The 288,358-nt window shown below is 44.0% G+C and overlaps 10 protein-coding genes and 1 long non-coding RNA gene across 14 annotated transcripts in view; 8 read left to right on the forward strand and 3 right to left on the reverse strand.

Annotated features, from left to right (window-relative positions):
• Window positions 1–34,130: 34,130 nt before the first annotated feature.
• Window positions 34,131–44,767, forward strand: rab4b (RAB4B, member RAS oncogene family). The gene is made up of 8 exons (XM_047593526.1): window positions 34,131–34,301; window positions 37,977–38,057; window positions 38,950–39,064; window positions 39,311–39,373; window positions 40,899–41,053; window positions 41,139–41,234; window positions 42,225–42,396; window positions 42,497–44,767. The coding sequence occupies exons 1-7, from the start codon at window positions 34,286–34,288 to the stop codon at window positions 42,338–42,340; spliced, it is 642 nt and encodes a 213-aa protein (XP_047449482.1). The 5' UTR covers window positions 34,131–34,285; the 3' UTR covers window positions 42,341–42,396; window positions 42,497–44,767.
• Window positions 44,768–45,398: 631 nt separating this feature from the next.
• Window positions 45,399–51,001, reverse strand: ap2s1 (adaptor related protein complex 2 subunit sigma 1). Its single transcript, XM_047593527.1, has 5 exons — window positions 50,840–51,001; window positions 50,134–50,283; window positions 49,622–49,735; window positions 47,293–47,352; window positions 45,399–46,824 (listed from the first exon to the last, which is right to left on the reverse strand). Exons 1-5 carry the CDS (start codon window positions 50,840–50,842, stop codon window positions 46,723–46,725), a joined length of 429 nt encoding a protein of 142 aa, XP_047449483.1. The 5' UTR covers window positions 50,843–51,001; the 3' UTR covers window positions 45,399–46,722.
• A 3,448-nt stretch (window positions 51,002–54,449) lies between these two features.
• Window positions 54,450–113,594, forward strand: arhgap35a (Rho GTPase activating protein 35a). The gene is made up of 7 exons (XM_047593236.1): window positions 54,450–55,199; window positions 91,681–95,527; window positions 100,482–100,623; window positions 105,644–105,721; window positions 106,906–107,037; window positions 108,565–108,670; window positions 109,359–113,594. Exons 2-7 carry the CDS (start codon window positions 91,799–91,801, stop codon window positions 109,840–109,842), a joined length of 4,671 nt encoding a protein of 1,556 aa, XP_047449192.1. The 5' UTR covers window positions 54,450–55,199; window positions 91,681–91,798; the 3' UTR covers window positions 109,843–113,594.
• A 2,998-nt stretch (window positions 113,595–116,592) lies between these two features.
• LOC125012990 lies at window positions 116,593–141,095 on the forward strand. Of its 2 annotated transcripts, XR_007113346.1 has the most exons (5): window positions 116,593–118,607; window positions 118,718–118,845; window positions 139,848–140,013; window positions 140,084–140,182; window positions 141,012–141,095. It is a non-coding gene; the product is annotated as an uncharacterized LOC125012990 (long non-coding RNA). The 2 variants fall into 2 exon arrangements; XR_007113345.1 differs by lacking the exon at window positions 141,012–141,095 and having other exon boundaries at window positions 140,084–140,508.
• Window positions 141,096–144,229: 3,134 nt separating this feature from the next.
• npas1 (neuronal PAS domain protein 1) lies at window positions 144,230–179,820 on the forward strand. Of its 2 annotated transcripts, none has more exons than XM_047595180.1 (12): window positions 144,230–144,385; window positions 152,935–153,102; window positions 154,522–154,760; window positions 164,800–164,867; window positions 166,577–166,666; window positions 173,505–173,679; window positions 173,830–173,942; window positions 174,376–174,572; window positions 174,704–174,810; window positions 175,001–175,148; window positions 176,298–176,410; window positions 176,517–179,820. In XM_047595180.1, the coding sequence occupies exons 2-12, from the start codon at window positions 153,008–153,010 to the stop codon at window positions 177,617–177,619; spliced, it is 2,448 nt and encodes an 815-aa protein (XP_047451136.1). In that variant the 5' UTR covers window positions 144,230–144,385; window positions 152,935–153,007; the 3' UTR covers window positions 177,620–179,820. The 2 variants fall into 2 exon arrangements, with proteins under 2 accessions (XP_047451136.1, XP_047451137.1); XM_047595181.1 differs by having other exon boundaries at window positions 173,505–173,664.
• A 4,380-nt stretch (window positions 179,821–184,200) lies between these two features.
• On the reverse strand, window positions 184,201–188,455 carry tmem160 (transmembrane protein 160). Its single transcript, XM_047595129.1, has 4 exons — window positions 188,035–188,455; window positions 187,821–187,845; window positions 186,215–186,307; window positions 184,201–185,466 (listed from the first exon to the last, which is right to left on the reverse strand). Exons 1-4 carry the CDS (start codon window positions 188,260–188,262, stop codon window positions 185,147–185,149), a joined length of 666 nt encoding a protein of 221 aa, XP_047451085.1. The 5' UTR covers window positions 188,263–188,455; the 3' UTR covers window positions 184,201–185,146.
• A 7,301-nt stretch (window positions 188,456–195,756) lies between these two features.
• Window positions 195,757–209,414, forward strand: egln2 (egl-9 family hypoxia-inducible factor 2). Its single transcript, XM_047594893.1, has 6 exons — window positions 195,757–196,042; window positions 196,655–198,125; window positions 206,139–206,258; window positions 206,373–206,509; window positions 207,459–207,526; window positions 207,651–209,414. Exons 2-6 carry the CDS (start codon window positions 196,893–196,895, stop codon window positions 207,701–207,703), a joined length of 1,611 nt encoding a protein of 536 aa, XP_047450849.1. The 5' UTR covers window positions 195,757–196,042; window positions 196,655–196,892; the 3' UTR covers window positions 207,704–209,414.
• Window positions 209,415–228,849: 19,435 nt separating this feature from the next.
• slc1a5 (solute carrier family 1 member 5) lies at window positions 228,850–237,303 on the forward strand. The gene is made up of 8 exons (XM_047594895.1): window positions 228,850–229,554; window positions 233,354–233,396; window positions 233,518–233,586; window positions 233,684–233,850; window positions 233,987–234,220; window positions 234,331–234,525; window positions 234,647–234,781; window positions 234,876–237,303. Exons 1-8 carry the CDS (start codon window positions 229,022–229,024, stop codon window positions 235,090–235,092), a joined length of 1,593 nt encoding a protein of 530 aa, XP_047450851.1. The 5' UTR covers window positions 228,850–229,021; the 3' UTR covers window positions 235,093–237,303.
• A 571-nt stretch (window positions 237,304–237,874) lies between these two features.
• On the reverse strand, window positions 237,875–241,091 carry LOC125013935 (fukutin related protein). The gene is made up of 2 exons (XM_047594894.1): window positions 240,723–241,091; window positions 237,875–240,490 (listed from the first exon to the last, which is right to left on the reverse strand). Exon 2 carries the CDS (start codon window positions 240,371–240,373, stop codon window positions 238,778–238,780), a length of 1,596 nt encoding a protein of 531 aa, XP_047450850.1. The 5' UTR covers window positions 240,374–240,490; window positions 240,723–241,091; the 3' UTR covers window positions 237,875–238,777.
• An 876-nt stretch (window positions 241,092–241,967) lies between these two features.
• strn4 (striatin, calmodulin binding protein 4) lies at window positions 241,968–258,631 on the forward strand. The gene is made up of 18 exons (XM_047594890.1): window positions 241,968–242,504; window positions 248,689–248,792; window positions 248,952–249,028; window positions 249,249–249,327; window positions 249,434–249,619; window positions 250,452–250,629; window positions 250,731–250,887; window positions 251,458–251,553; window positions 251,904–252,022; window positions 252,120–252,295; window positions 252,394–252,441; window positions 252,537–252,658; window positions 252,748–252,915; window positions 253,021–253,161; window positions 253,266–253,364; window positions 253,466–253,552; window positions 253,946–254,134; window positions 255,543–258,631. The coding sequence occupies exons 1-17, from the start codon at window positions 242,181–242,183 to the stop codon at window positions 254,113–254,115; spliced, it is 2,331 nt and encodes a 776-aa protein (XP_047450846.1). The 5' UTR covers window positions 241,968–242,180; the 3' UTR covers window positions 254,116–254,134; window positions 255,543–258,631.
• A 1,742-nt stretch (window positions 258,632–260,373) lies between these two features.
• Window positions 260,374–288,358, forward strand: part of prkd2 (protein kinase D2) — a 29,916-nt gene continuing 1,931 nt past the window's right edge. Inside the window, exons 1-18 of one of the 2 annotated variants that reach the window (XM_047594887.1) lie at window positions 260,374–261,390; window positions 278,867–279,005; window positions 279,390–279,521; window positions 279,681–279,880; window positions 280,963–281,146; window positions 281,228–281,299; window positions 281,490–281,507; window positions 282,544–282,703; window positions 282,822–282,933; window positions 283,586–283,663; window positions 283,760–284,078; window positions 284,208–284,260; window positions 284,347–284,419; window positions 284,690–284,796; window positions 286,019–286,180; window positions 286,348–286,446; window positions 286,659–286,926; window positions 287,677–287,762. In XM_047594887.1, coding sequence (XP_047450843.1) covers window positions 261,064–261,390; window positions 278,867–279,005; window positions 279,390–279,521; window positions 279,681–279,880; window positions 280,963–281,146; window positions 281,228–281,299; window positions 281,490–281,507; window positions 282,544–282,703; window positions 282,822–282,933; window positions 283,586–283,663; window positions 283,760–284,078; window positions 284,208–284,260; window positions 284,347–284,419; window positions 284,690–284,796; window positions 286,019–286,180; window positions 286,348–286,446; window positions 286,659–286,926; window positions 287,677–287,762 — 2,589 coding nt within the window. In that variant the 5' untranslated portion in view covers window positions 260,374–261,063. The remainder of the gene's footprint in view (window positions 261,391–278,866; window positions 279,006–279,389; window positions 279,522–279,680; window positions 279,881–280,962; window positions 281,147–281,227; window positions 281,300–281,489; window positions 281,508–282,543; window positions 282,704–282,821; window positions 282,934–283,585; window positions 283,664–283,759; window positions 284,079–284,207; window positions 284,261–284,346; window positions 284,420–284,689; window positions 284,797–286,018; window positions 286,181–286,347; window positions 286,447–286,658; window positions 286,927–287,676; window positions 287,763–288,358) is intronic. The other variant, XM_047594888.1, reaches the window with a different exon arrangement.

Consider the following 288,358-nt stretch of genomic DNA (forward strand, 5'->3'; position numbering starts at 1 on the left):
CTAACTCCCCAAAGTATTAAAAAATCTACACTACTTGTTTCGAGAAGTACGTTTTTTGTTGTTGTTGTTGTTGTTTTGTCTATAAACCTATCAGTAAAATTTTTATTTTCCTTCTGATAAGAATTGGAATAACAGTGGAATAACTATTTAGAACTTAGTTTAGCTTAGCATAAAGCTTGGTTGAACACATGCAGCGACACCCAATAAAATCACATTTTGGATTAAACAAACAACATGTAACATTTAATTAGGTAGTGATGTGTCATTGACATCAGAAAAGCAGTTTCCCTCTGTTTCTAGATGTTATACTAAGCTTAGTTAATAAATGCTAGCTCAACATGACATTGAATTAACAGAGACTCTACCTTGGCAGGAAAGTGACCTGTTCATTCAAGGCATAAGGTCAAATTGATAATAATAAGCCTATAATAAAAGGTGTAACACATGTAATCATTGAGCTCAAACTGACGCTGGCTAAGCGGGTGGTGTGAAATGGGTGGCCCAGTCATCTGTATCTTTCCTGAGCTGTTTAACCGAAACGGTCATTGAACTCTTCAATACTGTAAACCCACTTTCTTACATAACTTCTCAGAATCAGTGAAGTAATAACTGAACCCTGACTCCACATGAAAGAGCAGCTTCGTAACCAGTTTTGATGTCTTAAACTTGGTGAAGGATTTCTCTGGTACCCCTCGGATAATTGCCAGCCTATTAACTGGAGCTCAGCCCACGGGGCGGGATTAACGAGGAATAATGTTGATCGGGTCTGTGGGTTGGGAAGGAATCCAACCAGCGGACTGTGGTCCACTTTGTACATTGTCTGTAGGATTAGCTGTTGCTCAAGCTCTTGTAATGCGATGCAATGTGTCTGGGGCCCTGATTAAAAGACACCCACACATAGACTCAGTACGGTCTTTTATTCTTTGACAGAAATCTCCTTTCAAAGTATGTTTAAGACCTCAGTCTCTCTCTTGCTAGTTTAGTGACCGCTGTTGCAAGTTCACAGTAATTCACTGTAAGTGTTAAGTGTTCTTTATTGACGTATATGATTATGACACACAGATTAACTGAGAAACGAGGTAGTGCAAAGGGTTCAGTGTGGCTGAAATCAGGCTGTGCCAAATGTTCCATAAGTCGTAAAGGGAGACCAATGTTTAAACATTTATAAAAGATATTGACATTTACTCAAGTTTAATCAGTTGGTGGATTTTCCCCTTCTTTTTTAATCTGTATGCCTGAACCCAACATTTGATAGTCCTTTTTTACAGCCTGTGTAGGGTCTGTCCAGAAAAAAATGGCCTTGCAACATGTCAGACTTTGCAGAAGAAGACCTAGCCCCTACATAAAGACTCATTCTAAGCTAACAATACCAAAACAAAACAAACTTACAGGTGGTACACACTAATAAAAACCCAGTTGTGCATACAAATACTCCCTTAAATCCTCCACACTCCACCTATAAAGCGGTTCCAGCTGATATTTTGTGATTCTGTTTCACTACATAATGTGAAAGGAGTCAGAGATTAGTCAACAAACTCTGCAATTCACCTCAGCCCCTTGAGTCTTGAAAGCCTTCCAAGACGTTAATTTGGTTTTACAGCGGGCAACTTTACTGTTCACTCTCATCATTCTCACCACACCCATTCACCTTGCAGCTATTTTCAGAGGAGAAAGTCACGCAGGATCTAGCTAGCAACCCGTTGAACAAAGCGAACGTCAAACTTTTATTCACCTGGTGGACAGACGGATGCTATTAAAATAAATGAAAGCTAATGGCCTGTGTCTGCTGGATGTTTAAAGAGGCAGTCACTGTGTATGCCAATGTGTCAGTGTTGTGTTTACAGTTTGCTGGCTGGTCGTCCCGCGCCCTAAAAGTAATGTGCTGCTAAATGACATGCTCGTGAATAACTACAACAAATAAACGCATGAAAGAACTTAAGAGAGTCGACTTTCTGCTGTACGGCCACGTGCCCGCATTGCATTTCCTATGTCTCTCGTTGATCTTGGAGTTGTTACAGATGATCACAGTTACAGTTTTGTTTTTTGTTTTTCACCTGCAGGTCAGTGTGACGTGTAAGCCAGTCTCTTGTTCTGTGTTGTGCAGCACACATAGAACCACACTGCTCTTGTCACCTGTCGTGTACTACATCTGCTGTGAGGACGTTCACGCATAAAATATTTATTATCTCTTAGTATGTCTGAAGACCAAAGCTGCCAACCTGCTGTTCGCTCACACTGTGGTTGCGGGAGTGGCCTGTCTGGTATGTTACAGTATGGCTGTCCTAGAGGGATTATGTTTTAATAAGCTTATATAAACACCCCCCACTGTGCGGTCTCATTATGGGAAGCTAATTGAGTCGCTCTGTCCTGAGGTCAGCGGGGCCTCTTTGAACAGCTCTGTGTTTTGCTATAAAGAGGCCCATCTCTGCCTTCAGAACATCTGTCCTGTGGTCTGTACAACATGTGTCTGTCTCTCGGGCAAACTGTTTGGGCTGCACATTTATGCACTTGCACCGTACAAATGCTGCATACACACAGCTACTTCAGCCGTAGCCTGCAGGTTCATTCACTCATCCTGAGCACAACTGTGAACTACAAACAATGATGCCCTCCTGACTCATGTATCAGTCCTAATTTTTATTTTTGGATTATTGTTTAATTTCAATAAATACAACTGACTTGGGAGAGAACTTAATTCTTCACCTTTTGCAATGGACTGCAATTGAATTCCACACAGATTCTCATAGAATGACTGTCGGTCCAGTTACATATTAATGCAGCACCACCAGTGGGATCAACAGTATATATTACTTACACTTTTAAACAGATTACGCCGTCAAGAGTCACGAATTATCGACATATTTTTGTGTTTTTTTTCCAAGACATTCATACACATCCTGGAGATAATTTATTCACTTTAATTAAAGTGCATTTTGATACAGAAACAGATGCACATGCAACGTAAACCCTTTGGTAAAGTCAATAAAGAATTATTCTTCACCTTGTTTCTTACAGATTTAAATTTGCTTTCTTTTTTTTTTCTTTTTTTACAGTGAAACAGTTGCTCTGAGAGTTTGCGTCGTCACTCTGAGAGATTCCAGTTTGCTGTCGTCATCGTGATCGCAGCGGTTTTGAAAGCGAAGCGCCAAACAAATTTGTCAACCGGTTGGTTGCTTCATTCACAAGCGCGCGCACACACCTGCGTGTGTGCTCTTGTCCCATGCGGCCTTCAAAAATATATAGGCTGTTAAAGAGCTAAACAGATAGGAGAGTTGTGTAATTTCACTTTATGGCTGGGCACACAGCTCAAAAGACAATTAAGCAGTTTCAAATACAATGACATGACAGAGCTGGCTCAGTATCTGCTCCTTATCTGCTCCTCTGCCTCACAATAGAAACTGTTCTCCATTCAGGACCTGGGTTAATAATCGACTTTGAGTTATGTCAGAATTTCACATGTTGTCTCAGAGGTTCAGAGGTAAACAGTTAGGATTTATAAGCCCTCAAGTTCAGACACAAACCAGATGCTTTGTGCTCCCAGATAAGGAGAACATCTGCTATTTGCTGAGAGTCTCAAGTTGCATTCACTGTACTCGGTTTCGGCGTTTACTGCCAAATTGTATCTGGGGCATGAAAAGTGTTCCTTCCCCTACTGATGAAACTGGAGCACAGGAGTTCAGACTTTGGGGTCTAATTCAATAAGGTTTCGGTTTCCGAGAAGAAGCGCTTTTTAAACTTTTTTTCCCCCCCTTTCCTCAGTTGATCATATTCCCTGGTTTGAATCAAACTGTACGGCTGATGTCACTGACTGAGGCTGGGATTGGCTCACAGCTGCAGCCCACTTGGCTGATGTTATCTGATTGGCCTCCAGAGACGCAGATTGTTCTCTTTGCAGAAATGGCTCACGGCTGTAATGACCTCATTCACTCCAGGACATATGTGAATATATTCTCCGTCCTTCGTTGTCTCTCTCTCTCTCTCTCTCTCTCTCTCCGTCTCTCCCCTTCGCTCTTGTTTATATCACTCTATCCCATGCTTCCCCTTTCCCTCTGTTGCTTCTATCACTTGCTTATCAGTTTACTTTGCTGGCGTTGCCTCGCTCTCTGTTTGATTGCCGACAGCCTGTGGTGCTTTGATCTCTCATATGGGACAGATAAGTGCAGGGTGCGTGTGTGTGTTTGTGTATCCATATGCATACACACACATGTATACCCCATTCTTTCTGGCCTTGATGTTTTCTTTTTTTTCTTCTTCTTCTTTGTGGTTTTCCACTGTTTGGATTGCAAATCCAATAGCCTTCGGTTTAACTGATTTACACGGGACAAAGGCACCTCAGATAACGTATGACTGATTAATATTGATCACACACCCTGACCGGGGGGTTTCCAAACATTCGTGCAGAAGTGACACTATCAACAAAAGTGCAGTTTTATTCCTAAAGTAAACAAACGCCAAACAAGTCCGTCCATGGGTTTCGTGGTCACTGATAATGTCAGAGGTGGAAGCTGATTATTTACCCGCCCCTGTGACTCATTAGTGGTTTGACCAGCTCTACAGGACTGTTGGACCAAAGTGTTCCTTGCTGCAGAGTAAACATAGATAAAAAAATAAATAAAATGTCCGCACATATACGAGGCTGACAGAGCATGTTGTCATCGGTTTGAAAGCGAAACGGTTAAGGAACTGTCCTTCCAATGAAAAATGACTGACAGAGCATGTTGTCATCGGTTTGAAAGAGAAACAGTTAAGGAACTGTCCTTCCGATAAAAAATCACTGCGTGAGCAAATGTGTTCAAGGAGGAAATCATGTTATTATTAGAGAGCAGTGGTCAGAGGATGGTTGGGTTGATGGATGGATCAGCCAAACTTCAGCATTTAACAAAGTGGATGAACTTTTGGTAGTTTGTAAAGAAGTAAGTCCATATAATTTGGTTATCAACTGACTTTTTGTGTTGCACCACCTTGAGATTTTAGGAAATTTCTTTCAGAGATTCAGTTCAGGATGCACTGTGATAAGCTACCTAAGGCCGCTTCATGGTTTGTAGACATTGCAGATCGAGTGCGCCCGGGGATATTTCCAAAATGGCCAGTTGTGACTTATGTTTTATAGGATCTTGAGAGACGGTAGCAACTGATTTGAATTAGATTTTCTTTGAATTTGAATCTGAGGTGTGCCAGGTGCTATGGTTTAACCCGCAGCTGAATGTGTTTTTCCCATCCTGTCCCAAGCACACTGGGTAGACATACTAAACACCAAACGTTTACTGGCATCTGTGCGTTGTTCAACTCTTAATATAATAAGGAGGTTTTAAAGTGTTACTTTGCAGCTGGATTCTCTGCTGGGTAACACAACAGTCCATCTTGCCAGGTTTCCGGCCATGCACTCACCGCTGAACCACAGAAATATGGATGCGTTTCAGGAAAGTCACTCCTTAGGGGGCCTGGCGCTCTATAAATTGTGCACAAGAGAACCCCTCTGCAAAAATCATCTACTAATATACTAGCTAACGTGTTAGCTCGCCAGCACATGAAGCTACTCAGACTTCAGCTTGTGATATGTGGCGGTAACAGAGTTTTCAAGGACAACTTCCCTGACTGCTCTTTGTAACAAACTCCAACACAGACATGGAAAGCATGAACTATTGCTTTTGACTGGGGTTTAAACCAGGGGTCTTCCATGTTTTTCAGGCCAAGGACCCCCAAACTGATGGAGAGATTTAGTAGGGACCCCCTACCTAATATATGTGTTCTATATCAAACTCAGCCTAGTGCTATTTATAAATACACATTATTATAATTTTTTTATTCCGTGTTAAACTATTCAGATAATACAAAGAAAATTGTAGGGGAAAATTTAAAAAAAAAGTATAAAAAATGTCTAATCAACTAAAAAAAACTTTTAATATAATTTAGAGGAGTTACAGAAAGTCTTTGTAGTTGACACATCTGTCACCACTGCTGCTGTTCCCGTGGAATCATTTTCTTTTCTTCTGCCCTCCCACATCCACAGTTGAATAGTGCATCAAAGATATACAGTTTATCTCAGCTTTCTAATGGCCACTCAGAGCCTGAAGCTGGGGAAACATTACATTACATCATTTGTTGAAATTAATAAGTGAATCAAAGTGAAGTGATTTACACTGTCCCAGATCTTGGCCCTCCGTCAACGCAAGTGCTCTCCTGTTCGGCCTGAGGAGACGCATCTTGAGGGGAAACAGAACCTCTCGTGGCCAGGGACACTTTGTTCCCCCCTCTCTGATCTAATGCATTTACTGATAGACACATGAAATCTGGATCTGGACCCACAGAGGGTTTAACACTGCAAGCCCAGACCAAGCCAGCTGTTGGCAGTTAAGAGGGCCAGTTATGTAAGCCTGTCCCTCTCTCCCTATGCGGCCAGGCTCCTTTGCCTCATGTCACGCTGTGCATAAATCTCTTTATCGGTGACTGAGATAACACCTGCAGAAGCTCTCCACTTCTCTGTCCCAGTGAAGCAATTTCACAGAACACTGGAAAACTGCAGGATTCAACTTGTACATTTGACGCACTTTCAGTTCTCTGCTTTCTTTTCTTTTCTTTTGTACTGTTTCAGTTTATTTTATTTATGCCCTTGTCATCCTCTTTATCCTCCTCACTCTTGGCACTCTTTCTCCTGTCTTTAGCCGTGTTCTTCCACACCCACGCTCCCTCCCCAGTGTTCACCCACCGCTGCGCTCTCCTTCTATAGTTGTCCTTTATCCCACTTCTGAATATGTGCATTCATTTTTCCAGTCGAATTTGAAAAACACTGCCTTATTCTTCAGTGCCTGCCTGGCCAGTAGACTGACCTTTATGTTCTCCTCTCGCGGCCCTCCCGTTCTTTTACATCTTCTTTGTTCAGTCTCCACCTCCATATTTCATAACAAACTCATTGTTCCATTTCTTTTTTATATATGCTTTTTTGATAGTTTCTGTTTCCCAATCCCTCAAAGACACTTTTCTGTACATTTTAAGCGTGTTAATCAATTTCATCCTCCATCCTTAACACACAATCCTGATTCTGTTGTTATTGTTGTTTTGTTTTTTTTTTATTATTCCCGGCAGTGAGCTAACACCGAGGCCGTGTTTGTCCACTGAAGTCAAACTCAGAGCTTGCCCTTAATGATTGATTGCTTCGTAATCCCACAGCACCAACACAGCACACGCGCCCAAAATCTCAGTTTGAGCATGTGCTGCAGTGCACAGCAGGTAAGAACCACCCCACCACCACCACAACCCAAGAGACAGATCACATGATTGGCCAAAGCAGCAGTAACCCCGACTATCACCTTCCTTCAACAGAGGATATAAATGCTTCCATTTTTAGTGTTTAATTGCGGAAGCCATTACTGGGATCCACGAAGTCACGGCGGCCCTAACTAGAGCTGAACTACCCGCCGCGACCCTGCGACCTCGGCCCCTGGCAAGCTTTGAAACCTGAGAAAGCAGCCCTGATCTCTGACCCCCGGCCTCCCACCTCCCACGGCAAGAGGAGAGCCCTCTCTCTCTCTCTCTCTCTCTCTCCCTCGCTCCCCCTTTGAACAGGATGTGACCTATGAGAGGTGCTCTGTAGGAGGGCCTTGACCCCAGACGCTGTCCAGACTACGTGTCTGGACCCAAGTGGTCTGAGACTGAAGGCAGAACCTGGCAACAGGATGGAAGCGGTTCAGATAAGCCTTAATAGAATAATCGCTGGGTGTTTCAGATTGTATCTCAGAGTTTAAATGATTAATGAAATGATGCAGTTCATGCATGATTTCAGGCAGTCATAATCAAGATTTCTGCGTGTTTTTCTAAACTTTGCATGTTTCCCTTGTTCTGTATCATAATGCATTGATAACGTACATTTGCCTACTGCAGACAGACATGATTCTACATGCTACTGTTCTCAAGGGGGTTTGAAGTTGATTTCATAGATATGGATGAAACTGAAAGCTGTATTGAATACAGGAAAGGTGCAATCAAGTTTCACTCATTTATTATTATATAGTATTATAACTACATAACTGTTCATCCAGTCTTGTTTCACTAAATTGAGCATTCCAGTTTTTCCTACTTTTCCCCCAGAACAGTCTTTTATCCTCTTTGTGAACGCTTCATTCACCCCCTCACATTATAGTTCTCTTTTCTTTCCAGTGCCCTCTTCCGCCCATTCTTCGCCCTTTCCCATCCTCCACTTGACATCGCGAATGCATCCAGTCACTGCCAGTAAAGTTTATAAGAACAAATTCTTTGTGATGCCAGAGGGCAACGTGAATCCACATCATCCCTTTGCTTTTGTTTCTCTGTTTAGCCAAGGCTTTTCTCAGAGTGCAGCCCTAAAAGCTAGTCGAACCACCATCCGAGCTCCTCCATTGAGTTCAGAAAATGGCTTTGATGCTTTTGATTGGGGCGTTTTTTGTCCAACTCCTTTTCAGTTTGCACTGCTGATTCTTCTCCTTTGTCGGCCTGCGGATCGTCAGCCAACAAAACTTCAGGAAGAGCTGAGTTGTTAAGAACAGGGAGAGCGTTTGGACACGTCGGGATAAGGGTCATGACGTCTGGTGTGTGTCAGCAGTAAAGCTGCTTTCACCTCTGGACGAATGAGAACAAAAACCTGCTAAAGTATTTCACTCAGTCCGAGTACATACAGTATTTAGTTTAATAATGTATGTTATTCTAGCAAATGAAAAATTGCCAGTTTAGTTCTTATTATAATCCAAATTGTAGTTACTAATGGTGTTGTATTTACACAGCAATTATCGGGTTTGTATACTTTGCTCATCTTTCTGAGATTTTCCGTCATGTTTACCAGCAACAAAGACCGAGTGATGTCATGTCACGTTGTCTGTCTAGAGTCCAAGGCCAGCTCACAAGTACTTTATGTTCTGACTCTGCGTGAAAGGAAATAACTCGTCATACCAGCAGGTGTATTCCTTATCCAACAGTGGAAACAAAAAGAACAGAGAGGCTTGGAAGAGCTAAAAACGGTCGTACAGACACAACCTCCTTTGAATCGTGCTGACAGCTGCACTACTGTTTTCTCAAAATATTCCTGATGATACAAGAACGGTGAAAAGAGAAGAGCCCTCTGTGTGCCATTTGAACTTTTATTTACTTTTGTCACTTTCACTGATCAGGCATAACATTATGACCACTTTTCTAACACACTGTAGGTCTTTCTGAGGGTGTCCTGTGGTGTCTGGTAACAGAATGTTGTTAGCGGGGGCCTTTGGGTCCTATGGGGTGAGGGGAGGGGCCTCTGTGGATCATCTCACAGATACTTGATCACTTTGGGATCTGGTGAATTTGGAGGTCAGGTCAACACCTTGTGCTGTTCTTCATGCCTTCTGTTTTTGTTTTGTTCCGAACCTTTTTTGCGTTTCCCTCTGTCAAGCTGCATCCTGCTGGGGTGGCTGCTGCCATCAAGGAACGCCATTGCTCTGGGGCGGGGGTGTCGCATGACTAAGTACCGTCCAAACAATTGCCAGGTTCAAAAGTTCCCCGGCAGATCACTGTATTGTCACAAGATCGTTAATGTCGTTTACTCCTCCTGTCAGTGGTTTTAATGTTGCGGGTAATCGGTGTATGTTCTTGTCATGCACTGGTTCGCTAAGCTGATCAGCTTATGAGAATGATCTCTGGGACGGATCAGTTCCTCATGCTGACCTGGTTGCCGATAGGGGTCCAACTAATGCCAACAGTACAGGACACACTGCCAAAACTAAGGCACTGGCCAAGGGCCGACCATAGCTGGTGAGGCAACTAAATTCATTCTATTTCTCTGATCCATCAATTTTTTTTTATATACATAATGTAATATAATATAATTAAATTACTAATAACTAACAGATGAGGACCATTCTCGATTAATTGGTTATTTAACTTTGCACTTTAGCTAATAATACACACATTCCTTTACCTAAATACTGGTTGATAAACTGAAAAGGCAGATGGTCATAGACTCAGTCAAGGTTTAACAGGTCACATGGTTGTCAATGAACAAACGCTGGCTGCCTGTTCCTCTGTGTGTGTGTGTGTGTGTTTGTGTGGGTAATCTCCCATATGAAACACTGGGCTGATGGGAGTGAAGCACATAGAGACAGGGAGGGAGGGAAAGACTGAATGAGTTACACAAGGTCTGGGGGTAAAAGTCAGAGGGAGTGTGATGTGAGTGAAAATGAAAGGGTGAATGGAAACCGGTGCCATTTTGCCCGGCTGTGGGAAAAAGAGTCACATGACAAACTGCAGCCAGCGGTCAGATTCTAGGGGAAGCTGTATTTATTGTTTTTAAGGTTTGGGTAAAAATGCGAATCATTTTCGAAGGACAAAGTGAGGCTTTTATTCCTGGTGGGATTTGAGAGCGGGATGGAGACGGGGAGGGGGAGACCGAGAAGGAGAGAGATTGAATACCTCCTTGCGGCAGCCTCCTAATTGGTCTCATTACTGGGTAACTTCCTGGTGAATGCAGGCCGTTCTGACCTTGGCCTTTGAAATATAGACCCATGGCGTCTCAGAGCTGCGGGCCGAGGGAGGACTTGGAGGAACAACCGCTCTCTCTGTCAGCCAGTGTGTGCTACTGTGCGTGTAGATATGTGGGAGATAACACAGTGCCTATGTGCTCTTCTGTGTTTTTATACGAAAAGAAATGGTGATCCATCCAATGTAAATCTGGTACATGGTCAGAATACATTCCCCCGTCTAGTCTGGTGCTGAATATGTGGAGCTCAGCGGGACTGAGCCCTGGATTAGACACTGTGTGTTTGTCGGTCAGTGTCCCAGACTGACTCTTGATATACTCCCTACTGGAGCCGGACCTGTTGTAATAAAAGGCAGCAGACGCAGGTTCCTTTTCACTTGACTGTGCAGTTGAAGCAGGGTTTTTATGTGCATGTGAGGCAGTTTTCCTCCTTTGCTTGCTCAAGAGTAGGGAAAAGACCCTTAGGCCAGTCCCGATCCATACACAAGTCTGCCCTTCTAAATCCTTCTATCTTTCTCAATCTCTGCACATTGCTCTGATCCCCATTTTCTTTCTTGTAATCTATTCTTCCAACTGTATGTAACATGCTACTTGTTTTGACAAAGACATTTTAGGAGAATATATTTGCTGCTTGTCTCATCCAGTGAAGGAACCGCAAAGTCCTTGCACTGTACACAACTCACAGAAAGGTGGTCTAGGAAAGCATTCGGTTTGCTTTGAGTGTTAATTAAGAAAACACTTAATGCCTCCCGTTTCAAGTCACTGTTGACTTTTTAAATATTTAGCCAAGACCACAATCTTTTTCCTTCAACCAACCGCATGCTTTGACTGCTTAAAATGTAACCACAGAAAACCATTAATTGTGCTGTGGATGCTATAAGCCTGTTCTGCATTGAGAGGACATACTGTACAGTGAAAGGGAAACAAATTAAATGTGGTTCACAAGTGTGTCCAGTTACGTCTTCTGAAATAACAAAATGTCCACAGCACATCTGTTGCGTTAGCAAGTTTACTGGACTTGTTTGGAAAGGCGACATACAACACTCAAGTCAGCAGTTAGCGAAGCCTCGCTCTGTCTCAGCTGTGTTTGTTTTTCTTAATTTTTCTTCTGGCTACACTGTATCTATCTATTAAGGCAATGTATGAATCCCCCTGCCAAAGCCTCTCCTACTAACAGATACCATTGGTCTAAGCATGGGTGTAAGTATTACCAGGTGGCAACATTTAACAACACCACAGTTTTGTTCTTCAAACATGGAAACTGTGAAGGAGAAGCAACAAGCAGTGGTCTGGTGACAGGAGACAGAGGTGTCATGATAACAGGCCAAAAAACCAAGTTAACTCATCTCAGTTTTGAGGTAACCAAAGCGGAGCGTGTGACACGTTTGACATATAGACAGAGAATTTCCCACATGTTTACCACAAGAAACTGTTGAATTTCAGAGAAAAATTAGTTCCATCCACACAACAATAATCCAGTATTTTTTATTTTCTGCGTTGTTCACTGTGGAACATATGGGAGGTGGAGGCATCCACAGCTTTGCAGGTCCATAGGTGACGAGGGAGTTACTTCACAACTGACATTAAATTAAGTTCTCATAGGTGATATCGGCCAGTCTCTGACCATCGCAATTTGCCAAAATATAAGTTGATATAAGACATTTCTTTTACAGTGCATCAGCTTTAAACATTGAAGAGTTACACGTGAAAGGATCCACAGCACCTTATATGCTGAGGGTCAAAAGTTTTAAAACAGCACGCAGTATCCTCTGGTATAGTTGGGCATCAGGGCTTCATACTACAGCAAGATAACAACCCCAAAACTTTAGTCCAATCTATACCAGAACTACCTGAGGATAAAAACTAGATGGAACGCTTGGAAAGAGTTGACGGCCCTGTCTCTAGTCTTTAACCCCATGGAGCTGGTTTGTGATGAACTGGACGGAAGAGTGAAAGCAAAGTACCCTACAAGTGACACACATTTCTAGGAACTTTTGCAACAAAATTGAGAAGGATTCTCTCAAAAGTATATGATTTCCATTTTAGAATGAAATGTCACAAGTGTGTTCACATGTTAAATCAGCCATAGATGGTATGGTATGATATATTAATTCCATACCTATAAGTGCACTGCAAAAAATGAAAATATTTTGTTCAGAGACAAGAACTTTGCGCTTATTTTAAGAATTTTCTGCTTATTTTAAGAATTTTTGTCAAGCAAAAAAAGTTTAACCCATTGGCACATTTTTTCTTAACACAAGATGATTTGGTTGAATATAAGAATATTTTGCTTCTATCTAATAATGCGGTTTTTGCAGTGTGTTCTAAAACTTTTGACCTGTACTGTAAATAAGCCAGGACGGAAATAGTAAGGTCCAGAACTTGGTACATAATTTATAAAAACATAACCTTTCTCTCTAAGTCCTGTCATAAAGTATATGAAAATTATTCTGAGATTCACGTTTGCTTTGATTCTCTTTAATTTAGATGAATCCAATCTTTTTGTATCACATCTGTAGCAGCTAGATTAACAGACCTCCTGTCATTGTGGGAAGCGTATTGCTTTCTTAATTACAATAATTGTGTAGCTCGCAGCTCGCTCCCTATCTCATTACACACGCACGCTCATATCCCTGTTTGGTTAAACGGCGGCTTTTACTTCTTCACATCTAATCACATCTCATATCTCCCCTGTCATTCACAGAGAAGCACGCACCCTTATGCTGCTTATTCCTCCTCTCTCATTATGACATCGTGGCATCCTGCACACCGGTCTGCTGCAGAAAATGAGTGTTTGCCCGGCGACTGCCAAAAGCTGCAGATGTCTCAGAGTGACCTATAGATAGACTCACACCAGACTGGCAGACCGCTCTCTGTGGATCAGCGTCTAGCTATGAACACACACTGTGAAAATGTGGCACGGTCAGACGGCAGAATATAAATGGATTTAAGACTGCAATACAAATCACGTTACACACACGCCATGCACGAGTGCACGCTTGCATGACATTACACTTGATACTTTATGAGTCCACACCTAGGCGATGCATAAGATCAGATTTTAGAAGTATATCAAATGCCATAGCAACCAGGTTGTTTTCACTAGTATCACGTATCTTGGGCTGATATCCATGGAAAACCTGAGTCCAAGTGACACCTGACGTCTGTTTAAACCATGTTGTCATGACGCCGTCTGTCTGCTTTTCCACCTGGACATGCATGAATAACAATTAGTCTTTGTCGCGTCAAACTACCTTACTGTGTAATCGCTTATCAAAAACTGTAAAAGTCCCCCTCCCTCCCGGCAACCAGCTGTCGCATAACAGTTTGTGGAGCAGAAACAAAAGAAAACGGACTCTCCTACACGGACAGAAGGCTATTTAGACAAAAAAACAATATTACGCTAATTATGTATGGGTTTTTGAATGAGCGTTTTGTTTGGTTTCTTGGAGATGGAACACAAATGGGCGGGTTCAGGGGTCAGTTGGTGGGAATGAGAGGAAGGTTGACGAGTGACACACAGTGTATCTGTGTCTCCGTCAAAGAGTCTTATTGATGAGTCGTGGTGCGTAGTCACAGATAAACAAGAGGCGGCATTCTCTTATCCCAACATGTCCCGGCACGGCAAGACACGGTACTGTATGTTCGCCCTTATGCATTAGTCTGTCCTTCCATCACTCCCCCTGTTACATAACCCACTCCAAACCTCACTGTAATTTACTATTCATCCATACACACACACACACGTGCATTAGTGAACAATGGCGTGACTGAGAACCATCCTGGTACACAACTCGCAAACATTTCTTGCTGTACTTACTGTACAGATTTCCCTCGGACATTTATCAAGCAGTAACAGCTGCTACAATGTGGACTGGATCAGACACCGTCAGACATAAATATAGTAAGATAAACAGAGCTGACAAGCTGCTCGATGAGGCTGCTGTGTTATATATACACGTATATATATAGTCTGTCGGGCCTATTTAAGATGCGGCGTCTAATGCAAATGCTGTCTCACCTTAAATTAGACCTGCAACCGTGGCGACTTACAACTTACTACCAAAGAAAATATAGAAAGGAGGTCAGAACGATGGAGGGGGTTGCTGGAAAGTGGGCAGGGTGTGATGAGTGCGCCTCCACGGCCTGATTGACGGAAAGCCCGGGGCTGCAGACATAGAGCATGACATAACTGGGGGGAAAAGTAAATGATAGGCACAGACAAGGCACCCTGAGCTTTAGGGGAGAAAGGGGGTGTTTAAAGAAAGGAGACAGAGGAGGATCCGGGGCGGGAGGGGAGGAGGCAAGAGGGGACGGAGGGAAGAGATAAGGTGGGAGGTGAGATAGAGGAAAAGAAAAAAAAACTGTGTGGAAATTTGGGTGGAGAGTGATGAAAAGAAGAAGAAGAGGAGAGGGGGGGGGAGACGGGGTCGTAAATCTTCCGTTGGCAAAACAGATACAGGCTGTAAAAAGTGTCCCCAGAATTAATTGCTGTGAAACGTACACTTCAGCCTTGTCGGTATCTCAGCGGCTCTGACGTCAGAGTCAGTGAGAGGGAGAACAGTAAATATCAGGCCAGCTTTGAAAAAAGGTTTGTGGGGATTAGGTCTAACAAAGGACATCAGCTTACCAGAGCTGCTGCTGAGCAAAGGCCATTTACTGGAAGTCAAACTCTCTCTCTCTCTCTGACCCCCTTTGAAAGGCTATTGTGGTGAAACTAGTGGACTTAGTTCTCCTGTGGAACAGAGAGAGCCCCTTCCAGCAGTAGAGATAAGACCAGAAAGGCCGGTGTGTCAGTGTGATCATGGGACCATGTAATAAAAACAGCTCTGGAATGTCTCTACATGTTCATTTGTTTGTTTGAGGCGCACTTTCGTCCACCTGAACAGCCATAGAGGCTCATTAATACACAGGATAAGATGTTACAATCCCTTGTGCCATGATCCGAGGCAAAACACATTAAGAAGCCCAGTCCAACTGAAAAACTGACCAGCAGACTAGCAGTTAGCTACCAACTAGCAACCAACAAGAAGACACCAGCTAACGCTCTCTAATATACAGCTCTTTATGGCTTCAGTTTAAAAGAACTGTTATATATTTACAGTCTATGGAATTGGACTTAGAGTGATAGATCATTTACATCACACCAAGTGCTGGTGTGTCAGAATAAGCTGTGACGTGTCACCATGAATCAGCATATATTACTGTGAAGTTTGGAATGCAGGTGAAACCCAGCTGAGACGGAAATGAAATACCAAAGCATTACAATCTTGTGTGTACAAATGGATGACTGCATCAAAACTGCATCCTGACTGATCTGATCCTAAATGAACTTTGACCATAACCAAGATGCACTGACGGAGCGATGGAGGTGGATGTGGAATGTCCCTATAATAAATACTGTCAGTCAGTGACGTAGACTTACATTTCATTGTCCAAAATTTCTATCATGTCCCCATGTTGGGATGCAACAACACAACAAACATCTGCGCATTATTCTGTAATAGCTGCAGGCAGCGATCCTTCTATTAGAGTCAATGAGAGTTCGAATTTTATTCGCCCCCAGATGATGTGGACACCTTCACTTCTTTTTAAATGCAAGGTGTGAACACATGTACAAGATGTATATCCATATGGAGCCAGTGTAAATACATACTACTACTTTTTTCATCTGGGTCATTGATATGTCATACAGTTAGTTGTCTGAAGCATTCATTGAGCTGCCTGAAAACTCAGTTATGGATGGAAAAAAGTGAGTGTTTTCATAAAGTAAAAGTATCCACCCAAAGAAAGAAAGTGTGGAAATCTTTCATTTCTGGCAAATTCCAAAGGTGCGTCTTAAAATCCCACATCTGTCTTAATTTTAGACAGGCAATTGAAAGGGAGCAGAAAATTGTAATGTGATTTTGGCCCATAAAGGCAAACTCTTTAACAGGTGGCAAAGCATTCAAGGGGCTCAAGTTTCCACTTTATGACAGGCAGAGCAGCCTGAAAGAATACAGAAGTGAGCCTCCCCAGCTAAGGAAAGATAGATTCCAGCCGAACAAAGTGCAGTGATTATTCCAGTGCGCAGAAACTATGTTGACAGCAGTCTTTAGTTTTACTGCGAGGTTTAAAGGTAAGAAAAGCATATTGTTTCGAATGTATCCATCTCAGCCTTGGCGTATCCTACATACAACATCTTTGGTGGACATCAGTCCGTTCAGAGGAGAAAAGTTCAAGCAGGGTTGGCTGGAGAGAGGAGAGAGATTACAAACCCCTGCCGGGCCATTAGGGCAAGTAAAGGGCATGTTACACAGCGGAGAGCAGAGCCCCTTTAAGCCCAATCTCAGGAGTTTATCCCATAGCTCAGGGCTTTAAGTCATCATGCCAAATATCAGATTTAAGGCTATATAGGGCATGCATGTTGTGGAGCATTATTTTTAATGTCTTTTTGTTTTCCTGGGATGTTAAAGTGGGTGAAGTCATATCAGTTTTCTGTATCTAAAGTGACCATAACGTGCCCTGTGCCCCACATAGCCACGCGTTTGTTTGGAATAAAACCCGGCACGTGCCTGTTATGAACCAAAATAGAGTCTCCGTTCAGTCCAAACAGAAAGACGTGTTGCCTTCATGGTTTTCGGGTTTGTATCTATTACAGCATTTCCGGCTATTGGAGCTCTTCCGCCGTCACCGGCTCAACGCCTCCCTTATCTCCTCAAAACAAATAATCTCAGCCGGCGAATTATTTTCTCTGTCATTGCGTTGTTTGGTAAACAAAGACTTTGTGTCTGCACTTTCCTGTTTGCAACGTGACCCCCTTTTTTACGGGACACGCACACTTTGAATTTGTGGGAAACACACAAACACCGGCACGTGATGACGGCTGCGCACACAAACACGAAGACAGAGGGGAGACGCAGGGGTTTAATTTAATGCTTGTGGCCGGACTCAGGGCAGCGTGAATCAGCATTCTTGTGATTGGGATTCGAGGCTTCCTGCTATGCTTAAATGGATGATTAAAGTTTTTCACTTTATCCTCTTTTCATCCTTCACCTCTTTTTTTCCCCCTCCCCTGCCGTTCTAGTTCAAACGTCAGACATTTGACGTGTGTTGGTAAAGAGCTATAGGTGAACACGATTCAAGGATTCACCCTGAAGAATGATCGATCCTTCACATGCAGCGTGGGAATCCCGACAACTGGCCTATCTCCGTCGGGAATCTGCCCCGTCTGCGATCAAATGTCACACACACATGCAACGCGCATAACATATACACATATGTGACAAAACACACACATGCCACGTTCCCCCAGCTGCTGTGGGTCACATGTTTTCGTCAGTGTGACCCATGTCTTCTGTCGCTCGAGAGAGAAAACCAGAGCTAGTCTCAGGTTACCCTCCAACATCTGTCACATGTGACGCATATCTTTCCCTCCCTGCCGTTTCTCTCTGTCTCTTTCTCTATCACTCTCTCTCACACACATGCGAGTAGTCCCAGATTGTCCCAGATTGTCCCAAATAGTGTCTCGCTTGGTGGAAAGTGTGCGCAGGGCATTTGGTCAACTGAAACTAACTTTTAAATGAAGCAAAATAACTGGAGCACCACAAAACGAACGGAGGTGGTCCCGAGGGTGTTACTATAATGCGATTTTGTCCCAAAATTGTGGTTATTTATATGCTGCTTTCTTCTGTTTTTCTGGGAAGGCTTTCAGCAAGATTTTGCAACCTGTCTCACTTGCTCCCACAAGAGCATTAGCGCAGCCAGTGATACCGGCCAGCGAGGTCTCGGCCGATGATTCATCCCGAAGGTGTTGGCTGTGGTTATGTCTGGGTTTTGTGTGGACCGGTGAAGGTCTTCCACACTAAACTGAGGAAACCAGGTCATTATGGGCCTGGGTTTTGTCGACAGGATGAAGGCCTTTCCCAAACTGTTTCCACAAACACAGATTATAGTCTAAAGTATTATTATATGAGGAAGAAGATACAAAATAGCTTTTGGTATATGGTGTATAATACTGAAAGAATTTGTTGTATACAGTGGAAAGGAGAAGAAAGGAGTGTGATCACTGATTGTATGGAAAATATGAAGCTCCAGGAAGTTATCCCAGCCAAGAATCGTACAAGATTCAGGTTCAAAAAGCTATCACATGTATATTTTAATAAGGAGATCATTTGGACCCAGATGTTAATAAGGAGAAGATACCCCAGAGTTTAGATGTTGGTGAAGTTCATTGATTCAGCCAGGATGACAAAGGGATGGGGAGTAAGAAGAAGCATGGGGGCCAGTCTAAAGGGGCGATGGATGGAATTACCATAAATTTAAAGAACGCAGACTTACATGATAACACACAAGAGTATTGATGGTGAAATTCAGTAAGAGGTGATTTTAACTGTGTGTGGGAAAGCAGAGGTGCAGGAGATACAGAGCGTGCGAACAGATCATCCTCGGTTGAACTTTCTCCTTAATTTCATTTTACCACCAGGTCACATGAAGAGAAATACTGTTTGCACAAGTACTATAGTTTTTTTTTCTTCTTTCCCATTGCGATTGTGTGTGAGGATGAAATCTTAGCTGAGGAGATAAATTTTTTTCTTGATGTGGAATTGCTTCAGGGGGATTTAAAGACTTGGCGTATTTACACTCAACGTTGTCATACAAGAAAGCATAACACAACTGTGGAAAACATTGGAAACACAATATCTCTCGGCTGTCAAAATCCCCCTAGTTTTTCCCGAGAAAATCCCCATTGTGCCGATTCCCTTGAACAAGCCCCCGTCTCCTCCCTTTAAATGAGTAAATCCAAACATTCTTTAGTCTCCATGATCGTCATTATTGTATCTATGTCCACAAGGTGTATGTCAAAGAACTCAACACAACACACACTGACATGGTTGTCTCACCTGTGATTTTGCCTCAGTAAAAATCACCAGCAGCTCATTTTGAAGGAGGAAATAACATTGCTTTAGAACTTTACCCAGACTTTTTTTTTTTTTTATCAGACAGGTAATCCAAACATTGGTATTTGTTTTAGAATGCAACTGAGAAAAGTCTGAAGGGTTTCCTACACACCTTATCTTTGCATCTATTAATCAGCGGCTCGTGTCTTTCGTGGACACACACACACAGACCCAGACACACACGTAAACGCACATTCACGCATTCCTGAGCTGATATGAATAGCCGCCATTGATGTGACTCCCTTTGAGGCCAGCTTCCAGCATGAGTGTTGTGTTGAGCAGGTAAGTGGTGGTGGGTAAACCGATCCAGCCTTGGGCTCCGCCGCACCCCACCTCCTAACCCAACCTCAGATACACTCACGCAGCTAGTGCCTCCCCCCACCCCCCTCACCCGCCCCTTCCTCCTCCTCGCCCCATCGGCCTTCCATGTTTTCTCATGTCTCCCTGCTTCCTGGGCCCCAACGCTACCTGCCGGCGCATTCCTCCCCCGGCCCTGTCAAACCGTTTTGTGTTCGCACCCTTTGTTGCTCTGTTTCCACTGTCACTCTTTCTTTATTACCTTGTTTGCCTGTTCCTCTTTTCCCCCCGAGTTCTCTGTTTTCTGTTACGCTCTGCCCATGGCTGACCTGCAGCGCTCCACCAAAACACGACACGGCACGCGGTCAGAACAACAGCCGCATGCAGGCTTTGATCAAACAGGATGGGTGTAGTGCATCACTTAAAAAGTCAGAAATATTATCAGTAGATACCTATCTGCGTGACTAATGCCGTTTATTAATAATGTCAATTCATTTCTTTTAATTACGTAAGCACTGCATAACCGTTGTTCATAAAGAGAAGAATGGCAGTATATTTGTTTCATCGTCAACAACTCAAGCTAAAAAGACCAAAGCTATGAATTGATCTTAACGACTATTGTCCGAGTATAAATGACCTCCTCATGATTGCATGAGTCACCACATACACCTGCTGTTCTGTATGCATATTAAACAGCAAAACATGTATTAATCCACAGATGAAAACAGTTCCTAACTTTTATGCCTTTATTCGACTGACCAGTTTGCTCTGATTGAGTTTCAAGCCAGGAGGCGTAATGGGGAGTTTGAGAAAACATTTGATTGGATTGGATGCTGCTAAAAGAAATACAATTAAGAATACCTACAAAATAACTTGCTTTGTCAAATTTGGGTTGGACACTGGTATATAGACAAGACATATACTAAAGCGATTAAACATGTGACTTAATGGGTCTTCAAAAGAGTTGTGTGCAACAGAAGCCAGGTTTGGTTTTGATATATATGTGTATATATATTTGTGTGTGTGTGTGTGTGTGTGTGTGTGTGTGTGTGTGTATATTACAAGTTGTTCATTTTCGCAGTTTCTTTTCAATTCTCTGACAGCAAATTGTGTGTCGTTACATTTGAATCAGTACAAATGTTTTCCGCAGTAGAAAATGACACAAATAGTTGTAGAAAAAGTTAGTTTTTGTTTCTTCTTCGACATCTGTAGTAACAAATTGTAATATATCTGTAAATTAGAGTAAGAAAACAACAAAAGATTTAGTGAAATATGAGCTAAATTGCTGTGTTTTAAAAAAAGATGCAGAAGCACAACAGAAGCAAAAAGTAAATAAATAATAGTGAGGAATGAATGACAGTGGCTACAATAACGTATTTTGGCTTTAGTGCCTGATGATGTGTCGGTGCAGTGTGGCAGCTTTGTTGTTGAGGTTCCCTGCTGGAGTGAATGCCCTAACATCATTATTTGGTCAGCGATAAAGAGAGATTTACAGCCCCGGGTCTGAATCAGTCTATCTCCACTCCATCAGTCATGCTCACTCCTCCTCTAATGTTATCACTTCACCCTCTAGCCCCGACCGTAATTGACTTCAATCAGTGTGTGGTTCTTCATCTCTCAGATACAGAGTGGCAGAATCACTCAAATCAGGTAAATCCCCGCCCTCGGGTGTTGTGAGAGAGAGAGGCACAAGCTTCAGGACGAGCATTTTCCCAGATGTTACTGTTGAGTGTTTCTCTGTCGGTCCTATGGTCATTTAGTGAAGCACTTAGTGACCCCCCCCCCCCCCTCCACCCACCCTTCACAAAGTTTGAAGCCCCTTTCACCCCTCCCTCACAGTTTTTCTCCCATCCTCCGCTCAACTCGAACCCCTCCACCACCGACAAATACATGTCTCTGATCGTCTTCCCCTTCCCACTATAATGCCGTCCCCTGAGACTTTGCCCCACACCCCTCAGCCGTCCCATCCCCAGGGGGCCCTCTATAAGAGGCTGACTGGGTGGTCCCACCCTCCCCACACCCCAATCCAACCCCCCCTCCCCTCTATAGGGTCAGAAGTCAGAGGTGAACCCCAACACTGTGTGGGAAACGTGTCGTGTGCTGTACTGGGGCAGGCAGGGAGGAGAGGAAAGGAGTCCAGGCTGCGCCGCTTCCTCCCTGGACCCTAGTAGAGCCGGCTAATGGGGCGCGGGGGTCAGCGAGGCAGAGCAACACAGGCATGGTGCTGGTGTCGGTTACAGTTGTGATTTATTGGACCAATTTCTTCTCCAAACGTGAGTTTGTTTGGGTTGAGAGGGAGGCAGAGCAGACTGGCTTAGGCTGAGGGGATCAAGAGAGACGCCGTGCAGGATGACGAGGGGGGGGAGATGCCGTGTGTACTTGTCTCTATTCATGTGTATAAATGTGTCTCATGACTGTGTATGTGTGTGGCAACCTAGATCCCTTGCTGAGTGTACGTTAGCATGAAGCATTTATTAGGGGCTGTCTAGCCAGTGTAGTGTCAAAGGAGCTTATGGTGATTTATTTAAAGGGCTAGCAGAAGCTGGTTATTTTACAGGCAAACTGCTGTGTATTTTAGAAATGATGGCCTTCAGTCCGTTCGCCACGCCTGGTTAGCAATACGTGTGCTGGAAAATCTATTCAACCTCAGGAGGACACACGGAGCTCCTTTTCTGGACTTAAAAGTGTTCATATACAGATATGACATAACTGAAGAATGGTACATATAAATAAAGCAGAAGCACACATGACAGTGTGGAGGCAGATGGTGTCCTGTCTGCTCTATATTTATTGGGTGAGTTTTGAGTACTGAATGTTTGCATTCCTGCGCCAGTCCAGAAAAGGTCCATTATATACAACGACAACTGCACCGTACACAATTTTAAACAAATTTTTAAAAACAGCCCAAATGATGTAATGAGCCGTACACCGAGCTAGCAACGAGAGACAGTGAAAAACGATATTTGTCTTGTCAGACTTGTTTTTTAGCACATGACAGCATGAGGCGGACAAACAGGCAGCAAATGCCAGGCTTTTGTCACTTTTAACCCATAAAACCGTGATATGTTGCTGTTGTGTATCCTGTAAATCAAAGCGCACTATTGTGTTCGTAAAAGAGTGCACTTTCTGCCCCCGAGCAGACAACGAAACATCAGAACACGGCCTCTCTGCACAGCTGCGTGTCTACACAGTCTCTCATAGGTTCCACTTACAAGTCCACCCATAAACATACATATTATTGAAGAACACATGACACTCTTTCGAAATCCATATGTGTTGATAGATTTGTGTTTTGTTTCCCACCCATTTGTACAAAAGGAGCATTCAAAAGGAGCCAGTGAGGTTCCTCTCCTCCTCTGCAGGTTTGTTCAAAGTAGCGTAGTCCCTATGGGAAGCCATTCTTTTATGCATTGTGTTTGGAAGAATGCTGTGTACCGTGGTAATGCATCCGAAGATAGCTTGCAGTCTTTTGCGGATGATTTGATGTTTCTATAAGCATTGCAAAGGTTTTACTGTAACCTAACACCTCTACACTTTGACTGAACTGGCATAAGTAGCCAACATTCTGGTTTGGAGAATCAGAGACTGATGTTTATTATTGAATTGTTATAAAAATTTAATTATATAACCACACAGATGGGCGGATGTGTCTTTGGAAGAGAAAATGTCTGTTTAACTTCTAGGGCGCGTCACCCCCTTCTTAACGTATACATTTAGATTCATACAAAACAAACTAAACATGTTATTCATATACGGAACACTGATACATCCTGAAATCCAAATTTCCTGCAAAAGTATCACCAATCACAGAACTGTTTACAAGTGTGTTGAAAGTGTGTCAAACTTTTGAATATGATTCCTTTGTCTTAACTGACCCGTAACACAAACTGAAACAAGGTTTTATGCTACATTGTAACATGCTGTATAATAAATGTGAAAACACCCTGACTCATTTTGGCATGTATGTGGTCTGAGGAAACACATGCAATAAATTATGTTTGTCCCAAACTCATCAGGAAATAAGATTCCTGATGATTATAGGCTGTAGATATCACATTACACAGAAATGATCAATACATACATTAGCCACTGCCATGGGAAGTAATGATAATCTGTCACTTTTTATAACATCAAACCCAACAGCATTAAATACAAAAATAAAATGAAAAAAAAAAAAAAAAACCTAATGGATCACTTACAAAATGACAATATAGACGCAATGAAGGTAAAGAATGATGTTAACACATAAACATTAGACAGGAAGATAATCAAAATAAATGACTTTTTGTGATAACACCTAGTAAACAATGAAGTAGAAGAAGTAAATGAAGGCAGAATATTACTTACTTTCTTTCATGAACACACATCACAATCACTACCTGTCTCATGGTGTGAAGCACATAACTGAATGTTAGTTTCTCCTCATAGTCCAATAATATAAAAAATATGCACCATAGTGAGTGATTGATGGCAGCTATCCATTTTAATGAACAATTCTGTTCAGTAGGCTGGTAAAAAATCTGGTAAATTGTATGGTTTATGTGGCCTCCATCCACCCCGAGCTCCTCCTATCAACCCTATTGCAGTTGGTCTTTCACAAGAAAACAATGTCTTCTGAATTAATTACATTGCCCCTAAGATTGTAACAATGTGTTTTAGTTTTTTGACTGATAAATGACAATTAATTAACTTTTTTCTAACCTTTTGCAGAGCGGTGCACTTCTTTACCTTTTGTCTTTAGTCTTTGGGACTAATTGTTCTGTTGAGTTGAACAACAATGAAACGTTTGGGGTGAATACAATTCGAGGAAACCCAGAGTAAATTTCCTGAGTTTCTCTTTGTGTCCATTGAAGCGTTCAACAACAAACACTTAAAAATAGAACGATGTTATGGCAGCTCGCCTCACTCACGTGCAGCGATGTTGTTGTCTTGTGCGGTTTGAACTTTAGTCGGTAAACATTTGACAAGCTGTTTCTTTTTTAAAAAAAAAAACAAAGCGGTATAGATCTGTAAAATTTAGTTTGTTTGTTTGCGTGCGGGTATGTGTGAGTGGAGGAGGGGGCTCTTGAGAAGGGAAGTGACATCATGGAAAGTGACTGCTGCGCAAACAGAGGTTGCAGTCCCCAGGTGGGCTCTATGATTAAGAGATTACAGAGGAAATGAAAGAGCTTCAAACGACCATACACACATGCATACCCGATAACTAAACCCAAGCTTTAGTGTATATGGATGTCTAGAAAGTACTACAAGAGTGAGTCAGTACGTGTCTAGAAGGTGAAGGAAGTTAGGTCACCGGGGTTGCCTGTCCTGGCCAGTAGCCGCTTGCAGCTCTGAGTCAAGTATGGAGGGAGCTGATTCAGCATGGCGACAGGCAAACAAACCCCAAATAAGCCTCCTCCTACATCCATTCATCTACACATCAAGAAAAATGCTGACTCCACCTTACTTTGCTAAGACTTTAATTTCATTCTTCACCTGGGTGCTCCAGCCACGTCTGAAATTTTCCACCTGAGCAACTTTGTTCCATTGCGCGAAGATAAATTAGCTTCACGTGTGCTGTGTACTCCTGCTGCTTGGTACATCTGCAGTGATCAAAGAGGAGACTTTAGACGCTTTTCCGCCGCAATCACAGCTTGACATGTAATCTATAACACGTTTACACAAGAGAGCGATCGTGTTTTCATTGAAAACCTCTGCACGAGAAGCAAACGGCCGAGCATCTTGTGAGGTGCACTGCACATGGTGTCCATGTGCTATTATATTGTTTACTGTAACGTAAAATTCACGCTTTTAAAAAAGCTCCTCATCCCTTCAGCTGCCGGACACGGGAACATGATCAGCAGCGCTGCACCGCTGAAGCCTCCCGCTGAGAAAACCCATCGGAGGCTATTTGTTTGTGCCCAGAGGGAGGTGTGGGGGGCTTGGGAAAGGGGAGTGAGTGCTGTGATGGAAGGAGGGTCCCAGCGGAGAAGCTGTCGTAGCCTGGAGGTCTTCTTTAGTCCCAAGAGATGAGCAGGTTAATTAGAAACTAAGCATGTGAAACTGTGGGAGAAAAGTGGCCAAAAGTCGTAAAATAGCGGGATCGAGTGGATTATATCGTGATGCGTGTTTACACTTGTGTGTATGGGAGATATGTTGTCGTCATAGTAACTAAAGAAGGGATTGGATAATTGCCACTTTCCCAGGTGAGCTTAAAAGAACTCCCATTAAAACGTGTCACCTCTACAATACATAATCCTCCTGCTCCATTGTGTCCTGCTCAGCCACCATTCAGACCCCTGGAGGCGCAAAACTCACAGCGGTGCGACAGCCAAATCTAATCTCAGGCTTCTTAAGGCCCTTTAGGTCTAACTTTATTAATTGAGAGTCCTTTGAGGCATACATGTGACCCCCCCGACCCTTCAAGGAAACGGGCCAAATTATTCTCGAAAATGGCGACAGAGGAGGATGTAGGGGTGGGCCAAGTTTACCCATTTTTAATTAAGCCACGGTGACGAGCCTGTTTTGCAGTGGTGGTGGCGGTGGTGGGGGGGGGGGGTGGGGGGGGCATGAGGCTGAGAGGAGATGACAAAAAGGTGGTTAAAGCAAACACGGAGAGGCACACTCCTACTGGAAATGAGAGCCAGTTTTGTTTGCACATACCCCGTGATTTGAGGTGGAAAGCAAAGACAAGTGGGAGGAAGTAAGGACAGAGCTGCAGCTGCACTCCTTCAAACGCACAAGGCAAACTTGTCATCGCCACCGCGCCACAATAAGATGTTTTTATCCTTGGCTGACGCTGGAATGTGGAAATATGCAATTATGTACATCGCTCTGTTTAGAGTTTCCCTGCCTGAAATCTCAATAACGACTGTTATAGCACATCAAATCTAACTAAAGTAACTAAAATCAGCCCTGTGCACTGTGTCATAGGTGATTTGTTGAGTGTTAAGTCGTATGTCTGTCTGTGCATGTGTGGGTGTGTGGAGGAGGGGGTGGGAGGTGGTGGTGGGGGTGCACGTGGGATTATTGTATTCTTTGTACTTCTTTTTCTATGAAAAGTGTTTTATAAATAAAGTCTGATTCAAATAAAGTGCTGATTCAAAGTCACTTCTGTCACCACCAGGGTGGAGGTTAGGTTAACTCTTACTCATTATTTGCAGATCAGTGCATTTCACAGATAGGTGGTGACCTTAATGGAGCGTGTAAACATGGTGGAGACCAAAAACAGAGCTAAAAGGAGAGTGGCTATTGGAACAACATTAATGAGTGCTAATATTGCTTGTGTCTGCCAAAGAAATGTATCATCATAAATGCTGGTCACATGCAACTTTTGCACCGTGATTGTTAAAACCAGTAAGTAGACAGATAAATAGATGAGTGCACTGTATGAGTGATGCATTGAACTTTGCGCATTTTACAGACCCCTGCATCATTGTACTCAGTCTATTCTCCTGAAAGGTTGTTTGAGAAGTAACCGAGCGTCAATCTATCACACAGCAGCTACACACTGACACAGTACAAATTCCTTTGCATGAAAAGAACAGAGCAGAATAAAGAGAGCGGCAGCATGAGGCGGGGCTGAGATTGTGTTTGGAGCTTTTTGAGGGGATGTGGGATGAAAGCAAAATTAGAGGAGCTTAAAAGGAGGGCAGTGCAGTGGTTAGAGGATGAGGGTGAGCCACACACACTCACCTGCACGAGCGGTCCGACCAAAGCGCAGGTGTTGCACACCTGGGCCTTTGGGTGTCCCCACTGGCCAAAGATTAACCCACCTACTGAGGTCAATGACCCTCTATCCTGTTACAAGTAAGGAGGGGATTTTTTGACGTGGAGTTAGGACACATTAGCAGGTTCACGCTTCTGACAGTAGTTATTTCAGGAAGATACATTTATGACATTCAGAGCTTATAGTGACTGTTTTTTATTCTCATTTCAAATTGAATCTACTTGTTGTTTAACCTTTAAATTAATGATGATGATGAAGAATCTGTAAAATGGCAAAGTGATGTCTTGCAATGGCCTGCTTTATCTGAACACCAGTTCGTTTTATTTCCCCACAACTTGACTTTTTATGTCGTGAGAGATTTAACCGTTTTGAACCATTACAAATAGAGGAAAATATCTGTGTTCACCATATTCTTTGTGCCTTGGTTCAGAATTGAAATGAAACACTGGAAAAAAAAAAATAATTCGGAGGAGGATGTGCACAGACATCTCTTTGATTTGTGGACACATGGGTGTTGCGGTCAGTGATGTCATCCATCATGGCCCCTGACATCATCCTTGGTCGGGTGGCTGTTTTCTCTCAATGACACATTGCTGCAGGACAGGCCGAGGGCATGCACGAACTTGCAAGAGCGCACAAATGAGTAACGCGACTTGAGGACGGGGGGCTCCTGTTCGCATGCACACTTGTGGATTTTATTAGCGATAAGTTCGACTGACCTAGATTGTGCCTGTTGTCCCGGGTTTCCCATCAACTTCTGTTTGGGTTTTGTTTTAGCGACACGCCACTGTTTAGATGTATAATGATATGAATTCACTTCATAATTATGCCTCCAGGCGGGGATTTTGTGCAGACATCTGTATTTACTTTATAAATGTAACAGTCAACCATAGGGTAAAATAGGCAATGTGGGCCGTCTTTACGTAACAAATTGTGAGATTCAAGGATAAGTTCTCACCCTGTTTGATAGGAAAATGAAAGATAGATGTTTTTGCCTGAGGGACGTATATGAGACCCTACGCCTGTGTGGGAACGTGAGAGATCGCCTTTGAGATAGGAGTGGTTGTGTCAAAGAAAGCAAGGCAAGAAATGAAAGGATAACATCAAACGCACAGAATAGGTAAGTGATAATTAGTCTATAACGTTTTTGAGTTTGTTTCGCTCTACAAAGATACTATAAACCTATTTTGGAGGGAAAGATCTAATGAGGCTTTGTGGGTAGAAGGGATTTCCTCCCTCCAACTGTGCAAACCGAGACACAATGTAAAGGAGCCTTCCTTTTTCTTCCCAGCAAGCCTCTGCCTTTTGTCTACGTGCAGTCTGGCATGTTTCGAGAAGGGCTTGATGTGTTCTGGAGGGGTCGTTTGTGCTAAGTGCGCGTTGAGAGATGGTCTGACAATCACATCGGCACAGCACCCCCAAATGAAGAAATATGAGTTCTTCTTATTTGGAGTGAAAAAGTGAGCAAGCACTGACAGCCGGCCTCGGCAGCGAGGAGATGTGCCACCTCTGGTTGCCCTCACACTTTTTTACCCTGGGGGATCTGAAAGACGATCCCCAGCGCAGATATGTATGAATTCCACACATTGCGAATGACATCACGCAGAGATTCCTTAACAAGTTACATCGAGCAGGCGCGCACTCTGCGACTGTGATTGATTAGTTCACTGGAGCCGAGACAAGGAACACATCAGGACATGTTGCTAATTGGAATATCATGCGGTAATGTCTTTCCCCAGCGACTGCTTGGCTTGTGATACCGAGCTTTGACACAGTCGACTGGTGCGACACGTGAAAATAACAATTTCATGGTAAATGTGAGTGGGAGAGAATGCATGTTTTGGACAACAAGAAACCTGTAGCTGTGCCACGCTGAGGAAAACAGTGCGGCATTGTCTTCTCTCAGGATGCATTCTCCATTCACTCTCCTTCATTGTTCCCTTTCCCTCCCCCAGAATGAAAAGAAGAATTGTATCTCAAAATCTTCCCCTACAATGCCCTTTCTTTTACGTTTAGGTCGTACTCTCCACATATTGGGAAAATACATTATACTTCTTACTAAGCGAAGAAAATCTACCAACAAATTCATTTATTTCATCATTTGGTTCATTAAACCTTTGGTTTAACCACCAACCTACCTCCTATTTCCTCAGATTGAACTGTAACTGAAATATTTTACAAAGATATAAATGAAAAATCCATTTAAAACTTTAAGCTAATGACGTATCAAACAAAAGATTCATTGAGTGTTTACCCAGTTGGTGTTGTTCACTATATGCCTGTCATTAAGTACAAGCAAAGATAGTATTGAGTATGATTTAACTTACTTATCTGCAAAAGGTTGTTTATGCCCTCTAAGAACGTATTATTAACATACATCTTAGGTGTCTATTATAGATCTATCCGACGCAAAGCATCATGACCATAATAGCTGTTAGCATTAGCTTTGAAAGACAACATATAAGGACTCGGTGGTTATTTACAGGCACTGAACACTCAGCAACAATCAGACAAAACTCACTCTAACAGTGTAAATACTGATGCTGCTGTCTTGTCGCACCATGCAACTTTTTGACTCGTATGAAATACATATTTGTCTTTTGCAAAACTTGATTAGGGAGTTGTTTTTTTAATCCAGCAGCCACGTGGACAAATCTTACATCCAAAATCTCATTATTTTCGTCTCTTAAAAACAAACAGGAAACCTTCCTGCTCGCTCCAAGACACCTGACCATAAACCACGCTTGCCTCCCGACCTCTTCCTCCAGGCCGTGGCTGTGACTGTGTGAAAAGCGGAAGGAGGAAAGAATTAGTGGTGTCGAGGTGAAGAGAGCCAAGGTTGCGCAGTAGATAGGAGAAGACGTATGGAGGATGCCGCTGGGGTTTAGATAGCGATCTGCCACCAGAGAGGTCGGCAAGATTCTTTCCCACTAACAAAACCGATCCTGTCTGTGTTCTTAACCCTCGACCTCCCCTGACCACATCTCTTCTATAACTGGCCTCACTGCAAAGCCATATTGATTTGAACCTTACCCGCTGATATAAATAGGTTGGACACATTTTAGAAACGGTTCAAGAGGCCAACGAACTCCAACCTCAACTGAAATCAAATAAACGCTCTTTAAATGTTTGAATATGAACTCTGTTTAATGGAATAATGGAGGATTTGTTTCAATCCCTACTGGATATATTTTGGAAAAATATCATAAATCCTCATGTGGAATGGACACTTGATGATGATTGATGTGCAAAAATAGCCAAGCACACACACAAAAAACAACGACTCTGCTTTCAACATGAAGCGCACATTTATGCCTGACAACACAATTATACCAAAAAAGGTTGAAGCAATTATAATCAAACTGCTCACTGGCGATCAAAGGACTGAAAGGACCTTTGAAAACATATTAAGAGTTTGACAAACATGGTTTTATTAAACTAGCTTTCTCCTTTTATTTTCACCCTCTTCATGACCGCCTACAGGCCACTTAACAAAAAGTGGATTGAAGACAGGCTTAAAAGACAGAAGCGCATTTTTTTCTAATCCATCTTACTAAATTACAGACATGTCCAAATGTGCATTAAAACGAAAGATGGCCGCTGGAGTCCTTCCTCCTCTCTATGAAGGCTATGAAAACATCTGTTCCAACAGAGGTTTCAGTGTAAGTGATGGGGCCAAAATCCTCTGTCCCCATTCTGAGTAAAAACAGTGATAGTGATAAATAGTGATGAATGTCAGATTAAGGAAGTATAAGCCATCAACGGAGAATCCTTCAGGCTATTTCAGTCCAAACTTTCCTTTTCGAAAAAAAAAAAAAAAACCCAATATGATTAACTTGCAAGATGTATTTTTACACAGAAATAGGACATTTTGTCCCATATTCTACACACTGAGTAGTATTTTGAGGATATACCCCCACAATCATTGTGGACAGGAAGAATCGATGCCGCCACCAAAAGCTATTTCAAAACAAACTTGAACTGTAAATCACACATGGAGCGATTGAAAGTAAAAATGAATGTGTTTCTCTCCAGGGTGAAAACTAAAAGATCACTGGGTCTCCGGGCAGGTTGTGCTCCGATCTATTTTAGATCACCTCAGCGCTCTGTCTGTCTGCTGTGGTCTTAAAGAAAATTTAGCAAGTCACATTCACGTCCAACACTTGACTTATTGCAATATCACTTTAAATAGACTGCACATTTTTTCCGTATCTGCCTGTCAGCGTTACGATCGTTTTTAATAGCGAGTGCGAACGTACGGAGGTGTTTTATCGGCACATAATGCATGTTATCAGTATGTTATGGCAATGGCAAAATAGCTGCCTCATTGTTTTCTCATTTTTAAGTTAAACTGAAAAGGCCGCGGTTTATTTCTAACAGATTCTAACTGATTACAGGACCTACAGCTTTACATTACATCTCTCTTCATAATGGGACAATGATGGAGACATGGAGGAACTTGATGTGTTTGACATACCAGTCTGTTTTCTTTCATGCGTAACCCTCAGGATAAGCAAGATAAGCTCTCCTTTTCTTCTCGCTCATTTCAAAGACTGCAGCCTGCTTTTTTTTTTAATGAGTCGCTCCCCTCTACTTACTTAACAGTGATTCAAATACCTTGGAGTTTCTGCTTTTTTGCTCTCATGTGGCCACCTACTATCGGTGTACTGACTGAAAAAACTGAAGCGGATGCCCCGGTGTGCAAACAAGTAGTTGCACAAGTGCTACTGTGTTGACTAGGTATGCATGTAAATACACCCCCTCAGTTTGAATCAGGCGCCGTACTGTTCGTTCTCCTCCCAGACACACATGGCTGTTTGTTGTGTTTCTAGCTCTTGGGTTTCAGAGCAAACTTCAAGTTGTGCCGTCACAGTGCCTCTGCGGGTAAATACTTTCTGCCTTCACAGAATTCCTCTGCATGTTTCAGCTCATTATTGCGCTCACACCTTTCATCGGTTTACGCCACCTTTGGCCTTAATAGCCCTGACTTCATAGCCGTCGCGCCTTTGATTCTGTACATAAAACAGCAGGTCGCCACGAATCCCCCTGTTTTACTGTATAGGCTGTGACTCATGTTGTGTGTGACAAACACCTATATTTACAGTGATGTCAGTCAACCACAGAGCTCACCTGTCTCAAGAAGTGGTTCGCTCAAATTGTTCTCTGGAAAATGACTCATTGTTTGCTGTAAACATTGTAAATGTTGTGTGGCTCACGAGGGGCTTCCCTAATGCGCTGATCAGAAACACATTTGTTTTGATCTCGGATTGAAACTCTGTTTTCCTGTGTTTCCCCTCCCCACAGAGGCCCCTTTGCTGTTAGTTTAAATTTTTAGTGATTGAAGAGTCCAAGGTCAAAACGGCCCAAACAAGCCACACACAGACACTGTTTGCCCTGCAGTCCAAACAAATATCTAATGACAAGACCTGCAATGGACAGGAGGACAAGAAAAAAGTCGAGATACACAAACAGACACACTGAGCACCACAAAGGGAAGCGAAGCACCTAACGGAAGCGAAGCCCTCCCTCTTTCCTTTCAGCCGGCTGCACACCTTTGAGCCTTTCTTGTAGCCCACCTTAGAAAAACATCCGTGCCCCCACACGACGCTGAGCATTGTATTTCCTTCTGTCTTTAATCTTAGTGAAAAGAGCTTTTAACAAGGCTGGGGAGGGTGAGTGCATCTGCCAAAGAAGAACAAAGGCAGGGAGGAACTTTGAGAGATAGTAGCAGAGTGGAAAGCTCTGTAATATATCACCTGTTGCCCTTGGGCAGCCCTGCACTCTGCACCATGGGCTCTTTGTGAGTTTCTCTTTGTGTACGTATACACTAAATATGCCAAGGTGATGAATGATTACGCAAACAACAAGAAAACAGCTATTCTTCGTCCCTCGAAACCCTCAAAAGTCATTGCTTTCTGCAATTATTTTCACTGGAATGTAGTGATCTGCTTGCCAGAGACGCCGCATTTATGCATAACTCCCTTTACCACAGGCAGCTTTTGACATGATGTATTTATGTACAGGTTTCTGGCCAAGACATTGAGGTTAGCACACCGTGTAATGAGTTTCCAGGTATCTGAGGTAATGGGAAGACATCATAACGCTTATAATGGAACGGAATAAATGAAATGTGAAAACAAAAAGTACCAAAAACATCATGTTAACTCGCGTCATGCCATGTTGTCTTATTACTCTCTTTACTGGCTGTCACTGAAGGACGTCATATTACATTTTGCTTCGTTTAGAAAACTCAACTTGTCTCGGTCTGCCATCTTGTGGTTTGCCGATGCTCCTACAGACACATAGAGGCCCGAGACACGTTTGAATCAGTAATGACTACTTGAAGCAAATTTGAGCGAAATAAAGAAAAGATTAAAAAATATGATGAAGCACCAACAACAAAAAATAAAAAATAGCATATTTTTGATAAATAATTACTTAAGATAACGAACTGTCTATGTGATCTTGAAATGCAGTCAGTCCACTTTCCATGCTCTCAGCAGTCAAGTGTAACAATGGACAAGACTGGACAAGATCTATTAAATTAAGTTCTTCTTCTTCATTCATTCACATATATATTGTCTTTCTGAACTCCTACTGAATGACCATAGATGTATATACACTGTGCTGAATGACGAATGATACGTGAACGCAACACTACTATTCGAAACGCATGACGTAAGCACGCTGCCGTATTAAGTTGCGTCGGAGCAGGAAGCCAGGAAGGGATCAAGGAGGAAACATTTAGCATCGTAGATAAACACCCTCGAGAGGTGTGTGAGCCCAGCGAGCGCATAGCTGTCACAACACCAACAAGAAGAGTAAAAAAGGTCCCACTGAGTCCTTCACACAGCGAGGCTCAACATGTCTGAGACGTACGGTATGTTTCGCAGGCTGCAATTTCATGCTTGCTAGCTGTAAGTTAGATATACACGCTCTGTGGTCTGATGTTCCAGACTTGAGTCTTAGCGACGTCGCTAGCTACGTAATTAGCTCAGAGTAGCCGCTCGCCACCTCACCGTACCTGGGGGTTGATGATTAGCGTTCACTGTTGACATTTCATTCAGACGAACCGGTGTCGCCCGAGCCCTTCGTGTGTTTGCGTTAACCTGACACCTCTGTCCTGTGGACGGCGGTGTGCAGGGCTCGGTTAACCGGTCCGTTACACGAGCGACCAGACGATGAGACAAGTTGTACAAACTTTGTGGAAAATGTAACATGTCGATACACGATGTACGAGCTCGCAGACGCCGAGGTAACCCGAGCTCGTTGAAATTCGAGCAGCGTGTGCGACCCCGTGTGCTAAAATATCGCTGCATTCAGTCAGACTTAAAGCGACGTGTGCCTCTACTTGAGAGGGTGCAGCCAGCTACAAGGCCCAGAAGAGGAAGTTGGATATCTGCGGTCGATCATGCCCCTGTTACTTGTAGAGCTGCAGCTGCTAAGTGTGTCGCCGGCCTACCACATCTGTTCCCCTCCTGAATCAAAGCAAACCCACTTCTGCTATTCAGACAATCGAGATCACAAGTCAGAGCAGACAGGAGAGACGTGCCTGCGTGAGCGCATCACACTTGACCACCGTGGCTACAGACAGAAATGAATTACTACTTCTGCATGGATTCATTACCATCTGATAGTATCGGGGGCGCACAAAGGGCCTGACACTAGAGACCTAATTGTTTTGAAAGCCATCATCCTCTCCTGTTGCACTCTCAGACACACACACACACACACAATCGCCATCTGCTTCTGCTTGTACTCCCTCATTGCTCATGTGAAACATTATCCAAGAGGGCAGTATATATGTAAAAGTGGCAGGGCTAATGGCAGTGTAATAGGCTTTTTATTGATTTCTGCTCTTGTCTCTTCTGGATGGTGAGACCTGGCAACAAAAAAGGAAGCATTATGAATACATACATGTTAAATGGTCACAGATGTGGTTTATATGAAAACAATTGGGCCTTATGTTAAAGAAAAATGTGTTGGGACCTGAATAATGTTAAATTAGACTGAAAGCCGTCATTAAAGCAAGAATATACTGGAGATATTGGTGACTGTGTTAACCTATTTCTTTAGTCCATATTGCTCCTGAAGGCAATACACATATTGTCTATTATTTTTATTTCACCTTTATTTATATCCAGGTGAATCCATTGATAACAAGTTCTCATTTGCAATGACTAACGGGGCCATAGGCAACTAACGTAGAAAAATACTTATAGACATAAGACGTTTCACAAATTGGAAGTACGTAGAAAAAAAAAACATTCAGGCGATTAGGAACAGGAACAGTGGTCGTCATCATAGACAGTTGAATGCAGAAACTTTGTGAATGTTGAGAACAGCAAGGAAGAGCTGAGCTGTTTTAGTTTCTGTTGCAAATGGTTCCAATTGTTAGAAGCTGCAAATTGAAATGAGAAAAAGCGGTGCGTCCTCTGGGGGATGATTAAGTTAATGTAGTTACTGGAAGGTTGAGGTCAGCATTATGGAGTTTAACTAGAGAGCGGAGATAGACCAGGGCTTTGCCAATTATGGTTTTGTAAATGTGCTGGTGCCAATGAATCAATGTGCGAGAGTGGAGTGAAGGCTAGTTGACAAGGGAGTACAGGTTGCATTAGTGGGTACTGAAGGGGGCGCTGGTGACAAAGCGGATATCTGTACTGTAGATCTTGAGGAGATTTTTGGAAGCGGTTCTGTAGATGACGTCACCATAATCCAGGATCGGAAGGATTGTCGTTTTAACCCACAAACGTTTTGCAGAGTGAGTTAAAGATGATTCATTGCGATACATGAAGCCGATTCTGGTCTATAATCAGTTGATAGTCGATGATCAGTTGCTTAATCTATAAACTGTACTAAGAAAAGCTCATCATTGTATCATATTTTATTACTCTTCTGTTTCCATATTTTCCTTCATACCTCGAGCTGCAGTTTCCCCGTTTCCACCACAGATGGAGAAAGACAAACATCTCTTGTAACACCAAGTCCAAAAACCCTGTCCTGCTATCTAGTCATCAGGAAATGGGAGGACACATCAGATATAATACTTAGGTAGATCTGGTCCTGAGTGTGTTGTCATGGTGTAAGTGAAGGCCGATAACAGTGTTGTTCTGTTCCCTCAGGGATTATTTAATATTGATGTGTAAAGAATACAAAAGCCTGAAAGGCTGCTGTTGAGAGGGCAGCGCTGCATTCCACTTTCCCCCCATCGCTTTGACATATTGACAGCTTGATTGTTGTATGCAGATCTCACATGGGAATATATATGATGCCTGGGAAGACGCTGAAAAGCTGAGGCAGGCTTTTAAAACCAACGGAGCTATTAGCCTTTGATTCTGTCAGTTCTGCTGTCAAGATCACTGACGACGGGCGGTCGAGATGTGACGCCAGCTGCTGTTGCTGAAGAAGGCTGTAGACACCTTCCCTTGGCTTTTGCCTTTCTGTTACTGTGTTTGACCTCTAGTCTGTGTTGTCTGAGGAAACACCCGCTTCAACAAACAATGGTGCACCATAAACTGAGCCGGCGGTGCTGTGTGTGTGTGTGTGTGTGTTTGTGTGTCTCGGCCGATGAAGGTGGCTCCAAGAGCACTGGCATAATGAGTTTAAATGTCACGCAGGTCTAAAGATCACTGTCTCATCATAGCCTCTCCTGTTTTGTTTTCTAAACTGCTGTTTCTGTTGACCTTGCGTCGAGCTGAATATTCACGGGACGTTCACCTATATCAACAGCAGCCGCTGATCATTTGCCAGACCAGCACTTCTTGCCTACAGCCCCGTTAGCTTGAATTGCACACAGTCTCTAAATTCCAACTGAAACTGTCTCTCTGGAGGAAGGACTTGGTTCGCTGTCTTTATTTGCTCTCACAGTCTTAGCAACATCGCGTCTAAATTTATTTGCCCTCTTACTGTCCCTCTCCTTGTTTATTTCCCTTTATGTAACCTGGTAGATGTCTTTCACATGGCTAAAAAGTCAGCATAGTTCAACTTACTAACACAACTCACTGACATGTGCCCACAGTTTTCATATCCTCAATTATTTGTTTCATATCTCGTATATCTAGTCTAGCAGAGCACGGCGAGCCCAATCCACTTTTCACGGCACACAAAAGACTGCCTGTCCTGTGCATGGCCTCGCACGTCGGGGGCCCTGAGTCTCCCTGGATCTTATGCGTGGGTTGGGTTGTACTCTCCTGAGCAAAGGCCCGCTCTCCACAACAACATCTGCACGTCCAGCTGGCTGGTCATTCAATCCCTTAGCTAGGCCGTTATGTTTAATAACTCTAAAGCTTCGACCTTGCTCTGTTGACACGTTTCATTCAGTGCTGGTGCATCTTCAAGGCTTAAGACATATATTAAATTAGAGTTGTAAGTGGCACGTATAGCGTGGAAGGCTTTGTGATAAGACGGCTAATTTGGGTTCGGTGGATACTGTGAAAGTAGTAGCTCAAAGGGATTAAGAGGATATCTGAGGATTGTCTCTGAGGATGGAAGTGAAGCAGATTCCGCTTTGATGTTGCCACGGCGTTGATCTCTACCTCCTCTCCTCTGCTTCTAGACTTCCTGTTCAAGTTCCTGGTGATTGGCAGCGCCGGGGCAGGGAAATCCTGCCTCCTCCACCAGTTCATTGAGAACAAGTGTAAGTCTCAGACTTGAAAAACCTCTTCATGGTTAAAATACACATAGAAATCCCCATGTGCATGAAATTATTGCAGCTGATGTCATGAGTCTGTCTCCACTGAAATGACCCACATGTTCCTCCTGGAAAAGTTATTCATTAACTGCTGTGTTTAATCAAACTACAATCATGGCTATGAATTATGTGCCTGTCCACATCCCTGACATTTACAGTAGGTAATTATTGAGCCAGATAAATGTAACACAACACCACAGTTCTCTGGCTCGTACAAACATGACCTAAAAAGAAAATACGTCCTTGTTGGAAAATTGTGAAATTCTGTCATTTATTATAGTTAGAAATGACCCGTCTCTGTATTATTCAGTCCAAGAAAACAGCTCGGTTAACCTAGTCTTTAAAGTTAAGTCTATGCCACTGTGACTCTATCAGCAAAACAAAGTCAGAGCCAGGATTTATTACAGGGCTGTAGAAGTACTGTAATTTAATGTGTGCTTTACAGCACATCATTTAACCTGCCCATCGAGAATCACAGCTGCAAAGACCTTAATAAGTAAGCTAGTGGGTAAATAAATTAGCCAGTAAGTTCTGAGGATGGTTCATAACTAAAACGTGCTAATTTAAAAACCCATCCACTTCTTTCTTTCTATTGTAATGCAAAAATAAAAAAGTAAAAACTTGTATTAATTCAATAATAAATGTATTGGGTTCTCGTGTTGTCAATATAGAGCATTAATCTCCTCTAGATTCTCTATAGTCACCAATGTGTTCTTTTCAACAGCACATAATATCAGTGCATACCCTTTTTTTCGTTTTACAAAGAATAAAAACTACTCGGATCTTGTGCTATCAGAATTTCCCCTGTTTCACTTTCCTCTCTCTGTTCCCGTTGCAGTCAAACAAGACTCCAACCACACCATCGGCGTGGAGTTCGGTTCCAGGGTGGTCAACGTCGGCGGGAAGACGGTCAAGCTGCAGATCTGGGACACTGCTGGGCAGGAGCGTTTCCGGTACAAGATTTCCTACCATTAAGGGTTTGGCTGTCTTTTTCTAAACACACGCAGCACTGAACAATTACCCGCACCGGTGCACGGACGCAGCACAGTTTCATGTGAGCTGCAAGTGGTGTAAAGAGCCTGCCTGGCTGATGTTAGCTAAAAGCAAAGAACGGTTTCTCTATCGCCTTCTGCAGTCAAATTTTACCGTGATGCTGCGAACGTTATAGTCTAATCAAGATTTGTGCCTTCCCTCTACAGTTCTGTTACACGCAGCTACTACAGAGGAGCAGCTGGCGCACTCCTCGTCTATGACATCACCAGGTAAAACAACACTGAAACCATGACAAATAACGCTTTTTGTTCAAAGTCCACGATGTCTCCCAGACTTGTTTTGTTTTCGTACTTAAAAACTGAGAGAAAATATCATAGTCAGAGGAAACACTCACAGCGGTGACATTGATATTAAACTGCTGAAATTGATGTTTACTGAAGCACGAAGCCTGACTGTAAATGGTATTCCATTTTACTGGCTTTAATATTTTTTTATTTTTTTTTTACCTCTATGCAGTCCGTGTTGCGTAACAACCTATAGGTGCTATATAGCTTCTATACCGCTTCTGGAAATCATGCACTTTAATGACAAAGCACGTTGATGTTATGAGATATGACGACCGCAACCCTCTCACCGCGTTTCATAAGCTCTGGGTTGTGACAGAGGGGTTGTGAAATCCCGAGTGAGAGCCGAAAATGCAGAGAGACGGGCGAGTAATGCAGTTTGTGTTTGTGAGGATGTATGGGCTTTTTGTGGAGGAGGTGGAGTGCAGAGTGGCAGGAGCTGTAATATAGAGGCGTCGTCTGGCTGGCGGCGGCACGGCTCCATCACAGAAAGTGTCACCACAGGTAAAAACAAGGACAGCGCAGGGAGGAAACTACAGGGGGAAGAAAATGTAAGAGACTGAGTGGAAGATGCAAACATTTGTCACATTTCACAGGTTGGCAGAAAAATGGACATTTTAAGGCAGTTGATGGAAGGTGTACACTGATCAGCCATAACATAAAAACCACTGACAGGAGAAGTGAATAACATTCACCATCTAGTGACAATTCGCTAGATGCCTCACAAGGCCCATGTCCACTCTCCGATGAGTCACGACTGTTTCATAGGCACGAGGGAGACCTACGCAATTAAGAAAGACATGGTCATAATGTTGTGGCGTATGTGCAGCATATTGTGGCCGAGTCGTCACGCCCCACCGGCGTACGCACGAGGAGTTGGTTCCGTCATTCTGTGGCTGTTAGTAAGAGGCAGCTGTTTAACATCACCGCACAGACCTACACCCTTCTCCTCAGCCCGGCGGGCTCATGTTACCACTGCCCCGTCTCCTTGGTAACCAGCGACTTCCATGCAAAAGAAGTTTCCGTGAAAGTTCTTTGACTCCTTTGTCGGCGTCCAGCAGGCTGCTGCGTATTCTAGCAAGATTATTGTTGTGCACTGATTAGTGAAGCGCGTACTTGTTCTGAATAGTATATAATTATACAATAATTACTGTGCCTCGCATTACTATTAGTCATTTAGGCTCATTAGTGAATTGGAATAACTTGGAGTTAGATAATAGAAAGGAAGTAAATAGTGTCAAATTTACAGCGTTTAAATTAATAGTAATAATAGTTTACTATAATAAAGAGAAATGAATATATTATTTACCATATTAGTGAGTTCCCCAGACACTAACATAGTCTGAGCATGAAGTTCTCTTTATGCTACATTATCGTTGTATCATCCGAGTTTAATATGTTATGGTTAAGGGTGAAAGCCAACATTAAACTGTCCCGTCCTGTGTTACAGCCGAGAGACATACAACGCTCTGACCAACTGGCTGACGGACGCACGGACGCTGGCAAGCCCCAACATCGTTATAATCCTGTGCGGCAACAAGAAGGACCTGGATGCGGACAGAGAGGTGACCTTCCTGGAGGCCTCGCGCTTCGCTCAGGAGAACGGTAAGCAGCGTTAAGCTGATACTAACCGCTCACGTCGAGTCTGAATTCATCTCTTAATATTCCTCTCTTTCCGTTTGCGGAGCAGAGCTGATGTTTCTAGAGACGAGCGCTCTCACGGGGGAAAACGTCGAGGAGGGCTTCCTGAAATGTGCTCGCACCATCCTCAACAAGATAGATTCAGGTACTGCGTTGTTTTGGTTTGTTAAAGAGGTGTGTCCGAGTCGGGTGTTTGTGTTGGAGCGTGCAGACGTTTGCATGTTTTCATAAGAGCAGGGCTCCATAAAGATAAAGGTCTAGAGCAGTGATATCATGAGAAACTGAAAAAAAATGCTGTGGGAGGTTGAGACTTTGTGTTAGAAATCTTGAAATTTAATTTAAAAAAGAGGTTTAACAAGATAAGGCTTGAAGTCTTGGAATCATTGGCTCAGCTTTCGGTAAATACAACTTTAGCAAACAGTTACTGAAAGATTGAGGCAATCGTCTCCGCCTCCAGGATCTTGGCTTTATCTGTTTTTCTCAGACCTTCTGTTTGGGGGTTAGGGTTAGGCGCTCTGGCCCCAGCCTGTTATGCCTCTGTTCCTCATTAGCTGAGCCCACCCCAGGGACGTCCTGATTTTATAGTGGAATGACAGTAAATTTTGTTATTTTGAAAGTAATTCTGGGTCTCTGACTTTCCTTATTATTTTTTTTTGGTTCTTGGTGTGGGTCTTAAATTTAACCCGTAAAGGTCTTAAAGAGGTCTTCAAAAGTCTTATATTTCACAACCTGTAGAAACCCTGTGTGAGAATTTAAAAGTTATCTCTGAAGCAGCAGAGTAACTTGAGTGCAAATGTGTATCTGCTCGAGTCTGAGCATTCAGAAGCCTTCTACAATCAAGTGCACAGCTGTTTTCAGATTTTCATTTGCAAGATCTCAAACCCTGACAACTATTACACCAGTAGTGACAAACTTAAAAAGCTCTTTTGACTTTCAAAACACTATGCAAACGCGGAGCGTGGTCACTCGGAGGTGAAACATCTCTGAGAACACTCAAACAAGTCCAGCTGGATGACTGAGAAACAAAGTAGCCGCCTTTCCAAACATTTTGAGTTATGGCACGATTACAAAACCACAAAGCCTTTAATGGAGCTTATATGAACTCAGAAGTGACATTTCTCTCTTCTCTTTGAAGGCGAGTTGGACCCAGAGAGGATGGGTTCAGGCATCCAGTACGGAGATGCTTCTTTGAGGCAGCTGCGACAGCCGAGAGGCGCCACGACGCAAAATAAGCAGCAGTGTAATTGCTAGGGGCCCCGGCCCTTACCTTAGCCCCCAGGCCCACACGGACAGTGCGCCCCCTACAGGTCAGTACCAAGCCGTCAACTTGAGCTGAAGCTGGAACAATGTTAAATAAAAGACTAAAATTGCTAAGGCGAACGATTCCCATCTTTGTTCTCTTCTCAGCTCCAGGTGTTTTTTGGTGTGTGCGACTCCCCCCCTCCCCCCTCGGTGCACTCTCACACACCCTGGATCACCTCGATGAGTAGCTTTGGAGATGCGCTGCAACCCCCTGACCTCCGGTAAGAGTCCGCTTCTCAACCCGAGGGGTCCTTTTTTGTCCAGCGTGAACATTACGGGATCGTTAAGAAGACGAAGAAGAGACATCGTCCGCGTCGCTTACCAGACGAGGAGAAGTCGGGGGTTGTGTGGGCCGCCCCCGCTGACGTTTTATTTCTGAGCTTTGTTTTCATCATTCTGGTTTTAATAACCCCAAAAAAGGCTTTCTGCGTTTGCACATCATTGTTTGTAAATTATTATTCTTGTGATATTATTATTTTAAATATATTTGCACGCATTTATCACACAACCTTCCCCACAATTATTCATTTTGGCCTTGATAAAGACACTCCCTGATGACTTCATCCGTCTTTAAATGTGTCCTCTTATGAGAAATTGCAGACATTTTGCATGGGATCTACTGTTATTGAAATTTATACCAGATACAGTGGAAATACCTTGCCAAGTTATCGTCAAGTAGTACTTAACTTTAAAAAGGAAAACCGCTAATCAATGTAAATCCTTCGGCCCAAATGTACAGACCAGGACTTTTAATCACTCTTAAAGTTATTACATTAATATCATTGGTTTGTATTGATGTAGAGTGTCAGCCTTAGTAAATATGAAATATATTGTTCCTAGCTGCCATGTGTCCAAACTGTCAAAGGGAATGATTCTACCACCACATAGGAAAGACTGCGGGTCAAGTTTAAAGCACAAAGAAGAGAAGCGTTTCTCTTTATTTCATCCAAAGGTCCCGTAGATTAAGCTTTATCAGATTCACACATGTTTACGCCCATGTGTCTCTGACCCCTATTTACAGCGAGAGATTAGGAAAGAGTCATCAATCCGACAATGTTTTCAACTCCTCCTGCCTTTTTTTTATTTTTTCCTCTGGCCTCCTTTTGAGTCACGCTGCCCTAGATGCACATACTGTACGAGGGACGTCACAGAAAACCACAGCTGGTTGTGCCTCCGCGTTCTGTTTAGGAAACATTTCGATCCTCCCACTCGGTTCCTTAACAGAGGTTTGACATCCGTCCCCGTCGCAAGTGCATCTTTAGTAAAAGTCAGGATTGCAAAAAAAAAAAAAAAAGTGCTCCGCTATAATGTCACAGAGTTTGCAGAGGCGAACCCAGATGTTTTAGAGCAAACCCTGTATTCCCCCCAGAGTGAAAAGGGGAATTTCCACTAAGACGTGGTTTCCTCTTTGCTCGTAAGGCTGACTGCATGTTCCGCGGAGCTCCGAGGAGGAAAGACTAGGTTCTGAGTTAAAAAACATCCCAAATTTCCCGCCCCGCTGTTGAGTCGAACGCCGCAGCTTCCGCCTGAATCACTCAGAGCACGGTGACCCAGCTGAGAGGAGATGAAAACAAATTTATTTCCCAAAGTCTCTGCCATCCGACGTTAGCATATGTCCTCCCGAGACGAGCCGGCACGGCCAAGGGAGAAAGATGGTGAGCAAGTGAAGGATCTCCAGAGACACACGGTCAAAACATGCTGCTTTAAGAAAATATTTGCATTGTGATAGTTCGTCCACCTTCTGCAAGTGCACTTTTACGTTAGAATTTTGTTTTAATTTCTTTGTTTATATGCTGTAACTATAGAATTGTACATTTTTGTTTTACTTGAACTGTATACTGTAATAAAGATTTTAACTGTAGATGTTAATCATTTCTTACTAAATAACAACTGAGGCAAGTTGAGTCGACTTCCTCGTCTGTGCTGTGTCTAGACGCGGATGTTGTAGTGATGTGAAACTCCTGCTGACAGAAGTTTGTTTGTTGCTCAGTGTAACAGGATGTTGACGTTCAGCAGCAGCAGCAGCAGCAGCAGCAGCGGCGGCTCTGATCATGCACATTTACAGGTCCTCATCCGTGTCCAGGTGTCAAGTTAAAGGGTTGGCGAGTCCCTTAGCTTGCAGTGTATTTACTGTACAGTCCATTGATAAGCAATCATCAGAATAGCCATATGAGTGTCACTGTTTCAATCGTGATGAACGCAATCCGACTCAGTTGTTGCTTAGTAACTAATGTTATATAACCATCCTAAATACTACTGTACATCTCAAGTAACCCGTCCTTGTAAATAAGATTTGTCTATTGTCTATTGAGGGTGAGTGTTGCTCTGATTGTAATGATTATGCAATTCCCAGTAAACTGCTTGTTTTTCAGTTAATACCTTTGTCTCCTGGATGTTAATGTTCGTATCATTATGCCTCTGTAAAGCACTCAATTTGTGTTTGTTAAAGTGCATCATCCAATAGTAAATCTCACGCTGTCCAGCGAGCCGCATTCTCGCAGCAGTTTTATAGCCAGACGACGTATTGGACCTTGAAATTTAACAATGGACTCTACCCTACGTCTGTGATTCATTTGCCTCCTCTGCCATCCCTCAGTTGGGTCATATCTCCCAAAGGCAGCCGGGTTGAGGTTAGGATATCGGAGGACTGGTATGATGAAGAGAAAATGCCCTCCGTGTCCAATTGTCTGGATTTATGCTCTCGGGTCGATGGGGCAACAGCTAGAGTGGTTTAATGTAGCTGGAGTGGATATATTGACTGATTTATTGATCCTAGACAGGCTGTCAGAATGACCTCATAACCATACTGAATAATTTACTGCGGGGGCGCGGGTTGTCTTGCCACTAGATGGTGCTAAAACACTAGACACTAGAAAAATCTTGCCATCATGTACTTTACCAGTATTGACATTTATAACAGAACATCCTCCATATTGTTATAAAATTACGTGGATAATTCCATAAAATGTTCTCTTTGTAGAAACTTGGCTAGAGTGAAAGGCAGAAATGGTTGTATCATGTCATCTGTTTATTATTTACACAAAATGGGACTAAATGATGTAGGAAGTTGAACTGGAAACATCAATACACACATCTTCCATCAACAAACTCACATGTGGACAAGAAGGGGAGTGGTACATATTTCACTACTGGCTAATCATTTAAAAAAAAAGAATACAAAAGTTCAACAACATGTCAAACCACCTTTTGTGACTGGATATGGTTCAAATTAAAAACTTAAAGAGCACGACAATCTCCAACATTTAAATCCAAAGGGACGTGATTTGTTTGTCTTCATAAGCTTGTAACGAATGTGTTAATTTCACAATATTCAACATGGGATTCACTGTATGTACACACCATAGCACACAAAGCAAACTTCACATCACTGCTTTATGTTAAATATACTCTCTGCGTCCCGGTCTGGTTCCATCTGAGCGGTTTAAGTGTTTTAAGAGTGACCGACGAGCTCCGCTTCACGGAACGAGTCGCCTCAAATGATCCAGATCATTTTTAGATGCAATGAAAATCATTACAGCTTCCGAAGTGCAAGCAAATGACCTAATGTAAACCACACTGTTTATCATCATCAGCCTTGAGGATGTCTGGCACGGCACAGGTTGCCGTAACACCACTGTCAAAATGGCACTCAATCTGAGTACTCTCCATTTAATTATCAACGGGTCAATTGTTCTAAAGGGCTTTTGACTTGTGGTTTGCTTGTACTGTGATCCATGGATGAATACCATAAATCCTCCTAGGCTGCTCTCCGTGTGGATTTACAGAAAGCCTCGCTGCGCGTGGATCGTGGCGGGCGGCGTCTTTTTGCTGTGGTGCTCGTTGGTTCAATTAGTGCCATTAAATACATGTTTAGGTAAATGAGAGGAAGAGGAGGGCGGGACAGAGCAGCGTCACACTGCATAGATATAATCACTAACAGGTTACTATATGAAATAACTTCTAATCTCTGCAGCCTCTGGCTTTGGGAAACGAGAATATAAAGTTGACTGTAACTTAGTCAACGCATGAAATGTTAACACGTGGAATGTACTGTGTAGCCTTCGTACGAGATGACACCCTTCGCAGGATGAGGGCTACGGACTATTGCAACATATACGATGAACAGGTTAGTTGAATTTATATGTAAACAATATTGTGTTATTTAGATTCTAAACCGGCCCCTACTTCACTGAAGTTCTCTTAACGTGGTGGCTCTGCAGAAGCAGTAAAACGATAGGGGGGTCTTTCCAGAGGGATAGTAAAAGGAGGAGGAGGAGGAGGAAGTTGGGAGCCAGGGCGGCAGACGAAGTGGACAGACGGCTGCCCGTCGTTTACTCAAGCGACTGGAGCATGAGGAGCTGTTTGAGGACCTTGGTCTGACTGGTCTCCCTGATTTCTCCTGCCAGGAACATCTCATCCACCACCGTGTAGACCTTGAAACAAAGACGGTGAATCAGACATGAGGCGGTCCAACAGTGTGATGAAAGGAAACGGAGAGGATTAAAGCAGGACAAATACCACTAGCCTGTAATCAGTGTTGCTCAACTCCACTTCTGTGAAACTAAACTGTAAAAATAACTGGTGGATGACTAAAAGCCAGTAGGGTTTAACTTGACACATATGACAGAATGAATTAGTTCTTTCAACACGCCTGAATAAAGCAGCTGACTCAGCTTAAGTGATACTTTTGGTTTTTCCTCCAATGTGTCAGTTATGACTACCAGCAGATTTGTAGTACGAGTATAATACCCACTAAAATTATTGAATTCTTTTTCACAGAATAACTCTTCTCGTAGTGAATATTACATCAGTTGCCATGGCACTTTGGTAAAAAGAACATTTTATCATCTGCCTTTTGTAATTATAAAATCACTTAAAATAATCTCTTTATAAGGCCTCACCTTGTAGAAGTTGAACACAAGGTCCAGTTCACACACGTTGTGAAAATACTCGTTCAGCACCTTTAAAGGGGAAAAGGCAGAAAATGCACAGATTTAATTCCGTCACATAGCAGACATTAAATAACTATACAAACAACACAACACAAAGTAACACAGTAATTAATAATCATTACAGCTTAATGTGAGGAATTGTAAAAAGTAACACTGTGGTAGCAACAGCATCCATTTAACAGCCATTTAATAGGATGATTTCTACTCCAAGGACATCTAACAGAAATCATTTGAAATGAATGTGATTCTGGTCACATCTTGTTTCCACAGAGACCGTTTTAAACCCAGTATGATTTACAAAGACAGTATTACTGACTCTTCGTTAGCAATTTGCCCACGTGAATGTTAAAATCAGACGTTGAGTAAATCCTTCTGTGATCTGATGTGCAGTTCAGCTCGGTTTATCCGAACGTGGGAGTCGGGAATATAACAATCATTTAAAACATGTGGCCGTACACAATAACAAGCTTGCAAATACAATACAAATTAAGATGTGCAAGCACATTTTATAAATGCACTTACATGAATTCCTTCATAGTCAAACATTACATGAAGTGACCTTCACTCCCAAGCGCACTGGACTGAAAATGGACTACTGTTTGTCCAAGCCTAAACCAAACACCAGATTGTACCTTAAGCTCACTCTTTCACTTACTACTATTTGATTTAAGAACTAAATATAATTGGCCACAGTGCAGCTGTTTAATGAGTCCACATGAAACCCATCATATGCTAATTAAGTCTCTGGTTAAACCAAATAATACAATAACTTACCCCCCATGTGCAGTGCTTTTATTAAAGTCTACAAAAGCAGTACATTTTTTTTTTTAACACTGTACGTTCAACTACTTATTCCAAAATGTAAGTATAATATTTCTTCAATGTGTAATTCAAAGAGCCCTGCAGAACTCCCATATCTAATCAGATTATTAGCTTCTTTGGAAAAAAAACTTGTTGTGCAAGTATAACATTTTTTTTCCCCCAAGGATTTATGTTGTTACTTTGTTAGAAACACAAACAGTGTGTCCTACTGCGTCAGGCAATGATACACTGCAGTTATGCCAAGGACAAATTAAAACAAGAGAAAAAGATCGATCCAGGTTGATGTGTCCTGGTGTTCCAGGTCATTTTATTTATTTATTTATTTTTTTTAAACCAAGAACACAATGTCACATATACGCCTGTTGTAACCTTAACAAACTGAGTCAAGACTCTGTTCACTCTCTGTTCAAATGGATCAAAATATGGGCCACACCTCCATCACGTATCATCGAGTTTTATTTATTTCTTATAAATATTTCAAAGCATCGAAAACTATTAGTAATTATAAGTAATTACTCATTCACTCCATTCTCCTTTAAATGGACCAAATTTTGAAGAAAACATTTAATCCATTAATGGAAATATTTAAGCCTTAATACATAGATACATTACGACCGTTCACCAATGAACAATTATATTTATGTCGACTACTTGAAAAACACCTTTAGCCCCTATAATCATATTAAAGTTTTGGTAGATCGACTGCAAAATCTGAAATGATGTGTAGCAGAATATATTGGAGTGACCTGAGTCAGCTACAGAAGCACATACTGAGGCAACAAGAGCACTGGCAAGAGGCAAGCATGTCATAGCCACTACTGTATAACAACAGTTAGCATTATATGTTTCACATGTTTTACAAGTAGCAGGTTTCTAGCCAGTGCAGTGTTACAGTATCTGTGCCAGTCAGTCACTATCAAACCCTGTTTGTAATTAGCGATCAATTTATTTTATTGCTCAGGGCCTATTTCCAGCATCACTTGACCTAGCATGAGCTAGCAACGATTCCTGACAACACTGACACACCCAAGCCTGTAAAATAAGTGTGACGGCATGGGAAGTGCGTTTTGTCACTTATTCTGAAACAGCGATGTCGTGCTAAATGCTTAAAACTGTCACTCATTTGTCGTCCTTGTACATAACAAAGTAATAACTCGTGTATTTTGCTCAGGACAAAATTTAACATGACATTTATTGTAGTGATTTAGATAACACTGCAACATCATACGGTTACTGTGGATACCCCCTTATATGTCACCCATAAATTGGAATAGTTCCACTAAACATCATTTTACTGTAGTCTTTGCTTCCCACGAGAATGCTGCTGGTTTGATATTTAGGAAAGACAGAGGATAAATTCTGAAGAGACATTCCTGAAAACGATCAGACCATGAGAACCAAATCATCACAGCTCACTAACTCAGTGTATATGTCATGTGTTGTGCGTTGTAATTACCTCTACAAAGTTGTGGATTCCCTCGAGGTATGCCAGGTTATTATCAGTCACGTCCACACAAATACAGAAGTACAGACCAGCGTAACGCCGGTAAATGATCTTGAAGTTTCTGAACTGTGAGAACACAAATAAATCCTCTTAACGAGTAGTCTCACATATTATGACAACAGCAGCAGCACAAACAGGGCTGGAGCTCTCAGGCTTCAAGGTAAAACACACACAGAACATTTCTAATAACTCAAAACACATAACAAAACCAATCCGTAGACTTTTTATTTTTTTTTCACTTCTTTTGGATTATGTTTTTTTCAAAATAACTTTTGATTTTAATGTGCCCGTTGAAAATGCTTTTAATGACTACAGTGAATTAGGCATGACTGTGATTTAAACAGTGCAATCTCAGTCAATATGCAAAATTTGAGAAGGTGCATGTCACAGAACGACATGTAAGGGAATGAAAAAACAATCATATAAACCATGAACGCATACCACTGATACCAATAATCCCTTACCTCCACAAAGTTGGTGTGCTTGGCATCTCTGACAGTGACCACAGCATGCACTTCCTCGATCAACTTCTGTTTTTCATCATCATCAAATTGCATATACCACTTGGCCAATCGTGTCTTCCCCGCTCGGTTCTGGATGAGGATAAAGCGGATCTTTGGGGGACACAAAAAATAAAGAACAATGATTAACGTTTTCAGCAGCAATAGTCATCCAAGATACATGTGCTCTAAATTCAACTAATTTCAGACAGACAAACATTTTGAGACACGGGATTCATAGATTAACTACTTACGAGTATGTATGATCACTTTAATGGCTACTCCTTTGTCTAGTTTAAACACATCAATTCTTAATGTTAGCCCAAATTAATTGTATATTGTTACATGTCTACAATTGACTACAGTGAGATAAATACTAGTAGCATTAGCTTAGCTAACATAAACCACACCCATTTATTTTCTCAACAGAATTGTGCAAGAACTCGAAAAAGTCAGATTTATTGTCAAACGCATTAATTCAGCTGAGATGTACTTAATATCTGTGGCAAAATATCGTGACTTCAAATCTTCGGCCTAAGCCAAACGAGCTAACGTTTACTACACTCAATGAAGAGGTTACCTGGCTAACTCTCAAATGCTACCATACCGGAGCCAGTACGCTACTAGCATGAGAGGAAAACACGACAATAATCATTTATGACATATTTACCATTTTCGTCTCCTAAATATGGACTCTAGATGCTCCAGAATAGGACGTTCCTGAGCAAATATACACTGACTTTACGTTAATTCATCGGTACTTTCACGACCGCTCGTCCGCTATCTTCGCCAGGCTAAGCGGAAGCGCAAAACTACGTCGAGTTACGTTGCATGATAGGGAATGTAGTTTTTGCTGCCATATTTTGAACGTATGGAGTATGATACGGAACTACAAGGACCAGCGTCTCACGGCAACGTCTCCTATTAAGTCGCGCTTTGGGTCACATGAGAAGCCGTTACTGTTATTGTATTTTGGGGTCCTTTCTTTTTTCTTTTTCTTTTTTCTTTTTGTGTTGTTACAATCATATCACATTGTTACAAGTATTTAAAAACTGTGCCACTGAAAATGTCCGCCAATTTAATTATTACATATTCTCTATTTAAGATTAAGAACTCTAATTGTCACTGCACACAAGTTACAACGAAATAAAATAAAATAAAATAAATAATAAAATCTCAGTGTCATCTACACAATATAAACATATTTCATACAGTGTTTTAAAAATCTAGTGTATTTACCATACAAATAGATACAAAAGTGTGCTATCTTGGTTTCTGCACTTTTTTCTTTCTCTTCCTTTCTTTTCTTTTCTTTTCTTTTTAAATAAACCACATTTTAATAATTAACTGTGTGTCTGTGGTTGTGAAACCCATGTGTCACACAAATAATTTTAATATGTTTTGCAGAATGAAAAGGTGGCAATATATATTTAGATTACTTGTGGTTGTTTTCTGCAGAGTCAGGGCTCAGAGATTGTTTACTGGTCTGGCAGGGCAGCCGGTTCACCGCAGAACATTGCCCAGACAGTTTGGACAGCTTGCCTCTGAGTGTTCCTGGGCGTTTAGGGAGTCAGAGGGGGATGGGGGAACTGTGATTGTCAGGGATTGCACAACTGTGAGTGGAGGAATGTGCTTGCCCTTGGGACCCAGAAATATTTCAGCTGCAAATGCAGAGAGGGTTGAGGTGGGTTGGAGAAAAAAAAAAGATAACATGAAAGGGGAAACCAAACTGTGAGTAAACATAAAATGTGGAGTTTTGATACTGGTCTGCAGCTACTGTGGTGATATACAGTAAAATAAAAAGAGTACTGTGCGTGATAATTGAATAGCTAAAGAAACAAGAGTTTTGCGGTGGGGCCTGGGTCATGCTGGAAAAACAGAGGTAGAAGAAAGGGATGTAAAACAGAGGCAGATTATTCAACCAAAACTTTGACCCCTGTTAATCTTGCTCTGTGTGATTGGGGTCATGCAAATATTGCTGAGAACACAGTGACTAATGTGATTGGACAGAAGCTTGTGGACTTATTCAAACGGAGGACAGTGCACCTTGAACCCTGCTTGACTGTGTATTTAATGGTGGGTCACATTTCAGATTTCACACAGTGCACTTAATACATTACATTACTTTACATCTCACATAGAAGCAACAGAACTGCTTTCTCTCCACAAATAATTATTTCTCAGGTTTCAGTTTTGCTATTCAGCACCGCAGGAGTTTAAAGTCGACCAGCATTTACAGTGACTGTAACTAAAAAGACAAGGATCAGACATGAAAATCGCTATCATTTACGGGGTGTTGTGTTTCAGTATTGAACGTCTCCCTAAAACTGCCAAATTCCATTTCAAAACAATAAACTGAGTTTTACAGCCACATGAACTATTTGTTTTCATATCACACTGAGTTTAGATTACCCTTTTGGAATTCCATGTTTTCGGAAGTTCAAGGAAGGACTGACAGGCAGGGAGAGAATGTCAAGAGAGGGTCCCACTGCAAGATACTAAACATCTGTTTGAGCTGTTAGCCTGTTGTCTTGGACAACACTCCAGACATTTCTGCACGGTGGAAATAGCTTCACTTTCTTCCTCTGAAGCTCCAATTTATTTCTCATTTAGAGGCTGCAATAATCAGTACAATGAGGGTAAACCAATTCACAGTTACTCTTCTGATGGCTCCCCGAACAACAAATATAATTAAGACTAACCTTTGAGATGATTGATTTTCTCAGGAAAGGTATTAAATGTTTCCACTCTCTGCTGCTCAATAAGGTTTAAGGCAGGAGTCTTTGGGGTGAATGCACAACAAATCCATTATACGTGATGCAGCCATGGAACATTAAAATCTACTGGGGGAAAACTAATGTTTGATTTTGTATGGGGAAATTGGGACCGGTTGTGGAAGGAAGTGGTGTGTGAGAGGGTAGGAGGGCAAAGGGACCAAAAATAAAGTCAGTTAATTACAACCATGATAGCACGCTCCCTTTTTTTTCCATTACGGATGCTTAAGTAGAGCAGGCTGGAGTACATCAGATGAGAAATTAGGTAAGCTGTGATCGATCATAATACAATATATGCCAATATAAGAGTTAGAGAAAAGAAAAACTCGCATCAAGCCTTACTCAGACTACAATGTAAAGTTTAAAGTGCATTTTTGTTTAAAACTAGCTAAATGAAACCGTCCACAATGAAACATGTAACGCCATAATAAGAATACTCTATTAAAGAAGGGTTCATAATTGAATTTAATTAAAAGGAAAAGCACGGCTGCATAAGAAGCTAAATATACATAACTATCAAGAGTTAAAGTACTCTTTACAGAATGCAGGCCTGGTCAGAGTGTGATATTATTACTGAGGATTTAACCGCTGTAGCTGGTCAAGGTGAAACTTTATACACTGTTAGATAGTGTGATGCTTTGCAGCACAGCGTGATGAGAATAAATGAAAATGGTCTGCTCCATTGGTGAGGTTGTTGTATGAGCTACTCTATTATTTAGCTTTAAGATGATACTTGTCAATCATCGAAACCATAGACTCCACTGTCAACATTAAAAACAGACACGCCAGTTCATTAGGTACACAAGTGAAAACGAGTTCATTCTAATGCAGCTGCCCTACATTAAAACTTAGCTTCGTGAAGATTATAGTATTGAATTTCATTGTGTTGTACCTACACGTGTCTCTGTCATTTCGACAAGTCAAATTTTAGTCAGCGGACTAAATGACAGAAACACTTTAGTGCTTAATGCGGTCCCATGTATCAACACCACACAAACTACATCCTCTGGAATGAATGGGTGGATGCTGTTACCTTTAAATCATATTTCACATCATATTTACAACACCAAACAACGACTGTGAGACGCAAAACAAATAAAAAAAAGTGATGTAAGTTTAAAATAGAAATTCTCCAGCAGAAAAGCAGTTATAGTTTATTTAAATACAGCTTTATTTCATTGTTTTACCGAACAATGACAATAAAAACTTCTTTCTTATTCTCATATATTTATGTAGACATGGCATTAGTCATTGTTACGAACGCATTGTTTAAAATGATTTATTTTTATTTATTCATTTCTATTTTCTCCAGTGTCTTTAAAAAAAAATAAAAAATACTTGCTTTGCTGATTTAACTTTTAACGATGTGCACTATTTATTTATTTCGGGTTCAAATAGTCTCTATTTAATGTGTGGCGATGAACGGCCTATCACAACCAGTGTGCGTTGTGTTGTAATTGTGTCCATGAACCGCTGGGCGAGACTCTCCCTCTCTCTGTGTGTGTGTGTGTCTCCCAGTGAATAGGAGGGGAGATGATTCGGGAGAAGGTCCGCCATTATTGGGAAGCTGAAAAAAAAAAAAAAAATAGACTTATACTCAACGTCACACGTTTATCCTGCAAGGGGCTTAACATCAGAAAGGAAAGTCCAGCGGTTCCTACGAGCCGCTGTCCGTCCGAAAAACAGCGCTTTTGTTGAATGAAGGCAGAGCTCGCGTTTCCTACGGACTCTTTCTTTTTTTTTTTTGATTTTTTTGACACAACAAAGGAAATAATAATTGGTCAAAACAACGTGGTGGCGAATCAAGAAGGGAAAACACGCCGAAAACAGCTCTCTTCCCCCCCTGTAACGCCTCCCCCTTTTCTCCTCACAAGACGTTTCCAGCCGCGGTGAAAAAACAGAGAAAGGGACTGAGGAGTTTGAGCAGCGTTTTTCTTTTCCTCAACACAATTTAGTTTCTTTTCTTTCTTTTTTTCAAACACGGGGAAAGAAACGCATTCGCATCTCGTGTCTGGGGGAAAAAACTTCAGACGGCTGAAAACGAGCACTTAACGCTGGACTCTAAGGACAGAGGGGCTGTTTAGTTGAAAGAAAAGAAAAGAGAATCGGAAAATAATCGATGTGAGTGCTTGTAGGGAGTGTTGTTTTTTTTTTTTTTTTTTTTTGGTCTGGTTTTTAAAATCTTTCCCCGGCTGTGGGTCGCACGGAGAGGAAGAAAGGAGTGGACAAGAGCCGGAGGGAGACAGGAATGATATGGTACGTAGACCACACTACATATACTCTGCTTTTTTATACACATATATATATATTTTACACCTATTACTGGACAATTTTGAAGAAACCCCGTTTTAAGGCGTTTACTTGCCTCACATTGCAGCGTTGTGTTGCATTCAAGTGCTGCGAATAACAAGAAACTGGGAGTCAACCCCAGTCCCCCTGAGGGGTTTGAAGCCCTTACTACTACTAGTAATAATAATATTTCCCCCCCCTAATAATGCTGAATTGGTTTATGAAACAAATATCAGGAATACCGAAGCAGGTTAACCCGTGTTCAGAGTGTTTACATGGGAGAAAGGGGGTCATAAAAATGAGTCGTGTCCAAACCTTAAAATTGTTTGTACAACAACACCTGGAATGCATTGGTCTTGTCAGGCCTGGAGTAACTCCATGATATGCCCTGGATACGAGCAGAAAAATGGACTTTAAATACAATATTTGGGTTGGACTGTTGAGTGTTTGTTATCTGGCTTAAATTATTATACGAAACCAAATGTTGAGTTCTTAAGTGATTTCGTTTTGAGAATGATACAACCCACGAACCGTGGCCATACATAATAATCTTTCCAATGAAATAGTTTGCAAAGCTGCGTGTTGTCACACTTAGGCAGTTGCCGGGAGGTAACTCTGATGAGTTCCGCATTTCACTGAGCAGTACCTGTCACACGAACGGCTCCAGTTTTCCTAGACAGCGTTTTTATAAAGTGGAGCTATTTGACACCAGTTAAGCATCTCAAGCGTGTCCATTTACCACGTCTCTCTGGATGTTGAACGTCCTCACCTTTTATACCCCACTCAGGAGGTGATCTGATGATAACAGTTAACATTAATCTATTTTTGTGGCTGCACTAGTCACCGGCGTGTCATGGTTTATAATCTCACTGCCACTGCAAAGTGGTCATTGCCCTGGCAGCCACTCCCTTTTTGTCGTTGTCGTTCCACCGGACTTCACCGCTTTCATTTCAGGTTTGATTCTTCCTGCATGCCTCTTGACGTTGATCAGAGATCCACGGTGAGAGATTTGAGAGCCGGCGAGGACCGGGTGAATGCGTAGGGTTTGTGTGATATGAGCTTAACCCAGAGGTGCATAGCGAAGGGATTTGGTCTGTATCGCTGTGTCACTCCCAGATAAACAGGGCATTTTCAAAACAGGAACTTTGTCATTTGATAAAGGGCATACTGTTTGCTGTGATGTTATGGCTTGTACATCCTATTCAAGCAAATAAGTTGACTCACAGCCCCCGCATTCGTCTGCAATGCTTTGACTCAGTGCTTTCTGATGAGTTTTTCTCTCTTTGATCTTAATCAACCTTTTTCGCGAAGGCCATGCCAAGGAGGATGTTAACACACACAGAAACTTTCCCCCGGTAAGGCAGTCTCTTTGCTCTCAGGTAAATGCATTAGCAGCTGTCAGCACTTCTGTTCTCTGCTTGATTGGGCCCTTTGCAGTGCAGTCACACCTCTCCAGGAAGCCTCTTCTTCCCCTAATAGCCCTGCCATTTGCCCAGGCAGCAGGCTAGCTTCCAGCATACCCACTCACCCCTGTCTGCCTGCCTGCCTGCCTGCCTGCCTGCCTGCCTCTGGGCTGCAGGTCGTGTTGCGAATCCCTCGACCTGAGCGTGTTCCGTAGATTAGAGGATTCGGGGCTTTGCTCATCATGATGTAAGCCAGCGATGGTGTACGTGCTTTGATGAGGACACTGGATTTGAGATTCTGATGTGAGCTGATAAACACAGGGTTTGGCATGCTTTGTACCAGCTCCTCACATTGAATGCTCATCAGCACCACGGGAACTTTTCATAGGGACTAGGGAGCTTTTGTAGGCGCAGGTTTTAAATTAAATTTTAAATGCTTTCGAAATGTACAGGAACTATAGGGTGGGGCGTGTGGTGCTTAGCATTTCTGATTAGTTGAGTACTGTTTGATTACAGCCACGTCTTTAAAAGGCTGTAGCTCTTTTACAGTTTTAAATCCGTTATATTTTGAGCCCACTGCTGTTGCCGCCCCAGGTTGAGTGACCTTATTTACAGAGTGGTAAATCGTGATCAAGCGGCACAGCTCGAATCTCTCTCCTAGCTGACTGTTGCAGCACTAATAATGGTGCCTGTCCATTTTGTTTATATGGTGTTTTTGTTGTTGTTTAGTAGTACTCTGCCTTCTCTGCCACCTACTGGACTGGAGCAGGTTGTCGTAACGTTGCGCACAGACAATAACGTGTAAATTCCGCCGCCTCTTCTTCATACATCTGTAAACTAATTTCCCTAATCTTAGACTGCACTGGAAATGCAAGTAGCTAACTCTCAGGAGGAACTTTTTAGTTCCTGGAAAAAGTTTCTCAGACTAAAAGTTCTGGGTTTTCACCAACTCACTTGATTCACTTATTAGAAATGACTTGTATTTTGATACGTGATTTAAATCAGAAACCCCTGATGTGAGATGTTTTCAATGAGGAACAAAGTGGTTGTGGGCTCTTACTATGTTGCAGTTTCACACTATAGTGTGTTATTTATCAGCCCAGGTTCTTTTTATTCCGCAGAGCATCGTGCTGCTGAATGAAACGCTCACATCCCGCCTGCGCGTTTGCCGATTTCGCGGCTAGCGTACCTGTCGGTGTGAGGTGACTCCGCGCGACGAGGATGGAACATTTCCTCACTTATCTGAAAATGTGCCGTTCACTAATCTCCCCTGGCTTGTATCACAGGAGTGGTTTGCTTGTGAGTCAGTGTAAGTCTGTGTTTGATGGAGAAAGGAGCTAATTATAGCGGGCAGCTTTGGAGTTCGGTGGACCAGATTACAGTCACTCTCCCCTCAATGGCTGCCTTGTTCTAGCGGCCGATTATTAGGCAGAGAGAAGTGCATTCTGGGATGATTGTATCTGAATTTCCATTAGAAAGTGTGCCTGCCTCAGTTGAACTGAGGTTCCCTTCTCTCCCCACTGTTTCAGCTCCCTCGCTCATTACAGATTTGCAGATGGGGACAGCCTGATATAAAGGCCTCTGTAGTGTGCCCCCATTCTGATTTGGAGCCAGTTTAACTCAGGATTCTGAATGGCCAGTTTTTGTATGAGGGAAGTGACTGCAAACCAGTCCCGCCGGCTGTGTACCGTAAAAAGTGTTGGCCCTTTATAGGAAATGGTTCTTTAAGAAATTTGAAAATAATTCCTAATAAATAAATGAGTAAAGACATTTGCTCTACAACCCAGTCCCATTTTATTATTGTTTCTCTTTTCAATACAAATGCCTTATTAATGGGTAATTCTAGTGGAAAGTAAGGGCTTTGGATATGCCTGATAGTCTTAACTAGCTTTGATGTTCCATTGCGCAAAAAAAAAATAGAAAAAAAAAGGTCTTGTTTGGAAGCAGGGTGACCATGGAGATGAAGGACCAGGATGTAAGCCACAGAGGAATGGTGACCTCTGGACGTCAACGGCCCCGTTTTGCTCTTCCAGATACAATTACACAACAGAGGGACTGGGATAATGGGGCTATGGTAATTTCAAAGAGTTGCAGAGGAGCAGGCATGAAGGGGGAAATCGGGGAGGAACCAGGAAAAGTGAGAGAATGACACAACAAAGTAGGTTGTCGGCTAACAGGGGGGGGAACACAACAGCTACAAGAATGTGAGAGTAAAGTAAAGCCCGAGCACACGGCTGCCAGTTTCTGCTTCAGGCTGTGTTCCTGGTATGTGCCCTTTCAGCTTTGTGCTCCGGGATCAACCAATCAATGGCAGCCATAAGTAACCCTGCTGCTTGGCTATTGGCCACAGCTGAATTCCATGACTCAGCATGTCCATAGATAAGATGTTATGATTGAGCCTCTGCCAGCGAAAATGAGGCCACTGCCCAGAGTTCAATAGACTGGACTCCTTTTGCTGTAACGACTCAGAGAGAGTTTGTACCACCTACAAAGTTTCACGGATGTCGTCGACTGGGCAGACGAAAAAGGCAAAAACCTGTCATGCGTAAGTGCATGCTCCATTACATTATCACGTTAACAGTATATTAGCCTCTGTTTGTTTTCAGATGAGTCAGTGTTTATAGTGACTGTGCTTGGCATATTAGGAGTCTGTAGAAACTGGAACCCTCTCACCCTCAGAAACAAAGAGATCCTGCCATGAAATCCACCTACACGAGTATTAAAGGATAACGCTGAGCATGTTTGTAATCTGTGGACACACACACACAAGCTCATTTCCCACACTAACCCGGCACTTAGTTTTCATTTCTGCCTTAACCTGTCGCGCTGACCTGCCCTCGTCTCATGCGCGAGTCCCCGCGCTTCATTGCCCGAATTGGGTTAGAGGGGGGGGTGGAGATGTCGCCGTGTGTCATTGTTTGATTTTCTCTCTGGAGATTCTCCCCGACAGCGCTCCCAGGTTTCCTGTAGGAAGTCCACCTACGATGCCTGGTCGTCCAGGCGGGGAAAATGGGAGGATAGGGTAGGCAAAAGGAGAACTGAGGGTCAAAGGTGAGGGGAAGAGTAAGAGAGGGGGCAACAATGGAGCCTATTCTAGCTGAAATGAGAGTAGTGGCAAAAACAGAAAAAAAAGGACTTCCTCTGTGTAAGAACAAACAAACCAGATTAGAACTGGAGAGTGTAAATCTATTTTATACTCCTGCACAGTTTTCCAGGCATCTTGTGGAGTGGATGCGAACGGCTTAATTTACACAGGCACTTGTATTTCACCAATAATCAGACTAAATACGCCTCGGTCACATCCGACTGGCTGGATCTGAAGGAACTTGCAGTTAGATCTGATGCACCCCTTTGGCACTCGGTTAGATAATAAAATATCAGAGCGTAATAACCACGACAAAAACACTTGATCTGATTGTTTTCTCTGAACACAGAAACATGCTGTTAGCAAATTAGCGGTGGCGAAACAGCGAGCTGTTTAAACAAGATTAACAAAGTCACAATCGATGCGGGCAGCACTGTTAAAAATGCGAGTCCGTCACGGTCATCTTTCTGTATTGATCGAATCCGCCGCTGTCAATAAAGTTTGGGGGGAAACAAAATCATCTGACATTCATTTGACATTGTGCACACTGCGCACACGTCACTCAGCTCAGTTGTGGTTAATGTTTTTGTGGCGTGTAAACACATGTGTCTCGTTGAATCATTTTCTTTTCGTGTCGGTTCGTTTTTAAGCTTAACGCGACAGTCACGTTGCGAAATGCGAACACAGTGAAATCGGTTGGAGCCGAACTTCTGCTTTACACAACAATAGAAAAGTGTAGAGACACAGGTTTAAAGTAAAACAAAAATTAAAAAATAAAGAAGTAAAAACACGGCAAAAAACAAGAAGCCAGATAATAAAAAGCCTCATGCAATCTGACCCCGATTAGAATGTGGAAAAGCAAGTTCCGGTTGAACTATTTCTTCCATGCAGGTGATAGTGCGTCATGTAAATACTTAGTTATTATTATTAAACGTCTTCTGCACATTCCCACTGGTCTGAATAATGACAGGTGCTCCGTTCTAATAGGCCCAGCACTATGTATTTTGATACAACTTGTTGCTCCAGCAGGAAACTCATCAATCAAACTACAACGGCGGCAAACGCTGCGTGCGCATAATTCTTTTTTTAAAAGCCGGGAGACACGGGGCGCCGGATTTTTGCATTTCGCGTATGATGGTGTGTGTCCCTTTGACTGTATTACACCTTCGCGCAGTAGTTTTATTTGGAGGCAGAGTTCCGCTTCCTTGGACATCTTCAGTTGGATTAACTTCACAAGGAAAGCGTTGGGCGTCAAGAACACTTTGAGGGTGTGGGTGTTATCCGCGGAGACCCGCTGCAAGCTGTCGCCGTCAGGTGTTATGTTACAACCGAAAACTAAAAATCCTCACATGAGCTCGTCTTCTGTACTCGGAGTGTTCTGTAAACACGGTTAAAGCAGCCGGGTGCGTGACTAACTGCAGCTGTTTCCCTTTTTATTGCATTTTACACATTGTAATCTGCAATAAAATGGTGAACTACGATGTAGAAAATGATTGATTTTTTTTTTTTTTTTTTCTTTAAGCTGTGCACAAACGGCATACTGCAACGCAGGCGACTGAGACGGTGGTAGTTGAATACGGCCTCTGGCTCTGTGCCATCTCCACTTTGCGTCCCTTTAGGTTTAGACGTGGGCCTCGTCAGAACTGAGCCGCTCTGGGTGCGTGTTCGCTTGACGCTGCCGGAACGCGACGTTCAGCCGCTCGGCGCCGCATCTCCTGCACGCCGCTTCTGCCTGGAGCTCTGACAAGCCTCGGTGGAACGGCCTTCGCACACCTGCAGCACCTCAGACGGAGAGCAGAGAGGTGGAGAGTGGGAGGCTGAGAGGTGTTCTGCTTCAAAAATATTCTAATTACTGTTGGCAGCTTTAATCGCGGACCGATAAGCGTCGGAGGGGGACAGGAGTGGAGCGGGGATAAAGGGGCCTGCGGACCCAGACAACCGGAGGCCTTTGAAAGAATCTCACTTGGCCTCAAGTTTTTCTAACTGTATTCATCCATCTTTTTATTTTCTTTCCTCTCTTTTATCACTGAATATTTTTGTTTCGGTTTTTTCTTTTTACGTAACCATGACACCCACCTCCTCTCTCTTTTTTTTTTTTTTTTTTTTTATTTTTCCAAGGAGAGCCGAGCGGCGTTATTGTGAGCTGTGGTTAAGGACACGGGAAGGGCACTTTCTTGTCACTAGATGTTTGCCTCAGATGCCACTTCAGGGGGCTCTGGTCTCCAGTGCGGTGGCCTCTGGCATCTCCCCAGCGAACATGTGCTGACACGGCCTCTCTCCCGCGCACAAACACACAAACAAAACTGTTGTGTTTGGATTAGGGGCATGTTTTACATTGTTTTGATTAGGTATTCTTAGCTCGTAGCTTGCCCCGGGGCGTTTTAAGATGTGCAAATTATCACCTGGCTGTTTGGTGTTTAGTATTCATGTCTGATGCGGCTCAACTTAAAGCAATTGTGTTCGGTCGCGAGGGCATTACGGCCGTCTGAAAGGCTACGCCCGCGCTACGGCTGACCCCTCCTCGCCCTCGTCACGCAGTGGTCAGAGCGGTTCTGGCCGGGCGGCGGCAGCTGCGTGACAGCGGACATCATATCCTCTTTAAGGTGAGAAGATAAGGCAGCCGTTCGTAGCCATTTGTTATCGCAGGCAGCGGGTGCCTGACACCTCCACATCTCTTATCTGGCTCCGTCCCCGGTTTCTGGCCCAGACTGGGGGCTCATGCGTGCCCAGGGCTGATGAGTAAGCACCGCTCAGCCCCGCGGATGGCTTGGCCTGCCGTTATCGATCGCAGCGCCACCACCTGTCATCCAGCCACCACTTAGCTAATGATGTCCATAGTATTGTCTCACGGCCTGGAAAACGGCCATAAAACAGAGAAGGGCAGCTAACTGCGGAGTCACAGGAAAAGATGGATTTTAATGATAGGAGGCACGCCTAAAGAAACTCGGGCCAGCTGATATGGAGTTTTGCTACGTTAGCATTGCGTTCTTATTACCTCTCTGTCTCTCTCTCTCTCCTCGCTCCTTTTTTCTTTCTGTCGTTGGCTGTCTTCATTGTGGTGCCGGATGGTCCATCTGCATGAGAAGATGACAGATCACGATTTCTGCCGGTCTGCCAGTGTCTGCGTTGGCCTGGCTTTGACCTTGTTACTCAGATTAGCTCCGTTGTTGGGCAAACACACCGTTTGTTTGTGTTTAAATAACTGCTCTTAGACATCAATCACCTGCAATGCTTCAATCTAGAGGCAATTATGAATTCTGTGATTATAATGGCAACGCGTGTCATGCGGACAATGCGATTATGAGGGAGTTGATTCATTCATTTTACATTTATTGTGCGGAAATGAGACGTTGACACCAGCCGTGCAGCCACAAATGGTAAACTATTCTCAACGTGGAAGTGGAAGGGTTCCTGAAGCAGATGGCGTAGCCCTCCTTGATTCTTGGTCGCAGCATCGTGGAGTCCGGGATTACTCGAAGAGACGGAGGCAACTGAGCCTAATCCGCAGAAGAACTGGCAAGTTCTCCAAGATGCTTGGAATGATCTACATGCCAAGTACCTAGAAAGCTGCACACAAGTCTACAAAGCAGAGCTGGTGGTGTTTGGGGGGCAATTTCAAGTGGAAGCCTTTCATTTTTGAAAGCACCTGCATTTGTCTTTCTGACGCCCGAAGCGTTTGTGCTGCTCTGTAAACGGTATATTCAGTGTGCCATTTCAGAGGATTGTGAATGGATTTTCCTCTGGAGTTGGGTTTTGACGGGGGCGACATGGTTCATTTCTCTTCTCAGTGCCATAATTTCCCAGGATGCAGTTGGGGCCCCAAGGTCCATAGCTCTTATGTCAGAGTTCATTTCCTGTTGCAGTGCTCCAGCAGCTCCTGAGGATCCACCATTTTGTAACATTCCTGATGGGGACCGGAGGAGCGTGGCTCGGATTCCCAGACATTGTTTGCACGTGTTGACTTTAAAACTGAAAAAAAATTAACTTCACTGATAAGCTGTTTAGGAGTCAGCTGACTCAACCAGAAAGTTAGAGAGAAAACCTAGTTTCGCTATGTGTACTTGGGGTCATGCGGTGCGGCGGAAGTAACGGCCGCGGATTGAGATTAACCAGTTGAAGTTATTGTTTATGGGCCAGTTAAATGTTTAACAAGAAACCAGACAGATCCACAATAATCCTGCTGACGTTCCTGTTTCTAATAATACGTTGACCTCATCTTCGCTGGTTTGTGAATCACCGCAAATCAGAATCCGCAGAAGCTCCGCCTCTTCCTTTGTTGCTACACCGACTTCCACGCGCGTCCCGAGTCGTGAAGATAAAAGTAGGGGAAACATGGGTGAAGAATGTAAACATTTCCCAAGGTTGTTCAGCAAGAGGACGGCCTCGCAACGCCACGGCTCAAATTAGTCACAGTTGTCGGAGAACGGAGCAGCGTGCAGACTTTTTTTTTTTTTTTTTTTTTTTTTAGCTCAATGAGGGAAAAGGTCGCTGGGAATGTTGTTTGTCAGGTCGGGATGAGCGGGGGTCCATTGTAGCTTAACTCCATGTGACTGAAAGAGAGACGATGGAGAGAGATGAACCTCAGCTGAGCACCTTGCGGACGTGCGCGCGGGAACGACAATTACTCGGGTCTATTTTGAAACGAAGGGAGGCAGCATTTACATTTGGATTAACATTTGAATTGTGCTATTTGTGCAGGATGGATGTGATCTTTTAAAAATTAAGTTTAAGCCATCTCATTAACCTTCTCGAACAATGAGGCAAATAAAATGAGGGAGAGACATTTTTATAGGGAATTCTCGTTGGACGGCGAAGGCGCTGACCTCTTTGGAGCATCATTGGCAAAAACAAGACCACGCATTTTCCATGATGATTTTTAGTGCTGCCCATGCCCAGCTGAGTCATTCTCTCAGAGTGACTCCACCAGTCGCAGAAGAAGTTACACAGCTGTTTGCCCCACACAATGTTATCGCTCGGTGACTCGTAGAGTCAACATTTAAATGGAAAAGGGTCAACTGCCCTTTAATAAAAAAATAAACATTACACCACTTTTAAAGATGTTGATCTCCTGTTAAGTTTAAGAAAAGAAGAAAAGTTGCACAGAGATGGACTTGGCCTCCATTCTTATCAAAGCTGCCCCTCATGCTACTCTAAAGCTTATGGTGCTCCTGCACGTGATAAGAACAAGCTAAATATTGTCCATGCAGACTGTTCGTGTCCATGGATTCACACCATAAATTACTGAATTACTAATGGGTTAGTAGCCCTTTGTTATTGTGGTGAATGCTATAAAACTCGGTTGTTGATCATATCTTATCATTAAGAAGTCATTAATTCCCTTTTGTCTTTGAACAATCAGGGACTAAATGTTCATGGAGCTCACAGACGTCACGTTATCAGGACTGGAATCCCTCTGCGTCTGCACCGTAGATTATTAACACTTGGGCTCAGTCTTGACATGAAATGTACGATAGAAATGTATGTCTATATATATATGTATATATATATTATTATCGTTATGCAGGAATTCAAAAGAAAAATGTAACACGTGAATCCTCAGGCCGGTAGTATCGCCTGTAACGTATGACGCTTTACAGCGAGTACAAGAGAGAGCAGTGGAAAACTACTGATTTAAGATGCTTCAGAAGAAGAGTCTGTTCTCGTTGATGAGTGAAAAATCAATTTGAGTTTTCTTGTGAAGTATTGACCGCGCCAATCGTCATGCTTTATTTTCACCGCTCGGTAACATTAGTGGTATTTCTGTTTAAGACTTTAACCACTGAAAAGCAGCTTCTGCATGATTTTACATTTTGCATTGTGTGCTGATTTTTCTTTTTTTTTTTTTTGTTTTCGCTTATAGCCACCACCCTAGTCCAGTTCTGCTTAACTGCATAGTTTCGGCATGACTTGAGCTCACTCTTTTTTTTTTCTTTTTCTTTTTTTTTTTTTTTTTGAGTGCATTTTTATTGTAATCAAGCCTCATTCTTCACTTGATCAGAAAGATCAAAAGTCACAAAGAAGTGGCTGGGAATAGCAGGACTTTATGAAATAATGGCCGGGGAGGAAGAACAAAACGTACATTAAATCCGTCAGCTTAGGCGTTGACACAACTGTGTCAAATCATTTCAGTCTTTCTGTTTTGATTGAACTTCTTGTTTGTCTGCTTTTTAGTGGGATGAACCAAACAAGTGCCCGAGACCAGTCTAACCTGCCCTTGAACCACAAGTCAGGAGTGTTACACATGAGCGCACACGCTGTCAGACCTTAAGCAACTGTATTTCAACATACTCGTACATTACGCAGACTCCAGTGGACAGTATTTCATTTTTTTGCTTCACAAGTATGTAAATATATCCCCTCTCTGTCCCTAGTCTCTTGACCATAGTGGATCAGGTTCTAGGAAATTGTGCAACTCCGAGAGTATTCATGCACAGCTTTCAGACCGCAGAGCACAGCCTCCATCCTAAGGCCTCGCCTTTTTCCTCTCTGCCTCCCTTTCTGCCTGCGCCTCCAGAGGTCATAGTTGACAGGAGACATGGGTGGGTGATGTCAGCGCTCTCCTTGAGGGAATTCTCGGGGATTCTCAGGAGCCCTGTGAGGTTGGGCAGCGGCTCCAGATCGGAGGACGGGAAGCAGCGGTGGCAGAGAGAGGGAAGGAACAGCTTGCTGTTGTTCCACTGTTGTTTGTTTTTACACGTCAGTGCTAAAGAGGGAGACACAGGATGTCGATGGTTAGGGCTCCGCTGCCGAGAAGCCTATTCATAAGTGTGTGTGCGCGCTTGCATGTATACGTCGGCACGCCACAAGATTGATGAATTAGGATTTAATTTGGGATTAACTCACATTTTGTTTTCCCTGTCTCAGCTGCGCAGTCGTCAAGAATACGTTAAAATTAGTTTGTTTTTGTTTTTTTCACGTGGGAGTTCCGCACTTTTCAAACAGAGGTTGATTTAGTGCGCGCTGGGCCGTCGACATGTTTGGAGGCTCTGTGATGTTCGGCATCGCGCGCTGAACGCCGCGCTGCTCCTGGCCGCTCTATCGACGGCGCACCGCGGCAAGCGGATCCCGGCTGCTTGCTTGCACAGCTGGGGCGCACTTGACGGGGGCTCGGCGGCGCACGTAGAGAGGAGGCGGGCGGAAAGAGAGCGTGGTCACACGGGGTGGGCGGAGAGTGACCGGACCGATACAGCGGAGGAATGCTGCGAGGGCCTTTCGGGGGCAGGACGCAAACTGCGAAAAAAGGTCAAGGGAGTGCAGGGTAAAACGAGAGCAGAGGACTGATTGTAAAAGACAAATCCCCGGCTGCACAGCGGACCGGCGTTGGTCGCCGTGTCCTGAGGGTGCGGGCGCGCAGCAGCGTTAGCCCCGACGCCAGTGCAGCCTCCCGTATGTAGTCTGTGGACATTTATGCGAGCACCTTTGTGTATGTGGCCGCTCGAAACGCAACAGACAAGAAATGTTTCTTCTCCCCTCCCCTCCCCTCCTCTGTCCTCCCTTCATCCTCTGCCCCCGCGCTGATTGGCTGGTGGGAAAGCGAGGGACGGGGTTTTGTCGTCTAATCTGCCAGCAGATCGCCACTGATGGGCCTCTGCAGAATGGCTTTAGTAAATTACTGTTCCAGGGAAGGGCAAATCCCCCTCTATCAGCAGCTCTCACCACATCTCTCCCTCCTTTCCAAGTCCCACACTCTATTTCCCTTCACTACATCAGTCAGGCTCCGACTTTATCTTTTTGTCGCCTGCGCACTCTCCTGTTCTCTCCTCTCTGTTCTTTGATTCTTTGCCGTCCTTGATTTAAATACTTCACGGCGCGCACCTATGTCCACGCAGTACGCCTGACTGTCTCTGCCTCTGGGTCTCGCACCTGAAGTGAATTAGATGAGCCGCTGTGACAGAGGGACGCTCCGTGGGTTTTCCTCTAAGGCCGCTCATTGACATCAGAGCCTTTCAGTGTCCGTACGAACAGTTTGGCCAATTCCCTGGTGTGTTTACGCAAGTTAACAGCACAGACCAGTTCTGAGGGGCGGCCATCTTGCCTTGTTGCGCGACCTGAAATCGCACAAGAGATAATACAGCACATCCTGCCTTAATACCTGGAAGTGGGTGTTTGTGGATTACGCGGAATTGTCTCCTTCTTTAGTTTTGCATACTTGTGTGACAAAAAGATATAACAGGAATGGAGAAGATCAGGGAGGGAGATAGATGCTGGAGTGTTTTTGTCGACCTGTGTGCTCTTGCCCGAGGTTGGGAATGTCGCCTGGCGCGGGAAGCAGATTGGAGCCAACTCTAAGTGACCCCCCGCGTCTTGTTACGGCCCCCCTCACCGACTCCTCTTCAGCCGCGTAAAAAAACGGCAACATTCTCGCTCCACGCCGACATATGGCCACCAGGCGCGCCTGACGTCACGCGGCGCTGTTCTTCGCTGCGACGAGGCTCCGGTTATATAATTAACAGGTGGCGCAGCACACGGAGAGAGGCGCGGAGAGGCCACACGCACGCATTCTTTCACTTCAAGTGCTGTTTTTTTTTTGTCCTTTTTTGTTTTTTTTTACTGGCCGTGCTGCAGCGATGAGGTGTTGCGCCGAACGAGATTTACGACGGCCAAGCCCATCGTGAGGGTTTGTTTGTTAACAGTCGTTTCAGTGACAGTTTAATGACGGCTGTGTTTGCATGCAACGGATTCCAGTTTTGAGTCAGATGCTGGTTTTTAGATCATGTCCAAGATAAGACCAGGTTGTTGTCCCCGTTTGTAGTGCTAGTGTTTAGTGTTACCAAAAGTGTCTAGTTTATAGAAACATTTAAAGATATTGTTTGGTTCTTTTAGTGGTGAATTTGGAGGCCAGGCCAACGCTGTTTTTTATGTTCTTTGAGTTCTTTCTAAATCATTATGTATGTGCCTGTGTCGGACTGCATTTGGGGTGGGGGTGTCTGGTCTGGTCTGGTCTGGTCTGGTCTAGGTGGGTGCTACATGTCTAAGTAACATCCACACGGACGCCACGGACGTTTGATTATGTTGTGGCTAACCGGTGTATCTCAAAACTTATCTTAACTTTGGTTTTTCTTCAAAGGCAGGTCCGGACTTGGTGCCAAACATCAGCTGTTTTGTGTGATTTGTGTCTGCGTGCGAGCTGCAAGGACTCGGCTTTTATTAGATACGCGTAAAGGGAGCTTAAAGGAGTCATCAGCTTATAATACAAGTAACAGAGTCATAGTTGGTGTTGCGAATAATGATTTATTTAGGTGTGTGTAACAATAAGTGGATTTCTGTTGGTGTACTGCAGAGGACACGTTTAGGGTTCCAAAAGATTTTATAAACCAGGACATCGTGATGCGTTTATTCCACGTCATGGGGGACAGCACAGCGCAAAACAGAATACTGCTCATTTTTTTTGCCCGACCCACCTGTTACTCAACATGACACGTGTCATTTTAGAGTGTTACCCGGTCTGCTCTGCATCAGAGGTATTACAGCTGCCTGTTTGGTTTGGATGTCTTGTTTATGGCCTCACACTGGCTGGTGTATTAACACTCGCCGAAATGACCGGACTCGGGAGGACTTCTCTTTTGTGAGCCCCACCCTGCTTTATCGACTTTCTCCCCCTGCAGTCTGTAAGGAAGCATCTGCCTGCCCCTCTGCCTCCCCGCCGCTCGCCACACACGCTTTCTCTCCTCTCTCTCTCTCATCTGCCCACACGGCTATCGCTGCGGCTGCTAGCTATCCGGCTCGCACCGATGTCAGAGCCTCTAATCTCCCTAGCATAAAGGCCGTGCAAAGAGAATTTATGTTAGGCTGCCACGGGAATGAAAGGAGCAGCGGAGAATCGTTTGAGCAGGTTGACAGATAAGGCTCTTGTGCTTTCTGTGTGGTGCGTTCTAAGCCATGTTAAGCTGCTTAATTAGACATAATCTACACACCCCAGACTGAGGCGGAACTAATGAAGTTAAAAGACTCAAATCCCATCCTACCATCACACTCTCCTCTGCTCCACACCATCACTTGCGCTTCCCCGTCTCCTCGCCATGCGGCTCGCCACCTCCTCGCGTCACGCTCAGCCCCATGCTCCGTCCTCACCGCCCCACTCTCTGCTTTTAACACCGCTAATGTCATACACCACGCTCAAACAGTCCGTCCTGCCTGCCAACGTGACGGCCTCCACCGCAAATATGCCAATTTATATTGTGATCAGTATGTCCCTGCGCGTCTGATGAGAGCATTTTCTGACGCACTAGAGCGCTTCTTCCAGTTCCATTTGAAAATGTAGCGTACTGAATCCCGGGTACAGTATTTGAACTTGTGACAAACACATAATCTCCATTCTGAACATCTGGGGGCTCTTCGTCTGAACAGGGTAAAAACAATGGATTTAAAATTAGAGAGAACGTAAAGATGTTTCTTCGCTAACTTTCTGTTCTGAGTTGCGTTAGTGCATTAGCAAAGATTAGCATGTAGACAGGAATCGGGAAGTCATGCATTTATATTTATAGCCTGGTATAAATATAAATGCATCCTTGGAGGGGTCAAGCTTAGGCCAATGATCATTTCTGTACAGAAACTGAGCTATAAAAACATCATTTACAGAAGTTAAAGATGACACATTTTCTTGCTCTTAGTAGCCTTTCTAGCATCTCTGCAGGTTTCCATGTAACCTCACGCTGATGAAAGCACTAAATAGTCCAACCTATGACCACTAGTACTTGTAACAGCACATCTTTTTTTTTTTTTTTTTAATGTGCGATCTGCTGACTTGGCTCCCGTTAGCCTCCTTCGGTGAACAAATTCCTCATTGCAGCAGTAGTTGGGAAACTCTGGACAGTACAGCATCATCTGGTAAAGTTAAACACATGCCGCTCAGAGCTCCCGAATTGTGCGCGCATCATCGGCCCAGAAAAATACTCCTACACTTCTAAACCAACAGCCCATTGATAAAGTTCGTCAAGGGCAAGGCATTTAACTTGAGACGCTAATGGCTGCCATGACCGAAATTAAAAGCCCGACAAGAGGACCTAGAGAACGCAAGTGCTTTAACAATCGGCTTGGCAGAGCAGACGCGTCTTTCAGCGCGTTTGAATCTCCGCAGCGCTTCCTCCCCATTTCCCGCCCTTGTCCTTAAGCTTTCCCTCTTCCTTCCAGTAACAGAAGAGAATATTTTTTCATGCTGGTTGCCACACTTCTACCTCTTGATCCCACTATGCGGCAAATCTCTGCCCTCGCCATGCGTACGAGTATTTATCCGCAGGTGGCTGAGTGATCCCAGCTTTTAACGCGCCGCCGCCGCCTTGTTGTTGCTCTGCCGTGTTTACATACCTCTGCTATCTCTGCTATCTCTGCAGTACCGGCTTCTCTGTCGTTTTTTTTTACGTTATTCCCTGGAGCCGAACAAAACTTTAATTTTCTCCACAAAGGAGAGCGGCTGGCGCGCTAGCTCGTTAGCGCGCCGTCTTCTGTCCGGCAGGAGATTGCAGCTGACCATTGTTGGGTTTCATCATCGTCATGAATGCTTTGCCTCGCTGTTGATGGCCTGTCAGAGGATTTTCTTCACCCCATCATCTCTTTCTGCGTCTGCCTCCCCCACCCATGCTCTCCTTCACCCTCCTTAACCCGTGGTGCTTATGGCCTTTTGTACTGTCAAACTTATTCTCTTCACTCTTTCTCCTTACATGTGCTTGAGCGTATTTACATTCGTTCCGACGGGGCAAACGCAAACACGGCCTCAACCTTTCAGAATGGAAATTGCTTTAAACCCTTATCAGCTGCAGTAATTTAACAGATTCTCCTGTGCATATTTATCCTCCTCAACTGTCCTCACGCGCCACCTTCTCCACCTCCCGCTGCCGACGAGACGAACCCCTCCCCACATCCGCCCCGCCGGGGTCCCGCTGCTGCCCGGTATCATGCTGCCGTTGAGTGGATCTGAGAGCTGCTGCATTCTGGTTTTGCTTGATTAGTCAGTGTGTGATGCTGTAGGCAGCTTTGTTTTGTTGCTGAATGGGCTGTTCCACCGAGAGCCTGAGAGACGGCGGCGACGAGCGGCGGAGGAAGGAGGGGATGGGGAAGGAGAAGGGTGGAGTGGAGTGGAGTGGAAAAGGAAAGGCGCGAGAGAATGCTGAATAAAAAGATGAAAGCTAAGGGGAACGATATAAAAAGGAGAGAGGTGGGGAGCAAATAAATGAGACGGCAGAGGAGGCTGGAGCAGGAGGGAAGAGCAGAAATGAGGAAGGGACGGCGCTGCAGAGGAGAAAAGGGAAAAAAAGAAATGACCTCTCCTCCTGTGGAGAGGGAAGATAACTGCGAGTGTTTAGAAATGCTGAGGTGGACAGAAGCCATATCTTCCACCAACACAGCACCTGCTAGTCTGCCTGCCCCCTCCCTTCCACTGACCGACTTTCCATTGTGGGTATTTGTGTGCTCATGTGTGTGTCTCTCCAGCCAGTGAAAATGTGCGTGTCTATCTGTGTGTAGTGTAAGTGTACCATTTTTTTTTGTGTTTTTTCGGCCCATAAGAAGCCAGAGTGTTTGGATTGGGAACACGTTCAAGCTCAGCCACGACAAATCCCAGAGTCCCTGCACTGCACCAATTTAATACCTGCATGGTGGGCTTTAATAGCTTTTTTATTTATTTATTTATTTATTTTATTTTTTTGGTAAAATATGGAAGTAGGTCTGAGCAGCGGTTTTGCCTCCAGAGTCTACACATGTCTGCCATGTCTGCACCGACTGGAGTCTGTCTGGAAACCTGTGAGAGCAGGAGTTCTTCTGGAAATGAGAAGAATGGTCAGATAGTTGCGCTGCTGGTCCACTTCGTTATGGGTGTGGTCGCTGAAGAGCCTGAATAACAAAGAGGAGTGAGCATATTGGGTTTCTAACTAATTTACAATACAAGTAAATATACGTAAATCAGATCTCCAATTCTACTACCATCTGTAGAATTGACACTTTTTAGATTTCATGACCCAGATAAGCGTGCACCTTCACAGGCACTTTTATTTTCTGTTTCAGCCGTCGATACTCGCTATGAGGTAACGTTACAGATGCGTCCTCTAGCTTGGCATGGCCTCCGCGCATTCATATACCCACAGCTGAGATTAGCAACAGCATCATTCAGTTTCAGGTTGGCCAGCTCTCTCTGTTTCAGGGTGAGTCACTAGCCTTCCGTCTCCGTCTCACACTCTCCTGCCGCCCAAACAAACTGCATGCCAGTTAAGAGGAAAAAAGAGAAACTCATGAAGACAAACGTATAGGTTAAACGGGCTTTTTCCATTCAGGAACGACGCACTCTGAACACCGTATCCTAATTTCAGCGCTAACATTTGTACATAAACGTGAAACAAAAGCTCAGAAGTTCACGGTCTGCGTTTCATTAATAACAACTCTCGAAAATAGGTCGATCCCAAATCACATAATGCCTGCTGAGTTTAACTCTTTGTGCCTATGAATGCGGTTTTGAAAGCCCTGTAATTCCTGTGACGAATGTATGAAATGTCAATTACTATATCTCCGTGTTATAGTCGGTGGCGTGTCTTCTTCTAAACAGCCTTTGTCGTGGAACTGGTGCAGATGCGGGAACGATAAGTAATTCTCTATTAGCTGTGACAGTGAGATCAATTAGCCGTAGCTCGGTAAATTAGCCGAGAATGTTTTTGTTCATAAATGGAGGAAACAGCAGTTGAGATTGACAATTATTGTCATAGCGTGCCATCATACTAGACTATTCTGCAGGTCCTGAGATGACACCTTTCCCTGCTCTTCTGCACTACCTCATGACATTGTCTGTCTGCTGTCCATCTGATGACTACACTGCGTTTGTGTGGGTGTAGATAGATGGAGGATGATTGGAGAACCCAGAACATTTGAGTTATTTCTTTTTCATTTCAGTATAAAAAGAGAGCGATTTATTTAGTCCGGTGCGTTCGAGGCCTTTCTTTCCGAGTCAGCTTTGTGCGAGTGTGTAATTCCGTGCCAGCATGTATGTTTTGTTTCGTGGAAGCAGACTGCGTCGTAGATGGAATAAAGCCCACTGTGAGTGTTGACAGTATTGGCTTGTTAGCGCTGATGGGGTGGATGAATGCTGAGCTCTGTTGGCTGGAATCGGAAAAGGCAGATCTACACTGTTTTCTTGTGCCGCGTGCGCGTTGAATGCTGCAAATCTCCCCGGATAAATTCGAAAGTTGCGTACTCCGATATGAAAATACGACAACGATAAGCCACCCCCCCGCCCCCGAGCTGCTGCTCCGCCATCGCCGAGCATCTCTTCCTCTTTTTTTTTCTCTCTCTCTCACTTTCTCTTATTCCTCCTCTTGTTCCTCCTTGTCCTGGAAACCCTTTCGCTTGCTTCCTTCCTTGTATGTTTCCGCTCCTCCCTTTTTTTTTTTTTTTTTTTTACAAAATGGTCTGTTTAATAGATGATTGGAAGAACACACATACACATGCGCGCATTCATTCGGGCACAAGCGAAAGGCTGAAATAAAGAAGCCCCTTATCTCTCCCGCCAGAGACACTTTCATGTGCACGCATGCAGATGAATAATATATGTGGATACAAGCACACGCGCGTGCAGCACACAAGTAACCCTATTCGATTGGCTGCGATGCTGACATGGGTCGTTGTGTGTCGTCCGCTCGCGCTCCCTGCAACACAACTGCGTGTGTGTGTGTGTGTGTGCGCGCGCGCGCACGCACGCAGAGGCTGCTGTCACTGCGAAGGGATGTGGAGTCTCCAGGGCCACGGTGATGAATGGGACTGTTGTCACTAGTCAGGTCCAGCTGCCTTTGTGCTGTCTTTATGCTCCATGTTCTCCTATTATACCACGAGCCCCGCATAGTTTGACGTGTGTGCGCTAAGAGCGAGTGTGGGTGGGTTTTGTGTTAACGCGGCTTCAATGAAACCCATTCTCACGAGCGCGTGCTGCATGCGCGAGAACAAGGTGTTAACACGCGGGATGTTTTTTAAGCTACGCGTGCAACACATGCACCTGTGTGTGTGTGTGTACATCTCACTGCATCCCCCCCCCTCTTCCCCCTACATCAGACGAAATAGCTCTCTTCATTTGCATGGCTAATTATGTGTATGTGTGTGCGTCTTCGGCTCGGTGAGAGAGGGTGTCTCCTGTGCCGGCGTGTGTGGATATTTCAGCGTGTGAGGAGTGGGATCTGGGAAAACGCTGTCAAAGCAGAAGCTGAATAATTTGCTCACAGATGCATTCACTATACGGAGACGCGTGTGTGAATAAATTTCCCTTCCACTAGACTGGCTGTATGGTTTGCAGATAGTGTGTGATATAAGAAAACCCATAGCCCCCCCCCCCTCTCCCTTCTCTACACCGTGGATATTGGTCCCACGGGATCCCTCTCAGAAGACAAGGAGAGTATTAGCACTACACAAACTTGAACGTGGAGAGGTTTGGATAATTTATTCCCGCCTCAGATGGAGAATCCGGACGCCGGTTGTGATCGAGCGTTCAGAGGGTGTGGAAGGAAGCAGGTAGGGATTCAAGGGTTCACCCTGGAGCCTCGCTGGGAACATCTGTTGGCTGGATTTCAACTAAATTGCTGTTGTTGTTATGTGGCGGCCCTTGCCGGGCGCACCATGCGAAAAAAAAAACGGTCCAGGAGGCTGAGCGTGAGAGGAGCCGAGTCGAGGCATCCAGCTAGTAACCGGTGGCTGCACCCACCTGTTACTCAAAGCAGCCACGCCCTGCGTTATGCATAACTTTAGAGCCGTGATATAATTTAAACAGGTGACTCAACGTTCTCAGGTGATTCTGACTTGACCTCGTTTTTCCGCCCTGGAGGTTGCTGCTTGATTAACACACTTTCAAACTTAATACTAATTGTTAATCACTGAAGCTGCTGACTGTGGATTATGGAATACGTGATGCCCGAGTGTAAAGGGAAAATCTCATTTTCTAAATTAAAAGATTGATTTTACAAACCGCGAATGGCTGGGTGTTAGTTTGGTTTGCTTCGTCGGCCTCCATTAGGACAATAGCCAGATAAATATAGGACAGTTAATCATTTGTTTGCTTTAAGAGAGTTTCGGTGTTGTATTCAGGGCGTTAAGAAATAAAAACGACAACATCTTCTACTAGATCTGTGTGCCAGCAGTGCTTTAGGAAACTCTCCTCCCCAGAGTGTAGCACAAATGTGCATAAAACATGTTTTACAGCGTCTAGTTGTGGGTATAATGTTGTTCTGAAGCTTGGTAACTCTCCAGTTAAATAAGGCTCCTTATCGGGGTCACCCTCGTGGCCCATGCTCCGTGTCCTGCTGCGATGGAGACGTCACCGGGCAATGTGGCCTCGAAGGTCGAGCAGTTGGATGAAAATATCTCTTCCCTATATGAGCGCGAACTCTCTCCCGGAGCGAATTCATTCCTACGGTTTTTAAAGCCCGCCCGGCGCGTTACATAAGCTCAGTTAAACCGCTGTTGTTTTTATTATCTCGCTCATTTCACCTTCTTTTATTTTCTGTGATAATATTCTGCTCCAACGCAGGAGTCAGACTAAGCCAACTCACTGCGCTGTTTAGTTTTGAAAAGCATTTAGTTCAGGTGATGATAACAAAATTACACCAAGGCTTTATGTTGTCAGAGGCACGCACACACACACACGCACACACACACACACACACACACACACACACACAAGCACACACACTCTGGGATCTAAATAGGAATCTCACTGGTGGTAAACATGTCATTGTGTAGAGCAGCCCAGCAAACAGGCAGTCTGACAGACCAGTTAATGGGAAGATGAAGGGATAGGCTTTAATAAGCATCGGAGAATGAATAGCAGTTTTATTTAAACAGGGTAATATTTACCAATCTGGACAACGTCAGATTGTGTTTAAATTGGCCCCGCCGCTCCTCGCCGTGACATTTGTCTCCAAACTCCTCTTATTTAATTCCGCTCGTTCATTATCATACTCCCCTGATTGTGCCAAAGGTTTGATTTAGCTTCTATCACAGATTGTTTCTACTGAAGCAAGAGCCTCACTTAAAAACCCAAACATCAGAGTGGAGTGTGGGATCGGTGCCAGGAGCAGACTGCTGCTACTGCCACGGCCACTGAAGGATTTTAAAGGTTGTTGGACACTAGGAGCTTTTAATAGTAGTAGTAGTAGTAGTAGCAGTAGTAGTAGCTACACTGTGCATAAATCTGAGTAGTTCATAAAGTCAAACGTTTAGGAATGGCTCTGGCTGTGCTATCTGAAGTCGTGAACGGCAGGTTTCAGCTCTCTGCTTTCGCTTTTCTTTTACCTCCAGTGACGATCTAAAGCTTTCTCTTTTTTTTTTTCCTTCTACTGGGGCAGTAAGTCTCCAGAGTGCAATAGAAACAAGGCTTTATCTGGCTTAATTCGTTTATTCCTTTCTTTCCGGCCATTTTTTTCCCCCCCTCCTCCCTCCCAGTAGATTTTTATCGCTTTTTGGATGTTTGGTTTTTACTCCCGTGCCATGTAGGCTGGCTTTATGAATGAGCCCACCGAAGGTCACTTGGTCAGGGCTCCTTTCGAGGCTTTGCACTCGCACCTCGCGCACATATTTCTTTTATCTCTGGACACGGAGAAGGAGGGGGGGTAAAAAAAGAAAAAGAAACTTGTCGACTGGCTCACACCTTCTCCCCTCCTGCCTTACCCCCTCCCCCCTCTCACTCTCTGTCTGCTCCAATCCCCATGGAGACAAGAAAAAGAAGCAAAGAGCTGGAGCGATTGTAAGAGAATAAGAGATAAAGGTAAAAAAAAAAAAAAAAAGGAGAGAGAACTTTAAGTCCACTGATGTGTTTTTGAAAGCACAGTGGCAAAAATAATCCCTCCTTTCCCCGACATGAGGATCACACTAATGACCTTAGCCCACGCTCATCAATAGGCAGACTAGCATCTTGGGGGGGGGGGGGGGGGGGGGGGGGGGGGATGGTCTCGTCCTCGCAGACAAAGAAGGAGGCCACTGACACATCAAGGATTAGAAAAGCTTAAAGATGCCACACGGAACCGGGTGTGTGCGTGTGCGTCTTTGTGAGGTGAGCGTCGTCTGGGGTGACGTCAGCGCTGCATTTGAAATGCCGTCAAGTGAGCTCAGAGGCTGCTCTGAACGGAACATTTCTGAGACGGGAGTGCTTCAGTCTTCGGTTTCATTTCTGTAAGTCGCCGCGGTGTCATGTCAGGTCACCGCAGCTTTCAGTGCAGGATTGGATTTAGAAAAAAAAAAAAAAGAAAAAAAAACTGTGACGCAGAGGACAAACTCAAGAGGGACTTTTGCACCAAATGCATCCTGGAAAGACCCAGAACTACCGGCGTTCAAGGGCTTGTTTCTTTTTGCATTCATGCCACATATAGGAATGCTGAAGCCTCATAATAATAGTCCATAAAGGCTGGACTTCACCCTTGGTCAATTTCTGTTTTTTTTTTTTTAAAGCTAACCTCATTGTTTGCACAGCTAACATTTTACCAATATTTACACAGTCTTTTATAATGCCGACTAATCACAATTTGACCAATATCCAAACAAGGAAGTGACACAAGGTTCCAGTTTGTGCTGGGAAAGTACCAACCCCGAATTAGAGGTTGAAAAAGACACTAAAATTGTGTCCTTAGAACTACAATCGTCCTCAGTTCCTGGAAAACGTGTGCTTCCTGTAACGAATGATTCGAACTCTGGAAAAGTTCCTCTAGTCTGTTAAGGTCCACTTAACAGATTTCTTCCAGTACTTAATCAGTGGACGGAGTCAGTTATCACGGAGAGCGAAGAAGTATTTGTTGTTGAAATTAGGTGTTAACAGAGAGTTCAGGTTTTAATCTGCAGTGTGTGTGTGTTTTTAAGTGAGCGTGAGAGGAGCATGGATATCAGAACAAAACACAGCATGAAGGACTGCACACTTTTTCATCCCAAGGCAGGAATCCAGACCGAATCTGGAACCGTATCAGCTTCTGGGATTGGCCAGCGGGTTAATACGAGAACCCTGGGATATGAGGTAGTGCGAGGCAACAGTGCCAATCAGGGGGAAGAGACGGGATGGGCGGAGAGAGGAGGGGATGGCGAAAAGCAGCCTTGGCGTCATCGCTAAGAACAGGAATTTTATGGTGTGTGTGTGTGTGTGTGTGTTCATGAGGTGGGAGGTAGGGGGTTAACACTCGGTGTGGTGCCGGGAGAACTGCTGTTAAAAAAACAGCCTGGTCCTTTTCCTGTTTCAGCACGTGGAATGGTCTAATTCTCACCCCCCTGCCTTTTCCTGAGATCTTTTTCTTCCTCCAGGCCTAAGAACAGGCGTGACAGAGAAAGTAGAAGAATAAATAACTTGTTGGAAATGTAACTTTCAGAAATGAGGAGGAGGACAAGGAAGACGAGGTCAACACAGGTCACGATTGATTATTTATGGCCGCGGCTGTGTTTCTGGTCTGCCATAGTGTTAAGTAAATGTGCAGCATTCTAGTATATGTTTGTGCCTCTGCTGTACCGCCCTTCAGACATTAACGTGCCCCTTAGGCTGTTTTAACAGAGCGAGACTCCTCGTCCAGATTACCGGGGCTGATGACCGCTAGCTGCTACTCACAACGCAGGCCAAAGCTTGAGGGAGGCAACAAAGCGTGTCAGGCGTAGGAAGGAATAACTGCTGAGTTAAGGCTGTACGGATCATGAAGCATCTTTGTGTGAGCCGGATTTATGGCTCTGTGTTGGCTTTTCCCATAGATATGACTCTACACCGTAGCTTACAACAGCTGACTAGCCACCAGCTAGCACGTTAGCACTGTATTAAGGTATAAACGCTTATGCATACTGTGAGGGCTTTGCCTGTATTTGTAGTGGCATAATAAATAGATTCTATTTGGTCTTATTCTTATATAAAATGGATATAATAAATATATTATATAATTATGTAAATATGATATATTATATAAAAGGATTTCTGCCTGCCAATAACCAGTGTCTGTTACAAAAGTAATGAAATTAATGTAATGTATTACTTTTAGCTGTAACACAGTAATGTAAGGTATTACAAAAAAATTATTGTATAAATATTTTTCTTGGTACAAATTTCAGCAACACGCATTACAATGGATTTTAAATGCGAAATTTATTTATTAATTATAAATTCATTGTGTGCTTTGTACAAATTCAGGTTGTCAGAGAAAAGGGTACGAAGAACATTATAGTTAAGTGCACTTTGTGTGTTTGAACCAAACAATCTCTGTACCTCGCGAAATAGCACAAGTTATTGTTCACTTACAGTATACAGCAGCAGCTTGTAGCAATATTGATTTCAACATGAATACACCTAAATTTACAGTATCTCTATCACAATACGCATTGCTCCGTAAGTCATTACTGCTGCCATTATGTTGTACTGTTGTTAGCGTAGAGCCTAGCTTAGCTTATAATGTAACTAATTACTCTGACATTACAGTAATAAGTAATGCATTACATTTTTTAAAGTACTTTGCCCACATCTGCCAATGACCATTTAACAAGATGCTGTTTATAGGCTACACTACGACGGGTCAAACACCTTGTTCGTTGGTCGTGTTAGCAGAGAGCTCCCATGCATGTGATGATTAACTTAGAAAGCGATTAAAGAAGCTTTTTTTTTGTAGTTATATGTGCAAAGTGCACAAATATCCCGCACAAGGCCAGTCTGTGGTAAAGTTTAATTTCCTCTAGGCTATGCGACGGTGCTCTAGGCAGGACCAGCTGGACAGGGAACACAAGTGAGCGCGCCCCGGGAGGCAGAGCTCGGCTTTGGACCGTAATGCTGCTCCAGCTGCAGACAGATCAGCGCGGAGTAGCGAAAGTCTTGAGCTGTAATGGCGCACCGATGTCTGTCTCGTAGACTGATTTAAAATGGATGACCGAGCGCAACCCCTGTAACCTCTGGACTAGCTGCCCCGGAGCCTGCCAGCTCCCCTCCGCTCAGACGGCAGAAGGAGATCAGAGGTGCCACTCCCACATGTGTGCACGCAGCACTGCTAGAACTCTTTCGGAAAGGTGATGGATTTACATATGCACGCTCGGCCGGAGATCGTAGACTGCATTAGACGGCTGGAGATGGATATGTGTGCACTGTAGTGCTTTGGACGCGCTCACCACTTTCCCCAGTCGGGTCAGTTCCTGTCATAGAACAGATGAAGCAGAGGCTATTTTAGCTACGAGTTATTAAAGCATGCAAATGGTTTATTTGTGTGTGTTTTTTTTTTTAATATATTGTCTTGGAAAAAAAAATGAAAGTGATAGAGGAAGAGAGCAAAGGGACGGAGGGGAAGAATGTTAGGGAGGGGGGAAAAAAAAACCTCTGGAACCATTTGCCTTTGTGCCAACAGTTGGTTACTGTGGCAACCAGTAAAAAGTCATTATCTTTAATTGACACTGTGGCAGGTTCAGGTGTTTTCAATTGTATCATTAGCTTTTTTTTTTTCTCTTCCTCTCTTTGGTGACTCACCCGTCTTTGGCAGCAGTCCTCCACTTCATTCTGGGGCACTTTCATTTTTTTTTTTTTTTTTCCCCACTGTATAGCTTTCTTTTAGCTGTCTCACAGGGCGATTTAAAGGGTGCATCCCAAGCAGTTGTCTCCCTCTGCAAGGCCATCCAAGACATGCAGCGTAATGCTAGTTTTAGATAGTGACGAGTATGGATGGATGCAAAAAAAAAAAGAAGTACGAAAGGGGATGTTATTATTATTTTTTTTCTCCTCATGTTGAGTCTTGTTTGCCCCAACAGCACGAGGTACAGATGAGCGATTGTAAAGTAGCCCTGTCTGTGTACCATTAGCCAACCGCAAGTGCTAAGTACTTACCAGAAGCTCCTCGCGTTAACTTCCTCTCCTCCTCTTTTCAAAGCCAACTCTCTCTTTCTCCCCGTCTTTCCTCATTTTTCTTTTCTGGCAGCTCTTCTCGTTCTCCCTCAATATTTTTTCATTGCCTCATTTAAGATTTCACACACTCCTTACCCCATTCGCTTTCAAGCAAACTTTCGTTCTTTTCTTTGGCCCACCTCTCACTTATTATAACACGGGACACCCAAGTTCTTGGCGTACTGATGGAAAATAATTTCTTTTTCTTAAGAACTGCTCAATATGAAAAACACGTTTTTTTTGTTGTTTTTTTTTTTTTCGCGCTGGCGTCGATACAGGCTTTCAAAAAACCATTTGTAGTTTTCAAATCCATCTCTTCGAAATGAGCGGCTTCGCGCTATCATCGGCAGCTCAGTCAATCGGTTTGTAGGTACAAAAAACAATTCGGCGGTGGAAAATTACACAAACAAAGCCGATATTGGGATGTTCTGTCTCCAGCTTTTGTCTGAATCTGGGCTGCGGCATTAATTATTGGACGGCCTGTCAGAAGCAGTTGGCAGCGCATTGTCCAGGCGTACCTTTTTATTACTGCCGTCTGCTTTATTAGCCGTCCGCGGAGCAGGGGAGGATTGACTGCTGATGTGAGCGGAGGTGACACCTATCGACTGGTTTGTCGTCTCTCGCTGCTGGCGCGATGCGACGATGCTGCGGGGACGTCGCTGGCCAGGCTAGCCCATTAGCACCTAACCTGCGCGCGTGAGGACGCGGCGAGCGCGGATCGCATGCAGAGAGGCTTTCACAGCCTCGGCTGCTGGCAAACGGCGTTATCACAGCAAACACTTTGTTTTCTAAGCTTACGCCATCCAGCATTCTGTAGAAAATTGGTTCACATCATCCTCTGCTTTTCCTCCCGGCACATCCGTGCTCTTCATTTCTGCCATTTTCAGTTTTAATTGGTCTCAGGATTCAGCCGTGCATGAACGTTTCTCTTGGCAGAGAAAAGATGAAGAAGAAAAAACACACTTTATTTAAACTTTTACAGTTTAAGCAAGTTAGAGGGCATGTGTGTATTGTGAGACGTGAACTTGCCGTGTCGACGTAGGAGCATATGGTGTAGGTGTTGGGTGGCTGTGTGCGTGTGTGTGTGTGTGTGTGTGTGTGTGTGTGACCATCTGTCACTTGGTAACAGTTGGGGCGATCTCTGGTTGATGTAAGATCTCTCTGCTGGGATCATAGCACATAATTATATACAAAGCCTGCAGGTTACAAGTCCTGATGGAAAGAGTTTAGCTGCATTATGTTTATATGCTCAGGGCTGAGCCGAGGAAAAATTATGATGTTGCTATTACTTCACTGTGAAAAATGTAAATGTCTTGGCACTTACTGTAATGTATCTTGGCTCATATATAATGCCCCTAGCATAAAAGCTAATTGTGCTTAATTAAGCATTTGGAGTGTATTTAAAAGGGAAACCTTTCTATTACCACGTCGTAATGGATTTGAAATGAAATGTGATTGTTCATGATGCTGCAACTTGTTTCCTAAAAAATAAAACCACCACCAGCAGCAGCCATTATGGCCCGGCCTATTCTCTCTCCTCTAACAACCCGCGGCAGGAAACAAGAAAACAAATGGCATACAGGTGCGCGGAGCTTGTACGCCGCGCGGCTTGTTCGCGGTAAGGCGAAACAATGGACGCTCTGTGGCTGCAATCAAGTAGCGGTTGCAATCAAGACCGGGCTCCGAGTTTTGTCTGGCCGTCACAGCCTTCACAGCGGCGGATAAAGTGATAAAAATTATACTCGGGTGGCAGCGGCATCGCTCTGCGAGTGCTCACAGCTTCCCTGTCTTGTTCGCCATCTGGAGAGCACACCCAGCACATCTATTAGGCACTCACTCTAGCTAAGGATGAGCGCTCCTCTGGAGAGAAAAAAAAAAAAAAAAAAGGTTAATAATGACAATTAAATTGAAGGTAATGTCAGCGGTTGATTTGCCGGTTGCAAATCACAAGATTTTATTCATACGGCTTTCCTCCGCCACGAGAGGAATTTGAATAAGTGCCAGTCGGGTTATTGAAAAATGTTATTTGTTTTATCAAGACATTCTCTCACCGCTTAAAGACTCTCCACCCAGAGGTGAGGGGGTGTAGAGTTGACTTTTATTGAGGAAATAAAGGAGAGAAAGTTCTTTCAGCTGTACGAGAGCTCAACTTCTTCACTGGTTTACAGGCTTTTTTTTTTTGTTTTTTGTTTTATTGAGGAAATCTATTATGCATGGCCTGATTTTATTTGCTAACTGAGGATGTGCTCGAAGCGATTCTCCGTTTACACTAATGCACCGCGACGTGAACAAGTCTATTAACAATGTAGAATTTTATTTTTTTTTAATTTTTTTTTGAAAAAGAAAATAAAAATGGCATTCACATTCAGGAAACATACATTTCAAGATGGAGGGTGTCCCCCGGTGCCGAAATGAGACGCGCGCACACACACACGCACCACTGCTGTCAAACCAATTACACTAGCAATTACAACTGGAGGCTCATTCAGGTGGAAGATTACCACCTGAGTTTGGCTAACCACCTGCCAATCCCCCCTATGTGAAATGCTGTCACGTTTACCCACAAAACTGCCGTGTTTGTGCGTGCAGTATGCAAGCATGCCCCTTGTCTACATTTAACACCCTCTCCCGGAGAGCGCGCGTTGAGCGTATTTGCATCTGGCCCGTATGCGTCTGCTCCGTGGCTTGTGCGTTTGTGCTGTTGCATCGAGTTTGGCCGGGAGGACGGGACAGCTGTATTGAGTGTCTGAACGTGTGTGTGTGTGTGTATATAGTTGTGCTTATGCCGACAAGCCTTGCAGCGGGGGAGCAGGGATCAGATGTATGCTAATATCACCAGCAGACTGTCTGCTGTAGTCTGACAGGGGCTGGGCTGCAAGGTTAGGTACTACTGCAGGAGGGAGACGGAGAGAAAGCACAACAGAGATACGCGAAGACAGAGGGAGAGGGAATTAAAGAAGGGCCAAGGGCTTTCGGAAGAAATGAGAAGTCCATGCCTGGCAGAGGGAATTAAGAGGCAGGGAGAGAGAGAAGGTCCACAGATGAGCTTTTGTGCCAAAAGGAAAACACAGCCCTGCCTGTCTCTGACCTTGCATGCAAAGCAACAGTTGTTGTTGTTTATGTTGTTTCGCCCGTTGTCGAACAGGAAAACTCTGGAGCAAATATTTCTGTGTAGTGCAGCGAAAGTGAGTGTGGCCCTGAAAATCCCACTCGGTTAAGCTGCGTTTGTAACATCGAGGCTGCGGCAGCTCGCTGCGTTTTTTTTTTTGTCTACGTCATATTTTCTTTCATTTAGTAATCTGTTAATTGTTTTCATGTAGTTTTCTAATCTTTTAAATGCGCTGCCACGTTAAAATGTTGCCACAAAACAGGTTTGTTAAATGATTAACAAGTGGGGTCGTCATAGTGGGAGAGCGGGTGTCACAGTTGAGTTGTAGCTGCACAGAGACTGTAACCTCTCACTTGTCACTTGGCTCGGCTGTCAGCTCGGAGAGAAATGACCTTATCAGAAGAAAGTACCGTCCTGTGAGCGATTCCGCTGCATATGTGGCAATAGTTCACATTTTTTATCTGCCTTTGCCCATGTTTCCAGCGCTTTTATATTTAGCCCGTGCTATCAGAGGGGCCTTCCCGAGCAGCTGGGGAGGTTAAACCACGACGCCTTCCTCGTCCTTCCTCGTCCTTCCTCGTTCTCTCTCTCCTTCTACCCTCTAAAATCGACTATCCATGCTCACCGGATCCATTCTTTATCTGACTTAAACCTTGCCCTTTCCTCTGCTTTGGTTCCTTCAGGTGTTCAGCTGCAGCCTAGAGTTTCAGATGAGATCGCGGATATTGTCTGCTCTCTGCCTTATGGCTCCAAGATATCTTTCACTGGCTGTAGCTGAGTTTTTCTTTGAGGACTTTGTCCCTCTGTTCATTTTTTTTTCTCCCCCTCTTGTATCCAGCGTCCTTCCTCCCTCTGTCTGCCTCAGTACTCAGGGGGTCGATCAGTAACTGGCCCTCTAGCTCTGCAGTGCCGGGCAGACCGAGTAAGTGGGAGTGAACATGTACAGTAGCTTTGGTGTAACGCCAGTGGCTCAGCGGTAACTTTACGCTTACGCTGGTCGGCAATTAATGTGGACTAAATAAGGTGTAGGCGTTCCTCGTCATTTATTTTCCATTATCTTCTCGTGAACGTGTCTGTCCACATGTGTCGGGATGCAAGTGTGCGGCGAGACGTGGCAGCGGTTGGGGGGGGGGGGATTTGTTATCTGCGTCTCTGGGCTTCTTTTTTTATTTTCATGCGGTTATATCACCATGCCGGTCAGATCATGCTAATGCTCCGACAGCACCACATCGTGCAAATGGAAAGATGCAAATAGGCGTAGCTAATCCACAGAGTGTCCATAATCCCAGTCACAAGTGACCAGCTTTTCTGGATCTAGATCTGGATCTGTGACGCCTGCGCGTAGCTGCTGCTGCTGCTGTTTGTGTGCAGATGCGCATGTTGCGTTTCAGTCTTTTTTTAATGTAACGTTGCATGCTGTATGTAAGACATACGCCGATGGCTTCAGGCCGTGCCGAGCTTTTGTGGTTAGACTTAAGTGTTTTCTCCTTTTAGGAATAATTTATTACCGTAGGAAATGCTCGTGCGGTTTTGGTTGGTGTGTTTTGTTAGCCGGGCCGCATGTGAGACGCATTAGCGGCGGCATGACTGTAGTGTTTACGTCTTCTGTTGATGCATGCGCACAGTAGATGGAAAGAATAGAGGAAATTAGTATTTCCTGTTTGGTGAGCGATAGATGGATGCGCCCAGTTTGTGGAAAAGACAAATGGCTTCTGTTTTAGTGGATGCTCCAAATACAGCGCACCGCAAATCACTCCATGTTAACGGCGCTGAATGTTGTGCGGAGGCATTTCCACATAAATATATATTTGTTCATCTGTTTGACTTGTTGTGCAACTTTGGACCTCTCCCCGCGAGCATTTATAGTGTATTTATTTCCTCATTTCATGCAGTCGTGTCTTTATTCACGCCGTCATCCAATCCAGCCAGAATAAGAAGTGACCCCACCCACTCGCCCACCGCCCCAAAGCCTTGGCCGCGACCCTACTGTCTTACTAATGGAGAACAAGTCTCCAGAGATGGGGGGAGAAAAGGGGTTGTGTTTGATAGAGAATAATAAAAAAAAAAAAACTTGACAGATGGGGATGGGAAATCTATAAAATGATGGTAATGTTGTGGGGGAGACGAGAAACAGAAAAATAAGTGAGAGGAGAGCGGAAGCACAACTCGCTGCAGACTTACATCATGCACAAGGAGGAGAAGGAGGAAAAAAAAAAAGAAGACGAAGAGGGAAAACATATTTTTGGACTGAAACAAAGGGGAGGGCCGTCCACTCTTGTTTCTTAGAGAGTAAGGGAGCGAGGGAGTTTTTTCCCTTCTCCCCCTCTGTCATCATCATCATCATCACCATCGCGCTGCTTCATAACTATTTCATGACCTTTGTTCCTGTCAGCTCTCAGCCTTCCTGAGTGTATAATACTTTTCAACCAAAGGGCTTGCTGGGAAGTTGGGCTTCCTCGCTCGTCCTTGTTTAGCGGTTTTCACTGTGAAACGCGTGCCAGTCGGTGAGAGCGGCCTGATACTTTGGCACCGAGTTGTGGAAAGCCGTGAAGTGCCTCTTCTTATATCAGAATTACAGAATCGGAGATATCAAACCAGGCCTGACTCTAAAACTCCTGGGTAACGCTCCCTCGCTAACTCCTCTAAGTCTTTAATAAAAGGAATGCAGCCACCCCGTGAAGGCTACATGGTCTCTCCTCATGGGCAGTGAACACAGCCTCTCCCCTGCTGCCCTTTGTAGCTCGTGTTATGGTGAACTTCACGCCCTGCCGCCCCGGCATTAGCTTCAGGGCAGGCTGCACTCCACTACCCTACAGATGCATTCTATCTTCCTCTGCTTCTCTCGTCCTTGAGACGGTCCGTGACCTAGAAAGGGGTTAGTTCAGCCAGGATGAGGCCGCTGTGTTATTGTGTTTTATTTATTTATTTTTTTTCCCGGGTATCAAACCAACAGATAAATTCTGAATGAGAGCAACCTGAGAGAAACGCGGACGTATATGCCGCTTGTAAATGCTGTTTGTGACCAGACAGGAGGGGGTGACTGATGTGACGGGTCAGGCCCCGACCCTTAACTCGTCCGGGCCTCGCCACGCCCTGTCCCTCTTTCCCTCGGGGGATTCCAATGTGCGGCTCACATGACCCAGGCCGCTGACCTCACTCCCCTTCCTCTCGTATCCATTCTTCTCCTCCGTGCCCCCATCCTCTCCATGTGCATCCCCACCCTCCGTTGCCTCTTCCAGTGCCTTCCACTCCTTCCTGCATCTCCTCCTCCTACTCTCTGTCCTTTTTCTTGCTTCACCGTCATGTTTCAGGGTCGGAGGCAGATCCTAGCGCGGGCCCTAGCCTAACTTTGCCTCGGCCCCGCAACAGCCGAGGGCCTCGACGCGCTGGTATGTGGGCGGACATGCGCACCAGGCGCGAGGCCTCGGGGTGAACTGGGAGACTGTTTGCCTGGCTGTAACTGGGCTGCTGCACTCTCGTCTAGCTGAGTGCAGGCAGTGGCTTCTTTAAATGAAAGAGGAAATGTATTCACCAAATGACTTGATCTATTGTGTATGAAACGCTGCACTTAGCCTGCCAGTAGACGTGCCGTCGAAACCGGCTGAGTTGTGCAGTTGTTGTGTCATATATATTCAGTGTTTCTGTCAGTTTGAGTTGGGCTCGGCAGTCAGTCAGAGAGACGTTTTATTTTATTTTATTTTTTTCTTCCTGCGTTCCTCTGCTGCTGTTGTGTTCTAAACCAGTGCATCCTCGCGTCGCTGAAGACTGAGCTCTGCCTCGCAAAGCTGTCTGTTTGCTTCTCGTTTTGACGTGGCGCTCGGACGGACGAGGAAACGACAGGAAAACCTGTATCAGGTCTCTCTTGTTTGCTGTTCCCTTTGAGGATTCGTAAAAATGCCACGGCACTTTGTTTCACACATAGAGTAACCTGTGCTACGCTGCAGTGACTATGGCATAGGACCGTCACAAAATACTGTATGAACGTTTACATAACGCACAAAAATTACAAGAAGCAATAGGTGCAGATGTGGGTGCGTTAAGCCTGGCAAACCTCCAGGTTTATATATAGAGTTTCAGGGTGTTTGACTGTATTTAATCCAGACACATTCGCAGCTGGTCACAAACATGACCTATTTCACACTTGACATGATCATCTCCAGGATTCGGACGTGTGCAACTTTAATGCACGATCTCGTGTGGGGCATTTGCACTAATGTGGTTCTGCGTCAGGGCTCCCTCACTTCTCTGCTAAGGTAATGCCCTCTGTCAGCTCAGCAGACAGCTACTTCAAGCATGTCAAAGCAGTTTACTCTGCAGAGATACAGTTCACAGCAACCTTTGCTGTAGCACAGCTCACACACCGACATGAAATCCCTTTTGGTTGACTCAGAAATAAAAATAATCCTGAGTAAATGACATTTGCCCTTGTGACGGAACCAAATTAAAACAATGCAGATTGGAAAGGGGCCACTGACGCATTGGCAGCTCCAGACATCCGAGGCATCTATTGGTGGACTTCATTTTTATCTCTGTGAAGATGGCCGGTGGGTGGAAGAACAGCTAATGTAGACACGGCATATTAAAAAGATGATTAGCAGGCAGAATGCATGTTCTGTTAAGCCGGTGGACCATATCCAGGGGCAGGAGGGCATGTTTTTTTTTGTGGCTGATTGCAGTTAAGGCGGCCTGCTCTGTAATATGAACATGACTAGGTCAGGACACAGGTGCTGTTTTAACTCGCCGTCTCTATAGACACCACACTGCTGTTCTTCTCATCTAGTCAAGGCTGTGTAGGAGAGTATTTTTTCAAGGGAATGTGTTTGTTGATCGCAGGCTTAATACAGATGTGGGTGAAGATGATTAAAAAAACAAAAAAAAACAAATCATCTGCACTGTATGCTCTCAACTCACATACAAATACGTTTAGAGTACTTATATATATATATATCAGGTATAGCATTTTGACCACCTTCCTAGTATTGTGTAGGTCTCCCTTGTGCCTCCAAATAGTTCTGACTCATCAGAGAATGGACATGGGCCTTATGAGGATGGTGTCTATCAACAGGAACAGGGGGAACTTGGGTCCTGTGGGTTGAGGCGAGGAGGCCTCTGTGGATCAGGCTTATCCCAGTGCATCCCACAGATACTTAATCAGTTTAGGGTCTAGTGAATTTGAAGGCCAGATCGACATCTTGTGCTGCTTTTCATGTTTTTTGAGTTGGTCCTGAACCATTTTTTTTATGTGTCAGACTGCATCCTGCTGGGGGTGGCTGCTGCCATCTAGGAGTGTCATTGCTGTGGGGTGGAGGTGCCTGGTCTGGTCCCAGTTTCCCAGCAGAACATTGCGTTGTCTCAAGACGGTCAATGTTATTTACTGTCAGCGGTTGTAATGTTGTGGTTGAACGGTGTATAGAAATATAATACAATGTGTACAATATCAAATCATGGGACATTCTTTTTGATATAGATTCCCTTTTCTGCTTGCAACTGCGTTATACACCTGGTGAAGGACAGGGGGATGTCTTGCCTCTGTAATGATAATTCAACACCTGATTGAAATTTAGTTCAGTGAAACCTGGGATTTCAATGCTTCGCCTTAACTGTCAGCTTTGAAAGTGGTGGTTCTCAGCTTTTCAAATAGGAGCCAGCGTTGCAGTAAGAAACACTGTGTTTAGAATATCCAGTAGACGATACATGGCAGGTGTGAGGCTGCCTCTTTTTATCCGCTGTGTGTTCAACTGTCGTGAGTTTCTTACCCCTCCTACCGTTCCCTTTTCCTTGTCTCCCTCTCTGGTGTAGAGGTATTGGACTTTGAAGTTCATCTTTGCAAATCCGCAGTCCTCTGTCGTCTGACAAACTCAATTCGGCGACAACGAAGGCTTTGTCTGCTTTTGTGCTCCCTGTCAAAAGACGTATTCATGATTAATGGTGGTTTAAATGTCTGTTTTACTACGGTACTGCCTCAGTTATGACATGCAGGGGGGTGGTCTCGTTCTCCAAGCCCGTGGGTGCTGGCTGTCGTGCGGCTTTGGAAGATATTTGGTGTTTACAAATTGTGCCGTCAAAAAGGCCATTCTGTAAAGAGCAACCCCCATTCAGTATCCTCCCTGTCTCATTAATTTATTATTTATTCATATTTACTAGTGGAATAAATTATATCGAGATTGACCAGTCACTTTGGCCTCCATGTTTATCCTTATGTGCACGGGTCTTTTTCTGGCTAGCTCTGCTTCAATTTACTGTATCTGCTTAAGGTAAATATGTATGACATTAGTGATGGTACATCAGCCAACTCTGTTCTGTTTGGTGAGAAACATAGGAAAACATGTTTTTGATGGAGCCTAGTCAGCCAACAGCACTGCACCCTTTTAAAATGCAGATGGCTTTCCCTAGTTGGCCAATTAGTAACTTTAGCTCTGGAACACTTATCTGCTTTCATCTTCTTGTGTGTATATGTGTGTGTGCGTGTTTCTTTTTGGGTGCGGGGAGCTTAGTGTGCCTGTTTCCACAAGTGTGTAGTGGTGCTTGTGTGAACATTTATATGTCTGTCTGCCGCGATATTGAGAAACCCACCTAACTTTGTTCTAACGTAGCTGGCAGTGAGACAACCTACCATTCTCTTAGATGTCAGAAGAAAAAAAAAAAGCATATCGAGTTTCAAGCCAAAACGCATATCGAGCACTGCAGACCTGGCAGCGTTAACATTAAATGAGTTAAACTGGAGAAAATTTGCCTTTAACTGAACTACAGCTGGGTTAAGTAATGTGCAGCATTCCAGCAGCTTTACTGTTGACCTCAATCCTTTCAGGAAACATTCAGTGGAGAAATAGGATCACAGATTAAACATTATTAACAGAACATGGGCACATAGTAGGAATTTAGATAAAAGACACAATAGCTCTTTAATAATAAAGCCTATCATTGGAGTTTTTAGGATTTCACGAAAAAATTAAATATATCTCCCTATTCTCTCTCTCTCTCTCTCTCTCTCTCTCTCTCCGTCTCTCCCTATTATGCAGGTCCAGACTCCAGCCCAGTGAGCTCCCCTTGCATGGAAACCCTGCTTCTTTGGCAGCCTCCTCCACTCCTTAGAGCTTGTGGCCAGCATGGCAGGATGAGCCTCTGCCAGCGACGATAATGGCCAAAAAGCAAGATCCCCGGGCGGCCATCTACAACCTGGTCGTGGTTGGGCTGTCCGGCACGGAGAAGGAGAAAGGCCAGTGTGGTGTGGGCAAGTCCTGTCTGTGTAACCGCTTTGTACGACCAAGTGCAGATGACTTCTACCTAGACCACACCTCCGTTCTCAGCACCAGTGACTTTGGAGGACGTGTGGTGAACAATGATCACTTCCTGTTCTGGGGTGAAGCTGGGAGGACAGTGGAGGAGGGGCCAGAATGCCGTATGAATGTGGTGGAGCAGACGGAGTTCATCGATGATCAGACGTTCCAGCCACATCGCAGCACGGCGCTCCAGCCTTACATCAAGAGGGCAGCTTCCACCAAGCTGGCCTCGGCTGAAAAGCTGATGTACTTTTGCACAGATCAGCTAGGGCTGGAGCAGGACTTTGAGCAGAAGCAGATGCCCGAAGGCAAGCTTATGGTGGATGGCTACTTGCTCTGTGTGGATGTTAGCAGGGGCATGAACCGTAGCTTTGAGGACCAGATGAAGTTTGTCACCAACCTCTATAACCAGCTAGCCAAAACGAAGAAGCCTGTGGTAGTGGTTCTCACTAAATGTGATGAAGGTGTTGAGCGCTACATTAAAGACTCACACACCTTTGCCCTAACCAAGAAAAACCTACAGGTGGTAGAAACATCAGCACGCTCTAATGTCAATGTTGACCTAGCCTTCCTTACACTGGTTCAACTAATAGACAAGAGTAGGGGAAAGCTCAAGATTATCCCTTACTTTGAGGCACTGAAACAGCAGAGTCAACAGATTGCCTCAGCCAAAGACCGCTATGAGTGGCTGGTCAACAGAATTGTGAAGAATCACAATGAAACATGGCCAACTGTCAGTCGCCGTATGCTCACAGCCCCTGAGTACAAGGAATATGTTTTTCTTGAGGGGACAGCTAAAGCCAAGAAACTGTTCCAGCAGCATGTGCACAGACTTAAGCAAGAGCATATAGAGAAACGCAGGAAGGCCTATTTAGCCACTCTACCACAGGCCCTGTCTATATTGTTACCAGAGCTGGATAAGATAGACCACCTGAGCTGGTCTGGAGTTCAGAAAGTCCTGGAGACAAAGAGGGATTTCTCTCAGTGGTTCGTAGTGCTAGATGATACCCCTTGGGAGACTACACTACACATCGATAACATGGAGGATGATCGTATCCCCCAGGACCTCCTGGAGACCCCAGCAGCTCAAACTATCTATGAGACCCACCTGGAGCAGCTAAGGAATGAGCGCAAGCGAGCTGAGATGAGATGGGAGTTCAAGGAGAAGCTAAGTGTCTCCCCTTTCATCACACCAGGGAAACCATGGGAAGAGGCCCGCAGCTTTATCATGAATGAAGATTTCTACCAGTGGCTTGATGAAAATGAATATCTGGATATCTACAACAAACACCAGAAGGAAATCATAGACCGGGCCAAAGAGGACTTTCAGGAACTGCTTCTTGAATACTCTGAGCTCTTTTATGAGCTCGAAGTGGATGCAAAGCCAAGTAAAGAGAAAATGGGAGCCATTCAGGAGGTGTTGGGCGAGGAGCAAAGATTTAAAGCCCTGCAGAAACTACAGGCAGAAAGGGACGCTCTAGTGTTGAAGCACATCCACTTTGTATACCATCCCACAAAGGACACCTGTCCCAACAGCCCCCACTGTGTGGACAGTAAAATAGAGCAGATACTTGCCTCCAGATTCCCCACCCGCTACCCATCATCAGACAGTGCACGGCTGGATGGAGGGAGGGCTGAGCGGATAAACCTTGTCATCCTCGGGAAAGATGGGCTAGCCAGAGAGATGGCAAATGAGATAAGAGCCATGTGCACCAGTGATGACCGGTACGTTTTAGATGGCAGGATGTATGAGCTAACTCTTCGTCCTATAGAGGGAAATGTACGTCTGCCAGTCAATTCCTTCCACACACCAACCTTCACACCCCACGGTTGTCTATGTTTGTACAATTCAAAGGAATCACTCTCCTATGTTGTTGAGAGTATAGAGAAGCTTAGAGAATCAACTATTAGCAGAAGGGAAAGGGAAAACAGCTTAGCCCAACTCCCGCTGTCCCTCCTTCTGGTCACCAAGCGGGGGGTGGGATCCATCGGGGACATTGGGGGGGAGACGGCTCAAACTCTTATACAACAAGGTCAGCAGGTGGCCGGAAAGCTTCAGTGTGCCTACCTAGATCCTGCCTCTCCAGGCATGGGTTATGGCCGAAATGTCAATGAGAGGCAGGTCAACCAGATGTTGAAGGGCCTCTTGGAAACACGAAGGAACACGGGGAGCAGCTCCCCTCCGTTACCTGCTCCATCCTCTGCCTTCAGAGACTCTCAGTCCCAGGCGACGCTCGACGCAGACCTGAGGATAGTCATGTGCCTGATGTGTGGAGACACGTATGACCTAGACCAGCTACTTGCACCCTTCCTTTTGCCACAGCATTGTCGTCCTGCCTCAAACCTCAGCAGCGGCACCTCTGTGGTGCTGGAACTCAGTATAGGTGGTCAGAGGCAAACTGTAGAGCTGTTACTGCTCTCGTTCCATTCGTCATTCTCCCTCCGCAAGACAGGGCTGGTCCATGGCTACATCACAGTGTACTCTGCTCGCCGCAAGGCCTCTATGGAGACATTATGCGCTTTCCTCTGTGAGGTCCAAGACATCATCCCAGTCCAGTTGCTAGCGGTAGGGGAGAGCCAGATGGAGCTGTCAGACTCAGAATCAGCTAAGGAGCAAGTCAGTCAGGGAGAGGAGCTGGCCCATGAAATAGAGGCCAGATTCAACACAGTAATATGTGGACATGGTGGGGTTGTTGGGGGACTACATAAGATTGACCTTTTCCAACCCTTCTTTAAAGAGGTGGTAGAGAAGCGCACAATTGTTGAGGCTTCACACACGTATGACAATGTGGCTGAGGCATGCACGAATGAGAGCATCAGCCCTCGCTGTGGATCTCCCAGTCCTGTTAACGTTCTTTTGGACTCAGAAGACGATATCGACCCATCCCCACCTTACTCCAGCCTGAGAGATGACAGCAGTCTCAGCTCCCACCTGGCAGGCTTCAAGCTGCCAGATCTAGATTCAAGTGATACGTTCTCTGTCATTTCTGACTTCAGCACATTTGAGAGCAAACTGAACAACAAGGTCCCTCCACAGGTGAAGCCTAAGCCTGTCCGAAAGTCTAACCTCAGCTCCTATGTGGACTCGCAGGGAGGCACCAACCGGCGCTCCTTGCCTCAAGCTGTCTCCTGGGCTCCCGGTAGCGATGGTGGCTATGATCCCTCCGACTACGCGGAGCCAATGGATGCGGTGAGCAAACCTCGGCCCACAGAAGAGGAGAATATTTACTCTGTCCCTCATGACAGCACACAGGGCAAGATTATCACCATACGCAATGCCAACAAAGGTCACTCCAATGGGAGCACTGGTGGAAATGGATCAGACAGTGAGGCTGACAGCAGCTCGCTGGAGCGCAGGAGAAAGTTGTCTGCCATTCGGGTAAAGCCGAAGCTTTACAGAGACCGATCCAAACGGCTTGGGAAATTCAGCAATTTTAGGACGAGCTTCTCTATTGGCAGTGACGACGAGATGGGTCCACCCAAGACTAGCCAGGACGAGGGAGGAGCCCAAAAGGACAACTTGATCGAGGAGAGCGAGGATCCGAAAAGGAGGAATATTCTCAAGAGCCTGCGTAGAAATGCGAAGGTTAGTGTTTGTGTGTTTGAGCAAAGTATGAGTGACATAAAAAGAGCATTTTAATAATATGTGTCATTGTATCTAATCCATAGCACAGCACCCAACAGTTGTTAATACTACAAGTCTTTAAAACATTGAGTTTTCTTATACCATTGGCTTGGAAAGCCTCCTTCTTAACGCAAAACACTTGTATCTAAGCTAGCACAGCAGTACAGGATTTGGTGCATATATATATATATATGATTTGACGTCTGCGCACAAGTGAATGTATTTGTGTATGGTTGCATAAAATATCCAGAATCACAATTAGTATATTTAGTTATTGGCTGAGACTGAACTCCTATTTGCTTTGAATGAATTGCTGTATTTATTTTTTAGTCAAGAATTACTAATGAGTTCAGTAAAATGTCCCTTTTCTCTGAAGCTAAGCCCAGTGAAAACATGACACACTGTTCGAGTTTCCTCTCAAAGCATGTCTGCCATATTTTCCCCCGACCACTCTGTGGGAGATCTCTAAACTAGCCAGATCATCAGATGAAAAAGAGACAAACTCCACTCATTAAATTTCTATACCAGAAACAGAAACTCTTAATGGATAGGAGCAGAGCCACAGCATGTGCGGTGCCATTTTATCTGTTTGTGCACACGTGTATTTCTGATTGCATCAAGTCTCTCATTTTATGAGAGCTTGCACATTGGATAGTGGTGTCATGCAAGATCCTGAAAACATCAGCCTCCATCTTACAGCACTTTTTATACATGAAAGGAATGAAGCAAATATTATATCCAAAGTGAAAACTGTACATTACAAATTTGTGCCCCAGTGATTGACTTTAAGTTAAGTCAGCGTTGTTCACTGTTTCCCGTTGTGATACTGCAGAGAAGTTTGAAGCTGGTCAAAATGCTCCTCCCAATTCTTCCCTGTCAGTTTGACTGTTTTTGCTTCCTTCCTTTCATTCTCTTGTATTCAGTGTTTTTTTCCTTTACTTGCTGATTCTTACTTTTTCTCCTCACATTCCTGTGACACTCTTTTTTTTTTTCTCCCCCCTCACAACCCTCTGCCCATCATGTTGTCCTCATCTGCAAGAGCTTTTGTTTCTCTCTCCCTCCACTCCTGTGCTTTTCCATTACGGGCCTTTGTCTCTCAGCTGTGCGCTGGTGATACTTTTGACCTTACACTGTTGGGCTTATCAGCCTGGTATGCCGTTCACTCGCACACGTGGTGCGGTACAAAAAAATGCCAGCTGAACAGCAGTTACAGCTGTGTATGTTGTGCTTCTGTGATAATTACCGTGGCTGTCAGTCGGGTGGAACAGGAGGTGTATGATTAATGTTTTCACACACCCAGCTAGGATGTCCAAGTACCTGCACGGAGGCTTCCTCCTCACATAGCTCAACTGTCTACATTACATTATCTTGTACTTAATGCGGGAAGTGTTTAAGCTCAAGTCAAACAGTCGCGTGGTGTTTTGTTGGTCCGACAGGCTGTAAGTGAAATGGACAGCCCGGTGCAAGGCTTTTACGCAACCTTGTGCTCCCGCCCTGTTCTAGTCGAGGGTGTAAGACAAACGGGAGGTCGGTATCTGTCACGTGACGCGTTATAAACCTGCACATTTCAAAAACAAATCCCCAAGAACGTCGCGAGTGTAGATCAGTGTCGTCATCATTAGTCTAATTAGTGCCTCTGATTTGTGCCCTACAGCAGGTCTGCGATCTGGATATCCACATTACAGCCCATTATGGCTTAATTGTGGTTGTAACAAAGCGATCAAGTTCCATCACCTATAATCTAAGCAGCTGCCTCCAAGATAAGAGTTCATTTTCAATCTGCTGCAGTCTGAAAATCCCCTCAGGATGGCATTTGTATTGACTGATTCGTTCGTCTCAGGCAGATGTTAGTAAAGAACCAGCCATTCCTGTTCGTGTCTTGTCAGGGCCAACACCGAGCCTGAATTTCAGCTGCGTTTAAGGTGAATGTTTGGAGGTTTATGCAATGTAAACATTTTCTTTCGACGTGGCCTGAGGATACTTGTCCGCCGAGTAGGAACAGTAATTGAAACTATAGGTCTCTGAGCCCATTTTAAAATCCCCCTGTGCCTCAGGCAGTGACCAACTGTGCCTGTTCTGGTCACCCTCCCTCAGTGTAGAGGCCGGAAACGTTTCCTCTCTCTCCCCTGCAGCTTTTTTTTTTTTTTTCAGACCTCCTCAGCCAGCAAGAGGAATGTTTTAAATTCCTCGTTTACCTAGTTTGCCTGGTGTGCTCATGCGAGAAAACAACAGGGAGACGGTCAGAGGAAAGGCGAAAAACGCAGTCGTGGAAAATGGAGATCGAGAGAAATAGCTATTATGACAGAGCTGTGCAACGGCTTTGTGTTTCAGCGTCCTGCAGCGTGCCGTGTATGTAAACGCTCACCACGGTGTCTGTATGTTATTATTAAGGATGTGTTCTGTTTTTCTTTTGTGGTAGAGGTCTGTTTTGTCTTCTCAGCGCTGGCAACATATCCTGTCTCAGTCAGCAACTAAGAGGAGTGGCCAGAAGGCAAAACTGCAGGGGGAGAAGACAGTGAGAGAGGAAAAGTGGGTGCAGGATTGGGGGGGTATAGAGACAGTCTGCTACACTGAGATAGGCCACAGATATACAACACACTCAGTGTGATAGGACAGAAATAAATTATGAGCTGCTACTTGGAGTTGTAACCGCTCCACTCATGTAGCATCACATCTATTATTATTATCTGTTTATTTCAAATAAACCCTCATGCGGGTGTTTTGTGGACTTGTGTGAAAACCACGGATACACACTTAGCACGTACAGTACGGATGTTTGCACGATGAGAAAGGGAGTGACGGAGAGAGGGACTGGACTTGGCAGCTTGAGGAGTTTTAACCGCAAGAGAAGGAATTCCAGTTTCTGTTCATGTGGGGCTGTGTGATAGTAACTAGTGAACAATGAGTGACTGGCTCGGAAAGTCCGCGGTTATTTAACCTACGTGATTCAGCTCTGATCCAGGTCCCATCAGCATTGTTAAATGAAGTGCAGACTCTTCCAGTAAGCCAGCGAGTGTAGCACTCTTATCTCTTGACATTTTGTTTTTTTTTTTTTGTCACTCCATGAGTGAAGTAGCAACTGTGTCCTTTTCCTGCAGTTAATTATAGAAGAGCATCCTCGCCAGAACAACATGAATGATGCTGGATCTTTGATGCCAATAGTCATATATTTAAAAACAATATATATACATACATTTATTATTTTGTGGATAATACATTCAGAAGTAAAGATATTTAACAGTTAATACGGTTTCAGTATAAAATTGTTAACGGTAAATTACGATAATCTAAATATATATAATATATACTAGTAATTTTAAGCAATATACATAGGAATTCCCAAATGGATTGATCTGGCATAACATTATGACCACGTTCCTAATATTGTGTAGGTCTCCCTTGTGCCTCAGAACGGACATGGACCTTCTGAGGGTGTCCTGTGGTGTCTGGGATGTTGCCATTGGGGGGCCTTTGGGTCCTACAGGTTGAGGGGAGGGGCCTCTGTAGATCAGGCTTGTTCCAGTGCATCCCATAGATACTTGATCAGTTTGCGATCTAGTGAATTTGAGGCCAGGTCAACACCCTGTGCTATTCTTCATGTTTTTTTTTTTTTGTTTTTTTTTTTTAAGTTGTTCCTTAACAGCTTTTGTGTGTGCCTATGTCAGGCTGCATCCTGTGTTATAGTGTGCTATAGGGTGGGGACTGTTCTGGTTTAGGTGTGTGGTGCATGTCTAAGTAACATCAACACGATTACCAGGTCCAGAAGTTTCCCAGCAGAACATTGTATTGTCACAAGGTGGTCAGTGTTTTTTACTGCTCCTGTTAATGGTCATAATGTTATGTCTGATCTGTGCATGTATAATATTTGCATATCAGTCAGTAACATTAGCATTCAGGCGTATTGGTAAGTCTCCCATAGGTAGGAGCTTAAGGAAGGCCGACGTACTGCAGATGAAGAAGAGTAAAGTCACTAAATGTTCAAACAACAGCCACTGCGGAAAAAGGTGCAGGTGAGCCGCTGTTGATCTGGCTTTAATGAATCTTCCTTGAGTGCCACTGCGAGCGAGCGCGCGCGGACGTGCTATCGAAAATGTTGCGGAGTGCAGTGAGGCCGGTATCTGGAGCAGAGGGCACCCGGGTTTCTTCTCTATAATGAACACTCCTCTGCTCCTTTCCTGTGTCTGTCTGTCTGCCGGGCCTGAACTACACCCACAGTCTACGTGTCCAGCCAACCATGCACCCCTGCCTCACCACCCAGCCAGTCAGGGCAGGGCCTCCGCCAGGGGAGGGGAGGAGGTGGGGGGTGGCGGCAGGGGGCGGAGGGGGGGGGCGCTGACAGACTTACTAGAGATCCAGGCCTCGGGGGCCTTCAAAACATTCCCCCTGAACACCATTAAAGCGCAATACAATTACTGCTGATGCCTCAGCCATACGGAGAGGCAGGCTCAAAGTGTTGCACAAGTGTATTTGAGATCTCTGAACAGGAGAACAACACAGGCTTGAAAGTAATTAAACAATGAATAAAGGAGTGCGATTATGTGACAGCTGCAGTGCAGTAGATAGAGGGCATGAGAAACAGAGAAAAGAGAGAAGATAAAGACATCGGTGCGATGGAGGAATTGATGCATATCTCGCCGATGCACAGAACAGGGCTCAAGACAGGAATGTATGATTACTTATCAGATCGACGTTTTAAAGAATGTGCGGGATGGGTGTGTGCATGCGTGCGTTTGTCGTGTTGCTCAGGTAGCTTGCTTACATAAAAACAGTCACTTTTAAACGAGGTCTTCTGCAGTTCCCAGAGCAACGCTTCTGGGCCCAGTTTTTAAAATGTGCGGCCTTTGTGTGCGGCGCCGCTGTCAGTCAGTCTGAAATAACCTTGACGTTTCTTTTCTGGTCTTTCCCCCCCCACCAGAAACCGCGACCCAAGCCCCGTCACTCCATCTCAAAACCCATCGAAAGCAACTACTTCGGCATGCCGCTGGTCAGCGTGGTCACTCCCGAGAGGCCGATCCCAGTCTTCATCGAGAAGTGCATCCGCTTCATTGAAACGACAGGTAAGAACTGTCCAGGTGTCATTTAAGTTGAATAATATCTAAGAATCCAGTCTCTCTTTGCGTGTGCCTTCATTTAATTCCTTCTCTATTATTTTTTCATATCTTGGCCCTCTGTTCTGGTGGGATCGTTACCTACTGTCAATGAACCGCATGCAGCTTTAGTCTCTGTTCCTTTAAAGCTCAGTGAGGTCTGAGCTGTAGACTTTAGAGGTCACCTATGCTGACACAAACCAAGGATGTGCTATTTGATAAATACAAGAAAACAAGGTGAAGCTCCTGGAGATGAATGGATAAAGCAAGTGTCTTTATTTCTAATTTACATACATATCATTAACTATTTCCCATAAGCTTCAGTCAAACCGCTCCTCCTCCTCTTCCACGTCCTCTCTGGGAGCACAGATGTGGTTGGATAGTCTCTTCTAACCTTGCTACTCTGTTGCCCAGATGCCAAACCCCCTGTCAGGCTGTTCTGGTGCCCCGCTGCCCTGGGACTGCCAGCTTGCCTCTCACTCTGTCACCAGCTGTTAGACTGAGCCCGAGGCGACTTAGCACGGGGTCGGCTCTCGCGTTAAGATATTCGCACACACACGTCTGTGTTCTTGGCTGGGTCACAACTAGGACTTTAGACACTGAAATCATGAGCCGCCGTGAAAAGACATCAGTGCAACTGTCTGTCTTGAAGGTTTGTCCTCATGCTAGAGTAATAAGGCTTATGAAACTTACATCTGAGGAATGTCTAATAAAGATTGCGCACGCCGGTTGCTCAACATTCTCGCAGTACCTTCCACAACGTGAGTCGCATCCGGGCAGGGGAGTTTTGTCAAAACATCGCTGCTGCTGCTGCTGCTTACCGACAAGCCAGTGCATTCCTCTGTAATCTCTGTCCTGATTAAAGACTCTGTATTTGTGGATTAACCGTGGCCTTATAAAACATCCACCTCCTTCCTCTGCGTAGGAGCGCGGGGGCAAAGCTCCAGATAACAGGGCACCGCGTCAGATTTCACCTCACCCCGTTCAGACGTTAAGTGGCGCGGTCGCGGCGGTTGCTTCAGAGCAAAGGAGGGAAACGGGTCGAACGTGCGTTTACATACGTCTCCCTCTTATCCTCACTCCCTGCTTTTAGTGTGTTTCCTAATCCTCTGTTTCCTCTCCCCTCCTCTCTCGCCCTGCCCTTGTTTCACTGCTTCTTCCTCCTGATCCACTCTTTGGAGTTTTTCATCCTCCCTGTCTTACTGTCACCTCTCTCAATTCACTTTATATATTTTTCTCTGCCTGTTCCCCTTATCTTTTCGTTCCCCCGTTCATCGCGTCCATATGTCCCACGTGTTTTAGCCCAGGGGGGGGTGGGTGGTGACCAGATAGTGTTTTGCCCCTCAGCTCCCTCAGTTCGATCAATATCGGGAGGTAGGAAATTGGAAGAATACTTGGTCTCAGCTGTTTTCCCAGTGTTGTTTGCGCAGTCTCACATGTACCAATATAGTATTTGAACGCATGTCGTACACAGCTGCACACCCACAAACAGAATATCTGAGATGGAAGGGGAAATTGAGACACAATGTACTATTTAGTTTTGATTGTAGCCGCTGTAAGTCAGACTTTACTTATCCCCTATCTGTGTCTATAATCTCTGCGTATAATGGCACACGGAGGAAATTACTTTACCGCGCTGACACCGTGTTTCTCGCTGCAGCGTGAGCTGATAATGACTGACGTTTTCAAGCTGACCTTGGTCTCGCCGCTTTGACCTACATCCTTCCCTTTTCCGTTTACCTCAAACCAAAATACTCGTAGCCAACTTAAACCCAAACCCCATCTTCCTGCCTTTATTCTAGGTTGTGTAAATGTCACGGATAATCCTCTAGTCACGTAGATTTTGAATGTACACTTTGGGGCTTTTGTTGCCACATTTCTGTCGGTGCTCAAGAAGGTAGTGAACGCAGCGTCTTAATTATCTGTTTTTGTACATTCTATGATAAAGTCTCCTCTCTTTGTTGCGTCCCTTATCCGTGCTTCGTAACTCGCTCCCTTTGTCCTTGAGAATAATAAGAACGAAGGTGGTTATTTTCTGTTATTTTCATGCATTTCGAGCTTGCAGAAAAGCAGACATATAAAATCAATCCACAGCGACGGCCGTTATCTCTGCTCGGCTCCGACTTTCTCTCAGCGCGGTGAGTTCTGCTCATGGGTACCGAGGCGACGAATGCGTGTTAGCGTGTGCAGGCATTATCTGCTGGCCGTAGGAGCCTCCATAGCGACGAAAAGGGCAGCACCCAGCGACTGCCTGTCTCCATGGTGAACTATGAAATCAGCCTCTGGGCTGCTGAACCCAGAGTGGGGCTTGGGATCTGGGCTGGAGTGGTGTCAGACAGTAACGCGCTGCAGAAACGCCACCGGGTAACTGCAGGAGCGTTTATCGCGCTGTCTGAGTTTGTGTGATTGCAGGTCCGCAGGCTTGTTTTTGGCCACTTAAATGCAGGTGGAGGCTGAGATGCAACCAAAGATGGGTGTTCTTACGCTATTTCTACGTGTATGTTAGGGCTGGGTGATATGCTGGTTCATGCTGAAAAAACGTTTTTAATATACCGGCACCACCGGTACTGCTTCTGAACACGCATGCTGCGACTGCGTCACTGCGAGGCGTGGTGATGCTGCAGAACAGGAAGACGTGTACCAAAGAAAGGTGCCGTGTTGGTTGTTTGTGTTTTTTCAGGGTGACCAGACGTCCCCTATGTCTGGGGAGAGGCTCCATTTTGGGGCTGTCCCCAAAAATGTCTCCAATTTTAGCTTTTAATGTATGAGGAAAAAAAAATTGCACTCCCACTACATTTATTACAGTAGGTTATTACGGTAACGCTGCTATTTACGTTATTATAGAATAAATATATATAGAATATATATAGAATAAATTTGTCAAAATAAATGAAACTGAAATTGTCCCATTTTTTTCACTTAATTTTATCTTAATTTTTTTAATTTATTTAATTTTTTACCCGGGTTGTAAATTTTCCCCGGATTTCCACATCAGCAGGCTGTGATAACACGGGGCCATGCAAACCTGTTTTACTACTAGCGTGGGATTATTCAACAATATTTACTCGCCATCACAGTAAAATAGTCCATCTGTAATCAATCTACTGCATTAATTCCTCTCTGAACTAGTTGAAAATGTGATAATGAACATGTGATAATGAATGAAAATGCCCAGCCCTAGTGTGTGTGGTCCATCAAGATAAAGGCCCAAAGAGGTAATACAATTAATGATTTATTTCTCCTAATATTCATTTATGATTCGTTGTCTTAAAGTGGCTTAAAGAACAGATGCAGATAAAACACATTTGCTCATCAACTATGATCTCAAGAAGTTTGACCACAGAGGAAGAGGACACTGTTCAGTTTCAGAGAGCTCCCCTTTCTAAGCTTTTCCTGTAAATTATTTTCTTCACCCTCTCAGAACTTACTTTTCTGCCCTCCCCCTGCTTCCTTTTTATTATTTTTTTATTTTCTTGTAACCTCCTCCTACATTTGATGTGTTTTGTAGTTTTCCCCTCTCCTTATCTTAATCCCTTTGTTTTTTCTCTTTCACTCTTTCATCAGTGTGACTCCCACTCCTGTGCCCCCCCCCCCCCCCCCCCCCCCCCCCCCATCCTTCACTATCGTTCTCATCCTCCGGTGCTCGTCCTATTTTGCCCCCCTATCTCTCACTCCCTCACCCCACCTCTGCAACGCTCCTCTCTCTCTCTCTCTCTCCCTGTTTTCCTAGTGTCTGGCTAGAAAAGCTTTTGTGGATAATTGATTGGTAGAAGGAGGAGATCGATGTTGTATGCCTTGACTGAGAGCTCTCTCATTTCCTCCCGGCCTCTCCCTATCTCGTCCTCTTTTTTTTTTCTGCCACTCCCTATCTCCCTCACTCCCCGTGGATTGCTCTTTGTCTCCCCGAATCACCAGCAAAGTGTGAACGAATGGAGAATTTCAAGGTTGGAAGGTGGAACGCTGTCGTTTTGTAAATTGAAAAAGGAAATATTAATGAACCAAACTGAAGTGCCCTGTAATTTACACCAGCTATGCGCCCGACTCTGACTTATTTCCGTTTGAGTTTAAATGGTGCAGAATTTTAAAAAACTCTGTCTTAGTCTGCAAGGTAGTTCTTTTTTTTATTTGGAAAAGCAGTGAAGCTAAAAATCAAAGTATTTTCTGCTGCTAAACCATTTTGAAAAGGTTTCTCATTCCGGCAAAATGAATATGTATCGGCACAGCTGGTTAGTATTTGTCAGTTCAACCAACAGATAGCTGATCGAATTAAAAAGTTATGAAGTACTTATTTAAAACTTCCAAACTGCCAATGCGATTATGATAGACGGTTACTGCTCTAAACAGATAATGAGATCCAACTTGCCTCCTTAATAAGTATTTAATTGGAGTCCTCAGTCATATTGCACCAGACTGCACCTGCTGTGAGCCATTAAAAATCTATTTGCAAAAGTACGAATTCAAACAGGAAGCAAGGGGAACCGACAGGTAGAAGTGTGTGAAAAATAGCAAGTTGTTGTATTCGTGCTCATTTGTCTTGTTGAGTCATCCCGTGTGCGTCTTCGCCGCAGCCTTATTTATTGGTGTTTGATGACATCCTCCCTCTCTGTGTGTGTGCGCGCGCGCTCGCGTTTTTCATCCGTATTTATTTGTCCCCTCTAAACTCTAAATCAAATCTCTTTCGCTATGTAATACATCCAACCTCGGAGTTAAACATCCTCTTAAAGATCCGCACTTACTCTCGCCTTTTTTCTAATTTCGTGCCGCTAAGGTAGCCTCGAATTGTCACGGCGCACCAGTGGGCCCTTAGCAGACCTGCAGGAATGCTTTATGGGTTTAATAAATAGTGCTAATGGTGTGTTTAGATGGCGGGGGGGGGCCGTAAGCACATCCTGCAGTAGCCATGCCCCTCTTGAGTGCATCTCCACAGACGTATATGAGAAGAACACTGACCTTATAACATTTCGCCGTTTCTCTTGCCTCTTTTCGCCAGGGCTGAGCACCGAGGGCATCTACAGGGTCAGCGGCAACAAGGCGGAGATGGAAAGCATGCAGCGGCAGTTCGACCAAGGTTTGTAACTTTCCTCTTACAGTACTCGCATGTGCGTGAAAGGAAAGGCCGCAGAGATATGTGCGCGTGTCCCTTCCTGAATCCCCCCGTAATTAACCAAGGAGCATTAATTCCAGCGAGGGAATTGGCCTTCACTTCCTTTTAGACCGCGGAGCTGCCTCCTCAATCGTCGACCTGCCCTCTGTGTGCGCCTCCTCACACGTGTACATGCTCCCCCAATGTGTGTCTCCATGCGTGCGCCTGTCTGGTGTGGGCAGTTAATTGCCTCCAGATTGGTTTGGTTAATGAAGCATGTAGCTGCCGAGATAGATAGCAGAGGAAGATGGGTGTGCGACGTCCACGCCTGGTCGGGGTGAAATCCAGCTCGGGTAATCGGAGTTGAAATCCTGCATTGAATCATTGTGAGTCTCCGGCCGGCGGGACAAGACAATTACAGGTGAAACTACAGCGCAGGTGCCTCACAGCCGTGGCTCTTCATCGGGCCCTCTGAACATTCAGATAACTCATTACAGGAGAAAGCTATGCACTTGGAAACTCGCGAGTCAGTAGCCAACCTCGGTCTGTTCAAGAAGAACTCTCAACCCGTAGCTGTAGTACTTTTTCTCTGGCCTCTCTTCTGTCTCCACGCACTACCTTCGTAAAGTAAAAAGTTATCAGAAAATGGCTTTTTTTTTTCTTTTTAATTAAGCCTCTCACTCCTCCACACATGCTGTCTCTGCCAGAGTGGTGGTGCTCTGTATTGGTGTCTGTCTAGGCTTTCTCTTCACTCAGATTAACTTTATAATTGTCGTTCATTGTCCATTTATTTAAAAAAAAAACAGAGTTTATATTTGTTATTCAGTTTTAACAAATAAACTTTGAATTGAGAAGCGCACGCTTGTCTCAAAGTTGTGTGCACGACTGAAAACAACTACAAAAAAAAAAAAGAAAGGTTATTATCGTTCATGGACACAAATCTCAAAGAGTATCAGCCTAACTCTGCGTTGTGGTACCTTTGTGTGGTTTGTTGTGTCCTGGATTGTCTGATACTATCTCATCACAAACTGTAATCTGTGAATTGCTGTCGATTTGATTTTAACTATAAATCTCTTATACAACAATATATTATTTAATCAATGTGATAGTGTGCTGTGCACTTTATTTAACAAAAAATCTCTTTATAACATTACTTTTTTCCCCCCTAGATCACAGCCTGGACCTAGTGGAGAAAGACTTCACCATGCACACAGTGGCAGGAGCCATGAAGGCCTTCTTCTCCGAGCTGCCCGAGCCTCTGGTGCCCTACAGCATGCAGGGGGACCTGGTGGATGCCTTCAGTAAGTCCTGGGGGCTCTGGTTCGAGGGGGACGAGGAGGTGCCGGGGTGCCGGGGCGGGGGGTGGGCAGAGCTCTTCTCCAAAAACCCGAGGTGTATTGGATTTTGCCTCAAATCCTTTTCCCTTCATTGTAACTTTTCTTTAACCTAACAAGCAAAAACTCCTGCAATCCAAATCCATCCATGGGGAGAATTGGATTTGCCACTTGGTAAGGAGCCGAGGGAGGAAGGAGGAAGGGATGGAGGAGAGAATATGTAACGCTGTGGGAGGGAGGACACGGGGATGATTGCGCTCGGTGATGGAGGGGTGTGGAGGCGCAAGGGTCCGGATGAAGTCATGAGAAAATGGCCGTATGAGAGATAAACGGGGGTGCCACGCACTTCTCCACAGCCTCTCTTTTTCTTTTAGTGTCCTGTAATCTGTCAGAATGGAGATTTAAAGCATAGCTTAGTCTTGCACCGTGCCAGAGAGATTTACCCCCCCCCCAGCCGTGAGGCTGCTGTCACTCATCGAGCTCTGCATCCGTGTGTGTGTGTGTGTGTTATTTTTTCTTTCTTTAACGGCCCTGGCGAGACCCTTCAGCCGTGACAGAGACCTGATAAAGCTCCTGCAGTCTGTGCCACAATAGAGGAAAAGAGGAGAGAGTTGGAGAAGAAACGCGAGGTAGAGTTGGAGGCGAGGGAGCCCTCGTTCTGTAGGAAACGGCAAATTGGTCTTGACATTTTCGGAATTAGAGCTTAATTGTTGTTACCAGACAGAGAGGTGGGAGGGAAAAGAGAGATTCGGTGAGAGCCGGCGGCGAGCGGATTCTGCGGATACTGTCATGGTGACGTTGCTTCGAAGTCACGTTTTGATTGCTGGTGATGTGTGTGAGGCAGGTGGGACTGTGTGAAGTCACTCTTCCTCAAATCTGCTTTTGATCCGCTCTGACCTGATTGTAGGAATCTAAACTCTCGGAGTATAAATCGTGTTTGTGATGTGGAGGAGAACATCTGCTGATCTCACTGCTGCCTCGCTTACATACACACAGGATGGACTGTGTTAGTTGGTGACGTCAGTTTTTGTGACTCACTCCTCGCAGCCATCAGGCTTAACACACCCTGTATATGTGTGTGTGTGTGTGTGTATGTGTGCGTGTGTGTGAGTTGCTGTAATCTGTAGAGCCCTGTAATGGTTGTGCGCATGGCGTGTTTCTCCCCTGGAATGTGTGTGGTCTTTGACTGGAGTCTCTTTGGATCGCGCGTGTTTTCGTCTCTGAGATTTGTGAAATTTGTGCTGTTGTAGGGTGAAATCACTGTGTCCTGCACAGATTTAGTTGAGAGGCGAAACCAATCGCTGTGGCTATGCTCTTCAAGCTCGTCTTTTCAACCGAACTCTTTCCATCCCTCCTCATCTTTCCATACCCTCCGCTCTCACTGCCCTGACATCTCATCCCCGGATTCCTCTAATCTTTTCTTTCAGACACTTTTTTTTTCTCTCCCTCCTCTAACCCCTGTCTGTCTCTCTCTCTCTCTCTTCCACCATTCAGAGATCAACGATAGGGAGCAGCGCTTCCAGACGATGAAGGATGTTCTGCGCCGCTTCCCCAAGGAGAATTACGAGGTCTTCAAATATGTCACAAGCCACTTGAACAAGTGAGTGAGCGACGCGGTCGCAAAACGGCCCGTGGCAGCTGCGCTGGTCACTCGATCGAGTGACCCCGGGGTGATGTCACCCAAACAAAGCACAGAGACGGACCGGCTCTCGTCGAGTCCTGAGTCACGCTGAGTTGATGCTGTGACTGTTTTATCCCCGCTTGTGACTTAATTGTGCATTCATTTTTCCGTCACCTTAGATTTGTCAAGACTTCAAGCTATAGCATGAAGTAATGGTTTACAACTAGGAACTCGGCAGAAACGGCACGTCTTTTATACAAAATAGTGTTTGTTATTCAAATTATTCAGAGGCAGTTTTCGTGCTTGTAAAAAAAAAAAAAAAAAGTTTAAGTTTAATTTAAGGATGATCATTCTTGACTGAACTGCACAAAATTAGTTTTTACAGAGGCCAAAGATTTTTTTCAACACTCGGTGACTAGTTAATTAAACTTAAGCCCTGAAGCTGAAGCAGATGAGAAATGTTCAGACACCAGGGGTGAACTAGCACTTGACATTTTGGTCATTGCTTATTTACTTTGGACGATGAGACTGTCCGATTATCATAAAGTTTGCTGCATATATTCACGATAAAAGGCGATTAAACACGCCGACTGCCAGCTGACCATCTGATGAATCGCTTTTCTGAAGATTTTAATCCATTTTTCCTTTTGGTTGCTCTGTTTCTCAGGGTGAGCCAGAACAGCAAGAGCAACCTGATGACCAGCGAGAACCTGTCCATCTGTTTCTGGCCCACGCTCATGAGGCCGGACTTCACCACCATGGACGCCCTGACCGCCACCCGCACCTACCAGACAATCATCGAGAGCTTCATCCACCAGTGCGCGTACTTCTTCTACAATCAGCCGCTGGCCGACGGCCTGCCTGGCTCCCCCACCTCCACGCTCTCCGGGGGAGGGACCTCGGCCTACTCCTGCATGGCCGGGGGCTACTCCTCCTCACCGACTCCGTCCCCGGCTCCCTACGTCCTCCCCGCCACCCCTCCTGTCATCCCCCACTACGGCCCTCCCATCCACCATCACCACCACCACCACCACCACCACCACCAGTCCCCGCCCCACTCCCCGCCTCCGACTCCCCAGTCCCCGATGCCAGCCCTGCTGCCGCCCTCCCTGCACCCCCACCTGCCCCCAACGGAACAACACACGCTGTGAATCAGGGATCAAGGGAAAGAGAGAGAAACACAAAGGCAGGCGGATAAGACGGAGTGATTCGAGGGTTAGGGAACAAGAGGTTTTGAAGTTTTGGGAAGGAACTGAAGAAAATAAATTGAAACAGGAAGTTGGGAGAAATTGAGTGAGATGCAGTATGTACAGGGAGAAACCTACGCGTTTGGGAGAAGGAGGAGGTCTCTTTGAGCCTCGGTCGCTTTTAGAAAAAAAAAATGGACGCGCACACGAGTCAGGAAAGGGGAACACTGAGGAGCCTCTGGACTGGCAGTATGATCTTTCTCCCTCCCTGACACTTTATCCCTTCGTCTCTCAGTCTCCCTTCATCTAGAACTACCCTCCTTGCCTTATAGCGAATCTACACACAGAAACACACTAATGAAGACTGAGATGTTGCCAGTAATTGTTCTAAGGGACTCAGGGAGGGATTAAACTGCAAGGGGGGATGTGAACTGCGTTACATTGGGATTGCTTCAGCAAACACGCACTCAGACACACACACACAAACACACTCTCTTGACACAACCACCCAGTGGTCCGGTGTGCCTCCGACAGCCATTCTCCTCAATCTCTTTGCTTCTCACTGTGCTGGGGAATTCGATGGCCGGCACCTGTTTTGTTTTTGTTTTGTTCCTTTTTTTTCGTTTTTTTTTTTTTTGTGTGTCTTCTGTGCAGACCAACACACACCTGCTGTATCTACCTGGAGGCTGTATCTGGGACAGAGTGGAGCAGAAAGTCCTGAATGCATGTTTGTTTATTTCACCACTGTACAGAGAACTTGAGCAAGAAACACGTGTTACTACTCACCCGACAGGATGTTCTGTCCGACTCACGAATTCCTATCTGTCAACACACACACACACACACACACATACACAGAGACAAAATCAGTTTTAGTCTAGGCACTATGCCAAGCACAGGAAAAAAAATAAAAAAAACTCGACCGACTGGATCTGCTGGGCAGCAAATTGGAGCAAAGGATTATGGGTGCTGTGACACCCTTGGCATTCTGGGAAAGCTCCTCCCAGTCCTCACTTTGAACTTCAGCCTCATGCTTTGTCCTTGTTAAAGAAGATAACCGGAAATACAGCTCCTTTAAAATTCGTCTAAACCTTAATTCTGCATTTACATTCCCACTTGTCACGATGCTTTTTTATGACGTTGTTCATTTGAGAAAATCTGGGCCTATCAGTGAGCGTGTGACTTGCTATCCGTCTGTCCGTCTGTCTGTCTGTCTGTGTGCACCTGTATCCATGCTTTTCAGTTGTACCTGACTTTCCCCACATTAGACAGATAGTGGGAATAATTCCAGTGTTGGACCTTCACCTGTCATGTTGCTTCTTTCACGCCGCGGTGGTTTTACAAGTGAGCTGGTGCTGCCGTTTTCATAGTAAGGACCTTGTTCAAAAAAGCACTTTCCTGAGCACTTTGAAGGCACATTTTAAATTGGAGCTGCCAATGACATGACAGCCACCGTTCACTTTATTGTCAGTTCACCACCCTACTCACTCTCCACTCTCTCTGGGAGCACACCACTGACATCTAGAGGAAGAAATGGGTACTGCAGCCGTAACCTCACTACTGCATGGGCGTAGCACCCTCATCCCACTGTGTGTTTCTGTTCTCTCATCGGTGCAATTGTCAGGATTAATCTTCATTGTACATTAGCAGAACGTTAACTTAAGTGTAATATTATAAATGAAATAACTGCAGCAGTTTTGAATCTGGTACACATCAAGTGAGATTATGCAAATCCACGCTAAGTGGCCACAAAGCGTGTGGCCACATTGCAGTTTATTAGACGTGCAGTAAATGGAATTGCCTCGCTGTCTTTCGTTGTTAGTTTCCACTTCCCTGTGGACAGCAGCTCAGTACTCAGACCTTTGTAAAGGAGTTCATTCCTAGACGTTATGATGTAGTGGAAGGAAATAACGACTTAGAGGCACAATGTAGCATTACAAGGCAGATGTAAGACACAGGTGGGAGGCTTTTTATCCTTGGAAATAATTGGTAACCACTGCTCCAGGCCACGACACGCTGTCCTCTAAGGACGCAGTGCCCCCGTCTCACTGGGACGGAGACTCAGACCTGATCTCGGTGGACTCGAAACGCAATTTGCTAAAAAAGTGTAACCACTATGCGAAACTGCGCCCACTGTCGCTGTTATGTTATGCCACCGCATCCCCGAGTCATTCCCTGTCCAAGAGAGACGGTCGGGTCTGGGAGAGACAGCAGACAGAACAGACAGTCCATTCATCCGTCTGCATGACTGGAATGGAGCATCACAAAATTCCTCGGCCCAGCTTGCTGTTACCGTAGAAACCAGCAAGATGGGGCTCGAGGAGCGTTGCTGAGCCCCCGATCGAAGCCGGTTTTGTGCTCATTCACACACACACACGTGTCTGTGTGTTTTTGTGAGCTCGAGCGAGTGTGTGCACATGTGAACTTATGCGTGTTAATGTTAAGCAGATGCTCACCAAGGTCACTCGGTTTGACATTGAATCGCAGCTCTGCGTGTCTCTCTCTCTGCCCCCCCACCCCCCACCCCCCCAAAAAATAGAATTCAAACAATCACTGAACTCTTAGAAGAGCTTTTATCAGTCCGCACTACCTGTTTACCTTGTGTGTGGGTGCATGTATGTGTATGTGTGTGATGGAGGACTTAAGAGCGTGTGTTTGGGCGAGTTTGAGCTGACACGCTAGCAGGCTGTGCTTGGCAGACGGCCAGACACCAGCGTGATCCAAACAAACGTGAAGGAGAGGAATGCAGCTCTCCTTGCGGTCATTACCCCACTGTGTAACCCTGTTAGCTCGTCCAGATTACACACACTGATCCTCAGAGAAAGTGTGAGAGAGATGGGAGGGGGGGAGGGGGGGGGAGTGAGGGGTTGGGGGGACGGGGGAGGGAAGACGGACAGCAAACGGGTGAATGGGATCATTATTTGGGAGACGGAGGGAGGAAGGAGGGGTGACCACTGGTACTTGTGTGTGAACGCCGGCCAGTGGCGTTCCCTGTGTATATCAATGTGTTAATACTGAACTGACTGTGAGGCAGCCAAAGACTGTGGAAAAAAGGGTCCAGGGAGAGATGGGAAGAAAAGTGTCAATTTAGAAGAACAGTTGAATAAAAAAAAAAAAAAATGTGACTTTGGTTCAGCGATAATATGTGGCTGCATTGCTTTTCTTTTCTTTTTGTTTTTTTTTGTTGTTTTTTTTTTCCTTTTTGCAACAATGGTGACAGATGTCTGTTAAGTTAAATTGAGAAACAAGCAAAACTATATTCAAATGGTTGTTTATTGGTATGTTAGGGGGTCTAACACTTTGCCCTTTAGTCAGTGGTGATAGAAAAAAAAAGTTTCTTTTTATGTTTTATTTTAATAATTAAAAAAAATACAAAGCATTTTTTTTTTAACAATTTCTTTGTGAACGATTGAGAGGCAAGCCCAGTATAGTGCATGATTTCTTCCTGACCGAGGAAGAGGGCTCCACCACTCTCACTATTTAAGAGATGATGAAAAAATATTAAGAAATAATAGGGGGTTGGGGGCCAGGGATGAAAATAATGGGGGAGAAAAAAACAGAAATAAATAAATGAAGTACTGTAAACTGAAAAGATAACATCAAACAAAAAAAACTGTCATTATTTGCTAAGTATGGTAATTTGTCTCAATGGGAATGGTGTATACAGCAAGGCCTTATGTGATCTGTATCATAGTTAATAAATCAAATCTTGTAAACCTCCTGTTTCTTGTCTCTTTGTAACACATTGTTAATCGCTCGCATACATACACTCCAAAAAAAGTTAAATTAAGAAAAGTTGTCAAATTTGAATTTCATTCAGAATTAATCCCCAATAAGTGCTGACTAACTATAACATCGTGGTGGAATTTGAAATTTCTGTCTTTCTCCTGCATAAAGAGTGGTGAGAAGTCCTCCTACATGCAGCACATATGCAGCTGCATCAACAGCCGGCATGATGACGTTGGAGGACTCCGGTTATTACTCACTCTGCCGGATGTTTTTCATTATGTGAGAGAGAATTGATTGAATGTTTTTAACATTGCCATAAATATGATCCAAACAGTATACACATGGGTTGTTGTTATCAGCAGATATAGACATATTGGAAAAATATGCTTAGTAGGTTCAGAAAGAGCCGCAGCTGGTCCAGAAGAACCTCGGAGGTCTTACGGGGTCAAGCGGAGTCTTATGAAGGTAAGTTGTCGTATCATTTTTTTTGGGAAACGCATGCTTTAAGTTAATAAACATTGAGTGCTTCTTTCCATATAACTAACATGAACATACCCCCTTCCCATGTCACACAAACTCATCATTATTTGCTATGTTAGGTGGCTAGTCAGATGCATCCAGTGTAAGTCAGGCTCTCATTATGAATCCATCTCCCAACACTTTTATTTTGCCAGCTTTAGAATAAAGCATAAGATGACGGTGCTAATGTTGTATTAATGTGCTAAATACATCTAACTAGAGTCAACAGGTCTGTTTTAAAGAAGCCATTTTGAAATTTCACAGCAAAGTCAGCACAGGGTCTAAGGAACTGATCAAAATGGTTCCATTTAGTTTGTCCAGTGAGAGAGTTACACAACACCAGGCCCTAGACAAACTAAATGCTACAGGGTCATGATTAATGTTATCAGTTACACTTGTGTTATCTACGGTTTGACCTGTCAAACAGATTCTTTGAAAAGGGGCCTGGCACAATTTATTCTGTCACATCTGATAGTTTGAGGACAGCAACAACTGAGCTTCGCTTAGCTCAGTAGTGAGTAACATTTTAAAAACAAGTTTTTTTTTTGTTTTTTTTATTCTGCATCTGTTGTGTGCGGCGAAACTCATTTTTTTTCCTCACATTTTATGCTTTTTCCTGATATGGCCTGCACCGACAGTAAGAAGGTCCGAGCTGTGCAGGGCACTTTTTAAACAAATTAAAAACATTAGGACCAACAACGTTTTTATGTTCAAAAATCTTAGCCAACTATGGTTAGCTACCTTAGACTGGCTAGTTATAGTCGTCTAGGCGACGTCAGTCACCCATCGTTTACACTGTTGCTACAAACATCAATTCTCTTTTTTCATTTATTGATATTGTTAAATGGTGCAATTTAATTTTAGTTACTTAGCTATTTATCTTTTAGAAAATTCTGAAAATAACCTTTTTTACCATTTTCTTAACAGTTCGCAAAAATACAAGAAGTTACAGTATGTGGAACTCAAAAAATGTTGATTTATTTTAAACGCAGAGCTAAAACTTAAAGAAACCTGCAATTTGTGGGCCCCTGGAAAATCTGCCCTGGCTACGGCCCTGTCAAATGATCCATCAAGATTTCTGTAAAGACCCTAATTAATGTACAGCTGCGTTGTCTAATTTGTCTGGGGGGAGTTGTAGGTTCCACCTGACGGAGCTGTAACCATCAAAGGAAAAACCCGTTTGGTGAGCTGAGACCTAATACATAGCCACTTATCCAGACATGTTAGTAAAGACAATTTTTTGGCAGTTATTGTAACTCTGTCGTTAGAAAGACTTTAAAATAGAACTATCAATACTTACACTCACAAGAGTACACACACATGGAATTCTATCACACCATGCTCTAAAAAGTTAAGTTTCACAGAGCATGTGATCATCTTTGTAGCACAGTTTGTTGTCCTGCTGTTTCGGCACATCGCTGAGGGACACTGAAGCCACAGGGGGACAGAATGAGGTCACAGGAGCCCACAGGAGCCTCCCGGTTCCTGTGAGAGCGCCCTTAGAGCGGCTCAGTCTGTGCTATTTCAGGGCGATGTGAGGACTTCGGTCCCTGTGAGGGCAGCGTGAAGGCCTCACTGCCATTTCATGGTGCCCTCATCTGACCTTTTCATTGAGTCAAACCAAAGGAAATCCATGTCCATGACCTTTGTGGTGCATCTCGCCATTCTGGCACAGGAAGAAAAAAATAAAAAGAGAGGGAGAGAGCGGCTGATTGGGAGTGAAAAGGGCAGGCCTGTGTGCACACAGGACGCGCGACCCTTGAACTCTAACCTTTAAGAAGTATCATGAGGGGAAGAGAGGCCGGGGATTTGATTGGAAGTCAAACGTGGGGATGGTCGACATCGCTTGACAGGCCAAAGTAGGGATGAAACCACTGGCGGTTGGCTGGGATCCCTGGATCAGTCACAAGTATGAGGAGGATTTGAAAAGTTTGGAAAAGTGAAACTTAATACAGCCATTCGACTCACGCTGCGCCCATTAAGCAAATTAATCCACTGTATAAATGTTCCTTTGATACAAATGTGACTTTCTCTGCTTCTCCTTGCGCGTACGCAAACGCACCACTAGGAGGCTGACTTGTCTCGCGCTACCCATCAACCTCAGCTGTATCTGGGTGAAGGAGGCAAACGCAGAGCGTGGACCTTAATTGATTCGGTCAAGATTTGGATGTCAGCAGTGAGACGACGCTTTAATCCCGCGCTCACGGTGAGATGAATGCGAGAAACGAGCATCTGAAGACTTTTCTCACTGATGTCGAGCTCCACTTCCAGTCTCACAGTTTGAAGTTGGTGGAGGAAATGGGTTTGACTAAACTCCAGAGATTTTGAGGAGGGGGGGTTGGGGAGGGGGGCTTACTCTGCAAAGTAAGCCGCGGAATAAAGACAAAGAACTTAATTAGAAGTCATTGTTGCTCTGTATTAGAGACGTGGTGCTTCACTGCAAGGCATGGCCTAAAAGTTCTGAGCTAGACAGAAAAGAGGAGGAAAGGGACATATAGGGAGGGGGGAAAAAAAGAGTCTGGTCTTATGATGAGTCGAGGCACGTATCTCCGCTCAACCGTGTCTTTCTGGGCTTCGAGCTCGCAGCTGCGGCGGCGAGTATTGAATTCAGATGCGCCCTGTCTCTCCGCTCCGGCCGCTACAGGTGGAAATGCTCTTATCAATACGGACTGTCCGAGCCTGACTGCGGGCCGATCCGTCTCATTGATGATTTTAGGTGCCCCTGCCCACCCTCACCTCCCCGAGGAGCCCGATTGATTAATGTCTGGGTCACACCGGTATTTCCATATTGATACCTCGATTGATGACGGCGCTTCAGGAACAAGCCGTATTGACCAGCTGGAAAGTGATACGTTTCAAAGCGCTTGGCGGACGTATTAATGCGTAATGGGCACAATGAGCGTCAGACGCGTGTATGGAAGCCGGGACATCCATGACGCGCAAATGCATCCCATAAATATAGTCTACAGGTTCAAATCAGCAATCCCAGATAGCCTGTGAAAAATCAATATCAATATAATGTCCTCATTACGCATAATAGCCGGGTAAAATATAGTTGCTGGAAGACATTATTAGTAGTACATCATTATTAGTAGTAGTTTTCACGTTCCCTTATTATAAAATAAAACTGATTACCAGGAGGAAGTTCACCAATTAAAGCAGCAAAACGGACCAATGAGGAAAGTTAATCAGGACTCAGATTGGTAGAAAAACAAACCAATAACATTATTTAATCAAAGCTGTGTACGTAGCGTGCACAGGCGTATTATTAAATAACCTTACTTTATTGCATTTATGTGAGTTGCATACCTTGAACAGTATCACGGCAAAAAAAATGACCACAGGGACGAGCAGGATCCTCCAAACAGTGTGAACAAATTAAGTTATATTTAAGATTCCAACGAATATCAGGACCTGTTATGTTGAATACCAATCAGCAGCATTTGGTTTCTATGAAAGAAGAATGTGCAAAACAGATCTGGCAATGAGTAGTGGGGTTTTCGCACAAGATGAGACAGCCTCAAATAAGCGTTGTGCCAGCTTTGCAGGTGCATCTTTAAGAAAGAGAACCTGCAAAGATATTTAAAAAAAAAAAAAAAAAACGATATACAGTAAGTGCTGCTGATATCCATAAAACCCGAAATGACTTTGTGGCTGTTTATCTGCAGTTATGATTTCCATATAAAGTTGTTGTTGTTTTTTTTTTGTCAGGTGTTTACATGGATTGTCAGCACGTCACTACTGCTGCTGTGTGATCTATTTCTGTGATATTTGCACGGTATCTTTCTAAAGGTGGCTGGATCTTCTTTATCGGGTCAAGTGCACATGCTGCATAATGCAGAACAACTCCACAGAGAGCTCACTGTTGTGAACCCAATTTTGCAGACACCCTAATTTAAAGGACAGGCAGACAACGACATGATTCAGTGGGACTTGTTCTGCTTGTTGTGGAGATTACTTTGGAGGCAGAGGGCATTGTGTGGAGATGATAGTTGGCGAGGAAAAAAAAAATAAAGCATTGAGCAGAACTGATCACACTTTGAGGGTCAGTGGTCGAAATGGGCGCTCGGCCTGCAGGTCTTTGCGACAAGGATCAAGGGCCCCGATGTATATCTGCTGATTACATCTCCTGAAGTGGAAAAAATGCAAATAATAAATGTATGAGCAACGTGCTTGTTTTTTTGCTTGATTAATTATGCCGTTTAATTCCAGATCCACCACGCCGCTCCACCGTATAATTTCCCAGTGGTCTTGGCTGTTTCTTCTCTCACATGCGCTCTCTCCTTTTTCTCCTCATTGCAAAATGAATCATGGATCCAACCGTCTGCACCCGGGGGAGAGCGGCGAGCTGGCGAACGGGCTGACCAATCATGAGCATCAGAGGCAGACACACAGACGGAGGGAGCCTTTTGTTGTGCACTGCGCTCATCAAGTTAGAAAACAACCACCGATTTGGCCTGAAGAAAATTAAAAGATGGAGTGTAAGGAGACAAAATAACAAACTTCATTCCTGTTTATCAATCTGTTTTCTCGCTCGTGTTGCATTAAATCTCCTCTCTCCCCCTCTCCGCCGTCCAACTTTTCCATTCAGGCTGCCCAATGTGTGTTTATCTGAGTGGGTGGCAGAATTTCAGCGCCATTCATAATGTCAACTGGGATCCTGACTGCTCTTCTATTCCCAGGCTGGCCAACCCTCTCTCAGCCTCCTGACAGTTCCAGGTTAGCCTTCTTTCCTCTATCCCCTGGCCCTCCTCTTCTGTTCCCTCCAGCTTTCCTCTCTAGCTCTCCCAGGGGCCCCACTGAGAATACTGCTCAGATCCAGGCCTCTGAGCCCCAAAGCCGATCCTAATCCTCTGCATCGATCGTCCTGAGAATTTCCTCCCCGGCACAGCAGGCCCCGCTCCCCGACACTCACACTCCTCGACCCTGAACAAGCAGCACATCTCGGTTAGAGAGACATAGAAAATGGGGCCAGGCGCATTACCTGTGTCTTTTCAGCCGATGGGTCTTGTTGATGTGATGTGTGTTATTGGATGGTTCTGGCAGGCTGCACGTTGCTCCTGAAAGCACTGGTGTTGCGGCCCCTCCAAATTCACTTAGACTTCGCTCTGATCTGCTCTATGAACTCTCAGTATTTCAAACTGAGCGTTCTGCACTGCCTTTATCTAACACGCGCTGCAGTCAGAAAACTTGTTTAGATCTTTTCGCCTCTGTATTTCTCCACGCAACTTATGTGATATTCATCTAGAGATGCGTGTGAGTCCGAAGGTACTTCTGAAGTTTCCAGGAGTTAGTTGCAGAGATTGCACAGTAGTTTCATTGAGATGAGTGAGTTTGCAGACCTAGGAATTGACAAATGGTTGAAATAGCTAAGGGCAATGATAAAACGATTAGAACAGATGGGTAAAATCAATGGATAAATAAATGTTTAAAGTAATGGGTTAATGCTAAAAATAGTAAGGGACCAACAGTTGTTCAGCTTCTGCCACTTTACATAGACACATAAGACAAACTTGGCCAAAACTATCAAAACTCAGACGGGATGTCTGAAAGAAAGGATGTTTGTGAGGGATTTATGGGGATCTGTGAGCAAGAAAAAGGAATATAGTATTCATTCATCCATGTATCCTCATCAGTAACTGCATCTCCATGAGGAGCTGGCTCTGAGAGCGACATGTTGTGTCGTCATGCTTGTACGGTGGCCTAGAACGGACAAATGAAACACTCCTTGTACTTGTTTATACACTGAAGTGGTGCCAGCTGTAGTTTTCTGTCACACGCTTTGAAATGAGGGGAATTCAGTTTAGTTGCAATCTGCAGCCTCGACACTAAATGTGGTGACCTTTAAAATGTACATACTGTAAATCAGGGGTCTTCAACGATTTTTGGACCATCCCAATCTGATGGAGACATTAAGTAGGGACGCAAGACCTACTATGTGTTGTATATTATACTCGGCCTAATGCTATTTCTAAATATACATTATCATCATCATTTTGCATTCATTGTTAAGCCATTCAAATAATAATACACAGGTTGAAATATTCTCCTTTTTTTTAAATTGATTGATTAATTAATTGACAGAATCAAGTTTTAAGTTAAGTTAAATGTAGCAGGGTCAGTGAATCACTAAGCCGTTTTGGTCTCAGAAATTGGCTGATGGGAGCGAGCTGCACTGTTAGCTTGTCTTCTGCTAATATTGTAGAGTGTGTTTGGGATTTCACCTGGGGACTGAATAGGCTCTCGGGCCAATTGTAATATGCGTCCTCGTGATTGGCTCAGCAGTGACAGAGACAGAAGCGTCCTACTGTGTACAGGAAGCTTGGATTGACAGGTCTCGGCTAGTGCTGTAAAAATGTGTTGACTGAAAGATAACGTCTTCTGCCACCATGTGTTGGATTCAAGTTAACATATTTAAAGAAATTTAAATTTCTGGGGGAAAATAAAAAAAATACACGTGAAAAAAATGTCCAAAGATTTTGCGACCCCCCTGCAGTACCTCCACGGACCCCCTAGCTATAAAGCCTATCCCGTGAATACATCCAAAAACGCTAAAGGAAGCCAACTGGACTTTCGTCATTCGTCCAAGTCGCTTATTCAGTTTTAAAGGACTGGTGAGGAGTTTAGTAACAGACACCAGCCAAGGAAGTTTCTGATGGGTGTTGACATTTATGCCTATTTAAACCCCAACTCCCCAACAGTCCTTGAAAACGGAAGAAGCTGCTTGAATGAGTGGGCGAAATGCCTTCAAGGAACCTGACAAGTCCGGTTGCCTTAAACGTTGTTGGTCGCACCGTGACCTGGACGACTGAGAACCTTCCCAGACGCACTCTACGCTTTGGTGTTTGCTGGTTTCACGGCTCACCTGTGAGGACAGTGGAGGTTACACAGACAAAAAGAAGTCAGACAACCACTGCACTAATATTAGATGAGTTGGACATAAACAATTAATTGCTAGAAACAGCTACTCTGTGGGAGATCTAAAAGGCAGATTTCATGACGTAAGAGCATTTCCATCCGTCATGCTGAGGAAGATGGAGTAATGGAAGGTGGTGTTGGCTATACAACTCTGGAAGATGAGAAAGCATCATTACTAGAGTCCTCCTGGGAAAGCTCTCAACCAACAATCTATCCAATGCAACATACTCGTTCATAATTTATTTACACGCCAAGCTTCCCCTGGACTCCGCTGTGTGTCTCTTCTGCTGCAAGAGTGGAGATTTTTTGGAGAGGTATTTTCCTCCGTACCTGTCTCCCCGTGAACGAGAACAGCGAGGCCGCGTATGCAGCGAAATAGTGGGTGATTAAACCTCATTCTTTATTAACACATTTTCCGCGTGGCTCGCATGCGGACTTCGTCCCGGTCATGAACGAGAGAGAAAATGTGGAACATTTGGACTCGTCAAAATGTGGCTCGGTGGGCCAGTTAGAGCGTCTCTGTCTATCCTGGCATTTGGAAGCCAGTGCAGATGGTAATGTATCAATACTCTTTTAAACAGGGCTCTGGGCCACATTTGTAAATCAGCCCCGGAGATTTATTTGGATTCTGTTTGCGGTCCTTCCTCGGTAAATAAATTACTTGGAATTGTGGTTTGGTGAATAACAGATGCATCATTTTATCTGCCTTTTGAATTTTATCGATCGGGATGAATTAAACACTTACCTTTTCTCCGTCTTTTTGTCTTTTTTCTGCACCTCTCTACTTATCATTCATTAGCTTTTTTTTCTTCTTCCTGAGTTGACCATGCACCCTTAGCCTTCACGCACACACACACAGCACACTCACGCACTCAGTTTTTGTAGCGTTTCCCTCCATCCCCTCACTCTCTGCCCTCTATACTTCAGTGCGCTGCTCTTTCCTCTCATACCTCTCCTCCTCTGCCCTTTCCTCGCACCCGCCTCCTCCCTTCCCTCACTCTTTTCTTCCCATTTTACCCTTGCTCTGTCTGCTCTCCTCTTGTCCGCTCCTTCCCCTCCTTCTCTCCTCTCTCCCTCCGTCTCTTTATTAATTTATTGGGTTGTTATTCTCCTTGCCTGGCTCTGCTAATGAAGGCAGGATGCAGATGAGGGCGGAGGTCATCTCCGTTGCGATCGACCCCACCGCCCCGCAGCATGGCACTCTGACTGGCACAGGTCATTGGCAGCTGTCAATCAAAACGCAGCCGTGCACGCATACATTCACGCGCACGCGTGCACTCACACACGCTATCCCTAAAATGGAGTCACAAATAAGGTTAACGGTTGTGATGGTTAACAATCGGCCCGACAAATTCAGGTTTCTTTGAGAACATAATTTGACACCTGGCTGAACTTTTTTCAACGCCTTAAAATGAATCACTGTCCTCATCATTATTATTATTTTTTTTATTGTTGTTGTTTTGCTCTCAGGTTGTTGCATTTTCACATATCATAATTCAAATATTAATTTGTCCATTAATTACACTCTAAAACGTGTAGTAGTTGAAGTAATGTAATGTTTTGCATGAGTCTCACTCAGTTTTCTGCTTTAGTCACAGCAGTGGACTTTTGTGGATTATATCAACATGAAAATACACTCATACTCAAGTGTGTGAGTTAAGGTTATTTAGGTTTTGTTTCTGTGCGTCTGACGTCATGATGTTTTTTCAGACATTTTTTTTCTAGTTGTCTTTTTTGTCCTGAAAGTCCTTTGGGCCAAGAAATGGCAATGTGCCATGTTATGGAAGCACACGGAGCATGTAAATTGAACTTCTTTTGGATATCGGACCTTCGTGTGGGGCACCACAGTGGCTCTGCGGTTAGCACTGATGCCTCTCAGCGAGAAGGTCCGGGTTCAAGTCTGCATGTTCTCTGGATGCTCCAGTTTCCTCCCACCTCCAAAGACACATTTGTTAGGGGAGGTGTGAGTGCGAATGGTAGTTTGCCTCCCTGTCCTGTGGACTTGCAACCTGTCCAGGGTGTACAAGGCCTCTTGCCCGATGTCTGTAAAAGTTACCTTTCCTGAAACCATATTATAAGGTTGTTAAGCAACAGCGTTTTGCAAATAATCAGTATTACAATAGTGGTATAATTCAGTAGAAAAAGTGGATGTGCCTTAAAATAAAGTTGTATGAATGTAAACATAAGTTGAAAAAACTTTATTAAATTGTATTTTTTTTAAAAAAAATTATAAGTTGATCCAACAATTTTCTTTTAGGATTAGGATTAGGATTATGACTAAATATTGACAGTTCCACCTGTTCCCGCTGCTTAGTAGATAACATGCTAAAATCATCCAATAATTTTTTGTATAAATTATTAGTTTTGAGCCATTGACATTGTTTGACTCTTTATACTGTCTATGGTTGGACTGGAGTGGACTGTTAGCTGTTGTGTTCAAAGTTCTTTGGTATTGTTTTGGTGTATCCGCGGAAAAAGTTGAGAAAAAGTGAGAAATACTCCCTTAGAGAATGTCCAAAAGTCCAAAAGCCTTCGACGGCATCATCTATACACACACAAATGCACTGACAGACACTGGCACGTATGCTGCATTTTCATGTCCATAGGTTAAAATGTTAGACCTGTGTTTTGTCTAATCTCTGCCCTGTCGGAACTTGGCCTTAAAACGGTGAAGACCTTTGGACAGCTCCTTCCATATCTCAGCCCTGCTCTTCACCCAGCATGTTAAGAGAGTGTGCGTGTGTGTGTGTGTTTGTCGATGCACCCTGCGTCCAGACATCTTGTATGCATGTCGATTTTGTTCGTTGTTATTGTTGTGAGTTTATTTGTGTGCTCAACCGTGTTCTTGAGTGTGTTCACCTGCATCTGGGCGTGAATGTGCAGGAGCGCGCAGCAATCGCACACACCCTCGAACACACACACACACACACACACACACACACACACACACACACACACACACACACATATCTCTATTAGCAGTATAGTAGTGTTAACAGTGTTATGCCATGCGTGAACCTCCCCACCTTTCCCTCATATCTATGCAAAGCTGGGGTCCTGTCAATCAGTCACCTTGGTGACATAGAGCCCCACCTCCCCAATTAGAGCTGACAGGGCAGGATTAGGAGGGGGGCGGGCCCCCGCCGACCTGCCTACGTGTCAATCACGCGCCGGGCATCCACACGCCTGTTTACTGTCAGATCCCATCTCCGTCTGTCAGACTGCACGGCAACCGTCGCCCAGGGAGGAGAGGAGGAGGGCGGCGGGGAGACAGAGAAGGGGGGAGGAGGAGATCTGATCGGAATTAACTATGCTTCTCCCCACAGACCGGCCGTGCTTTTAATTCATGAAAGGAATGAGAGGAAAGTGGGAAGAGAGGGAGTGATAGAGGGAGGAGAGCATTTAAAACCCAGAGCAGGGCCTTCTTTAGAAGTTTTCAGAGCGATGTTTCTTCTCTCCCTGACAATCACTTTTCTTCTCCCCCTAACTCTCCCTCCTGTCTTTCTCTCTGACTTAGTCTCCTTTCCAAAGGTGTGCTCCGTCCTACCTTAGTGCCGCTATCATTAACCTCCCTCTACCCTGAAGTCGTTATTTGACCCTGTTTTTTTTGTTTTTTTTAACTTGCACAAATGCGTATTTGTATTTTTGAGTTAGAGAGTTAAGGTCAATTCATTTAGTTCTGCACATGCTCATGCAAATTTGTGTCTCTGTTTCGGTACGTGTCTGGGGTTAGGGTCCTGCCTACACATCTACAGTATTTGAATACATAATGCTGTTCTGCTCCTCAGACCGCTCAGACCGCCTGCTCTAAGTGTCATGTGTGCAGAGTTCACGCCATGCTAATGGGTGTGTGTTTGCGCGTCTCCCTGGATCTGTGGTCGTTGGGGCTGTGTGCATTTCTTCTTTTGCAGGGTCTCTGGTGGTGGCCAAACTTTGACCTTGGTGCCCTCGCTCTAATCCTTCAGCAAATGAGGGTTTGCGAGAGGCTGAAGGGGGTGTTTGGGGGTCTGCGCAAGCCTCAGTTTTAGGATTAGAGGACCAGGGAGAAGGTCTCGGGGTTATGAGGGATGAAGAAGGAGGAAACAATAGATTGCTGGAAAGAATAGAAAGGATAATGTCAGCATTGTGTTAGTCACCTGTGGTCTCATTACCTCAACACGAGAGGTTGTGTTTTTTTGTTTTTTTTTACTGCTCTGTGTTTATTTGTTTTTAGTTAGCTCGATCAAAATGTACTTTTAGTTATTTTGGTGATATTCATAGAAAGTGAAGAATAAAGAAGGTTTTTATTAGTGTTTGATAGCTCCTGTATGTGGTGATTTGTTAGCCACTTTGCTTGGTTTCAGTTTTGGGTTGGCCCCTTTTTCTCTCTTTTTCTCTAAATTCTTAACCCAAACGAACACACTTAGTCATTGTTCTGCCACAGAATGAACTGTGAACCCCCAAAACATTTATACACTAGAGCTGTTAGCATTTGGGAAAGGAGTGTTGCAATGTGTTTGAGCTCTATATTATGCACTAGTTGTAGTCTTACCCATTCATTTCCTGTGACTGCTCATTTTTGACCGGGAACATCATAGGTGTATACAGAACACACACAAAAAAATCCAAATTTATTTTATGTGTTCTGAAGCCATGTGTGAACAAAGTCGTTGAATCTCTCTGACAAAGAGAGGAAATTAACCACATTTTCTTAAGAGAGAAAACTATTGTGTTCAGACCAAAACACAATAGGAAGGTTGACACTCATGATTTTCCTGGTGACTGGGGACATAATATTTGATTATAAATCCACAATAATATGTACTTTATCATCTAATGTTGTGTTAGACTTTTTTTTAATGAAGGTTCAAGATCCAAGATCACTTTATTCATCCCCGCAGGGAAATTGTTTTATCCAAGAGTCTCAAGACAACAGAGAACGACTCTTGTGAAAATTACAAGTTTTGAACTTCCTCGTCGGCCCAATTTATGTTATTCATGTATTTAGTCATGTTGATGACAAGGGTTACAGCGGAGTCTGTGATCCAACCTGGATATGGCATATCGCGTCGGGCCTGGGGTCATCCAGATGACATTTTCACGTGGATTTCATTTTGTGCAACTATTAAAAAAATAAAATGAAATGGTTTCAAAGCAGTGACCTTGGTAAGCATTGAGATAAAGTGCTCTGTGATAAATACAACAATATGTTTCATCTGATAATTTGTTGTGGTCAAAATAATCTCTATATTATCATTTATTTTTTTCCCTTAAAAAAACGAGTTGAATGAGCTGACATGACCTTAGGTAATAATGTGATTATTATTGTGTATTTATAGTTTTAGCCGAAACGAACACAATGGGTGAAGCATTTTGGTATAAATATATGCATATTGTGTTGATGGGTAAGTAACATCCACACAAATGCCAGGACCAAAGGTTTCAGAATATTGTGTTGTCAGAAGATGCTCAACGTTACTCATTTCTCCTTTCAGTGGTTTTAATGTTGTGGCTGATTGGTGTACGTGAGTCATCCTGCAATAGCAACTGCATAAAACATGTTTTCAGGTAACGTTTCAACTTCAGGCAGTCCTGCACAAATTGATGGCACGTCATCATTAACAGGTGGCGTTGCAGAAATTAATACTTTTAATCCATTCATCATGAGTTAGCTCGGCATTGATCATACATTTGATTGTACTTATTTTTTTTCCAGAATATTTACATAATTGAGAACATATTGAAGAATTCCTATTGACTGTGCAGCTGCGGCAAGTTTTCGCCCGCCGCCTCATATTTATCTCTGTTGCATGCTTCCACATTGTCTCTCAAATGCATCTTTTGCGTTGCATCTATATGACTGTCAGGTTGAATTAATAAACGTCAGCTTATTTGCACAAACTGTTTGTCAGCCATGATACAGTGCCAGGTTGACAGGTTTACATGTACCATGTCATTTCTGCTGATAGCTGTATGTTTTCCGTATTTGCTGCTACCAGGCATGTGTGGGTTGAACATGTTTGTGTGTGTGTGTGTGTGTGTGTGTGTGTGCGCGCGCGTGTGTGTTTGCATTAGAGATGCGTTGCATGGTTGTGTCTGAGACGCAGCTCAGGTGTCTGTTGGTGTCTGTTGAACGACCTCGCTGCAGGGAACAGGCTATCAGGCTGAGAGGGAGGCTATCATGTTAATTACTTTACACACACCCTGCCAGCCAAGCGTGCAACACAACTGCTGAGCTCACTCACACGGCCGCGCACACACACACACGCTTCCCCTATTTAAGCACAAACACTTATGCACACAAAATCATCCATCTTTCTTTCATTTTGTCGTTTCTCTGTCTCCCCACTCCCGCTGTTTGAAGGCCTTGGACATCAATTCCCTTTTGCTTTCGAGAAAGATTGTTTTATATTCTAATCAATTCAACTCCGTCCTGTGAAATTAATTGACATTCATTCAATGATTTTAAATTCCTCCGAGGCTGTTCTTTTGTTTCAGCCTGTCAGTGAGCTGCAAGTGAGATCGGGCTAAATGTTTTGTCATCTCGCACTCGAGGGTAAGGCGGCTCCAAAGCATGAGCCTGAGGTCAGCTCAACCTCCTCGCGGTCTCATCTCTCGCCGCTCGCGAAAAAAGGAGGAGGGCGGCGATACAGATTCGCGATCAGAAACTTGGGGCGAAGCTCATTCTTTTGTGGCAGCCTTCATATGTCTACTCAGGACCATATCCCACCCCCACCCCCCACTCCTGAATTACGTCAGGGGGTTTGAAAGGAGGAGTCCGGCGCTCTCGGTCCGGGGGAAACAGAGGCGTGGTATTGGCTGGGGCAGGTTGATGCCTTTAGTTAAATGATGCTGGCACGCAGAGGAATTGCTTTGGGAAGTTGTCATCCATCATGATTTTAGAATGACTCAAAGCAGCACTCTGCTTTTGGGGTTATGGTCTGGGATCCATGATTGATGTGAAGTGGGTGTGTGTGTGTTGGAGGGAGCAGTGAAAAGGAGACGGTGTGTATTTGTTTGCTAAAAATTAGCGATGACTCCCTTGTAGTAAAGATTTGAAGGTTTTTTTTTTTTTTTTTAATTTTGTCCTCTGATAGTTTTTTGTTTTGTTTTTGGAAGCTAATGAAGACACTACTGGTTACAGCTACTCTAAATAATAGTGCGACATTTTGTGAATCCCGCTATTTGGCAAAACGTCTGCAGCTATTTGTCTTGAAGGGAGCTCTGATTCCTTGAATGTATTTACCTCGTTTCGTAACCGAGCGCCCGTGCATGCGCCTGGATGCACCCCTGTGAGCGCTATCGTATTTCTTTAAGCCGAGGCATTTTGTCTGTCTTTGCCTTTCTCCTACTTCCTCCTGCTTTAAGGAAGTTAATTCTTCAGTTAGCGTGATCCCAATATTCAGGAGAGATCATGCAGAGGTCCCTCACAATCGATCTCCAATTAGCGAAGGCTTCCAGGGAAGACGGGGGATGACCGCTGTAGTCATTGTCAAAAGCGGCAGGCCGGGGTGGGTCTGGAGTCGAAGGTGGAGGTTTCGGGGGGGAGAAGGTAGAAAAAGCGAGGACGGATGGGAGGAAGCGGGAAAGCGAGATGAAAAGGTGTCGAGAAGAAAGCATCCAAGGGCTCCTGAGTGGGTGTAGGTGAGGAGGTGGGGTGTAGATGTTAGATGCTCAATCAAGCTGTGTGAGGACAGTGTAATTAATCCATTGAAGATGTCTGATTGCAGATGACTTTGGGAATACCAGAGTGGTGGCCGGGCCTGAGGGAAGGGGGAGGGCAGGAACAAGATGGATGCAGGGATGCGGGGAGAGGAAAAGCGGAAGGGCAAACGGAGGGAGAGCGTGAGATTAATTGAGACACGGGACGATACAGTACCTTTTAAATGAGAAGGATGAGTTTCGGTGACAATGTAGAATGAAAAAGGAAAGGGAGAAATAAAAAGAAAGAATTGATCATGTCTGGGTTAGGTCGGATCATCACTCACAGCGCGGTGGGGATAAAGACCCACACCAGAAGTCACATGTATGCAAAGAAAGAAACACGAGGCTGCTAACTCATCCCCGAGTTTCCCCTCACCGCTAAAAACACTTTCCTAAGAGACAAATGGGTGTCTATTCTGTTCTAATGCTAATATGCTTTTAAGGTAGTATTAGCTGGCAGAGGTTTGCTTTTATTTAATGGACTATTAATTTGTTTGAAGGCATTTTGTCTGGGGCTACAGTACAGAATTGGCTTGGCTTAAGCTCAGCTCCTGAACAACACGTGATTTACTTACCCACAGCTCTTTTGGAGACTAAGCCTTTATAATCTAATTAAATTTTATAAAGCTGAGTACTCATCAGAGTATTATGGCAAGTACTCGTCATACTGATACGGCGATTTTGCATCATGATTGAATGCTTTCATTAAGCGGTTTTTATTCATGTTGGAATGTGTTTTAAGCCGCGTTCACTTTGCGTTGCAGCGTGTGGGTGATGGCAAAGCAAACGTTGTCAGGAAGAGAAAAACAGTCAACTGTGTTGGGTTTTCACAAGGCGTCAAATCTCTCTTGCATGCTGGTAGAAAATGCTGACAAAAGTCGGATCTCCTTAACTTCTTCCGTGGCAGAGGAGACTAGATCTGTCTTGTCAGTTCAGTTCAAATGGGTGCGCACACCTGTACAAACAGTGTAGACCACAGGTCTTCAACAGGAGGTCCGTGACCCCCAGGAGGTCGCAAATCTTTGGTTGATTTGACATATTTATTTTTTTTTTTTTAAATTATCCCCCACACATTTAAATTTCTTAAATTTTTTTAGTGAAGGGATAAATGGAGGCAGGAGACATTATCTTTCAGTCAGCACTTCACTCATTCAACGATACAGACCTGTCAATCTAAGCCTCCCGTACACATTAGGCCGCACCCCTGTCGCTGCTGAGCCAATCACAAGGCTGCAATTGGCCGAGAGCTATTCAGACTCCATGTAAAATTTTAAAAACTTGAATCTGTCATTTGTTTTTGGTTTTTTTATCTGTCAATTGTGTATAATATTAAGGTTCGTTTATGTTTATGGCAATATTTGAATCCGTGCATTATTTGAATAGTTTAATGTAGAATTCAAAATGATAGTAATATATATTTATAAATAGCACTAGGTCGAGTTTAATATAGAACACATATAGTAGGTAGGGGGTCCCTACTTAAACTCTCATCAGTTTGGGGTCCTTGACCAAAAAAATGTTGAAGACTCCTTCTGTAGACTGTAAGTAGTGGGACAGTGATTTACCTTTACTATTTATCACCCTTCATCCTTCAAGTGTTTCTATTTCCATTCTGATATTGAGTGTGTTGTTTTTGTCCTTTGCTTTCGTTATTCAGAACCTTGTGATGCTGGTTCTAGAAAAGTGCTTAACTAAACTATCTTAATTACTGTCTAATTAAAGCTGCTCTCAGCTTTAATTTACTCATGTCAAATGGTCAGCATACCACCTTTGCCATTTTGTGGTACATGTTCTTTTTGCTTATTTGGGGACAGAAGCACATGAAAGCAAGTTTACGACTTGTGTCTTTGACATGTTATTTGAAAAGTTAAATTAACCAGTCAGAGTACTGAAATATCCGTTCTCGGGTTACATCCACGTGTTAACAGTGTTCTTCAACTTTTTAAAACCAAGACCATCTTCAGCCCGGCAAGTATTTTAGCCTGGATTTAAAAATAATCTCCTTCCTCTCCTCGCCTTCAACGTGTGTTGTTGCTATGAGGAGGGTGTGCCTGGTCTGGTCCAGATGGGTGATACGTGTCTAAATAACATCCACACAAATCCATAGGTTCCCCAGCAGAACAATGCTGTATACTTCTCCTGTCAGTGGTCATAATGTTATGGCTGATCACTATATATTCTGAGTCACTGAAAACATAATCAGTAGTGCATTTGGATCAATGAGGCTTTAGGACACACACAATAGAATCAAATGACGAAGAGAATTTAGGCCTTTTTTTATTTTTTATTTTTTTTTAACAATGTTTGGACTTAACTAATCTGTGCCTGTGCCGTCCTTTCCAAAACTCTCCACACTAATGCACGACTCTGGCGTTGAAACAGTGTCAGCAGCTTTTCCAAAATTCTGTTGTTTTGTTTTTTGTTTTTCTCTATGAGTCCAGTTGGCCTGGAATATGCTATGACCTGGACGACTGAGAACCTTCACAGGCGCATTTTGAGGTACTACAGAATACACACTATGAATTCACAGTGCAAAAGACTTAACACCTTGAAAGTGAAGGAAAAAAAAAAAAATGAACTTACCCTTTGGTATGTACCACGTGTACCTCATAGATGGACACGCACGCAGTCGATTTAGTTGCTTCGGTCTTTTCGTGTAATCTGAGACTGACTCTGTGATATTGAAATCAGGTCTCTATGGGGCACGAGGCGTTTGAGTAGGGCTATCTGTTACAGAACCCCTTGTTCTTCATTTCCCTCAAGATCGCTCTTAGTGACACTGGCAGCATGTTTGGGGGTTGTTGTCTCATGCTCCGGGATGATGCCGAGACCAATCTCCTTGAAGATGTGTTGTGAGGGGAAGGAAACTAAAGATCTAAAGTGCCTAAAACTTTTACTGTATATCATTCTGCGCAGTGAAGGTCAAACATCCCGGTGAAATGTAAGCAAAATATATTTTTTAAGTGGAAAACTACGTGTGAATAAAAACACATTTAATAATTGGAGGCCGATCCTTAGCAGGTAAAGACTCTAAGTCAGCAACCCACAGACCCAAGGTGACATTTGATTTACTCCGGTTAGACTCTTCTACGTCTGCACTGCTTCCGCTTTCATTTTACCTGTGTCAGGGATCGTTAGAGGACAGAGTGACTTTACTGGTTAGCAATCCGAGTTTGCAGAATAACCTTTTGGTTTACAGTTCATGGGCTATTTAACTCATACAAATACAAACGCCCTCAAAGCCCTTGCAAGCAGGTCGAGCACTTGAACCTCGTTTAAAATCCAATTTTGAGTACGGAACCTAAACAATGTAATCACTGTCCTACTACTTGAAATGAAACGTGCAGTACATTTGTCACCAGTGAAGATAAGGGAGTGAATGAATGTCTTTTTTTTTATTTTTTTTTTCTTTCTCCTGACCGTTGTACAGTCTGAGAAAAGATGAAATATCATGTTTCGGGCTTGGCTGTGCTCCTGCAGTTCCCCTCCTGTACTCATTTACTGCAGGAATTACATTTAATAATTAATGCAAAAGTGCAACCTTTAATACATTCGATAAATAATTGAAAATGAACATGGTACTATTTTGGTAGATTGCTTTTTATGGTATGCGCGGCATTGGCCGTGGTTTATTAAAATCACCATGGCGACGGAGAAGGAGTTTCCCTTTTGACCTGACAACAACACTGACCTGTGGGACAGAATTTACTTTGGAGTGACTCAACGTTATTGTCGTAGACTTTAAACCAGGGGTCTTCAACATTTTTAAGTAAAGATTAAGTAGGGACCCCCTACCTACTATATACGATCTATATGAAGCTCGGCCTAGTGCTGTTTATTTTTGCTATAAATATACATTATTACTATAATTTTGGATTCAATATTAAGCTATTACATTTTTTTTTTCAAACGTGCAACTGGCTTAAACATAAATATACATACAACTGTATATATACAGATATGAAATTAAAAGACAAAGAAAATTAAACCAAGCGATCCATTTTGTTGAAGTTGGCTGATGGGAGCGAGCTGCACTGTTAGTTTTTCTTCTGCTAACATTGCAGCGTGCTTCTGGATATCTGACGGAGAGTCGTGATTGGCAAATTGGCATCAGCAGCGATAGGGGCGGGGCCTACTGTGTACAGGAAGCTTAAATTGACAGGTCTACTGTGGGACTTCAGCCTCCATTTATCCCTTCACTAAAATATGTTGGATTCGTGTTAATGTGTATTAAAAAAAAAGTGTATATAAAAAGTTCCTAATCAACCAAAGATTTTGCGACCCCCCCTGCAGTACTTCCCCCTGTCGAAGACCTGCTTTAAACAAAAGGAAATCATTTGAGGAAACATTTATTGGTAATGTATTGATTGTTGAAATGAACTGGGAAACTGTGTATTTGCAGCCTTGGTGTATGTGATAACAGTAAAGAACATGCTTTGTTTGTGCATGCGTGTAAATGAATTCTCTTTGTGTTATGCATTATTGACAGATAAATGTGTAATGTCACTAAAGAAGGCGCGCACAAATACCTGCTAACACCATGATACAGTATGCTCCTGCTGCTGCTCCTGCTGCATGACTCGTTTCTGGCCCTCAGGGCTGGAGCGCTAGGGGTTTCTTAGGGATGGTGAACAGAGCTGGGGCCACATGAGGTCCTGAGTCAAAAAAAAAAAAGGGAAGCGAAAGGAGACACAATACAAATTAGTGGCGAGAATTATAAACAGAAAGATGACAGCGTGAGATGGAGTGATTGGGAGATACAAGAAGACTGCGGGGGAAATTGTCCAGAATGGAGAAAAACAGTGACAGGCAGTGGCAGAGTGGAGGCAGAAACGTAACAGACAGACTCAAGGAGAGCGAGGGAGAGAGAGACAGGCAGAGACAGACAGAGGGAGAGATAGACAGTGACAGAGGGAGAGATAGACGAGCTGTGTGAGGATGCAGAGAGTGTCCCCCTCTCTCGGCTGCTGCCAGAGGCAAACAGACAGCCTCTCTGCTGGTGGAATGCTAATGCAACAAGCTGCTACTCTCTTGTCTTCCCGCCCTTCTTTACCTTTCTTCTTTTTTAACTCTCCTCTGTGCAGAAAGTTTCGAGACTATAGACAAAAGCGTTGACTTTGATAATGGAGACCCCGACTCTTTCATATTATTTGCGCTGGGCGGACCCTCCTGCAGACGTCGGCCTCGGAGAATCAGCACATTCTCGCTAGGAGGAATGGTTTCAATGGGCGGCTGGTTGTGTGTGAATGTGAGCGTGTGTTGGGGAGAATCTTAGATTAGGTATTATTTGACCTTTCTCCTGCTCCTCGCAACCTCTAAGTCTTACGCTGACTTCATGTTTGTCTGAAGCTCAGTAGCCATGGCTACCGTGGTGTCGGCGGCGGCGGTGGTGGTGGTGGTGGTGGTGGTGGTGGGGGGTCGCAGTGTCAGGGGCCAATCACAGGTCAGCCAGTCGACCTCTCTCCGTCTGCGTCACATTCGGCCGACCTCTGACCCCCAGATCTGAGCCTCAGCCCAGACCAAGAGACACAAAGCGGTTGTTTTCGGGACGACAAATGTCTCCGGGCTTTGTCGTCCGGGGCGGGTTGTTCTTCCATCATTCGAGACACTCGCGTCGCATCACGCGGAGAAATGCCCGCGAGTAAAGACGACGGTTATTTTTCCTCCTGAGCTCCGCCACATTTTCCTTCTGCGTTGACAGCCATCACTTCTCAACTTCAGGCAGGACATAACCTTGAGTGGAGCAAGCCGGTTGAGCATGCCCCCCCACACCAGCACACACACACACACACATTTATACAAACACACACACCTTCCCAGTCTGTGTGCCCGAGCGTCGTCTGTCTGTCTGTCTGTCTGTCTGTCGGTCTGTCTGCGTGGAGTTTCTGAGAAATGGTGGCACACTCTGAAGTGCGATCCATTTAGATAGCGGCGAGGTTCTCCCCCTGCGCGCACACACGCACGCACACTTACCTAAACACACACCTCCGCGCGACAAACACACAAAACTGTGTGCGCACGGTCGCAAAGAAACAGAAACAGATCTGTCTGCACACACACACACACACGCGCGGCAGTCTCTTGACACGCACTCGCTTGGTTGACAAGTCATCTCAGATAAGCCTGAGTGGCAGCTAGGGAGTGTTGACTACTAGTGTGTGTAGAACACTCGCCAGATATCGCCACCTTATGATTTTTGTGTAGTATTTATTCAATCAGATTTCTATTATTTACTTTTAAAATAACAGGAATGCATTTGTAGAAGATATGCAGCAGATGAATTCCCCCTCTTTCTTTCTTTTTTTTTTTTTTGCTCTTCCAGTTGAGTTCATCTTGTGCGGCGTCTATTTTTTTTTTTTTTTAAGGTGCTGCTTCCCCTCTGTTTCATTTTGTCTGTTAATTTCCCTGTCACCTTTTTCTATCTCTGTTCAAACATATTGCACCGCCTCTGTCATCTGGTGAGAATCTTGTCAGTTTTTTTCTGCAGTAGATGTATGTTGAAGCTATATTTTGGGGATTCAGGCCTTGTATACCCACTCGCTTACACTCACCCCCTCCTCCTCCTCCTCCTCCTTCTCCTCCTCCTCCTCTTGCTCTACCCCCAGGCCTCCCCGTGCTCCATTCCTCTATTTTCTTATCTACTTTCTTCTCGTACTTGCTCCTCTATGTCATTGCCGAATCTCTGCTGTCTGCTCTTCTCTGTCGTCTACCTCTCTCCATTTCTTTCACACACCCTCTTCTTCTCTCTCTATCAGTCTCTCTATTCTGTGACTGCTCTGGCTGGTCCCCCTGTGGCACACCGTGTCGTGTCCCTAATTTATTTATAATTAGTGCTCTTTGTCGGGATGCGCGGGGAATGTTAAAGTACACGCCACCTCGCTCTGGGTACAAATGGGCTGGTGTTCCTCCGTCCTTTTTTCGCCTGCCCCAACTGCCCGCCCGACACAACCGCTGGGATGGACAGAACGTGCACCCGAAAGCCCGACACGGACTCCTGAAATTACGACTTCGCTGCAAAAGACGGAAGAGAAAAAAAGAGCTATTCTAACAAATAATTTCTGACTACGCCCGAGTCTTAAAAAAAAAAAAAAAAAGTCAAAACATTTTGTAATGATTTCTGTCATGATTTTAAAGAGCGTCTGGATTTTACAGCAACAAAAGAGAGGGCAGGTTGCTGTTCTGCAATCTGCGCGAACGCGACTTTAAGTGCATATTTTTCACCCGTTCTGCAAAAAAATAAAAAATAAATAAATAAAATGAAATAATAAAACACAAAACGACTCAATAAAAGGGAGAGTTTACACCGTGACTGACACCCGCTGAGATACAGATACACGTTGTCAGTGCACTCACCTGTGCAGCGCCTGAATGCAAAACAGAATAACAAGATGGGACAACATGTAATCTGAAAGTGTAATTTATTAAACATCCTGTTGAATTTTAATGGCCGTCAACCTGTAAAAGTTGACTTGTTTTGGGGGATTGGAGCAGCGGCAACAACAACAACCAAAAAAAAAAAGATATTTTTTATCACACCACATTAACGTCAACGCCGCCGTCACACGTAACGTACACGGGCAGAAATGACGGCGCTGACAGGACTCGCAGTGTGTGTGTGTGTGTGTGTGATCAGCCGGGAAGAGCTTTTGTCCTTGGGCTGAGAGGGCACCTGGCTCCTCTTCCTGTCCTTGTGATCTCTCTGTTCCCTCTCTCCCGCGCCGCTCTATCCTTTCTCTATCTGTCTCTTCCTCTCTTCTCCCGGCTTGGATCCCTTCATCCCCCCATCTCGCGCTCTCCCTCTCCTCTGCCCAAGGCGATGCCGTCCTGCAGGCTTTGATCAGGGGGCCGGGGAGGAGAGAGGAAGTGGGTCAGAAAGTTGTGCTGGAGACTGCAGGAGAACAAGGCTGGAATATCGAGTAGGTGAGGCTGGGAGAGGGAGAGAGAGAGAGGGAGAGGGAGAGATGGGGTAATCTAGTGAGAAAGTGATAGAGGGAGAGAGGGGGAGATAGTTGGAAGGGGGGGGGTAAAGAGAGAGGGAGGAGGGGTGAAATGGGGCAACCGTGAGACATGGAGGGAGGGAGGGGTGCTGCTGAACTAAACGAGTAGAGGGAGATAAAAAGAAAATGAAGAAAGCAACAGGAGGAGATAGAGGAGAAGGACGTGGGAAAGAAGAGGTGTCTTCATTTACCGAGAGTAAAAAAAAAGAAGACAACACATTTGTCTTGAACGTGATGCTCAGCATTTAAACAGCAGGTTGGAGGATAAGGCCCTGTTTTAACTAATCTACACAGTGCAGGACAGATAGTTCAGCTCAGTATGCACAGGCCTATGTGTGTGTGTGCGTTGGTGTGTGTGTGTGTGTACTCTGGCACTATAGCCCTGACTGTGGTTCTTTGTTTTTTTTTTATTTTTTTTTTTTATAGATCATTAAGATGCATGGTTTATTAATATTCAGATCAAACCATTAATATTCTCAGAGTGTTTCTGCTCTCCTTGTGTCGTCAGCTCACCTGGGACTGGGGAGGGCAGAGGGGGGGGTGGGGGTGTGGGGTGTGGGGGAGTCAGGAGAGGGGGTTCAGATGTGGGAGGAGAAGGGGGCAAAAAAAGAGGAGCGCGAGGGGTAAATGAAGGAGGGACGACGGCAGACGAGGGACAGAGCGGGAACAATGGAAACTTGTGGAGGCGAGGGGGAGCAGAAGGTACAGTGTAGGTGGTGGAGGTCCTGCGAGGGGTCGGGCGTATTGTGATGGACAATCTGGTTGCGCGTGGCGGCGAGGCGGGGGTGGGAGGTTGGGGTGTTTGGAATGGTCCGCCACTGGGACTGCGAGGTGAGAGGGGTGAGGGATTTTAATGGAGAGATTGGAAGCTGTGGGGTTTTGGTTCTGGAGTAATTGGGCCAATGGGAGGCTAACCATAAACACACACACACACACACACACACACACACACACACACACACACACACACACACACACACACTTATTTAAAAAAAAAGAAGACACGTCCATTTGCACTTTGTTGCATATTATGAAGAGTCACATACCGATTCACACACACGCATGTGACGTAAACCAATAACACGTTCATACATAAAACTCATCACGGATACATTAAAAGGAAACATTTAAGGCAGCAACCAATTAATATTTTATTTAACCTGTAATAATTTGACAGTTTGAAAAGTTGAAATATGTATTTCACTTAAAACAAAGCATTTAATCATCACAACTGAGACACGGTATTCAGAAACTGGCGTTTTATCAATGGCCCTTAAAACAACAATACATTGATTATCAAAAACTACCAAGTCGGTTAATTTAAATACTCCTTTGTCTCTTGTATGCACACATTTAAAGGTGCACACACAGCCAGCACTCCAGTCAGTTACGGATACATTCAGGCATGCACAAAAGCGGACAGCAAATTAAAGTGGTAATTACTTTTAAGCCCAGAAAGGTGAAGGATTGTATGGCAGGGAGCAATGGGTCACTGTTGAATAGAGAATAGCGGAGAAGGCAGACAGTGTGAGAGGCAGATATGCATCTCAATGAAATATGGAGGAGCATGCTCAACAAAAGGACGAAATGGCTCCTTAATGGCCACATGCCCTCAAAGAATTATTGTCTGATAGATTTGGAATATTATCTACTCCGTGGCGGTTATCTTTAAACACCCTTTTATGCTTATCGTCCATGTGAGCGGCTGTAGGAGAAGGTGAAGAAGAAATACTTGATAGCGTCTCTTTAGTCCAGCAAATACTCCTCAAAACTAGTAAACTGATTTTTCTTTCTTTTTTTTTACGTGTAAAACTGAAGGAGTTCCCCTTTAAAATGAATCGCATGATACTGCTCCACTTATTAGCTGACTATGAAGGCTTATAATATAATATATTTGTTAAATTTGCTGATTGTTTTCATTGCGTGTTGTGTAGATTCAGACCTTAACATCAAGTGTTTATGTGACTGACGTAGGCCGGTTTATATTTGGAAGTGTTTCAGCAGGGCAACTTCATTTTTATTCACGTCACAAACACAGTGTGTTTAAGCTGGAAGGAGTCGGCCAGTTTCTCCGTGTTTACTTCCTGCGGAAACAAAAAGTAGTGTGTGTTAGGTCAGAGGGCGCGTTATAAATTTCATCAGTCTTTAACATAAAACTGCCACGTTTTTTTTTTTTCCCCCCCTCCTGTTGTTTCATGACCTCAGCTTAAATAGCAGTTTTGTGTGTGTTTTTTGTGTTTGAGTAAATAATGGTCACCTTAGACCCAGAAATGTTAGAAAAAAACATGGTTTCTCTCCACAACTTTGAAGTTTAGATTTTTGTGTCCAGTTTTGGGTCAGAGCTTATACTCAGTTCTCAGTCTTTTGTTTAATGTCAGTGGCATTCTTTGCCTATTTAAAACATGGCTTTTCATTTTATTCTATTTTTATAAGTGTTTCTCAAACACAACGAGTTACTCTGTGAGAAAAAAAATTATACAACAGGTTATTGTCATTAGGTCATAAAATATGAGCTTTGTTGCAAATAAAACTACCCAGGAGTAAATAAGAATAAAGGTTTAATGGTTTCATGCATAGCTCTTCAACAGGCACTTCGCGACGCCTAGAGGGTCAGTCGAGGTACTGCAGGGGGGTCGCAAAATCTTTGGTTGATGAGACATTTTTATATATATTTTTTTAATTTTACCACACAAATTAACATTTAATTAAATACACATTGACATGAATCCAACTAATTTTAGTAAAGGGATAGCTTAACATCGAATGCAAAATGATAATAATAATAATGTATATTTATAAATAGCACTAGGCTGAGTTTAATATAGAACACATGTAGTAGGTGGGGGGTCCCTACTTAATCTCTTCATCAGTTTTGCAGGGTCCTTGGCCTGAAAAATGTTGAAGACCCCTGGTTTAATACATATGTTTTAAATATTGCCTGTAACTTCAGACAAATCTTTTATGTTTTTACACACCTGATGTTTTGACCTCAATGTTTTACGCATCCATCCAGTCTATGGGCACCGCACATTTCTTCCCAGACCGATTATGCTTACACGTGTTCATTTGCCTTAAAGATGCTCATATTTCTCCTATTGCTGGCCTGTTTGCTCTTCCCTCCAGAACAGGCAGTTTCCTGTCACCGCACTGAACTGACCACAGCCGATAGCATGTGTAGACAGGCGGAGAAACAAGGTCAGACATGGGTGTGACTGTCTCGCTGACTGCTACAGTCGTCACAATCTATTCCTCATCCGTGTGCTGATCCGCGCGCAGAGGAACACACTGAGTAAGGATTTTTTTATTTATTTATTTTTTTAATTCACCGACTCGATTTAATTACGTTTCTCATTCATCAGGCCGGGTTTATTCTCCAGCTGCAGGTTGTGTTGCTTCCAGGAGCGCCCGGCATTTGTGATGGGAACACCTGTAATGCTGTTCGGCGAGGCAAGCCTCCGGTACCAAAACTCAAACACACACTGTCACACACACACACACACACGCACTCACGGAGTCAGATATTCCCCGCAAGTCTCCTTCAAGGACGCCTGGGGAAGACTTGGAGGACAAAATCACACACTCCCTCTCCCAGTGTCTCAGACGCGCTGCACTTCTAATGCAGACAGAAAGCCTCCTCCAAAGAGACTATAGGCACACACAAACTCTCTCTCCCTCCTGTGCAGGCGCACACTTAAATACACAAACACCCCAAAAGGCCCTGCCACCTTCCCGTCCATGTGAGAAAAGCGGGACATTTTAGCCTGTTGTCTCCCCTATTTTCGCTCTCGCTCGCTCTCAGCTGTTTCAAGATGTTGAGAGTGTGTGTGTTTGAAACAGAGGGGGCTCACTGGGACTCTTTGACGACCTCATTCACTCCTCCCTCCCCTCTCCCCCCCCACCACCACCACCCCGGTCCTCGCCATAGTCGACGTGCCCAACAATGAGGCGGGAGGGGTGGGAGTGGAACAAAAAAAAAAAAAAAAACACTGAATGCGTCTTCATTTGCCTGAACTTTTCACACGTCTCTTCCCCTTTGTTGCCGGCCGCGAGTTCACTACCAGCGCTGCGAGCCCCTCGGCCAGTTTCCGCTGGCAAGACAACCAACCAAAGCAGCACTTTCCCTCCTCCCTCCTCTCCCGCTAAACCCCCCCCACCCCTTCCCTCGTTTCCACAATGTTAAGCCCATTTTTAGCTTGACATAATCTGAAATGGTACTTAAGTGAATTTATGTCTACCTCAGTGCATTAACTTCTGCTATTTCCTCCTTTATGTTGCTGTTTTTTGCAGCGGGCGCAGCGGCGGAGGGAGGGAGAGATTTGAAACTCAGACCACGGAGTAGACGGCCTATCAGTATTCAGTAGAGAAAGTGAGTGATGGAGGGAGAGAGAGAGAAAGGGAAAGGAGGAGGAGGGGGTGATGTATCAATATTCTGAGTAGTGTTTGAGGGCAAGGGGAACGAATAGAGGGGAAGGGGAAAGGGGGGGTGAGGAGGAGGGAGGGAGGGAGGGAGATTGGTGGGAGAGAGAGTACTTGAGAGAGTCTCCGAGTGTGATTATTTGTTCACATATAGCTTGCATGCGTGTGCATCTTTGATCAAATGTGTTGTGATTGTTTGTCTTAGCAGGTGTTGTCTGTAGACTCCCCCTTCAGTCAGTGGTGGAATGTAACTAAGTGCATTTACTCGAGTACTCGATCTAGATTCACGGGTACATTTTACTCTTTGGCTCTTTACAGACTTTTTTTTTTCTGAATGGAAAGGCAGCAAGTCCTGATCTTTTCTCAAGAATTCAAATATTTATTCGGGGAACCCACTTTACACAGGCTTTTCCTCCCATGTATTACTACCCTTCTACCTCCATTACAATAAATAAAAAATAAAAAAAAAAGTTAGACAAAACCCCCTCAGTATTGAATGTTCAGGCAGTAGGTGGTGGTTGGGGGCGCGGCCTCTAAACATTTCATCATGTCAATCAATTTTTTTTTCTTTTTAACCTTCAAAGTTTAAAAAAATGTTTAAACTTCCACTGTAACTGAGTTGAATGGAATTGTATTTATGAAGTAAATCATTTTTGTTCAACTACAGTTTTTTCATATACAGAATATTTCATCTTATAAATAGTGACTTGCACTGTAGCAAGCTGAGTTTGTGTGTCAGTGCGTGTGTAAAGTGAGTGTCTCTGTCTGTCAGGTGTTGAAAAGCCTTCAAGTTTGTTTCGACGAAATAACCCACATTATTGACCTTTTTGTAATTTATGTAGTTTTAATCTTAGAAGATGAGCCACAGCTCTAAATGTAGTGTCATGTGTTGTTATTGAGAGTGGATGGTTGGGTGAGTTCTGAAGGCTTGTGTCTCTGGCACAGGACACTTCTGTCCCTTTTTACCTTGACCTTGATCGTTCTTTGACCAGAACCAAGTAGGTGTTTTAACAACACTTGTGTCAGATCGACTGCAGCGTTGATTGATTGGGATTGGAGCGGTATAACTTCCATGATTTTATGGAGGGTTTAATTAAACCTTGAAGAGGTCAAAAAACAGCCATATCATTTTTTATTTTTTTATTTTATTTTTTATTACAGGTTTTGGAAAGCGCAGACGGACTATATTAGACGTCTGACTGGAGATTCAGATCAGAGGATGCAGTGGCAGCACCTGGGTTTTTCATTTGTTTTAGACAAAAACATGCTACCAACTCAGAGAAAGCTTTGCATTTGACAGTAAAACTTGTTTAGAAAAAGTAGGCATTTGTGGTTTCGTGCAAAAATTTACTATTTTCTCAACAACACATTAAAGCTTGTGTAAGTAAACGAATAGGAAATTGGTCACTGGATCCTCACTAGCACTGCTCTGCTAGCAGCAGCTGCATTTGTTGACTGGAGATTGATGGACACATGTTGGTGGTGTATAAAATGCGTGTTGCGCTATTACAGTCCCTCCTGGTGAAGTGAAGCCACCATTGCAGTCTCTCCGACATTGCGTCTTTTCTTGTCATCACGAGAGCGTCACATGATGTGAATGATGATGCTGAACGTAAATATTCTTCTTCTGTCGCTTTATGGGGGGTGGCAAACAACTTTTAGGTGCATTACCACCACCTTCTGGACTAGGACGTAATGATTCAGCACGCAAAGAATCGATAAGCCTGAAGGCTAATGATATCGATGAATTAAACCAGTTGGAACCGGTTCTCGACGCCCTAGGCATTATATAGCGAAACTTTTTTTTCCGATAGAGTATCTATTTTGAATGTCTTAATATCGATTGTAAAAGAAAAAGAAAAAGTCATGTTTTGTGAACGACTTTCAAACCTCCGACATCACTTTTTCTGCACAAGTGCAATTAATTGGAAATGAATCATTTGGATTAATGTTGCTTTTTGACTCAGTTCGTCCAACAAATTATTATTGCCAACTGATGTACATATATAACATGTATTTTAAGCTGCATTTAAAAATTCTCAATGAACTACAGAGACAATTGCAATATGTCATAATATTGCAATAATGTGTCGTGACCCGGGTATTGTGATATCGTGATATCGTATCGGGTCCCAAGTATCGTGGTATCATATTGTATCGGGAAGTCCTTGCCAATGCCCACCCCTAGTGTCCGAGGCAGCGTCCTCCCAAAGTGACAAAAACAACTGTGTGTGTGTGTTTGTACAGGACGGGAGTCACGGTTTACAACGCTTTTTGGATGTGATGGAATCTCCCACTTGTTTCAGTCGTCCCCTCTCCCTCTTTCTCCTCCGCTGTCTCTCGCTCTCCCTTTTACTGGGGATGCTAATCAGCATTTGAAAGGCAGCTTTGACAGTGAGAAAGAAAGTGGGGAGGGAGGGGGGGGGGGGGGTGTGTGAGGAGGTGGGGGGTGCACATGGAGGTGGGGGTAAACGAAAGCATGAGATACACAGCGAGCCAGGGAGAGACTGAGGCGAGGGGCTGTACAAGCACGCCTTTTATATTTACTAGTGACTGAGAGGGAGAGGGAGCAGCTGAAGGCAGAGACAACTGGTGTGCACGGCTTTCCCAAGAGGAAATGAAAAGAAAGAAGCTCAGCGAGGAGAGTGAATGAGTGAGCGGGAGAGAGGAAGGGAGGGTGGGAGGGAGCATGCCGGCTGGAGAAAGAGAGAGAGCGAGAAAGAGATTCTCACACTGGCTGCGTCCTAATCCGAGTCCATCTCCAAGAAGCAGCGGAGCAGAGTGTTAGTGAAGTGAGTCTGAGAGCCAAGGAGAGCTACATTAGCTAACTCACACACACACACAAACACACACACACACACTCCCTCTCTTTCTCGCTCTCCCCTCTTTTACAAACACACACACTCTTCCAACCGGAGTCCACTACGCGTCCGGCTGCGCAGCCACGGCTTTTGTGAAAGTGAGGGGACTGACGCTTCTCGCCCCCCTGTCCCAGCCCCCTTGGCTCACACACACAGTGTTTGTTTGCTGTGTTTAAGCTCGAGGTGCTGGTCGAGGTGGTGGAGGTGCAGTGGTGGTGGTGGTGGTGGTGGTGGGGGGGCACTGCCAGGGCAGAGCAGGGGCACCGAAGAGGAGGAGGAGGAGGAGGAGAGGAAGAAGGAGAAGAAGGAGAGGAGGAGGAAGACGAAAAGAGAGACAAAGTGGATGAGAGCAACAGCAGACTGAGTGCTGGAAATGCCCGTCAGGTGAGTGGATAATGGATCTAACAACTTACAGTCAACACACACATGCATGACCATACACTTTTTTTTTTCTTTTTTTTTTTTGCTCTATCGCTTCGTAGTCTCACACACAACGGGCACACACTCATAAAGTTGTCTCCCTTTCATGAGATTCCTGCTGTCAGGTGAAAATGATGAATTTTGATCTGCTGTTACGTCTTGGAAGAAAAAAAATCTGGATTAATCTTGTGAAAGTTTTGATGTATTTAGTTGTATTTACTCCTAAAGAACCATTTTCTTCAAGTAAAATTGTAAAACAGCTGATAACTTTTTTTTTTTGCTATTTTTCATTTAGAAGAGAGCAGAATTGTTGTATATCATTTCATTTATGCTACGATATTAGTGCATTATTAGTTAGATTATGATCTAAAATATATTTTTTTTCTATAAATTCCAAAGTGGTTTTGCTGCGGGACAACATGCATTTAATTAGAGAACAAATACAAATGTACACACGGTTTGCATGAAACTGTAGGTTTGTAATTTATTCTAAATGAATTTTGATGTAAATGATAAGATAAGACTGAGTGTTCGCTCTCGCTCGAAGGCACCGTTATTGGTTTTAAACAAAGTTCTTTGTGTATTCAATCAGTTTTCAAAGCAAATACTCCAACCTCCGCTGTCCAGATAAGCCAAATAATTATGTATGTTCATGTTCTGCGCCGTGCGCAACTCTTTCTGATAGATTTTGTGTCCACGCCTGTGTTTGTGTGCGTATGTGCTGTTTGAGATATGGAGGCAGCGAGTCAGCGGCTGCGTGCCCGTCTCCACCTGCAGAGGCAGAATTGGTCACAGTTTACTGGCTTGGTAACATTCGCTGCCTTCAGGGTGTTTGCAGCAGGTGGTCCAAATTGGCAGAATGACTGTGACAAACGAACAGTGTTCAGTGCTGCCGTAAAGTAAATAACAACATCAAACCATCACAGAATGATTTTGGATTTTCTTTTTTTTTTCTTTTCTTTTTTTCATAATGTTGCTGTTTTTGTTTTTTGGGGGGGTTTGTCACTTGAAGTAGAATCAGAATAGTGGATCAGGTTTTGCACAAAGGCAGTGATGTGTGTGTGTGTGTGTGTGGGTTGAACGTATGAAAGTGTATTTTGTACGTTTGCACATCTCCATCCAGCCCTATGTATACTTGTCTTTAGTGTGGCTTTTTTCTCACAGCGTCACTCAAAAAAATCTGTGGCGTGCGCTTGTCGTAAATTGTTTTTTTTTTTGTTTTGTACAACAGCATCTTTTGCACCTACACCCGCTGAGCCTGCAGCTGGTGCAGATAAATTCCAGCTAACTTCAGTCAGAGTCACCCTTTCAGGTGCCAAGCATAGAGAGTGGTTAGATGAGTTACGGTCCACGCTCGCATGTTAACCAAATAGTTTTTGAAGGCGTGTTGCTTGTCTTGTTTCCCCCTTTTTTTTTTTTTTTTTAAATTGACTGTAATGTGTGTTTCCACTTAACTGTCGTGCGGCGCTTCACTAAAGACTGGACGAGGACGCTGACGTGAAGTGGGGTCAGGCCGAGTCACTTGCGTGAGCGTGGCACGGTTTATGCCCCGGCCCTGTGAGTCACTGAGCCCCTCCATCCGCTTCCAGTCCTCGCATGTGCGGGAATTATTTGGTCGTGACCCATGTTTAGGCCTTTTTTATTAGACCCAGACGCTGCTTTTCGTTTTTGGCTTTTGGATTCAAGGAGCCTGCAGTGCATGCCAACAAGCAGATGTGTGACAGACCCTGACCGGAATTACACTGTGAAAGCGAAAACATTGGCAACAAAGAGCCCTGTTTGCAGACTAAATTGAAGCAGAGGGAAATGTGATTAAAGGTAGTTTGTGTTGTGGTTATGAAAGCGGGCGACTTTTTCAGTCACATATTTTCTGCCCATTAAATATCGGCGTTGCTTCTTTTTCTTTGCCACGTTTCCTATATTATTTTGATGTGAGTATATATTATTGATATCAGCGGCGCCGCAGCAAGTCGGTAATGTGCGAATTTATCTTCGATGGTAGACAGAGCCAGTCACCTTTTGTGACTCATTGACAAGTTCGCAGGTAGACAGACGCCTCACCTCTCCCTTCCCTTCCCTCCCCTTCCCCTCCGCTTTCTATTCCTCCCGATATTTTTGTCTCTCTCTGTTGCTCCCTTACACACACTGAGGTGGTCAGCGCGTGGCGTGTTGACAGACAGCCGCTCACACACTTCTTGCTCGCGTCGTGCGCCCGCGTGTGTGCGTGTGAGCACCGTTGACAGACAGTGTGTGGGTCTGTGACAGAGGGTGTCAGCGCGGTGTCAGGGAGATGTGTTTAGTGTCACACTCTGCTGACCTGATCTCCGGTCGGACTGTCCACTCCGGGCCCCGCTGTGGCTCCTTACATAACCCCCGCTGTCATTCACACACCAGCCTGAAGGGATCCACCAGCCTTTGCGCACACTCGCACAAACACACGCACACACACACACACACGCGCACACACACACACACACACACACACACATATAGACATCCATAATTGCGGTGACTTTTCCCTTTAAATCGAATATCGGATCAGGTGCTTTCTGCGAAGCTTAAATCACTTCCATTCACGCTTTCATGTCTTTTCTTGTTCTCCAGTTTACGCCGTGACAAAAAGTTTTAACAACATCTAGAAATATTCAAACAAACCACAAAACTCTGGCCGCTGCATGGAACCACAGCGCGAGGCCAGCGGGTATCCCGCTTTCCTCAAGTGTGCTGCAAAACACCTACACAGCTTAGAGTTTGACACCGCTCTGAACTCTGACATCTGCACCATGCTAATTGACATGTCTGTATTAGCATGTGGATTTTGCTAGTGTGCTTTCAAGTCTTGATTTTTTTTTTCTCTTTTTCTTTTTTTAGTGCACGCATTGGCGTGTGCGTTGACCCTGTGTGCTGTTCTTTGGCCTGTGGTTATTTGGAGGTCAGTGCTGATGTGGTCTCTGCCTCCGGGAGTGGATTTACCATCTTTAGCCGTATAGAGAGCTGCATCCACTCGGCTGTTTGCTCCGCAGCGAGGGGGAGAAGTTTGCTGTCTTCTTTCTACCTTTCGGTGTTTCGGCTCGTCTCCGGCTGTTACAAAATTTAGGAGCATTATCTGTTAATGTTATCGACATTCGCTTTACATGCGAGCGCATTTCTTTTGTGAAAATATTCAGAATCAGAAGTGTTTATTTTGGATTTTTCTCTAAATCCCATATTTGACCTTAAGGTGTTGCGATTGGATTTTTAACCCCAGAAGAGATGGATTTCTCTTTCATGAATAGATGGTTTGAGGATGGTTAACTTCATGACGGACGGAGCTTTTTGACCGAAATTATTCCTCTCATGAACTATTTAAGCTCTCCCTTTAGCTCTCCGCGTTGGAGTTGAAATCTTATCCTTATCATCCACAGACTGCTCTTACTAAAAGGGGAAACTCACCCTTCAATGACTTACAACTTCAATTACGACTTGTGAAGTCACATAAATACTATTTAAACCTACTTGCTTTGCTTCAGCACCAATAAATAACTCTTAATCTTTTAGAGTACGTTTTAGGGGACTTATGTCCGCATCCAGGTTGTTACACTTGTGGCGCTTTTTCGTTACTTCGACAACTGAGTGAGGAAAGTCATCCAGATTGTCTGAGAAAATCTTAAGAGAGTGGATCATTTTTCTTATAAATATACAGGATGGTGCGTGCCGATTGTTCCTGCTTCATATTTAATACAGTGCAGGTGCAGTGGAGCATTCCTTTTGTGTATGCTCGGGCCAAGGTAGATGGTAATTATGACAGGCGTGGATTGGATTCTGCGCGGCTCCGCGCCCGTGAGGAGTGGACATCAAAGCGCACTCACCAAAGCCCTCTGTAATAAAAGAGGAGGAGGAGAAAGATATTGATTACCAAGGGTGAACATTAGCAAATCTCTTTCTCTCTTCTTTTTTTTCATCTATGTCTTTATCCGTCCATCACTTCCCTCCCTCTCTCTTACTCACTGTCTGATTTGCCTCTCTACACCTCTACTTATGCTCTCTCCATCCCCCCACGTGCTCTCCATCCACCCCCCTCTCCATCTCTAATCATTTATTTATCGCTGATCTCTTTATTCTGTATTCTTTCGGTTTAGGGACGGTCCACGCTGCCGTGACTGCGCGGTGCTGTTACCATCATTCCTTTACACCCTTTCCCGAGCACCTCCTCTTCCTCCTCATCAACCGAGAGATACCTGGGGGCGGGCGGGGTCACACTGGTCCAATCTAACGCTGTATTGATTCCATTAGATAATTAATGACCCAGGCAAGGGCCAGGGAGGAGCAAAGAGGGGGTTAGTGGAGAAGGATAGGGGGGTGCGGATGATGGGAGAGGCAAAGTGGGTGGGAGAGGGCTGTGGTGGTGGTGGTGGTGGTGGTGGTGGTGGGGTGGGGGGGGGGGACGCCAAGGCCCTTGAGAGTTGGAGAGAACCTTGGGTTGGGAATGATCCGGAGTCGTCAAGGTCAAACCCAGCCGGAGCTCCGATACGGATGCAGAATGTCGAACGAGCTGGAATATGGAATGCCGAGCGAGAGGGGAGGGGGGAGAGATCTTCATGTCCAGCATCTGTCGATTGATCAGCGGCTGAAAAATTGTACATTAAAAAGTCTTTTGACTTCCAAATCCTGAGGTCCAACTCGGGCCGTAATGCATGATAAGTAGTTTTCAGCCCTCCAACCAGAATACCAAACTTCATCTCCCCGGACGCTCCAGACACTCATTTACAACTACTCAACAACATGAAAGGCAAGATAGAAAACTAGCTACATCAAATATTCTGTTCATGTTATTTCCAACCGTGTTTTCTACATCTTCCATGATATCGAACATTCTCTGTTTGATAAAATATTATTCGCAGGAACATCTTCCTTCGCCGTTTGTACGTGGACTACACTCTTACCTTTGGCTCCTGCTAATTAAAGAAGAGCAGTTGCTGTGGAAAAACAAGACGGCTGTTTAAAATGGTATTAGTTTTATAATATAAATAGAATGTTAAGACACCTTTATTCAGTAGTGGACAAAAAAAAAAAAAAAGTTGAGAGGTGATGATGGATTCACTTTACAGAGGTCACAAAGGTTTGCAAGCACTGATTTAAGGCAAATAAGATCAGCATCGTGTTTTATAAATGTTTGTAATTTGCAAATTGCCACACTTTTGCCACTCATTTGTGCAGATTTTTTGTTTTCATACTTGTCAAACATTGCAGGTTGTATGTCAAAAAAATTGTTTAAATACGCCCCAAAGACTTTATGATCATAGTGCATAGTGGGTGTCTCCAGCGTTTTTCAGACAGCGGACCCCCAAACTGATGGAGAGATTAAGTAGGGACCTCCTGCCTACTATATGTGTTCTTAATTAATTAAACTCGGCCTAGTGCTATTTATGAATACACATGATTATTATCATTTTGTAATCAATATTAAGCTATTCAAAAAGTGCACACATTCAAATATTCATTTTCTTATTTCAAACATGTGCAGCTGTCGCAAACCTGCATATGACATAAACATGCATACAGACATTTCACCTGGGGACAGAAGAGCTCTCTTTAAATTTGTGGGGGGAAAAAATAAAAATAAAAAAAAATATATATATATATCTACAAACACACATACGCACACACACATATATTTATACCCCCTGTTCTAAACAGATTGGAAAGAAAGAAAATGATTGGTTCAGTTAAACGAACCACACAATCAGGCTTTTCACCTGTTTTTGCATCCTAATGAAAATACACACAACTACAACTGCTCCTGTTTTTTGTTTTAAACTGTACATCGCATAGGCTCTGGTCCTTCTCCTCACCTTTGCATGATTGCCGTGTGCATGTTGTCTCTAGTGGGCTATGAGAGCGCCTCTGACTCCACATTCACAGTCTTGGCCATGCTCTGTATTGGGCCCCAGGGGTTGGGGAGATGAGGCATAAAACAACCATGTCTCTACCTAGGGGAGCTGGTGGCATGGCAGTGAAGCTATTGTCTGCCGGCGTGCTGTTTGACTTAAATGTGTTCATTTGCCTGATGCCCCTGACTCCCAGTGGGGCGGGGCGGCTCCGAGAGAGGAGGGGCACGCTAACGAACCTCTGACAGCTGGAGGCCCTAATTAAACGTCCCTACTGAAAATAAACAGAGCAGGAGCCAAGCGAGCAGCCAGAGAGCAGCACGAGGCAAACAGCGGCTGTGAGCGCTCGCCGCCGTGCCCTCCTCTCTGTTGCTGTTGAGACCGTGCCAAGAGAGCAGGGCTCTATAGGGTAGAGGTCTCGAACGTTCGCATATAACACACACACGCGCGCCACATTTCTGAATATGTAGCACTGCAGCAACACATTGTGAGCACCTGCGGTCACACCTGATTCGAATTGATCTCCTCGTTCTCAGACGCCGCGCGTTCCTTCACCGTGTGTTTCTCAGTCCTAATCGAGCGGGGTTGTCTCACTCTCCGTCTCGATGACACCTCTGACATTCAGGCTATTGTGCAGCTAGCTAGCCGGAGCATTAGCAGTCAAAGTGGCGGGGTCCATTTGGGTGAGTGCATTAATGGGCCGCCCAACCTGCGACAAGGTTATGAGGCTGATTGAATAATTACTGTGGAGGCCCCTGTCCATTACGCCCCTGTGTCTGCCCAGATAGAGGCAGACGAAGGGAGAGATGGAGCGATAGTTTGAGACAGAAAGATGGAAGGAGAGATTAGATAAGCACAGATAGGGTCAATTAAGAGATAAACATACAGGTATGGAGGTGGGAGACGGGGCCGGCCATGTGTGTGTGCGTGAGGCGGTGAAAATTTGACAGTAAATAGTTTCCTATCTGTGTCTCCTTTTGCTCCCTGTGTCCTACTGTGCGCAGCCTAATTTGGCATGTAGCGCATTTATCCAGGTGAGGTGGAGAAGGTGACAAGGGTGAAGTTGTTAGACAGAGGTGCACTGCCCTCTGCTTGACCCTGTCTTCTCTGCAGCCGACTCTATGAAAAGAGGACTGTCAATGCCGCACGCTGCTAGCTGCAGGGTGGAATATATAGGTTTCCTATGGCTGAATAAAGCCTTGGCTTTAAACCCTAAGCCCAGGACAAAATATTCTGTCAATTTAAATGACTTGGGAAGGGGTTAAGTCTGAAGGTGGAAAATTGACCCTATTGATCAAATTTGCACCTTTATCGTTATCAGGTAAATTTCTTTCAATCCCATACAATATACAGCAACTTTGAAGGGCTACTGCAGACACTTATATCTCGACAATACAAATAAAAAATTCCGAAATGCTGCTGTAATGAGGCGAATAGGGTGAATATGGCTCTAGATGTGGCCCAGCTGTGCGTAGCGTCTTTGTCTGCACTGATGAAATGAAAGTGTACAAGTTTATGTGGCTACTTCTTTGGCCGTGCTAGCAGCTTGTCAGAGAGCCAGTATCAGTCCACCACTCTGATCCAGATTGATACATCAGCAACAGGTAAAAAGAGGCCCGTCTTTCTATCACTAACCATGTTAGAAACGGCAACTACAAATTTTTGCTTCACCGTTTCTGTCTAAATACAGAATTTAAAAAAATATATATTCAAGGTAAACTGATGACATGATTCCCCCCGTCCACAACTAGTGTTTGAAACCTTTGAAACCAGTCCAAGACGTTTTCTTGGATGCATTCGTTGTTGACTGTTTTAGCTCCGATTTCTGAAATGATATCTGCCAAACCTGCGTAGCTTCTGCTGACCCCTCTTAGCCAAGGTCAGCATAGCTATGCTCAAACCGGAGACATAATCCATTTCCTCTTGCCCTGGCAAAGCTGTACTGACACAATTGTGCTGACCCAGCCGGGCCAACAGAAGAGAGAGTTAGAGAGTGTGAGGGCTAACAGAGAGAGAGAGAGAGAGAGAGAGGGCATCTCAGGCCCAAGGGCATGACACTGAGGTGCTCGGGGCCACACCAGCCCTTTAAATGTCAACACAGCATAGAGGGGAGGGAATCTGGTGAGGAGCTGGTCTCTGTTTGAAGACGAGGAAGAATATTATTGGCAACTTCCGCCGCAGTAGGCTGCTGCTAGCTGGAGACTGACTGGCAGAAGGCGGCAAAAAGATGCGCGGCAATAGATGGTGGGCAGAGCGTTTAGTCTTCAGAGACGAGTTTGAATATTCTCTGAGGGACGAGTGGAGACATTTAGAGATCTGTGATTTTCAGTGTGGTTTTGACTTCAAAGGAGAGTTAATGTTTTGTCTTATGTCTATTACCTTGGGAACAGCCCCCGACCTTTAAGTGGGGAAGTACATACAGCATCTAATTGCTCTCTTTCAACTTCAGTACTTTGTTTCTTTCTTGAATTTTGCAATAGTTTGTGATAGAGACGTGTTTTTTTTTTTTCTCTCATTTTAAAGTTACAGGGCGCCCAAAATGTGTCAAATTGTACCTGCCATGACCGTCTTGTGGCTTCATTACTGTTGAAAGACTCACTCGATTCACATGTTCTTTGTCCTCTGGTGTCTCTCATGGATCCCCAGGTCTGAGTCCGTCACGTCCTCAGCCAATCAAAGCCTTCGTTAGCAGCAGCGTCGGCACGCCATCGGGAGAAGAATGGCAACTATGCCGTTTGTCAGCGAGGGGAAATGCGTGAGTGTGGAGTGGGATTTCCTACAAGGACTACTGGCCAAGCCTCCCACTCTGCCCTGGTGAGACACACACACACACACACGCACACACACACACAGGCACGCACAGGCTGATACTGTATAAGCCCGTGTGCATGCCCATGAATTAATCTCTGCAAGGATGAAATCCATACATTAACACCCTCGCACACACTGACAGCCCAAAGAAGCATTTCCTGTCAATGAGACAATCCAGAAGACGTACGTCCGCTCTCCCCGGCCCTACGCAGAAACCCGCGTTGTTGCTCACCTGCCACTCCTGTCAGCTGTGAATCCCCCTCCCCTTAGTGGGAGATTGAGTAAATTTGGCTGGAATTATTAATGGGCAGTCATTTACAGGCGGATATAAAAACTAAGCAGAATCAATGTGCGCGTATTGATTGTTCTCGGTGGCTGGGGTCGAGACAGTATAATAATGAGATGTTACAGAGGCTGGCAGCATGAGTTCACACATACTCACAGAAAGACACACTGATTTCACTTATTAGAGGCTAACAGGGAGAAATACAACAGCTGTGTCGGCTGATTAAGATATAAACATATGTACACACGCGATGCACGGCTCCTTTCTTTGTTCTTTTCTTCTATCGCACATGTATGCACACACACACGCACACATGCACACACAACTGGTGGTCTTTCTTGGGATGAAAATCAACAACACAGACACGAGGGAGACGCACACATGCACACACTTTATTCCAGCGCAGCACCGACACAAATTGTGAAGTGGCTGTGACAACATAATTCCACCACTCAGGCCCCATTGAGGAGAGTCAATACCCAATCACAGAGACAGGCTACCTGAGCCCCGGCCCCCCTCTGTCACTCTGCCCCTCCCTCGCCTATTGATCCCTCAATCACGGCTTCAGCTCACTAGCCCGGGACCAGATGAGAGAGAAAGAGAGAGAGAGAGAGGGAGAAAAGGAAAGGGAGAGAGTGGGTGAGAGGGTTGGAGGAGAGGGAGGGACGCTGAGAGATAGGCAGCGAGAGATTGTGTCTATGTGTTCACATATGGATTTTGGAGCAAATGGCATTATTAGGACTCTGCTCTGCCCGATAAAAGAAGAGAGTTTGTCTGTAATTACCAAGCCAATCTACAAGAGATGGGTCAGAATGGGAGATTGTTTCACTAGAACTGCGGGAGCTATTACGATTATATATATTTATGAAATGACTTTTCTGGATTGATGTTGAGGTCATTTATACAGAGCACGAATCAATCAACAGGTGGTTAGTAAATGGCCATTAAGTGATATGCCCCTTATCAGTTTCACCCATCTGACACAGTGCTGATTCAGGCTATATTCTCTGCCCTTCTGATCTTTCCTCTCCCTCCTGCTTTCATCTGGTCCTTCATTTTGCTTCTTCTTCTGTTCCCCTCTTTACCTCCTTACATCTTCCTCTTTAAATACACCCCTTGCCTTTGTCGCCTCTCAGTCTCCAGAACCTGCGTAAAGAGAAATCTCGCAATGCGGCCCGTTCACGGCGGGGCAAGGAGAATTTTGAGTTCTTCGAGCTGGCCAAGATGCTGCCGCTGCCCGGGGCCATCACCAGCCAGCTGGACAAGGCTTCGGTCATCCGGCTCACCATCAGCTACCTGCACATGCGCACCTTTGCCAGCCAGGGGGACCCGCCCTGGAGCCCTCTGCTGGAAGGAGACAGCAACTGCAGCAAAGGTGAGTGAAATGAAAATACATTTAGGCAGGTGTCTTCAATGTCATTCAAGCCAAGGACCCCCAAACTAATGGAGAGATCATGTAGGGACCCCCTACCTTCTATACGTGTTCTACACTAAACTCGGCCTAGTGCTATTTATAAATATACATCAGTATTATCATTTTGCATTCACTATTAAGCTATTCAAATAATACACAGTTTCAAATATTTTTTTATTTTAATTTCATAAACACCCCTATATAAATTGTTTGTTTGTATAATATGCAACCTCGTGATTGGCTCAGCAGCGATAGCTTACTGTGTACTGGAGGCTTAGATTGACAAGTCTCGGCTTATTTGGTGCTTGAGGCAGCTCCTATATCGTGTGAAATCCTTACTCAAGTATAAAGTCTTCTGCCTTCATTTATCCCTTTACTAAAATATGTTGGATTCATTTTAATGTGTATTTAAAGAAATTGAAATTTCTGGGGGAAAATCTGGAAAATATATATAAAAGAAAAGTCTAATCAACCAAAGATTTTGGTTGCAGTACCTCCACTGACCCCCTAGGGATTGCGGACCTTCTGTTGAAGACCTGTGCCTATAAATTAAATGCTGCTAGGAAATCAACAATGGTTCCCTTGAGGTCAGTGATGGCATCTGTAAAATTGCAATCTTACAACCAAAGTGTTTATGTTCCATAACAGTAGGTAGCAGTAGGTAATGCATCTGTTTCAGAACACACTGAAAGCTCTGGCTCAAACACTTGCTCAGTGAAAGGATTCATGCTGCAGTGTAATAGATTTTCAGCTGTGAGGGGTATGCAAACTTTGTAAGACTTCAAGTTAAATCACAGTAGTTACATAAAAAACAGTCATGTTTTTTACTCCAAGTGGAGCCTGGTCAGAAAAAAAGTCTTCAACTTTTGACCTCATATTTTTAAATAAATCCTGGCTGACAAAAAAAAATTAAAAAAAGGACATTTTAACATTTTTTCACTTAAAAAAAAATCTGTATTTAAAAAGTTCAAGGTCGAATGTGCAGAATTAAATGGTTGTGATGAATCATTTTCTGCATTTCAGTTTATAAGACAGCTATATTGCAGAGATAACCATCCTCATGTGTTGCCAAATGACACAAACCGCTAAAATCTCAGTTTCATCTCTCATATTTTTTTCAATCAAAAGCGATCCTCAGTCAAGCAAGCCGATCCGCCCACCTAGTCCTGCCCACAGAGACACCCCATACCGCAAAAAATTCTGTTTGGACCCGGACATTTATCCTGTCTCCGATTAGCGATCGTAATTGCTGCCGCGTACGCGAGCATTCAGACTCCTGTAAACAGGCCTGTAAACATACATGTGCATATAATCAGACCAAAGCTTTCCATAGGCTGGTGTGACTGTGTATGTAATGAATGTGTTGTGTGTGCATGTGAGAGAGAGAAAGGGGGAAGTAGATGATACACAAAGAGGGAGGAAACTATTGGTGCAATTTGTAATTACAGAAATTAACTATATAACGAGGACAGTGTAATTATACAGCCTGTCTAATTGCTACTATTACTGAGGGGAAACGATGCAGCTACAGTACAATTAGAAGTGTGTGACTGTGTGTGCGTTCGTGCCTATTCTTGACTAATTTGAGGAAATGTGAGCAGAAAACATTCATGCTAATAGCATGTTTCTGTGTGGTGCATTTTACCACAGCGCATACCGCGCATTCTCGATAATATATGGTGCTTTTAAGAGCATGAGTAGTAATCAGTGCTGGTGACAAAACAATACTTTTTCCCAGAATCCTAAAGGGACGTTTCGCTAATTTTTCACATAAAGGTCAGTTTAGTTGTCATGTGGCGAACCGCTCACCCTGAGAAAACGGTCGTATAACATCTACTGTTGGGTTTGGAGATGACAAATTTACTATGGGATAGCCCGAAGACATGGCATTTACTAGACAGGGATCCTCAAACGAAACGATGTATTACTGGAAATCTAGGGTCCAGTGTTCAGTGTTGGTTAGAGCTCGGATCCTGCTGGGGACTCAACATTAGTCGACCTTTTCATTTAAACATGTGCCACGAATGTGATCCTTGGCTTAAACTTAGCAATTGTAAGCTTTAATTACTAATACTTAGAGGGTTTTCTTGTAAATTTTCACTTACGCTCAGTTTGTTTTAACCAAAAATATGAACCGGTAAACTCATGGTCAACCGACTAAAAAGAGGTTTTGACGGATTCTTTGTGCTTTTATACTTTTGCGAATTATTGCTGTAATATACAGTTATTTCTATTAGTTATCATTCCCTGCAAACCAAAAGTATTCTCCTTAGAGAACCTAAACTGCATAATACATACACATTGAGCCCAAATCCAAAGCATAGCGTCTATGTATTGTTATGGTTGAATCTATTGGGCTCCATCAATATGTAATCACCAATGCCTTGCAGCACAATCTGAATGTCTGAGTGCCTTACACACGACCATAGCCTTGACTGAACTCTCCACGTAGTGAATTGTTTTGCCTCAGCGTTCCTGGCTTCTCTTGGCCTTGATAGAAAATACGTCTGTTTAGAATAGTAGCCGCGTATAGTGCTGTCCTCTGTGTGAACTGAAAGTGTGGTAGAAAGATGAGAAGTGTGCTGTTTACACCGTAATGAGAAACACTTCCACAAACGTGGACAATAACTGTAAATATATATAACCCCGCAGCAGCTATGTGAAGGTCGAGGAGAAGTGAGGCACTTGACAAACGCTCCGAACTGCAGCGCGCGTCAGCTTCGGACAATATCACAGCCTGAATTATCTTTAACGTTTTGTCCGGCAGGTCAGGAATTGATATCTTAAATATTTTATTGAGCGTTTGGAGATTTTTTTTTTCTTTTTTTTTTTTTACAAACGAGTCGTACAGTCTCCACGGGGCCAACGCTGAAAATGCAATGCTAATTTGGACATCAGTTTGAACAAGTCTACCCACAATGCATTGGCAGGGTTTTAAGTGTGATGCATGACTTTAATTCCGTTAGTGGAATGTGGTCAGAGATCCGGCTGAAAGGGAAGGGAGAGGAGGCCGGAGAGGAGGGGAAGGGACAAATGTGGAAGGAATAAAGACAGAAACAGGGGAGGAAATAGAGGAGTGTGTGCGTGGGTGAGGGGGTCGGGTGAGGGGGGGGGTGCATTCCTCTACATTCCCTCTTGTCCGAGGGTTTTTTTTTTTTTTTTTTTTTTTGGATGGGCGAGGGCCAGCGGAGAGGGGAAGGAAGGGAAGGTGGAGGGCGGAGGAGAGAGGAGAGATGGAGCGAAAGGGGAGGGGCCGGAGTGGCTTTTGTCTGCTTCCCACGTTTCAAAGCCAGTCTTGAAAAATGAATAGACAGAGGAAAATCAATTGCATGACCTTCACAGAGAGAAAGAGAGCAGGAGAGAGAGATTGAGAGAGCAGGAGAGGAGGAGGAGGGGGGGCGAGAAGAAGAAGAAGGAGGAGGAGGAGAGAGACAGATTATGGAAGGAAGGAGCAAACGAAAAGGGAAGGCTGAAGGCAGGAAAGTAAAATGACCCATGATGTACATTCCCGTTTGGGTTGTGTGTGTGTACCTATTTGCACAGCACATTCAAGGACTATTTGAAATCATTTATGTTTCAAAACCTCGGAGTAAATTTTGCTTTGGGGGACTTTTTTTTCCCCTCCCCTGCCATCTTAAATGTCCCATTAAAAGATAAGTCACATTTATTTTAACAAGAGCTATTCCTTAGCTTTATTTTGCTCTTGATATAATTATATACACTCCACTAATTGCTGGGATCTAGGAACTGCAGCAGCACCACTCCAGAAGCCGAAACACAATCAATCAGACAAGATAACAGTTAAGCCAAAAGAAATCCCACATAGTGTCCTCACTGAACAGAAAAACTGTGTGCACATAGCTGCTACCCAGGAGGTTAAGCATGAATCATTAACTCGGCCAGTAACTGTAGGTTCGGGTATTGTGTTCGCTGTCTTCTCTTTTCATATATTTCCAAATAAAAAAAGGGGGGTTTAAATAGAATTTAAACAGTTTTAAAGCTAATTGCTGTGCCCACCCAACTCGCAGCCAATTAAAAATGGGCAAAGAAATATAGCTTGGGTGGAGCTTAGGCAGATGACAACAAACAGACAAGCTTTGATGGCACCCTTAATTATGCATTGTTTGAAACGGAGGGAGTGGCAGGTGAGTTATAGACGTGTGCATTTCTGCTGGAAAGGTGGATATATTCTCATGGAGGTCTAGGTGAAATTAGACTCTGTTCAGATCTTGCATTAAGATCTGACCTGGGCTATCTGATTGCAAGTGGCCAGCATACAAGACCCCCAGGACACACTGAGATCTGAATCGAGAGATCTGGTCTCCACATGTGGTGGTCTGGGTCGCATGTGTCCACACCTGTTCCTTAGGTAGTGTGTCCTGAGTCGCATTTAATTTAAGACCGTCTGTACTCAACAGATGAGCAGAGTTTTGTCACAGAACATAGAACCGCTATTATAAATGATAACATGCAAAGGAAAAAGCATGGTAAGTGATTTCTGTTTATTAGTGATAATTAAAACATTTGTCCTTGTAGCTGTTAACTTGCTAAATAATAAATAAACCTAAGTAAGAATTTACAATTGAAAGTATTTAATAGGAGTACATGAGAGTGATCCTGTGTGACTTACTGATACAAGGTATTACAAGTTACTATTTCCTCCACCGCCGCTCTCTTTATTTACCTTTGTTACCAGAGATCACAGTACGTATGGAGACTTCCAGGGTTGGAGTTATATTATAAGTTTCGTGCAGGTCTAACTAACGTCAGGGTGGAGATCAATGAATATTAACTTAACACGTGTGCCCAAGTCATGACACACACACACACACACACATAAAACAGAGCTGGTCGTGTTTCACATTTCTATTCTACTGAGGCCTAGATGATGTCCGGGTTTATTTGCATACAAAGCGCGAAACTGAGATCAGATCTGGAGACGCATTCGAAGACGTATGTTAATGCCAGGTCTGAGCAAATGTACCTAAAGCTGGCACTTCAGCACTGACGCTTCATTTTTCACTCCCAGACGTTGGTGCTTGCCGATCGGGTGTTTTTAGGCAACTACCAATATTGAATTAATTGAATTAATTTACTTGTTTGTAAACATACATATCTGTTTAGTTTTCAAGCAATTTCATTTTACTCATTCACCTGTATATCAGAGATCAAGATATGTTTGTTACAAAAGTCTTTTAGGTTTCCACATTTTAAATGAAGCATGAAAGAGAAAGCATATTTAGATCATCTCAACCTTTACCAGGTTTAATATAGCAGCTGGAGTTTCCCTCAGTCTTTTACAAGGTACAGTACAATGACAACTCAGTGCCAGCAACAGGGCCAGCTGAAGTGTTTTACTGTCTCGGCTAGTGAGGTCAAACACACCTCTTACCTCCCCAGCGCTGGAGACATTGACTTTCATTCTGCCTCCACTCACTCCCTCTCCCTCTCCCTCTCCCTCTCTCTCTGTCTCTCCCACTTCTCCTTTCTTTCATTGCTTTCGTCTCCCTCACCTCCATCTACTGTCTCCCCCACCTCTTCACGATCTCCTTGCGTCTGCCTCCCCTCTAATTCACAGCGTTTAAAGCAGCCGGGGCTTTTAAGGGAAGTTAATTGCACTCAAATTATGTTCGACCGCAAAAGGAGCGAGGGAGCGACGGGGAAGAGACAGAGAGATAGAGGAGAGATAGAGGGAAAGAGGGAGGGATGGATGTCGGAGTGAGAAGATAATTGTGCCGGAGAAGGACGCTGCGATTAGGGTCACTCTTTCTCTCGGTGTCTGTCGAACAGACGAAACGTCACATTTGGATGGTAGTAAACAACTTGGCATACGATCGGGCTCTTGTTTTGAAAGGGTGAAACTATGGCGGCCGAGCCAAACTTGAGAGACAAAGACAAATACGAAGACAGAGAGACGAGGTCTGGGGAGAGAATGAAACACTCTGTGTTATCTGTTTGGTTCCCATGGTAACACCCTAACCTGGTTAAAAAGGTTGACGCTGTGGGGGAGGAGAGGGACGCGGTGTGTACGTATGTGCATGTATGTAGGGGTGGGGTGGGGTGGGGTGGGGGCACGTCTGGGTGTGCTGCCATCACCCGTGGTCTTAACTGGGACTAAATTATGTATTAGACAGAGGCATAATGAAAATCATTCAAATTTTTCATTCAATCATTCAAATCTTTTCTTCTAGTGGAGCGCTGGGGAGACCTGGAGAATTGACCTGCGAGTCAGACTATAATTAACGTGTCCGATTGCACCCTGTCCCATTCTGTCTCTTATTCCCACAATGAAATTAAACCTCGCGCAGCAGAGCCCTGGGAAGCTAATGAAATGGGAGTGTGACCAAACGGAGCGATCAAAGATCTCCGGTCCACTCCGATATGTTCGCTTTCCGTACACACACACGTGCGCAGAAGCAAAATTAAAAAAAAAAAAAAAACAGCATAAGTCTTTATTTATTTAGTTTTATCCAACATTTCTGTGGTAACAGTGTATTTACCAAAGTAATGGCTCTGTGAGTCAGACAGACCAAGGAATGAGTCATCTGGTTTTAAAGAAGACAGCAGTTTATCAAATCTATCTAGACCTCTTCATTTGAGCTGAAAGTTGATAATGAAGTCCTTCACTGGTCTAAATTTTGCTTAGACCTCATTCATTATTTCTCAGTGCTGTTACTTTTCAGTCAGGTGGATCAAGGTTTCTGTTTAAACATGCCACAAGACGAGGAAATGTAGAAATAAAATGGGTGTCACATGTGCCGCGCTATTTGCAGGAGTGACTTTTGATTTACGCCAACTCCTTCTAAATCCACAACAACACAACAATAAAGTTTGTCAGATGACTAAAGTTCAACATCTTGGGCGCAGATTTCAGTTTTAACTCCAAACGATTCAAATCAATTCACTCTAAAAAGCTTTCGTCCCTTGATGGACAATTTGTCGGCAGCTTGATGCAAACAACCACACGCATCTCATTCACTCTCACATTAAAGAAGAAATGTGACGGTGTTGTTTAACTATACGAGACGAGGTGTTGAAAGTGCAAGTTCAAGAATTTACGAGTCAATCGGTCGCATATAAACTAACTGTTTCTTCCGCCATCGTTGTTCACTCACACGTCTAATGGCTGAAGATTTAGTTTGGATTACCTGGCTTCACTGACGGCTTGTGTTTCTTATCCTTTCTGATCCGGTATTTTTGCACTGATGTTGTTGCATTCCCACGTCTCTGCAGGACAGTGTTATTATTCCTGATAGCTCGAATCAATGGTTTAATTAATTTTGCACGATGTTAATAAGTTTATAATTAGACGCGATATTATAGATGTGATAATATTTAAGGATACATAAAGAATAATGCAGCGCCTCACACACACACACACACACACTTATAGAAGTAGGGGTTCACACCAGCACTACAGAAGGATCTTTGTTCTCGGGGTGAGATACCAACACCGCTGTGAGACTCTCTTGGTCTTGGCGTGCACACACACACATGCACACGCACACACCAGGTCCAGTGTTTTGGTTTCCTGGCCGCCCTATTGTACCATGGCAGTCTTTAATAAATGGTCCTCTGTGTATTTGTGTCTGCGGATGTGTGTGTGTGTGTGTGTGTGCGTGCAGGGGTGTGACTCATCTGTCAGCCCTGCTGGCCTCATGTCACATCCAGCGTTTCCTTCGCCCCGCTGACACTACTCAGCACAACTGATCACCCACCATCACCTTCCCTCCTCCAGGGATCTGTGGCACGGAAGTTAGGACAAACGCACACACACGCACACAGGCAGACACGCACGCACACTCGTGTTCTCGTTCTTTCTTGTGCAAACTGACATAAAAAGGTGCGCGTCCTTTTTGATTCATTCTCGTGTGGTCGTGATGGGGGTTGCTTCTTCCAGACTCCCAGGACCGCAGCTCTAACGCTGCCCCACAAGGGAGCCTGACAGGCAGGCAGAGAGCGAGATGGGCGCTCCCCCATCCCCCTCCAGGCAGTGGCTGACTAGGCTGAAGGGTCCCAGGCCCAGACCCCCTTTCATAGCCCTGAATGGACTTGCCTTATTTATATTCACACTCTGTCACACAGGGGGACCCCAATCTCTCAATGCCACTGTGGCTTTGTCCGGCAACTCTGTATTTATGTGTGTGTGTGTGTGTGTGTGAGAGAGAGAGTTTGTGTGTGCACGCGGGTATTTGTGTAGTTTAATCGGAGGGCATGTTGCTGCTGTGTAGTCTGTGCATGAGAATTCACCACTGTGTGTATTCCTGAAGTGTGTGTGTGTCTATAGCTCTAATGGAACGCCTCCCTCTCCAATTCACCAAACCCACATCACAAGCAGGCAGCTGGGCAGTATATATATATGTGTGTGTGTGTGTTTGTGTTTGTATGTATGTATGTATGTGCGTCCGTCCGTGTGTGTGTTCCGACCCTCCCTCTGTGTTCAGTTGTAACCCAGAGCAGCGCTTTCATTTTCCTGTCATAACGTGTATTGATTTCCCTCAGCCTTGCAGCAACGCACACACACACAGATATCCGATGATCCTTAAAGTCACGCACGCGGGCTCGCACACATGTACACATATTGCGTACGCACACGTACACACGGAGTTTGTCTCTGCTGGATAGGGAACATTGTGTTCAAAAGCAGCCCTGTTGGAGTGAGATTAGTTCTCACACATGGTCCCCCACTTTTGCAATCACACACTCGCAGGTGCACACGCACGCACACACACACACACACACACACACACACACACACCGTCACATTCTCCCTCTGACATAAAACAGTAAATACGCCTGATTGCTAAATTAATCTTCCACGTCACTGCAGCCCCCCATGCCCGCGTTTGCTTTGGAGAAAGTGATCACTCTCGCCTTCCTTAGTGTTTTCTCATTTTCCCTACCCTCTCTGCTCCTCTCATACCTATCCTCACCCCCTTCCCTCCTCCCTCCCCCCCTCTCCACCTAACCACCTCCAACTCTATTTGTATTGTAATTGCCTTGGTAAACAGCACCACTTTGGCACTGAAGCAGCTCTGATAGCTTGTGTTTGGGATGCATTAAGAGTGGTGATGCAGACACTAAATGTGTGTGTGTGTGTTTGTTTGTTTGTTTGCGTGTCTGGCGGAGATTGAGTGGTGTGCGTCACACAGCGCCACTCCTTATGTGCTTTTTTTTTTAAGGGGGGGAAAAAAAACAAAAACCAACACGGTCGATTCTTCTCTTATCAGACATAATTGGTTCAAGTCTCACTCTTCATTTCAGGTGAGATTTAAAGACAGCACAGAGATGCTGCATCAGAACACCCCATAGAACCCCACTGTTACATATGAATCATTTTATAACTCTAACCTAATATTAAAATACCGCGTTAATGTCTCCTCTGTGATGAGCTTCTCCCTATATTAATTCAAGTCTGGTTCATGCCTTCTCGAATTTTCTGAGATTGTTAATGCAAGCTTTACATTTCCAAGTATGGAGTATTTTATTAGTGAGAAGACCGTAGAGGAATAACAGACAGTTGGAAGAAAGACAGATGGAGAACGTCATGGAGCGAGGGTCCACAGTGGGACTCAAACCGGGCTGCGCACTCAACCCCCTCCCCCAGGCAAAATTGTTTCTCAGATTTTGAGGAACCTTAGGAAAAGCAAAGGTGTCGTAGCTTCTACAGTACGTGCTGCTCATCTAAAATCTGAACGTACGGTAGTGGGATTAGCTGTTTCCCTCCTGAAAAGCAGCGTCTGATCAAACTCTAAACGCAGAAGTTTGTCTGCGTCATTGACCTTCCTCATAGAATACATTTTGTCATGAAAAACACGCAAATGTATTGTAGAATAATTACAGACAGGTTCCAGGTGGTGCTCATGCTTTGTTGGTTCAATGATATCAGTGAGACCTGTTAACATGTCTACAGTCAAGAAAAAAAAAAGGCCCTCTAATATTGGAAGAAAATAGTCTCTAATGCATGTTTGTGTCTTTTTCTCTCTCTTTCTTTCTGCAGTTAGACGATCAACTCATTCACTGGCCACGGACATGTTTGAGCAGCACCTCGGGGCACACCTCTTACAGGTAACCACCACGGCGTCCGCGTCTTCTTCCTGCATCTTAACGGCTTAGATGATCCATCAGCTTTCTGGCTGTGTTTTTAGAAGGTTTGTAGCTGTAGTGGTGGCAGAGCTCCCCCCTCAAACAAAACAAAACAAAAAGGAACAACGAATGCTTCCCTTTGCCTGTAAAAAGTCAAAAATCTATATGTACATTACAGTTTTCTTTATATATTTGTATATATATTTTTTTTTAATTCACGTAGAGAAGCTTTTTTTTTCAGACGGACCACAGGGTCAGATTTAATAAGTGCTTTTTGTCCCATGACTGAGCTGTGGTGTGTCGCCGCCATGTGCAGTCAACGCCGGCTCAAGACTCCCTCCTTCAAACTCAAAAGATTTATATTTCCAGGCAAACTCCTTAGCAAATCCACACACATACACACACGCACACACATCTCATAAAGCTCAGATGCTCAGACAATGTTGTTGGCTGCCAAAGAATGCCTCCCTTTTGCACTGACAGATGAATGCAGCCTGAGGGGTATTCTTGGGCAGGAGGGCTGCAGGGGTGACGAAATGCAGAATGTAGAGACTAGGAGGAAGTGAATAAAGGGTACTTTGGACGAGGAGGTGTGTGTGTGGGGGGAGGGGGGGGGGTCACTGAGGGAGTTGGAAATGGTTGGTAGGAGTGGGAACAGGTAGAGGGGGGAAAAAAGGGATGGAGGTGGAGAGTTTAGACGTGGGGAGGTTGTTGTAAAACAAAGAAACGTTACATATGTCTGCTCTCCTCTGGCATTTTAAAGAGGAAGGAAGGCTTAGGGAGCGGGGCTGATAGAAATCAAATTAACGCTCCAGAAAAACTGTATGATTCTCCCCTCCCAGCTGTCCTCCCGCAGTAATAGCCTGATAATTGCACTTTAGTTCTCCGACATTCAGGCGGCTGGTTTCTCCTCGCCGCGACACACGACGCCCCACACCCCGGCCACACATTTGCATACTGGATGTGTCAGTTGCATAAATTACCACCGCCACTTTAAGCACTAGGGCCGCCAAAATAGCAATCATTTTTTCTAGAGCAAAGTGGCCCTGGTCTTTGTGCATGCGCGTGTGTGTGAGGCTGAGGATTCGTGGGCTCACTCCTGGACGCTTGTTATGACGATTAATATTATTCTCTGAAGCAGTCCCCTCTAATGGGCTGGCTGTATACCTTTCACTTCTCATTAGAATCACTGCAGGCTGTAATGACTCCGGCTTCTATGTGCGTCCGCACCAATGTGTGTTTATGACTGCCGCGACTGGACATCCAGGAAGAGGCTTTGACTCTGAGTTTATTACAGTGTGATTGAAACAGCCCGGCTCTATAAGCTCAGTTTCTCATATCTCTGATCAATTTGTTTACGTGTGCTTGCGAGTGTTTTTTCTGGACGCGGTGTAACATGTGGCAAATCTGCCTCTGAGTGTTTGGCGATGCAGGTCTCGCTCACAGCTGTTGTGTGTAGCCGCGGCTCGCGTCCATGGGAATTGTTTCATGTCTCTTCACATTTATGCACGTGTGCCGGTGTGCCGGTGTGCGAGGCGCGCCCGCGAATTGAGAGGAGAGGCCGAGGGGTGACGGGTTGTTTGTTCTCTAGCTCATTGTAATTTGTTCGATACACACTAATTGCTCTAATTTGTCTGTCTTGTTTGCCTTTATGTGTGCGTGCGTGTGTGTGTGTGTGCGCGTGCGGGCAGTCTCTAGATGGCTTTGTGTTCGTGGTCAGTCAGGAGGGACGCTTCCTCTACATCTCAGAGACAGTTTCTATCTACCTGGGACTCTCACAGGTAAGACGACCTCATCTCACACACACACACACACTGGAATATTCCTTTGTATACGAGTGCATTTGCACACACGTGCCTGTCTTCTTTCTGCTTTCATATCCTCTCCCAGGAGTGAGTGTGTGTGTTTGTGTGTGTGTGTGTGAGTGTGAATATCTTTGACTGCACTCTCCGCGCTCATCTCTGGAGTGCAACTCTCACAGGGCCAATGCCTCTCCCTCTCTGCCTCTACCTCTCTCTACCGCCCTCTCCCACTCTCCAGGTGCTCACCTCTGTTGATTGCCTGTGGCCTCTTGTACTGTGAATGTTAAGTCCTGCCATTTTGCCCAGATGCATAAATAATAACAGTAATTACTGGCCCAGCAATCAAAGTGTCGCCCCAGCGCGCAGGGCCTGTCTAGGGGAACAAATCGATAGGCATCTTAAAAGCCACATTGATTGTAGGGAGGGGGAAAAACACCAAGGGGGATGGGAAGATAGATAGAGACAACCGGAGAGAGAAAGAGAGGGGGAGGAATGGGAGGAGAGGTGTGATAAGAGGAAGATGTTTCAAAGTAAGAAGAATAGGTAGAGCACAGAAGAGAGGGCGAATGAGGGAAGTTAGCGCAACGGTACCAGCAGTAATTGAGTGTATTTAAAGTGTAGGTTTACCGTTATTGGGGGCTATCGTCGGGGGTTAAGTGTAAGTTTTTCTTCCGTCGCATGCCCTGCGCACATTTAAATGTGATCCAGCAAAAGCGAAATCCGCAGTCTCGGTAAAAATGAGTTGTAAAAAACATGTGCGAGCAGACAAATCAAATGTGTGTTTTCAAAAGTTGCGGTCATTTAGTGTGAGCTGTGATGGCAGAAGTGGAATTCTTCAACCCAACTGCTGAATCCTCATGTTCTCTTCAGCTGTGCAACTGTGGATTTTGAGCTGATTTTATACTTACACACATTTAATACCGGGTGTCCTTCGTCTTTTATCTACAGCAAATGTTTAAAATATTGCTCACTATTCATTCACAGTCGTGACTACGATACAAAACGTAACTTGCCGTTACCTACTTTGCAAGCGAGATGTCTTTGTTACTAAAAGTTATTCTTTAGCTTCAAAGGTAATGTTGAAATCCAGTAGTGTGCTTTGGTTGAAAGTTTCAAGACTGTTTGACCTTCAGCCACACAAATGTTAGCCATGTTTCCATTTCGAAGTATTGCATTAGACAAAAATCCAATGTTCTCAAAGCTGCAAAAAATAATAATACCACTCGATCGAGGTACTTTTTTCCCCCCTTTTTTAATTAATGTGCTCAATGTGAGGCAAAAACCTCAAACAAGTTGTGAACATTGACTTTTTACAATGCTGGACGAACCCTCCCTGGTGCCATCGATTCCTGAAGAGCTGCTTTGAAGCCCAATGTGGGTGGCACCGGCCGTCACCACCGTAACAGTGACTGTGTCTACATAACTGCCTTGATAAAAAATGGTGCATATAAAAAAGGTGGAGCCTTAGCAAAGCTGAGACAATATTCGCCTGTCGCTTAATGTGGCCCTTAATTATGCATAACTTTATGAAGTTATATAATAAGTTCATCCCCATACGGTAGTCGCGAATGGGGAAAATTAGCTATAAACCGACTGTAAACTTGCTTATTTCCGTTGCAAAGTTTTGCTTTTTAACATGGAGGTATTTGCAACCAGCCTCAACCTCGAGTGGCCATTGAGGTTGAATAGTCTCTCCCATGTGTATGGAACCTGTTCTCGTTGTATGGTTCCTGCTGCATGATCAGAATCACTGCATTTTATATACATTTCTGTGAAAGGCAGACCAGCTGACATGAAAGAATAACTTAAACTTTGACAAATGAAAAATAAAACCTCTCTCCAATCGTTCTCCGTGGATTTCTAAAGGCATGTTTCTTCTTCTACAAGGTCTTCTGTTGACTGGGAAACTTTTGTTCCTCTGTTCCTTTGTTCCTCTTCTTCCTCTGCTGTTTATTACTGCCATGCATTGTATAATATATGTCACCACCTTCTAATGACAACACGCTACCGGTTGAAAGTTTTAGAACGGCACCCAGTGTCCTCTGGTATAGTTGGTCTGGGTTTCGTCCTATAGCAAGATAATGACCCAAAACTTTCATCCACACTATACCAGAAATACTGCAGGATAGAAACAAGATGGAAGGCCTGAAAACATGGAGTGGACTGATAAATATTTGGTTTCAGGTTTGATTTTAGAAAGAAAGAATGTCATAAAATATATTTACATGTTAAATCAGCCCAATATGGTTAGTTTGAACAGTTCAAGGTTTATATATATTTTGGGTTATATATTGATTCCTTTATTATTATTATTATTATTATTATTATTATTATTTTAACTTCACTTGTTTATTTGTTCTGTGCTTTCATTTCAGAGTAAGATATTAAAGTGCACACATTTCAAAACAAAAGAAAGAAAGAAATATTAGTGTTCTAAAACTTTTGCCTGGTAGTTGTGGTCTTTGTAGATAAAATTACATCACAGCAAGAGACGAGGGACGATAGCGCTTTCCAATGACTCTTTTAATGCGCGTATGGGGGTTCAGATATTTTATTAAGTGTGACACAAAACTGTGCGTGTTTGATAGTCAAGACAGGCCGGATAAGCATTGTTCTGAGCTGCAGAGGAGTCATTTGAGGCTTTGCAGGAACACACATAAACGTGCGCTCTCGCTCTCAAATGTAAGAGCAAAGAAAAGAAAAAAAAAATTAAAGGATAACCAGCGGACAATGAGAGTGGTGGCAGCTAGAAGACAGAACAAAGAGGAAGAAACAGAGAGAAGAAGACAGACAATTACGAGAGAAGGAAAATAAAGCAGAGGAAAGGGAGACAGTGGTAAAGAGGAGAGAGCGAGTCTGAGAGTGTAAATAGAGTTTAAATGTGCAGTAGGAATGAAATTCGCCTTGGGATTGCCTAGGTAAACAAGACAGCCGAGGCTTTGGTGGAGATGCTAATAAAACAGAGCTGTTCTTATCAGCAGAGCAGATGGCCTAACCCATCACATCTACTCAAACAGGCCTAAGCCATCAGCATTCTAATGAAATTATTTATGATCGAAGATTACGCTCAAAACCTTGAACATACAACGCTACGTTTACCTCCTGGAAGAGATGAGAGCAGGCGGGGACAGAGGAGGTTTATGATCAGAAAGAGACAGCCAGAAAGGGCAGATAGAGTGAGTTAGGGGGATATATGAGCGGGATTATGTGGTGTGTTTATGGACACAAACAATAAGAAAGAGAAACCTACAAAAAGAGCAAAGGGAAAGGTGGGGGGGGAGAGGACAGCAACACTTGGGCAGACCTGGTCGGCGAGTGGAGGCGGACACAGGGGAGATGGGAAGGACAGACAAACAAACGATGTTCTGAGTGAAAAAGTATAACCGGTGGTTTGTTTTAGAGGGCATGATGCCCCTGTGGACTGCCCCTACCCTGCATCTCCTGTCCCCCCCCCCACCCCCTCCATCTGACCCTTCCGCCCTGGCTTACACCCTGGGCCGCTCCCCTGACAGTGGGGTTTCTTAGCCGGCTTAGTCCAGGTCAGGCACCTTGACCAAGGGCACAACCCGCCGTCCACTCCCCTGGCGCCTGCAGGTGTAATTTTTTTATTTATTTATTTTTTTTCCTCTCACTGGTTCTCTGGGCCGGAAGCACGGGGATAAACCTGGGCACGCCGTATAGCGGATGCAGGGGGGGTGGAAGAAATACGGAATGGATGGAGGGACAAAGGGTGGAGAAGATGAGGAATTGGACAGAGGAGAAAGAACAGAAAGAAGTGAGACTAGTGGCCTGGAGGAGGGGGAAAAAAAGGGATAAATGGGGTAAAGAGAAGGGAGGAAGGATGGTAGATTGAGGGAGGAGAGAATTGATCTGCGAATGGTTAGTATGCAGCCCCCGCTCCCCCCCTCCCCGCTCTCCCCCCTCGCCCCCCTCCCTCCTTCTCTCCTCTCCCATCAGTCAGCGAGGGCTGAGGGCTGAGAGTATGTTGTGGACCACTGCCCGGATGCCTCATACATATTAAAGCCCCCTGCTATTATTTATATCATGTCTCTCCTTCCCCTGCTCGCTGCCCCCCACCCCACCCCCCACCCCCCATCCCCACCCCACCACCATACATACATGCACGTGCATATCTACACACACACACACACGCACGCACACGCAGGAATGCACTGACAGACAACTGCTCACACAAACAATGACACACAATGACACGCGGAGACATAAAAACACAGAGTCTAGTCACATACGCGGGGGGAAACGGGAGGCGTGCCGTGCGCCCGCATACGCGCACACTCACACACTCACAAACGCTCGGAGACATTTGAATGATCTCGGTCTCTCCTCACGTCTCCCCCTCGCGCCACATTCTATACCTGTTTTTATGTCTGAGCCTGACTCATCCTCTCAATCGCTCCGTCTCTTTCTCATCTTCTCATTTCTGTCTGATCTTTTTTCCAATCCCTCCCCCCCGCCTGTGATGGAGTGATATTATTCGGATAGGTCTTAAGCCCGGTAAAGCCCATAAGGACCTGTTTGTCTCTCTACCTTGTTCTCCAATACCACAGGGCCCGGGGATTGTGTCTTTTCTTTTCAAATGCCTGGTCCAGTGTTCTGGGCAGAGGTAAATGCAAAAGACAATTTGTTTCGGAGAGGAATTGCTACTCACGTAATCCAACTTAATCCTGTGTGGACGGACGGACAGAATGATAGATAGATAACTCTTGAGATAACTCATATCATAAGTAATAAAAGACGAATCTTAAAGGGAGGTTCATCCAGAATTTGCGAAGCCAAACTCTCCGTCGTTATATTTGCAACATGTTCGGCCTCTAAATGTGTTGATGCCGACGCTTAATTTTAAAACATTAATAAATGAGTCAGTTTTGATGTACGAATCAAAGGGATGCAGCAGAAAAGTAATTACACTGCAGATCTTGTATCTGCATACTGATGGGAAGAGGCAGCAGAGAAAAACTGTCGATTCGGGATGTTTTTACGTAACCGACTTAACTCTCGTGATGCTCACTTTTAGGCTCTTAAACATACCCATTACACCCAGAATGAAATGTTTCATGAAACGAAAAAAAGATGTATTTAATGTGAGCTTATAGCTAGTGGAACAGTGCGGGATGTTGGGCTACACACGTAGCACCCTCGCTTGTTTTTAGATCAGGACGAGACATACGAGAAGAATTAGAAGTCACAGTGTTTGGAAGAAGAAATGTAAAGTTTCCAAACACACTTTTATTCTACCATACCACTCGGCCGGCTAATACCAGAGCCACTCTTTAACAGCAACAGTCATTTGAAATTTCCAAGTTCAAGATAAGTTTTTAAAAACATGTCAAGATTTTAGACATTTTAATATGAAGACTTTAAATTATTTCTTGGCCTAAAGCAAGAAATTAACAGTGAACACAGGGATGCAGGGCTAGAACATTTGATATGAACTCTGTTCCGGTTGTTTTTTTTTATTATTATTTAGCATATTGGCCCTCCCTTTAGCTGTATTTATTGACATGAACTTGTATATTTTTTTGCTATATTAAATTGCATATTCAACTCTCTACTCAAGCCAGTGTGGGGACCCAGTTCTTGTTTTATAAGTTGCGTAGTCTGTATCCAGAACCATGTGGCTCCCATCAAATCTTGAATTTGGTGTCATGTGTATTACACGTGGCCCAATTCCAAAAAAAAAAAAAAGAAAAAAAGAAAAAAGGGGCATCTCCCAAGAAATTAAACCCTGCGTGTCAGGGATAAGATACTCTATCCCTTCTATCATCCTCTCTAACTCAGCGGGGTTTCCTCCATCTTTCCCCCCCTTCCCGTTCGCTCATCGCCGATCGCTCTCATTCCCCCTGCTCCCCCTGCCTTCCCCCGTTCCCCTTCTTCCTCTCCCTGGCTGTGATGTCCTTGAGGGCCTGCTGAAGCTCCCATAAAGCCTGCAGTAAATGGCTCTAATCCGGTAATAAATGGCTGTGTCCTACAGACAAGGGTGTGAGGCTGCTGCAGCCACGGCTTTATCAGATGGAATGGTATTGGCACACACACACACACACACACACGCGTGGACGCACACACATTCACAGATGTAATAGAAGCTGCATAGATGTGTGTAAGCATGCATGCCCCCCACCACCGCCACCGCCACCCCCCTCCTTTCCCCCTTTCTGTTTCTTTCTCTCACACGCACGCACGCTCATTTATACAGCTTCAGATTGAATCACACCTTCTCCGATTGTGCCGGTTTTATGGATGCCATGCAAGAGCAGCGCCATTATTACCTTTAAATGATTAGAGATGCGACTATGATGCATTATGATGATAGGATCATATAGAGCCGTATGAGCTGTTGCACTCCTCTTTATGCCTGCCGGGATAGACTGTAACTGAATGAAGCAGCAGGGAGGGACGCGGGGAATAAGAAGAATAGTAATGTGACCTTTGGAGATAGTTGGAGTTCACCTGTTTTTAATCAGCAAATACAATTGATTTTTATCTGCCCCGGTTTTATTTGTGTAGTACTGTAGTCACTTGGTCCTCCGAGACTGGACTTTAATGTATGTGTCTGTGTCTGTGTGTGTGTGTGTGTGTGTGTGTGTGTGTGTTGGTGGGTGGGGCGCGGGTGTCTTACAACCTCCACATTCCTTGTTGAGTTGTAACCTGGAGCGGCGCTTTCATTTTCCTGTCATAACGTGTATTGATTTTTCCTGTGTGTGCGTGTGTGTGTGTGGGCTCCAGTGTGTGCTCGCTCACGTGTAGTTATTTGTGCCCTAAGCGTCTGGTTTTGATCGGCGTACGCGCGTCTCTTCAGGTGGAGCTGACCGGCAGCAGCGTGTTCGACTACATCCACCCGGCGGACCACGTTGAGATGGCCGAGCGGCTGGGGATCAGGCCCCACCTGAGGGCCGAGGCCGGCTGCCACACGGGCCCCGAGAGCGCCTCCAGCTCCGCGTCCACCTCCTCCCTTGCTGGTACCCCTGAACCCGGTACTACTGTGGTGTCGATTACTCAATCATTAGGAAGAAATAAAGAAAGAACGCAGAGAGAAATAGAAGAAAGTCTGTCGTCTTCATTCATTCATTCTGATGAATTCTGCAAAGTAATTCCGCTTCCTTTCCGCGTCTCACCCCGAGCAGCACCTTCCAGTCCTCACTCTCCGGCCGATGAGCCTCCCGACCGTGGCTTCTTCATCCGCATGAAGTCCACGCTCACCAAGAGAGGTCTGCATGTCAAGTCCTCTGGATACAAGGTAACTGAGAAAATAATTTGCCATAATTTGAAAACACGTCTCGTATTACGCGTGCTTTCGGTTTGCCTCCTTGCTCACGGGGCCATACAATAACAAGCAGACCCTTGTCATTTTGTTTTGTGCTGCCGGTGTTTCATTGCGTCGTCAAGTTGGTTGTTTTCTTTATGTTTTATGGCCGTGACCTTATTTCACACCGAACCGCCGCACATAACGCAGTTAACTGCCCTCGCTGCTGTAACACCACAGCGGGCTGCATGCTTTGGCTCTAATATGAATTGTTTTTATGTCTAATGCACACTGCGGAGTTTCCTTCCGTTTGCCATCATATTTTTAGTTCTTTAATTGTCTTGCACTTCCACCAAAAAAACTACTGCTTTTCCGTCCTCTTGCAAAATCGTCTTTGTGTGTAAAAAATTACGGCTCTGCCTCTCAGGTGATCCACGTGACGGGACGGATCCGCTGCCGCCCTGCTCTCGTCCCGGGCTCCACGCGCTCCACGCGCCGGCCGATGGGTTTGGTCGCTCTGGCGCACACTCTCCCGCCCTCCACGCTGAACGAAGTCCGCATGGAGAGCCAGATGTTTGTCTTCCGCGTCAACATGGACCTGCAGGTCACGTATTGTGAGAACAGGTGAGTGTTTTGCGTCGTTTGGTGTCATGCATTAAGTCTTGGTTTCAGCGCCGATACGTTTTAGAACACACAACTACCCCGATTTAGATGCTCTCTTTTTTTTCCCCCCATTTTGCTGCATTGCTTTAAAGGATTTCAGAGTACATGGATCTGACCCCAGCCGAGGTGGTGGGACACACCTGTTACCATTTCATCTATGTGGAAGACCTTGAAAACCTCCGACAGAGCCACGAGGACTGTGAGTCACACCCTTAAGCATACATGGAATCAATTCCCACACCCTTTATTCTTCACACTACCTCAACTCCAAGGAGAGCCTGTTGACACGTCCCCCTGTCCTGATGTGACAGGCGCCCTCTGCTGCCAATATCGTGAACTGACAATCCAATAACATCCTTTTTCCGTGCCTCTCCCCTCTCTTCGCTCAGTGCTGAGGAAAGGCCAGGTAGTGACGGGTTACTATCGCTGGCTTCAGAGGAGAGGAGGCTACCTGTGGATCCAGTCCACTGCCACCGTCTCCATCAACCACAAAGCCCCCCACGAACGCAACGTCATCTGGGTTAACTATGTCCTGAGGTGAGCGCAGCTGCAACGGAGCCACGGTCTGTTATCCAGGAGTGCTGATATGAGCCCAGTTTATATACGCAGGCACCCAGCTGTGCAGCGAGATCCTTTGAAGGGATAGATGATGAAATGTGGTGGGATTACTGAGATACTGAGTCTCATTGCTTCCGACACGTGAAAAAAAGTTGCGCTCGCAAACCAGGGACATCAAAGCAAAGCACTTTACTTTTTGCGATCATATTTGAAGGTGTTTTTTTTTCCACATAAATGTTCAAATATTTAAATTTGTCTTATATGTTTTCTCATAAATCGCTGACAAATTTTACAATTACTTTCACAGAACCCGCATTTAACTGATCCTAACTGGGCAGCGAAATGTTAATTTTTTATATTTCAAATAAAATAGTTATCAAATCTCTTAATTAGCAGATACGATTTTATAATACTGATAAAAGACATTTAAACCTATTTGGATCTTGCTTTCAGTCTGAACACCCCTTATAGGTAATAATATTGCTTTTGCTGTCGTTTTATATGTTTATCACATGGGCCGTGATAAAATATGCTTAGATGCACGCACACACACACACATAAGCAGACATCAGAACAAAGTGTGTGCACGGCAGCAGAGCCGTCAGACAAAAACAAGAGGAGGAGGCTGAATTTCAATGTTAATTGGACTGAAGCTATATAATTACAACAAATGGATGTCAGAATTTTGGGGCTGAATGGTGTTTTAGTTAATTAGCGCTGTAATTACAAGAGCTCATTAACTTCCCCAACAGCCTCCTGCTTGTCTGAGCTTAACAGTGTATAGGTGGGCCGCTGAGTGTGTGTGTGTGTGTGTGTGTTATGAAGGGTGGGGTTTGCTTATGTGTCTGTTTGCCTATGCGGTAGTGTGTATACGTGTGTGTGTTGAGGGCTGTTGGAATGTCTGGGTGTGTGTTAGGTTCAGGTTAGAGGGGGCGCGAGGCGGTTTGGCTATCGGAGGTTGTTATTAGGATGATTATATGTTGTTCCCGTCTCTAAGTATTCACTCCAATCAGCATAGCACTAGTGTTTTTTAAGTGTAAGTGGTTTTAAGTGGTAGATGATCATTTACGCATACGTCCACCTTTTTCTCCCTCTCTCATTTTCACTTTTTCACATCTGCCCGTCCAGTCGAACAGAGTTGCCCGACACTCCCCTGGATATACTGCAGCTTCCGGAGAGCATAAGAGCCGAGCGACTTCGAGTTAGCTCGTCCCCCGCCGACAGCTCCCCGCAGGCCCGAGGTACTACAGCGTGCACAGCGCTGCCTTTCCGTGTCGTCCGCCAACAAACAGAAACGCCCCCTATATGTCTTCTAAAAAAAAAATCTTCATCTTCCTTCTCTCTCAGGATCACAGCCGGGGAAGAACTCAGCGGGGAAGGGTGACCCTGATTCTAAAGGCAGGGAGAAGTTTGCGGCCACCGCCGTCCAATCGGAGGAGAGGAGGAAGCGCCTGCTGAGGTCCGACCCCGAGGGCGCACCCCCAGAAACCCGGCGCAGGCTGGAGGAGCTCCGTCATGCAGAAGAGAGCGTATCGGCCTCGTCGGACCTGGCGAGCGAGAGCGAGGCGGACGAGGAGGAGGAGGCCGAGTGGGACCAAGGGGGAGACAGCGACAGATTGAAACAGGAGGACAGCGGGGGAGGAGGTAAACAGAGTAGAGGGGGAGACACCCCGACGAGAGGCGAGAGAGGGGGGAGAGTGCACAACGGCCGGGCTGTGATCCAGCAGCTGAAGAGTGTGGTGGCTCCATCTTCCTTGTCTGGCAGCCCCAGCATCAAGACTGAACACGAAGCCCTGAACACGGGAGGGCGCTGGGGGTCACACACACAAACCTCCGTCTCGCACGCACACGCCTCCCAGCCCTCGCACGCGCACACGCCTTCCAGCAGCCTCAACGGCGACAGCCCCACCACCCCGATCCCGGACTCCTCTTCCAGCAGCGAAGCCCCCCCGAAAGGCTTGTTTACGCCCCCGTCCCCAGCTTTGTCCCCGGCCATGTCCGTGTCCTCCCCGCTGCCCCGCGAGGAGAGGGCGGTGAGTCGCAGCGGTGGCGGCGGCGGCGGTGGTGGTGGTGGTGGCGCCATTTCAGGTAACGGCCCTGACTTTGAGCTGCTGCAGAGACTGGCTGCGGGCGGCGCAGCGGGGCGGGTCCTCTTCCACCCCCTTGCCCTCGGCCCGCAGGGCCCTCAGAGCCTCTACGCCCCGAGCACTATCCGCTACGCTCCACCTGAGCTGCCCCCCTCACACCACCACAGCACGGGACACAGCGATGGCCTGCAGCTACGCTCGGACCACCACAAGGGACCCCCACCTGCCTTCTTCCCCCACCTACAGCGGCTGGCCGGCCTGCCACCCTTCAGCGGTTTCTCCCCATCCGACAACCCTTTCTCCTCCGGCCTGCCCTTCTGTATGAATGGACTGAGGGGGGCTGCGGGCACGGAGGAGGACTGATTCTCTGAGGGCGAGAGAAGAAAATAAATACGAAGAACGGAGCAAAGTGACAAGACAGTAAGAAAGACATTGAAAAGGGCAGGAGAGACGGAAGTGGCAGGACATTAAGCCTCTGAGGACGTGACTAATTGGACAATGAGTTGAATAACTGCAATCTGAAGCGTGTGGCAAGTCACTGCCATAGGAATCCATGTGGACAAGTGACAGTGACTCTCAGAGAAAATGGGACATGGAAACTTTTGACATAGTTGTCCCTAAAGACTTTTCGTCTCTACTACAATAATGAACTCTGCTCTGTGTCTTTCTCTAGATGACTGTGTTGATTTATGTGTCTCTTCCACTCAGAGAAGCCATATTGTATATAGAGACAAAACCATGAAGACCCTCAGCTCACGCCCTCGTTACCGTCCCTCCAATTAACCCAATTAACCCTAAAACCAGTAGAAAGAGATGGACACTTGTCTGTAGGAAGGAAAGGGACTTTGAAATATACATTTTTATTATTGCAGTATTATTCTTGTCATCTCTTCCACTGGGTGAGAATTTGGTTAAAGGGATTTCCCTTCAGATAGACAGAGACCGCCTTCTGGTGTTTTATATTGAGACTGAAAATAATAATGAATAATAATAATAATAATAATTAAAAAAAAAAATCCAAGTATTCATTTGTCAGCCATACTTAAAGCACACTGTTGGGACAAAACTATGAATAATGTCGTCCCGGACATTCCATTATATATAAGGGATGAAAATGCAATGCAGAAAGGATGCTATGTCTGTGGTTTGATTGTAGGAAAGTGATTTGTTTTAATTAAAAGTATTAATTATAGTATATTCTGTATGATGCTGCAGATGTGTTTGTGTATGAAAGCCATATTCTTGTTTGTTATTTTTTTTCTTTCTTTTTTTTTTTTTTTCACCAGATGATACAGATGGAAGAACGGTGTAAAAATGTGTCCAGACAGACAGAATAACATTGTTTTATTGGATGGACTGTATCATCCAATTTTTTTTTTTTATTCCCTATAAAATATGTTTCTGAAAATGTTTTCTGAGGGGGAAAAAAATGGTGCAGAGCAGAAGTGTTTGAAACCTCTGTCTTTTATTTTCTTTTTTTTCTGAGCACTTAACTGAAATTTGTTCTGGTGTGAACTCAAAGCACTTGATGTGGGATCCTGTTAAAACAGAAAAGAGAGCGAGGGCAGCGGCGTGGTGGAGGGGAAGAACGTTCATTTTAAAAAAAAAAAAAAAAAAAAAAAGATAACCGAGACCTGAGACCTCGTACGGTCATTAAAACACGACCAGGAGAGGTCAATAAAACAAAACAGAATTATTCTCCCATTGATTTCACATCCATTTCTGGAGTTTTAAATTAAAAAAGTGGGCCTATTAAACACTTTAAATTTCAGTTTGATGCGGATTCCTCTCAGGACTGGAAAAAAAAACAACAAAACACTTAAAATGAAATAACTTGCTTGAGTCAAAAGCATTGTATTGGTTATTTAAAATAACGACTGTAAATGTTCATTCTAAAATATAGTGACACCGCCAAGCACAGTATTAAAAACATTAAATAAAAATGTGTGACAAGAGTAAAATTTAAACAAACGGGGATATAAATTATGAGAAATGAACTTCAAATTATTTGGCAGCACTTATTTTGTAGAGCCTTCATTCCACATACATTTATATAATCTGTTGAGTTTTTTTTTGTTTGTTTGTTTTTGATTTCAAATTGAGATCACAGTCTAATCCGAGGGCTCAGATTATGTGAAAACTTCTCATGTTCTGATGTCAAAAAAAAAGAAAAAGAAAAAAGCATTTCTAATTGGGCTCAGATCTGGTGTGTGCGCTACACAACCGTACCCTAACACATGTGAGCACGCACATTCACGGAGACGTTTACTGGTATAATACGCGTGCGTGTGTAGGAATGCGTGTGTTTCCACGTGCAAGAGTGTGTGTGTGTGTATGTGTGTGTGTGTGTGTGTGTGAGTGTGTGTGTGCGTGTATTCTTTTTTTTTTATTTGTCGTTGTTGGATTAAACAGCTAACCCGTTGCCCGTCACTGTGAATCTAACGTTATCCTTCCATCTTTGTGAATACTCCACCCGCTCATCAAATAAAATGAACAAATGTAAAAAATAAAACAGTGATACAGATGATGATAACAATAAAATATTCCAGTAGAGGAGCACACAACTCCAGGCTTTCTGTCGTCTCTTTCTTGCCTTTCTTGCTGCGAGCACGTGCACTTTGAGCAGTTGAGACGTATGAAACCGTACGGCCTCTTTTTAATTAATCATGATTTGTGATTCACATACGGTCGATCCTTTGGGATATTTTTTAAACATAAACAGGTTTGTTTCACATTCTTATTTGCATACAGCTCATTACACACACACACACACACATAAATATATATATATTAGCCGCCATCACTTTCTTACATGCATCTTATTAGGCAATCATTAATATTAAAAATATTTAGCAGGATTCTGTGCGGCTTCTGCGAATGAGGAGACGAATCTCTGGTGCGGTAGCAAATATTTAGGTTTCTTGCTGCAAAATGCATTTTTATTTACATTGTGTCATCACCGGAGCATAGAAATATTCGAAGAAGAAAGAAACAGCATTAATCCTTAATAAAAAAAAAAGTAAAGCCTGCTGCAGGTGAGATCTGGAAGGACATCGTTTGAGTGGGTGGGATTCAGCAAAGACTTAAAGTGGTTTAAAATGAACACTAAAGCAGAGAGTACATGGACAGAGTCTCACTTATGAGAGAGACTATATGCAGGCGTGCATCAACACTCGCGTGTGTGTGTGTGTGCGCGCGTGTGTGTCGGCGGTTTGCTCGCGTGTCTGCACGCGTGTGTGCATCTCTATGAATTTGCGAATGCGTGTGTGTTGTCTGAAGCAGCCCCAGGGAGGGGCTCTGACATTGAAGACGGGTTAAATCCTGTTTTACATTCAAGTGGCAGGCCCTAGTTCATTAGAGTGAGGATCATTCCTCCTCAAGACCAAAGGAAGCGCATACTAAACAAGAGCAGTTGTTGGGGAGAAAATGCCATTGTACGTGCAAAACCGTATGTACTGTATAAGAATGTGCTCGCGCGCGCTGCACAATAGGCTCCCTTCTTTATCTCTTCTTTAGCGTGGAGTAACATCTTTATACGGCAAAGTAAAGGTGCGGCTTTTACAGTCGAAATCTATTTGTGGGCGCGCCTGTGTGTGTGTGTGTGTGTGTGTGAGCATAAGTCGTGGCAGCTCTCCCGACTGTCTTCTACTCAGCCTGTCATTGAGTCACCCATATGCCCTCTCTGTCACTAACTTTGATGGCTTATCTTACCCCCTGAATTAGAGTCGTGCTCCCGGGGGAAATACCTTAGCACATGTAAATGCATTTGAAAGAGCGAAAATATGGGAAGGAATAATAGAGTGAGGGATGGAGGGAGGCGCCCGGGCCGCTTGTGCTCGACTCGCTCTTACCTTCATCCCTCCTCACCTACAGTACATCTAACATTTTCATCTTCGTCTTTGTTTCCCAACAATCTCCTCTTTCTCCTCTCAGCCAGGAGTAGACCAATCCATACTTAATGCGGTTCTCAAGGCAGATCCTTTGATCCGTGCGTATGGCATTTAACACCTGAGAGCAGATGAGCGCTCCCTGCTGAAAATAAGCAGAGGTTAGGACTCTGACTTGCAGCTAGATGTGAAGCCGAAGGTTTGGAGATGTATGAGGCTGGACTTTGGGCCGTGTTTTGGTTTCTGTAGCCGCTCGGGGTCTGGGGTGGATGGTGTTTGTCAGGGAGGGCGCGTCTCCTGCCTCTGGGCGCCCTGCCCTTTAGACGCGCCAGGCCTCAGGAGCCTCCTGCATGCCAAGCAGACCTGTGCAGTCGGATGCAGCCGCGGAGGAGAAAAAGAGGAGACGAGGGAGGAGAGGCGAAACGTGAGGAGGAGCCCGCAAGCGAAAGGACTCGAGGGCGAAAGGGTGGAGGAGGATCTGAGGAGGAGAGCCGAGGGGAGGAGGAGGTGGGGTGCTGGTCTCGCTGCAGCAGCCTCACGGTCACACCCTGCATGTGAAAACGCAAACCGCGCTGGGAATCAGCGAAGGAGAGGTGGGTAGGAAGAGAGGAGGAAGGGAGGCAGAGAGGGTGACTGTGAGGTGAGTCTCAACAGCATCGCCGCGTGTCGATGGCTGGGAGATATCGCAGACCTTCGCCCTAACCTAGTCAGCGATAGTGATCATAGACACAGCCCCCCCCCCCATCACCAACAGCCACACACACACACACACACACACAACAACAACCACATGCTGCTGAGCTCAGTTCATATATTCATGTTTGCAGATGAGCAGCTCATTATAAAAATTATGCATGTACAGGATGTGTGCGCGTGGACAGTTTGTACATCTCCGGACTTGTGGTGTAGAGAGACCAACTACCGGCTCCGACAGCGCACTGTACGCACATCATATCACTGTCCAGAAAAATATCACGACTTCCCTCACAAGTCTTTAAGGCCTGCATGTGTGACGATAATGAGCAATTGAAGGTTTTTTGATTTCTTAATATTTGAGAAAGATGTTGCTACATTTTATCCACAACGTCTTTTTGTCTAATTATTGAGTATATAGTTCACCCTGGGAATTCACCAGATGCATCACACCGTTTAAAATGCACATGTTCTGTCTAGTTTTCATCCCACTCTGGATGACGTTTTATACCAAAGGAAAAAAAAAAGTAATGTTCATTATCTGTAATTTTAATGCTGGTATTAATAGAGAGAAAGGTTTAAAAACACTTTTAACATCCTGGAGCATATACCTCCATCAGCAGCAGCATTTACATGCAGCACGGTGAAACGATGTCTCTATTACTGGTTTAAAACATCACATATGGATCTGATGTTTTCAACGAAGTGCATTCTTGAGCACCTCTGAACTTTCTGGAAAATCTAAAAAACAAGAGTGGCTTCATTAATTCTGCAAGGCAAAAGGCACAGGAGGTGGATGTAAGGGGTGGTAAGATGGACCCTGTCCGTGGGAGATCCAGTGAAGGCTGATATGATGGATGGGTGTGTGAGGCTCCCGTTTACAAAGCTACTCTGATTATTTCAGAAATCAAATAACCCAGCATTCGGGCTATGTATAGTATCCTGGGTAAGGGTGGAGGCTTTCTGATCATCATTCACAGCCTCTGTGTCGCCTCACGTCGGCTGTGTCTGGTCCAAAAAAAGTTACCCTGCAAAGATTACAGCCAAGGTCCAGCTAGCACATCCGTTCTGTGCCTTTGAGAGGAAATAACTCTTCACACCAGCTGGTAGAAATAAACTGTGTTTGCATTAAAAAAAAAAAGAAAAAAGAAAAAAAGGAGAGAAATCTTGAAGATCTAAGACTGTTGATGTATAGACCGTTCTGCAGAGCTGTCCTCTCCTGAGTAATGCTGATCAGGAGATCAGGAGTCATCCTTTCTTTCATTCCAGATGGCCTTTTCTTTGTGTTAACACTCAACTTTGTTGTCTGTTTGGTTTCCTCCTTTGTCTTCTCCTGCTCTGGTTCACTGAGATGATCAGTCAATCCGAGTAATCTTTCTCACTGACACACTCTGCAACCGTTTCAACATGACTAGTGGCTCCCTGTCAAAAAGCCACAGACAGGGCTCCAACTAGTGCCAATAAAAGAAAGAGAGCAGAACACTGTTGACTTGGACCCTAAGACCGGGTTATAGACATATAAATGATGTTAGGACATGTTAAATAGAGTGGATGGAAGAGCGGATACCTGAACATGCTGGAACAGAGGAGAAATAAAATGCTGATGTAGTTGCAAATAAAAGCAACTTACAGAGGACGTACTTGCCTGTGGGTTGCTGGAAATGAATTCGGACACGGAGACAAAAAATTAAATAAATAAAACTGCTGTAATTCCTCCACGGTCGATTTGTCAGGATTTTGCAATGACCTGACAGAAGGGGGCAGCAGTGAGCCGGTGCTGCAGCTAAAATGTGTTAACACAGAAGAAAAAGAAGAAGTAGTAGTAGAAGAAGAAGAAGATTAAAAGATGGTAAGCTATGTTATTGTTTTGTTTGAAGAGAAAACGTATTGTCCGGAAAGAAAAACTTGTAAAATGTTGACTCCAATGAGGAAGCGCTGTTTCTTCTTAGTATTTACTCTTGTTGAGTAAATATTTATAGTGATTTAATTGACGACATAATTTAGCTTTAGTTTGAACTGTCAACGCACCGTCTGTTTCCCCAGTTAGTCTGACGTCCTGTTGAAAAAGGGATGTGTTTCATTTAAAAATAATAATAGAATAAAATAAAGAAATCTGAATACAGAACATTATGGAAAGGTCTAAGGCCTAAGCTGTGTTTCCTTGTTTGTGGAACCTCCCCGTAGAGGTTCAGACCCGACTCCTACATGGCCCATCTTCAGACCCACCTGGATTTTCCATTCAACTGCTTAGGACCTGTGGACCGATCTCACATTTCAGGATCTGTAGTAAGGTAGTCTTCGCGGGTTATTCAAGAAAGGTTAATCTCATAACACACTGAAAGAAGTCTGAATCTGGACTCGGCAGAGATTTTTTCTCACTTTATTACTGTATGAACAGGAGGGTGCACTGAAAGTGGTGCACGCTAAAGAACAAGAGTAAACAGTGAACCTCATTTCAACACACAAACCCAATATCATCAAGTCTCGTATCAACCATCTTTACATCCATTAAAACAGCAATTATAGTCCTCGCCAGGCGGTGTAAAATTCACTCAAAAGGTTTATGGTTACACTTCGGTACGAGGCAAAATGTATTATCACAGAAAAACTGTAAAATAAACTCCTTACAACGACTGACTAAAGCTGACAAAAGTGCTACTGCTCCTTATAAAACAGAATAAAAAAAAAAACAACCAAACACCTGTAAAAAGAAATTCTTCTGTGTCTTTAAAACAAAAAGATAGACATGAAACATTGTTCATTCTTACACTGTCTCACAGCATATCACAACCAGCTCGTTTTATTTCACTGAAAACTTCAAGTAGTCAGTCGCAATTAATCGTAGTGGAAACACAATGATAAGGCGAACATCATCCAACAACTGAGAAGTGAGGCCTGGAAATGATTGCAAACTTTTATCATAACAGGTGAGTCTTTGCAACATGTGAGGATGTAAGAAATAAAACAAAATCTATACAATTTGCAGATATATCGATGATGTGAGTGAGACAATATGAATATGTCTAATTATAAGAAATCTTACAAAAAAAGCTGATTTCTTCACTAGAAGTGAACGTAGCCAAATTATCAGCAGTTTCTTTGACCCGACCAGGTCTAAAAGTCTTTCTCCACTTTAATAATTATAATAATAATTTTCATAACAATAGATAATAGGTTTGTATATAGACTCACACACAGCCTTCACATAAACATGTAGGCTGCTTACGCACACACACACGCACGCATACAAATAAACCCTGAATCAGAGCAGCACACACACAGATTTCCGCTTCGCATTCCTGGAAGATCTCTACTTGTTTTGCCCCTTGCCGTCACTGTCCTCGCCGTCACGCGGCCCCCGGTAGCCCCGGTGTTGGTCGCGCCTGTCGCGGCACTCCCTGCACTCGTCCTCGTCCTCTACCTCGTCGTCCTCGTGGATGATCTCCACCTCCAGCCGGCCGATGTAGAGCGATACTGCGCAGAGCCAGAAGAGGGCGGCGCTGCACACCACGGCCCCTTGGAGCAGCAGCGCCGGCACCGACAGCAGCATCATCCTCCGCAAGGCAAAGAGGCTGCCGATGTACGAGGCGCCGCCAAACGACACGCACACACCTCCCAGGATGAAGAAGGCTGTGGGAGAACAGATTGATGCGGTGTTATTGTGGAGACTCAATCAATTTCCCTGACTGTAATTAAATCCAGGGATGGAAGCATGTTGGATTTACTCAATTATTCAGAGGAAAAGAAAAAGATAAAGTGGAATATTCTCTACTCCTCAAAAAGTTACACAATATTATAAAAGTTATTCATGATTTAAAACTGAGAATCCATGAAAGAGGTCAACAAGCTTTGATTTTATTCTTTTTGATAATACTACACTCAAACCTTGATTTAGTAGCGGGGCTGGTACTTTCGGTTTATCAGGATTCTTTCAAACATTTATGTCCATCTGATGTCAATTACTGACAATTTAAACATTTAATGAAGGCTTTGTTAATTAAATTTTAACCACCCAACCTGGAAAACTACATATCAAAGATCTCAGAAATCCTTGTGTAATTATTCATTTTAAAACCGCCGCTGAATCAAAGCAAAAATCAAACACAGTTCCCTTACAACTTGATCGATTTTAGCCCTACCCCCCCAACAAAAAAAAAACATAGGTGTTTTCGCACATTTAGCTGCTATAATTATAATAAGATATAATTCATTGTATAGATTTTCAAACACAACTGCAGCTCATTCATCTTAAAGGCAGTAGTATTTAGGACTTAAGAAACCATTTATTCACTGTTACTGTGTTTCCATAGAGCTTTGCCTTATGGGTGCTGGTTTGCAGCTCTACTGCGTGGGTTTATAAAAACAAAAAAGGTCGTACCATATGCTGCTTCTCGTCCCACCTCACTCTGAACAAACGCGATGACTCCGATCCCTGTCGCCAGCAGGCCGTTCCTGAACCATGAGAGGAATCCTGCAAAAGAAATAAACAGCTGATATGTGAGAGAGCCACAATCAGTCACACTGATCACCTCCGTACTGCAGTATAACTTCTGGCCTTAAAGCAGAATCTACAAATACCATATAAAGTAGTATATGTACTATATAATATATATATGTTAAAGACCATATGACACAATTGTACAAGTCACTGACATTTAATAAACACTAATCTATAATACAGTTGCTTGTAGCTGCAGGATGTTTGACACCACGTCTGTTGTTTTGGGTTGGTTTGAAGTTGCTGGTCCTTCTTTGTGCTGCTCAGTCTCTGGCCAAATCCCAAATGATGCTGTGCATTTGAAGCTTTTTTTTTAACTTTAGGCTGCAGCAGGAAAACACCTGCTCTCTGTCTCGCCACTGACTGGGATGTAACCAGAAAAGAAACAGTACAGCAGCAGTTTACTCTTTTAAAAACAGATGCAAACCAACTAAGCATGTTTACTCAGGTACTTGAGTAAACATGCTTAGTAAGTTTTTAAAGTAAAGTTTGTTTTATTTGACAGGTGACACAGGAGAGAAACAACAAGTGTGAGAGCATAAGCAAAGGAGGACTGTGGCCACAGTGAATGGGGCAGCCTCTCTTGTGGTGCGAGCGTTTCCTTTAAATGCAAATTTCTATTCCACTACATGTACTCGACAGCTTAAGCTACATTTGAGATAAAGATTTTGCGCAACAGATAATAAAACAGGCTTTAAAAACGCATTGTTAAAATAGTTGTTTCCTTATCTGCTTCCCGTGCAGATAAAGTGACTCAAACTAACTCCACCTCTACCACTAACACAAACACAACGCTCACAATGCTTGTGTATTAAGAATTCATTAATGTGTAAACACTCACTTTAACACTTAACGTACACCAGCGAAAACAAAAATAATTTTTTCACTAAATCCTCCTCCTGGAAAGTTACAGTGGTGAGTTTGTGTAGAAACAGTATAAGAATTCAACTGTTGATAGTTTTAGAGGATGTAGTTTGTTGTGTTGTTAAACTGAAATGAATTAAACATCAAAGCCGAAAAACATTTTTTAAAAACAACAACTTGACTTGTTGAGTTCTTAAAACTCTGATATTCTCTTACTTAAGAATGATTTTTATGTGTAGGGTTAACACCTGTTTGGAATGGAGCTTTCACACCGATCAGTCATAACATTATGACCTTATATTGCTTAGGCCTCCATATATATATATATATATAATATAGTTGTTCCTAAACTGTGTGTGTCTGGATGGAACATAAACCAGACCAGGCGGACCATCCACATAAATATCAGGTTCAATGTCAAGTTTCCCAGCAGAACATTGAATTGTCACGAGATACTCAGTGTTATTTACTTCTCCTGACAATGGTTTTAATGTTGTGGTTGATCAGCGTATAAACATGGCTGTATTTGTACTTTTACTGAGGAGCATTTATTCTACCTCTGCTACAGAGGAGTGTTGTGTACAGAGGTGAGATTTTAAACCGACAACAGTAGTGAAGTTACCTGTTTCATGGGACTTTCTCAGCATCTGAAACAAAAGGCAGAAAAGGAGCTTAAATAAAAGTTTCCTTCCTTTACTTCCAAAACCAGGAAATGCATTCTTTATTAACAACAATACGGGTCTGTGTTTCACTTCCTTATGATAGAGAAAAGACTCAGAAAAGACTCTTTACATTATGAACGTTGTGCATTTTTTTCCCCCCAGGTCTGAACCTACCAGAGCGTCCGCCTTGTCGAGGTCTGTGAACTGGTACTGCTGCGTCTGCGTCTCCGGCCCCCGGCTCTTCCCCCACGGTCCCTTCTCCGCGACCCGCAGCCGGGCCGAGCCGTGCAGCCTCCTGAGCGGAGCTCCGGCGCAGGGAGGCCGGCCGAGCTTCAGCGTCCGGGCGAAGTGGCTCAGGGCCGGGGGCAGCTGCCTCCTCATGAACAAACTCAGGAAAGCCATCACATCACTGGCACCAGCTAACACGCCAGCCGAAAGCAAAAGCACAACACGACCTCCGCGTGCCCTGTGAACTCTGTCACCGTCAACGACAACCCGGAAGTGTCCGCTGTTAAAGAGCAGCGTGATAAGAGGTACGCCGCATTCATACACAGCGCCACCGTGCGGTAGGCGAGAAACTAACAACCTGTAATCATAGAATAGGACTAAATTACTTTGTGTAAACAATATCTTATTTTTATTTAATTTTTCGACTTGGTCTATATCGACATCCCTTTTCTGGATCAAGTAAAACCAACTGCAGGTGCACATTTACTCCACATGAGGGCGCCGTAGGACAAGAATACATTTTCACACTATTTATTTATATATTTGAAAACGGTTCAACATAGGCAATGCACATCAATATAAGGTACATAAAACTTCCTTAAAGTCAATAGACAAAAGAGGTAATAACTTGTAGACAAGAATGAAACTGAAGAATTTGAAGAAAATTTAAAAAAAAATTTTTACTTTTCTACTTTTTACTTTATGCTAGGCAAGTATAAATACAAGTTCAATGATGTCACATTATTTTTATATAAACCATACACAGGATATGACATTTTTATGTTTAATATGTGGCCCAATCTTCTCTTTTGTAGCTACCAGGTGCGTTACATAGAAAAAGAAAAGATGCATACCTGCCATTGTTGTATTGTTAAGGCAGCTGAATAGGGCTAACATGATATTTTTGCAATGAATAAGACAGGAAATACAGTTTCTTCGCTCTTATACTTTGTCAGTGGTGGAAAACATCTGCAGGGGAACTTGATGGGACAATGGGAAGTTTAGTTTGAAAGAAATCTGATGTTTTAAATAGATAAACATTTATTCACATTCTCTTCTGTTTACAAAAAATAACGTCAAACTAGCACAAACAGACTCTGTATAACTGTGTGTGCATAGTCACTGAACCCGTGTAGATGTGTGTGTCTGTGCTTGTGAGGGAGGGTTTGCTCTCCCACGCGTGCTCAATGAGGATGAGCGGACAGCCTCTTCCTGAAGGTCCTTTGTCTTTTTTGGGCCCACTGGGACCCAGAAGGACCACGCCTCTCGTACCTGATTGTTCAGAGTGAGAAGCAAAGAGATCCGCACACTGTTTGTGTTTGTATTTGCGTTCCTGTGAGTGTGTGTGTGTTGACGTCCTTTTACAGGCAGCCAAATCTTTGATGTAACGGCGCAGCCGACTCTCACGCTACTGCACCCAGCACAGCGGGGGGCTGATGTTTGTGTATGCGCATCCACGCACACGCTTACAGATGTGACACTTTTCGGTTTCGTTAATGCAACCGCAGCATATTCCAGACAATAAATTACCGTTTTTCCTCCATGTCCTGAACGTGTGAACAGTAGTTTCACGAATAGATGTTCTATATGAGAATTTATTTATCCACATCGGGACTTACAAGGCATTTCAGAAATTCAAAAACGAACCTTTTTTTTTTTGTCCAGATGAAACTATTTTCTATTTTCTGATAAATTAAAGGCCTTGGTTGATGGGTACCTGTGAAGGGAAGAATTGAAAACTATGAACACATGTCATCTTTAACTCATGCCAGCCCACACACCTGCAATTACAACAACTACTTTTACTGGCACTTTTCTGTTTCTTTTTTATTCTTATTACAATAAATTTATGAACACACTGTATACCAATTAAGTTTTTCCACCATTAATACTTTGATTGCCTGTATTAATTCACTGGTGTTGTGTACTCTCACTTACAACATATATGCTCCAGATACTTGTATGAATTATCTGCTTCCTGCTGCTGCTCTCTCCTCCCTTCTCCACTGTCCCACCTCCCTTTTTGTCCGTCTCCATATCCAGCCCGACCTCAGACACACAGGCCCCTCCATATGAGACTCCTGGTCCTCATCAGATAACGTGTACACTGATGACTTTAGCTTTTAGTGTATTTCTGAAATCTGTTGCTACATCTCAGTATTTCAGCAGCTCTACTCCCCTCTCTTAGCAGCGTGTCCTTGCTGCTTTACTCACCACTAAGATGCATGTGATAATCATGACTAAAGTGGTAATGCTGCACCATCCGATGGAGGACATTGACCAAGAGAGAAAAAGCTCACATTTCAAAGAGGAGATCAAAAACAAATTGGACGTCACATTATGTCCCAAACCATTTTCCTGATTGCGTTCAAGGTAACCGAAAGGACAGACATGTTTAAAGATTTTAACTACAGACAGGGTTTTCCTCCAAATCTCTGTGAGCTATTTTGAGGAAGACTGGTAGCACAGTTGATCCTCAAATTCCCCTGCCTTACCACTTAACTATCCCCTATCGCTCGTCTGTCAGTCACTGTCTTTTTCCTTTGCCCTCATTTCACTCAAGGAAACCTCTCTATGTTTAATTCCCCACTTCTTTTTTTGTGCTCTGTGCAGTTCTGGGTGATGTAATTTAATTTTCCAAGTTTCTTTGTGTTTATTTGTTGCTTTGTCTTGTAAATGTCTGCCTTCAGGTTAACTCATCGTTGGCTCTGCAATTTTCAGGATCTGTATTCCAATCTCCTTTTCCCCAAATCACGCTGTCCACTTTCTCTCTCAAACCTCTAACTCCTTTATAAATAAACCTTATTGTCCATGAGACCCAAGTTCAGTTCATCTGACTGGCATGACCTTCATCATTTTTCTTTCTTTTTTTTTTTTTTTTTTGTCGTGCATTGAGCAGAATTTAATTCTAGATTTTGTCAGTCAGCATAAGTGAAGCATAGACACTTCTAGATAATTATAATCAACTACTTATTGCACGTGAGTGCGTAGACTTGCCGTATACACATTAAAACGATTAAAACACCACAAATAAGCATATTCTTTGTTGAGTGTGAATGAACTTGCTGCTGTGGCCCTTAATAATAATCTGGAAGGATAAAAAGAAAGTAAGCCTACTTATAGGCCTAAACTGCTTGTGAGGAAATAGAAAGAGCGAGAAACAGATAGAGAGGGGGACAGAGAGGAGGAGATGTGTATACGTGCAGAGCTGCACTAGTCTGTGTTACACAGTCTGGGGGATTCCAGCCAGCTGCAGCGGGAGCACTGACCTTGGCAAAGACTACACTGTTTTTCAGTCCCCGGGACAAACAAGTGTCAGATACAAGTGTCAACCGGTCGACGGACAAATGATTTACTGGCTTTAATGAACCGAGAAAGGTTACAAGTCGGTGCGTTGCCGTGCAAGAAACACAAACGCAGAACAGATCAAAACATCGAATGTGCTGATTTCAACTCATTCTCACATTTCATCTCGTCAGCTCTGCGGCGCAAAAATTATGAAAGGCTACAGGATACAGGATGGGACGCTGTTGGGGTCATTTCATGCTGCAAGTGTGTTAATGTGTTTACCTTGAGGCTTGTTTTTTTCCTTTTGATCTCCCGGAACATGAGGACCCTGATTTATTTTGAGATGACTTATTGTCTCCGGCCACGTTTGCGGCTAAACGTATGGGTTATATCACTACCTGTGTTTACTGCCTTCGTGTCACTGTGAAGTTCTATTAAAGAGCTTGTGAGCTGTTTAAACACTATCTTGTGCAATGCAGGACTTTCTTCTTGCTTACAACCAAAGCCAAACAATGAATCATCATTCAGCTCTCATTGCTGTGGAAACAATGGTATCATTCTCGCAGTGCTATACGAGTGCTCTGGTTGCTTGGCAGTGGAAAAACTTGGACGGATTGTGTTGTTTCTTGTGTAATCTGCATGACTTAACTCGGTTACTTAAACACAAAGTTGTACGCATTTCCTTCGGCCCTTTTAGCACGCTATCTGTCTGTTTTTTTTTTTTTTTTTTCTCATTTCTCCGACTGTGCTCTGGAGGAAAGGCCGCTTCACGGTCACGCACTTCCCATCACATTGTGTATTTTCCAAATTGCCCACCATTAAAATGTGTCACGCCTCCGTATCAACAACAGTAAAATATATTGATGCACTCAGTGCTTTAAAACGTCGATAAAATGACCCTTTATCTTGATTTCAGCGTTTATTTAGGTTAGCGCTTGTCGTCAGGTGGTTGAGCTGATTAACATGGTCAATAACCCACAACTGAAACATTTCCCAAACAAGCTCCGACAACAAGTCAAATGATGTCTTCATGCTGATGCTAAAAATATTCCCCTAACTCTTCACCTACAGCCCACAAAACAAACTAAACACACATAGCGTGGCAGCTTTGAATCTGTTAACCCTTTCACTCCCACATTAAGAGATACGATTAATCACAATTAAATGTCATTCGTTTTTAATCTATATTAATGGCGTGCACTGCAAACTGAGTATTTTGACATGTTATTAAAATGTTCACACATTTGTACAGATTCATTTGATATAAATACCGTGTGGTTACAATGTAGGATTAATCACTTTTTAAGCTCTGGTTTGTCTTTAATTTTTCTGACGTGCGTCTACTAATGTAAACTTTACTCTAAAGAGACGACATATCATCGCGTCCAAAAGCTTAAATGCATTGTATGCTCATTATATGCTCAAATGAATCTCCGTTGACTATTTTTGTGTTGTTATGTGAACACAACAGAGTCTAAAAATTGCCTCGTTGTTACATAATCTAGAGCAGACACGGAAAAGCTCTGACTGTGCTTTTTTTTTTTTTTTTGCTCAGCTGAGTTCAATAACTTGACAAACATCCGGTCACACGCAATCAATCAAAATCCTGAAAGGGTCCGTTTTAAACCTCGACCTCTTTAACTTCTTCTCATTGTCACTACTACTCCATGTTGTCTCCCCTACGCCCAGTGAAGAGTGTGTATTGTTTAGCAGTGTAGGAAACACCCTTATTTGCTTTCTTGCTAGTATATCCACCACCCTCTACATGACACCACAGACAGGTTTGTCCCTCAGTCCACAACACAACACACAACACCTCCCTGCGTGGAACCAACTGGACTGTGGTCATTGCTGATACTACTGTATCGATCTACAGACTCTGAGTGAAACAATCTGATGTGATCACGTGTTTCCATGTCACGAAACATTTATTGACGTGTGTAAAGAGCGTCAAATCCGCTATGACTGTACCAAAACTAAAAGAAACCTTTTCTCTTCCCCAGCTTTATTGACAATGTTAGATTCATTTGACCAAGATGAACTCACGTTTTCAAAAGTTCTTTTCTAACACTCATTTGAACTGTTTTTCTACCTCCATGTTTCTGTCACTCCTGTAAACCTCTCATATCAACTGAAGTTTTCCAACCAAACGGAAATGATAAAAAGGGTTTGTGTGGTCATTGGGCACTATTACAGTTTCATTCCGATTTAATTTTTTACATGACACATTTTTATTCTTACTGGATTATTACCTGAATACCAGCGTCCACAGAGACTGGTTTGATTTGAGTGTATTCCCTAAAATTTCAGAAGGTCCTCTGATAGTAACTGTCTTTGTTCATGGAGACGCCACTAGGCTTATGTACATAAAAGCATGCAGTGCAGGATGTGCAGGATACACTGGCTTTAACACACCATTATGTTTTTGCATTTGCATAACAACCATACCTTCATGCGTACCCGCTGATACGATCCCCCAGCACATGACATTCACGTGCCTGCTGCCCAGGTCCGTCTATAGGCTGAGATCAGACGGCACCGGAAGTAGAGGACGGATGTGGCGTGCCAGTGTTGTGTCAATACACTCTGTGTCCCTAATCCGTCAGGGTGAGGCACTAATCCAGCGCCCTAACCCCTGGACCTGACTTCACTGCAGCACATGACCTCATTTCCTCTCTAAATATATAGATGGACAATTATTTGTCCAATGTAAGCAGAGTCAGTGAGCCTAGGGTTTAGTGCGGAGGTCAGAGGTCTGATACCATGGGTGCATCAACAGACATACGAATACTGAACTCTCTATCTGTTATCTACATCTTTTAGAGCTGGAGTGTAATTTGTGAAATAATAGAAATGTGTCTGCTGACAAAGACTTTTTGTGCTACCTTTTTAATATCTCTGCTTCTTTTAGGCTCTTTTATTGCACTATTGGATTATGAGCATTTGCACTTTAACAGGAGAATGCGTCTTGATTTGCCACAGAATAATCTTTTTATTATTCTCATTTCTCAGATGAGCCTCCATTCCCATTTCAGTACAACAATGTTCACACACACTACATATTTTACTTTATTTATTTGTTCATCCAACATAAACATAAAAAGATTTTGTCAAGTTCAGATTAATTTACAGACACCCTCACTGGATAGTAAAACACAGCTTGTTTCTCACCAGTATAAATGTGTGTATGTGTTTGTACACTATGTTCTTTTAGCTGTTCAAATTGAAATTGAAGTTACAATTAGGGGTTTTTATATAAAAAAAAGTCTGCATGTTAAATCCGTATTCATTAAACAACTATAACCTGGATATGTTTTGGCGGAAGTACAAGAAACTGTCTGGATTACATACTGTACATTTAAACTGCCTAAATATTCCCTAATTGTTGTTATTGTGAAAGCCACTGTTTCACTTAAATTCAGATTATGATTGAAAAAAAGTGAAAGTGAAGTTACACTGAGCCTGTTATAACTAACACTGTCATGATTTTTAGGCTTTAATTGCATGACAATAAAACCAAACAAGATTAAACAAGAGGTATTGATGAAGCAGGCAGTATCAGTGAAGGTTCTCAGTCATATAGGTCATTGTATGTCCAAAAAACAAGAGCAACTCCAGAGTTTCTTGAATACATCAGGTTCCTGGACCAGATATTTGCCTGTAGTCGAGGAAACTACAGTGATGACTGTTTCCTCCGACTAAGAATGTGCTCTGTAAGACATCCTAGTCGTCAAAGTTTGTGATAGGAAACACCCACAGATCTTCCTATTTACCCGAAATTCAACCACCGGTATTTCAGAACTGAAGAAGCTACGTGGATGAGTGTGTAGTGACCCTTGTTACCTTTTTTTTTTTTACTAAGCAGAAAATAATCCACAATAAAAAAAAAGCACTTAAAGTGCATAATGTAAGTTTAAAAAAATATTGACAGGCATTCATGTGCTTTACTTCATTACAAATTTAAAGTACTGACACTGCACGCAACTTACACTTCAATTTCACTACATTTCACTACATTTCACTACAATTTCGCGTTTTAACGATAAAACCATGTAAATGTATGCAAATAGATTTAACAATCCATGCTTGCATAAATAAAATATACATTGGCTTTACATTGTAACATTCAAATCTCCGTAATAAAAGCATCAGTAGCCTGCCACTTTTATACAGATGCATTGACAAGTGGGTAAGCAGGTCACAGTTGCAGGAAGACGGTTAAAATGTTTATGGCTGCTTGTAGGATAACCTCCAGCCTATATATTCATCCGAGACATGTTAGTGCAGCTGAAGGTCGGCAGTAGTAGCAAGTGGTCACATGGTGTGCATGCATGAAAGAGAGAGAGAGAGAGAGAGCAGTGGAAGGAGGAGGAGGAGTGGGGGGGAGGCAGATAGAAACTGGGGGCGCCCGTCGACACAACGGGGAGTGCTTTTTTTGGTGATCGAGGGGTCCTTGTGCGGCTGCGGGCATCTCTCCTCGTCCCCGCGCTGGGTTCAACGTGCCTGGCCCGGCGTTGGCTGCCGTCACCATCTGGATATTATTTATAACCGACAAGAAAATTGGATGGGACGCACACACGGGCAAGACAATCCCGGAAATAACATGCGTACTCTCAGCCTGTCACGTACGCTCGCAGAGGATTTGCATTGCTGTAGGCTGCACTAGGTAAGAGAGAGGACCGGAGAGGTGCCGGAGAGTTTTTAATTTGTTTTTGTTTTGCTTTATTATATTTTTTTATTTTTTGTTTTTTTTAAACACTAGCTTCTTTACACACTATCAGCCGCACATTTAACATGTTTACGCTTTTAAATGTGCGTTTGAGCTAAATCGGTATATTGATGATTAAGGGACTTGAGTAGGAGGGGGCTGCTAAGTTTGTGATCAATAATAATAGACGCAGACGAAATATGAGCGTTTTAATGTTTAATAGGAATCCAAACTGTGGAAGCTTATATTTAAAGTAGAAATGTTTAGTAGTCTAGTTTCTTATTTTGGCTTTTATATATAAATAAATAAGGAAAAGTGAGTTGTTGATGATTAAAACTGAGGAATCTTAACAAACCCGATCATCTTAATGTAGTTCTGTCTAATGTTATGTATTGTAATATTGACGGCACTGTTTTCTTGACCCATTTATGTTTTCATCGGGTTTGTGATGATACGGTATAGCCAGGCGTTTACGTAAATATTATAGGTTTATTCGCGTGAACTCGCTGTGACAGGTGGTCTGCACTGTGCTATTCTTAGGCCTAATGTGGATCATTTTACTCTCCACAGACACCCAACACTGCCCCAAAATGTTTATAAGGCGGGCACAAACAAACATTCAGTTTTACGGTATTTAAGTGCGAGCAATGGGCCGAATAAAAAGCAGCAACAGCGGCAGCAGAAGAGGGAGAGGACTTGGACATGCAACTTGCAGTGACTGTGCTCTTCGTCAGAGAAAGCCGCGGCTCAGCTAGAAAATGAAGCGAGGACGTGTGGTACGTGCGCATCCAGCAGATGACGAGATGAAATGGAGAGTTTGGGACAGACGGACCTTATAAAACCAAGCTCCTCCCGCGGATCCATTGCTGTTGCAGGCTCGCAAGAGAGAAGAGCGAGCGGCCAGCAGCTAGTCTGTGGACCGGCAGAGATTCACCACACGTACCGAGCGGACATGGGGCTCAACGGCTTCTGTGCGGCGCCGGTCGGGAGTCCGACGGCCGCGGAGTTACTGGCGGGTCTGGCCTCTCAAACCGACTCCCCCGGAATCACTACCCCGACGAATATGGCCAAGACCGGCGTGCCCCTCTACAATGGCGGGGTGGTGTCTCCCTCCGCCACTGTGGAGGGGAACCACGCAGGCGTTTTGGCGCACACACCCAACGGATACCCTGCACAAGTAAAGGGGGCGGCGGGGCAAACTGCAGGCCATATGTACCCCCTCACCAGCAGAGCCTGTCTGGTGGAGAACGGAGACCGGACTGCTCATGAGAAGTGTCCTTTATTGATGAGGAGGAACGGTGACCTGAAAGCCAGGCAGGCGCAGCAGCAGAAGAGAAGGGGTGGAGAGAACTGGGATGTGGGGTCAGAAACTCTTAACGGCTCCGTTACAGGGTCACCTGGGTTGGGAGGCTCTGTGGAGCCGATTCTTGTGCCAGGAGACTCGGACTTTAAGAGGAGGAGGTTGATGGATGGAAGTGTTGCTAACCCGTCCTCAGAGGCCTCCAGGGTGGCCCGAGCAGTCGCCCCTGTCACTTTAAACTGCAGCAACAATTCCCTCAGCAACCAAACAAATCCTCTCAGCCCTCTGGTCCCTTATATTAACCAGCACAACGGACATAAGGTGGCACCCTCAGGTGCACGCACCCAGACCTCCTCCTGCGGGGTTAACGCCATCACAACCCTACCGCCTCCTGCAGGGACTGGCTGGTCAGCCGAACGCATAGCCCAGCAGCTCATCATCCCCTGCATGAGGTACTATGGCATTTGTGTGAAGGACAGCTTCCTGGGCCCCCAGCTCGGCGACAGGGTCCTGGAGCAGGTCGAGGTGCTGAACCGCAGTGGGAAATTTCGGGACGGGCAGCTGGTGAGCCAGAAGAGCATCCCCTCCCGGAGCATCAGGGGCGACCAGATCGCCTGGGTGGACGGACTGGAGCCCGGGTGCGAGAGCATCGGGGCGCTGATGGCTCATATCGACGAGGCTGTCATGTACAGCGCCGCCAATGGACAGCTGGGGAACTGTGTCATCAATGGACGCACTAAGGTGAGTGGGTGGGGTTGCAGGTCAGAGGTTTTCAAGGTGCAAGTCAGGGAAAACAGAGACTTCAAAAAACAGTTTGTAGGACTGCCAGTCTGATGACGTCGTTTAAGTTGGCTGGTTGATTGGTTGTGTGTTGTCTGCTTCGCTTTATCTCTGTGTCTGTAATGCCGACATGTGGGCAGGTAAACACACTCAAGCCACAGCGTCAGGAGAGACGTCAGGAGGAACCCCAATTCTGGCTGATGTCCCCCTATCCTGGACTTCTGTCCGTGTCTTCTGTCTGTGTCTAGGCCCCCTGCTTGCCCCTCTCCGTATGTTCCTACCACCGATACCCAAAGACAACTACAACAGAAAAAAAAAGTTCCTCTGCCATCTCTTTATCACTGCCAAGATTTTCTATCATCAGTTTGACCAGCATGGCAGAAGAGCGTTTGTTTTCTTTTCCTTTTTATCTGATATCTCCTGCCACGTGAGCTGCGTGTTTTCTTTTTGTGTCATCGTGACTGGGCTGCGCGCACCAGTGTTCCTTTTCCATTGATATTTTTCGAATGCCACGCACAATTACCAAAAGTGCATCCCCATAACACTGTGAAACACTTCCCCTGTTACATGGAAAAACATTACAGTACAGTGAAAGACAGTCAGAAGTAACTTTGTCTGATTTTATACCTGTGTGTGTGTGTGTGCGCGCGCTCGCGTGTGTGCTCTGTGTTCTATCACTATGATTGTGTTTGTCAGGATCTAAGTTCATGGTCCTTATCAGCAGTGAGTTAACCATTACTCGTCGGTCTAGACCGTTACCTAGCAGTGTTTCAGCAGCTGCGACGTTCTGTCAAGAATCACAGAAATGCATTTTTTTTTTTTAAATTTCAGTAGGAAAGAAACAATAAGGGAGGAAATGATGAAACTGAGTGAAATGTTAGTTCAGTCAGACAGTTTCACACATGTTCAACTGTTCAAACTGTTATTGAGCCATGGGGGATTTGAGTCCAGGAGGGCTCTCAATGCAAACCATGTCGAATCAGATGTGAAGAGTAGACACACGGGTACTGCTCCCTATGGGGAAATTATGTGAAAGCTGCTGCCAGCAAGCTGTCACTCTCAGGTTTACTTCTGCACTCTTTGCTTAATCGACAGATCCATAAATGAGACTTTCGAGTAAATATAACGGTGCAGTATTCATATGCCGTGACAAAATTATCACACAGAATTTGTTGAACATCATCAGTCAGGTGTGGGGTTTGTCTTTCTTTCTAACTCTTAACTCCACGTCTGATATGACCTGCAGTATGTTCCCCGCCCTTTGCCCCACAAACTCGTTCACCCCATCTGTTTTACACCACACGTAGCACAGTGCCCTGTGTGCTCGTCTAGTCATTTACATAATCTTGAGGCAGTGTTTAAACAAGGGCTCTTGGGCCTGCTGCACGTCTGACTCTGCCTCAATATGCTGCTTCCACGTTAGGTCTGAAAAAAATTCACCGACAAATCTGTAGACACTTCAACGTAACAGAGTACATTGTTTTTCAAGCTTTACTCTTTCAAGCATTTTAATCCTTACCTCCTTATGTGAAATACTGTAACGTCTGCCTAATGTCAGGTAGCATTCAACTGTGCGTCTCACTTATGAAAACATACAAAACCCCCTCTTTATCTTTGTGACACCTTAAGCTGCAGCTTCCTCACGAGACTGAGGTGGATTTATTCTGCAAAAAATCATCGATAAATCGTCAAAGGTGTCACCTCAGTTCAGCTGGCTGTTTGGTTTAAAACGGAATTTTCGTTAAATAGGAAACGGCCGAGCAGAAAACGCCTTGATGCCAAGGTCAGAAAACAATGCCAGAGGAGCACATAGACGTAGTTGGCAGCCTTGGAACGGTGGATGAGCTTCAATAGATCGTCACATTGCACTAATTTATTATACAGGATCTAATGCGGTGTCCTCTGTCGCCTACTAATTTGCGCATTCTCTGTCATTTGGCACGATAAAGTCAAATCATCAGCTGTTCCTGGGCGAGATCGCTCAATTTGCCCTTGGTATATTGGAAAAAAAAAAAAAAAAAGAAAGTTCCACGCAGCACAGTACAAAATGTTCTGGCTGGGCGTTCCTGTGGACGAGTGCACGAGACAGTGTAGAGGTGCAATGATGGAGTGTGCATGAGAGAAAGAGGGAGTGACAGGAAAGGAAAAGAGGAGGATCACGTAGGAGCAAAGCTAGCTTCTCTTTTCCCAGCGACAGTTACCCCCCCCACACACACCCCACCCAACCTTATCCTTTGTTTTTCTCCCCGTTTTTTCCACTTCTTGTCTTTCATTCTGACCTTCTTTTCCTTTTTCTCTTGCACTTTACTTTGCTCCATTTGTCCTTATCAGCGCCTTGTCCGCTACTTAAGACAAAATATCTCTCCGCCGTTACCTTGGTAACAGGCCCATACAGAGTGGAGCTGCGCATTGTGTATGAGGGAGAGAAAGAGAGGGGCTGGCGATGCCCAAAATAATGCCTCACCAGCAGCGCGTGGTGTGCCTGAACCCCGCGTGCTGCACGTTAGCGGGAGCCGGGGTTCTGCAGGCCGAGAGACACACAAAAGGAAGGATTACAGTGTTAACGAAAGGAGTCGCAATGCGGTCACAGTGGCCCATGGTGATGCTGGGAAAGCCGCCTGAGCACGGAGGATGAGACACGAGAAGACGTGCGAGAGATGGGTGATAGAGTGGAAGTGAAACGGCGGATAGGGAACGAGGAGTGGGAGGATTGTGTTGAGCGAGTGGGAAGCGGCGATGCAGTAGAAGACAAGAACGCCTGCTGCACCACGCTATATCCTTAGATGCCCCTCCTAGAACTCAGCACTGCCACCAAGCAGGCAGGAGCCGGAAGTCGTACGCTGACACACACCACACGCCACTAACCACAAAAGCTCCTCTGGTTTTATGAATTCATGATGGTGTCAGTGACATAGTTTGTGTTTATATTGGTAAACAGTATCTCAGTGTAGGGGCACAACAGCCTGTTCTTCACCCTCATGCTTTTGTTTTCCATCAGTTAATAAGTTACTTGAACAACAGGAAACTATTTGACAACTATTTTGATAAGTGATTATTTGTTTAAGCTGCCTGTGTGCCTAAGGTGAAGATTAGATGCTTTTCCTGGTTTCATCACATTATAAATTCAGTATCATTGCAGTGTAAACTGCTGGTCAGGTAAAAATAGCTTTGAAAGACAGCAATGAAAATAATCTTTATTTAATCTTTTTAAATTCATATTTAGTTCTGTTGCTTTGTGCTGTTTGAAGCGTGTGTTTCGTGTTATTTAAAGTGTGTTTGACGCAGTGATGTGTTGTGAGAAAATACACGAGCATGTGCATGCGTAAATTCACACCTACAGACAGACACACAGCCTTTCCCCATCCTAATGTTCGACGGTGACTCATACATAATGAGAGCTATTGGGGCCATAGCGGGACTGACTCATATGGGCCGTGCACATTATCCCACCCGGAATTCTGGTTTCCCGCTCACGGAAAAATAATAATGCAGTCTCATAAACGCTGGATGACTTTTATGAATTCTAATATGGTTTTGTTCCTAACTAGATCATTTATCCCTCGTTAAAAGTACAGATAGCAGCTCCTTATCCAAATACAATGACTGCTAAAAAATTGCACGTACCTCATCTCTTTTTTTTCCCCCGCTCGTATCTGTGCAAAACATGCAGATATCATGCTGTCGGGCAGATGTCAGGCTTTGTAGTGCTGCGCTGGTGTAATTCGGCATCAGCAGGAAGCTGATACGCCGTAACCTTTGCGATGAAATGCAGCAAAATACACTTCCAAAACAGACACATACACACACATCCTTTTCTAAGTGAGTTTAAACCAGTCCAAGGTTGTTTTTATACCGCAGTAAGTCCATAAATTGATTTAAGGCCTTGGCAGATGTTTGATCAAAGTGTGGGTTGTGATACGCTCAATAACAATTACAGATTCATAGCTTCATCTCATCTCGCTCCCTAACTTAACAGCAATTTCTTACGCTCTTTTCCTTCCTAAAGGATCAACAACCTAGAGGTGGCTCTAGCTGAATAATATGCGGTGATATGAGGAAGGACAGCACAGATATAAGCTGGGACTGACTAAGCAGTTTGTCATACTTCAGTTTAATTTCACCCAGACATTTATCTCCTTCACTTCACTCCTTCAAAGTCAATTCACCAGGAACTATTAATAATATCCCCTTTTTGTATCACATCCTGCGTCGTCACCTGAAGTGAAGGAAGACTGCTGCTCATCAGATTTTGACTCGACCGGTTTCAAACCCTTAGCTAAAAAAGCATTAATCATGCTGTAGTGTCCTTGGGCAACACCCCGCCTCTTCAAACATCACTGGCAAGGACTCCGGGACTTTGATGTATGTTTCTGTTAAGCCAACGGACATCAGGGCTGTCTCATTGCAATACTAGACGGTGTTTTTGGCCCTTCTCAGTTCCTTAAACGATACGTTTTCGGCTGACAAAGAAGTTCCTCCGCCCAGGAGGCAACATTTCATCAAAAGATGTCCCAAACATGAAACGTCCTGCAGATGATCTTCATGAAAGTCTCTTACGAGTCAGTGCCGTATTTAAACTCCATAAATTTGTAGGAGCAACTTTAATCTACATGTATGCATAGATTTGTAAAGAAGGGTGACATCGCAGTCTATTACTGTAGTGATGTGACACACAGAACATGTTCCCCTGGGAGACCTTTTTAATCAAAACATTCAGAACAACCAACAAAAGCCGCACTGGAGATTTCTGCCTCCAAACATTTCCTCACTGTTTTCTATCGTCATAGACTACCAGCAACATCTTCTTCATTGTTTTAACCCCTGCTATACACACACACACACATACACACGCTATCTCTTTCTCCTTGCTACGCAGTAAAGCCTGTATTTGTTCAGCTTTATCTAGTCCCTCAACCCTCTCCCCACCATCATTGCTCTTATCGGAATATGCATGCAGCATTGAGGTTTATTTGTGTACAGCCTGTTCTGCCTGCTCAGCCGTCACCTTGACAGCACAGGTATCTAACCCGGGGCGGCCATAAGGGCATTAATGCCGGTACCTGGCGGACAGGTGTTTGGTGCCAATTAAACTCCAGCTTAATGTGGGCCCAGATCTCAGCAGAGATGAAGGAGCGAGGAGGGATGAAATGACAGATAGGATCAGAACGTGCCGTGTCAGGCTTACATGGCAGAGCATTGTGTGTCTGTGTGTGTGTTTAAACTACTGACAGAGAGAGACCGAAACAATGTGGACTTCTATGAAACCCGAAGGCATAGTACGGGTGAATTTGTTTTTCCTAACCATCTCCCCGCTTGTCTAGTGTAAGCTTTGCTATAGACATTGTGTATATTCATGTGAAGTGTTTATGCTCCAGGCTAGGGCTGAGTTGTCTGGTGTGGCATAATACATGTTAATTGTGGTTGATTACAGTTGTTCAGACCAGTTTGAGAAAAGCTATTTGCTGGGACACACTTCCTCTGGTACATGCACACCCAAAATAGTCATTTGGGAGCATATTTCAAAAGTTATGTATAGTTAATCTTCAGTATTCGTGATCACAGACCGTGTACCAGAATATCTGTCTGCCATGACTTTTTACTTTTTTTTTCAATTTAACCCTCAATATTTATGTATACATATTAATTTAGTTGGAATAAAGATTTCCAAAGATTGACAGATTTTGCCGTCACAGCAGCGTGACGGTGTCGGAGGTATGCGTTTCTCCATTGTGCATAACGGAACAGATTGTCATGCACAAAAGGGCACCTATACCCACGAGACAGAGTATCAGCTGTTAACAGGTTGGCACGAGATCAGCAACAGAAGGCAACTTGACAGTGACAGCGGTGTGCTAGAAGCAGAGTCTGATATATTTTTCCGCCTCGATGATGCAGGGTCAGTAGGAATGGGTCCTGGGGGGGCGTCTTACATATTCGCTCTTAGTCTTGTCTTATGCGTCTTGTCTGGGTTTGTGAAATTTTCCTGCCTGCCTACTAGCCTAAACTTCATGGACTGCAATGGAAATAAGTCATGTGACTTTGTTGCATCATCGTGATGGATTCTAGTATTTTAATTTCTTTAAATTTATCAAATAAAATCGATCAATCAGTCGGAACTAAAAAAAGAATAAAAACTCTGGAAATCAGAATTAACGGAAGAGTGCAGTTTTGGGCTAATGAGCTTGTTGAATGCACTGGCTTTTATAAAGAACAATTGAGACCTACGCTGTTTACGTGTTTCTCTTCATCTTTGCCGCTTTTTGTTATATTGCAAAGTTTCTTGGCAAGCTACCGCCTCTGGCATCTGTCCATTAGTGGAACGTCACACAGCAGGGACTGTTTATCACAATGCCTGCATGCACCTGCATGCCATACAAAGAGCTATTGGTGGTCAAAAAGTCCACAGTGTACCTTTGCTGTAGTAATCAGTGTTTCTTACCGAAACAAGCAGATTAACTGGTTTGCTGTCAACACTCCTTATTTTTGAAATCATTGGCAAGTTTCGCAACTAGCCAGATGTTTCCCTCAGGAGTTGGCGCAGACAAAAACTGAGCTCAAAGAGATGTACCAGTTTCACCCCTACTGTCAGAGGTTGACTCGATGCAATCGGATGATCTCATGTGATGTGACTTTAAACGCAGCGGTGATTCTGAAGATCGTGATTTGTACGCGCGATACTTTCCTTTATACCACGTTCAGGATGTTCATTTTGACGCAGTCAGTCTGCTTGCCAGTTGATAGCCTTGAGGAAAAGGTCCGGAGGTTAATGAGCTCTGACTGCGAGCAGCCGGTAATGAGAACTGACAATGGCGGCGGGACAGAGTCACACACAGAACAACAAAACTCACTTGGCTGTGAATGTGCAGGGAAACACTACAAGAGTGGGAGGCGCAAAGGCTACTGGCGCTTTTAGTCGAGTTTCACAAACGCAACAATGACAGGTGCGTTCGTCTTCTGAATGTATGCAAGCAGATTTCCTGCGGGTTGAGATGCTCGCGCTGTCGTACTAGAACTCGGATGATAGCATCAGGGAAGTCAGATCGATGCTGCAGCAGTGCAGAACCTGTTGGACATGAAGGATCAAATCCCAGCGCTGAGGGGAAGTGATGCACGGGCTCAAAAGTTATTACTCTATGAACTATATCATCACCCAGCATCTTTCTCTGGCAGCAAAAGCCGATGTCAGTCAGTGAGTGAGTGAATCAGCTCTGGACTTTCTGTCTATACCGAAGAGACAGAGAATCAAAGCTTATTTCAGCCAGTGGAGACAGTTGGGAAACTATTTACTCTCGCCTCGACAGGAGCCTGTCCTTATGGATCGCGCCGATATGTCATGCTGTCACAGTCTTGCCGTCAGCTCATTTTGATCTTGGTGCAGTTCAGTCTATTATCGCGCAGTGCATTTGCAGTCACATGGTCTCGTAGTGGCCCCCGGTCTGGAATGCGCATTGAATGAAGCTTTCACGCAGGTCTCAGTTCCCTCGGACTCCCCAGAGAAAACACTGCTCTCCTGCTTCACAGCCTCCAACACTCAGACGTCAAGCAGGGGAAATACCAGCGTGAGACCATTGTTTGAAAATGGATACTGTATCTGCAGATCATTTCTTAGCCGGGAACAACGGCTGAACTCTGACATGTTTCTCTGCTCTGTGTACAGATTGCATTATGGAAAGTTCAACTGTGCAAGTAGTCCCGTGTTAAACAGTTTACCGTGGGGTAGACCCCAAAGGCGAAAAAAGGTCATTTACACCTTCCAGACGCTAGCTAAAATTTAAACCGAGACAGGCTGATGCATCCCTCACACTCTCTCGTTTCTGCTTTGCAAATGAACCGTAATACAATTCACATTTTGAGGCCAGGTACAGAAAACAACCCAATTAAGAGCATCTCAAACACACTGTGCTTATCCAACCTTTTTTGTGGTGATGCTTGAATCTGTTACGGACTAAAGCTAATCATTCTTTCTGTTTTTAGGCCATGGTTGCCTGTTACCCAGGTAACGGTGCGGGCTACGTCCGTCATGTCGACAACCCCAACGGCGACGGACGCTGCATCACGTGCATCTACTATCTCAACAAGGACTGGGACGTCAAGGTATGACCGCGTCCTGCTAATCTCAGCTTAAATCTGCACCTCTTATGGTTTAACTGCTTGGGCCCTTCAATGTGTTCTCGCACAATGTACATTACAGTTTATTTGTCTTCGTAGGAACAAGGAGGGTTGCTGCAGATCTACCCCGAAGGCAAAAACGTGGTAGCTAACATCGAGCCTCTGTTTGACCGGCTGCTCATCTTCTGGTCTGACCGCAGGAACCCACATGAAGTCAAGCCGGCCTACGCTACTCGGTAAGTAATTGTTCAACTGTATATGCAGCACGTAAACACAGGTTTGTGTAAAGTAGTGTTTACTGCCTCCAATTTTCTCCCTTTTCCTGCTTTCACTGCTTCGCCCGCCAACAACCTGTTCGGGGGTTCTTGTATTTTCGCAATTTCAATCAGTCACGGTGCAAACATCGGGCGAGCAGGACTCACTTCTGTTGGGGTCACCTAGATGCTCATAGATGACAAACCTCACCTTTCCCTTCCTATCCTCTCCTCCCGATCTGACTGCTGGGGGGCGGAGGTGGGGGGTCGAGGTGGGGCCCGAGGCAGGAAGTATGTGTTTCCTGAGGAGGTCGGTGGGAGGGAGTGGGGAGGAAGGTTCGATTGCAGGGCTCGTGCTGGAGAGGCTCAGACATGAGAGACAGGAATAAACAACGCAGCCCCACAGGAGGGATGAGAAGCAGTAGAAATTAACCCCATGCTGCCTGGCACAGCCGCCTATTACTGCGCAGCCCTGTTTGCACGAGACTAGTTTTACCTGGGGGACCCCCTTTTAATTACCTACCATAATTCTCGTAGCACAGAGGTCCTCAGATCATACTAATCCAGGGCTGCGAATCGACATCTCTGTGATTTAGGGATGAGTTTTTACTTTTTCGAGACTTTTGTTTCATTTGCGTCTTTTTTCTGCGTCTCGTCACCTAAGAATTATGAAGGATGTGCTATAATTCAAACTTTGGACAGATGTTAGCGTGCAGAGTTGCGATGTCACGTTTAGACGGATGAAATCATTAAATCAATCATTAATGAGTTCTTTAACCTTTTTTAGGTGATTTGTAAGGGCAATTTGCTACTTACGTCATTTATAAACAACAGGACATTGGGTAACGCTTAAAAATAGGAAGGACCTTCTTATTGTGCCCACTGACTGATTTGACTTTAAAGAGCGATTTCTCCCCTTTGTGTTTTGCAGCTATGCCATCACAGTCTGGTACTTTGATGCCAAAGAGAGAGCGGAGGCTAAAGAGAAATACAGACTGGGTAAGCGCCTCTTCATATTCAGTTTAATGTCAGCTGCACTTTTCAGACTTGTTCATACATTTTCTATTGTGATTTAATGTTGCAAACGACTAATATTATATTCCTCTATTTCTTGTGCCCATAGCAACGGGACAGAAAGGCGTTCAAGTGCCTGTCACTCAAAACAGCAGGACATAAGCGTCGCCTAATGACCGTCGAGCACTCTCAGAGTATTATGTGCCTTCCTCAGCCGCTAATGGACGTTATGATCACAAAGGGAGACACCGTCAAACTGTCAGTCATGGCCGCGGCTCCGCGGTGCTCTCGCCGAGTGTCAGTTGTCAGGACTCGCGTCATGGGCTCTGATGTAATACTTTCCTGCCACATGATCGGGCCGCCGATCGACGCCGTGGCACAAATATAGAGCACAGCGGACGGGGATTGTGTGGCGGGAGGCGAGATCCGAGGATGGAAAAAAAATAACTCCAGCGTCTCACTGAACCTCCTGTGCAGACGGCTAACCGATAAAGACTCCTTAATGTTATTTTGTTGCAGTTTTGCCCGTTCAGTTATCAGTGACGTCGTGATCTTTTGAGACATCAGTGTTTTACTCCGCTCTGCTGGTGTCACTTTCAAATTCCGACACCAAGGAGCATGTTTGATGAATCAGTGCACAGATGGTGAGGGGTGGGGGGAAAAAGGGGGCAGAAGCATTAAGTGTAAATCAGTGCCCTGGTATTCCCTATTTCCCCTCGTCTGGGATGTCGCCCCTTGTCTCATGATGTCAGCGTGTGTGTACGTGTTGTCAGTGTTGTCAGGCAGAAAAGAAATCGGCCTTGACGAGTCACAAAGTGACCGGTTTGGTGGAAAGTTGCCCCGTGGCCCTCGTTCAGTCAGCCCTGGCACAAGCACTAACCCTAAACATTACAGCGGTCTGCCCACAGGTTATAACCAGTGCACGAGGCTGACTCTACACTGTAGTTTTACTCTGTATAGCACACTAAAGTAGAGTTCACAGAGAATTTCAGGCTCAGAATAAAGTTATAATCATTCGCCTCAAAATGTTAGAGCAACAAAGACACTGAGACTCCAGCATGAACATTTCCTTTTTTTTGTTGTAGTAGAAGTAGTAGTAGTAGTAGCAGCAGCAGTGCTTGTAACCGATTCTCAAGACTGAACTTAAGAGTACACAAGGCTTCTCTGCGTTCTTGATGATGTGCAGCGCTCTTTCTATGACTGAAATGCGCCTGAGACAAGAGGCGAACTAACTGTTGAGGCACAACGGGTCAAAACAGGGTTTGAAGAGTGCGTTTTGTGTGTTGTGCGTGTGCGTGTGCTCATACAGCTCGACTCTTGCGCCTCCTTTAACGAGCCGGGCTCAGCGTTGTCGAGGCTGTTGAACAAATTAGCCTAAAAGAGACCTACACAAATATGGATAACAACAGCTAATTACAAAAATAAAAAAATAATAAAACGTTATACTAAACAGTACTTAGTAAGACCATTTAAAGTATAAAGCACAGAGTTGAGCATACACTGTATGTGAACTGCAGGATGAAAACGTGCCTGCTCGTGTGTGGGATTGAGTATTTGTGTGTAAACGTGTCCTTGCACATGTATGTGACGAATTCAACTGTCTTGATGAGTGTCGCAGGTATTTTGTCAGTGTCTGTGGGACTGGTCAAAGAGAAGGTTATTTTTTTTTTCTTAAAAAAAAAGCACTTTATTGTTTAAAATGCCATGCGTGAATGAAAAAAAAATATATAACAAAAAATGTAGTTTAATGCCTTTATGCTGTGGATAACATGATCATTCAAATGCAATAGAAACTATAACAATGAGAACAAATGGAAATTGTTTGCCTATTTCTTTTTTTTTTGTATTTAATTAAAACCTGTCTGCTTTTGTACACGAGAGAACTTGTAATTGATTTACTGGGGAAAACAAACATGGATGTCAGTCAAATTGAGATCACAAGACATATTTTCAAAGAAACACATTAAACCGATATTGGCCTCACTCCATGCTAAAGTTTTTCATTTTTGTTTTGAATGAAAATGAAGCCCCTGTGAATAGTTATTAATTTGCCAAAACCTGGCGAACTGCTTACGTTTTAATAACTGTCTTGTCCGTAAATAAGGCCGACACAGATCAATAAAAACTATTTATAGTATAGATTTTAAAGTAGATGCTAGCAAAACCCTGATATACAAGGTAGTTTGTCTACGGCTTAAAATGATAAAAAGATCTGAGATTAATTGTTACCCATGTGTACTAAAATTTCTGCTAAAAAAAAAATGATTCTCATATTCAATGTTTACAATACGCACAACCTTTACACACAGGAAACAGATCAAATTCCATCTGCCCTCATGACTCATGTTAGCAGTAACTAATAGCTCACCAAGAGCAGAGACCACAAGTTCTACGCAACAGATTAAGTCATTAGAGACGAACCATCAAAGTGGGCGCGCCTGATTCGAGAGCGGTTTCTAGACGTCGACTAAACACACGAACACACGCGCCGCTGTGGCTTTGTCTTCTGTTAGTCAACGGCGGGTCAGTGGAGATCTATGAATAGCACGTTGCTTTTTATTCCTCCTGTCTGACAGATAGCTGCACATTATTTGGGGCTGCACTCAGAAATCTGTTGAGGGTCAAGAGGCCGAGAATTTTTTCATTTCCACAGGATTTGGTCGGATTCAGGGTCAGACTGGAATGTTGAGATGTGAGACAAAGAACCAGGAGGATTCGGGGGAATCTGAACGTTTGCAATAGACGCCCGGGGGAGTGTCTGACCCGCACATCAATGACGACGAGTCAGAAGCTCACATGATTGCACAAAAGATGACACTGAATTAAATAAATAACAGCCGCATATTCAAATATCAAATATCTTGTAGGGTAAATAAACCATCTCAGATGATACAACAGTTCAGGCCTGGTCTGTGTCTGAAAGTAGCTATGTCAAAGCAGAAATATTTATTAAGTCAATATGCATTGCTAAATATGAAGCGAAAACAGATTTATAGCCACTAGAGGGCGCACGTTAGTACTTCCACATCAATCAGATGTAGAGCAGCATTGTTACCTTCACACTTTTACCTCTGTTTTGGTCTCCTCCAGCAAAATATCTGAGCTTTGGTAGCTAGATGTGACTTCTTCGCTAGCAAACTGTGTCAGCTACCTGAAAACTGGATGCAATGAACATATGAATATTTTAAGTGTTTTTGCAAAATGTCACATAAAAGCTTATATTTCTTTACAATTTGAACGGCAACTTATCAACTGACTAGTTATTTTTCGCATCTTTAAACGCTGGTTGACAATTAGCTCTAAAATTCTGAGTGAGTGCTCCAAACTGAATTACTTTATGCTTACATAAATGTCCCAAATTAGCAGTGAACTTCCATAATTACAAAATCTTTTTCTTTCTTCTTCTTCTTTTTTTTTATATAACAATAATGTACAATAGTTCAATAAAAAGAAGGAACTGGGAAGCTTCAGAACTTACATGAGACCTCCATATCAGCATGATTCATTGGTATATGTCTGGACACTACAAAGTACATTACAAAACAAATATTATTAATGGAACATTTTGTGTACTTCCTTATCAAATATAAAACATGGCATGTTATTGCTCCATAATTTATCCCTGGTAACAATGACTAGTCTCAACCGTAACCGTTCTCAAAAGGAAGAACTCATTAATAAGTGGTGAAACTGGGATACTTTGATATAGCTGGACTTGGGACTGTACTTGCACTTGTGAGGTAATCATCTGGAAGTTATCACCTTTGATTCTGTGAAGTTGTTTTGAACATTTTACTGTTTACTCGTACTGATTATTCACTGAACGATTACTTGATTAAGCCAAACGTTATCACTTAATCACTGTGCACTGGACTTTTCAGCTCTATTACTCACAGTGACGTCATGTAATAGTAATGTAAAACACATTGCAAGTTTTTAAGACTGCAAGGCCGGTTCGCTTTGTTTAATACAGACACAAAACTAATGATCAAGCACGGGTGTCACCCTGACCCTATTTCATGCTCTTGACAGGGAAACGCGAAACCTCAAAACAAACGCCACGCCAACATAAATGAATCTTCAAAACACACAAACACAGATGGTGTATTTACACACATGACGTCCACAAATGCTTTCTCGGCCTAATAAAATCTCATAGTCTGTCTGCACTCCTTCCTCAATATTCAGCTGTCTGTTGATAAAAACAGCAAAAAAGCAAATTGAGACAATGCACATCCTCCAGCTTCCTCGTCTGCTTTCCCAAGTCCCCGAGTCCGACCCAAACTAGGAACTGACACAAATGTAATCCTAGACTAGAATACTAGACTTTAGGTTCTATATAACGTGGGCTTTTGCATCAGATTGAAGTTTGAATCAAATTTATTCACTTTTCAGTGGCAGATCTCACATGATTTGTGTTTTGAAATTGAGTTTTTAAAATAAATCATCTCAGACATAATACACATTTAATAAAACTTGCAATTTGTGTGATGGAACTGAAAACGCGTGTGACACATTTCAGAGAAAAGAAGATGAATATAAAATACTTTGAACAACCGAACTGTATGGAACGATGTGGCAATACTATGTTTCCATCGTCAGGCTCTGAGGCAGCTTTTCTTCTGCTGGAGATGAAAAAAAAATCAGCATGACAACGATCCAAAGCACACAACAACGTCAACCAGATCAAAAAAATCTTCTCTGCAATAAAAGACGATAGTGTTTTGGAACGGCACACATAGAATCCAGACCCGAAACCCTATGGAAAATCTGTGAGGGGAACTGAAGAGGGGCATGCATAGGAGATGACCTCACAATGTGGTAGATCAGGAATGTATCTGCAAAGAAGAGTGTGAAAATATTCCTGAATAAAGATGTGCCAAGCTCTTGTCCCTACACACTGCGTGCCGTAACGGAACCAATGGGTTCTAATGAGATTTACAAATGTTGTTTTGCACAAATTCCTGCTGTTTAACAGCTGTACATAGACATTTTATGTCCACTGTGCCTTTAAGACGAGACACGGCAAAAACATAGTTTTTTTATCCGGCCGTAAATTATCTTTGGAAAAAGGCAACGAGACGATCAGCAATGGCTCGTCCATCATGTTTCTGGCTTGTATGAACTTATTGAAAATTTAATCTGATATTTTGATATTATATATGTTGATATGATTATATGATATGTTTTGGAGGACTTGAGTAGATCTGGTTTTGGTACATAGTGGCTTCCAATGAAAATATTCATGATTTTGCAATGTAAATCTAGGCCGTTTTCTCAAAATGAGTTTTTATGCATACTCTGAGCTGTAAATCTCCACTTCAGTGGCACTTACACATACCAAACTTTCCAGATTTATTCCTAATTACATTCTGCAGGTATTTATAGAGGGGATTTTTCATATATCGTTCAGAGCCATTTTACTCCTAAAAACATGGCTTTTTGGAAAGTATTTTGTGATTTATGGAAGGAGATACCCAAATTTCCCTCTGTAAATACCAGGAAATCTAACACATAAACAAATGAATGAAGGATTTTGAACTTCACTTTATCCATTATTCAGATTTCTGGAAATGCATGCAAATGAGTGCATATTTAAATAGATACACCCTCATTTGCATATTTAAATATAAATTCACAGACAACTTACTTAATATAAAAGAATATATTTTATTTATGTAAGTAATCAATAGGTGGCAACGTTTCATGGTGATATCTATAAGTTACTTCTATACATTTTGTTCTACAAGTTTCAGGCTTTTCAAATGATTCCAAGCAACTGTATGATAACTAATCTTGAATAAAATTATCTAAATTTGGGCACAACTTTGTTCAAAAACTACTGTATTAGATGTAAGTAAATAAACATGAATATTTAATTTAGTCAAGGCTATTTCCTCAAGAGCATATAAGGCTTCTTGTAAGTTTAGCTGTATGTGAACTGAACACAAACAGAACAGAGTGTAGCAGCAGAATTTACAGCAGCTTCATGGAAAAGACCTGTTTGTTGCTGTCATCTCCCGCCACCTTGTGGTTTGTTTTCTAAATAACAACATAGGTCCACTTTTGTCATGTAGTGTCATGTTTAACCACCAGAGGTCACAATTTAATTTAATTTCATTTTTTTTAACTGGCTTTCACAATCTCTCCTCCTTTATTTATATTTTTGCAGTTATTTATTTATTTTTTTTCCTTTTTTGTGGTCTATGAATACGGTTATCGGACATATAGTATCTATTCACTGACTGGGTTTGCAAAAGAGGCAGGTGGTACATTGCTGAAACTGGTTTATTAATGGCAGCAGTGTGTTGTACTATTCTGCTTTTAAATTCCGGTTTTTCTTCAGAAAGTTTCAAAATATCACTATCACTATTTATAAGTAAGTTGAATTTTTTTTTTTTTTTGTAATGATTAAATCTAGAAAAGTTCCAGTATTCTAACACACAGTTTTCCCCATAAATGCTCATTGGTAAGTTTTTGTTGTCATTTGGCTTCATTCATTATCACTGTTGCATTTCTTCTCCTCAATCTGTAGCAATTACTTTCCCATCTCAGTGTTTTTGTATCGCTGTCAGGCAGAAAATAGAACCCAAATATTGTCTCAAAGTTACAATGTAATGTCACTTTGCCCTGTCAAATATTTTTATTTTTTGATATTTTTTTAAATGTATATATTATGTTTGTTTTTGATAACCCAGAGAGAATTTGTTAATGTCATACAACACTAAGTTAATCCAATCCTCCACAAGACTTCATGTGACTAATTTTTTTTTTCCAGCTTTCTAGTGAAACCTGTGTTTTTGTGTAGAATTATTACAAAACTGACACAAAAGTTTCTGTCACAATCTCTGACCTCCCTCCTGTCAAAGCTGTGTCATTACTGAGTCATTTACGGGACATCAGTCCAATGTAGTGAATACAATATAACATGTCTTCCACTGAGCAAGGCTTCGTGATGATAACTGTATCTGAAAAGCAAAGAGAGCATGTGGTGCTTTATTTAATGTAATTTGTAATTTTAGAAAACCCATCGCAACATTTAAAACCAACACAAGATTAATAAGCCACACTTCTCACTTACACAAGTACAGTTCACGTAATTGAGACCGATGAGTGAATTAATTCAGGTTTCTTTTTCTTTAGTCGTGAGTCACATTTTCTGTGTACTGATGTCCATTGAAGGCCATCTGGCTGTGACGAAGCTGTTTGTGTGGACATAAACAGGAAGGTGGTAATCTCCCTGCCATGAGCATGGACAGACAATTAAGCTCTTTTTGTGCATTTCCTGTGCACAGAGTACTCTCTGGCGCTTCAACAGTGCAACATTTCGAAGGGGTGAAAAGGTGAGGTGGCAGTTCAACAGAGAGATACTGAAATGTCAGCAGTGTTTTGATGAGGCCTCAATTTGGCTGGAGTCTAAGAGAGAGGACAGTTCAATGCACCTAACAAAACAGATGTTATGACATCGGATGTGCGGCCTTTTTAACTGCAAAAAACAGATTACGGCCTTGAACATCTGCCTGTTTGGCCTAATCGTCTTTGTATGTATAAACTCATTAGCAGGAGATTTTTGTGTGTGTGCGATTTCTTGCCTTCCTTGTTGCCCATAAAGCATCGTGTAGTCATTCAGCACTGTTGACTTCTGGCCACTAGATGGAGTTAAATTAACAATTAAAAAGTCTGCTCTTAATGTTCTCATTAAATAGCAATTTAATTTTGTTTTGACAAACAGATGGGAAAAAAAAGGACAGATGTGTCAGTGTCTAAACATACGTGTACTTGATTGTATGCATATTTCTATACATATATGGCCTTGTTAATGAGGAGACCACTGAAGGTGACATCTTGGCAAGATCTGCCTATAGGCAGGTGACAAAAAATGTGCTATTTTTGTAATTGGTGTGACAACGTGCTACTTAATGATTTCACTATTTAATGCTGCAACCATGCTACAATACGTACGCTCCCTTTGGGTATTTGTTCTCGTGACACAGATCCTTCTCGAGCTCTTCTTTTACATATATATACATAAAAACAGGTCTCAATTTTAATACTTTGTGGAAGTCACAGATGTGAAATATTCCTGGGCACACCGAAAACACAACAAGCGAGGCTTATTTATTGTAATTTGTGCTTTGTCTGAATAGTTTTCCTCTGTCAGGTGTAATGAAATAACTGAATTATCAGATGATACACAGGTCTGTGCTTCCTCCCTCTAGAACTGTGTTCAGTCTGTTTGACAAGAAGTTAAATCAACAAACAATCCTCTGTTATTTATTTGTGGATTTAAAAAAAATCTTTATCCCTTTATTGTTTCTGTCTTGAGAAGTCAACATCTGGTAAAGCAGTTACACCAAAACCAGAAAAACAACTTGTTTTTTTCCCCACTTGTACTAAGAAGATATCGGTTGTTTCCCCCTTTCACCACTAGGCGGAGTACCCCCTCACTGAGCGCTTCTTTCAGAGAGTGAATGAAGGAAAGGCGCATGCGATGCCGTTTGTTTGTATTGTACTACTAAAAGGAGATAATGGGTAAATGTGACACAGTAGACTGCACTGCAACTGCAGAACATGAAAGTAAAACTCAATAAAAACTAATTCCCACAGAGTCTGACTGTGCAAAAGACAGACAACCTGTGAGCTACCTTACTATAAAATGTGTGGATTTAATACCCACATACTTTTTGTGTGTGTGTGGCCTTTTTTACAACACAAGCAGCACTCTGATGTATTGGCCTATAATCTGTCCCCCAGTGGGATGTTACTGAAAGAATAAAGCTCCTTGCATCTCCGTCAAAGTGCTCAGAGAGCCAAAGTAATGTACTATCAGGAAAGTGGAAACTCAGCAACAAGGTGGACGGCTACGCTCGGCTGTTTTGTAATCGCGCCTCATCTTGCTGTGAACGTGGCAAAACAAAGCATTCAATAGTGCCACGTTGAAAGTCTGTTTAAATTACCTTGATTCCGTGAAGTTTGTCTGCACACATTGCGTCTTCGCTGTGAACTGACAATTTGAGCGTGCTGGTCCGCAGAGGTCAGTAAAATGGTTCGAGGAAGGAAACACAGTGAACTGGCGACAAGATCATGAGGCTCCCTCATACACGTGGAGGGCAAAAGACAGGCCTGTGGGATCTGATCCAACAGACGAATGAACTCCTGTAGCACAAACTGTTCATGCTGGTTCCGATACAAAGGGAATCATAGTTTATTACCTCAGGCCTCTACCAAAAAATACCACGGTGCAATGGAAGAAAGTGGTCTGGTTTAATGAATCGTGTTGTCTGGAAACATGTAGCACCAGGAAGCAAGTAACACATGTTTGGTCTACAATAATGTTCAGGTGGCGGCACGTGTCACAGTGACATTCCTCATAAACACCACAAGCAAGGTTCCCCAGAGGGACATTACACTGTAACAAGATCACCAGTGTTAGTCACGTCATCAGTTGGTGGTTTTAAAGTTGGAGGTGTATATTTTGACGTGTTCACGTGCAAACGCTTGCCTACAACAACATCATGCTTCATTCGTGTCCCGTGGCGGTGTTTAATGTAAACACTGTCATAAATAAAGCCTGTTTTAGTGCATTGTAAAATGTCGAGAGAATAGAATAGAGTGATAAAAAAGGAGGCATACAAAACAGGCATACATAATAAAAAGAAACACAATTAAATACAAAAAAAACCCAGAAAGAATGATATATGTAAAATATATATAATTTAGACACAATGTGTCTAATATAGGCAAATAAACAGTATCAGTATGGTCTTGGAGTCAACTCACTGAAGTGCAAACAGTTCAGAGTTGCCTATATTTCAAATTTTTAGGATGATATATGGGATAAGAAAAAGTACTGCACATTGTGGGGCAAATAGGACACGGCACATCTTTCATTATAGCTTATTTGTAGCTAGGATACCATCGTAGAGTTCACAACTATGAGGACACTTAATGGAGTGGAAGCCTTATTGATGATAAAGTCATCAAATGTACCTACCAACTTAACTTTCAAATTTAAAAACTTATGTAATGACTTTTGGACGGCGATGATTAAATTGAATTTGTAGCTACGCGTTTTCACAGTCATTAAAAGATATGTTATGAGCACCTGGAGAGCTTTATGTTATTTGAAGTGTATCTTTGAAAAATCCTAAATCTTCTAGTCTTCTATATTGACATCTTTTAAGTGAATACCGTGTGTGTTGTGGTAACATTTTAATTAGTTTTCCCTTTTTTGCCATGGGCTGTAGTTGTCTCTTTAATTTTGGTTGCTTCATTTGACGGGACACTGAAGATACTGCCAGAGAGTGGATGTTATTTGTTTTCTTTTTCACCTTTGAGCTAGGACACACTGTCCTTTTCCAAAAAAAAAAAAACAACAAAAAACAAAACAAAACAACAACATGCAATTATGGCTTACTCCCATCAACCCTCCCAGACAAATGTTATTGTCTTCCTTCCTGTAGGGAGACAATCGGTACTTTTAAAAAAATTGAATGTGCACTGTTTATCCCCCTCGTGTTCAAAGGAAAATTGCAGGATTATCCATTTTTGTGGTCAGACTATGCAATGCTGTCTTTAAAATGTCCTCTACTCTAAGGTCACATCGATAGTCGCCACGGCGATTGATCGTCCGCCAGCATACCTCACCGTGAGAAAGTGATTTCTTGGAATGAAGCATACGCACATATCTAATAGCATAATTAGATATTGAATAGCATAATAGCATGTTGTCTTTTTCTATGCATGTGACACATTCAGAAATGTGGTTTTACCTGCGTCCACATACGGTTCGTTATGCCTCTAATTTCCGTGTATTTATGTGTGTGTTGGTGCGCTGTACATTGACAGACTAAGTTAAGGATGGTTGGCTAGACAGACATTATACATGATGCGTATGTGTCTCTGTGTCCCAGGGGAGCCGTGCGATGTGGCCGTTCTCACGGGATGGGGTGTGTCTGAACACCTATCCTAGGGGCACCTCCAGCACGCAGGGAGGCCCAGACCGTCTGACCCCTCTGTCTGACCTCTGACTGCTCCTCCGCTGGGCCCCACGAGCCGTCCCTCCGCTGGCGTCGGTCTGTGCGTGCCCCCTCGGCAAGATTCTTTCAGGTCTGGCTTACAGAGAAGCAGTGGGACGTGGTTTTCCGCGTACACCAGCTGAAGGAGTTCGGTTTTAGCCGAGAAATACGTTAAAGCCACTGGGATAATCCGGACTGCATCAAACTGGGCGTGGACAGAATGGCTGCGCACGTCAAAGCTTGTAAACGTAATGACACAGGTGTGTCCGACCTAGCTAAGAGAGCGAACACAGCAAACATTATCATTCTTTGGCATCTGTTTGTTTGCATTCATTGTCAGCGTGGCAGCGGGTGGTTGGCTCGTACACAGAGCCACACTGAGCAGCTGACATGGCGGAAGCCTTTGTGACAGATTTAAACGATTTCTGATTCTGGCAATGAAACAGTTTGGTTAAAGAGTGTAAGCACACACTGATCAGGAATAACATTATGACCAACATAACATTGTGTAGGTCTCCCTTGTGCCTCCAAAACAGTTGTGGCTCGTCAGAGAATAGACATGGGCCTTCTGTGGGTTTTTTGTTTTGTTTTGTTTTTTTAGTTGTTCCTAAACTGTTTTTGTGTGTTACGTTCCTCTTTCCACCTCGCAACAGAAACAATAACACTGACGACCAGTAAAACAACAACCCACGGTGCATGTGTGTGGCAAAAGAAGGGCATTCATTTACAAGTTATTTACAGGCATGAAGCAAGAGAGAGCGATCCCAAGGAGTTGGAGGCTTTTAAATTGCTTCCTCTGTCTTCCTCTGATTGGCCAGCTGGTGACTGAGCCAATACAGCCTCATTCTTAGTTCAGAGGTGGCAGCCAATCCTCCAAACATCAACCAAAAGAGAGAGAGAGAGAGAGACAAACAAACCTTCCACTCTTGACACGTAACAGTGTGTGTATCTATGTCAGGCTGCATCCTGCTGGGGATGGCTGGTGCAATCGAGGATCGTTATTGCTAAGGGGTGGTCTGTGGCTGGTCTGGTCTAGTCTAGGTGGGTGGTGCATGCCTAGGTAACATCCACAGGAGTGCCATGTCCAACAGTTTCCCAGCAAAACAGTGAACTGTCACAAGATGGTCAATGTTATTTACTTCACCTTATTGCCTTAATCAGACTACAACAGGAGAACTTAAGTGCATGTAAACACGTTACTCCGATTAAAATCGGACTTCTCATTATCCGATTGAGACACCCAGATAATGCGATTGGAATCGGAGTTTTCATCGTATGATGCGTGTGCGCATGCTCCACCCCCGCTGCGCTGGCGTGTGACCCCGGAACAAACACGTCCAAGAAAGCCGATCGTAGAAGAAGAAGAAGAAAAACGGAGCCGTCTGAGGGATAGCGCGGATCTTACCTGCATCAGAAGTAGCGCGAACATTACGTACAAGATTAAAAAATGTACAATTATCCATCTGGTTGTTGTTTCAAATACCGGTCTGCCGCATGAACGACTTTTGTTTATTATATCACGTAATAGGACTCCCGGAAATCGGGCCGTATTAACGTGGTATTATCCTGCTGAAAAGACACGTATCGCCACCTAGTGTGGAAGAGGAGAACTGTTATTCATTTTCTTGCGCTGCATGTAAACTGGGACAAGGACTGTAGAGAGAAAGTCGAATTTTGAGCATAGCTCGATTAAACTCTGCATGTAAACGCACTGAATGTGGTCAGTGTTATTCACTTCTCCTATCAGTGGTTTTAATGTTATGGCTGATCGGTGTATATTGTGTAATCTTCTGGTTGAATGGACAGCATAGCTCAGAATATACTACCTATGTTTGGGGCCCCACAGCTGCTTGAAGGGGTGGTTCTTATAATATCAGCTCGTAGTTCCTCTGTATTTGATTAGCTGGCAGCTTGCATCGTAATCCGGGCCTATAAAGGCAAAAGAGGAGGATTATGGCAGTAAGATAGTGGGGCAGAGGATGAACACAATGCATCACAGTTTATAGCTGCACAGGCCGCTAAATCTGGGAAGCGTCATTTCAATGTCAACTTTGCAGATAAGTGACAAATGCATTTGTCAGGTGACAGTAGGGAAGGAAAGTGTGTCAGTGGGAACAGGAGCAGTTTATCCAACCAACTTGGCAGCTCTGCGCTTGATCCACTCTACTACCGCAACTAACAGCTCTGGCCTGCAGGCATTATCGGCTACAGTAAGGGGATTAAGCAGCCATGTGAGTTCACACACCGAGGGCGGAGAAGAGGGAAAGAGGGGCACGGAGTAGAGAAGTGAAATGTACTGTACTGGGGAGGTGAGCCTATAGAGATTAGGAGACTTTTTATAATTTTGCATCCACCTCCCATCGAAAGTGAAATCCCAGGGAAGAAAGACATGAGGCAAACTCAGCCTTCGCTTTATTGCTGGGAAAATGCTAGCTTGTGTTTGCGTAGCGTGTCAGCAGAGAGGCCTCCAACTGCGTTCTCATTTTGAGCAGAGTCATTTAATAGCGCTGATGACTAAAATAATATCAAACCGACTCAGCAGTTGCCATCTTGGGTTTGCAGCCGTCTGTTCTCAATATGGAAGGGCTAAGATGGTAGCATTACTTATGAGAAGGGTATTTGTGGATGTACTGGGGTATTAAGAAGGAGAGCCAGCAAGGATGAGAAAATATTCCAAGTATTAGTGGCCTGAGGGTGGGAGGAGAGGAGAGGTGATGATTTCCTTGACCCCAGCTTACCTTATGCAATCCAGCTGAAAATAGTAAAATTTAATTAACTTCAATTTGGGAAGGGGAGGAGAGGGGAGGGGAAAGAGGGAGACACAGTGGTTGGCAATAGAAAAGAAATTCTAAGAGGACAGGAGCTCGGTGCCAGAGATGAGAAAGTACAAGTTAGGAAGTTGGTGCTGGAACACTGACTGACAAGGGAAGCGTTTCAGACAGAGGGTATGCACGTGACGTCACAGACCAACTGATGTTTCCGTGGTTACGCCACTGAGTAGCAAAAAATGACAGTTGAGCATGACAACTCAGGAAGGGAGGGGCTTCTTTTCACTTTCGTCAGTCAGCGTTGATCAAAAATGTATCCCCTGTGAGCGTGTGGTCAAACATGGCACTGAGTGACTCTGGCGATTGGAACAGTAAACAAAGCGGTCACACCTCCACAACTCCCTTTTGAATCTTGTGTAAACGTACTTACATGCCTGAGTGACCTCTACCCCGGTCCAGCTCAGTTACAGCCAGTCAAACTGCAGGTAAACAGACTATTAATATACTCATTACATAGATAATTACACTCCTATACAGACAAACAGGGATATGGAGTTCATACATAGTCTATATATGTATACATTCAGGCAGAGCTTTTTTGACAGCGTGACAGATTGAATTAACTCTACATTGTAAAGATTATGATCACATTATGACATTACTGTATTTCAGAAAAGTAGAGAACAACTGTCCCCCAACCCTAGTGAAGAGAAACAGTAGTAGGAGATGAGATGAGAATAAAAAAAAACATTAAGTGGAGAGACTAATGTGGTTGAACTGCACTCAGTGAACCTGTCATTCAGCTTCTTTCCCCTCGCTTCATCTGTGGAATTTATTTTCCTTGAAGACATATCATATATCACACGTTGGAACTGACACTGGTATGTACGGGGAAAGATCACAGCTGAATACAGTTCCTGTAAACTTTAAAAATGAAAGGTATGCCCGCTGAATATATCTGTGTTGCTTCATTCTCATTCATTATTTATTTCTTTGCTTAATCCAGCCTCAGTCAGTCAACGTATAATATTTCCCGGCATCTGTGGAGGTAGTTTCCAGTGTTTGGATAAATGAACAGACTTGTCCTATTCTAACATATACAAAATACTTTAGTTTGTCATAAACTGAAGCAGGGGCTGCAGAGAACAGATTCCTGCGGGCTCCATACCCATTAAGCACAAACGGCTATTTATGACTAGCAGGCGGATGTGCAGAGCGGAGTGCGAATATTTAAGTAACGATGACTCAGCAGTGTACAGTAGGCTGTCGCTGTCGTGTGTTTCGTCATGAGCGAAGTTTGAAGCCTAACGTGTGGGTTTTTCTCACTAAGTGTGTTTCATGAGACCCCCCTGACATTTCAGACGTGAGAGAAGGCACAGAAGTAGCATGAGAAACTGTGCGGTCGCACATCTTTTCCCTCCCTTCCTTGTGCAGATAAGGACCGCCGCTGAAGGACAAAGGGAGCCAGTGAACAAGAATGAAGTAGGAGTTTGAAAACGAGAGCCACAGAGAGGGAAGGAGAGAGGCTGGACTGTTGAAAGGGAAGAAATTCTGAACTCCTGCGTGTTATAGAGTATCGCATGACTTCCAAAGCAGGACCTTGTGTAAAGGAGATGGGAGGGAGGGGGGTGCAAGAAGGGCGTGCTGGTCTCAGCAAATCAGAGCCCTCACTAGTTCAGTCTGGTTTGTGCTGCCTAGACCTGAATGTTCCCTGCAAATGTCCTGTGGGAAGATTGTGTTCTGCATGTGTTTTTAGTCTGCAGGTTGCCGGCCCGCCCAACCCCTATCATCCAACTTTTGCTGCTCTTTACACCACCGCAGACCTCTGTGTATTTCAGGCGCTTAGGTTAAAGCCACTCTGGCTCCTAAATCTGCTGCTGCAGAAGGAAATCCTCAATCCGCACACTGTTGCAAAACTATTAGTTGAAACTTTGTTAAATAAAGAAATAAAACATGTACAAAGGGATAGCAATCATTTGCTTAAGATAAGCTATTTTATTGAAATGTTTGACACAGGTTAAATGTTCCATTATTGACAGGTAGATAGGTATTAACGGCCTGACAAGTCTTGCGTAATGATGTAATGACTATCTTAATTACTTTACTGTGAGGTCTTTGTAAGCATGACGGGGACCATGCAACAAACTTGCGTGGGCGTATGGATAAATGTAAGGAGTGAACTGATTGTAACAAACTTAATTCCTCTTTCTTTGTCAACTCTGTGGCTCTAGATTTTAGAAGAATGTGAGTGTGCTTAACGAGGCTATACAGCGCGGCGTGTGGGGGTGAAGCAATGCGTGACGCGCATGGGGGAGAATTACACGATTTGAATGAAGAAAGACAACTAGAACATAAAAGAGGCATGCGACCTTATTGCGTGGTTTGACTCGGCGAAAGCTGCGTTATTTTTTTTAGCACGGAGGAGAGCATGACTCAGCTGACTGCGTTCCTCACTGTCTGATATTGATTGACCTCCTCCTAATGTGGGTCATTTATTCAAATGCACCGAGCGGCGCAGTCACACGGATTTAGACAGTGTAGAGATACTTTACGCGCCAATGAGCGGCATAGTGCTGCGTGTTGTTGTTCTTCGACAGTGGCTCAGAGGGAGCGTGTTTGAAACAGGAAGGTTTATCAGCTATGACCTCTAGAAGATAACTCGGCTACCTATTGCAGAGACAAGCAGGGAGAAAATGCAGAGAGATTAAATTACCTAACTGTGCTGAGAGGCAAGGAGACGGAAATATTCACCATTTGCAATGTTCCTTTTTTTCCCCTAAGATGCAGAAAGCATCCAGGATTGAAGATTATTTATTTGCAGATATGATAATGGTTAACAAAACATGAAGCAGACAAGATCTATTAATATAAAAAGACAGCACTGGTTAACTAACTCAACACCTCTAGACTCAGCTAGAACATTATCACTTAAAGGGTACAAAACCCAGTCAGCATTTCAAAGTACACTTTTCTTCAAGTCTTAGCGCAAAAACAAAGCAAAAGAAAATGGTGGTGGTGGAGCGCAGGAGGGAGGGGAGGAACAGTGTGGGGTTAAATATTTAAAGCTAAAACATGTGGGCCCCAAAAACAGCTTTCCAGCACATGTTCCCATTTACGCGTATAACCTTATACATCCATTTCTCAAAATGCTTCATTAATTAAACAGCTGCATAATTGCTTTTAATTGAAATATAGGAAGTATAACCCACCTCTGACATTCATCTTTAGATGTTTGTGCTCTGTATGAGAAAAAAAATAGTACTGCTCGCATATGACATCAGGGCAAAGAAGCCCTTTAGTAGGGGCTGTTTAAAGACCAGTCCATCATGAAGTCTGAATTACATGAAGAGACAGAAGCTACTGGTTCTCCACGATGTTTGAAAGCTGCATCTGACAAGTCCCTTGAAAAATGTGTAGATTTTATTATAGAAATGTGTTTTTTAAACGGGCACACTAACTGTTGATTTGGTTTAGTTTGTCTTCTTTTTACTACACTCAAAGTTGCGTGTAGAGTAAAACAAAATTTGGTATGGCGATGCTGCTTTCAGCCACTTTGCTCAGAAACCGTGAAACAGCCTGATCTGAGAGGAGTTAGCAACGTTGACCCTTTTAAACGTTGGCTAAAAACAGATCTCTTTAATCAGTTTATATTCTCCCATTTTTATTTCCTTATTAATTTACTTGATTTCTTATTATTTATTTTCCTTTGTCCTTTTTTGTCAATAAAAATGTAAAGCACTTGCTTTAAAGCTGCATCATTCATAAAAACATGTGGGACCATAACTGGACCAAAGGCCTGACTTACAAATTACAACCTTCAGCTGAAACGGTTTTAAATCCAATATTCACATCTGCTCTGCAAAATAACTTTGCAAAGACATTTCTTGTTGTGTTTATTTCTATGGCTACTCCTGGGGCTGTGTTTTCGGCTGTTCACTATTGTCAACAATTTCCATTCAAGTAGATGGCCAGCTGTAACAGACACAGGCAGATGGATGTAGGAATGGCATGTGAGCCTGATTACACAGTGTAAATCCGTAAATAAGTTCGGGAAGCTCCCCCTGGACCCACAAGGCTCTGACAGATCAGACGGGGTTTAAGGGGCACTTGTGGGCACCCTGGGATAACGGTGAGTGGCATATGTTGAGGGGCATAAAAGAACATGACAAAAATGCACTCTCATGCTTGGATATTTATGACTCGGCATTCTGACAAAGCAGAGTCTTGCACAGAAGACTAGCGTGGGAGTTAGCATTATGTTTAAAATGCTGAAAAGTCCGATGATTGATTGATTGATGCCTTCGCGTGGATTGTGTGGAATTCGCCTCCAAGGACCTGTGCGAAGGTCTCTTTGTTAAAAAAGAAAAGTCTGAGAGATTCAAGGTCTTCTTCCTTTTCCAAACATTCCTCTGGGATTAACTTTGCATTTTCATCATGACTCAGCACTCATCTTGGTCTGCTCTCTCAGCCTGTGGACAAAAATTATTATGATTTGGTCCGCTGAAAGAATCTCAGTAATTCTGAAGAAATTCTTCAGAATCAAATGCGTTAGTCCGCACAGGTGGAAAGAGCAGTTTTCTGTTGTTGAAAGTCTTTCTGCACTTTGCTCCTACTACAGAACCAAAGTACAAGATAAGTGCACTGGCACATTCAGACGGAGTGTCAAGTGTCTCCAGCTTTATAATTTCTTCATTGTCAGTCTCTGTGTTTCTTGCCTGTTGTTCTCACGATACCTGAGCCGGCTGCGTTTTGTTTGTCCATGTCCCCATTTCAGAGGTCACACAATGGACCTGTCTACTTCCCTCTAGTGCTATGTTTCTTTCTTTCTAATATAGCATCATATAGTAGCCTCTATATTAACCACATTAACTAAATCTGCAGAGAAGAGCCACACCAAAGCTCCTGGTGGCTGGATGGAGACGTTAAAGCTAACTGCTAATGGTAACATGTAATCTTAGTTTAATATGTCACCGAGCTGAAGGGAATTCTGTTATAGTTTTGCAGGTGTTTGGTGGAACACAGTAAAATTAGGACCTGGTGACAGCTCTGTCATCCAGGTCACAGTATATTGGAAAAAAAACATTTAAAAAACAGACTCCTCTACTACCGGTTGTACCTGGGTGAAGCTATTCTGAGTATTTACGGGCCACCCAAAATACACATGGAAGGTGGTAATAGTCTCCCGCCAGACCCTTAGAAGTGAAGAAGCTACTCAGATGAGTGGAGAATAATCTTCTAGGCAAACCCTCCAAGTCCAGTTGCCTTTTTTTAAACGTTTTTTGAATGAGATCAGTTCTTTGGACCAAATCCTCTGTCAGCGTGCCCAGTAGTTGTCGAGATATTTTAAAATCAAAAACTGTGAACTTCATCCAGGTTATAGTGTCAGCAACACCAGTAAGAAGTAATTATGTGGGGTCTACACAAGATTGAACAGCAATCCATCCAGTGACTGAGAAAATAACTCACTGACAAGTGGAAACTCAACAGCTAATTTTTTTTTTTAAAAAGAAAGTCCTGATATTTTCTCTACTCTCTTGCAGGATGTACATATAAACAGTGTACAGGCACCTAGTTCAAACTCTCTCATAGGGCTGATGGAAAGGGGCCCCAGTGCGAGGGTGTGGAGTGTGTTGATGCACTGTATGGTCTTTGTGGGTTTAAGGGGCTCAGTGTTTGTCATTGCAAAATAGGCAAAAAGGTAGCCACCTGGGGGTCCCTTCTTATCCTGGGGCCCCAAAGAAATGCTTGGTTTGCCTGTCCTGCAAAGTGCGCTCATGGATCCTATACATAATCCAAATTCCATATTTCTGTTATTGCGTCCGCAGGCTGCATCATAAAGTAGACATCTACATCATGTCTTTGTCATTGACTGTTGTTCTTATTGTAAAAGACCTGCCAGTCAACCTGTTAAATTTCTCTTGTTAAATAACTCCAAAGCCCTCCACAGCATGTGCACCGAGTGTGTGCGGTGTGTGTTTTTATAGACGGGGCTTACTCTAGAAAAACTCCCTCAGCTCTTATCTGCCTGCTGGTTTAGCCATTGAAGTTGCCCTCTCTCACAGAATAATGCACTATTTCACAGAATCACAGCGACTCCTCCAATCATTCACGCAGTCAGAGGGAACAAAGAACAAGCTTGAGATAACAAACTGGGCACTGAGAGGACAGCTTGCTAACAGGGTCCTGTGGGCATTTATTAGTGTTAAAGGTGCCTTTCCCACAAATTTCTACCAGCAGGACCCCTTTTTTTAAAAGGGCTTGGATTGTTGTTTAAGTGTAAGCTAACCCCAGCAGATCTCGGACCCCTACACACAAATGTTGGGCTATCAGACTGGAGGCCTCTGTATCCCAGACAATGAGCGCCTGTGTCTTGTTACAGGTGTGTAGAGCTTGCCAAAGACCAGGACGCCAAACATCTCTAGGAAATTTAAAACCTCAATTCGACCTTCATTCGTAATTTTTGCCATCACATAGCTCTCGAAATAAATGTCAGAACAAACTCAGGAGGTTTTGGGCTGCCTGCTTCAGGAACAGCTGAAACTCTCCAAAGGGCGCCCTGCTCATCTGCTATCATGCTTTTTCACTCAAACGCACCAGATGTTAGATTAACATTATTTCTGTACTTGTCGCCCCATGTGCATCCCACTTTGATGTTATAACTACAAACTAAAATTGTATTCTTTATTGATTTGGTACCCGGGAGGAGAGCAAACAAACCCACAGAGGAGGGAGGTCACATCAAAGTGCAGTGGCAGCCTCTGCAGCTGCACAGCCTCCACCTCTGCTCGGCTAATGCGCCCTGGTTTAATGGCCACTCTAATAACAGAGAGTAATCTAGGACAAGATTAGTGACGCCAGATATTCCAGCAGAACCACATCGCTTTGAATGTGCCACACCTTCAATGAACTGTACAACAGATTAGATTTAAGTAATAAAAACTCACATCTTTTGCAAGATATGAGACAAAATTTCTTCTTTTTTTCAGAATTCACGTGTGGCTATGATTGTAAGGTCATAAAGTATTCAAACGCTCCTACACCTTCATGATTTGTTGTCTAAAGTCATGTCTTGGGCCGCATGATGTAATCGTTGTCACTTGTTTCAGGTTAGTGAACATTAAATAAAAAAAGGGCCCTGCATCCAAAATATGCACATGCTGTTAACCTCTGTAGGTTTTCTATGTTTTATCAAACAACAAACGTTGTCTTATCACCATCATTTTATGATGTAATAAATACTTTATCTGAAGCCACGTAGCCTTTCAGACTCTGTCACACAGGGGGCTACTGCTGCCTGTAGCTAAATATATCGCCACCGCAAATTGGATTGAAAGCATCTTAGAATAAAACAGAAATGTTTTCTGCGAGGACCGCTTACAAAACAAAAAGGACAGGAACATTTGGTTTCAATGAATGTAATGGAACATTGAATTGGCAATTTTCTCGCATTGACTACAACTATACCAATGTGAACACGCCCAGTTCTTGCGTCATGGGAGTGGGAGGGGGGCGGGATTTCCTGCATAAGAAGCTACACCGAACGCCGAACGCAGCGTAGTAGGAGCGTAGCACAATAAGAGAAAGAAGCCGGTAGCTTCCACGTGTGGTCGTTGGAGCCCTTCGTGTCACAGTTTGAGACGCGAATTTGTAAATTTATTACAAGACTTATTTATAAGAAACTTTAAACGCGCGCAATGGCTGACATGATAAGCACAGAAGAAAGAAAAGAATCCAACGGCGACGCTCTCATCGACGTGCCTGTGGCCAACGGGCTGAACGGTCCCACGAAGAGCAGCCCGGAGCCCCTGTCCCAGCGGGTGTTGAGGATCGTGAGGGCCAACTTGCTGGTGATTCTGACCGTGGTCGGGGTCCTCGTCGGTGTTTTAATTGGACTCGGTGTGCGCAACGCGGAGCTGACGCGCACCCAGATCATTTACATCGGCTTCCCAGGTGAGCTGCTCATTCGGCTGCTGAAGATGATCATCATCCCCCTGGTGGTGTGCAGCCTGGTGTCCGGGGCGGCCAGCATCGACCCCAAAGCCCTGGGCAAGCTCGGCGGCTGGGCCATGCTCTTCTTCCTGGTGACAACCCTGATCGCCTCAGCCATCGGGGTCGTGATGGCTTTCATCTTATCTCCGGGCTCCGTGGCAGTCACCAAACCGGCGGACTTGTCTGAAAACGTGCCAGCGCACAAAGAGGTTATAGACTCCTTCTTGGATTTGATAAGGTGAGTGAGACCCCAGCGCTATCCCTATCCGCGACCTCGCACACCCCCGAGAGGTAGAGCGATCTTTTTTATTGAAGTTCCAAGTCCCCCCAAAATCCCGTGTCGACCCCGGCACAGGAGCCAAAAAGTAGGCATGTGGCATTATTACCCCCGCCTGTGTGCGCTCATGTGCTGTAATGGCAATACGCAGTTGCATCAGCTCAGCTGTGTTGAGCTGCGCCTTCGCGCTGAGGGGTTAACTCTCCAGACTGAGAGCCGGTGGATGTCACGGTTCGGACACGCCACTGTTAGAGTTGCCACTTTCAGAACAAGTAACCGCCACTAATTTAGTTTTATTCCACGTTTGTGTCTTTACTATATGGACACGTGGTGTTAAGCGACACGTGTGTGCGCTCTTCATCGCAGAGCCACAGGAAGCTGCCGGGAAGTCCCTGCGTGTTAACATGCAATTCGCCGATGCCCCCACGATAGTCGCAGCCCTCGCTGAATGGTTTCAGATTATTTCCGTTTCCCGCGCACTCACTTCCACGCGTCTACAGTAGCTTAGAAACACAAACTAGTTAATGTTTTGATGTTTAAATGGGGAACTCTGGGTGAATATACTCCATCAGAAACTTCCGTGACTTGTTTCTTTAAGAACCATGACTTGTTCGACTAATTTCCATTAAGGACCGGATATTACCTGACGTTGCGGGGTGGAGGGCTGTCTGTACCTAGAAAGAAAAGCTTGGTGCTGGTGTAACAACAAGCTGACAGTTTGGACCGGTTGAACTTGTTTAAACTTGTGCTTCTCCCACTCACCCCTTTCATATGTGTTTATATGTGTCAGTCCTTGGGGTATTCGCGAGACCTTTGCTGTCTCATCTATTGAGGAGGCAAAGAATGGGTAAACAGTTGAGTCAACAACACAGACCTGGTGTCACAGGGTTCTGACAAATGATCACACACATGTCCTTTTTTTAAAGTAACAGCTTTTACGTCAACAGTTTCCATGCATCATGTGTTTTTGTCCTAATAGAGCATGCTTGCTCTATTTGTGCCCATCCAGCAGTGGGGCGGTTGGCACGACTTATCTGTGTCAACAGCAATTCAGCAGATAACAGTTATGAAAGCTTAGGGCACCACACCTCAAGTTTTTGTAGACACACACTGTGATGTGATGGCACAATCTGAGATAAAGATCCAGGGATGTTCCCTCGCATATCGACCCACCGTGCTCCACTCATTAGATTACACGTTTGGTAAACATGTTCAGATGTGGACTTGTTTTCCTTCCCCTCCTTCCTGTAACACCAGCTACAAATGCCATGTCAGTGTATTACGAATGTAAGAAGGAACTAACCGATAAATACACCTGGAAATCAAAAAGCGCAGCCACAATTTAGAAAGAAAAGACATTTAGAAGGTGTTATTGTACATTTTTTTCTGTTGGTTTCCAAAGATCCAAAAATTGCAGCTCAATTTTTGCCTAAATTCGCCAAATTACTGTTATTTTGCAGATATTTAAAATGCAATTACCACTAATTCTTCAAAACCACTAGCCTACACAGCTACACCACCTAACAAAACCTTAGCAAATTGGCCACAAAGACATATATACCCATAAATAGGTACATTAATAAACCCAAACTGGGAAAATTCACTGTTGCAGTAGCAATGAACAGGCACTTACATACCATACGTAATATGTCCAGCGTTTTACACAGTATCTGAAACGTGTCCAACAAAAGTACAGAAGCATCTGTTATTTACCTTTAAAAGTGGTCACAACGCCAAGAACAATTTGGCTTCGTGTTTCAGATTAACTTGCAAGACTCTGTTCACATGCCATCTCGAAGGATATTAACGACTATTGCACAAGTCTTCTGATTTAATTCGACAGTACTTTGAAATGCTCAGGGCTGTTCCCCATGAATTATGGTGCTGTGCACAGCAATAGCTACAATTTTCCACACACCCCCTCCAACACTGTAACCTAGCCCGGGCCGCACTTACTAAAAAAAGTCATTGTGTCCAGAAGCTGATTTGCAAGAGCAGAAGGGCAAAATCTATCCGTTTACAGATTAATATTGTTACACAGATATGTAGCTGAGGACCTTATGTAACTGCGTAAACTCAGAGCAGAGAAGGGGTACTTAGAGTCTGGCTCAGTTATGCTTTTTTTTCTTTTAACCGGCCATTTCTTTTCTAGAATCAATGCAACATTTAACCATTGTTTAAAAAAAAAAAAAAAGTAGGTATAATTGTGACAGACACATGCTATACGCTGCACGTGCACCTTCATTGTGAACATACCCCTAAGCTTGCGCTTCTCATTGGAGCCTCTCAGCTGGTGTCCCGGTTAGTGTTCACGACCAAGGCCATGTGGAGTTTAGTGCGTGGAGTTGAGCTGTTCATCAAAGCATAAAAAAAACAATACAGCCTGGTCATTGTTCGCGGACACACACTCCGTTTATTGCTTTACTGGCATGCCGGCCTCCGGACGCCTTTTTTTTTTTCACTCATCTTCAGCCACTCCTGCATATCTTTGTTGACATTTCTTATCTCCGGGCCTTTTTCTGTTTCCCCACCATATTGCTATAGTGTTTGTCTACGTTCACAGGTGATGGCTAGCACCCAGCAGCGCGGTCACCTGTTGACTGGGAAGAAAGGGAAGAAGTGCTTTTTTTTTTTTTTTGTGTGTGTATTGTTGGCACGTCATCTGTGTTTACGCTCACCACTCAAATTAACCAGGAATGTTCCCTTCCGCTTGTCAGATCTGGGTGGTGTAGCGGGGAGCTGTGCATAGTTGAACTTAACAGAAGACTGGACAGGATACAAACACACACACACCCAGTTGTATGTGACGACAGTAGTTTTCTCACCCCATTGTATGTGTTGCACATGTATTCATTGGCGTATAGTTGTTGTATTTATATTTAGAAACACATTCATCTGTCTAGCAGTTTGTACAACACACATTTTCTGGACTTGATCGGGGTGGATAAACAAAAGTATAAACCATGACTTCAGAGGAAGTTTCACTTGATTTGGTTTTAGCTTGAGCTGGTTTTTCGGTACCCGTGCCAGGAGTGAGGAATGAGGAAGTGGATTATCTCAGGTTTCAGTTAAAGTTTACTCAAACATATTGTTCAAAGCTCAATCTGCCATATTCTCCAAATGCCCATGTGTCTTACACAGTGAAATCGTCCAACATAAATTCAGTCAAGTAATTCAAATTCATTGACTCTTGTTCCGTGAATACTGCACTAACATATGGTGCAGTTCTTTCGTTTAACCTTATTTGAATACTCAAACAGAGTCTGACATTTGCTTGAATTTTTTTTGTTTGTCCTTTTGTATCGGCCCGTGCTCCAGCTGTGGCCGCTGTGTGATTCACATGATGTGTAATCCTGCCGCACCGTGCTTCCAATAAAAGGGAATGAATGGCTTACTCTAAAGAGGGGGGAAAAAAAGGGTGGATTAAACTGTTAAACTCTCTCAGCCATTTCCACATGATCAACCTTGTGATTCTGACTGTTTGAAGTGTCACTGACAACCAGAGGGTTGAGGTATTAGCCCTGTAACCTCGCTGGTGACCATTCTGTAAAATTCTTTTTTGTTTTAGATGTAGAACCTGAAAACTAGGACTGTACAAGAGTTACGTTGTAGTTTGCAGAAAGTCTGGAAAGAACCCCCTAAAGGTCCAGACGTGAACTCTGTTTTGTTTTGCTCTTCAGCTTCCAAACTTGGAACAGAGACACATCTTCCAAAAATCTGGTACACCCCGTTCCTTACACATTTTGTTTTCCGTCTACAGAAACATCTTTCCCTCCAACCTGGTGTCTGCTGCCTTTCAGTCAGTGAGTATTGGATCTTAATTCCATTTTTTTTTTACATGGTCACCTTATAACAGAAACGTTTAAATAAGCTGATTGGGCCCCAATTGCGTGTATTAAACTTTCACCATTCCCTCTCATCCAGTACGCAACCGCCTACAAGCTGGTTACAAAGAATGGCACAAATGGCGTCCTCAATGTCACGGTGGAGAAGGTGAGAAGAGCCAGCGGCCTCCTGTATTAGTAAAAATGGACCACCATACAGGATGTATGTTCTGACTGTGTGCTTTTCGTGGACACTCGGTTGCCAGGTGCCCATCGGGACGGACCAGGATGGCATGAATATTCTTGGCCTGGTAGTCTTCGCCATTGTGTTTGGCGTTGCTTTGAGGAAGCTGGGCGAGGAAGGCGAGATCCTGATCAAGTTCTTTAACTCCTTCAACGAAGCCACCATGGTGCTGGTCTCCTGGATCATGTGGTAAGGAGGCCTGAATGTTTCTGGGGTTTGAGACAATGAAACGACTAATATGGCTTGTGTCTGTACAGAAAATACCTATTAAAGTATGTTTCCTCAGCGACTTAATCGACACCACTGATGTCCTTTCTCTCTTCAGGTACGCCCCCATTGGTATCATGTTCCTAGTAGCTGGGAAGATCGTGGAGATGGAGAACGTTGGCCAGCTGTTTGCCAGTCTAGGAAAATATATAGCCTGCTGCATGATAGGGCACGCCATCCACGGCTGCCTGGTGCTCCCCGGCATCTACTTCATCATTACAAGGAAGAACCCTTACACCTTCCTGTGGGGTATAGTCACAGCTCTGGCAACAGCCTTTGGAACAAGCTCCAGGTAATAAACTTGACTTGGTTGTTAAATATCAAATACCGAAGTTCTCTCTATCCTGAAATGCGCATCCCCCCACGTACGTACCCTCACGTCGCCCGCTTCTCGTTCCTCAGCTCCGCCACTCTGCCCCTCATGATGAAGTGCGTGGAGGAAAACAACGGCGTGTCCAAGCACATCAGCCGCTTCATCCTGCCCATCGGAGCGACGGTCAACATGGACGGGGCCGCCCTCTTCCAGTGTGTGGCCGCCGTCTTCATCGCTCAGCTGAACGAAACGTCCCTCAACTTCATCCAAGTCATTACCATCCTGTGAGTGTCACATCTGTGGTGTTATAGAAAGAATGCTGCCCACTTATCAAGCAGGGTGATTTGTGAAAATGGATTTACTTCAGTATCTAATTGTGTCCAACTGCCCTTTGCTATGTTTTAGTGTGACAGCTACAGCATCCAGCGTTGGCGCGGCGGGTATCCCGGCCGGTGGCGTGTTGACGCTAGCTATTATCCTGGAAGCAATAGGTCTCCCCACCACTGACATCTCTCTTATCCTGGCTGTTGATTGGCTCGTGTAAGTATACGACTTATGTGTGTTCATATGAATTAAGAGAGGAGATTCTCGTTTGGGGCCGTCTCCTAACCGCCTTCCAATTTTTTTTGTTCAGCGACCGTACCTGCACCGTGCTGAATGTGGAGGGAGATGCGTTCGGCGCGGGGCTCCTGCAGTTCTTCGTGGACCGCTCTTCCAAACAGGAAGACGGAGCCGAGCTGAGCGAGGTCAGGCTGGAGGAGGTGCCCGTCCCGGAGCAGTCGCCGCTCATCAAGAAGCGAGAGGGGCCGGACGCCGCACCCGTTTCCAGTGAAAAAGAGTCCGCCATGTAATCGAGCTGCCAGCATTTTCAGGAACCCCCGTCATTTAAACACTCCGTCAAGCTGAAACCTAAAGTTCAAGTCCCATTTCAACTTCATCTGCCCTGAAGAAAAGAGTGCAAGGAGACAGGATGCACATGCACACTACAATGCAAAGAAGAACTCTGTGACCTCAACATCTTTTTTGGAAGGACAGCTAAAAAAAAAAAAAGAGTCTTATGGGGCATTTGAAATCCATTTTATGCACAGTGACTTTGGTTTTTCTTTTTGAGGGACACCGTTAATTTGTTTAATGCAACATTTGGTTGTCCTCATCAACTTTGAAGTCAGAATTTAATCATGTGACTATGTTGTGTGTACGTGATGTGTCACTGTCATGTGGCCACAGAAACTGGACCTTCTGAAGGCGTAGTCGTCATTTATGAGAGAAATTACAGGAACTCACAGGAATGCGTTGGACTATTGCTTTATCCAGGAAACCCACACTGGCACAACTCCTACTTGGAAACCATTCAAATTTCTGACTTCAAAAGTTCACGAGGACCTCCACATACTACTGTACCCAGTCTGATAGTTTTCATCTTCTCTGTCTAGAATCCGTTCATTTTATTTTCCCACGTAAGATCACCAATAACGAACATGTATACATTTATTAAAAATGTGTCATAATTGGCTGTAGGGCATAAACATGTATTTTTATCATGCATTATTATAGCCATTTTCATGCAGGTCTCATCCAGTATATGTATCTGGCATGAAGATGGCTGTGATGATAGATTCCACTCCAGTGGTTCTCATGTACAGTGTGATGATTTTTTTGGGGTTTTTTTTTTTTTGTTTTTTATGAAGCACACCAAATGAAATCCTCAGTAACGTCCCAAAGCTAAATGGAGGACCTTGTTCTGTAGGACTTAAATGCAAGGACATGACTACACACACACACACATGATCAACGTCTGCCTCTCCAGATGGACACCAGTGCTGCGGTCGGGTGTCGCAACCTCAGGATTGAAATGTTATTGAGGGCTTCAACCTTCGACTGCTCCTTAAATACTCCGAGACCAAAAATAACACAGACTTGGTAAACAGGAAGGTGACCAGTGAACTCCTGGAGACATGTCATTGGATAATTACATTTTTTTTTTTTTTTTTAAATCTTAATAATGTTAAAAAATGGGGCTTTAAAGTGTGTGCGTAATGAGGACTATTTGTGTCATGTGAAATGTGTGGTGTGATTATGTTGAGTTTAGGTAACAAATTTCCTTCCAAGATGAGTAGCAACTGACTGCTGGTTGGTTTTGACTGTTTAAGTCTGAACATCTGAAGAACTTAAGAGTATAGATGTCAACTTATTATTATTAATATTAATATTATTATTATTTTGGCTCTGGTGGCCATTTAACATGAAATACTAGTTATGTGAGGTTGAAGTCTCTTATTATGTATTTGATAATTTTTTGTTTAATTGATATTTATTTCTCCAATCAAAATCCAAATTATTACTTTTTTTTTGACGCGATTCAAGTCTTCTTTTAATAAGTTGCATTGGTGGTAGATTTTTTATTTTTTTTTTTTTTTATATTATTGTTGGTCGTGTTCTTTTCATGGTCTTGCTCGGCACTGGTCGAAGCTGCATTTGAGTACTGTGCTTCCTTTTTTTTTTTTTTTTGTGCAAAAGGCTTGTTGCTTTGGAGGCCGTGTGATGAACCTGAAGATGGTTTGTTTTGGTGGTATTGTTCATGATTGCAACACAGTAACGTTGCAGAATGTTCCTTCTCCATCCATATCAACTGTCAATAACTGTTTAAGGGGCAAATGATTGCGCCGCATACTACTGTCGTACCCAAACTTGATCAAGCGTATCTTTGAACAGTTTACTTTTTCTCTGCTTTTGTTTTATACTCCCAGGGTTTCCCCCGAGAAGAAAATGATGACTCCGACAGGCCTGAGGCCTCAAATTTATACACAAAGCTATGCGTCGCAACGGCTTCACTTTTCTTTCTTTTATTGGTGCGAGGTTGTACAGGTGTCGTCATTCCTTTCTGAAGTTTTACAACACGTGGATGTTTGGCTCAGTTGTAGTGTTTGTGTTGTGTGTGTGGTTTTTGTAAAGATCTTCTTAGACTGGGGCTAGGTTTAAAAAAAAAAAAAAATAGAAATTCCCAGTTACCAATTTAAAGTTCTGTCATTAGGTTTAAAAGAATAAATGCCTTTTTGATATTATGTGGACTTGTCTCTTGGTATTCCCTGCGTGCTTAGTTAAGCTATGTACAAGTATTAAATTAAACTCCAAAAGCGGCTGTGTGGAAACTCCATAGCTGTGTCGTGTTACAATCCTACTGCAATAGCATGTGAGTGACGAGACGTGTTTAAAACGCACTCGGATGCTTTATGCTCATGCTTCCAGAAATAACCACACATGACTCCTCAGTGGTAACGATGCCTGATCAAATTACCAGGCGATATATGAACAATACTGGTCATCAATTCGTAAAAGGAATGTAAACACCACTCATTTCATTACGTGCATTGCACAGTACCTGCTTGTGTAGACTGTAGAGGACAGTCACTGGACCAGTTTGAGAGGAATTGGCAAGAGGCGTTCTTGTAAAGTCACATTCCTGTCTGCCTATTCACAAAACCCTTCGCCTCCTCAATGTCTGCACACGTCCTGCTGCCTTAGGAGTGACCATTACAATGACTGGGTGTGTTCTGCCACCTAGTGTTCAAGGACCGCAACCACAGTCGAACGTTATTTACAACGATCCTCACAACACAAAAACCAAAGACATGAAACAGTCACATTCCCTTTTATTTGACTGGACGTTAAATTGAGTGACACCTCAATACGTCTCACACACAAGCAACAACACTACAGAAATCATGAGGTACCCAGAGGATCGGGTGAGTTTTTTTTCACGTATATATATTTCAGAATTTAATTTCAGTCAATACTTCTCACATAGTAATAGATATGATTGAGCTAAGACTCAATAATGTTCTTTTATACTAAGGCCTGATAGAATAACCGTAACAAGATGAATGGTGGTGTTCTTCTCATGTCACTAGATGGAAATTTGCTCATCACTTCCCGTCAGCTATTCAATGGCATCTATATATATGTATAGCATTCATTCATAAGTTGTGCAAAACTGAAAACTGAATGAGTCAGTGCAAAACAAGGCAACAGGAAATGATAAAATACCTGTTACAGGGCAAAGCCACTTATTTAAAACAAATAATTATGTACAATACATTAAATTTTAAGATCATCTGAAATGTAGCTTTAGACAGTATCAATAATGTTTTAAATTATTCATTGTCTTTACAGCAGCAATGTTTATACTGTACTGTACAACACATACAGATTTAGTACACTATGTAATAAAACCAGTCTTTGACTATTAAATGTGTGTCTATAGTCAGTACTAGTGTAGAGTTTACTTTTTCAAGTTTTCACGCCTCTTACCACTCACACAAATAATGAAAAAAAGGCAGTTCAAGATTTGACTTTATGTCCAGAAACAAAATAGAAAAAATGTTTGCTTATGCTGTTTGGACTGCTGAGACCGTGTAAAGTCAAATAGCAAATCCAGTCATTTTGGCACCACATTTGTTTCCTGAAATCATCTTTCAAAGAAAATAATTTGAGGCAAGCTTTTCAGTGTTGAACAGATTAGAGACCCTCTAGTATTGCTTATAATTTACTTCTGTCCAGCCTCTTTTTTGTGGGATTGGGGTACTGAGGGTTCTCAATCACCCCTTCCCCAAACTTGAGCTCCAAGAAGGCTCTGTGGTTGTTGGGGCCGTAGGCAGTGATACCAGCGAAAGTCATGGGCACCAGCGGCTGTAGGAAATGTTCTGGGAACTCCACGTCTTGTTTGTGCTCTGTCCACGTGTCTTTGGTCATTACGCCATTACGTGGATAGAACGGCCACAGGTCAACATGCAGGTGGTTGGCCTCGCTGAACTGGACTCTGTAGAAGTCTCCTTCTACTGCACGCTCCCAGACGTAGCCATTAGCATCAACCAGAGAGCCTGAGTCCAGGTTCTTCAAATGATCACAGTTGGGTATGTCCTCAAGGTAGATGCCCAGGTCCACATCATAATCCCACGGGATGATGTCTTGATGACGAATAGCGCCCAGCAGAGTACCTCCTTCTAGCCAGTAGCGCACACCTGAGCTCTCCAAGATATTGATGACGTACTTGGTGGTTTCTCTGAGTGCTCGCAGGCAGCAGGGAGGCGTCCAGCGGTCCAGGTAAAGATAGTCTGGAGTGTCGTCCTGCACAGTTCCAAAACAGCGTGGCGTCTCTTTACTGCAGCCATACCACTGTTCCTTCCCATCAGGCAGCAGGAGGCGCTTCAGACCGAAGCTCCTCATGAGCTTCCCCGTAGCCTCCTTCAGGCGGGTGTCAGCCTTCCACTGGTTGTGAGCAGAGCTAAAGAGGGGTCGATGGTTGGCAGAGAAACAGGGGCTTTCCAACAGTTTGACCTTCCAGCCTCTCAAGGCCGTCTGGATGAAGAGTGATGAGAAGAGGGGACGTCCTAGAGGGACGGAGAGGTTAAAAAGATCCTCGGTGCGAATGAGGACTATTGCGTCTCCCTGTAAGGCCGTACAAACGCTCCCACTGCTCCCTGAAGCACCTGGCGAGTAGGTGGCTGTCCACTCTCTGAGGTTCACCCGCAGGTGGAGACATTGCACAGCGGATCGAGCCAGCACTGGAGCGGCCACCAGCCTCACCGGCCCCCCACCCTCACCTTCCAACTCCCTGATCAGCCTCTCGATAGCCCGAGGTTGCTCCAGCTCCACTCCATCAGGCACCAGCAACACAAACTCTGTCTGCACGTGAAACTCTGGCCTATGAGCTTGGGGTGGCTGGTCCGGGCTGGGGGAGAGCACTAGAAGCCGAGCGCCCTCTGGAAGCACCAAGGGAGGGTATGGAGACGTGTCGGACACAGCCAGGAAGGGAAGCTCAGGTCTGTGGCGGAGGAAGGAGTTGGCCACATCCCCAACATAATTCTCAAAGTTTTCAAACTCTCGAAGGAGAACAGTCACACGGGGGCCTCGGCTGTGCCCCTCCACTCCGACCACTCCAGGTTCAACTCCCACAAGCGCCCCTAGGCCTCCTCCAAGGCCGCCCGGAGCTGGCAGGGCGGCCCTCCTCGTGCCCCTGCCAAGTTCCTTCCTCTTCTCCATCATTTGCTGCTGGGCCCGGGACACATAGTAGAGAATGAGGAGGTTGAGGAGGATGGCGCCAGTTAGCAGGCCCTGGCAGAAACTGATACGCATGGCAGCTAATGTTTACTTCCCAGTTTCTCTAAGGGGAAGAAGTTCCGATTCAATCAGCAAACCCAGGGGTCGGGTCTGGGGTCACCATTAATGTAACAGCTGATGAATTCACACAACCTGTGAATGACAGAAAGAATTATTGTGGTTTAACTTTCAGTCTAACATATACATATAAACTGTGTAAATATTCCTAGACTGAATAACACAGAATAACACAAAGGATATTTGTGATATTGATAACTTATTTGAAATAGTAAGCAGTTACTTATCAGTGAGTTAATCGAGGCATTACCAGCATTTTATAAATAAAACATGGATAACTGTATTAAAGTCAAACACCACAACTCACCTTCATTTGAATGAACCTGTGTTTTATTCTTTACACATCAATCGTTTGCACGACGTGGCCCATTATCAGACACTTTAGAAACGTTAAACCGATTAACCCTGTCGTGCTGGATTCCATGATGATCTGTTTCAGCTCTGCCAGCATTGAAGTAAGCGTGACTGGAGCGGCAGCAGCAAACACAAACATTAACGTGCATTCTCAACTAATACTTATACAGTTGGCCTCGGAATCAAGTCGCCGACATTTAAAGATAAGCCCCACAACTTAGTGAAGACCACAATATGTCATTAGCTTGTAACTAAACATAATCACAGCTACACAGATTTAGCATTAAGCTAGCAGGCTTGCCGTCCCTGTTGCCCTCAGCAACAGACATACTTCCGGTCACCATCCTTCAGAATAAAACGACCGAGGAAAAACAAATGATTTTTTTCAAAAATCACACACGCATCCGAATATTATATTATATTATTATCTATATATAATATTATCATTACCGTGTTATTTAGTTTTCTCCGTTTTAGAAGAAAAACACACATCCTTTAACATCAGCTATTCAATATGATGTAGGAGGTAAAGACGTTTGCTTTTATCGTGAGTATTGGAAAAATACATTCTTTGCTTGTTTCGTGATACGCTACTTTAAAGTCTCCTTCTTTACTTCAGTAGATTGCCTCATATTTGTGTCGTCAGACGTTCTTCAGGATTTGATTTTTCAATTTTCTTTAAAACTTGAATATACAAGTGTTCATTTTTAGAACAGGGAGTCGTGGATATAACAGATCTAATCATCATGTACGGCATGAGCAACCCTAAATGCCTTTTAAAAATCACGCGTGCGCAGATTTCTTTTTATATTTACGTACAAACCGGAGGTAGTGTTGCAGATATTTCGATCAGCTTTATGATCATCAAACATCTCTGCTCACAAAATGGCAGGAAATGAACTCCCCTAGCGACATGTTCATTGTGTATTACAGAATACATGGCCCTTTATTTGTCACCCACACTGGGCATTAACATCAGCAAACACAAGGGGGAGGAAACAGATCCGGGAGTACAAAATAAGAGTCACAAACACAACTTAAACATTTGTTTTTAACAAATGACATTGAACTGCCGCCCTTTGGTGGCGTTTTATCTCGTAGTTGTTCGTACGTTACCAGTAAAGAATTTGTGCAAAAATGGCAAACTGGCCAACGAACAAGAAGCGAGGCTACAAACGTGTGACTCGGGTCGTGATTTATGTTGAAGGTGTGAAAGCGGAAGTGTAGTATTGACCAGCTGAATAGCAATTTTGTTCTGCGCGTGAGAGAAAAGGAAGAAAGGAGGATAGCTTTTATAGCGGAGTGCTACTGGGTCGGTAAAGGGTACGGGGTACTTTTTTTTATTATTTTTTTGTTCGTACATTCTGCCCGTTTCCACCCCATTATCCTGGCGAAAGGTTGAACGGTTAAAATGGAGGCGGACAGATCCGGCGGAGGACCAAACCCGAACTCCGGAGGCGGCGGTGGCGGCGGCGGCGGCGGCAGCGGAGTGGGGCGCAACCCAAACGGGCCCAAAGCAGCACCGGGCCAGGCGACATCAGCTGCGATGACCGGGGCGATGGCAGCGGCGGCGGCAGCGGCAGCCGGGGCCGTCCCCGGATCGTTGCAGTCTCGGGAGCAGCAGGACGGGGACGCGAGTATGACGCTTCCTGGGATCCTGCACTTCATCCAGTACGAGTGGGGACGATTCCAGGCCGAGAAATACCGCTGGGAGGCTGAGAGAGACGAACTCAGGGTAAATTTGTTTATCCCTAAGCTGCAGCGGTAACGCCGAATAAAGGCCAGAACGGATATTGCAGGAGCTCCCTCAGTTGTCCTCTGCGATTGTACACATACATTCAGGTTTCAAATCGACAAAATGCCAATTGGATCTCATAGTGTACGGGTTATTACTAGACAGTAAATAAAAACGTGGAGACTGAATTGACCGCTAAAAGAAAAACATCCAGGGGAAGCTTTTAAACATAAGTAGTTTATCCAATAATCAATATCTCCTGATCAGATTCACATTATAAATTGTAGGTTTTATAAATTGTAGGTTTATGCCATCCTGCAAAAAGCGAGCAAGCTGTCCTGCAAATAAGGCAGGTAAACAGTTAAGGTGTGGCTACCATGTCTCTCAATATTTATACAGGTAACATCAAATACACGCCTGGACCACAATCTATTTAAGACTTGAGTTTGGCATTTATGTGCCAACATACTTTCGAAGCAGATAATTGTCTCTTTTTTTATACTTCACAGGAACAAATCAAGTCATCTGTGGTTGTACTGTTGTGTTTTAAAAAATGATAACATTGACCCACATCTGTGACTTCCCATTGGAATAAGTTATTCCAGCATATACTTTCTTTGCTTAAGTCATTAGTCATAGCTATTTTAATCACTAAACTGTTACTGGAATAAAGCGATCAGGGTGACCTTTGAACAGAGGCCGTGCACACCAGGCAAGTACCTAGTTTTTGTACGAAATCATATTCAGATGAGAAGTGATCTCCAGCAAAGATATGTGGAAGGCGAAATCAGCATTTCACCTGGTTTCTTTCAAACTGATGGATGCGTGAGTGGTTCGGTTAGTTAACGCGACTGATTAATTTATTGTTTTTCAGTTCGTAAGTTCCAGTTCACTCTTTTTCGACTGACTTAGATTATTGACAAGACCCATTCCATCATAAGAACGGTTTATAAACTGTTGACCGAAATGGTGAGATTTTTGTGCATGAAATATGTGGTCAAGTATAGAATGACCACACACTCACAAACCTATGTACTATCATTTTTGATAAGTGGGCTTGCATCCTTAAAGGTCATTGATGTGAATCTGTAAAAGCGATTGGAAGATCTGCCTGAATGTGTGACTAAGTGCCCTAGACATGCCATTGAGCAAGGCATGAGTCCCCTGATGGTCCCAGTTAATTTTTGGCCAACAGCACAAAACAGAGGTTGTACTATGCAGCTCTCCTGCAAGCATGTAACTGTGAGGCAGAGCATTTCTGGGCAAGACTGTGCTTACTCATCAAATTGTTTCAGGATTAAGAAATGGCAGAAAAACACACACACACACGCAAAAATATGTTTCTGGGCTTGGAATGAAGAACGCGTCATCTTTTATTTTAATTCATGAGCCCATATGAGGTTGTCTTCCTTTAACCGTAGTTTTCTTTTAATTTACGACAAACCGGAGTTCACGAGCCGAGAACACAACAGATAAAACCTGTCACTGCCTCCCTTCTGTCACTCTGCTACTCACTTTGCCCCCAACTCAAACATATGTAGCTATAAATAGGAGCTTGATAAAATATGGATGAATAATCACATATTGCCTGTGCTTGCTGCTCTTATACGCGCGGGAAAGAATGGAAGTCGGAGGCAGGCCATCGTCATGCTTGATATGCCGTTAATGCTTGTTATGGAACTTTGTTTGCATGCGTGTATTTTCTGCACATGGTTTGGTTTCACTGACACAATTAGCACCACATCCCATACGGAGAAAGAGACACGGAGAGACAGAGCGAGGATCGCTGAATTACCCGGCTGAAAAATTGACCCAGCTTACATTTTAACACCCGCAGTCCACAGGCCTCTGGCTTTTGTTGCCAAAATGCCTGCAGCGCTCTCAGCATGCCAGTTAGCGTCCCCCCTGGCCATATCCTGCACAGCTAACAACACACTGTGCATATAGTTCGCTCACATATTGCCTACACATGGCATTTCGCGCACTTGATTTCAAAGGCTAAAAGGGAGCATCACGCAAAAACTCATGGATCCCACGGGCGGCAAAACCGCAGGCAGTGTGCGACAGGAAATAAACGCTGACATGTTACAAGTGTGTGACTTTTCGTGCGACAGTGTGGATGTCTTTGCCTCTAGTATGGCGTGTCTTTGCGAGGCCTTAACACATGTGCTGTATCTGCGAGAGCGGCTTTAGTGTGAATGGCCACCTGTGGCGCCTTGTCTCCATTGACAGGTCAGGAATGAAAGCGCTTCCCGCTCTGGGCCAGGTGGGACGCCCTAGCTCGAGCAGGGGGACAGGTGGTGGTCTGTGTCCCTCTGTCCTTCAGATACTTAGACAGCTTTTAGCAGTATAACGTTGTATGAAGCCGCACTGCTCGTGCATCATGTCTGAACAAGCTTGTTGTTATTAGTTTGTTTTTGCCTGGTGCTCATTATAATTTAATAGACTTTGACTCAGATATAATGCACGGCACTTATTCTTCAGGGAGACTGGAAGACCCTCACCTGTCTCTGTTTGCATTCTTTTCATTTTCATCATTTTAATTTGATTAACTGTGTCATGTAGCGTAGAATATATTACTAGTGACTGTTCAGTGTGGGCCTCCGGGCTCCTTGGTACACATCTCTAATTAATAGCTCTATGCTCTCAGTCATGACACACATATGAAGTCCATATGTATAGTCTCATTACACTGTTTTCCTCCCGCCCACACAGACTTGCGGCGCTCCTGTTCCATGTGTGAGTTTTCTTTTTATCTGTATGCAGTTCTCTTATAATTATTATCATCGCAGACCTCCCCCCTCTTCCCATGAAATCTTGAAAATCTCTTTTTTTTTTTTTTCGGTTCCGTCATTCATGACTTGCAAGATTTTATCTCCCCAGTGGCGCATCCTCTAATCAAACTTTAGTTGGAAGCCCTACTTTTAATCATGTCATTGTCTAGCTACTTGCTCTGGCGCTGCATGCACACACTCCGGCGCTCTCCATCCAAGCACACTGTCCCAGAAAAGTGCGTTGCTCTACTTGTCTGCCCGTGGATTCTCTCTTGGGGATGAAGGGATGAAAAGATGGAGGGTGGCCAGTGGAGGAGGAAAGCTGCCCTTGACCCCGTTCTGCAGCTAGTAGAGAAGGAGCGGCGGAAGAGGCTAAACGTGTCAGCTCTCCGTGCGACAGCAAACTCTGGAAAGGTCAGTGGCAGTAGGCCACATGGAGGAAAACCCACCCACAGGAAAAGAGATCCTGTGGGCAGGTTTATTCGCAGCAGGGTTCTTTTGTACTTTAGGCTTTGTTCGTTCACCAACATATTATTATGGAAGAAAATAACCGCAGCGCCATTATTGTTGTGGCGGTATTGAATGACCAAAAGGCCGTCTGATGTTTTTTGTTACTTATTGACATTTGTGGGCTTAATAGCTAGAACTCTGTTTTATTTTACCTTTCATGATGAAAGCAGTTTTTTGATCTGTTTGCGTCTCGATACTTTCGCTCCTGCTTTAGGTGTCGTCGATAAGAACGACTTTAGTGGCTGATGAATGGCTTTGTCTCACGTCTGTTGACCCCGGTCCCACATATGAGTAAAAAGAAGCATGTCCCAGTCTGAAGCAGGAAAATGGCAAAAAAAAACAAAAAAAAAACGAAAATACTTTGCATCTATTCAGAGGAGCCTTCAGAGCTTCAGAGGAGCTTTTCAGTTTTTAGCGTCTATTTTAACAGCAATGTAATGCTTTGAAAATTCCTTTTGATTTCTTAAACAGCCTGGTATTTCATCTGTTCATTCATCATCGTATTTACTGAACCTTTTTATGGTTCCACTTTCAAAGGCAAATACAGTGGAAACAAAGAGAAAGCCAAATATGGTCAGAGACAAAGAATAACTTGGTATGTAATAGAAAAAAAACATGATGTAAGAAATAAATCCCCTTGACACAATGATCCCTCTGTTTTGAATACCTTTATGTACCAGGAAAAAAAAATGCCTCGCATGCATATTTGTGTCTTATTGTGTGAGTGATTTGAGGTCGAGGGCACTAGTGGGAACCTGTCTTTGTGGGAGCGCAGCGTGAGGCTGCTACACAGGGCAGCGATGGTTATCTGCGTACGTGTGTGTGAGGGCAGGTTGCAGCCCGTCCGCGTGTGAGTAGGTGTAAAAAAATGCGTGGCCTTGCCCTGTAAAGGTGAAGCAGCTCAGAGGTGGAAATTGCAAAAGACTGATTTGAATTGTTCAGCTTAGCGGGCACCTCTCCGTAGCTGAGTCTCGGATTTTAAGCGGGGTGGCGTGTCCCGGCTGAGCTGACAAAAAAATCACCAGTTTAGTCAGTACACAGAGGAGCCTAAGGTTTGTTTATATGTGTACAGAAGATCTCAAATTGCACACCGTTTGACAGATTTTACCCACGTCGGCCTCCGCTCGACCGACAGGAGGTCACGCAAACTTTATTGAAATAGGAGCACATTTAAATCTGAAAATGCAAATTTAATGGAAACTGTTATTTATTTATTTCTTGTTCAAACTTCACTCGCGTTCCATCTGCGTTCAACTATATTTAGTGTCCGGTATATAATGTGCACGCTGCCTGCAGATATCCGAACCTCCCACACTGTGACTCTGCCCAGTTATCGCAACGGCCCGAGCTCTCCTTAGCGTGTATTCTAACATTTGTGTTGGATTATGTCACACTGGAGCAAGTGTCTCTGCCTGTGTGAGATGCACAAACACAGCTTTGCGTGTGTCGTTGCAAAACGGCTGCACAATTACTGCTTGTGTGTTATTAGAAAATCTGCCGTTACAGCTGAAGATTTTATGAACCGCATAACCGCGATGAATGATGTATGAGCACTACATGACTTTCTGTGTGGTTAAGCAGACTTGTTCATGTTTCACTTGATTTATTTAATTCAATTGTTGTTTTGTTTTATTTATCAGAGATTCTTTTTGTTTTGTTTTTTGCAGCTCCTCCTGGTTTAGGTCATGTAAACCGCACACTGTTCTCTGTGTTTGCCTGTGATGTCGACATGCCGGCTTTGGCAGTTATCTCCAAAACTCTCAGATAAGCATATAAAATCACTTTGCATTAGTCAGGATTACGCAGCAGCAGAGCAGCAAGGTTTGCTTGGCAGATTATCCCGTGGTCCACTAGCCCTCCCGGCTGCCCGTCTCCGTTTCTCTGTATGTGTGTCTTCCCTCTGAGATTCGCTCCGCTCCCCGGCTTGACCAAGTGTCTGCCCCGTGAGATGGCGTTTTTAGACTGTGCTAGTTTTTTTTTTTTTTTTATGTGTGTGTATGGGAGCGGACTGGTGGACACAGGCAGGGGCGTGCAGAGGAGAAATGGGCTGTAAAACAAGCTGCACTAATGCTCCAGCACCACTTGGCAGAGTAGGAATCTGGTTAGGCCTTCTTACCCTACTTTTAATCGAAGTCACTGTTGTTTCTTTTCCCAAAAGGGTATTTTCCCTTCCAGACAACAAAAGGCAAGATGTTTGCTGCCTGGTGGTACCAACTCCAACCCCCTCACCTTGTGTGTAATATACATAAAACCTGCTTTATGAATCTGTCTTGTCCGTAAGCCGCTTGGTATTTTAGTTACTTGCTCAAAGGAAGCCGATCTCTTCATATAGCCCGTGTAAGAACTTGACATTTATCTCATTATCACTCTTCTGTCTTCACGCAAAGTCCTTTGACAATGGGCAGTGAACATCTCCTTCCTCGAGGTAAGAATTTTATCAGCAGCGAGGAAGGAAATGGATGGGAAATGAGAGAGGAAGCAGAGCAAGGAAGGATGTGTCTTAAAAGTGGGTGTTTGAGTTCGGCCGCTCGGTCCGTGTCTTGTTTTTCTTCTTCTGCAGGCCTCGGTTAGGAAAAGTTAAATATAACAACCTCCGGTCCACAACCCTCTACTTATTCCTCTGGGTTTTTAGGAATCGAGTTCACTGCGCTTGTCACATCAAACTTTCTTCTTCTCTGCTTGTGATCTTTGTTTATATCAGATGCTTCACTGACTTGTTCTAATTGAGACAGAGCATTTTGTTTCTTCATCAGTGCACAAAACACATGGCAAAGTCAACGTGTTAGCCAAAGTGTGTGGCATATGTGCTGTTTTTTTTATTTAGTTTTTGTTTTTTAAAATGTACTTTGTGTATGTTTTTTTTTTTTTCTAACCATCTTTTGTATGCGTGTGTGTTTCAGGCTCAGGTGGCGTTCCTACAGGGCGAGAGGAAAGGGCAGGAGAACATGAAACAGGACCTGGTGAGGCGGATCAAAATGCTGGAGTACGCTCTCAAACAAGAGAGGTAAAACAAATGAAAGGACAGTTCCTCTTCCTGCCCTTGTGTCTGTTATTCATTAACACTGTCTCAGTGGTTTGCTTGGTGCTTCTGGTATAGTTGATTTTTGGTTGTGAAAGATTTGCTTGTAATGTTGCCCTCATGTGGTCTTTTGCGTGGCTGCAGAGCCAAGCACCAGAAGTTGAAGACAGGAAACGACCAGAGTCCTGGAGACAAGAAACCAGAGCTGGAGGCAGAGCAACGTATGTTTAACCCATTTCATTTACTCGATTCTAGCTATTCTTTACTCGATTCCAGCTATTCTTTACTTGATTCCAGCTATTCTTTATTTTTGCTGTATCTGCTGCGGCATATTTTACTGCGGCTGTACATTCAGTGTACAGTGACTCAAAGTTTTTGCTTCTCTCTTTTCCTGCACATGGCTTGCTGTTGCATCACTATTGACAAATCTATTTTCTGTAGTTCCCAATGGGCCGGCTGAGTCAGACTCTGAGCCAGCCAATCAGATGTCCTGGAAGGAGGGACGCCAGCTACTACGCAAGTACGGCATCGTCCGATTGTTTTCTTATCATACTGTGTTTCATTAAAACTTTATTGTGGCTGAATAATTTATATATATGTGTATTTTTTTTTTCCTGTGAACGTAGATACCTCGAAGAGGTGGGTTATTCAGACACTATCCTGGACATGCGGTCTAAGCGTGTGCGTTCTCTGCTCGGGCGGAGCAGCCCCGAGGCTAACGGACCCCCAGCCATTGAAAGCTGTCCAGAGCCTGGGCCGCGAGCAGGTGGAGAGTCCTTGCTGGTCAGACAAATAGAGGAACAAATTAAAAGGTGAGACTGTGGCAGAGGGCGCTCCATCTCTGCTGCTACTTCACAAATGAGGACAGTAATGTGAGTAGTGCTGGAACAGGAAGCGTCTACACTTTCCAGAACAAGACCATAAATCAATACGCTCTGTATGAGTGAAACGAAATCTTGACATTTCCTTGCGGTGTTCATAACTTACTATTTTTTTTCCACCTAATCAAATTTTAATTGTCTTGCATTTGTCATGAGTCGTCAAAATTCCCTGATTAAACATTGACACAGGAGATTTTCGGTCTTGGCGGATGTGGCCTGATTTACACATAATGCCATAATCTGATGTTGAAACACGATAACAAAGACCTCGAAACGGGATAGGGTTCACACGTAATCTTAATCAGGATATGTTCTGGATAAGCTGACTATTTTATAATGTATTGTTGAATGGTATCCTATAATAAACCGTGCTTTTCTAGAAAGCAGAAATGAACTGAAGTTAAGTAGAGCTCCTAGAAACAGTTTGTCAGTGCATCATAAGACGACATTTTGAGCACAGCTTATGCACATTTGTCTGCACAAGATGAAATTTGATGGCAAATGACAAACGGTGCATCCTAAGATGCCAGTTAAGGTTTGGGACTTATTATTGGACAAAGATAAAGTTTAGTTTTCTGAGTTAGTTTTGTGTCGAATAAATATCAAGCAAATAATTGCCGTACTCTACTGTTGATTGAAAAAAAAAAAACTATATGTTATGCAGTTTAATTGCAACTCTCCTCCTGTAAAGTATTCTAATCATTATAAGTCCATTCTTCATAGCATGGACGGGAGAAAGTGTAAACTATGTATTTGTTTGCAGGAACGCGGGTAAGGAAAGCTCGAAGGAACGTGTGGGTGGCTCAGTGCTGGACAAGATCCCCTTCCTGCACGGCTGTGAGGACGATGATGAAGACGACAGCGACGAGGAAGATGACTTCCAAGGCATGGCCACTGACTGCATCGATGGTCCGCGCAAGAACAAAAAGTCTCGAGTAAAGGTACGATCGCCGATGAGAAATTGAACTAAACAATTATCACGACAGGCTGTATTCCTGAAAGCTGACCCACTGACCCCTCACTGCTGTGTTCTCGTGTCCAGATGGGCTCCGAGCCTATGACCACGGATCTGGACCCCGAGGATGAGGAGGACGAAGACGACTCTGAAGATGCCCTCAGTGAATTTGACTTCCTGGGCTCGGGGGAGGATGGGGAGGGGGCGGGAGAGGCCCGGATCTCGGGGGACGGACGGGAGTTAGGTACGCTGTTGCCGTAGCAACACCATCAGCACCAGCACTGCCAGAATCACTGCCACCAGTGTATCTGTCTTTATTGCCCTCCCCCCCTCCACCCTCACCCCACAACCCCTTCGCTCACCTTTTTATCTTTTACTTCTCATTGTGTCTTGGCATCTCTTCTTGTCAATAAAACCAACCTCTTTTCCCAACCACCTGTCTCTCTGTCCTGTTTCACGAGCTGTCAGTCTGTGACTCTATAGAGCTGTGTAGCCGTCATCTCTGTCTGTAGATGCACTCTCTGTGGTCCGGGGACATTTCCAAAGGTTACCACGCATGCTGCCTTCTTCTTTGTATGTGTTCACATGTCATTCTTTGAATCATATTTACTCTGTAGCTTGGTGCTTTTATAGACTTCGACCTTTAAAACCAAACTGTGTCTGCTGCTATTGTGTTTAAGAATGAAGTCTATGTTTTCTGCCTTTTTTCTGCCTTCTCTTGTCTTTTATCCGTCCATCTGATGGCGTCTCCGTCCTCCCTCCGCCTGTCGGCATGACGGGATGTTTTGTGTCTCTCTCCTCTTGCTGGGTTCAGAGAACCGCAGGAACAAGTTACAAGGCATGATGTCGGACTTCCCCCCTAAACCTGCCCCGCCCCCCTCCGTATCAGGACAGGCTCGCTCCGGGGAAGGTAAGACCACTAAATGTGACCATAGAAAACAATAGACTGTCCTATCTGAAGTAGTTCTCCTGAGTCTAACCCCTATCCAACGTGCATGATTGTATTGTAGATTAGGGGCTTAATCTCGGTTTTAGAGGCTGTCTCATTTTTAAAACCTGCGTAGGTGGGAAACTTGCAAGGTTGTTATTACACCTATAAATATTTCCCCCGGTACATGGTGTGGGAGTAAGGAAATGGTTATGGAATATCATAACATCTATTGCTACAATTTATAGATATCCCAGTCTGTTTTTATAGAGCCATAATATTTGTCAAGATTCTGTGATAAACCATTGTGCTTTTCCACCCCCAACCTGCAGGTGGTGCCCTGGGTTTCTCGTCTGATGTCTTCATTATGGATGCGGTCGGAGGAGGGGACATGAACCTGGGTGAACTTGCGGATCTCACCGTTGCCAACGACAACGATCTCTCCATGGATGTAATTTACACATCTGTTTTGGTCACTTACGCAATATACAATCCAGCCTACGTGTGCTATTTGAACACTCACTCTTTTTAAATGGGTGTCCCGTCAGATGCAGGACAACAGAGAGGAGTTCAAGAAGACATGGAACCCTCGTTTCACACTACGCAGCCACTTCGACGCCATCCGCGCTTTGACCTTTCACCCCAACCAAGCAGTGCTGCTCACAGCCTCCGAGGATGGCACACTAAAACTGTGGAACCTCAACAAGGCAATGCACTCTAAGAAGTAAGAACATCTTACTCATGTAAATGCAGATATAACACAAATATAAACTCAAACAAAAATAATAAGAAACATAATTAACACACCGTGTCTCTCCACAGGAACGCAGCTTTGGATGTTGAGCCCATCTACACATTTAGAGCACACAGGTGAGTCCAGGTGGAGACGCATACAGATACTCATTCACGTTATTCCAAAGCACGGATGTGGTGCGATCCACTGACGCCTCTCTGTTTTTGTGTAGTGGAGCTGTTCTGTCTCTGACTATGGGCGAGGATGGAGAATCCTGCTACAGTGGAGGTCTGGATGGGACCGTCAGGTGTTGGAAGATGCCAGACCTCAATGTGGATCCGTATGATAACTATGGTGAGGTCCTTGCCAACTGCTGAGAGTTCAGCCATATTCCTATTTAGTCTATTCTTTTTTTTTAAAAAAAAATGTTTTACTCTGTCCAGATCCGGGCATTGAGAGCAGCGTACTAGCAGGCCACGAGGACAGCGTCTGGGGTTTGACTTACTCTTCAGCTCACCATCGCCTCGCCTCATGCTCAGCTGATGGCACCATTCGCATCTGGGACCCTCAGAACTCATCTCCCTGCTTGTCTGTCTTCAATAAGGAGAGAGGTAGACATCTTTTTTCTTTCTTTTCTTTGACTGTGCCGGTTTGCTCTTGAGCTTTGTTGTAGCGTTGAGTTCCGATAACATCATCGTGTCTTGTCTTTTTTCCAGAGCATGGAACGCCCACCTCGGTGGCATTTGTGGCCACTGACCCCAACCAGGTGGTGGCGTCATTTGACGGCGGCGAGACGCTGCTCTATGACCTCAACACAGAGCAGAGTGTCACTGCGCTGGAGACGCAGACCAAAGATGGTACGTTATGCATGCGATCGCCAGTTTGTAACCGCTGTTCAGACGTTACAGGAAACGCCTAAATAGAACGCACAGTAATTGAAGTGAATTGTTTTCGACTGCAGGCAGCGAGCTGATCAACCGCGTTGTCAGTCACCCGTCTGAGTCCATCTCCGTCACTGCACACGAGAATCGCACCATCCGCTTCCTAGACAACAAGACAGGTATCTGCAGGAGGTGTTTCCTTTGCCCTAATCAGTTTTTTTTTCTTTTTTTTCTGGAATATGAACGCATCTAAATACACTTGCTTTGTGTCCTTGTGCAGGGAAAGTCGTCCACTCAATGGTGGCTCACTTAGATGCTGTCACCTGTCTCACTACAGATCCTAAAGGCACTTACCTCATCTCTGGCAGTGAGTACTCCCTAGTTTTAAAATTAGAAATTTGGTTTCTCTGTGATGAAGATAATCTTTAAAATAGTTCAGATCCCTAATTGAAAAGCATCTGTTTTCGTAGAACGTGTGTTTACTCAGACAGATGGTTTATTGCCAAGAGTTTACCTTAATAATTCTGCAGTCATGGCAGTTATTTAGCAGGAATTCATCTATGGGTAATAGCTGTTTAAAAACGATGTGATGCAAATGCAAATTTTCAACAGCGAAATGTTTCTTTGTCATGTAAAGATGTTACTAGGCTAATTGTAAACATCCAGACATCTTCTGTACAATGTGCAGTTTAAAATTACAATGCAGCACAACACAACCTGTTCCTGACACCGTCGTCTTTGCTCCCCTTGCCACCTCCAGGCCATGACTGCTCAGTGCGCCTGTGGATGCTGGACAACAGGACGTGCGTGCAGGAGATCACTGCCCACAGGAAGAAGCATGACGAGGCCATTCATGACGTGGCCTTCCACTCTTCCCAGCCCTTCATTGCCAGCGCAGGCGCAGACGCACTTGCCAAGATCTTTGTCTGACAGCACTGTCGTCATTCTGGTGAGATGGTGGAGGGGGTATGCCAAGAAGGAACAACAGTAGGGCATAGAGGGTGGGGGTTGTTGGGGGAGTTTACACATTTCGCCTGCTTAAATCCAGTGAGACGGACCAGTTAGATATGCTATGGTTAGAAATCTTGTGTAAATAGCCACCCTCCTCTCATATTCTCATATAATATAACATGCATTATTACCCTTCCATTAAAAGCGCATTTTACATGTGAGGATCTGTATATTTGGCTCAGCCGGCCTCTTAAAAAGAAAGCTATGTAATCAAAATGAAGCTTTCCAAAGTCTGGGAATATAATCCTAAATGGCTTTATTTTATTTACTCACTATAAACATTAGCCTTTTTTTTTTATAGCTTGAGTCGTAATTCAGCTCATAGCCAGTGACGGAGAGGAAAGAAAAGCTAAGAGGGGAAATGCACTCCTTTCCAAACAGGCACCATAAAACCCCAGATAAGGACCCTGTCAAAACAAGCCAAATAGCAAAGCCATTGACAAAACAAACAGAGACCAAATTTTCATCTCTCCCAAGGAAAATGACTGGCACGCACAAACCTGACATTTCCCCTTCCCCAAATGGAATGACGGCTAAACGTCTGCCAAGCTGACCCCTCCACTTAGCCCATCACAGGAAGTAGGAAGAGAAGCCAATTGAAAATTTACCGGGCCAACTTTTTCTGGGAGATGAAACATGTTGGGACACTTCTGAGTTTAGGGCGATTTTGGATTTTCTGCAGTTTTCTCCAAAACGATAAGTGACAGGGCTACATAAAATACAATCAGCACCGCTATAAGAGCAGTCGAAGAAGATATATACACAAAGTAGGTTATTCAAACACCATGGCGGTCTTTCAAGGTCCCATCATTTCCATTTGCTGCTGCATCCTCCATGAATCTGGGAATCCCTGTTCTCCCACTCTGAAGGATGGTAGAGATGTTTATAGACCTGCTCACGCTCTGCAGAGTCCGTTTCACATATGAGCTACGGAGTTACATATGAGTCACATCATGTTTGGCAGGCACCCAAAGAAAAGGGTGGTGTTTGACTGGCACAGACAGAAACACCTCCAGCAGTAGTGGCGTTAACCAAAGCGTCGAGCACACACTCTGCCTTCGGTGTTGTCAGTGACTAACAAATGAAGAAAGTGACCGTAACCAGAAGGCACGGAGAGAGACAGAATGGTTAGAGATGGGCTTATGTAATCTCTGTGTGCCCACACAGATGCCCTCATAGCAATATCCTGCAGCAGAAAAGCTAGCGGAGAGAGCAGGGGAGGAGGCTCTAACAATGGTGTATTTATAATTACACTGCAAATAACGTCTTGTGCCTTTTTATATTTGTGCTGTGAGCAGGTCTGAACTGTTTGTCTAACCTCGCTTTCCCTCTTTTTCTGCCTTCAGAGACCTACAAACACAACTGGGCCTAAACAGACTGAAGTACAGTGGACACATTTTACCCGCTCCCACACACAAACTACGCGCACACTCGTCCTGCACCACCCACTGGCTGGGCCATCGCCACAGGACGTAACCCCCCCCCCCCCCTCCCACACACACACACACACACACACACACACACACACACACCCACTCAACTCCTCACCGTTCTCCGATGCCTCAGTGACTTCTTGTAATACTAATCACATCTTGTAATGCTTTTTTATAACTTTAAAATCCTGGCTGCTCTGTTTTCAAGTAATCATGTTTGGAGTAACACTTTTTCTACACTACAATATTCCTTTCTGCTTCTTTTTGTTTTTCCCCTCTCTCTCTCTCTCCCAGACGGTTACTACAAAGCACCGCTTGTGTGTTTTCGTGCGCTTGAAACAACAAAGAAACTCTCACACTGCACACGATGCACTAACGCACCATCACATTTCATTTTATATTTAGAGCTTGTTTTGTAAATCTTTATTTTATATATTTGAGAGTTTGCTTGTGGCTAACACACGTGTGTAGGAATCACCTGAAAAAGCCCCAGTGTTGGCAGAAAACATCAGACCCAACCTCTGCACTGGGAATCAATGTATTACATTCCAAAGACTCCAGGTAGAGAGTGTGTGTGTGTGTGTGTGTGTGTGTGTAGGGTGTTGTATTTGGCGCTCAAGAATGTTTAGTTGTGTGTGTGCGCGCGTGCGTGTGATGTGAGGAGACTCCACTAGACGGTGACTAACCAGTGTTGAACAAATAGCTTTAATTTGACCTTTGTCTGAACGACACCTCGTCGCATAGTGTGATCGAGTACCATAGCGTCCCCATGATTCTGCCTCTGCTTGTGTGTGTCTGTGTGTTAGACTAAATGTCACTTTGCCGTACAAGATAAATAATTTCCACAATCATGATCACTTTCTACAGACTGACGCCCTCACAACGAGTTACCGAGCTACAGATAGACATCGTGACGGTCCGCAGGCTGTAGGGCTTCGAGGCCGATCTGTGCGCTCTCCTCAAATGGCACAGATTGTGCCATTTGGTGCTTTTTACTGTACAGAAGAGTTTGTTTGTGCGTGTGTGGGTGTGTTTGTACATGCGCTAGTTAAATCACGGTGCTACGGAAGACCTCGTCAGTCTCGAGTCAGAATCAGGGACCTGTTATGTTTTTTTTGTGTGTGTTTGCGCGCATGAGACAGAGAGGCTGCTTCTCACTCATCGGGCTATAGACATATTCATCACCTTTTTAAATGACATTCATTCGTTCGTTGGATCATCTGTCATAAACGTGGTCACATTTCAGAATCAGCAGTCGCTGTTTGCGTTTTTTTTAATCGGAGCACTGCGAATGACGTCGGTTGTTTCAGCCTGGAGGGGCGTGCAGAGCTGAAAATGATAGAACTAAAGTGAGAACCCCCTCCCAGACAGAAACGTATTTCCTCGGATGAGAGATCATCTTCTTTTGGTGCCAGTTTGTGGGAGGCAGCTTGTTGTTATTTATTCCAGCTTTCTAAAATACAAAAAAGTAAAAAGAAAAGAAAAGAAAGAGAAGCTTGACCTTCACTTGCGCATAGAGGTCCCTCCTCTTCATCAGTTGCACAAGTAGCACATTAGCCAGGGAGCTAATGGTGTGAAAGCTGGTCTCTGCTTTCTGAAAAGAAGTGCTGGGTAAGGGGTGAAAAGGAAAAACAAAGTCAATTTTAAAGTCAGCCATAAAAAGAAAGTATTGACTTATCATGCGTGGGTGTCAGTTGATATCCCCGTCTTGCCGATCTGTTACGGCGCTGCTATTTTGGGCCGAGAACATTTGGGTGGAGACCTTGGTCCTTCTGAGACGCACGTTTGTGCTCTGCCTTCCCACCGATAACTACAGGACAGGTGTTAGTTTGATGTGAGTAAACGTCGCCCTTTAATGGTCAGATAACTTTATCCTGTTACCCTGAGAAGAAAAAAGAAAAACAGGGCAACCTCAACCTCTTCAAGACTACAGGGTCACACTAGGAGTCAGATCGAAGTGTTGAAAGTAGCCTAAACACTCCTTTTACAAATCACCGGGGACACTAGCGTTCACAATTCATCTCCACGTATGTTTATTTTTTTTTTTTTCCAAACAGTGGTGGTGTGTGTCCAATGAGGACGTCACACTGCTGTTGCTATGTGCCACTACATTATCGTACTGCTGCTGGGCGTAACGTCCTGTTATCACAGTTTAACTACTATTTGGCTCCATGTTGCACTACATCTAAAGAGGCTTATGGAGCGGACAAACAGGGTGCAGAAAATAATGTTCCGCAGGTATTTCTTATACAATCTGAGGCGAATTCTACGAGGGTAGAACCTGCTGTGGCTCACAGTTATTTGACCGTGAGATTTACTGATACCTTTTCTTTCTAGCTCTGAGCTACCTTGTCCCCACCTCTCTCTGAGAATAAAGACAAATCAGTATGACACATCAAGTAAAATAAGAAAAAAGAAAAAAGATCTAAACAGAGGTTGTAAATGATGACTAGAGTTGCCATTGTGTGCTGTAAATGTCCATCATTTCCTTGATTTCATTTTTGCATTTCTTTCATGATTATTAAGATGTAAGAATACTGTAGTATCATAAGTGAATCATTCTTCCTTGCTAGGCATAGAACTTGCTTGTGATTGATAATGGCAATGTAAAACTTGTTTAAAAAAAAAAAAAACAAAAAAAAAGATTAAAAACATGAAAAATTAAGAAAATAAGACATAAAAAGATCTGTTACGAGTCAGAGGCCAAGGTAAAGGACTCTCGTTTCTTTGTGTTTTTATTTTTTTATTAGCAATTTATCACTGTGTGATATTTTGTACATCATATTAAGCTGTATTCAAACGATTTCCTCCAACTACAAGGGATAAGAGACCTGCTTTTTATTCATTTTGTTTTAGTATATATTTTTGAACTGCATTCTAGCTTGTATCAAATTAATTTCTTCTTTTTTTTTGTTTGGTTCTTTATTTTGTTTGTTTACGGGTCCCCTGTTGTATGTCATTAAGGAAGAAAAGACAAAAAAATGAACATTTTGTACAGTGAATTGGGAGTGGTGTGTTGTCTTTTTTGCTTTTTAGTAAAGGATGAGACGCAACGAAACAAACACATTGAAGTATCAATGCTTACACATAGGAAAGTAGAAAATACACTGTATACTGTCGAGAATACATGCTATTAAAAAAGGAATAGCTAGTCATTTATTTCACATATTCAAGAGTTAAGGTTTTAAAACTGATCGTATTTGGTGGAGTACACGCTGTGACTTTCTGGCTTTTGGGCCTAATATTAGTCAAGTTCCAAAACTGGTGTGTTTTCCATATTAGACCACAATAATATCGTTCTTCATAAGACCCTCCCGTGTCTGACAAAAAAATTCCCCTTCAGCAAACGAATGTGAAAAAAAAAAAAAAACAACTTCTGCAGTGATGCTCAAACATATAATTAACAATGAACAAATGTGGGATTTCTTTTTATTTTTTTCCAAGATGTTTTGCAGTAAACATCTGTCACCTACAGCCCATAATGAGTAAACTAATCTGGAGTTGTTACAATGACCGTGGCCATTTTAAATGTAAGTCACATGTGGAACCACAACAAACAAATGGGAACAATTAGTAAAATATATATACACACACACACACACACATATATATATATATAGTTTTTTCAGCCTACACATATGCAAACCACTGATCAGTCACAACATTATGACCAGTGACATGAGAAAATGAGTCACATATGTTTTGGAGGCAAAAGGGGGACATACACAATATTAGGAAAGTGGTCACACTTCCTGTTCTCGGCTACAATTTACTTTTGTCAGCACATTATCCCTAATATATGTGGCCAATTTATGTGTATTGTGAAACCAGATCTCCTGGGGAAATGAAAACAAAGCACATCCATCATGGCTTCATCTGTACTTGATAATTAATTATTAAACCTGCTATAATCACAAAAAAAAAAAAAAATCACTAAAAAAATGTGTCCAAACATAACTGAATGGGAAACATTGCCCCCACGTGGTGGAAAGTGGTAAAGATTATTTGGAGCTTCCGAGTCACTGAGGTCATATCACCTTTTAGCAGCTGTCTTTTGGTGTTAATAAAATAGAAACTGTGAAATGGCTTCATAGAGATAAGAGTGACATAAATGCATCGAGGAGAAGATAAGGAAGAGATAATGAACTTAATGTGGTGAGTTTGTGGCCCTGAATAGAAAACCACAGTTTTCAACTGTTCTCTTTCAGTGACTCATCGCCATGCTGATTAGCGTAGTAAACAAGCATATTTCAACTCCTCCGCACCCTTCTTTGGCTACAGAAGTTCTCAATTTTACTGAAACCTGCCCTTAAATTTGCATGGAAGTAAATGTGGGATAGGTGTGGTCCTTTTCTGTGAGAGGTGTGTCTGCAAAAAAAAAAAAAAAAAAAAATGCAAAGGGAGAGAAGCTATTAGATAAGAAAAGTGAGAAAAGAAATGCTGCTTTAAAGGGGGACAGAAAGTGGCTAATGAAGCTGGAGGGAGGATGAGGAAGCGATGGGAGGAGCTGCCCCCTCAGGCAGTGTAAGAGGATCTATGCTGGCCTCGGCTGAGGGAGGAAGCAAAGACAAATAACCCTAAACCAAGGAAGAGAGGAGAAGGAGGAAAGGGAGGAGGGAGAAGCTCTGGAGCAGGGAGTCAAAGGGCGGCTCTTACTGAGAGTTTATTGGCTCCAGGGTGCGTCAGTCATTTCACTTCCTCCTCGGCTGTGCCAATATTACAGAAGAGAGCGCAGGAGGGAGGGGAGGGGGAGAGGGAGGTACCCTCAGAAAGTGCTCTCTCTTTCTCTCTCTGTGCCTTTTCACAAAAAAACACTGAGCTGGGCTTGAAACTGAAACAGGGCAAGACTCGTAAAAGGAGTGCAGTCTCTAGCTCTCCTTCATTCTCACAGTTTCCTGTTTAAGGAGGAGGCCATTTTGTAACTCAGCCTGGAGAGGAGCACAACAAAGTTTGGCATTGTTTTTGTTTTCTTTTCCTCCCGCGGCCCGGGGACTTTCACAACCAAGTTTGGACTTTCTCCTCTGCAGAGCAACGCCTGTGGACAAAGGAGGCGACGGAGGGGAGAAGGTGGAGGTGGAAAGGCAGCACGGTGTGTCTCACTGTGTCTGACTTTGGTTGTGCTTGCCATGCATGGACTATAGAGAGAGAGAGAGACAGTCAGAGAGGAGAGAAAAACACTTCTTCCTGGATAAGGATTTCTTCCTTGATCCACTGGAAGGAGGAGGACGCGGGACTCAGAGGACCCGGCGCTGCCTGCTCAGTGTGTATTCATGTTTCAGTGAGTGACCACCACCCCTCTCCTCCTCCTCCTCCTCCGTTGAGACAGTTTGAGTGAGTGGGGCTTGAGAACTTAATGCTGCACCTGGGTGTGTGTTTGCCATTGTGTATGTTGTGAACTTCAGGTAGCCAGCAGACTAGAGAAAGCGGACTCTGAATGGCTAATGCTAGCCCCTGTATGCCCTCGGGGGCCATGGCCCAGGTATTCTTTCCACCGGGGGGTACATCACCACCGGGCTCGGCTGTGATGCAGCCAGGGACCCCCATATCCATGCCCTCTGTGTCCGCTCACGGTGGTTTTCCCGTCATGGACCTGATGACAAGTCAAGGTCTAGGTGGGTCTGTGATGTCTCCAATGCCTCCCACTCCCACGGGGGTGTCCTTCATCATCCAGATAGGCCTGACCAGGGAATCTGTCCTGATGCCCCAGACCGCTGACCTGGCCTATGTGAAACAAATGGCCTGCTCCATTGTCGACACCAAGGTAAGCTGCGTTCGTGCGCGCATCATCAGCTTTCGTTCCCGAGTTTATCATACGCGTCGCTCACGCTTGACATGCCTCGGCAATCAAAAAGTGCAAATGTGCAGACGGGAGGGAAGGTGGCATGTCAGGTGAGAGTAGGTGTATTCTCTCTCCAGCTGGAATGCAGTTTAGTCACAGGGCCGACTATGCCCACTCTGTTTTATGCCCTATTCTCTTGGTAAAAGAAAACTTTGTTTGCACTTTGTAATCCCAAAGGTAAATGAAAGAGAGCGAGCCAGAAAGTGGTTAAAACGGGCCTTTGTGACTGTGCGTCTGAAGAAACTCGCAAAATGTCACATTTTTTCCTTTCGCCCTAATTACAGCAATTATCTTTTTTTTTTTTTTTCGCTCGCACAGTTGGAACAGAATACTGTGTTCAATTAGCGCCACATCTGCCACATCAGGCGGGTTTAGTGTTGAAGGCAGCGACAGAGGCAGTTGTGTCAGTTTAACTTTGTTTTTGTTTGTTATTTTTCAAGTCAGAAGGCTGTTCACTTTGCAGGAATGGAAGAAATACACGTCAATATTTGCATCACTTTACATGATTTTTTTTTCGTTTGACATTATCTCATTTAGCCATAAGGAACAAAGTTTTGCATCTCTTAACCTTTTTAACTTTGTGATCGTTAAAAGTCCCTTTCACTTCTTCTCTGTGCAGCTCCAGAGATTTTGCATTTCTTGCTAATACATTAGGCCAAAATTAGGTTTGCTGTGCGGTTCATTGATTTCTTCTTCTTCTTCTTCTTTTTTCTACTTCTTCTTCTCCTACCTCTTATCAATTGTTACCTTGTCCAGAATAGCTAAAACAGTTTTTCTACCTTCCGTGCATAATTTCAACTTAGTTACAAAATCGAAGTCACATCTCAAAGAAACTGCAGCTCCTCAAATGTACTGTAAATGTAAAATGGGAATGGGTAAACGGTCGCAGCAAGAAAAGGCACAGACTTCTAGGGAGACTTCAATCCCATTTCTCTCAAAGTAATTTGTTTTCTTTATTAAACTGAAAGACTGACTTCAAAACACCCATGTGCAGAGGCCCAGGTTGGGAGGGGGGAGAGAAGTGGTGACATCCTCTTTGCAACAGGAAGCAATGAGAGTTATGGGAAATATTTTTTTTTATTTGAGAACTGACAGCGCCAATCGTTCGACCGTGCGAGGTCTTGCAATGTGCGCATAAAGGCATGCCCTGAAGGCTACGCATGCAGTAGAATCCCGTGCAGGTGATAACATGGACCCCACATTAAGGTGGGTAGTGTAAATTTGTAGTTTTCACCAGGTACTTAGACGTGGCAGATGAGCAGATTTGCAGGTTTCCACAGCTTGCTCTGAAACTCCCCACATTTTCCAGGAAGCAGTGGGGGGGCATCTCCAGCCAACACCTCACCCACTCTGTTCTTTGTTGTTCTTTATTTTGTTTGTCCTCCCCGTTCACCAGTGGGATTCTCAGTGATGCACTGGTGACATATAGAGATAAATCCATCAGTGTTTGCAGTTGATGCTTGATCTGCTTGGATCTGAAGCGGTTACTGTGGCTTGAGTCCAGCCGTGTTCCTAAGCGACAGCTGGCTTATAGATGGCTAGAGGTGAAGTTTACCTTCAGCAAAATCTAAATATCAGCAACCTGTCCAGTTCACTTCACACTTTACACTTCCTCTTTTTATAATTTCACCCATAAACCAAACTGAATATCTCCACTTAAAGTCCCTTGTGTATTCACTTGGGTCCTTCCTCTCATTTGTCACACTTTCTCAAATCTGTAAAAAGATCTGTTCCTCTCCCTCTGATCTAAGAAAACCACCCCGAAATGTCCAGATGAGGATTAAGATGAAGCTTTAGAAACCGTCCCACCTCCCGCAGCTGCTTTACGGTAAAAACCTCAGAGGACACAATCAATTCTCCCGTTGTAGAGCCCCTCGGCTGCTTCATTGCTTTACTAATCAATAGCATAGATTTACAGCGTCAAGTGCATTAAAATCAAATCAGCCCAGAACGCCAATGAAAGTCCAATAAAAAGCTTGCAGCAAGGAGACACCATCATTGAATAGCATTCAGTTCACATTTACCTTGATTAACCAACAAAGAGATCATGAGTTTAATACAGTTTGGTGGGGAGTGTGTCTGCTATGAATGTGCTTGTCATCAAGAAAGCCCGAGTGGTATCTGTGCTCGTGCAGCTCCTTCACGGATAAATAAAGTCTTTGCTCTTTGGCCGTGTCGCATGTGTGTGCACAGACTTTATTTGGCAACTCGAGGTGACAGACTGCTTTCAGGAAAGGTGTCAGATGCAAGACAGGAAGTAAAAAGGTTATGGACAAGGCCATAATTAACTAATGTGACAAAGCAGTGAGGATGACTATTTAAATAATGATTAGTTTGTGAAACGCGTCAAAACGCTACACTGTCAGTATTACGCTATCTGAGATGTGGGCTTTCTAAAATTGTGACAGCCATCTAGACGGAGCTGCATTGTTTAGGTCGGGAGAGGAATGTTGTCCCACAGCAGAATCCTAAATATACATCTGGGTACCAGTTTGTGGTTCCGTCTCCACAGCCTCGGATTTACCAAAACCTCCATAGTCAGCAAAGAATGAAATTTAGCTTCACTGTATTTTTCCTACTTCATTTTAAAGTCCGGGAAAGATTTGAGTCTTAAAGATGATGCTTTAAACAGTGTGATGGGACAGGTCTAGCATTAAAGTAAGGTTTATGGGTCACAGTATAAAGTTTAAAGGTGGTCCGAGGGGGATGTGGTGGTCCTCTGTATTTATTATTCATGGTCTACGTCTGACTATAACAGTTTATTTTTTAGAAAAAGAACAACCTTAATTTGTACAGACATAACACACAGAGGGCCTGAATTTCAAACCTTGCAGATTAGTTGCACACACATGCACACACACACACACACACACACTCACACATAAACACTCACTCGGCAATCCCCGAAAATCCCCTAAATACAAAACTCCTGCTCCACTTGGAACTACAGCTTTAGATGGGGCAGTTGGACAATAGGAAGCTTGTCCTGGCTTGACCGACTGAGCACGACACATGAGTTGGACCGTGTACGCACGCATGAATGCCTGCATTTGATGTGTTTGGAGGGGTAGGGTAGTTTGGTCCCCCACACCTCCACCCACGGTCATCTCTCCCATCCCAGAAAGGGTGAGTCACCGGCTCTGTTTATTCACAGGATCCCTGCTTGTGTTCCATTGACACATTTTTCCGTTCACTTCTCAGTGAAGGAGCACGCTGTCCCTTGCGTGCCTCCAACTTTCAACACCACCCCCACCCCCCCATCCCCCCGACTCGATGGCCTCACCGAGTCTCCTGACCGGAGCCTTAAAAAGCACAAACAATATCTCGTCGCTAAACTTCCAACTCATTTCAAACGTGATCGGTTCTCGACCTGCCTCAGTGGTCACCAAAATCCCATTTAGCCGCCCTGCCTCTTCCTTCATCCCCCATTCCCTCCTGATGGAACAAGAACAAATAGTGTGGCCTGGAAACCAGAAGTCTGTCTCCGTTCAACCGTGAAATGGCCTTGATGCATTTGCTCTTTTGTTGCGCAGCCCTCTCAGCCTCCTTCTTTTTCGCTTTGTCATTATTTCCTTTCCTTATTCATCCCCTCTACAGTCAGTGTTGTTCCCTCCTAGGTTTAAAATACAAGCTAACGTTCCTTTCCTTTCCTTTCCTTTCCTTTCCTTTCCTTTCCTTTCCTTTCCTTTCCTTTCCTTTCCTTTCCTTCAGGATAAGAACCTTTTGTTAAACCTTCTCTCTTGCCTTTCCCTTTTCCCCTCCTCTTTTGATCCTATACTTCCTCTCCATATCCACTCATCTTCGGTCCACTCTGCCTGCCTGCCTTATCATGCACTCCCTTTCGCCTTCCCTTCCTTCTCTTCCACCTTGCATCCCATTCCCCGTTCTTCCGTTTTAATCCCTGTCGCATCCTTCCGCTACTTCTCCCTAGAATCTTGTCTTTATTTTTAGGCTTGCCCACTTCACTCAAGACTCAAGAGGACACACTTTATACTTTCCAGGAGGCGAAGAGTCATACGTCCAGGCTCCCGCTTGTCAAGCGGTTACCTCAGTCAGAGTGACTCATATTTTCCGCTGAATATCAGCGTGACGGTTTAAGCAAAGATCTCAAAAGACACAACATCTGGTTTTTCAACACCAACAACTTGCCGTATTCCGTCACTGACGAGACGTGAGTTGACGTCAGTGGGGTGTGTTTCAATGCATCCTGCGCGAGTATGACGGTGCGTAAACGCTGAGCGAGAACCTGTTGAGTCCTGTCACCTTCGGCTGTGTCACGTTACCGGATTGCTGAACACTAATCGGAGATGAGTTACGACACATTTAACATCCGCAGAGCTGTGTAGAATCCAGCCGGGGTTGAGAGGAATCTCCGTGCTGCTAAATCATTTATAAAATAACTGAACACTCAGTCCTCAGCAAAAGAAGCATGAGGCAGTTCAGGATGTCAGTAGTGTCTTCCTCAGGTTGGAAATAAAGAAATGGAAGACAATAGATGTTTATGGGTAGTTAAAAACACCAACAGCAAATATATATATATATATATATAAGTGACTGAACACACATGCTCTTCTCTATGTCCCACACACATTGTCACACACACACACACACACACACACACACACACACACACACACACACACACACACACACACACAGCTGTGACAGGGAGCCCCTGCCCTGGCCATTGTTTCCACCTCCGTTTTGGAAGGGGCTGTTTCTTTATCTCCCTCCCTGGAGAAGACGTTTGGCCCTGGGAATGGGATCATACACACCACCTCCTGTTTACCTCACTCCTTTGTACATGTACTCCGCACTCACACACAGACACACACAGACACACACACACACACTCCAAAAGCGACACAACAGTATGCTCTGATTTTCCAGATAAAGGCCCAGTGTAACACAAGGTCAAACTGTTTGTGTGAAAACTTCACAGTTCCCTGTTCACCAGTGAATGACTTAATTTAGTCCGAATTGCAACCCACGGCTACACCTCACCTTCTTCCACTACGTGGATCAAATGTCATGGGTTGTTTGTTTTTTTTTTTGTTTTTTTTTGTCCTGCTACTCGGATTATTAAAACGCCTCCTGTACGTGTTACAGATATTGGACAAATACACTCTGCTTATCAGAGCAAACCTTTGTTGTTCAGTGAATGAAGTCAGACAATTATCAAGGCACTGGCGGCTGGACATGCAGGTGATAGAACCAACCCCGCCTCCGTCGTATTGGCCGTAACACACGGACACGGACTGAACGCAGCAGCTTTACCCAAATTCTCAGAACAGCTGTAACTGCCTTATCTAAAACCCTGCTGCTGCAATGGAAATGGTGTCTATTTTCATATGGGTAGACCCGCAACATGTATCACTTCTGCTTACCCAAACCTTCCCATCTCACCGTGTGTGACCGCCTCTCTCTTGCTTTGCATGGTAGCGGAACAGTTTTGCATGACTGACCGTGCCTAGTGTACTCCTAGCTGTCGGCGGCATCCTGTAAGGGAAGCGTAGTCCTCACGATTATTCAAAGTACACATTGTTGCCCGTAGTGGTCAGGGATGTTTATCAAAGGGAGACAAACGGAGACAGGATCATAAATGGGGTTTTGAAGTTTTTGAAACCTGAGCAGCCGCTGCCACTGTGATCCCGAAAGAACAATCGTAACTACAACTCACAAAAGAGAGATCCAAGACAGGTGTGGGCCAGTCGAACGGTTTCAGTTGAAACCGACGATACGATGAGTAGTGTGTGTGATCCTGAGCTGACTTTTTTCAAATGATCCTTTTCACCAGTTAATTTTAAATGGATGATTTTAAAAGTTGCGCTGCTCGTTGTGTCAGTGTTGCGAAAGAATGTCTTTTAGAGTTCAGGTTTTCCACTGCAAAGAATGCAAGAATTGTTTATCAACATGCTAACTACTTACCTAGGTTCTGACCTCTTGCTCGCTTTCAAAGCTCGACAGATTCATCCACTTAACTGACAATAATCTTTAAAATTGCTTTACTTTTCAAAAACTTCATAGGTGGTCCATCACATGATCACGCATGATTAAACGAAAGTCATTTATTATGCAAAACAGAAGAGGAACGATGACTGTTATTGTACCGTTACCATAAAACTACCTGTAAAAGAGTAAAAGCTGATTACAGCCTGTTTGGTGGCCTGAAATGGCTCCTACTCCTTGCCCCATCCAGCATCATTGCACAAGTGCCAGATCCCTATTACAACTGGGACGAGTACAATTTCGTCATAACAAAGTATGTACACTACCAGTCAAATGTTTAAACACACCTTCTCATTCAATTCAGCGAGAAGGTGTGTCCAAACTTTTGACTGGCAGTGTATATACAGTGGTTTTCTCCTTCTCCTGCTTCATGGCCCATTCAATCCCTGCATTCCTTTTTTTTTGTTCAGAGCAAAGGAGACCTTATGATACTAATCCAGCGATTAGTGATGGTAAAAACGGTTTTGTGCCATAATCCAATTGTGAGCCGCAGAGCTGAGCTGAGCTGAGCATTTGGCGAGATTTAACCACGTGTGAGTGTTTGCGCCAGTCAGTTCCAGAGAATTTGTTCTCAGACAAGGGTAACACATTCAAAAGTGAGTGGGTTATAAAACGCCATGTAAGAGTCAAAAGTTTGGTTAGTTAGCCTTGTGTGCTGACTTGATTTTAATTAGATGGCGAAATAAAAGATGTTGTGTGAGCTCACAGAAAACAAGAAGAGCTCCGGGGCATGAAAGTATTCGCTCCAATATGTGGTGTTTGAAAATTTGCCTGAGACAGAGTGTTCCTGGGAAAGTGGCGCACAATGGGGTCAGTGTGAGGGTTGACAGGATGGGTTTGGCTGGTCTGGGGCGCAAGTGCCGTGTGTGTTAGTGTGGCTCAGACACATCATGAGACGTCTGTGTATGTCTGCATGCAGGGGTTATTTATGAGGGGAACTGGGCAAAAGCCACAGCCTTACCTCAGTAGATAAACACATGACATCAATATTCAAGCACGCTCAGTGGAAGAACCAAGTGGACAAAAATGTGTGCCCATCAGGCCATCGATTCTCAATGTGAGGTTGGAGGAATCTTATACAGTATCCCATTGTCCCAGCGATCTGCATAGTTACAGCGTCACAGTGATTAGTTTATGCACCAGTCAGCCGCAACATTATGACAGGTGAAGTAAATACCATTGACCATCTTGTAAGAGTTCAATGTTCTGCTGGGAAACCTTTGGACCTGGCATTCATGTGGCTGTTACTTAGGTTAATGAGTTTTTATCACATAGATCAGTGCTTGCGGTCATGCATGGTAATGGGGGGGTTTCTTGTGGGTAGAGGATGTGATTGCACCATTTGTGCAGAGCAGAATAATATGGTTTGAAAGCCTGTTTTCAATGAAATCGGGATTTGGTGGCAGTTGAAGGAACAGCCACTGGTCTCTATAAATGTAACCACGCTATCGTCATATGACTAGAGTTTAGTGTGCAGCCTCTGGCATTTTCTCTCTTCTCCTCTTTCAGTCGCAAACCAAAGCCTCAAAGTAACACATGGGGAGAAGAGAGCAGGGACAGAAAGAGCGTGCAGAAAGGAGAGGGGTCAGGCTTAGAGGAGGACGGAATGACTCAGAGTCCAGTAATGTGGCCTATTGTGGCCCTCGGCGTGAAGCTTTGTGCGTCTGTGAGTGCCCATGGAACTCCTGGCACATGGAGACTGTGCAAACATCTTTACTTGGCCACTTTTTTGTTTTTTCACTGGTCTGGTCACTGTGGAGAACACACTATGGTGGATGGTGGATTCATAGAGTTGGTCACAGGCCTATAAAGCACCTTTGGTCACACTATTTTCACTTTTATTTCTCGCACTCTGTCACAATCACTTATTTGACTTTTGTTTTTGGCAGAATATCTGCACTACTCTGATGTCAGCACGAAGGCAGAGGCTTCGGCACTGGCAGGGCTGTCGCAGCGTAGTCTATGAGAGATCATTATGGAAAATAATAACGCCTCTCTTTCCTCATATTTCCACATGATTGTCACGGGGAATGAAAAAAATAATTTGAGTGTGTGTTTATTTCTGTTGCGTAGAAGCAACATCGCAATTAAGGTACATGCAGCAGCTAGCTGAGCATGCCTTCATTACTGGGCGTTAACAGTTTGTGGCCCTGACTTTAATTTAGTAAACGCATTTCCATCAAGTCAGAATGAAAAGGTTGTAGAGAACTTACTGAACTGAATGTAGAGAACTGGTTAGACCGAATAATGGAAGCATGATTAGCTGGCTCAATTGACACGCTGTCCAAGTTGGAAACACTAGTTTTAGTTTAATTCCACTACGCTCTCTTTTATTCATCACTGGGACTTTTCCTCCTGTCTTCTGTCTTTCCCCCTTGTAATGAATCAGTGAGTTGTTCCCTGAACACAAAGTGGGTTCTTTCCAGTGTTCCTATCGGCTTACCTGCACAGAACCAAGCCAAGGAAAGACAGAGGAGGAGGAGGATGGTGGAGAGGGTTGATGGGGACAGGAGCCGCCACCAACAAAGGCTGGTTCAGAGTAGCACTGCGTGCCTCCTTTATCCTCAGGCCCCTCTCTCATGCCTGGTTACTGCTCTCATGTTACCTCTCCGTCTTCCTTGATGCCTGGAGCAGAATGAGGTGCTTTGTCCCCGTGCTCCTGCTCGAGACTAAGCCTCTTCCATTTGCTGACTACTGCACACACTGTACATTAGATCTGCGTAGGTGACATTTTAGTATAGTGGGTGCATGTGTGTATGTTAAACCCAGGCTGTTTGGATTCATTTGCATCACGTGCCTGATGGTTTATTTTTTTTCCCACTGTGAAATTATTACCTACTATGTTTGTGTGCATTCAACCATGGTGGTTTTTGTGTCATGGGTCATGTGCTTTTTGGTGTTTTTTTGCTGTGTGTGTGTGTGTGTGTGTGTGTGCCCCAGAGTTACACGCCTCCCCCTCTAGTTCCTCTGGTTTATGCAGTTATCTCCGGTATGTAGAAAGTAGCTAAGTCAGGAATGTAAACCTGACTATGTCTCTGCTCTCCAGGATCACACACACACTCAAACGCATGCAGAAAGAGAAAAAGGTATGAGTCAGAGGAAAACATGCATTGCAAAGCACAGTACAGTGGTCCTGATCATCAGTACGAGTGTTAATAGCTCTATCTTTACATTCCACCATAGCAAAACCAACCAGCTGTTGAATGCTGTGCTGGTCTATGGAGATTTTTACTTTAGTTTGGGTTAGTGATATAAAATGGTAATAGAAAATGAATCATACTGTGAATCTACAGAATCGGGAATCAGGCCATTCGGCGGAAGAATGACTCAAAATCAGCTTCTCAGCAATGAGTTTGATGTTTTGAACGTGCCAGGTTCTCATGACACGTAGCTTTGCTAGTTGCTAGCTCACCTGGTTGAACAGTGAGCTGTCGTGAATCCGGTGTTTTGCTGGTGTTGCAGCTTGCAAGAAATTAATTTGTGCATCGGCCCAGTGGCTTGCTGAGTTTTACCCAGCCACTTGTTTGCTTTATCTCACCACTCTTTAGCACGCAGAAAGCATACACACTGGCAAACCCAAATACGCGATCAGATATTGAAAGAAAGTGATTTTCTTAAGCTGTATCCAATAAATAAAGCTAACACTATATGTGTTTGCACTGCACACACAGTCCACTCTGCTCAAATGGCCTTCCCCAGTACCATGTTTCAACAGGAAATAATCAAATTCAGGAAGAAAGAAGCTTTTGCATTTGCCCTTTAATGCCCCCTTTGCAAAGGTTACGATAGAGTGAATCGAATTCCATTATTTTCATTGTCAATATACATCAATGCTGCAGAGGCTTTCCGCTCATCATACCACGTGTATATGGCCAGACACCTTTCGCTTTTGTCTAATTATTTCTGTGTACAATTTGACAAAAAAAAAACAATTAGTAGTTCTGCCTGAAACAGGAAGAACATCCACCTCTGATTACAGGCATGCTATTGTTGCTGCTTGTGGAAAGTAAGACTAGCGAAACTATTCTTTAATGAATTATAATGTTTACAGCGGTGTAAGTGCGTGATTTACTTCACTAACCTACTTATTCAGCGTTACGGTTGACTCATCCATCATTTTGTTTTCCTTCTTTGTGTCTGCCAAGCCCATCGGCTATAGTTGACGTCATGGGAATTACTTAACTCCTTGTCCTCCTGGCAAAGGGCTGTCACTCACCCCCGTGATTTAATGCCTGATGTGTGTGTGTGTGTTTTAAAGACGTCAGCTCATGTTCGCGCTTTGTTTTCAGAAAGCCAGCAGCACGGACCCTGCAGGTGACTGAGGGCGCGGGGAGGGCAGGGATGGCTGTCATTTTTGTCGTCAGCTCCATCTTTTCTTTTCTTTTTTTTTTTTTTTTTTGCCAGCGTGTGGCCGGGGTTAAAAATAGAACACCGGGCTTGTAACACATTTGTTCCATCACTAACACGGTCAGCACAAAGGGAAAAATTCCTGCGTTTCGCCAAGCAGTTGTCAGGAGCTAATGGGGGCAGAACATTGACGTCTTTACGTGCCCATCGCCACGGCAACCCCTCATTAAACACCTCATCATTTTCAGGAAGGAGGGTTTTTTTTTTCTGTATCCCGTGCTTGACTTGCTAATAGTTATGGTCCAACAATTAGTGTTGTGTCTAATGGAGCAGTAAATCCCACACAGACACTGAAGCACAGGTGTATCTAAACACATCGACGGGATTCTGAAGAAAGTGTGCGGATCCAGACGTGTGCAGGAGGGCGTGTGATTTGTTACACAGCAAGACGTGGATGTTTAAACAATGTCTGTTGTTTGAAGGGATGCAGTGTGTTTCCTCTTGACTGTAAAACGGCTGGATCAGGTTCCTGTTGTGATAACCGGCTTCTGTTGCAGAAGCACATCAGTGTGGAGGACCATGTAGGGCTATAGAGGTCACACTGTTTACAGAGCCCGGCGTGCAGTGTCATATGCGTCTCGTAGTCATGCTGGTTCCCAGTTGTGGAACCGGGGTTGTTGTCATACTGAAGAACTGCAATGTTTCTCTTAACGTACTGCTCTGTGTAAACACAAATCCAGCTTCTGTAACATCTCACTTCTCTTACACACTTAAAAAAAAGCAACAGCCGCAAAGAGGAGTGTAAGTGGCTCAAGTATCGATTTATTCCAAGACTTTAAAAGACTATGCACTAAAAAATAACTCTGTGCTTAGTAATTCAGCCGTGACTTCAGTGCCATTTTGAAATCATTCTGCTTTTTCCCAAGAGGTCACAAGTTCAGTTCTTGACACGCAGATCAAACGTGGCAGTGCTTCGAGGGCTTGTCAGGCGGCTCTTTTTAAAATATCCTTCATAGTTAAATTCATATAAAGCTGCTGCTGCTGCGTTCATTGACCGTATTCACATCGCAGTGACCGTGGTAGCGTCTTTTTTGCCGTCGTCACTCTTTCACAGACCCGCATTACACATTTATACATTAGTTACTTTACACCTTTGAAGAGCTATAAACCACATGCTCAAGTTGTAGTTTCCTGTGTTTGATGTAACAGATGAGAGACATGCAGTGTTTCAATAGCTAATAAGAATCATAAAACGCAAACACAAAAGGGTGCATTGAGTTAAGCAATAAACCGTATGTGTGGAGTTGCATTGAGACAGCCAGATAAAGTCCTGTCTTTGTTAGTTCTGCCTTTTAGAGGTTCTCTATATGTTGAGAAAACAGGTCAACATGTTTGTGTTGAAGACACCACCGGCGGCAACCGCTGCAACAGCTGCAAAACATGTTGATAGAGTAATAAGTTAAAGTGAGCTGAGAATTTTGCATTTTGCTGTGGAGATAACGGGCTCGATTATGGAGGAATTGCTAACCTAATCTGCAGAGCCTCGGCTGCTTGGCGGTGAGGCTGTGCCATTCATCAGATTTTTTAACCTGAGTGTTCGTGCTGGCGTGTTTGTGTGGCTTGGTGGTCAAAGGTGGCTCATGCTGAGCTGTGGGAGGGGAAGTGATGAGGGAGGGGGATGAAAAGCAGAAGCAACAAGCTTCTTAGCAGGACATAAAAGTCTTTTTGTTCTTCACACATGCAGCGTCTTTATATATAAAGAGAGTCTATATTTGGAAGTACCGTTGTATAGCTGTTTGACAAGCCCTCGAGGGTTGAACTGAAACTGACTCAGACGGACATCAGTGCCGGTGCTTGTGTGTGATCGTTGATGAGGTGATGCTGACTTGCCTTTTGAATTAAATGCATGGCCCCGCTGCTGATCATTTTCTTGCCTGCTGCTGCAATGAAATCTCTGTGAATGAATAAAACCTAGAACGTAGAAACGTGGAACACTTCAATGAGCTAACCTAAAGCTTCTGCAATGTGGACGTATCAACGTGAACACAAGGTGAAGCAGAAGAGGACGGAGGAATTAGACATTTCATACTTGATTTCAGCTTCCAGTTTTTCAGTTCTTGCTGCATTATCTCAGTGTGCTTGTGCTGGTGATATGCCTAATATGACCAGGGGCAGAAGTGGTCGACAAGGAAGTAAACTAACCCACAAGATACAATTGCTGGGGAGAGGAAATGGCAGCCAGCGCCATGACATCAAGCACATATATTGTGTGCTTTTAATATAGCAAACCCAAGCTCAGATTTCACTGATATGATGGCCAGGCCAGACTTGACAATGCATCTTCCTGCAGCTCTTCAGGCCAATGAAGCCATTATGGGCGAAATTAATTACTTACTTGGCCTTCTTTACTCCCATTCCCTGCCTTCCTTTGTCTTCCATCACTTTTAATATGTATACACACATATATAAACCATCCCTCTCAGCCTCTGTGCCATCCTCAAGCTCGGTCCTCTACCAGAAGCCTTGGAGTTTGAGGGTTCTGCACAGTATCTTAGCTGTTCTTAGGACTGTGCTCTTCTGGACATCAGTTCCAGCTGCTCTTTCATCCCTTGGTACTTCTCAACCTTTTCGTGTTCCTTCTTTCTGATGTTGGTATTAGCTGGTATCGCCACATCTATCACCATCACCCTCTTCTGCTGTTTGTTCATTACCACTATGTCTGGTTGGTTAGCCAGAACCTGTTTGTGAGTATGGAAGCTGTAGTCCCACAGGACCTTGACCCTGTTGTTCTCAACCACCTTCTGTGGTGTGGCCCATTGGGACTTGGGTGCTTCTATTCCATACTGGGTACAGATGTTCCTGTAAACTATCCCAGCCACATGGTTGTGCCTCTCCATGTAAGCTGACCCGACTAGCATCTTACACTCTGCTACTATGTACTTGACTGACTCAGGGGCATATTTGCACAGCCTGCACCTTGGGCCTGATCTGCTCTGATAGATCTTGGCCTCTACGGATCTTGTACTTAGGGCTTGCTCTTGTAGTGCCATGATTAGTGCCTCTGCGCTGTCTGTAAGTCCAGCTTTTACCAGCCATTGGTAGGTTTTCTCAATATCAGCCACTACTTCAACATGACAGTGGTACATGCCTGTAGGGGCTTGTCCTTCCAGGTTGTCTGCTCCTCTTTACCTGCACTCTCCTCTTATATATTTCTAGGGTTAGGGTTATATATTTATCCATCAGATATGTCAGAACATGAGGAGAGGCAAGTAAGGGTTGGTAAAGTTCAACAGGACATGTGGTACTCTTACTCTATGAATCATGTTATCATGTCTTGAATAGAAACTAAGCATCTAACCTTTGAAGAAAGTGCGTTTGTTAAGTCCTCAGTAAAGGAAAATTGCTGTCAGTCGACCTTAACATTACATCAGCTTGTGATGGAGGGAGTGGACCACACTGATGAGGAGGATGTTGGCAAAGATCAGACAAGATGATGCAATGTTTTTCTATATGCATTCACAGAATTATTACTGTTGTTTCATGCCAGGCTTATCTGAAAAAAAAAAAGTAATATGGTGACATAAACCATAAGAAATCAGGGATCATAAAGGAAGTTGCCAGATGAATGCAGCGCTGACAAGGGAAATTAAAAGTGATGGGAAAAAAAGGCAGGGGATGGAGTAAAGGAGGCCTAGTCCATAATTCATTTCACCCATAATGGCTTCATTGGCCCGAAGAGCTGCCGGAATAGTGCAGGCAACACCGGGCAACCTGATCCCTGGTAACTCAAAGAAAGAGTCCCACCCTGTCTCCAGGCAAACCAAACTACGCTATTCTACAGTATATGTGATAATACAGCCTGCTCTTTGTTTGCACACTGTATGCACACACGCACACATGTGCACACAGTCTTTTGTGCCACTACTCCTAAGCCTTACCCTCACAGCCAAACCTACAGTGTACACACAAACATATAGAAGTGATTCTATAATTACAAGACAAATAATGTTCTTTCTCATCATGTTGACACACTGATAGAAGTAATGCGAGGCTTTTGTGCTCTTTCCTCCCTGCACTTTCACTGAAAAACTGGAGCGGCGAGGAGAAAATGGTTATTTTCTCTGCGGTTTTAGGGAGTTTGCAGTGTTGTGCTTCTCAGTGGAGCTGTAAAGACTTGTGGTCTGCGCAGACGTGGCAGCTGCAGTTGCGGTCAGAGCATTGTGTATGTTTTGGGCACTGCATTCAGGATAATATGACTTGTCGCCTGTGTTGCTCTGGATAGATGTGAGCAGTAGCGCTAACAGCGTGGGGTTAATGGCAAGGAGGCTGGCATCACACAGCGTCACAGGGCTTATTGAGGATTTAGTCTGAGGGTTGTCTGTGGATCTGGGCAGAGCTGGGAGTCTCCTCTGATCTGGGCTCTGTGGGTGTTTGTAATTACAAGTGGCAGCAGTCGGTCTCAGTTGTGGCAATCCCAGGTACTGATGCATGTAGTTATTACATGATTCACTCGCCTCAGAGAGCTTGTGGGTTTTTTAAAGTCTGGAGTTGGGAAAGTTTGGAGCCTCTTGTCGTTAGTATCCGTGTCGCCTAATTGAGCCCAAGCTATAGACATTTATGCAGACGTCTGGTAGGATTTAAGCAGATCACAAACAAATCATATTTTCTTACTTGCCGAACATAATATCCCCACATAAACATTGCTTGGTTTTTATCTGGCTTGCATTTAGGTTAACCAGTGATCCTAAATCGGCCGTGGGTGTGCAATGGTTGTTTGTCTCTCTGTGTCTGATTCCAGCGCCTCACATCCCTCTAGAAGATGATGGATGATGAATGGATGGTTAGCATTTTTGCTCTATTTGTGTTTCGCAGATAATAAGAATATCAGCAACAGCATCTCAAGCAATTACACTACCAAACAAATGGTCTCTGTGAGAGCTTCACAGAAAGCTTCACAGTAATCTGGTCGCTGATTTTGGAAAGACATGATCCTGCTGGATTTTTGAAATTCTTGGATCACCACTAATGAAAGGAAGCCTGTCACTGCTATGCTCGTTTCTGCATTTTCTCACTGCGACACATATCCAGAGTGCTCTTTTAAGCTGCTGTGGTGTGTGTCACTTGCCGCTTTGGCCGATGCTCTCGCTGCTGCTGTTCATATGACATTAGCAAGTCACGGCAGGCACACATTTGCCCTGCCATAGGGTGAACGGGAAAGCGCCAAGCCTATGTGCTGATTGCTCTCCACTCCCTGCTGTGTCGTGTTTGACGCTCTCTTGTGGCAAGTGAAGACGCTAGGGCCTGATGCCAGACACGGATTCCGCAGAAGTTGGCTGACATTTCCTCTCAGCAGGCCAGGAATCAGAGACGGATATCTCATAACTTGTATGTGTTATGACCGGCAGCTATAAGATACAAGTTGGTTGATTGCAGAGAGAGCACAAAGAATTTTTGAACTGAGGATCCCTTTAATGTTACATTGTTTTGATCTTTTCTACTTTTATCTGAGTCACGCCGTGGTTTAAATAAGGTTCAAGATGCTTCATTGCCCTGTCACTGCTCTTGATTGGAGTTTGTCCTGGTAAAAGATTAAAACGTTCACTCATAAAGCACAAATACATTCAAGAACTGAAGGATATAGAATATGCTTACATTTATCAGTTTATCCCACAATGTAGGGCTGCTAAACATGCAGATGTATTATTGAAATGGTCACTCTGCTGATCCTTCAGGTCTTTACACCGCTTCCACAGTTTGTATTCTCATCTTCCACGCTCTCGCTTCGGATGCAATTGTTGTGCAGCAGGTCGCTGACCTTCTTACGATTCATGAAAAAGAAAAAGAGGGACCACGCTGTGCTTTTTGTGTCTTGTTGTTGATTGTGCGGTCAGTTGCAGCAGCCCACTGCTGGGGCGTGGTGGACTCACTGTGTAGCTTGGCAGCGGTACAAGCCAAGCCAGGATTTTGGATGTGGCGATGTGGAGTGCTTGTTGGGAAGCTGAGAGTCCAACCGTGTATGGGCTGAGGAGAAAACAAGGGAAATGGGGGTGGGGGCAGAGTGGGTGTGCGTTTCTGTTTGTGAGGAGGGTGTGTCTGCTAGTAAGTGAGGAGGTGTGTGTGTGTGTGTGTGTGTGTGTGTGTGTGTGTGTGTGTGTCGTTCCAAGGTGGAGACCAGGGTTCCCCTTCCTGTAAGCTGTTAGAGCCTGGCCAGATGGTGAATCTTGACTTCACGTCGGGAAAAACAACAACAAGAGAGCAGGGAGGACTGGAGTGTGTGTGTGTGTGTGTGTGTGTGTGTCTGCGGTGTCCTGTGTGGTGTGGCTGCTGAAGTGAACCAGACAATATTAACTATTCAGGAGGGCAGGGTTTCCCTATGACAGCCTCCTTTGCTCGGCTGACTTCTGACAGACGGTCTCATCTCTCATATCTCTGCGAGAGCTTCATGGAGACACCTGTGTGTGTGTTTGTGTACTGGTATATGACTGATGAGAAGATAGGATAAAGTTTCTCATTTGTTTTCCATGTTGGCCTCGTTGCTGGATTTGCCCTTGTCTTTTGAGTGGTTACACATGCGTGTTTTTTTTTTTGCTCACTGAAGTTGCAGCCTGGTGTTGAGTGGTCTACAAGAATAGGATACCAGTAATTCAATGCTCTGTCCCTACAGCTGAGCAAAGTTAAGATCAAATATCGAATTCAACATAATATTTAAAATATTTTATTTAATTATTTATTGTTTTTTGTAAAATTGTAAATTTTTTTTAATCAATATGGACTGCACATGATGTTTGACATAATTATTTAAAATAATTTTTTTTTATAAAATATTTTATAAAATTAAAATGTGTGTTTTTTAACTGTTGCTGCTTGTTGGTTGGTTAGTTTCAGTGTGCTCGCTTTTTTTTTTTTTAGTTCATTTATGATATGAAACGCAATAAACTTGCTTTGAATTTATGACTTAAATCACTACATTAATCAGAACTTTGCCTTTCCCCATAGACGATCCTCCTAATGCACATTTCTCTTTTTGTGTTCTGTGTTCTAGTTCCCAGAGTGCGGCTTTTATGGCATTTATGACAAGATTTTGCTGTTCAAGCATGACCCAACTACCAACAACATCCTGCAACTGGTTAAAGCAGCCTGTGACATTCAGGAGGGAGATCTGGTCGAAGTTGTGCTCTCAGGTAAGTCATCTCTTCTCTTCCTGTCTTCTGATTCATTCTTGTCATTAGGCCGCACGATGACTTTATCAAAACGTTATCTTCTCTCTATCTATCTTTCTTTCATTACTGCTGTCGTCACACCTCTTGGGGACATCACCTCCTATCTGCTTATTTTACTACAGGTGGTTCACTGACCTAATCGGTTCCAACTGTAGCGCCGCTCCATCAACCTGAAACTCAATCTCTTTTTCCATCCTGTTTCCTCCTTATTTGGCCACCATTCTGCATTCTTACCAATTGAAGCAGTATGATCGTATCTTGACACCTACACTGTCCGACTGCAGTATGATCGTATCTTGACACCTACACTGTCTGACTGCTATGTTGCTCTCTTATCTCTTTTAGCGGCAGCCACATTTGAAGATTTCCAGATTCGGCCCCATGCACTCAACGTGCACTCGTACCGGGCGCCGGCCTTCTGTGATCATTGTGGAGAGATGCTATTCGGACTGGTCAGGCAGGGGCTCAAGTGTGACGGTGAGTAAACCAGGGAGATAAAGTGTGATTAAAAACAAAAATCCGCTTTGATGTGGCTCGCAGATTTCTCTGTTATGTGAACTGTTAACACTCTCCCAATGTGCTCCATCTGGCTGATCTTCCCCTCTCTGGCTCTTTGACCCACGCCGCCCCCTGCAGGATGTGGGCTGAACTACCACAAGCGCTGTGCTTTCAGCATCCCAAACAACTGCAGTGGCGCTCGTAAACGTCGCCTGTCCACCACCTCGCTGAGCAGCACCCAGTCCCTGCGCCTCTCCACCACCGAGTCGGTGTACAGCGTCGGGACGGCCTCCACCTGCGCAGAGGACGCCAGTCTCATTCGCTCGCACACACAAATGGTACTGGTAACTGTATTCACGCAATGCCGGGGTTACTGTTAGATCATTAAAGGGGGCGTTTCAAGTTAATGTCACACAGTGGAAAATTCAAATTTAATTTACTTTAGCCACAGATGTAAAAAGGTTTTTGCGTTGACACTGAAAGTAAGCAAGGAAGGATAGGCCTTTGATAGCAGTGAAATTTCATTCTGAAGCATTGTCCCACTTTTTATACACTTTTCGTTTGCAATGCTGTCTAGAATTTTTGAGATGGGTATCTCAAAACTGGCCAAAGAGTTTCCGCTAAGTGTGGTGAGTAGTTATTGTCATTTATGTGAACCTTAAAAGTAAACAGATCAGCTTAAGGCAGCTTATTAAGGCAGTGGCACTGATAGATTTGCCTTTCTTTCCTTCCCATATATATATATATTCTCCATTTATAAGGGGTGAGGTATTTAATTTTAGAAGAAACCCAAGCTCAAAAATGCTGTGATTGATATAATTGTATGATATATCAGACGGGAAATGTGAAAACAATTTGCCAGTCTGAATGGGGTTTCACAAAGTGATGAATGCACAAAGAATTATCATCGAAAACTCCAGGGCCCCTTTGTTTTTATGGACTTTATTCCAGCAGGCAACTTTTTTTGATTTATGTTGTCATGGGATCACATTGTGGCTGAATCATGAGCTGTTTTCAGTGAAAAATTAAGTCTGCTCGGCTACAAACATCAGAGTGAAACTGTTAATGAGGAGCCGGTTGAACAAAGTGGATCATTTAGCAGCTAAAGAGGCTCATATTTCTCGATACAGAACAAAAACGGACTTAAGAGATTATGACTGTGTTGCGGGAAATGCAATGACAGGGTGTGTGTGTGTGTGTGTGTGTGTGTGTGTGTGTAAGCAGGTTCAATCAAATAAACTCATTTCAGGGAAGGAAGTTTATAAATTAACACTTGAGTAATTAATTAGTATGATTAAGTACCTTGTTCGCGAAAGAAAATGAAGGAGAATGAGTGAAAATCACTTTTCGCTCATTCTTCGCTCTCATTCTCTCAAATTGTTTTTAATTAATAGTTTGTGTTTCCCATTTATCCTGCTAGCCACGGACCCCTAGTGACGCCCGGCGCTTTTACACGGGCCGACCAGTTCATCTGGATAAGATCCTGATGAGCAAGGTGAAGGTGCCCCACACGTTTGCTGTTCACTCCTACACACGGCCGACCGTGTGCCAGTACTGCAAGAGGCTTCTCAGAGGACTGTTCAGGCAGGGTCTGCAGTGCAAAGGTGAGGCTTTGGATGTCCGATGTGATGCGGGGTACTAATCTAACGAGATGAAATGAGCTAACCGTGTTTCATTCCTCCTAGACTGTAAGTTCAACTGCCATAAACGGTGCGCATATAAGGTTCCTAATGACTGCCTCGGGGAAACCATTGGAGGTGAGAGAAAAATGCGTTGTGCACCTTTCTCACGTGTTTATGACTCGTTTAACCCTGCATGGAGTTGATATAATTCCTCATTTGCATGTGTCTATTGTGAGACGTTTGTTACTTTAGCAACTATACCTGAATATAACACTTTATCTAACAATACACAAACTCACTGGCACTAATTTTTTTATCTTCTCAGACAACAGAAGTAACAGCGGTAAGTATTGTTGATACTCAGTACTAATGTAAAACTCTCCATTTGTAGCTTGTAGTGTTAACAAGAAGTGTTATCTTCTCACAGTATATTAAGCATCCATACTGTAATGCTTTATAATAAATGCACACTGTGCACAAGTGTTGGTAAAACATTAGTAAATATTTTATACATCATTTATAAAGAATGCGTCCTAGTAAGCAGTTTATAAATGTAGTATAAATGCTTTATTTCTGATCCATAATAACTTCTATAATGTGTTAAATATTGTTATAGTCATACTTTACTAATGATCAATTAAAGTAGTTACAAACTAGTTATCAAGAAGTTATCAAGGGTTTATAAGATCATTTAGAGAGAGTAAGAAATGATTAATAAACATAATATAATAATATATATTATGGGTCTTTAACAGGGGTCTGCGACCCCTAGGGGGTCTGCGGAGGTACTGCAGGGAGGGTAGCAAAATCTTTGTTTGATTAGACATTTTATATATATATATATATACATATATATACACACACACATATACACACACACCTCTTCTCATGAAATGATAATAATAATATTGATTTATTCTTGACAGATAAAGTGTATCTCTTCTTTATTGATCAGTTTCTTTCAGACATATAACTGATGTGTATAAATGGGAATAAAAAGAGGGAATAAACTTCATGGGCAACAGTGTAGTTTATTAATCATTTGCTTCCATTTTCTAAATGATCTTATAAACCCCTCATAACTCCTTAATGACCAGTTTGTGAATACTTTAATATTTAATGTATAAACGATGAATTGATCATTAGTAAAAATGTGGAAATACCATCACTAAAAACGTCACAGAGGTGCTTAGGAATTTGGAATAAAGCATAACCTGCTTGACAATGTCTATTAATGTGGGAATAGAGCTTTATAAACTGTGAATTACGTATTTACTAATGCTTTACTGACGCTTCATAGTGTGCAGTTATTGTAAAGTGTTATTAGTACTTTAAATCAAGCTGTACTCAACTCTTTCTCCGTCTTCCTTTTCCTCCAGACATGCTGAGTCCCAGTGCAGACCCTGAGGTTCCCATGGACTACAGCAACGAGTACGACACCTCAGACAAGTCTTCAATGGATGACTCGGATGAGGCCTGCAGCATCCCTGGGTCCTTCTCTCCAGAAAACAACCAGGATGGAATCAGTGGAGATCAAAGGCAAGAGAGAAAAAAATATATATGATAATTTGAAGAAGGATCACAGAGAGGTTTAAGAAGGGACGGCATACAGAAGAATAGCGTGCTGACCAAATGGATATGGTTCTTCTTTTTCTAGTGTTTACATCCCCTTAATGAGGGTGGTACAGTCTGTGAGACAGACAACTCGTCGGTCCAGTACAGCCATCAAGGAAGGATGGATGGTTCATTACAGCAATAAGGACACACTGGTAAAAACATCACTCAACATAAGTCGATTCGTTCAAGAGGGATGATTTCCCTTCCTTCCCCTTCTTTTCTAAGATTTACTGCAGCAATTTTTCTTGTTTACTTCCCACTCAGTCAGAGATAAAAAAGTACATGCTGCTCATCAGTCTATTTCCTCTGTCCAGTTGCCCCTCTCAACCTTTATTGTCCCTCTGCCACTTAGGCGCTTTATTGCTTCATTTTTCTTTTATATCTCTGTGTACGTGGACGTGTGTGAGCGTGTGTAGATGAAGGAACGTCTGAAGACTGATGATGAAGCATGCCCTGCCTGAAAACATAACAGCAGATGTGTAGCGAATTCTGTCTAAAAGCCCATTTCCTGAATTTTATGTCTCTTAATTACTAGATTCTGAATTCGGCCTCGGATGATTTAGTTTGCCTCTGTAGCCTCCTTCATGCTTATATTTTCCTTTCTGGCTACGCTAACGCTCTTTTTCATTCTTTGTCTCTTTTTTGTCTTCATTTTCCACCTTCTCCACTTGCAGCTTAAACTCCTCCTCGTCGGTCTTTACCTCCAATCCATGCCGCATCCCTCATTCTCTGTCCTCTTCACATCACACTCCTTGATATACTATCTGAACTTTAATGTCCCACCCCACTCCAACCCCCAAACAGAGAAAGAGGCACTACTGGCGTCTGGACTGTAAGTGCATCATCCTATTCCAGAATAACACCTCCAACAAATACTACAAGGTAAGTATAGAATATTACCCAGCAAGCAGTTATCTAACTTCATGTATTTGAAGTCTGCAAGTTCTTTCGCTCACCCGTCCTCCTGCCCTCTTGTAGGAGATCCCTCTGTCTGAGATTCTGGAGCTGCGTCCCGCCACCAACTTCTCGCTCGTTCCCCAAGGCACCAATCCCCACTGCTTCGAGCTCATCACAGGCACCATGTGCTATTTCGTAGGGGAAGACCCCAACACGCTCCCCTCCCTGTCCCCCAGCCACCCCCAGACTGTCCCGCAGACGCCTCCCTCCCCCAGCCTGGTGGCGCCCAACAGCGGCATTGGGCGTGAGGTGGCGAAAGCATGGGAGAGCGCCATTCGCCAGGCCCTCATGCCCGTCATCTTTCAAGACGCGCCGGTGGCTGAGGGGAACACGCCGCACAGTAAGTCGAGAAGCACATCGATACTTTCAGTAAGCGGTGTCCTCAAGGTTCTTCGCAAGTTTGTTTTTGAGTTTGAACGAGAAAACCCTAATAAAAACAAACCTGCACTTTGTTCCTGTTGTTTTTCAGGACAAGCCTCTGTTAGCATATCGGTGTCCAACAGTCAAATCCAAGAGAACGTGGTATGTTGTTTTGTCAGTTTAATCAGTCTTCCTTCTTATTTCACACTGAGCATTGTGGTGATTGTATAAATGTTGCTTTCCTGCAGGATATTGGCATGGTGTACCAGATTTTTGCTGATGAGGTGCTGGGATCTGGGCAATTTGGCGTGGTGTATGGAGGTATGCCATTCCTACAGGGTCATGTTGGAAATAGTGGTTTGTAGTGGTGTTCAGTTTTACATATCGTAGGTCCGGTGTGTAGAGTAGAGTAGAGCACTCTGGCATATGAGCCATCGTCACCATGACCACTGTCAGTTGCGAAATTGATTTGTGAGTAATGTAGAGGTATGGATTTGTGGGTGGCTTTATAAAAGGCAGGTTCCCGTACAACTTAGTTTAGTCCAGTAATGTAAGAGCACAGTGTTAAATATACGTCCTTTATTTCTTCAGGAAAGCACAGGAAGACGGGAAGAGACGTAGCTGTCAAAGTCATTGACAAGCTTCGCTTTCCTACCAAGCAGGAGAGCCAGCTGAGGAATGAGGTGGCCATACTGCAGGTAAACACACGCACGTATACATTCTACTTGAAGTTATCTCAGAATAAATCAGACTAAGAACCATTTCCTAAAGAGAAGCAGTTAAACATTTCAGTTACCTAATATTTGATTTAGGGTCTGGCCAAACCAGTCTACAGATCATATGAGTATTTGAACAATAAAAAAACAAAACAAAAAAAAACAGACAATAGTATGAAAACACTGATCTTTACAACAACAGCAAAATTTCCATCTGCAAAGCTTGAAAAGGTCAGGTTACAGAAGTCAGTGTTATCTGATAACTGCATTCTACTACAGTTTATCTTTCCCTCTGATGAACTGAACTACTGTGATATTTACATCAAATGTTCTGTTTTAATGGAGGGGAAAGTCTTATTTAATCAATTTTTTTATATACTTGAACAACCTGGAGAATAGTAAACGAAACCAACTCTTAATGCATTATATATTATTTTCAGTTATTTATTTAAATGAGAGAAACCTTGCAGATGTTTGAGAAATGTATTAAAAACAGTAATTAAAGTAAAAATCTTTGCATTTTCGTGAAATCGGTGATCCAGTAGAGTATTTGTTGTGAAGAACAAACAAATAAAACAAATAAAACAAACAAATACAAATAACAAATAAAAATGAATTCGAAAGCATAGTCAAATATTTTTTTTCTGTACTGTTTTGATTGACTACGTTTAAAAGCACTGCACACTATCAACCAGCAGATGGAGACAGGGGCACAATCTTTCTCTGTCCTAACTTGTTTATGACTCTGTCACTAACAGACCTGACTTTCCCTCCTCTTTGCAGTTAAGTCATTTGTCCCTGCACAGAAATTTCACTTGCATTTTCATCACATTTCAAGTTAAATGTGCCTTCAAAGTGTTCTGACTTACATAACTGAGTAATATAAGTGCCCAGGCATTTTACTGCAGCTGTGAGCATCCTGTTTCTACACATGAATCAATTTTCTCTGTTTCACCTTGCATCCTAAGTGGTTTAGTGTCTTTTTCTGACTCACTTTCCTGTCACTATCTCTTTATATCTTACCCTCACGTCACCCTGCCTCCGTTTTTGCACTCTTAATTCACACTCTCTGCCAACACTTCTCTCCCACCACTCTCCCTTTTTTGCTTGCTGTTCCAACCACACCACACGTTTTTTCAAACACGTCTCAAATGTTCCACATTACCCAACTCCTTCCCTGCTCTTCCTCCCTGGCACGTCTCAGAGTTTACGTCACCTGGGCATCGTGAACCTGGAGTGTATGTTTGAAACCCCAGAGAAAGTGTTCGTGGTGATGGAGAAGCTGCATGGTGACATGCTGGAGATGATCCTGTCAAGTGAGAAGGGCAGACTGCCTGAGAGGCTCACTAAGTTCCTCATCACGCAGGTGTGTATGCACCCTGGCGCACGAGAGATTTGTTGTGTTGTAATTGCACTCTGCATGCTTACACAGTGGTCTACGCATAAAGCGTGCTCTACATCCATATATATGTTTGAATGCGTCATGTTTTTTTTTTTTTTTATTAAACCATATCCTGTTTGTGTGGTTTGCAGATTCTTGCAGCTTTGAGACATCTCCACTTCAAGAACATCGTTCACTGTGATCTGAAACCTGAAAATGTGCTGCTTGCGTCTGCTGATCCGTTCCCGCAGGTACCCGTACACGCAAGCAACACTGACATTTTTACACATGGCAGTTGTGGTTTTCACACCACAGCACAGACAATGCAGTTACAATAACATGTCTAGTCACACCTGCTCAGTATCCTGTCTCATTTTACTCATTTAAGGTTTTTACACTCTCATTTTTGTACAAGATGCCTGATTCCCTGCTCTCTGGCCCTGTTTCTATGTCCCTCTCTCAGGTGAAGCTGTGTGACTTTGGCTTCGCCCGTATCATTGGTGAGAAGTCCTTCCGTCGATCGGTTGTTGGCACCCCCGCCTACTTGGCCCCAGAGGTCCTGCTCAACCAGGGCTACAACCGCTCTCTTGACATGTGGTCAGTCGGCGTCATTATGTATGTCAGCCTCAGCGGGACGTTTCCGTTCAATGAGGATGAAGATATCAACGACCAGATCCACAACGCGGCCTTCATGTACCCCCCCAACCCCTGGAAACAGATCTCCAGTGATGGTAAAGTGTCGCATTAGTTTGCAATCCCCTTCTCTAGAGACTTGTAACATTCACATGCACTTTTTAAGGTTTGCGGTGATGTGATCAAATTGTGTTTATTAGTCACAATGGTGTGGGTTTCTATGATCGTGCCCACCCTAGTTATATCGAGGAGATGAAAACCAGAAATACCACGTCTCAGTATAGCGCACATTTCAGTTCAGCATATTTGAGGAAGAAGAAGAGATGTCAACTATGAAAAGTCCCAACCCAATTTTATAGTAAGGCGTTGATGTGTGATCGGTTGCATAACTATGGCATAGGGAGTGGTGGCTCTGAGTATCTAGCCTTTAAAAGACACTACTGCCTTTTTGTGACCATCTCTATCTACAAGTTGTGTTTTCTAGCTTAGAATGAGCCCTTCATATGTACACAGGAAGCAGGTCACCTTCAACAGAACCTGCCACAGTGTGCTGCTATGCCTCTAAAGTAGCCTTGAATAGACAAATAACAAAAATGGCTGTCGAGATGGCCCTTTGCTTCTTTAAACATTTTTACTGGGGGCTTGAATTTGACGCCGCACGTCCATTGCTTAGAAAATAAGGGATGAATGAGGGGTATTTAGTTGGGTGCAGCCTTCAATGTCACTGCTAGATGCTACTCAATCCTACACACTGCTCCTTTAAGAAATTGTCTGTATGCTGACTTCCTGTCGTTTTTTTTTTTAATCACAACATGTTATCTAACAATCTGTCTGCTTTTTGTTTCCAGCAATTGACCTGATCAACAACCTGCTGCAAGTAAAGATGAGGAAACGCTACAGCGTAGACAAAAGTCTCAGCCATGTATACCTACAGGTAGCTTATGGAAACTACTCATGCACACATGCATACTCGACCTGTGCAATCCCAAATTCACGGCATTGTGTACAGAGCCTGTGACTGCCAGTAACTTTTGTGGCAGAGCGTTACCTCAAGATGAACTTTAATAAACGTTGAGGCTGTTAAAGAAAGTGGCAAATATGAACATTAAAAGTCTTCACTCATAAACCAAGAGGCAGGGTGACTGCTCAAGACTGACACTTTGGAACTTTAATGAGGACATAACAGGTCGGATTAGCTGTAAAAAATGACGTCTTTATTGACTGCACCGTTCTTAAATGCCTCTTTCAAAACAAACTTTTTTTTAAGGACAAACTGTTGTTTTTGCTGCATGAATATCCACACAATTATAACTATATATATCAGCGTCACAGCAGCCTTGACTGGGATGAAAGTGTCTTTTAAATTTCAGGGTCATTCAGGTTCTTACTCCCAAACACACGCGCGTACCCAAACACGTGTGCGCACCGATGTACATCAGATCTTAAGTGATTAATGGATGATGCTCTGTAAACACATAAAAGCCCCTTTCACATTAATCTAATTTCTGGGCCCCTGGAACTGAAACCAAA

Source organism: Mugil cephalus, chromosome 9 (genome assembly GCF_022458985.1).
Source record: "Mugil cephalus isolate CIBA_MC_2020 chromosome 9, CIBA_Mcephalus_1.1, whole genome shotgun sequence".
In the NCBI taxonomy this organism is placed as follows: Eukaryota; Metazoa; Chordata; class Actinopteri; order Mugiliformes; family Mugilidae; genus Mugil; species Mugil cephalus.

Excerpts from the sequence above, each read along its gene's own strand:
- rab4b (XM_047593526.1), top strand. Across the intron at positions 38,058-38,949 it reads CCAGTTCATTGAGAACAAGT|TCAAACAAGACTCCAACCAC; the intron begins GTAAGTCTCAGA and ends TTCCCGTTGCAG. Across the intron at positions 41,054-41,138 it reads GCGCTTCGCTCAGGAGAACG|AGCTGATGTTTCTAGAGACG; the intron begins GTAAGCAGCGTT and ends TTTGCGGAGCAG.
- ap2s1 (XM_047593527.1), bottom strand. Across the intron at positions 49,736-50,133 it reads AGCACACCAACTTTGTGGAG|TTCAGAAACTTCAAGATCAT; the intron begins GTAAGGGATTAT and ends GTGTTCTCACAG. Across the intron at positions 46,825-47,292 it reads TTGTGTTCAACTTCTACAAG|GTCTACACGGTGGTGGATGA; the intron begins GTGAGGCCTTAT and ends CTTTGTTTCAAG.
- arhgap35a (XM_047593236.1), top strand. The coding sequence starts at position 91,799 with ATGGCCAAAAAGCAAGATCCCCGGGCGGCCATCTACAACCTGGTCGTG. Across the intron at positions 95,528-100,481 it reads GCCTGCGTAGAAATGCGAAG|AAACCGCGACCCAAGCCCCG; the intron begins GTTAGTGTTTGT and ends CCCCCCCACCAG. Across the intron at positions 105,722-106,905 it reads GCAGCGGCAGTTCGACCAAG|ATCACAGCCTGGACCTAGTG; the intron begins GTTTGTAACTTT and ends TTTCCCCCCTAG.
- npas1 (XM_047595180.1), top strand. The coding sequence starts at position 153,008 with ATGGCAACTATGCCGTTTGTCAGCGAGGGGAAATGCGTGAGTGTGGAG. Across the intron at positions 154,761-164,799 it reads AGACAGCAACTGCAGCAAAG|TTAGACGATCAACTCATTCA; the intron begins GTGAGTGAAATG and ends TTCTTTCTGCAG. Across the intron at positions 174,811-175,000 it reads CCGACAGAGCCACGAGGACT|TGCTGAGGAAAGGCCAGGTA; the intron begins GTGAGTCACACC and ends CTCTTCGCTCAG.
- tmem160 (XM_047595129.1), bottom strand. The coding sequence starts at position 188,262 with ATGGCTTTCCTGAGTTTGTTCATGAGGAGGCAGCTGCCCCCGGCCCTG. Across the intron at positions 186,308-187,820 it reads GAGAAAGTCCCATGAAACAG|GATTCCTCTCATGGTTCAGG; the intron begins GTAACTTCACTA and ends TTTCTTTTGCAG. Across the intron at positions 185,467-186,214 it reads GGGACGAGAAGCAGCATATG|CCTTCTTCATCCTGGGAGGT; the intron begins GTACGACCTTTT and ends GTTCTCCCACAG.
- egln2 (XM_047594893.1), top strand. The coding sequence starts at position 196,893 with ATGGAGAGTTTGGGACAGACGGACCTTATAAAACCAAGCTCCTCCCGC. Across the intron at positions 198,126-206,138 it reads TCATCAATGGACGCACTAAG|GCCATGGTTGCCTGTTACCC; the intron begins GTGAGTGGGTGG and ends TTCTGTTTTTAG. Across the intron at positions 206,259-206,372 it reads ACAAGGACTGGGACGTCAAG|GAACAAGGAGGGTTGCTGCA; the intron begins GTATGACCGCGT and ends TTGTCTTCGTAG.
- slc1a5 (XM_047594895.1), top strand. The coding sequence starts at position 229,022 with ATGGCTGACATGATAAGCACAGAAGAAAGAAAAGAATCCAACGGCGAC. Across the intron at positions 233,587-233,683 it reads TCAATGTCACGGTGGAGAAG|GTGCCCATCGGGACGGACCA; the intron begins GTGAGAAGAGCC and ends CTCGGTTGCCAG. Across the intron at positions 234,526-234,646 it reads ATCCAAGTCATTACCATCCT|TGTGACAGCTACAGCATCCA; the intron begins GTGAGTGTCACA and ends GCTATGTTTTAG.
- LOC125013935 (XM_047594894.1), bottom strand. The coding sequence starts at position 240,373 with ATGCGTATCAGTTTCTGCCAGGGCCTGCTAACTGGCGCCATCCTCCTC.
- strn4 (XM_047594890.1), top strand. The coding sequence starts at position 242,181 with ATGGAGGCGGACAGATCCGGCGGAGGACCAAACCCGAACTCCGGAGGC. Across the intron at positions 250,888-251,457 it reads GGGGGACGGACGGGAGTTAG|AGAACCGCAGGAACAAGTTA; the intron begins GTACGCTGTTGC and ends TGCTGGGTTCAG. Across the intron at positions 253,553-253,945 it reads CACTTACCTCATCTCTGGCA|GCCATGACTGCTCAGTGCGC; the intron begins GTGAGTACTCCC and ends TGCCACCTCCAG.